The sequence below is a fragment of the Ambystoma mexicanum genome, chromosome 5q (genome assembly GCF_040938575.1).
Source record: "Ambystoma mexicanum isolate Mex_15411 chromosome 5q, UKY_AmexF1_1, whole genome shotgun sequence".
In the NCBI taxonomy this organism is placed as follows: Eukaryota; Metazoa; Chordata; class Amphibia; order Caudata; family Ambystomatidae; genus Ambystoma; species Ambystoma mexicanum.
The window spans coordinates 857316301-857604658 of record NC_090933.1 but is presented as its reverse complement, the minus strand read 5'-3'; the positions used below and the strand labels follow the sequence as shown (position 1 = coordinate 857604658).

The following is a 288358-nucleotide window of genomic DNA, read 5'->3' as shown; positions in this document are numbered from 1 at the left end:
CCTCGTCAGGACCCTTACCATTTCCTCTTCAACCTCCATGCTCTAGGTAGGCAGGCAGAGGGGTATCTCCAATGTAGATTTTGATATCACCGAGGTGTAGCCAGGCATGCCTTCCCTGGAGCTTCACTGCTCTCGGTGTAAGAGGTTCAAGGACAAAGGGACCATCAAACCTCGGCCTATGCCAGCGGTGAGTTAAATGTTTATAGATTATTTTGTCCCCAGGAACAGAGCTAAAGGCCTCAGAATTGTCTCTACACCAACTTGTTTATTTGCATCATCAGTCTTCTTTGACTCCCCCTGCTGCACTCAAAGTTGTTGAGTTGTAAGACTTTCTGTCATAGCATACAAATAGTCATGCATTTCTGTTCCCAATACAGCAGCAATATTATGTGCATCAGTTTGAGTTTGAGCTTGAGTGGGAGGAACAAGAGATTTTGGCATTCAGCATCCCATCACCAGCACATGTGGAGTCAGGTGATAGAGTCAGGTTGATTGCGTAATGCAAATAAGGCTAAAGGATCTCAAAGGAGCCAACCTTTTTTCAGTGGTGTCATTTTTAGCTTGGCAATGTGCTCCTTTAGGAATCAGTTGAAGTGTCCACTAATGTCGTTTGCTCGTGGGTGGTAAGCAGATATAAATGTGTGCCTAATATCCAACAAGATAGTAATATGTTTGAATACTCCATTGACAAAATGTTATTCATTATAAGATCTGAGCACTTTGCACACTACACACATTGGGAAAACCTCATGTACGAGGAACCTTGAGCACATGTAGTGTCTGGATGTGTGCATGGACCTACTTCAATCTATCAGGAAAAGGCACATAGAACTACTAGCATGTACCTGTTGATGTTCCAAATTTGGAGAATATCTATATAATTGATATGCACATGCTGAAATGGTCCAGTAGGATGGGGTATTGCTCCTCTCACTGTTTGCAAAGTGTGCTCATCTGGGAATTGTTGAAACATCAGACATTTTGTAAGATGAAATTTGTGACATGTTCGGTCAAATCTGGAACAAACCAGTCCTCCAAAATCAATACTGCAAGGTATTCTCTCGATGTGTGTGCTGGATGGTGCAAATTGGTCTAGTTTTACTTTGAGCAGCCCTAGGGGCATGACTTGTTTCCCGGTGCGGTCCTGTCACCACATTGCAACTGTGCGGGACAATCCGCACCACTTCCTTTCCATAAGTCTTGCTTTTCTGGTGGTCCTCTTCTATGTAATTCAGTAATCTGTGCTATGGGTAGTGTAGTAAAACACTCCTTCATTACCATGCTGTGTGCACATGTGTATTTGTTTGGTGCAGTCACAATATCAGATATTTCAGAAACATATGCTGTTCTTTTTGTTTCAAAGTCAGCATCCTTGTTGCCATGACAAATCATATCTGCACCTCTGGTATGCGCTGTGCACTTCACCATGGAAATGGCTGATGGGAGTTGGATTGCATCTCTGAGCCTGTCAAATGGCAACACATGCTGCACTGGCATGCTGTCTGCTCGTAGGAAGCCGTGCCTCTTCCAATGTGACAGTCCTGCGTTTACTGTTGACTTCACATAGGTCAGAGTCAGAATATACCGTTACTGATTCGTCTTCATGTGCTTCGAGTGCCAAATTTAGCACTATCAATTCTGCTGACTGTGCCGAGAAATGCGATGGCATTCTCGCACTTATCACTGTCTCAAAGCTGTCATTCAGTTCTGATTTCACCACTGCTGTTCCAGTATGCCTGTTGCCCATGTCCTGGTCTACTGATGATGACCCGTCAATAAAAATAATTGTCCATCCTCCTAGGGCATCTTCTTTAAAATGTGGTATCTCATCATAATATTCAGTGTACTTGCAATTGTGTGCACTGTCTCTTTTCTTCATTGGTTCTGCAATGAATCTGGCTGAGTTCACTACTCTGCATCTAATAATGTTGATCGATGCATTTGATATTATCACTGCATAGCCGGAGGCTCTCTGTGTGGTCAGTGTGCTTTTGGGCTTCTCAAGAATAGCAAACAAGTCATGCTCAACATATAATGTTACTGCGCAGCCCATCGTTATGCTGGCAGATTCCTCGATCGCGAAGGCTTCTGTCGCCAATGCTTGTTCACATGGGTAATGGACTCTCATTACTGGAGCTATGATCCAAATGTAAAATGCTAGTGGCTTGCACCCCATGGTCGTTTTTTTGTCATCACTACTCCATTTGAATGAGAGAAAATAAATAATTCTTCATTCTAATCAGGGATCCCTAACACAGAGGCTGTACTGATTGCTAGCTTCAGTTCATCAATGGCATCTATTATCTCGCCTGTCCAGACTATGTCATTGTTTTCTTTATGTGCTTCTTTCAGTTCTTTTTAAAGTGACCTCATGTTTGTGCTGTAGTTAAGTACAGAGACCTAAGAATTGCTGTAACCCTTTCACTGTGAGTGGGCCCAGTGTCTTCATGATCGCTTCTGCTCTTTCAGGTGTTACTTTCCTTGATTTCAGTGATATTAGCTGACCTATGTATAGGACTTCTTTCTGGCAATGTTGCATTTTCTCTTTGTCAAACCTGGATCCTTTCTCTGCCAATAATGTCATCAACTGTATTGAGTCTCTCCTGCACCCTTCTTCTGTCTCGCTGTACACCAAAATGTAATTTACATATTGTATCACTGTACTGTCAAGTTGGACTTTTCCCAAGTCCATCTGAAGCACTCGGTTGAAAACTTGCTATCACTTGCAATACCACTTGGGTAAATGAGTATGTTTTAATGTAATCCTGCAATAGATAAATGAAGTCAAATCTTATGATATCATATGATATGACATGATAAGTCATTTGTAATGCGCCTGTAACAATTGTTTGTATGCACGAATATTGAGACTCTTCATGGAGTGGGATCAAAAATAAATAATATATTAAGTCAATCACAGTCAAATATTTAGCTTTTGATGGAATGTTCCATAATATTGTGGCTAGGTTTGGAACCAATGGGAACTCTGCCTCCAAAATATTGTTCAGGGGGCGTATGTCCTGGAGAAATCTCCATGAACCCTGTCGCTTTGTTCACTGAGTACACAGTACACAGTCTTTCTTTATCTTTATTACATTTGTATAGCGCAACCATAAACCCATAGGTGTGAGGGCACAGACAAAACACAAAAAGAGAGAGAAGGCCAGGGAATCCATAGGGAAAGGAACCGTAGACAACTATTTGAAGAGGAAGGTTTTAAGACCCTTCTTGGAGGTACTCAGAGCTGCTGAGTTTCTCAATTGATCTGGCAGAGTGTTCCAAAGAGCCAGCGCTGCAGAGGCAAAGGCACTGCATTGTACTTTTTTGCTTTTCACTTTGGGCTGGTGGAGCAGGTTCTGGTTGTTGGAGCGAAGACTTCTAGCCGAGGATTTTATTCCAATATACCTTTGAAGATAGGAGGGCATCTTGCCCTTAAGGCATTTAAATGTAATAACCATAAGTCTAAAGGAGATTCTTGAGTCCACAGGCAGCCAGTGCAGTGCTCGCCATGCCTCAGAAACATGTGCCCTGTAAGCAAGACCAGATACCACGCTAACTGCTCCATTTTGGACCACCTGGAGATGGTTGATAGTTTTTTTACTGGAGCCTGCTAATAAACTGCAACAGTAATCCAGTTTGGAGCCTATAATGGCTCGGGCGATGGTCTCTGCGTTGGATTTAGAAATAAAAGGTTGCAGATGGGAGAACAGTTTAATATAATACGTGGCAGAGGATACAGTACTGGCCACATAAGATTTCATGTTAAGTGATTGATCCAAAACCACACCCAGGATCTTTACCTTGGGAAGAGTAGAGATTAAAGCATCTCCCAGCTGGAATTGTTTGTAAGCAGGGTCTAGTTTAGCTACAGTGCTGTCAGATCCCACGACCATGAGTTCCGTCTTGCCACGATTAAGTGCAAGATTATTCAACATCATCCATTGTTCTATCATGGAAAAAATGCGATTAAGCTCTTTTTCGTCCTCATCATGCTGGCCTGTAAGAGGGATGACACATTGAGTGTCATCAGCATAGTTGGAAAAGAGTATGCCCTCCTGGGCAAGATGGGCAACAAAGGAAGTCATGAAGATGTTATAAATGCACGGCAACAGACTGGCGCCTTGTGGCACTCCAAACAGTATCTGGATTGCTGGTGCTTTGGCATTGTTGGCACATACCCTGCTAGATCTGTTGGATAAAAATGATAGTAGCCAGTTGGTAGCGGCCTGCGAGCAGTTGGCTACGGACATAAGCCTATCTGCTAGTATGACATGGTCGACTAAGTCGAACGCTGCCGATTGGTCCAGAGAGATCAGAAGGGAGACCTTTTGGGAGTCCATTCTTTGGAGTAGTTGTGACTTGAGATCCAGGAGCGAGGTCTCAGTAACAAAGCCTTGTCTGAACCCAGACTGGAAAGGATTGAGAATAGGGTGGGAGTTGAGATGTTGCGCTATTTCAGATTAGGCTACCCGGTCCAATATCTTTAGTAAGAAAGGAGTATTGGTTATGGGCCTATAATTAGTGGGGACGCTTTGATCCAAGTTGGGTTTTTTCAATAAAGGGGTAACCCAAGCTTCTTTCATATCGTCTGGGACCGTACAATTCTGCAAAGAGGCATTTACAAATTTACATATGGCTTGAACAAGCGTAGGGGGACATGTTTTGATGATTGTCGAGGCACAAGGATCCCCTGTACAATTAGTTGCCTTAAGTTTGTTAATGATGGATGCTAACTCCTCCTCTGATATGGGTGTAAAATCAAACATGGCATCAAACATCAAAAATTCCTTTACATGGGAATTCTGAAGGCATCAATATCCCTTGTCACATTAGGGCAGCAATGGTGTCATAAATACCTTTGTCCGCTTGTTTTGATATTGGATATTGTCTCACCTTTGGTAAAATAGCTCCTTGCTTCAATTTAATTTTGAATGACCCTACTCCTTTCAATAGGCCAACATCATATCGACTGCTGCTCGATAATATGCTTCGTACCTGTGCCAATTATTCCTGGAGAAAAGATGGTACCTTTTTTACCAGTGACATTCACTGAGGTATTTCTCTGTTTTCAATATTTTTAACTGATATTTCAGACTTATATTAACCATAACTTCATCATCTGAGTCACCGTTTGTAAACAAGTCTTCACTGTTAGGTCAGTCATGCAAAATTACTCGGTCTTTCCTTACTATTGCTGCTGGCACATCTCTTGTAATCACCTGCCTGTCCTCCTCATCCATGGGTACTTCTGGTCTGAACAAAAATTCTGCGGGTAATCGTAGTAGTCTGTCCTGTATTTTTGGAAGCCATGCTAATAATATGTGTACCCCATAAAGTAATTCTTCTGGGTATAATGGTATGCCCCTTTGTACTTTTTGAACATAGAATATGTTATACATTCTTGTGCATTTATATAATGAATGCCTGGGGTGGAACATATTATTCCCTGATCAGTAAATGATATTGTCATGTTTCATTTGCTCATCAAATCTCTCCCTAATATGTTGACTGGTGTCTTACAAGAGGACAATAGAGGCCTGGACATGTTATGCTCCACAATAGTGATAGGTAAAGAGGCTGTAAAAACGAGTGATTCCTTCTGTCATTCTATCTAAATCATAAATCCATGCCCACCCCTGATATCAGTGATGTCAGTTTACAAATGAAATAGTTTTTGTCCACTTGTGGCCTTGGAACATATTCTGACAGTCCTCCCCCTTTCGTTAATAAAGAGAATTGTGTAAATCCCACTCCTTGTGCGAGTCTTAGCTTAGATCAAGTTCATATCTTGCTGTACCTGTATAGGATATGGGCAGTATGGCTGTCTTAGTGAGTAAGGCCTCTCACCTGTGCTATATTGGGTCGGGGACAGGGCTGAAGCCATGCATGACGTATTCATCTGTCCCTCAACATTGGACTTGTGCCTTGGGAATTTATATATTTTATTGTAAATCACAATATATTTGCGATCCACACATGGAATATTTTGCACTGTCCACATGCCATTTATTGTGCACCAATACACATGCAGTCTGTGTGCATGCTCAAGTGCAAATCGTGCCTGATTTCAATTTGCTCCTGTTCACAGATTTGTTTGTGAAATAGCCCCACTGTGATCAAGTGAAAGGTCCTTCCTTGAATGGTGTGTTATTGGGCAGTGGCTCTGTAGGCAGAGTGTTATTGAGAGACCAGCAGTGTACAGGTGTGAATCTATCGACTTTCATCCTAACATCCATAGGCACCAAGCACAGGGGGCAAAAGAGGCAACTCTCCCTTTAGCTCTTTAGCAACGCGGGCAGATTCCTAATTTTGTCCAGTAGCTATGTTTGCAGTTTTCTTTTTCTGACTGTATATCTTAAATTCTGCTGTGTGTAGTGTCAATTGCGCTGCAGATTAAAGACTATTGGGTCTGATTCAAAGACGTGTTTTATAATGGTGCAATCCCATAGGAAAACACGCTGTGAATCAGGCACATTGGCTTTTAAATCATGGCTAATGATATTGAGAAAAAAAGGTGGAAACTACCTTATTTTAGACTAGCCTCTGTCTGATAGTTTATCTTATTGTTTGTTTGTTAGGCGATTATACAGCAAGTAAATTCTGTTTCAAAGCGCTCACATGGCAAAAAGGAGGGAGCATGTACATTGTAATTGAAGTACAATTATGTATACAAAAATACAGTGGGGGAAGGGACGGCCAAACCTACTATGCCTTGTCAGTATTCGGAACGTGCAAGTTCAGCAAGGAAGCAAGGAAGAGGGCAGTGTGATAAGTGTTGCAGTGTCCGTGCTCAAGCGTGAGCCACAGATGAAGTGCAAGTAAGGTAAGTGTTATGCGGCCACGAGCTGCATTGGGTGTAAAATGCACATTTCCAGTGCAGGGGGTGTGCCGAGGAAAGTGCTGAGGAAGTCAGAAGCTGAGGAGATTGGGAGTGAGTGGTCAGGGAGCACGTGGATGCATAAGGGTCCAAGACACCAATCACAGCAACTGTGGGATTAGCAAGGGAGGGAAGAAGGGAAGGAAGAGGAAAAGAGGAAAGTCTTGAGGTGCTTTTGGAACTTAAGAAGGTCTTGATCAAGATGCAGAGGGGGGGGAGGCTGTTCCAGAGGAGGGATACAGCTGAGGAAAGTGAACAACCTCATGCTCACTGTTTAGCGTAATGCTTTACACACGGAGTTGTGCCAGAGGAACGTAGAGGTCTAGAAGGAGAGAATTTAGTAAGAAAGAGTTGAAGATAGTGTGTTCCCTGGCCCCAGACAGCCTTGTAGATGATGCACAAGGATTTGAATTTGATCCGTGCAGCAACCGGGAACCAGTGGAGACTGTTTAAGGGCAGGAGAGATGCAGTCCCTGGGCTTAAAGACAAGGATAAGTCTTGCTGCTCTATTCTGGAATACCTGAAGGGGTCACAGAGTGGAAGCAGGTAGATTGAGGAAGAGGCTGTTGCAATAGTCAAGCCTAGAGATAACCATTGCCTAGGAAACATTGAGCTTCTGGGCAAAAGTGAGAAAAGGAAGAATTCCTTTGAGAAGGAACAGTTGAAAGTGGGACTTCTTAGAAATGTCCTGAGTGTGAGGGAGGAAGAAGAGAGAGGAGTCAAATATGACTCCAAGGTTTCTGGCTTCAGAAGAAGGAGCAAGGGGAGAGCCCAAGGTGGGAGGCCAGAGATAAGGGAAGAAGGAGGGAGCAGGGGTTCCAATCGGAAGGATCTCAGTTTTGCTGGCATTGAGGCAGAGATCATTGGAAGTTCACCAGACCTGGATGGCAGATAGGCAGTCAGGGATGAAAAATGGTGCAAGAGTGTCACGGGAAGTCTGAAAAACAGTTGTGTCATCTGCATAACACTGGAAATTGGAGAAGTAGGAGATGAGGCGTTCCAGCTGAGCTTGCTAGCTGTTAAAGAGCCAGGGGGAGAGGATAGATCACTGGGGGAAACCACAGGTGGAGAAGAAAGTAGGAGAGGAGAAGGTGCCCAATATGACTTGGGAAGAGTGGTTTGTTTGGATAGAGGTCAGCCATTCCAGTGCCCGTTCCGAGATACCAAGGGTATCATGGAGCCTTTGTATGAGGATGGAATAGTTGACAGTGTCAAAGGCAGAGGAGAGATCAAGTAGGATGAGTACAGCTGGGGAATTGGAGTCCAGGGATGTGAGCAGTTCTTCACGGAGGTACAGAAGAGCAGTTTCCGTACCTCTGGATGCTCGGAATACAGATTGATGATCGTGGAGACCAACCTACAAGTTCAGTGTGCGAGTTGAGTGGGGGCAGGGCCAGCCTCTCCAGTAGTTTCCCCAGGAAGGGGGTTATTGAAAATGGGCAGCAGTTAGATGGACAGGTAGGGTCTGCTGTAGGTGTTTTCAGGAGTGGGCACTGTTGGGATGGAAATGAGTCTGTCCCAACCCCCTAGCCACTTTAGGGTAGCCGTGCGATATACCAGGGTGGAGAAGGTTGTGCTACGACACCCAGCATGAACATAATATTGGTGAAATAACAGATACATAATCATAGGGCTTATATATACTGGGATACCATTTTGTAGTCATGAACTACACAGGCAGACCTACTTCTCTGAGCGGTAAATGATAGGCCTGGGGAAGAGACATGAGCAGAGTCGAACACGGAGGGAAGAAGAGTCGCACTTCTAAATTCCCACAGAAACCTCCCATTGTTTCTTAAACTGTTGCAGTAATCCCAGACGAAGAATGCACTCTGCAAGGCCACGAGACAGCACCAGGCTCCTCACAGCATGTTCATCACAGTTAGTCCAACTGCAAGCCCCCCAACCCCCACCAACCACCTGTAGATGAGCAGCTGAATGCTTCTGCAGGGAGTCCTGCCCCGCTCCCACCTATTTGTTGGAAGCCTGAGATTGTGCCATGTTTGACACCAGCAGTAGTGACCATTCCACAGTGAATCTTTGAGAAAAGGTATCCATTAAGAAAACCCTATCAGATGTACTCCCAAAGAGATGACAATCTAATGGAGGAAATCCCTGAATGAATATGAAAAGAGCAAGACAAGGAGCTGGTGACATCACAAGAAGCGAAGTGTGACATGCAGAGAAGAATAGCTAAAGAAGATATAAGTTCTCTTATAGAGACTGATGTCAAAATAAATAATCAAGTAAACGTTCATATGCGAAAAAGAAGATTGCACATGTGAATAGCACTTCAGAAAATGATAGCTGTTTTATAATTGTACTGATGCAGCAACGCAAGTAGATCAAGTGATTTTAGAAGCTGGCTATACATAGTGAATAGACTGGAGGCGAAGCTGCCATTGTATAGAAAATGGACATCAGCGTCACAAATTTAGTAATTTCAGGCTCACAGAGAAAAAGGGATCAAGAGCTGTGTCACAGGAAATAATTATCAGGGATAGCAGGGTTTCCTGTGGAGAGTGGCCAAATACAAATATTGCAAGAAAAACCAAGATGGTGGGCATGCGCCTCGTTGATGAAATCCCTGCCCAGTTTCCACAGGCGCTCTGTCGACAGAAGTGGTTGGTTGGAGGAGGAGATGATACCGAAGGCCTTGAGTTGATTAACAAATTAATGGTGAGTAGACTAATGGGAATGGCAAATTAAGGGGGCGGGGTTGTAGTACATATTCAGTACCAGAAAATATTGTGAAAAGATAGAAATAGCGCTTCGAATCCTAACTCAAGGGAGTTCAGAAGGAGACACTTCAAACTCCAGTCAGAGAAGTCAAGGAATTGCACTATTTGAGGAAACAAGAATTGGCAACAGCCAAAAGAGTTCAAGGAACTGCATTTTACAACGAATCCTACCAAAACAAAAAACGCTTAGAAGAAACAGACTGGATTCATACGCTAGAGAAAGCAGCCACCTACAAACTGACCCAGCATCTACCCACAACGGTCAGAAAACTGAACGAAATACAACCGTTCCTCGTTAGGCACCCAAGTAGGAAAACAAGATCTACACTTCTTCGTGCCAGGCTGAATTTACTGCCTATAAACGAGATTTGGCAGATATGAGGAGCTTCCGTCACTAACAGCTGTCGTTTTTGCAAAGCAAACCAACCAATTGAAACACTGTGGCACCTTTTGCTATCATGCCCGGGCACAAATTCATACAGATCCCCTTACTTGCGACACCACTTGGAGAAAGCTTATTTAACTGAAGAAGAGCTGTGGTGGCAGCGGTTAATAGGGGGCCTTAGACCTTCATGGGCGATCGCTGCTACGAAGATTTTTAAGGACAAAGTAATGGAGCTCCTGCCAGAAGCTTAGAGCCCCTTTCTCTGTTTAAACAGGATATTTTACAACCTGTAGAGGGTGTCGTTTTGACACTAACTTTGATCTACTGTATTTTGAATTGGCACTTACTCTACCTCAGCTTCTGTTTCTTCGATTGATTTTACTACTTGCTTGTAAAAATCACGTTGGTGATTATAAATCGTAAATAAAAAAAAAAATGAATAAATAAATAAATAATGTGCAAACAGGTTTGCATAAGGTGATGTCTCAATCCCTGTACAGGGTATAAGAAAGGGTATAAGAAAAGGTGAAAAAAATAAAAACGTGTAATCACAGTGCTTATTTAAATGTTAAAGTCGACTAGTCTTTGTGTTTGTTGAGTAGAGATATTGAAAATTGATAAAAACTGTGAAGTCATTGAAAATAGTTGAAGTGTTATAAGTAACTACCTAGTGAAAAGGATGTTACCAATCCAGAGGTGGAGATAGCTGATTGAGAAACTAGAGGCTTGAGCGGTGAGTGTTGGTGCGTGCTCATATTTGTTGTTTTAAAACTATTGAAAAAGTGGTGAGAGCATTTTATAAAGTCTGGAAAGTATTGACAGTCAATTGATACTTGTCACAATGGTAGATACTCCTCTGATGCATCTATGCAAGACACTGCCAAAGCACTTGTCCATGCTCAAACAGTATAGCGTGGAGTGGGTAAAAGGCACGGCAGATAAGATGTTCATGCTGTGGCCACAAGGGGGATCGCTGTCAAAGGCCATATTGAAACACATGATCACCTACTTGCACGCTGCGTACACGGGTAAGAAATTAGAGAAACGGTTAGGTATTCTAGAGCTCTGGAAGATGTATGAGGCAGAGAGAGAGGATCCGCCACCTTAGGAGTGGATGTTTAGTCAGCGAAAAGAGGAGAGTGTTGAGCCTTCAGCTCCCCTTACCTCACCTAAAGTAAAAGATGATAGTATGGAAGATGCAGGGTTGTATCCTTGAAAAGAAATGAAAGTGGCAACAGGGTATAGTAATCCAAAATACAAACCTCCCGCTTATAGCATTGATGATAGCCCAGAGGAGAATTAGAGAAAAGAGGAGACCTTTAAGATCCTGCAAGACAGAGAAGAGTGAGTGTTTGAACATATCGACATAAATAGAAAAGGAAATTAAGAGATGGAAAGGAGAGAAAGACAAAGCTGACGAGGTAACCCTTGTGCAGAACTAATGGATGGGTGGATAGATATTACTCAAGTTAGATGGAAAAAACATCCAGGAAGTTAGGCAAAGGGAAGATAAGGATGAACAAGATAGAAGGGATAAAGAATGGGCAGAAGAACAAAGAAAGTATGATAATAGACAGAGAGCAATGGAAGACAGGGATAGAAAAGGAAGGAAGGGAGAAGAGGAGGAAGCACAGAAATTAAGGGATACAAGAATAAGGAGAGGCAGAGAGGAAGAGGAAAGAAGGGCAGGAGTAAGTAGAGAAGAATGAATATAAGCGGAAGACATAATTAAAAGGGAGGCAATAAAGTGAAGAGAATTAAATGAAGAGCTAGAACGAAGAAAGAGACAGCAGGATCTTGATATTAGTCTTATTCATAAGGAGCCAGTAGGGCCAAGCCCAGCAATACGGTGGGATAGAATAGAAGAGTTTCTTCTGATAACGGAAGCAATGTCAGGGGCATCTAGAATAGAATTGGAAGAAGAAAATTTGGATATAGGAAGCTTCGGAGATAGTAATGATAATGCCTATCAAGAATTAAAGGCAGATGGCAACTATGGAAGTCGAGGGAAGGGAGACTCATCCCTAGCATTTCAATCACGAAACGAAGAAGAAAATCTGTTCAGTCTTAAGCATAGAGCATTGTCTTTAAGCAGACTGAATTTAGACCAGGGTAAAGGGGATGATAGTCACACTCCTTGAGCACAACACATGTCAGATGAGGAAAGACAATCCTTCCTCTGGGAAGAAGGAGGGAGCGCATGTGCCCTGAGGGAAGCCTGCAGACAGACAAGGAAGTAAGATGGTCAGATCAGGAACAACCTAAGGATAGGACTCCCGATCCCATAGCATATCCAGAACAACCCCAAGGATGATCGTATAGTGAGAAGGGAGAATTGCCGCCACATGTGAGCTAATTAAGATCATTACCATCAAGGAGACAGTCACAGACAATCGGTCCTGCCATGGATAGGCTGACAATGGGAGTCGACTGCGGGTTGGGGTTTACACAGTTTCCCCTATTGGAAAAAGGGCAAACAAGACCACAGTATAGTCCATGGCCCAGATTGGATATGGATAGTTTAAGGTGCAAGCTCCCGAGTTTGAGTTCGGGTGCTGGGAAATGGATTTACGAGCTAGAGAAAAATACAGGAGGAAATACATTGGCCATAGGGGACATTATGGGTCTCCTGGCAGCTATCCTTGGAGAAAGGGCTGATGACATATGGAGGAGAGCAGGGTATCCAAGTGTGACAGCACAAAATACAGTGCACGACAGAGCGCCATTTAATAAATTGCAGACCAGATGTTCGGAGGGCTCTAAGGGTATAGTATCCCGATACGTCAGGTACGGGTGCAATTATGATGCGTAAAATGAAGAAAGATGAAGACCCTATTGCTTATATTCAGGATATTCAAGAGAAATGGCAGCTTGAAAAGCGGGAGCTGTGAAAAAAACAGTGTCATTATTTTACCACATTTTATGCCAGGGTTTACCTGACCCAGTACAGAGGCAGTTGAAGAAACAAGTGGGGATGGAAGCAAAACCATGGCCTGCGATACAGTTGATAATAGTGCCTCACTGTCATCTGTTGCAAGAGAAAAATAGGAAGAAAGATGAGGCTAGGAAAATTGAGGAAGCCAAGTTAGTGATGGTAACATAACTTTTCTCACCCCTGCCCTCCAGCGAAAACAGGGACAAGCATCTTCTGGCGTTGATCAAAATAATTCCAACATGGAGCCTCATCGACATGAAAAACATCAACCCTTGGATCCAAATTACGATTATCAAGATTATGAATGCTGCCAACTCTTCGCATCAAACCCAGCACAACAACCCCTCCTTTAGAACCATTGTGATTGTAAATATCTACTGGAACCCAGTGCCCATCAATGACAACAATTTCTTGGACGGTGTATTCCTGACCATTGATATTAGAGTTATTGCAAAATTTCCGAATATAGACTTCATCATCTGTGGAGACCTTAATATCCACCTATATGCCACTAATGGTCAGCATATATCAACCAATGACTTGTCAACTAGAGCTCATCGCTGGACTAAAGAAATATCGATTAGAAATTTAGTTCTAACAGGACGCCCATGTGATGAACTCAATCTGCTGATTCTGATTTCGTCTCGCAGAAAGGCTACTGCAATCATTGACTATATCTACTTATCTCCAGCTTTGAATAATCTATTATTGGAATCGGAAATAAATTCCCCCCAATAAGAGTGACCACCATATTCTCATGATTTGCAGTGGGGCTTGTGTGAACAGACTTCGATACCCCCTGTATGCCTTCTGGAAATCACAGGATCAAATACCAGACTAAGAATCAGTCTAAAACATCTAACATCTCTGCCAAAGACTTTCGATCAAACAACTATGATAGATGAGGAAGAACTGAATTACGACTGGATATTGATCCCATTCCAGACAAAAGGAAACATAGCAGAGAAGTCCTAACACCAACACCATTATAACCCAAAGCTGGCAAGCAATAAGAAAACACTACAGCAATATCTCCACAGATGGAGAAAGAACCTTACTCCAGAGAACCTCAAAAAAATTAAAAGAGCTAAGCAAACCTATTCTAACTGGAACAAAATATATGAGCTGACCTTGCAACAAACAGACTCGGAAGCCATACTAGCAACTCTCAAAACCAAGAACCTGAGAAACCTGTGTAACCTGCTAAATAACAATTCCCAAAACCAACAACTGATGGTCGCCAATGTCTCTGAACATAAATGGATTTCACATTTCTCCAATCTCTATAAAGCCTGGGACTTAGAGGAGAACACATTGGAAAACCCAGCTCCAAAGGAATTGACCATCAATTGGGACAAACAACATTTCTTGGAGATGATCATAAAATTCAATGCGTCCCGATCCCCGGGACCCGATGGCCTATCCAACGCCATCCTGAAACAGGCCCCAGAGACCTGGGCACATTTAATGGATCAACTTCTGATGCTAATCAACAAATTAAAGCAGATTCCTTCCACCTGAAAAGAGCAATGCAGATTCCGATTTACAAACAAGGAGACATAGATGACCCGTCCAATTATAGACCCATCGCTCTCCTAGATCCCCTGAGGAAATTGTTCACCACTTATCTACTTCCAAAAACTTACTGCATGGGCTAACGAAACAAATCGCTTCGATACCCATCAAACAGGCTTCACAGCAAACGTGGGAACAAATGGTGAACCTACTGATTTTAAATCTAACAAAGCACAAAGCCATAAGAAACAACTCCCAGATGTACACGGCTTTTGTAGACCTGCACATGGCCTTCGATGCTATAAACAGGAGCAAACTTTGGAATAAACTTTCAGTATGGAAATATCCCCTGGAGATCAGTGAACCAATCAAGCTACTTCATTCCAACACTTCGATCATCATCACACTCATAAAAGAAGTTGCCGCCACAAATGCAATAAGAACTTGGAATGGCCTAAAGCAGGGGTGTCCCGTTGCTGCAACTCTGTATAACCTATATACTGCTGACTACCTAAATCACATTAAAGCCGAAAAAGTTAACCCTACATAAATTAACTCTGTCCCGATTACATACTTAATGTATGCCGATGACATCGTATTAGTGGATACAACCACCTCAGGACACCAAGAAAACTATGTATGATGGAGGAATACATGAATTTGAACAAGCTCCTTATCAAAGTAAAAAAAAAAATTAAATTAACCAAACATTCAAGCAAAACAAATCGGCTCACGAATTTCATTTTAGATGACAAAACCTTAGTGGAAGTAAATACCTTTAAATATCTTGGTGTATTAATAAATCAGGAGAAATCTGAAATAGCTTGGGTTAGCTCCCTAGAAGGTAAGATGCTAATGCAAGCCAGACAAGGAGTCATGTTACACAGATGATACAGCAAGTTTTCCCTAAAACCTATCATCACGTTCTATCGGCAAAAGGTCATTCCCATCATCACCTACGGGAGTGATGCAATGATCAATGCAACTAAGTTAAATTGGCAAACCCTCGAAGCCTCTTTCTTGCAGAAGATTCTGAAACTCCTGAACAGCTACCCCATGGCCAGAATACGATTTGAAGTGGCATTGCAATCCCTTACTTCCATCGTGTTGTGGAAGCAGCTGGATTTTCTGCGTAAACTGAAAAACGAAGATAGAACACCGGCAATTCAAATTTTGTGGGAGACTCTACACGCCATGAATAACACCTCACTGAATACATGGAAAGTGGCACTAGAACGCCGAATGGAAACAGAAGATATTACCTCAGAAATGCTTATAAACCGACCGCAACGCACCAAGGTTAAGATGCAACAAAACGACTGGGCAAAAACAAAAGAGGAAAAAACAAGATATGGCATGAACCTTCAATGCCCAACTGACATTCGCACGATTAACGATCTCCCTCAATACACAATGCCAACCAGACAAGGACTAGCAAACATCAGACAAATATCCAAGTCTGAGCAATTTGTCGATTTTGCCTGAATAGGCAAATAGCCAAAATTCTGCAGCACTTAGTTAAGATATGCCCTGCCCTCGCCGCCTAGTGAGTGCTTTTTGGAGACTTCTTTAAGATATCTGCTCAGCAAGAAGAAGGTTACTCCAGATGGATAAAGATCCTAAGAGGACAAGACAGGAAACTGATATACACAGCCGTCCAATTTCTCTGCAACATTTTAGATCCCATCAAACATTTGAACGTACAGACCGTATCCTGAGAAGAATTCTTTCTTTTTTTCTTTTTTTTGAAACACTAGATGAATCTGCATTGTACGGAATATAAGAAATGTACATTTTAAGTCATCTATGAGATGTAGCCTTAAAGGCTTAAATGAAAAGTTTATGTTTAAACTATATCATTTTAAAATAAAAAAAAATAAAAAAGAATGTCAAAATATACCATAAAAGGGGCGGTATTGACAAGTGAAGAAGGATTAGGAATGCAGCAAGCAGCAGGTGCATCGCAGGCAAGTAATCAGCGCCCGATGGACCAACTTGGGTATGGGTTTGTGCCACGAGGTAGAGGTATGGGCTATAGAGAAAGAGGGGGATTAAAAAATAATCAAAGTGTGTTTCAGAATGCACAGAATGAGAATCTGAATATACAGGGAGGGTTTAATCAAGGAGGAATTACTAGGCGAGCACCTCCAGTATTTTTATTTTTTTATTATTTATTTGTACATTTGTAAAGCGCGCGAAGCCCAGAGGCATCTAGGCACTGAGACTTAAGAGGATGGTTACAATTTTTTGAAACTTCGAGTGAATACATTTGCATAGTAGGAACACAAGTATGTTACAAATTTAGGGTTTACATGCTGACTTAGAGGCAAGGATAACAAGAGTTGCGATGATTAAGGCTAAGTATGCCTATGGTTAGTCAAGGTGGTGCTAGGGACATCACTGTGGGTACTGCTAGCTGAGATGCAAGGGGGCTGTTGAGTGAGGTCAGATCTGAAAAATAACGTTTTTTTTTTTTCTAAATGACCAGAGGGAAGTATCATTTCTTAGTTGTGTAGGAAGGCCATTCCACAATTTTGCTACTATCACCGGAAAGCTAGAACCTCCCGCATTCTGCGTTCCATATCTTGGTGTGATAAGCATATTGGTGTAAGATGACAAGTGGGTCTGTAAGATTGAGTTTTGCTGACCAGGTTGTTAAGGTAAGCTGGCACATTATTCGAAATGCATTTGTGTGTGAGAATAAGAATTTTAATTTTGATTCTGTCATGGACTGGGAGCCAGCAGATGTTTGGCCTGGTAGATTAAATGTGTTCATGGAGAGGAATATTCAATGCCACTCTGATGGCATTATTCTGTACAGTTTGCAGTTTTTTGATATTTCTAATACTGTACCCAGAATAGGATAGCTCACAGAGTGACTTGATGTGTTCAGTACTATCTGTGACACCAGACCCCTAAGAGGAACCAATGGTCGATGTGAGGATAGGAGGCAAATCTTTTTCTTTTCTAGCAGACACTGAGGCTAATCTCGGTAATTGCCATGAATGCTCATGGGTTTTCTGGAGCTACAAGTCGAGTCCCTTTTACTGATGAATTACCAGTCTCCATAGGAGAATGTGATATGTCTGTTCCTTTGTTATATTCACGAGACACCAGTTAACATTTTGGGAAGAGATTTAATGACAAAATTTAGCATGACAATTTAATTTACTGATCAAGGGATAGTGTATTCCACTCCAGGAATACACTAGTTAAACGTGAGCGAATTTATACTGGCGTTCACAGGGAAAGTAGATCGGCAAGGCGTTCCAGTAGCACCAGATGTTTTCTGTTATGGGGTGAGCCTTTTACTGACATGACTACCTGATTTAGTGGGAAAAACTGTGAGGATACCTTATGAGTGTTTGTTTAGACTACAGATACCTATGGATGAAGAGGGGGGACAGACTATCCCTATTGAATTGGAAGCAGCCATAGTACGGAGTGAAATGGCGATGTTCGAAGGAATGATATGATATGATATGGCATTTATAATGTGCCTATACACAAGTGTTTCGAGGCACGATGAGGCAAGGGAGAGGGAACAGGGGAAGACAGACAACAATCCTACTAGGGCAAGTGTCATTCAGATTGCGCAAGTGCCTTGGAAGGGGGAAGGGGGAAAGTGCAGTACATGGGATAATACAATAAATAGCAATAGATAAAAGTATGGCCAGCAGGTGGCAAGTGCAAGGGTAAGTGCAGACATCAAGTGCTGGTAGTGGGACTGTAGGGATACAGAAAACAGTCTCCTAGTGCGACGGTTGCCAGGAAGGCAATTCAGGTGTGTGACTGACAGGGGAGGGACCTGGGCCCGAGATCAGAGGGTGGCCAGGTAACCAGTGCAGTATCAGTTTCAGCCAGGAGGTCAGCAGGGGAGAGGGGGAGAAAAGGCAGAAGCAAAGAGGAAGGTTTTAAGGTGCTTCCGGAACCGGAGATGGATCTCCTCAAGTTTCAGGGAGGCATGGGGGCTGTTCCATAGGGAGGCCCCCGCTGAAGAAAGAGATTTACCACCAACTTGTTGCTTAGAGAAGCGACTGACCCTGAGGGAGTTGGAGGCAGAAGAGCGAAGAGCTTGAGAAGGAAGATATTTAGGAAGAGAGAGTTGAGGGTATTGAGGCCCCAGGCCCCAGAAGTCCTTGTTTATAATGCAGAGGGTTTTTGTACTTAATTATTGCAGCCACTGGGTGCCAGTGCAGGGATTTCAGTCCTGGAGAGATATGATCCCTGGGCTTGAGGCCAAGGACATGTCTCGCAGTCCTCTTCTGGATGAGTTGCAGAGGGCGGAGAGGGTAGACCATGGAGAACAATAATAGCTCTCGAAGAAGGGTACAGATTGACTGACATCACTGATGATCATATGTTTAGGGAAGACAAAACAGATGATCAGGTAGTGTCCTTTATGAGCATCACATATTGCATAAGAATAGAGACAAGGGAGATTTGGAAAAGGTACCAAGTGTCCTGTGGACCACAGGCCCTTATGATGTAGTTCTATTGAAGGGGATAGGGGAAGTCATAATGAAACTGAAGCCAGGAGCGATTCTACCTCAAGCAAGACAGTACCTTGTGTCTCGAGAGGCTGATGAGGGAATAATTCAGACTATTTCAGCACTGATCAAACAAGGTATTCTGGTGCCATCAGAATCATCATGTAATACTGCAGTGTATCCCATCAAATAATCAAAGGGAGGGCCGTGGAGATTTATATAAGATAGACTGATTAACCAGATTGTAGAAGCTGAGTTTCCTCTAGTCCCAGCCCGATGACGATACTATGCAGTATCCAAGTGGAAGCTTGATATTTCATGGTGATCAATTTGAGAAATGGGTTTTTCTCAATCCCGTTGCACAAAGACTCACAAAACTTGATGTCCTTTGCGTTCAGCCAAACTCAGCTGAAACATACTCATTTGCCCGAGGGGTTCTGTGAGTCCCTATCAACATTTAATAGAGTCTTGCAGATGGATTTAGGCAACATTGATCTTAAGAATGTGGTGATACAGTACGTAGATGACATTTCAATTTGTAGCACAACAGAAGATGAGTTCAGACAAGATTCTGTTCAATTGATAACTATCTTAGCAGACAAAGGGTACAAAGTTGACAAAGAAAAGTTACAATACTGTCAGGAAGAGCTGTTATACATAGAGCAGTTAATCTCACACGAGGGAAGGAAGGTGACACCTGAAAGGGCTGAGGCGATTATGAAAACCGCAAAGGCAAATACAGTGAAACAAATGCAACAATTCCTGGGATTATGCAACTATGTTCGAGTCTGGGTGTTTGATTACAGTCATACTCGAGAACCCTTTTGCAAGCATTAAAGAAAGCACAAGTGGATAAGGTGAAAATAGAGTGTAGTACAGAAATGGAGGCAGGTTTGAGGAATTGAAGGAAAGCAATTTGTGCGGCCCCTGTTTTTGGAATTCCCAAGTATGCTGAGGAATTTTATCTGTTTTTACACACAAATGTTACAGACATGACAGCAGTACTTACACAGCAGGCCACATTGGTGTACAAGCCGTTAGCATATTACAGTGGAATTTTAGAGGCAGTTATGAAGGGACACTTTCCTTGCAAGCAGTCATTTGCATCCGTTGCATTCACAATTGAGAAGTCTACAAGTATTTTGCTAGGCTGCTCTATGAAACTCTTCATAGAGCATGCTCTGTTGGCTATTTTAGAGAAACCCAAAGGTACATTGACATCCCAAAGAGCTTCATCTTAAGAGATAATGATTTTAAATCCAGCGATTAACATTGTCAGATGCAAAATAGTGAATCCTGCCACATTTGTAGCCTAGCCAATATTTGACGGTGATCATGTGCATGACTGTGCTAATTATGTTGAATTTTATGATGATATACCCTGTGTGAAAGAAAATGCTTTGTCAGGAGGGGAAATTCTCTTATTGATGGTTCTTTGAAAATGTGTCAAACTAGTGGGGAAAGGCATTCAGTTGCAGCAGTAGTAAGGCACAAATTAAATGGGTAATTTGAAGTTGTAGCAAGCGCAAGGCTACCGTCTCACTTTTCAGCACAAGCAGCAGAATTAGTGATGCTTAATGTCACGCTCGAGGAACATGAATGACAGGAAGTGACGGTGTACAGTTACTCTGCCTTTGTGACGTCAACCGTACACGCAGGGCTAGCACGTTAGAAAAGGAGGGGCTACCTCTGTGAGGACAGCACTCCAGTGTAGCAGCATCCTTATTGGACAAACCTATTAAAGCACAAAAGCTCCCAGTAGCCACAGGTGTCGTTAAATTCACAGCTCACACTAAGCAAACAGATTGGATCTCTTGCGGGAATCAAGCCACAGATGTGGAAGCCAAAAGGGTTGCGTATTCTCCAGATATTTCGAGTTTTGATACTGTGAATGTTAAGGAAAAGGTAGTCATGACTATGGTAATATAAGAAGGGTTTAATAAATAACCAAGGACTCAATTGATGGAGCTTCAAGGAAGCACACCACAGGAAAAGCAAGAATTATGAAAGCGAAGGGGGTGTTCTTTATCCCCCACTGAAACATTATGGTGGCAAGATAGCACTGGAAAGTAGGTAATGCCAGTAGCATTGATAAAGGTCGCGCTTGAACAGCTGCATTACCATGTACATGTTACTAGGCGGTGTCTTGCTGCTACAATTGTGGAAGACTAGTTCATTCTGAATCTATTAGAGCACGTTGCATTGTTCATAGTGAATTGCACTGTGTATCAAAGGTTTACTACTGGACATACACTGAGAACGATTAGAGGGGTAATACCTCGCCCAGATGGTTTGTTTCAGCACTTACATATTGATTATGTTGATGTGCTGCAAGTATGTAATGGATGCAGGTATCTGATAGTGGTGGTGTGTCCCTTCTCTAGATGGCTCAAGGAAGGTCTGTGTACACACCCTGATGCCACTTGTGCAGCGACGTTTTTAGTATGTGAAGTCTTTCCAAGATGGGATGTGTGTGAGGTGCTGAGATTTGATAATGAGACACATTTTGTTAACGAGGTGTTTGAATAGATACGGCTCTAATTGAACATTAAACAGGTTTTCTTCTGCTTATCATCAGAAAGCAAATGGGATATTTGAGAGACTCAACAGCTTCCTAAAAGAAAGGATTGCCAAAATCAAATTGACCCTGAAGAAGGGATGGCAATATTGCCTGCCCTTAGCTTTATATGCCCTTTGGAATCAACCGGGTTCAGACCACCACCCCACCCCCCCACAAACTAGTGACGGGGCGGTGAATGAGAACACCTCTTACACCTCTGTCTAGGAGCAGAAGTGATGGCCAGAATACAGCTAAAATGTTAGGTGATGAAATAAATAACTATTAGGTGTGTATGACCTCTAGCATCTCTCTCATTTCAGACCAAGTTAAATGGCATGGGGGTCATTCTCAGAACACAGATGAAGACAATTCAGCAACCAGATCATCAGAACTTTTATTGGCACCCAAGTTATTTGTTGGCGATCTTGTGCTTATAAAGAATTGTACTCGAAAGTGGCACAACCACATTTTCATGGCCCCTTTTGCATTGAAATTATAACCCCTTTAGCAGTGAAGGTCCAGAGCAGGCGAGCTTGGCTTCACTTAAGTGATGTGAAAACATATAAAGGCATGACCTACCCTCCCACCATTACCGATCCAGAAGCAAGACAAGAAGAAGAATTTCAGCGTGTGCAGACCCGATCGATGACCAAGAAGGAGGACGATAAAGCAACTAGTTGATCAATGCAGATTTTTCATTTGGGCTAAGACTCATACATACACTCCTTATAGATATGTTAGTAGGATTGCAAACCCTTGCTGAGAGTCCTAGAAATCAAAATGATTACATTGACGTATCAAAGTTATGCCTAATCACCAGTTTTTGATTAGGAACTGGAAACAAGCACAATATCCAGATTAATTTCTTGTAGCATATTTGTTTTAAGTAATTCACCTCTATGGTCCTCACAGACGGGGATGTGCATAGGCCTACGCTTTCTGTTTTTGTATTTATCCATCAAGCTTATCCTGCTCTTGTCAGAAGAGACGTTGATATTCACACTTTTTTACAGGATCCTAAACATGGCCATGTGATTAGAAGGCTACTAATTGTGATCATTGAGCAGATACTGCAACTGCAAGTGTAATATAAATTGGTAATGTGTATTAAAAAGGAGACATTTGGAAGCTGGCATGGTTCTAGAGAAAGAACGACAAGTACCAGGGTGTCACAAAAGGTTGTTGTCAATGTTTTGGTGCATGATGTATGCCTGCACAATTACACTCTTATCTTTCTATTTCTCTTCGTTCATAGTCTCTATCGTACTAGTACTCCCATTGATGTAGAGGCCACTATGATTTCCCCCTATTACAGAGAATGCATTTGATTTACTTACTTCAACTGAGGTAGAGGCTCCTATGTGTCTCCCCACTAAGAGAACTGTTCTTGATTTTCTTTACGATTACTATACGAGCTCTGACTTTGTGGTAAGGCATAAGAGAGATGCAGAGGAAAATAGTGAGGGGATGAATACCTATTTGGACAACGCACCACATCTGGGTCATAACATGTGGTATCAACACATACAAAGTGTGGGAGAGAGAACATCTAAGGAGAGTTGCTGTGCCAACACTCTCATACCCTATGCCATGAATACAGTGCAAACTTTTATTTTAAGAGAAGTCCCAGAACACGATGCCAGATGCGTTGTTCATCTTGCAGCGTGCATGACCCGAGGACAATTCGAGGGAATTTGGGCCACTCTGCAGTAGAGATCGAAATGGTTGTTACCATTCCAGGATGATTATATCAAGACTACACCTGGAAAAGGAACCTGCATGCAAGAGTAAGATGCTTACGTATCAGCAACAGGACAGGAAGAGAGAGTACTTGCAGAGAGGAAGAGATTTAATTGCCCTGATAAAACAGAAGTAGCTGGATGGCCTGGAGGTTCGGAACGAACTCAAGTCTGAGTCTATCGTCAAGTGCAATCCAAGAAAGCATGAAAAGAGGGACTGATGTCCTGCACAGCTCATTTACTAAAGGTAGAATATGTGCAAGAGGTGCAGAGAGTAAACAATGGATGTTTGAAGTCATGGGCCAAGCATGCCAAATTGCTGACATGGGTAGAAGATGAATCAGGTCCTATAGCTGTGATCCCATTGGTGAATGTGACATTTTGCTTCCGGATACATGGAAATAATCATATAGGAGATAACAACAAAACTACAGTTGACATTACTAGAATGGGAGCAGGAACAGCTGTTCTGATGGATTGATATTGGGCTTGTGGGCTAGAGCCTACATGAAACTGGCCAAGGATTGGGGAAGAATGTGTTCCTTGGTACTTATTCACGTTCCAGCATTAGTGATTCTTCAGAGTGACTTGAACATTGGAGAATTTCCAAAGGTGGATGCCCATTTAAGAAGGAGAAGATTGCTTGAATTTCTAAATTTAACCAGATTTGAGAATTACTTCTCAGTCAAATCAATAGACGCACATGAGCATAGGCTGTTCAGCAAGACTGCTTCAATCTTCACAACTATCTTCACGTCTGGGATCCAGACGATGGCTAATGCGAAATGGTTGAAAACTACCAGATGGGAGCTTCTGCAGACAATCAACACCACCATAAAGGGATTCAATGCTATCTATCAAAGAAGAGCTAAGGGCCATACGATTGATGACCCTGCAGAAGAGATCACTGCGATGGAAGGATGAGTTTACACCCAAATCGGGCCATCAAGTTACACATTCATACCTTGGGACCTTGACAGAGGCCATAATGCTTGCACAACAAGATGGAAGATGAGACAGAGGACTTTGCAGATGACAGTTGGTTTGCGTCCATATTCTCATAGATTCTGCAGTGGATGGAGAATATCTTCACATTTCTTGGAGCACTGTTAGTGATGGTGATGTTTGGAATCAGACAGCAAAGAAGGCAGTAGGAATGAAGATCATGATCAATATCGAATCAGGGTTTGGACCCAAGGAATTGACAGATGAGGAAATCATACAATGCAATACATAGAAGCCAGCATCGTAACACCTCAGGGAACGAAGTTCCTGTACCCAAAGAATCACAGGAAGTATGTGGGACGATGGGTCTATTGCAATCTGAATGGACAGTGCAGCTACATGACCTGGAGTGTGGATGAACATGTCAAATCAACTGGACTCCAAAGAAGAACTTCTTCAAGAGGAAGTATCAAGATGTTGTGACTGGTGAAGGTATGGTCGATGGCTCGACCAGAGGGGGGAGTGTAGAGGAGCAACCAAATGCCTCTGCAGGAAGTCCCACCTCCCTCCACCTATATGTAGGAAGCATGAGATTGTGCCATGTTTGACACCAGCAGTTGGGACCATTCCACAGTGAATCTTTGAGAAAAGGTGTCCATTAACAAAACCCTATCAGATGTACTCCCAAAGAGATGATGGAGGAAATCCCCAAAGGAATATTAAAAGAGCAAGAAAAGGAGCTGGTGACGTCACAAGAAGTGAAGTGTGGCGCACAGAGAAGAATAGCTGAAGAAGATATATGACTCTTACAGAAACTGATGACAAAATAAAATTTGAGCAAACCTTTATATGTAAAAAGAAGTTTGCATGTGTGAAGAGCACTGCAGAAAATGAAAGTCATTATATAATTGTACCGATGCTGCAATGCAAGTAGATCAATTGATCTTAGAATCTGGCTATGCATAGTGAATAGACTGCAGACGAAGCTGCCATTGTGTAGAAACTGGACATCGGTGTCACACATTTAGTAAGCTCAGGCTCACGAGAAAGAAGGATCAAGAGCTGTGTCACAGCAAAGAATTAGCTGGGATTGTGAAAATTAATGGTGAAGATGCCTGGCCTGGTGTCAACACTGAAGCAGCCAAGACTGGTTATCTATTCTTGAAGGTGGCAAACGTGACACGCTGAATCATCCCTTGTTAATGAAAGAACACCATGTGCGCCAAGTATTATTCATTAAAGACAATTAAATGCAGCAGAATAGTCCAAATCATGGTCTCTTGTCATGTGTTTAAAATGCTCCTGGCGCCAAAACACTATTTGTATTTATTTTATTTGTATAGCGCAGACCAGGCCCGAGGGCAACCGGGCGCATATCTTCAAGCAATAATTACAGGAATGGCATGGTTACGGTTGTGTTACAAAAAGTCAGGTTACAATCGGTCATTTACATAAGAAAGGCAATAAGGTACAAGAACAGTGCATCTTTACTCAGGCATGCCGTGAATAGTGGTAATCAGATATTCAGAGAAGACACGTCAGGTGTGGTAGCTATCCAAAGCTTAGCTTTGTGTTTGAATAGGTTCAGTGAAGGAAGATTTCTAGTGGTAAGTGGCACGGTGTTCTAAAGTTTGGCAGCCAGGACTGGGAAGCTAACACCTCCAGCTGTTTGCAGCTTATATCTGGGTATCGTGAGGCCTTGAATTTGAACCGATCTCAGTGACCGAGATGGAGTGTGCTGAGTGAATCGTGAAGCTAGGTAGATGGGGGCCTGGTTATTTATGCATTTGTAAGTAAGGGCCAGTGATTTCAATGATATCCTTTGAGCGACTGAGAGCCAGTGAAGGTTCTTCCTAATTTCAGAGATGTGTGCTGATCTGGGGATGTTAAGGGCTGCTCTGATGGCGTTATTTTGGGTGATCTGAAGTTTGTTGAGGTTGCGCTGGTTAGTACAATGCGTTGCAATAGTTCAGTTTGGACATGACCAATGCCCTGGCCAGGGTGATGCAATTCTGGGTGGAGAGGAATGGGCGGCAGGCTGTGATCAGCTTGCAGGTGTAAGCCGGGGTAGCAATGACTGTGTTAGTTTGTCTTTGTAGGGAGATCATGGAGTCTAAGTAGATTCCAAGTGTTTTGGTATCTTTGGATACTTTGATGGAATTGCCATTGATGTTGAAAGAGATGAAGGATGGGTTCAATTTATTGAGTCTCTGCTGTGTGCCCAAAATGAGGAGCTCTGTCTTGTCATCGTTGAGGCAAAGCTCATGTTGGGCCATCCAGTCTGCAATGTAGTCACCAGTGATAGGAATGAGTATGTGGGTGTCATCAGCATAATTAGTGTAGGTGAGGCCAAGATAGTCAAGCACATCAAACAAAGGTTTAATTAATACATTGTAGAGTGTGGGGGAAACACAGGACCCTTGAGGGACTCCACAGGGGACTGACGTTGGGTCTGCTGAAGAAGTGGGTGAGAATACTCTCATGTGTCTGTTGTCTAGGAAGGACCTAATCCAGTTAGTGGCGTTGTCGGAAAAGTGGGCTGCAGATTTCAGATGGTGGCAAAGGATTTGGTGATTAAGCAAATCGAAAGGTCCAGTAGGAGTAGTAGGGCCAATTTCCTGTTGTCTTTTAAGTCCTCTATTTGGGTTTTAAGGTCTAAGAGGGCTGTTTCTGTCCCATGCTTGGGTCTGAAGCCGGATCGTCTTGTACCGAGGAGATTATTAGTTTCCAGATAGTTCTGTATCTGTAAGTATGCTGCTCTGTCTAATAATTTTAGAAGAAACGGGACGGTAGTGATGGGTTGGTAGTTAGTTGGTATCTCAGGATCTAGAGTCGGTTTGTTTAGAAGAGGGATGACCCAGGCGTCCTTCAGGTTGTTGGGGACCAGACCAGATTGAAATGAAGAGTTGATAAAGGTTGTTATGAAAGGAGCAAGGTCATGTGCCGATTCCTTGATGATAGGTGCGGGACAAGAATCACCTTGGCAATTGGAAGGTTTTAGGTTACAGATGATTTGTTCGACCTCCGGGATGGTGAGCGGCACAAAGCTGAATGGAGTGTGGGAGAAGGGGGTGACAGTTTTGGGCGTTGTGGAATTAGTTAGGGGAAAGGTGCGAAGGGAGTTTTGTTTGGCATTGATTTTGGATTGTAAGGTGGTTATTTTGGTGAGAAGTGCATTTTGGATGTTGTTGCATCATGTGCTGTGTTTACTGCAGGTACCGGGGACAGGTGAGGGGGATTCGCTGGTTGTAGGTCTCTTTTTTAGCTTGTAAGATTGCTTCCTTGTAATTGAGGGAGGTGATAAGGAGGCGATCTTTGTAGGCCTCACAAGGAAGGCTTTTCCAAAGTGCTTCCGCCTTGCATTTTTCTTTACGCAGGACTCTAAGTTGCGAGGTGAACCAAGAGTTCAAGTGGGCTCGTTGTTTGGCTTTCCGTAATTTAAGCGGTGCTATGGTGTCAATAGCTTTGAGCAAAGTTTGATTGTCGGTGTCTACTAGAACGGTGGGGACATTGTGCTGAAGCGCGCAGTTGCTCAGAATGGGAAGGATGAGAGGGAGTAGTTTGTCCCTGGTAATGTCCTTTTTGTTCCTGGTGGGAATAGCGGGGGCTAAGGTAGGTTTGGGGTGCAGGTTGGTGGCTGGTAAGTGAAAGATAATGGTATAGTGGTCGGACCAGGCACAGGCGGAGTTGGAGCTTATCGATGTGTTGCAATTGAGATCTGCAATCCAGTCAAGCTTTCTGCCCTTGTTATGTGTAGGTTCAAGAATGCGTTGCTGAAAGCCTAGGTTGGAGAAGGTAATAGCCACCTCCGTGGCCATAGGATCCTTAGGGTCGGATAGGCCAAGGTTAAGGTCACCCAATAGTAACACCTGTGAGTTAGGCTTGGTATTGTCAGTCAGGATGGAGGTAATTTCATCTGTAAAAGATGCAAGTGGTCCTGGTGGTCTGTATATGAGGTGTGATGTTGCTGTGTTGTTCGGTGAGAGGGTTAATTTCACCGATAGGAATTCAGCAGAGCTGAATTGGGTGTTGGTAATAGTTCTCATAGAAATATTATCTCTGTGTATGAATGCGACTCCTCCTCCTTTGGAGTTGGACTGGCGGTCATTTCTGATGATGGAGTAGCCCATAGGAATGGCAAGGGCGAGAAGTGGGCCAGAGGCTGCATGTAGCCATGTTTCAGTGATGGCAATGAAATTGAGGTTTTGGACCGTGATGAGGTCACTGATATCGAGTACATGGGCATGAGCGATCTGGCATTGATAAGGGCTCCCTTAAGTTATTTAGTGGAGGGGGAGGTAGTAGGAAGGTCAGGTATCTTTTGTGTGATACGCTGTAAGCTAGCGGTGTGGTCACGCTGGATACATGGTGCTCGAGGCAGTCTCGAGCTAAGTCTGGCATTCCTAGATCCTAGATTGTAGAGTGCAAGGTTGATTAGCTGTGGGTTTTGTAGCAAAATGTTGGAGCCACAAAGCTGGATCATTGAGGAGGTATGGATTGGTAGGAAGGTTAGTGCTGTGAAGCATGGTGTGAGAATATGTAGAGGGGTAAAGATGTAGAGTCTTGGTAGTGCTGGTGGAGAGGATGAAGTAGGTAGAAGTTAGGTACCCTGAGATGACAAGGTAGACGAAGTAGAGGCTGGCAAAAGGCCAGAGCCGCATGTCGTAACTATGGAGTCCTACCAGTTACCTATTGTTGCTCCTTGGCCTCACGCATATCACCAACCCGGTGCTTGCGGCCCATGCCCGCCACATGCTGTGACTTATATCTCAAGCTGGTATTAGGCAAATGTCTGCAGCCTCCTCGGCTGTTACAATGCCTGTGCCTGCAATGTCTATGCCTATGCCTGCAGCCCCCAATGCTATTACAATGCCTGTGCCTGCCATGTTTATGCCTTTGCCTGCAGCCCCAATGCTATTACAATGCCTGTGCCTGCCATGTTTATGCCTTTTCCTGCCGCCCCCAATGCTATTAAACAATGCTCCTGGCTCCAAAACACTATTGTTGCCCCTTGGCCTCACGGATATCATCAACCCGGTGCTTGCGGCCCATGCCCGCCACATGCTGTGACTTATATCTCAAGCTGGTATTAGGCAAATGCCTGCAGCCTCCTTGGCTGTTACAATGCCTGTGCTTGCAATGTCTATGCCTATGCCTGCAGCCCCCAATGCTATTACAATTCCTGTGCCTGCCATGTTTATGCCTTTGCCTGCAGCCCCAATGCTATTACAATGCACGTGCCTGACATGATTATGCTTTTGACTGCAGCCCCCAATGCTATTACAATGCCTGTGCCTGACATGATTATGCCTTTGCCTGCAGCCCCCAATGCTATTACAATGCCTGTGACTGCCATGTTTATGCCTTTGCCTGCAGCCCCCAATGCTATTACAATGTTCGTGCCTGCAGCCCCCATTGTTCATACAATGCCTGTGCCTGTAGCCCCCATTGTTCCTTCAATGCCTGTGCCTGCCATGACTTTGCCTATGCCTGCAGCCTCCAATGCTATTACAAAGCCCGTGCCTGCAGCCCCCATTGGTATTACTATGTCTTTGCCCGCTGACCCCATAGTGATGACTACACAATCGCCTGTAGCTCACAACACCACAATGCCTCCCAAAGCCTCTAAAGCTGTTCTCGGAACAACACCCACTACCAACCTTAAATGTGGTTTGGTCAATGCACGGTCCATCCCAGCTCATGCCTTGGAAATCCATGATCTCATCCTCAAGAATAAAACCGACCTCCTCATTATTACAGAAACCTGGCTCAATGAAACCTCTGGCCCAGCTCTCTCACTTGCCATACCAGATGGGTACACCATCTACGGGCAAGACCGCACCCTCTCAAGGGGCAGTGAAATAGCCCTCATTGCTAAAGAAACCCTTGCTATTAGGAGGGCGGAAGGTGACCTTGGCCACAGCTGTGACTACCTTCCACTAAAAATCAATCTCTCCCCCAACTTCACACTGGCCCTTCACATCGTCTATCGACCCCCGGGCACGATCTCTGAATTCCATGACTCCCTCATCCACTCCCTCATCCACTCCCTCTCAGGCAACTTGAAAAAGACCTCTAAAGTCCTTCTCGCAGGTGACCTCAACTTAGGCCTCAACGATCCGAATGACGCTCATGCGGCCACCTTGAACAAAGCCTTATCTACTCTAGGGTTTTCGCAAACCATCTCCAATCCAACTCACTCTAAAGGCCACTCACTGGACTGGGTCTCCCAACACAACTGTTCAGTGTTTATTACAGAGAATTCACCCATCCCATGGTCGGATCACCACTACATTCAATTTGACCTAGACATCTCTAAAGGGCCACCCAAGCCCACCATCCCGCTCCCTCAAGCCCTCTCCAGAAGTTCACATCAACTCACTTTCGGAAAAGCTTACTCCCCTCCTCAAGGTGCCTGCCCTCCAGTCCCCCTTCTCGAAGGACCCTGAAACTCTAGCTAGCACCTTAAAACGGGTTATCACCCAAGCTGTTGACTCTATTGCTCCCCTCACTCTGAGAAAAGCCAAGAAAACCAGGCACACTAATGCATGGTTCACTCTGCCCTCGCAGTCTGGAAAACCAAAACTAATGATGCAACCAAACTAGCCTTCAAGGCTATCTCCAAAGACTATAAATAAGGCATAATCCAAGCAAAAGCTAACGCCTTCAACACTAGGATAGCTAATGCAAAATCAGGCACCAAAGAAATGTTCACCATCCTCAGGGTGCTAGAATCTCCATCTACCCCCCCCCCAAACACACTGACACTCCTCAAGGATGAAAACTGATGCAAAAATATCCAATCAGCTATGCTTGACAAACTAAACACCTTTTAAACCAAAATCCTAGCTCACCAAAAAGCCTTGAACCTCCAAATTGCGAATCAGAACAGTAACTAGAACAAGGAGTCTAAAATTAACTCTTCCCCATTATTCAACTTCAAGGATATGCCTGAATCTGAAGTCATCTCTCTCCTAAAAACCATCAAGCCTTCTAACTGCAAGGGGGACGTCTGTCCTGCTCAGCTCATTAAAGACTGCGGCCCGACACTTGCCCCCTTCCTAACAGCATTCTTCAATGCCACCTTCCAGTCTGGACATGTCCCATCTGACCTTAAGCAAGCTTGGGTACGCCCGCTCCTCAAAAAATCCTCCCTCAACCCATTGGTACCGGGGAATTACAGGCCCATCACCACTGTCCCTTTGTTGTTGAAAATACTGGACAAAGCAGCCTACCTGCAAGTCCAAAAATTCCTTGAGGACCACCGTCTTCTTGGCGTTCTGCAGTCTGGCTTTAGACCACGGCATGGGACCGAAACAGCCCTCCTTGACCTAAAAAATCAAATGGATGACATCAGAGACGCCGGCAAACTTGCGCTCCTTCTGCTCCTCGATTTATCAGCGGCGTTTGACCTCGTGGATCATAACACTCAATGCCATCACCTCTCCATTGTAGCCAACTTCTCCTCTAAAGCTTGTGCATGGATCACTTCATTTCTTCAGAAAAGGGCTATGAAAGTCTTTTCCGACTCAGCGTGTGCCACTCCCAGTCACATCAAATGTGGGGTGCCTCACGGCTCTTGCATTGTGCCCACCGTCTATAACCTCTTCACAAGGCCTCTTTTCAACTTGCTCGATACTCTGGGCATTTCATACACCAACTATGCTGATGACACCCAGGTGCTCATCCCTCTTACAGGTGACTATGAGGCAGACAGGATTACCCTTAACTCCATTTACTGCACCACCCAAGCCTGAATGGCAGAAAATTGGCTGTGCCTTAACAGCGAGAAAACTGGGCTTCTACTCATCGGTTCACCAACCATTCTGGGTAACCTAGACAAGAACTACTGCTCCTTCACTATTGATAATATATCCATCTCAGTATCCCAAACAGTCAAGACCTTGGGAGTCCACCTCGACTCTAATCTCACTATGAACAAGCAGGTCAATGCCATTGCATCCTCCTCGGCCTACTACTCCAAACTGCTCAATGCAGCAAGACCTTTCTTAACCTCACAGAACTGCCTTAACATTGCTAGGGCTACGATTGGTTCAAGACTGGATTACTCCAATGCTCTCCTTGGTGGGACCTCTAGCAAAAACATTGCTAAACTCCAACTAGTACAGAACAATGCCCTCAGGGCTGCCACTGGATTCTCTAAAAATTGTCACATTTCCGACCTGAGAAGACAGGTCCACTGGCTACATGTTAAGGAGAGAATCATCTTCAAAATCCTCTCCCTCATGCACAAATGTCTCCATGATCTTGCAACCGCCTACTTGGCGCAGCACATAACCATGCCAACATCCTCTAGGCAGTCCAGACTGGCCTACACCAGCCTGATCTTCATGCCCAAAACCCGCAGAGTGTGTGCAGATGGCACCAGCCTCCCAGCCATGGCTGCCACACACTGGAACGCCTTACCTACGCACCTCAGGAGAATAGATTCTCACCTAGCCTTCCGCAAAGCCATCAAAACCAGGCTATTTGTTTGACCTGTTTAACCTTAGTACACACTGAAACTCACCTAACTGTATTGTATTTTGTAACTGAGCACCTCTGATCCTCCACATTGTAACCAAGTAACCACATATGGTAACCGTAATCTTGACTATGCACACTTTCCTGTAAAGGCACCTCAATGCCTTTGGGCTGTAGTGTGCTATACAAATGTAAAAATAAATAAATAAATAAATGTGAGCCAAGCATGGAACTAGAGTTGGGCACGCAGTTCCAGAACTATGATAGCACATGCTCACACTCCCTTATATTCCCATAGATGAGAATACACTGCAAGGCCAAGTTCAAAGACTATAGTCATGGCAGATGGCATGAGTGATAAGAGACTTTTGGCTAATTTGATGGGGAGGTACAGTCAAGTCCACCTCCTGGCACCTGGGGTATGATCTTACATGCTGCTAGTGAGACGAATGTTCCAGACTGGCACAAGCGTGCCAACCAATTGCAGAGGGCTATATAGCGAAAGGAATTATAGTTTGAGAGCCAACAATATGTTGTGTACTTAATAAAACTGAGGATGACTTTCACTAGAGGTGGGCACAAAATGTCCTTCTGACAGTAGAGACCCAATCACAACCCAACTCCTTATAGAAAGTATACTTAGATGTTCCCCTGGAGCCTATTACAACCCATCGTAGGTTTATCATATTTGTCAGGTAGTATGGAATCACGTAAAACGGTTTTTTGCTACATGTTGCAAATGTCCGGTGATGTCCGTTTTAACTCCCTGTTTTAGATAATTGATAATATAACAGAAATACTTTGCCATCTTCCTGAGTTGGTTCGATTATTTGGTGTCAGAGTTATTCTGCATCCCATCCATAGCATGCGTGTTACCCAAAGGGCTCTAATTCTAACGATTACCTGAACTGCGGGGACGCCCTGGAGCTCTTGGTAATTACCCCTCTTAAGTTAGATGGCCAGTGATTTCTGTAGAAAACATTAAACAAATAACTTCCCTGAGTAAAAGGCCCACTAGTAATTTCAACTCCACTCGAACAATATGGGAAATATTTCTCTTGTAGTACCATAAACTCACCTGATAGTTTATTTTTGAGAGCTCTCCATCCTGTTTCTACACAGGGGCGCTAGTCCTGAAGAATGGTGATGTTAATTGAGGCAGGAAATACTTAAGGGGCAAAAATATGACTTCTAAACTGTGTTGTAGTGAAGAAAAATAAGGAAAACTGCAATTAGTTGACTGGCTGTGGACTTCACTTAAAGGGTAAGAAGAAATTCCTAGAACATGAGGATACGACCGTGAATGCACCAGAATTAATACCCATGTAGTGTATGAGTGACCTAAGGAAACACAATCCTAACTGACGGTCGTATGAGGAAACAACATTCAGCACCAAAACACCTCATAAAAGCATTAGAGGACTAACTAATAGGTAGTCTGCGTGTATACAACATTAGCCTAATTTAGGACAGAAGCGCAGACCGTTTAACACACAGTAGCAAGTTAACACGGAATCACGTACAAGCTGAGAATGGTCTTTTCAGTGAAATTCAGCAACTATAAACAGCGGAATGACAGCGCCACTAACGGCGTCCGAAAACTTTAATTACTTTCACGTGGACTGAGAATCAAATATCACTTATGGCAACAAGCCACCAAACAGTACTTGCGTGTGTGCTGAAACTCCCTCCTGCAACTCTGAGGAGAAAACCGTCAGTGACGGAATGGTGATGAAACTCTCTCCTGCAACTCTGAGGAGAAAACCGTCTGTGACGGAATATAACAAACTGAGAAGGATGAGGGGAAAACAAAAGGGCACACGAACTATGTCTTCAGAAGGGGCAGCAGGGGAAAACTATAACTACGGAGACTAAGGGCAAGAAGGGGCATTAAGCTCTGACTGGAAAACAGCTGTGAAGAAATACAGAGAGACCACGGTAAGCGTTAGTGCTGCAGAGCAGTCATTGACGCGAAGCGCGAGTCTCCAGGAGGGCTGGCTTAATATAGGTAAACACTGCAAAAGACTACATCTGTAAGGTTAGTCTTTAAATAGCACAATAAGGCGGCCATTAAGGGAAACAGGAAGTCCTATTGATTCAATGGGAATTTAAAGGAATCTGTCTGTCTACCGTAGGGCAACACCAATTTCCCCACCAAGATTAACCCTTCAAGGTTTCTAATAAAACTTAACCTGAGAACTGGCCTGTGGAAATGACACTAACAGCTCACATCTAAGAGTAATGGTACCTATCACTGACCCGGCCTCAGAACTTCTACATTCCATGATAGTGAGAGACCCCAGCCCACCATCGATAAAACCAGTGGTCATAATAGATCTGAACATGCATGACCATTTCACCTCTTCCCATAAATATAGCCTTTGTAGTATGAGGTACAGGGAGGGATAAAGTATAGGTCAAAACTAGGGTGGACACCTTGGATGCGAGGGGTGAGATATAGACAGAGCACAGCATGTAGGGGTTAGCATGATTGTGTTCCTCCCCTCCCACAGGAAGAGCGAGATTTGGCTCAAGCATGGGTGCATGCAGCCACCAACTGACCTATTGTGGAGGCAACAACGCACTGGGAAAGTAGTTATGCCAGTGGAACTACTGCACACCGCATTTGAGCGTGTTGTACTAACCCTCTCACATTCCCCAACAACACATTTCAGCAGACATACAGGAATATTGGTTCATACCAAATCTCCAAGAACACCACTCGCAGATGGTCATGCAAAGCACCACCTGCCAAGTGCTCAGTACTGGAATGACACTCCGCACATTGTGAGTCACTCTTCCCCGCCCCATCAGGACATTCTGCCAGCCTCATATTGATTATGCAGACATGGGCAAGAGATGTAATGGAGCTTGATAACTCAATACCTCATTGTGGTGGTGTGTCCGTGGGTTGAGCGGATATGTGAAGTATTCCCCCGATGGGGGTGTGTGATGTTTTGAGATCAGACAACAGTATTCACTTTTTAAATGAACACTTTAAGGAAATCCCAGTGCATTAAGCACTGCATGTGTTCCATTTATCACCCCAAGTGAATGGCATTGTGGAACAAATAAACAGCCTTCTCAAGAGTAGGCTTTCTAAATTGTGCAACACCCTAAAACAGAACTGGGAGCATTGCCTGCCTCTGGCCCTGTTCAACTTGCGATCGAAGCCAAGTAAGGACCATCACCTCTCCCCACGTGAGATAGTGACAGGCAGGCGCATGCAAACGCCTATAGTCCCCTATCCCCTGTGAGGCGGTCATCGGATGCCCATAGAGCTGCAATGTTTCTGGGAGAGGAGCTCAAGGAATGTTTTACAAACCTAACAAGTGAGATCAAATGTGTCTCACGACAAATTGCACCAACTCACCCAGATGATGCTCAAAACACTATGGTTCCACCGGTTGACACAGCACCTGCCAACCCCAGTTGTCAGAGGAGCTGGTGCATGTCAGAGGTTTTGAGCACATATGGAACAATCCCAGGTTCTGTGGACCGTATGAAGTCATGTTTTCCACCCCTCTTGAAGTACAGGTGAAAGGCCTTCGATATTGGATACAGTTCTCAGACATTCACAGGGCACCACCAAATTCCACACCAGTATACTAAAACTGACACAACCAATCTACCTCACCTTACTTTGCTCAATGATGCCAATATAAGTACATGTACAAAAATAACCAAACATGTTGCTGCTAGAAGCATAAGCTCTGTAAATTAAAATAAAACTCTCTCTCTCTACTTCTCCTTTCCGCTTCTCCCCCTTCCCCTCCCCTCTCTCATACCCGTTCTTGTTCCCATTACAGGTGAAAAGGAGAGGAAGAGTTCAACGTCAGATTGTTCATTGCATAGAGATAGAAATGTTATTAGTTCTACTACCAATGTGGCCTGCATTTTATGGCCATTTTGTTCTCCTTTTTTATGTTACTGTTGGGAATATATTGGGTGTCATCTTTTATCTGGGCGAGCCATATAAAGGGGGGTGGAACCTGAACAAAAGCACACCTCTTAATTTAACTGAACCATTAAATACAACTGTATATATGTGTAATATGTATAATAAGACCCAAACTAATGACACCAGTGCCCGTATGACTGTATGCATGAGCAAAATGTTTGACATACTACTTTCAACTATTAAAAAACCTCTTTTGTAACACAAATGGTAGTGATAACACCACAGTGAACAGGAGTACATTACCAAGGAGATAGATATCCCGCCGTAACAGAATGAAAAGACAAGCGCATAGACTCAAATATGATGCATACCATGGCCTAAGCCTGAATGCGGTTTAAAACATCCATCATCCCGAGCACTGAAATAGTTGGGACTCTGACATCAGTGTTGTGTCATGATTCCTGCCCCCAGCCCTCTGATATATCAGTCTGGAGCCAGGCCACGATCACCTATATGGCCCCTAAGGGCCTCTCCATCCTCCCAGAGACCCACTTGGAGTCAGACCTGGCGCCTTTGGGACCAGGCTCACACACAGCCCTAAGATTCACATTGGACTTGCAATGTATGGTGGGCAAGATGGATGCCCCCACATCATCCAGTTCCTGGAACTGAGTATGCAGTGTAGCCTTTTGGGTGTGGTTCACCCGGGCCGAGAAACACACTTTGCGTTTCTCTGCACCTGCAGCGTGACACTCACCGTGCTCGGATCGGTCTCCTGAAGGCCCTCTCGTTTCCGCTGCATTCTGCGCACCTACAAGGACAAGAACAGCATTAATAATAGACTTACCTTGAAGAGCATCCAGCTTCCATCCATCGCTCCTCCAGTCCTGTGGGCAGCTACAGTGGTGCCATCTCCATCTCGGCACCCCGCATCCTAAGGAAGGATAAACGAACAGAAGAAAAGACTTTAGTAAGCATTCTGCATATTTTAGCTTACTCAAAAACTGTAAGAAGAGTCAAACGCTTACCTGAACTTGAGCTCGGGGTATCTTCAGCTCTGGAGCATTCTGTTGACCTGCAAGGGGAAAAGACATACCAGGTTAGCACGGAAAGCATTAGGAGGCACCGCACATCGCGCTTACTCACCGCCCCTCATCCTCTCAGCTGGCAGCCATGCTGGGATATTGCGGCACCTGCAAGGGACACAGAGACGAACGTTGGTTAATAAAAGGAAGGGCGGGCAGCATCGCGCACCGCGCTCTCACTCACCGTTAGTGCTCAGCTCATCTCAGCAGCATGACGCCCTCTCCGACCCCCCCTCCAACACCTAAGGAAGGAAAGACACATTATAGAAGAGACAAGAGTCAAAGAACAATTCATAAGACTCATTCTACTTACCGATCGGGCTGAAGTTACAGCAAGCCCAGTCCGTCGGGCCCACGCCAGTGAAGCAACTAGGCAGCATCGAGCCTGCATCAGTCAACGCACCCCTGCAATGAAGGCAGGACGGAGAGCGCGCTTCACAAAAAAGCAAGGTGAGGAGTGGACAAAGGGGAAGGTTTGGTCAACAGGGTGAAATGGGTCAAGCAAGCAGAGACAATAGAGAGTTAAACTGTGGCAATCCTGTGTTTCAGGCCCAGTCTCCAGTCAAACAGATTCCAGGGAAGGGTTCGACGTCATAGGAGGTCCAAACAGGCTGAGTGGTGTCCCCGTGGATACCAGGTGAGCGTTACATGCAGTGGGTAGACGAACAAACAATAGCAGTTGCCATGTATGCTTGTTAATGCTGCACGCATCGGGGGCACCCAAGGTTCTAGTACCACAAGAAGTACAGATTACAGAGGTACAATGCCTGATTCATCTTGCGCTATGTAGGCTCATAGGCACTTTTCAGGCAAGCAACGTGCATCTACAACTTGTCGATCCAGATGCACAGAAATGGAAAGCAAATTCTTCAAACAACAACTGTCTAAAGCAACCATATTTGGTGATCAAAGGAGCAAAGTATGTTATCAACAAGTGGCAGGAAACAACCCTCACTTGCTGAGCCGACGGCCTCTTGAGGTTTCAGGAAAATATATGTGGCCCACGTTGAACGAACATGCGCACAAACATGGACAGAAAACCTCACGAAACTGACATGGATTGAAGCCATGGAGAAACCAGTAAATGTGCACTAGGAAAATAACTATGAACTGTGTTTTTTCAGCAAAGGAACTGTCTTTGTCAGCTCAAATGAAAGATGCAACAGAACCATGTTGATTCCATATCTAAAGAAGGGCAAAGCAGCACTGATGGACTACTATTGTGTGTGTGTGGCCATAAAGTGTACTTGCACCTCCTACCCTCCTGGAGTGGCTATTGTTCGCTAGCTATGCTACACTCAGCCCTATTAGCAGTGCCAGAAGAACACCTGAAATGGGGGCCACTGCCCAACAAAGCACCAACAGTGCCCCCAACGATCGCAGAACAAAACACACTGCCACCACCAGACTTTCACATCCTCCCTGCGCAAGAGTATGGCCAGCTCCGGAGAAAAATTAGAACATCGAACTATCTATCCAAAGACTCAGCGAAATTGCTTGAAGAAATACTTGAACAATACAAGCTATTCACCTCAGCAGACATTTTTTGCATCCTTATTGCTACGCAGTGTACAAGCATGAGCTAATACCAAATGACTCCAAATTTTGTGCTGGGAACTGGTCCAGTTGGCTACTGACACCGAGCAGGGGTTCAGTGTCATAAGGGTTGAGCTGCATGCCCTAAGGCTGATGCGATGCAGAACCACTACGTTCTAGATATGCTGAAGGTGTTGGAAGGTGGTGTGTGCAAAAAGATAGGGATGTCATTTTGCACATTCGTACCTTCCGAAGATGCTGAGAATGGGACTCTGTCACACGTCATCACTGCAGTGCATGATCTAGGGGTCAAAATGGAAAGGATGCTGGGGTTCCAGATGAGGACTGGATCACAATGACTTTTAGTTGAGCTCCATCGTGGCTGGGAGCACTGGTGAAGATGCTGGTGCCCATCGTGATGTTCATCTTGGTCATTTTCTGCACACGCCAGTTGGGTCTCCGTTGTTGTGCCAAAGCAGTGCCTAATAGCGCAATGATGATGGTCACTATTGGTGTTCCAAAAGTGCCTTGTAGCACAAAGGAGATAGAAGTACAAACTGACCACCCCATTCCCCACATGGTCCCTATTCTCTACGGAGATGTAGTCAATCGACTCTACCCCATGACCATTGTCCCTCCCCCAGACCCTAAATATTATAAGGAAGTATGGGTAGATTTGACAGGGGACGGGGCTGCATTTATATGACATGTAATCCTAAAGTATATGTGCTAGCAGTAGAAAGCTTATGAAATGTGTGTAGGGCATGGATGCCAATAAAGGGAACCCCTCACATGAAGCTGCGATAAGAAGCGAGAATGAGCGCAAATATGGGAAAGAATGTGTTACTGTAGCAGTAACTAAAGGGGGGGAATGTTGGGATGGAACTTAGTCTGTCCCACCCCCTAGGCACTTTAGAGTGAGACGAATCCCATATGTAGGCATGCAATATACCAGGGGAGAGAAGGTCATGCTAAAATACCCAGCACAAACATAATATTGGAGAAATAACAGATACATAATCATAGGGCGTATATATACTGAGCTGCCATTTTGTAGTCATGAATGAGAAAGACAGACCTACATGGCTTCACAGTAAAACATAGGCCCGGGGAAGAGACGTCAGCAGACTCGAACACGGAGGGAAGAAGATCTGCACTGCTTAATTCCTACAGAAACCTCCCATTGTTTCTTAAAACTGTAGCAATTACTTGTAAGCCCAGAGAACGAATGTGCCCTGCAAGGCCATGAGACAGCACCAAGCTCCTCGCAGCACGTTCATCAAAGCTAGGCCAACTGCAAGTCCTCCAACCCCCACCAACCATCCAAGAGTAATGCCACCTATCACTGACCCGGTCCCAGAATCCATACATTCCATGATACTGAGTGACCCCAGCCCATCAGCGATAAAACCAACAGTCATAAAAGATCTGAACATGCACAACCATTTCATCTCTTCCCATAAATACACCCTTTGTAGTACGAGGTACAGGGAGGGATAAATTGTGGATCAAAACTAGGGTGGAAGTGTTGAGTGCGAGGGGTGCAATATAAACAGAGCACAGAATGTGTGGGTTAGCATGATTGTGTTCCTCCTCTCCCCCTGGTACCAGACCTTGGGCCTTCTAGGTACATGCCAAAATGATGTAGTAGTAGCATTAGTGTACAATAGTAGCCTTGTCACAACAACATGTGAAGAGCCTGAACTTCAGTCTCTGGAGGGATAAGCCCATCTGACCCATGTGGGAAAAGACAGATGGCGGAGACTGGAACCAATCATAGCCTGGCATCCCCTATGGACAAGGACGATGTATACAATATTACGAATCAGCTGTGTGGGTTTAAACCATATGTACAGATGTCTTTAGTGACGGTGTGGACTCTTATAATGCATTGTTCATTATAATTCAGGGAGAACATTCTCGATCAGCAGAGTCCCCTGCTGACACCCTTGCCTTTTGTAAAATTAAACCTTGTTATCCTTGCAAGCAATCTCTTGGCCTTTTGTCTTATTTCTACTGCAAGCGTAAAGGGACTTGCCTTCAATGCATAAGGGAGTCCTTGAGGGAAGAAGGGAAGGAACCAGTAGTGAAAGAGTGGTTACAGAAATCAGCAAATGCCGGGGCAAGAGAGCCAATGTTGTCCTTGATGGTTCTAGAAAATCAGCGTGGCACCTATTTGGAAGAAACCTTCACAGAGTGGACAACTCTGGTGACTTCTTCAGGTGTGACAGGGTGAAGGAAGAGGGTAATTGGCCAAAGGAGGCAAGGCATTGTGAGATGGGTTTGGCGGGTGAGTAACAAGGGAGTTCAGGATGTCCTGAGTTTTGGTGGCAGCGTTGCAGAGTGCCTGAGAGGAAAGAGGGGGAGGAGGAGACTGTGGTAGGGTTGGCTAGCTCCCTGCAGATTTTGAAAAGTTCAGCCATGTTACTGGATGCAGCAGATACCAGTGCCTGAATGTGGGCCTTTTTTTTAGCATGGATGGAGAGTCTGTATTGCCTTTGGAGGAGGTGGCAGGCCAGTTTTCCAGACGGTGAACCTGAGGTTTGCCACTTCTGTTCTGCTGATCTGCAGTTTCGTTTCAGTGCTGCAAGTTCACAGTCATACCAAGTGTTGCGCTTAGAGGTGGGCTTCAGGTGGATCCTCATGACTGGGGCAAGGATTTTAAGAGTATTGGTGATGGCAGAATGAAGATTGCTGAGAGCAGCGTCAGTGGTAGAGTCTGTGGTAGGGGTTCAAGGTGGGATGAAGGCAGAAGCAAAGGCAGTAGCTGGCAATCGTTTCATCGGGCAGATGTTTGAGAATGAGGTTGGCAAGCCTTTTGAGGGTGCGGTAGGAGGGCCAAAGGGGCCCAGGTGGGAGGAGAGAATGGTCTGAACAAGAAAGAGAGGTGACCAGAGGGGGAGCAAGATAGAAGTCCGAGTGGATGGTGGCATCCAGGGTGTGTCCCGCCGAGTGGGTTGCACTGGAGGGGAGAATGGTGAGGGAAAGAGAGGTGCAGAAGTCAATGAAAAGAGTGGATGTTGAGGCAAGGGAGTCCAATTGGATGTTGAAGTCACCCAGGAGGAGGAGGTTAGAGGTGGTTGAAAGTAAGAAGTATCAGAAATCAGCGTATTCAGAAGGAAACAGAGTGTGTGCACCTGGAGGCCAATAAATGGTACCAGTGGTCAGAGTGGAGGAGGGAGAGATTACCAATTTGCACACTAAGCTCTCAAAGGAAGAATAGAGTTGGGTGGGTATGATGGAAGAAGGAATCTGCTCAGGATAGATTAAGGCGACCCCACTGACAGCACAGTGAGGTTGGGGCTTGGAACTTACCTTGAAGCCATCAGGGAGGAGGGAGTTAAAAGCAGTGACTGAGTTGGCACGGACCAAGTCTTGGTAAGAGCGAGAATGCCGAGGTCAGTGTCTTCAAGGAGGCAGATGTTAGCAGAGTGTTTGTTGGCTGAGCGGGCGTTAAGAGTCGCCAGGTGTAGGAGGTCACTGCCTTTGAAGGATTTCTGAGGCAGAGTACAGGGGTGTGGTACTCCGATCAAAGGTGGAGGGACAGAGAGAGTGGTTGGGGGAGAGGCAGGTCAGGGAAGGAAGTTGATGAGGGAAGGCATGATCCGGTCAAAGAGAAGGAGGTTGGGTTGAGGACCACGAAACAGGATAGTGACAGTGTGGTATACATTAACGATGCAATGTTATGATGAGAAGCCAGCCAAGACGACTTCCCACTTGGTGCCACCATTAATGAGAGCGGAAGTGAAAGCGGAGATAGGAGAGATGATATGAGGATTCCAAAAATCTGGACAGAGGACAGTGAAAATGATATCCGTAAAGCCCTCTCTGGAGGTTGCCTGACATAGGTGTCTGCGATGGGAAGGCCAGGGTTTGCACACAGAATGTCTTTTTGTGCTCTTTCAATCCTGACTTTATGAGAGAGGGGGTTGGGAGGTAGAATAGCAATTAGAGTAGACAGGAGAGATGGTGAGTGTCATTAGGGTGATGGATGAAAGTTAACAGGAGAAGGGTGCTGCACTGAGCAGGTCTGGCCAAATCTCACAGGTGGTTTAGTAGTAACAAAAGGGGAACAAAAAGCATTGCAATTTGAGAGCAGAATGGTGTGGGGTACATTTAACGCCCTAAGCAGAAATCCCCTTCAACCAAAAACTGCATTTAAACAGTGCCACACAAACGGCTCTGCTTTTCTCTTCCTGGCACGTGTGTGGCGAGCATTGAACACTGCCACCCAGAGAATGGCTCTGCATTAGCTTTACTTTCAAGTTGAATCATAAGGAAAAGACCTGAATTCAGAACGGCTCTACATTCGCTGTTCTGTCCTCTAAAATCCTAAAGTTGCGCATGACAGTCAATACGGTCCTGCTTTTGTTCTTTCTTTCATTGAAAACACCACAAAGTTGTGTGCTCCATTGAAACATACCCCTGCATACTGTGTTTCATCTGATTGCCAAAAGGTTAGGCAATACCTCCCAAGAAAGACATTCTATACTAATAAATCTACTAATAAATCACATGAGGGGCAGAGAGTTCTGCTTTTCACTCAACGTGACTTTTGTTTCCTTTTGATGTAAACCATTGCGCACAAATTGCAGAAAATGAAAGAAATAACGTGGTGTTTCTTTTTCCATGCCAATGTAAAAAAAATCTTGTGCAGCATCCTTTTGTGTCCATTAACCAACAGGGTATGCAAAACCCCCCAGAAGATTCATTTGAAAATCCACCTGTGATCTGCAGAAACCGCATTTGTAATGAAAGGAAATTAACACACGTGTGAATCTGCTCTTTTGAAAATAAGGAAAATGCTGTTTAAAAGTTAATGTCAAATGACAGCTTTTGTGGCACAGAAATGGGTTTGAATATGTGGGTGGGGGTGTGATTATATAATGTACATTATATTTGTCCCTACAAGACTTGGTTACTTAGAAAGGACTCGGAAACCAGTAAAACTTTTTTTTAGCCCAGGCACTGAGTTCAATGGCCAGCTTTGCCTCCCACTGAAAAAGTCGCATCCATAAGTGAACCGGCCCACAATTACATGTGAAAAGGCCAGGAGTATGCGGATTCACTGCCCAGCTAGACAAGCCGGCAACCCTGGAAGAAGGAACAATGGAAGCCAGTATGGGTGGTGCATGACCGAGAGGTGCGATGTCCTCCAGCACCCACTCTGAAAGAGGAACTGTCAAACTTCAAAGGACATCATAAAAGTCCTTTGTTGTAAGCCGAGCCTAGCAGAGACAGTTTGCTGTGGTGGTTTCCACCCCATTGACATTAGAGAACTGCAGTATTTTAAGACGTTTTTCCCAGCACCCTGAATAAGTAGTAATTTTGTATTAGGCCAGTTTTCCATGTGATTTTTAGACACATGTAAATAGATCAAGTACATATTTCTAGCACTTAGTAAACTGAAATGTCCAGGAGAGACACATTTCGAGATGAATTATAAATGTGCCTAATATGAAAATAGGTGGGAAGATGCAAATTGTTTTGGGGAATATGTGTAGTCATTGGCAGAATTTTTAAATATGTATTTCATAAAAAGGGTGAAAATGTGCCAAATGGCAATGTGACCTAGCACAGAGTCACCGATCGGATTGTCCGATTCCCTGTGACCTAGTGAATCTGCATATCTACCTCTTATGGCAGTGGCTAGTTTAAGTTTGAAATTTTGATCTATAACTAATTTTTGGTAAAATGTAGGCTGCAGAGACAAAGAGAGGTCATAAATGCAAAATCATAAATTGATTTAATGCCCCAATCGGCCTTGGGGGAGTGGAGAGGACCTGTAGGCTGTCCTATCCCAGGAGAGGAATAATTCCAGAGTACTTTGCCCCAGGTTGTAAATTCGATGATGCCAGTTTGGCTGTATAAGGGGGAGATAGAGAAACACACTCACTGAAGAATCAAAATCCATTCAAGATCCAGAAAACCAGGTACTTTCATCCAGGCAGGTCCATCCATTCATCGAAATCCAGGGAGAAAGGAGAGAAAGCATCTGATCCCAGCCTTGAGAGTGAAGTGGCTAGACCTTGCCTAGATGTCCAGCATCCCATCCAGGAGAGATGTGGGATACATTGACCCACTCAGCAGAATTCCCATCCGTAACCAAGCTGTACTTCAGCAGTTAACAGCAAAACGGCTGTGCTGGCTCCTTTGAGCACCACTGCCCCACATCAAAACTGCATTTTGCAGCTACAATATGATGGCTGGACTGTCTTGCCAAGCAGCTATGGGGCAAGTTGGAAGAGGGAGCACACGAGAAAGGTTGCCAGGGTGTGTGCATGTGTGTACTAAAGAAGCAAAGTGAAAAGCAGCGCTGCTTTGCTGCTAGCCCAAAGTGTTCCATTGAAAAAGGGAAACATTTTACATTTAAAATGATGCCGCTCTGATGCTCGTTTCATCTGTTCAACATCACACTGCTTTTATCAGTGAGGCCCTGCCATTCCCATCCATATTCAGATGGTGCCCCAGCAGAAGAGAGCATTATCCCTGAATAACAGGCTGTGTCAGGCCAGATCTGGGAAATACACAGAAGCTTTACTTTCAGCCGCATGGAAAAATTTGTCTTTTGGGCTACAAAATGTCAAAAATCAATGCTTCAAATAAATCCCTAGCTCAAAAGGGCATACATCAATTTCAGTGGACCTGTGTCCTGAACAGATTGATGTATAAGAGAAACTGACTATGGCTGCAAAATAATGTTAGGAAGTCAGATGGAAGAGAAAACCTTTTGAAAGGGACACACCAGCAGACTTCACCACGTCTTAAAATGTGCTTTTGCAAATAACGAACAATACCTGTTTTAAAAGTCTAATTTTGAATGAGGCCCTGTCTTGGACTAAAAATATAAAGGGGGTTTTGCTGGGAAACATATATGGGATGTTTTATTTCAAAGAGGCTTGCTTCTGATTCAGAAAAAAAGAAAACAAAAGAAAGAAATGAATGTTTTTGCTGTACTGGGAAATCAGCCCAAACAGGATTTCTACTATGGCTAAAGGGACATGTGGGGGCTGACAACAGGAATGTCCTACCCCCAGGAGAAGCCAAAAGGCATTTCTGGGATGCTTACATGTTAATTATGCCCTTTATAACTTTGAATGGATCAGGAGGCAGCATATCACACGCTTGTCAGACTTTTGTCTGTGTTCCAGTTTGAGACAAAAGATTCAGGGACACTTACGTGTGACTTTTAGAAAATCACCTTCCCTCAACTTCTACTGGGGAACTTCAAAGCCAACTCCAGAGCATCCTTGTAAGCTATGCCCTTATTTGGAAGACAACGCTGGCCATTTGTCTAAAAAGGCTATTTTATTAATACATTTCAATAATTTTTATCTCTGAAATTGGACAACGCAGTAATGCGAATGTTTCACAATCTAGATGCAATTTTGGTGGCTGTAATTTAAAACGTGGTAGTCTTCACTGGCATATTGGGGACAGAAATGGCAAAAAATTGGATATTCTGAGGAAAGTGTACATGATGGACCTTTGAAATGTAATATTCGCATGCCTTATGATAATCTATACACATGTATAAAGTTATAGAATTTTAGGTAAAATAATTTCACTGAAAATGATGAAAAACTGTTAGACGGATGAAACAAAGTCCTACAAACTGGAGAGTTGGAAAGCCATGCTCTGCATGAAATATGTATTCTGCTTATGTAATTTTCAAAAATGCTGCAACTGTATAAATGTGTGATTTATGTTATGATGGATTTTTGGCAAAAAGGACTGTGGGATTGCTTTTCACCTCATAAAACACAACCCCCTAAATTGAGTCTCCTCCATGGGCTGACCTATCCGATGATTCTTGGGGGTAGGTCTAGTTTAGTTCTGCCCACATTAGACCTGGTGATGTCACCTGCTTTTATATAAGGGGTGGGAGCTCACTGGGACAGGACACGCTCTCCTGAATTTACAGTGCCTGGGTATCCAGACCTTCCATATCCACCTTTGCAAGATTCCAGGCTCTACTGCCAGGCCAAAGCATAGCTGACCCTATCCCAGCAAGACCATTGATCCAGAAAACCCAGTAATAATCCCAATAACAAAGGGGAAAATGGTGGTACCCTTTTGGGGGGCATCATATGACCAGACCAGATGTTTTCCCACTACCCGCATGTCATCCAGTGAACAGACTTGCGCAGCTGTTTGCTGTAAGGGGCACCCACCGTGCTGTGACCAGAGCCCTTTAAGTCCATAACCCGGTTTGCTGTCCCAGATCCCAAACTCAAGTGCGGATTGTGAGTATTTCCCCATCCCATAGCAACACATAGCCTATCCCATCTTGATACTTTGTCTTTGTCCTACTCTCTAAGTAATCCTATCGATATTCTGGTAACCTGTTTCAGACTGTTAGAATTCTTTGTGCATCCTGTCTTGATTTCCTAGTGTTAGCGCCATCCTTTCATTCACTCCATCTTGTAACTCCATAGCAATTTTTTTAATAAATTAATTCATTCTCCCTAAAGAAAAGAGGCACACTACGTGAAGGGTTACAACTTCAGCGTAACTTTTCTATTCACGGCTGGCGTTCCCCTTTTCTTGTCATTAAATCTAGTGTAAGTGAAATTTGTCTTTCTCTTTTCCAACTGATTTTCTCTTTTAACTGCTTTATTTTCCTAAAACCGAGTCTACTTCTACCTTGAAAATCTCATCCAGTTATTCAGCTAGAGTCACTCTTTCACTGGTATATTATCCCTGTGATGTGCATATATCCCCCAGCCTAAAAACCACATTCCGATTCTGTTTTTTTCCTCCATTTATTTAAAAACCGTTTTCACCTTTAAAGCTGAAAAAAGTGTAAAAATGCAACTTTTCCACGTGTGATTTTGACTGCACTGGGTTCTCACTTTCAAATTGCTTTTGAACTATATGCCTTTAGTGATGCCTTGCCCTATTGCTGCTTGTGATATGACACCCCTGATACTGTGATAAAACATATGTACATCATTATTTAACCACACATATAATTAATTATTTGTCAAATGTTTAGTGTCATTTTCTGCAATTCCAAAGGGTTTTGAAATCCCTGACTCCCTGCTGCTTCATTCGATCCATGCAGAATTCGATTAATTGGGGTTTGAGGGAACATATCAGGGGGTTAATCTTAACTCGGGTGCTTTCTATCCTAATTGTTCTTATTCATTTGTGCTTTGGATATGTTCTTGTAGGAGGTTAACCAAGGGTATTTCAGTGGTTTTCATTGTAATTATTACCCCATTGATGATTGCAGCCCAATATAAAAATGGTGTGATTTTCTTTGAATTTTAAATGAATAAATATTGTGTTACTACCCACTGGCCTGGTTCATGGTTCATTGTGACCCGGGGAATTTGTAAAAGGGGGTGTGAGATGGGTTGGGTATCGGCTCAATTCAAATTCAGAGAAAATAAAGAAAAAGTATTCTCATTGAGCGCTACATCCTAGGCTAAAACCAAGGGTCCTGGTCAGGTGTATGACACCCGATTGGAATCCTTTACAACTTGGTGGCTTGTGCCGGGAATTGGGATTGTGTATTCACCTGTGACAGTTTAACACAGCAGGCTAACCTTCAAAGTAGTGATACTTTGTGTGGTTGGAACACTGTGCTAGGCTGTAGAAGCACCTCCCCAAAACAAAAATCCTACGTATCAGGCCTGTGTATAAAATTAAAGGTAAATCAACCCCAAACTAGACAAAAGGAGCAAAATACAGATTATTACATAAATAATTAATTAAATAAAGAAATAACACTTTCCAAAATGACCACAGTAGAGATCAAGATGGCTAGGGAGCACCTTCTGCACAAATTATTTGTCAGGGGAGAATGGCAGCAACAAGATTAGGAAGTCTGGCTAGGAGAGATGATTCAACAGGTCACTGCCATGGACACTGATGTGTAGCAGGACGGTAGCCTGCTACATCAAGCCTTAACTGAGTTCTATATGACTCCAAATCTTAAAGAAGAGCAGATTAAAATGGTCCAAATCAGAGCCTACGTGTATCTCCACATGGGGGTGATGCATGCGAAATTTGAGGAAAATAGAACTCTGGTGCAAAACCAATCTGAAGTCTTAACTCAAATTCAGACTGAGCTAAAACTATTGGAAGAAAATTGAAAAAGAGCCAAGATGCTGAGGTCCAAGTTAAGAAATACATCAAACAGTTAAAAGAGAACTTGTCTCTACAATAGAAAAATAATGTAGATCAAGAGGCTCAATTAAATAACTTGAGTGGAGTGTCAAGAAAGGATTGACTTTGTGGAAGAGATGCACCAGAAATGAAAACAACAAGTGAGATATAATAATGCCAGCGCAGAGCAAATGGTCACTTTACAGGGTCAGATAAAAAAACATTTGAAAGAGGAAAATAATAAATTAATTATGAGAGACCTCCACTCTCAATCAGAATTTGATGAAGAACGCCAGAAATGAGGCGCCATAACACAACAAAGGGATGACCTGGCTGAACAAAGGGGTGCTCTGTGACTGGAGAAAGAGGCCCTATACCAGGAAACGTGCAGTTTAAAAACCAATCTGGAGAGAAGGGAGTCAGACCTTCAGGTACTGACGAGCATAAAAGAAGAAAGTGATAAATTAATGGGACATAGGAGAAAAATGTAATTAGAATTAGAGCAGGCCACAGAGGCTCTAAATGTGCAGAAAATTGAGGTTTACCTCCTGCAACAGAAACTGTCTCATTGTTCCCAAACGGTTAAGGCAGCACAATGAGGCCCTCTGTGTGGAGAAAGAGGGGCTCCAACAGCACGTGGTAGCTCAAGAGCGGGTCATAGAGGCCAGTAAAGCCTTGATAGCTCAGCAAAAGGCTCAGATCTTTGTCTATTATCAAGAGGTGGGGGCTAAGAAGGAGAGACTAGCGAGGTTGGAGAAAGAGGGTGCTAGATTAAATCCAAACTGGAGGGACCCCGAATGGGTAGAGAGGGACAGGGCAACCCCTGATCATGGTATGATGACCTCTGTCCTAAAGGACTCAAACCCATTTAATACTTTGAACACTGCTGACTTTATGTCTACTGGTTCCCATGAACCAGAAATCATGAGGCCGGCAGAATTAAATAGGTCTAGTATGATGGATGTGACGGGTCAGTGCCCCCCAGAAATTGATGGACAGGCGTCCCTGTATAAATACCCACATTTTAAGGCTGATGTCTCTGACAAGGAAGTCTCCTATGAGGAGAAAGTCAGGGAATTATGTATGCAGAAATACTGACTTCAAAGGGACCAGTTGGTTCAATTTGTACAAAGGCAGAATGAAATGAGGCCCAAAAAGAGCATTCTGAATACCTCCACCCAATCAGGGCAGTGGGGGGATCCTCTGCCAACCCTGGAAGCAGGGAGGAGTCAGAAGACTACTCTCCTGTGCGCCACAGGGGAGAAGAAACTAGGCCCCACCATTCTGTGAGCCCCTCACAAGCTCAAAGAATCAGGGAGCACCTAGAGGATCAGGAGGGGTCCTCCAACAGTAGCACCTCTGAGTCTGAGGGCGAGTGGGCTCAGGTGAAGCAGCAAAAGAAGGCAAATAAACTAAGGAGAGTTCTGGTGAAAGACCCCATTAGGCAGATCAAGGCCATTAGGAATTTCATAACACTGTACCACAAAGAAGCAAAATATTCTGTATGGGAACATTTGGAACTCTATGAACAAAGGATGGACACTTTTCACCTTAAAGACAACCAGGACTGCACAGAGTATTCTAAATGGACTTTCTCTCCGGAGTACTCCAGATTCTTTGCTGGACTGGAAGACCAAAACCATTCAAGATGGTCCACCTACAGGGCGGCCATCTTGAAACACTTTTCTGCCCACAGAAACCCCCAAGAGGCACACAAAGCGGCCTACAATCTGCAGTGCGAGGAAGATCAGGCCCCACAAGAATTTGTGCAGGAGCTAAAACACACCTTTGCACAAACCACTAGGAGGGTTCACACGGATAGCAGAGAGTTTATAACTACCTACTTTCATGCGCTCCCAAAATATATCATGACCCAGCTGGTGAGGGATTTCCATGATAAAAGATCTCTGGACTGGGCAATAAAGCAGGCTACCCACATTTATGAAGTCCAAAAACCTGCAGAAAATAAAAACTAGATAAAAAACTCCAAACCAGCCAACACCCCTGCTGCTACTAAGGTGGTGGAGGTGAAGGGTGCCCCCATTTTGGACCTAGAAATGGGGGGGCCTAAAAATGTACCTACCCAAAACCAGCAAAATCAGATGCCAGGGAGGCCTTCTGGCTAATAAGCAACAGGGGGCAGTGAGGGAGGTAATCTCACCAATGGGACCCCTAACTCTCCTGATTACGTAGGTCCCAGATACAAAGGCAACCAACCTTTCTTGGGGTATGTATGGACTCCCCCAGCCCAAGAGGGGGGGTCCTGTCAGGAAACTTCACTCCTAACTTCCCTCAGGAGGGCAGTAATCCCCCAAATCCTGGGTTAAGTTTATTTCCCCGGTGTCCTCAAAACCCCAACTTGCAGGACAACCCTCCTTTCTTTCCCTGGTTTCTGAAGCCCAGACAACCCAATCCGGAAGACGGGAGGTCAAGGGTGGAGGGTTACCAAAATCCCCAGTACCCAGGGTACTCCAGGTGAAGGGATAGTTAACCTTCCTGTGAACCCACTAGGTGCGAACAAAGACCCCTGTACCTGCTGGAACGGGTGTCCCAACTGGAGTGCCAGGTCCAGAACCTCACACAGGATCTGGGTCGCATATTGACGGCTCAGCAGAACCCTCAAATAAACATGGTGGTTCAGAACCCCTCAAACCCTAGGTCTGGCACCCCAGAAAAATGATGGGGAGAGAACCCCGATAACCCACCCGTTCCAGAGGAGGAAGCACAGGGGCAAAAGGGGTGTAAAGCCCTAGCGGAAGCTTCCTTCCTCACCTGTGAAAAGCCTCTGGACAATCCGGAACTAAAGTCTCTTGCTCACGATAATCTGCAACCCAGGGAACAGAGGGTGGGTAGGAGAAATAAAGACCTCAAGAGGGCCCATTGTGTGGAGGAAGTTAGTGTCCTCCAATTTGAAGGGGAAGAATCCTTAGAGGATTCTGCGAAATAGATCTTCTCCTTCAGGGACAGGGGAATTCCTCCCAAAGAAAAATGGGTCCCAAGAGATCAAAGTGAAGACTGGGTGAGTATGGGCACTGATTCAGAGTCACCCATCCCTGAACCCCAGAATTGCCATTCTGAGAAAGAAATAGTGACGGAGGGATACTCCCCACAAACTGGTCCTAGTGACTGCCTCCAGGTAAAAGGGGGCAGCACAGAGCGAGAGGAAATAGGGGATTCCGAAATTCCATCTATTTCAGGATGTCAAATTTTTATTACAGATTCCCAGACTCTGGCACAGAAAATTGTCCAAAATGCCACTGGGTCAGAGTCCAAAATAAAGAAATTTACCACCCAGCTTGCCCAAAATGCCCATTACCTTTGCCTTCTTGAGGAGAAGCAGGGGAGATTTTAAGCCCCCGTTCAAGTGCAAGGGCAATGTAAAGTTTCAGCACTGGTGGACACTGGATCCCCAACCCACTCTTCTGTCAAAAAGGGCTTTTGAGCATCTAAATTCAGGAAGGGGGGGGACACCAGATCCCTCTCACCCCTCTTCCTGGACAACTCCTGAACTTCAACAGGAATGAAATTCCTGTCGAGGGGACTGCGAATTTGGAAATATAAATTGGGCGACATAAGGTGAAACACCCGGTCATAGTCGTGACTCCAGAGGGAAAATCCTGTCTACTAGGGAATGGCATCCTGCGCAGGTTGTCTCCCCTAAGAGACTGTGTGAACAAGGTACGCTGGACTCAGACTAACAGGACAGTAAAATTAAAACAGAGTGTCAACCATATTAGTTTTAATGGCACATGCCACATGGTTGAACACAAATCTGATCATATTTAGTTTCATTTCCAGAGTAATCAAATACCTGACATGACAGTAATTGCTGTAGGTCAACAAACTGGTGATGGGAACACCTTTCCATTCCTGAAAATCAACCTTCCTTCCAGTTTTAAGTGGCATTCCACACTGGAAGGAAATTCTTTGAAATTTTATACTGATTCGCAATCTGAAAATCCAAATTCTATAGTAAATTGTGATGAGAAACCAGCTCAAAGTTTAGCTGACATTCAGAAAATGAGAGAATAGTTGTTCCTCCCTATTCAGTTACATGAGGGGAAGGAGTCTGTTCTCGCCCAAGTGTGCGTGAACAACGGAAAGAGCTTCATCAGCGAAGCCATGTTCAGAAAGCTCGCAAAAGATCCAGCAATTCCCACATTTAAATTGATCAATAAGTGGAAAATGGACCTGGAAACTCCCAATTCCAAACATTTCCTGCCTAGCAGGTGTATGCTCAAAATTTCTGTAGGGAATAAAAGCATAGAACATAATTGTTGGGTTGTGTGAGATGTCCCTGCTGCATTCTATTTAGGTGAGACATTCTCAATCGGTTTGCAATTAATTTGTATCTGATAAATTACAAAGCTTGGTCCCGATTAGGGGACAATCCCACGGGTTCTACATTATTTCGCCGAATGATTTTACATCGCCCCTCCAAACCACCCCTTACTTAAATAATCATACCCCAAACCGCACCAAACACCCCCCCCATAAAAAAGTTTTGAAAAAAAAGTTGTTGGCGATGAAAGGGTTGGCGATGAAAAGTCCCACAATGTAAAATCATTCGACGAAATGCGTGTATACCATCCCATGGCCTTTGATGATTCAGAAAAAGCATTTCGATCAGCCTAATTGCTGCCGTATGTGGTTGAGGTTCAAATCAGAGAGGAGGCCACCATCTGAGGATGGACCCAACAATTCCCACTTGAATTAAAAATTAAAAGAGGACAGAAACTGCACAATCCTGATGCCTCTGTACACCTCAATGCCCATCTCCACAAGAAGGAGTTGGGGTTAAATCCAACACCATTAGTCAATGCAGAGCACAACACCATTCCAATATTGATGGATAACAACGACCCTAGGAGTATCAATCTGGGCGCAGGCACCATTATTCAAATGGCGGTTTGTGACCGACATTTCTCCATGGATCTAGGAAACTAACTGTTAGGACCAATCCCCAATGACTGCTTTGACAATGACAGCGACAATGACATACCACCAGACAGGATCTTCACCCGGCAAGGTGGGAATTTCCTGGTGTACTCTCCCTGCCCTTACAGGGAAGAGGAGGTGACTTGTGACATCAGGCAGGATGAGGTGATATTCCAGGTCCACAATGACTGCCTCTCCTACCTGAAATCCTTTGTCCTGGTCAATACTCTAACCAGAGACCTCTCCACCCAGCTGGAGGAGGCCGCTGAGATAGCAAAACCCGAAGTCTTTCCAGGTTTCAGGTAAATGGTTGAAGAGCGGGTTGATCTAGCTGATGCCTGCGAGACTCCGGAGCAAAAGCAAAAGTTGAAGCAGGTGTTCTTAGATTTTCAAGATATCTTTGCTGTGGACTTGTATGACTGTGGTCACACCGAGATCCATACTACAACAATTCCCGCGGACACTGGAATGACTCCCGTGTTTCTGAAGCAATATCACTTGCCTTTCGCATCCATGGAGTCCTTGAGAGAAATCATCAAAAACCTTGAGTTCCGTGGGATAATTCGTCCAGTCCACAGCACCTTTAATAATCCGGTGCTGGGGATTTTAAAACCAAATGGCCAATGGAGACTCTGCGCAGACCTTAGGGAGCTCAATAAATGGGTTCACATGTCCTGATGGCCTCTCCCCTACATTGACCAGGGGCTGGGTCAGATCCAGTGGTCAAAGGTGTAGTCTGCCATTGACCTGACAAATGGGTTCTGGACCATGCCCGTCAGTATGGTGGACCAATACAAGCTGGCCTTTACCTTCGGGGGCAGCAGTACACGTGGACCTGGACTCCCTTTGGATACATAAACTCTGGCAATAAATTCAACATTTCCTACATAAGGCCATGCCCGACTTGGGTGAAGGTGGTAACCTGGCCTATGTGGATGATGGCCTGATAAAGAGCTCAACTGTGGAGGAACACATAGTGGAAATCCGTTATGTTCTGACCCAGTTGAGGTTTGCCGAAGCACAACTGTCCTTCCAGAAGGCACAGTGGTGCAGCACCCGTGCCAACCTCTTGGGACATGAAATAACTCCTGAGAGTCTCTGTCCCCAGGAGAAAAAGGTGGAAGCACTCCTAAAGCTGAAAGACCCCACAACTCTGCGTGAGCAAAGACGCTCTCCTTGGACTAACTAAATACAGTAGGAAGTTCATTGAGGATTACGCAGAGATCACAAGACCCCTGATGCATCTGTTGAAGGGGGGGTCAAGTGGGAGTGGGGTCCAGAACAATCCAAGGCAGTTAAACAACTCAAAAGAAGTCTCTCACAAGCACCTTGTCTTGCTTGCCTTGTCAAAAACAAGGAGTTCTTCTTGGAGACATGGTTCTCAAATACATGCTTGACAGCAGTATTATATCAAAAGCATGACAAGGTCAATAAAGTCATCTCCTATGCAAAAAAGACTTTATCCTCTGTTGAGGAAAAATTCAACAATTGTGAGAAAGCACTCCTGGCAACGGTGTGGACATTGAAGAATTACCGCCCGTTCATCCAGGGGGAACACATCATAGTGGAGACTCCACACCAGCCATTGCAATACCTCCAAAGTGACAGAATCCGGACCAGAAATGTGAGTCCAGAATTACTTCCTGGATTCTTTCAATGCAAGGCTTTCCTGTGGAGGTCAAATATGGCCAAAACAAGAAGCGTTCCCTCGCGCAAGGTCTGGCTGACTTGCATGATTGTGAAAACTGTCTCGAGGACGAAAGTCTGAAAACCCAGGACAACAAGGAGGTGTACCTGAATTTCCCATACAAAGTCTATGAAGAAGACAATTGCCAGGGAATGCCCACACTTTGTGTGGATGGGTGCACCTACCATGTTGACAACAACAGGGAAAAGGAACTGGTGGCCGGTGTTGGGAATGCCTGGGTGAATGATGCCCGGAACCCTCCACTGGGTACAAAATCGGTCCCCGCAGTAATCAGGTGGCAGAGTTTATGGCAGTTCATAAGGACATTCTCACTGCCGTCCAACTTCACAAACTGGTCATAATCACTGATTTAGATTATGTCCGGAACGGGTTCGGGGAGCACCTAGTAAATTGGAAAACCAGAGGCATACTGTGTGCTAATAAGAAACCTCTCAAGGATGGCAAGGTATTGTAACATATTGATGATCTGGTCACCTCTAATGGGATGACCATCTATTGGAAGAAGATCAAGGGTCATTCCAGAATAGAGGGGCCAGACAAACCTTTAAGTTACCTAGCTGATCAGCTGGCCAAAACCAGAGCCATCCAGGGAGATCTCCTTGACATTGAGTACCTGTTGGGGGAAATCCAGGTCATTGCTGTCACTAGGTCCCAAACAAATGCTCACAATGAACTCTCAACTGTGCAGTGGAGTAGGGAGACCCCAGATGCTGATTTAATAACAGCGCAAAAAGGGGATTCAACTATTGGGAAATGTTATCAACACATTGAGGACCCTGAGAATTTTCCTCTGACGGATACCAATTACATTGGGAACAAGGACCTCAGGGTGTTGATGAAGTGTCCCAAAATGTTCTGAATCCAAGACCGTTTGTTGGTAAGGAGATCCATATCTGGTTGTGACCAGTGGGTGGTCCCTACCTCATTCCGAAGCCTGATGCTAAATCATGCCCATGACGCGTCATCGGGGGTTTCATACTACTTGCGGGAGGTTGCACACTGGCCACACATCGGGCACGACCTCGACCAATACTTGAAGCGGTGTCTTGTATGTGCACAATTTCAGCCAACTTCACTCACAGACCGAGCTCCCCTCCAGAAGAGGGGGGTGACACAGCCTTGATCAGATTTACAAGTAGATTTCATCGGTCCTGTGATTCGATCCTCTAGGGGGAACAAGTACATGTTAACTGTAACATGCTTGTTTACCAAATGAGAGGAATGTCTCCCAGCACTCAAATTGCAAGGCAGAAACAGCAGCTGCCCTGTTGATCAACCACATCTTCTCGCGTTTTGGTCTACCCCAAAGGATTGAGTCAGACTGAGGTAGTCACTTCACCAGCGAAGTGATGACAAAGATGTGGTTGATACTTGGGAGATACTTGGGGTTAAAAGGAAACTTCACATTGCATACCGACAGTCCTCTAGTGGGGGAGTTAAGAGGTACAATAAAACCATTGTGAGCATTTTAAAAAAGTTTGTGGTTTGTGTGGTTTGTGTGGGCCAAGTTAGGACATCAGATTACCGCTTGTCCTGATGGCCACCAGATCTATGCGAAACTGAAAGGCACAGGAAAACCCCACGCTCTGGACCACAGTATTACTGTACCAGGGTATGCTGAAAATATTTCCAGAGGATGTTTATTTCTTAAAGTATCAACATTTATTTACCATGATACATTATTTGTAAAGAATGAATTTATCATAAATATGTCAACACATTAAATTTCATAAATGTTGCAGGAGAGTATATAAATATATATAATAGGCCATAAAAAGCCATACAATTTCACTCCATTTACAGTGAACCATTCATTCATTCAATCTCATACAGTGTCAAACATTTATCCACAAATCAATAAAACATTAATCCAAAGTTGATTTGACATTTGTGTAGTGAAGCAACCTAGTTGACCATACACATTACTACTATTTCATACACATTCAATGTTCCTAATCACACTAATTATACAGTATGTGATCTATTAACAGGGTGGATCCAATCAACAAAATCCAACTGATCACATCCCCGACTGCTCTTCAGATCTACACTATCTCCTGCGACCAAGATCTCTATATTTGAGCTAATGACTGGATGAAGGATGGTGCTACCTCAGCATCTGTTCTATAGAACACTGATAAACGCCAGACAGCAAAAGAAGGCAAATAAACTAAGGAGAGTTCTGGTGAAAGACCCCATTAGGCAGATCAAGGCCATTAGGAATTTCATAACACTGTACCACAAAGAAGCAAAATATTCTGTATGGGAACATTTGGAACTCTATGAACAAAGGATGGACACTTTTCACCTTAAAGACAACCAGGACTGCACAGAGTATTCTAAATGGACTTTCTCTCCGGAGTACTCCAGATTCTTTGCTGGACTGGAAGACCAAAACCATTCAAGATGGTCCACCTACAGGGCGGCCATCTTGAAACACTTTTCTGCCCACAGAAACCCCCAAGAGGCACACAAAGCGGCCTACAATCTGCAGTGCGAGGAAGATCAGGCCCCACAAGAATTTGTGCAGGAGCTAAAACACACCTTTGCACAAACCACTAGGAGGGTTCACACGGATAGCAGAGAGTTTATAACTACCTACTTTCATGCGCTCCCAAAATATATCATGACCCAGCTGGTGAGGGATTTCCATGATAAAAGATCTCTGGACTGGGCAATAAAGCAGGCTACCCACATTTATGAAGTCCAAAAACCTGCAGAAAATAAAAACTAGATAAAAAACTCCAAACCAGCCAACACCCCTGCTGCTACTAAGGTGGTGGAGGTGAAGGGTGCCCCCATTTTGGACCTAGAAATGGGGGGGCCTAAAAATGTACCTACCCAAAACCAGCAAAATCAGATGCCAGGGAGGCCTTCTGGCTAATAAGCAACAGGGGGCAGTGAGGGAGGTAATCTCACCAATGGGACCCCTAACTCTCCTGATTACGTAGGTCCCAGATACAAAGGCAACCAACCTTTCTTGGGGTATGTATGGACTCCCCCAGCCCAAGAGGGGGGGTCCTGTCAGGAAACTTCACTCCTAACTTCCCTCAGGAGGGCAGTAATCCCCCAAATCCTGGGTTAAGTTTATTTCCCCGGTGTCCTCAAAACCCCAACTTGCAGGACAACCCTCCTTTCTTTCCCTGGTTTCTGAAGCCCAGACAACCCAATCCGGGAGAGGGGAGGTCAAGGGTGGAGGGTTACCAAAATCCCCAGTACCCAGGGTACTCCAGGTGAAGGGATAGTTAACCTTCCTGTGAACCCACTAGGTGCGAACAAAGACCCCTGTACCTGCTGGAACGGGTGTCCCAACTGGAGTGCCAGGTCCAGAACCTCACACAGGATCTGGGTCGCATATTGACGGCTCAGCAGAACCCTCAAATAAACATGGTGGTTCAGAACCCCTCAAACCCTAGGTCTGGCACCCCAGAAAAATGATGGGGAGAGAACCCCGATAACCCACCCGTTCCAGAGGAGGAAGCACAGGGGCAAAAGGGGTGTAAAGCCCTAGCGGAAGCTTCCTTCCTCACCTGTGAAAAGCCTCTGGACAATCCGGAACTAAAGTCTCTTGCTCACGATAATCTGCAACCCAGGGAACAGAGGGTGGGTAGGAGAAATAAAGACCTCAAGAGGGCCCATTGTGTGGAGGAAGTTAGTGTCCTCCAATTTGAAGGGGAAGAATCCTTAGAGGATTCTGCGAAATAGATCTTCTCCTTCAGGGACAGGGGAATTCCTCCCAAAGAAAAATGGGTCCCAAGAGATCAAAGTGAAGACTGGGTGAGTATGGGCACTGATTCAGAGTCACCCATCCCTGAACCCCAGAATTGCCATTCTGAGAAAGAAATAGTGACGGAGGGATACTCCCCACAAACTGGTCCTAGTGACTGCCTCCAGGTAAAAGGGGGCAGCACAGAGCGAGAGGAAATAGGGGATTCCGAAATTCCATCTATTTCAGGATGTCAAATTTTTATTACAGATTCCCAGACTCTGGCACAGAAAATTGTCCAAAATGCCACTGGGTCAGAGTCCAAAATAAAGAAATTTACCACCCAGCTTGCCCAAAATGCCCATTACCTTTGCCTTCTTGAGGAGAAGCAGGGGAGATTTTAAGCCCCCGTTCAAGTGCAAGGGCAATGTAAAGTTTCAGCACTGGTGGACACTGGATCCCCAACCCACTCTTCTGTCAAAAAGGGCTTTTGAGCATCTAAATTCAGGAAGGGGGGGGACACCAGATCCCTCTCACCCCTCTTCCTGGACAACTCCTGAACTTCAACAGGAATGAAATTCCTGTCGAGGGGACTGCGAATTTGGAAATATAAATTGGGCGACATAAGGTGAAACACCCGGTCATAGTCGTGACTCCAGAGGGAAAATCCTGTCTACTAGGGAATGGCATCCTGCGCAGGTTGTCTCCCCTAAGAGACTGTGTGAACAAGGTACGCTGGACTCAGACTAACAGGACAGTAAAATTAAAACAGAGTGTCAACCATATTAGTTTTAATGGCACATGCCACATGGTTGAACACAAATCTGATCATATTTAGTTTCATTTCCAGAGTAATCAAATACCTGACATGACAGTAATTGCTGTAGGTCAACAAACTGGTGATGGGAACACCTTTCCATTCCTGAAAATCAACCTTCCTTCCAGTTTTAAGTGGCATTCCACACTGGAAGGAAATTCTTTGAAATTTTATACTGATTCGCAATCTGAAAATCCAAATTCTATAGTAAATTGTGATGAGAAACCAGCTCAAAGTTTAGCTGACATTCAGAAAATGAGAGAATAGTTGTTCCTCCCTATTCAGTTACATGAGGGGAAGGAGTCTGTTCTCGCCCAAGTGTGCGTGAACAACGGAAAGAGCTTCATCAGCGAAGCCATGTTCAGAAAGCTCGCAAAAGATCCAGCAATTCCCACATTTAAATTGATCAATAAGTGGAAAATGGACCTGGAAACTCCCAATTCCAAACATTTCCTGCCTAGCAGGTGTATGCTCAAAATTTCTGTAGGGAATAAAAGCATAGAACATAATTGTTGGGTTGTGTGAGATGTCCCTGCTGCATTCTATTTAGGCGAGACATTCTCAATCGGTTTGCAATTAATTTGTATCTGATAAATTACAAAGCTTGGTCCCGATTAGGGGACAATCCCACGGGTTCTACATTATTTCGCCGAATGATTTTACATCGCCCCTCCAAACCACCCCTTACTTAAATAATCATACCCCAAACCGCACCAAACACCCCCCCCCATAAAAAAGTTTTGAAAAAAAAGTTGTTGGCGATGAAAGGGTTGGCGATGAAAAGTCCCACAATGTAAAATCATTCGACGAAATGCGTGTATACCATCCCATGGCCTTTGATGATTCAGAAAAAGCATTTCGATCAGCCTAATTGCTGCCGTATGTGGTTGAGGTTCAAATCAGAGAGGAGGCCACCATCTGAGGATGGACCCAACAATTCCCACTTGAATTAAAAATTAAAAGAGGACAGAAACTGCACAATCCTGATGCCTCTGTACACCTCAATGCCCATCTCCACAAGAAGGAGTTGGGGTTAAATCCAACACCATTAGTCAATGCAGAGCACAACACCATTCCAATATTGATGGATAACAACGACCCTAGGAGTATCAATCTGGGCGCAGGCACCATTATTCAAATGGCGGTTTGTGACCGACATTTCTCCATGGATCTAGGAAACTAACTGTTAGGACCAATCCCCAATGACTGCTTTGACAATGACAGCGACAATGACATACCACCAGACAGGATCTTCACCCGGCAAGGTGGGAATTTCCTGGTGTACTCTCCCTGCCCTTACAGGGAAGAGGAGGTGACTTGTGACATCAGGCAGGATGAGGTGATATTCCAGGTCCACAATGACTGCCTCTCCTACCTGAAATCCTTTGTCCTGGTCAATACTCTAACCAGAGACCTCTCCACCCAGCTGGAGGAGGCCGCTGAGATAGCAAAACCCGAAGTCTTTCCAGGTTTCAGGTAAATGGTTGAAGAGCGGGTTGATCTAGCTGATGCCTGCGAGACTCCGGAGCAAAAGCAAAAGTTGAAGCAGGTGTTCTTAGATTTTCAAGATATCTTTGCTGTGGACTTGTATGACTGTGGTCACACCGAGATCCATACTACAACAATTCCCGCGGACACTGGAATGACTCCCGTGTTTCTGAAGCAATATCACTTGCCTTTCGCATCCATGGAGTCCTTGAGAGAAATCATCAAAAACCTTGAGTTCCGTGGGATAATTCGTCCAGTCCACAGCACCTTTAATAATCCGGTGCTGGGGATTTTAAAACCAAATGGCCAATGGAGACTCTGCGCAGACCTTAGGGAGCTCAATAAATGGGTTCACATGTCCTGATGGCCTCTCCCCTACATTGACCAGGGGCTGGGTCAGATCCAGTGGTCAAAGGTGTAGTCTGCCATTGACCTGACAAATGGGTTCTGGACCATGCCCGTCAGTATGGTGGACCAATACAAGCTGGCCTTTACCTTCGGGGGCAGCAGTACACGTGGACCTGGACTCCCTTTGGATACATAAACTCTGGCAATAAATTCAACATTTCCTACATAAGGCCATGCCCGACTTGGGTGAAGGTGGTAACCTGGCCTATGTGGATGATGGCCTGATAAAGAGCTCAACTGTGGAGAAACACATAGTGGAAATCCGTTATGTTCTGACCCAGTTGAGGTTTGCCGAAGCAAAACTGTCCTTCCAGAAGGCACAGTGGTGCAGCACCCGTGCCAACTTCTTGGGACATGAAATAACTCCTGAGAGTCTCTGTCCCCAGGAGAAAAAGGTGGAAGCACTCCTAAAGCTGAAAGACCCCACAACTCTGCGTGAGCAAAGACGCTCTCCTTGGACTAACTAAATACAGTAGGAAGTTCATTGAGGATTACGCAGAGATCACAAGACCCCTGATGCATCTGTTGAAGGGGGGGTCAAGTGGGAGTGGGGTCCAGAACAATCCAAGGCAGTTAAACAACTCAAAAGAAGTCTCTCACAAGCACCTTGTCTTGCTTGCCTTGTCAAAAACAAGGAGTTCTTCTTGGAGACATGGTTCTCAAATACATGCTTGACAGCAGTATTATATCAAAAGCATGACAAGGTCAATAAAGTCATCTCCTATGCAAAAAAGACTTTATCCTCTGTTGAGGAAAAATTCAACAATTGTGAGAAAGCACTCCTGGCAACGGTGTGGACATTGAAGAATTACCGCCCGTTCATCCAGGGGGAACACATCATAGTGGAGACTCCACACCAGCCATTGCAATACCTCCAAAGTGACAGAATCCGGACCAGAAATGTGAGTCCAGAATTACTTCCTGGATTCTTTCAATGCAAGGCTTTCCTGTGGAGGTCAAATATGGCCAAAACAAGAAGCGTTCCCTCGCGCAAGGTCTGGCTGACTTGCATGATTGTGAAAACTGTCTCGAGGACGAAAGTCTGAAAACCCAGGACAACAAGGAGGTGTACCTGAATTTCCCATACAAAGTCTATGAAGAAGACAATTGCCAGGGAATGCCCACACTTTGTGTGGATGGGTGCACCTACCATGTTGACAACAACAGGGAAAAGGAACTGGTGGCCGGTGTTGGGAATGCCTGGGTGAATGATGCCCGGAACCCTCCACTGGGTACAAAATCGGTCCCCGCAGTAATCAGGTGGCAGAGTTTATGGCAGTTCATAAGGACATTCTCACTGCCGTCCAACTTCACAAACTGGTCATAATCACTGATTTAGATTATGTCCGGAACGGGTTCGGGGAGCACCTAGTAAATTGGAAAACCAGAGGCATACTGTGTGCTAATAAGAAACCTCTCAAGGATGGCAAGGTATTGTAACATATTGATGATCTGGTCACCTCTAATGGGATGACCATCTATTGGAAGAAGATCAAGGGTCATTCCAGAATAGAGGGGCCAGACAAACCTTTAAGTTACCTAGCTGATCAGCTGGCCAAAACCAGAGCCATCCAGGGAGATCTCCTTGACATTGAGTACCTGTTGGGGGAAATCCAGGTCATTGCTGTCACTAGGTCCCAAACAAATGCTCACAATGAACTCTCAACTGTGCAGTGGAGTAGGGAGACCCCAGATGCTGATTTAATAACAGCGCAAAAAGGGGATTCAACTATTGGGAAATGTTATCAACACATTGAGGACCCTGAGAATTTTCCTCTGACGGATACCAATTACATTGGGAACAAGGACCTCAGGGTGTTGATGAAGTGTCCCAAAATGTTCTGAATCCAAGACCGTTTGTTGGTAAGGAGATCCATATCTGGTTGTGACCAGTGGGTGGTCCCTACCTCATTCCGAAGCCTGATGCTAAATCATGCCCATGACGCGTCATCGGGGGTTTCATACTACTTGCGGGAGGTTGCACACTGGCCACACATCGGGCACGACCTCGACCAATACTTGAAGCGGTGTCTTGTATGTGCACAATTTCAGCCAACTTCACTCACAGACCGAGCTCCCCTCCAGAAGAGGGGGGTGACACAGCCTTGATCAGATTTACAAGTAGATTTCATCGGTCCTGTGATTCGATCCTCTAGGGGGAACAAGTACATGTTAACTGTAACATGCTTGTTTACCAAATGAGAGGAATGTCTCCCAGCACTCAAATTGCAAGGCAGAAACAGCAGCTGCCCTGTTGATCAACCACATCTTCTCGCGTTTTGGTCTACCCCAAAGGATTGAGTCAGACTGAGGTAGTCACTTCACCAGCGAAGTGATGACAAAGATGTGGTTGATACTTGGGAGATACTTGGGGTTAAAAGGAAACTTCACATTGCATACCGACAGTCCTCTAGTGGGGGAGTTAAGAGGTACAATAAAACCATTGTGAGCATTTTAAAAAAGTTTGTGGTTTGTGTGGTTTGTGTGGGCCAAGTTAGGACATCAGATTACCGCTTGTCCTGATGGCCACCAGATCTATGCGAAACTGAAAGGCACAGGAAAACCCCACGCTCTGGACCACAGTATTACTGTACCAGGGTATGCTGAAAATATTTCCAGAGGATGTTTATTTCTTAAAGTATCAACATTTATTTACCATGATACATTATTTGTAAAGAATGAATTTATCATAAATATGTCAACACATTAAATTTCATAAATGTTGCAGGAGACTATATAAATATATATAATAGGCCATAAAAAGCCATACAATTTCACTCCATTTACAGTGAACCATTCATTCATTCAATCTCATACAGTGTCAAACATTTATCCACAAATCAATAAAACATTAATCCAAAGTTGATTTGACATTTGTGTAGTGAAGCAACCTAGTTGACCATACACATTACTACTATTTCATACACATTCAATGTTCCTAATCACACTAATTATACAGTATGTGATCTATTAACAGGGTGGATCCAATCAACAAAATCCAACTGATCACATCCCCGACTGCTCTTCAGATCTACACTATCTCCTGCGACCAAGATCTCTATATTTGAGCTAATGACTGGATGAAGGATGGTGCTACCTCAGCATCTGTTCTATAGAACACTGATAAACGCCTCCACAACTCATGAGTATGTTCAGAATCCGAGAAAACACCTTCAACATGCTTTTTCGTATGCTCAGAGGAATATGGAAATATCTGCAGAGGGGATGAAGACTCAATATGACTTAAAAACAACAAAAAAGGAATACCAAGTAGGATACAGGGTCTACCTGTACAATTTCCAAAGGAACCAGACCAAGGAGCGGGAATTTCTCCCCAACTGGTGCGGTCCTTTTGAAATTGTAGATAAATTCACATGTTGCTGAAAGAATCTGCAGCCCCAAAGTAGAATTGGCAGACGAGAAATGGGTACATATTAATCAGTTAAAAAGTTGTCACACCAGATATACTTTGCGGCGGATTGAGAAGCCAAGAGAAAGTCAAATAGAGGAGACATCAGGAGAATAAGAACAAGAAATAGAAAAACCAGAAAGGAACAGGTGGGTTTATAGGTATAATTATTTAACAGGAGGTATTTTCTTCATCATCAATATGAAAGGGATCCCCAGATTCCTAGTAAAACCAATAGTTATCTGTGACTTGTGAGTGATTATTTGTCTTTATTCTCTAAGTGCTGTAATTATCACAATGTATGTGTGTTACACTGCTGTCAACCTTCCAGGAAGGCAGTCAGTGGGAAAATGTAGTAACCGGTTCTTATTTATTCTCTAGACTCGTACTGGTTCCACACATTCAGAGACCTATGAGGACCTCCCCGGGAACCTGGAAAGTAAAGATTGAAGAAAGATCCATGTAGTGTCGCTCCACACCATAAACAAAGACCAAGGGGAAAGCTGTGGGTGTCGCTCCACACTCCAACAAGAGACAACGGGAGGATTGTGGCGTCCCGCTCCCTGATGGAAGAAGGACTCCACCTGATGAACCCCACTTTGTCCCACTGATGAATCCCACTTTGCCCTACTCTCCCTCGACAAGAGGTTTCACAAGAGTCGGGGCAGGGGGGTTTGTGGGATACATTGACCACTCAGCAGAATTCCCATCCATAACCAAGCTGCACTTCGGCAGTTAACAGCAAAACGGCTGTGCTAGCTCATTTGAGCACCACTGCCTACATCAAAACTGCCTTTTGCAGCTACAAAATGATGGCTGCACTGTCTTGCCAAGCACCTATGGGGCAAGTTGGAACAGGGAGCACACCGTAAAAGGCTGCCAGGGTGTGTGCTTGTGTGTAATAAAAAGTGAAGTGAAAAGCAGCGCTGCTTTGCAGCTAGCCCAACATTTCCCTTTGAAAAAGGGAGATATTTTACATTTAAAATGATGTCGCTCTGATGCTCTTTTCATCTGTTCAACATCACACTGCTTTTATCAGTGAGGCCCTGCCGTGCCCATATTCAGATTGTGCTCCAGCAGAAGAAAGAATTATCCCTGAATAACAGGTTGTGTCAGGCCAGATCTGGGAAATCCACAGAAGCTTTACTTTCAGCCGCACTGAAAAACCATTGACTTTTGGGCTACAAAATATCAAAAATCAACGTTTCAAAGGAAACACTAGCTCTTAGGGCATATGTCAATTTCAGTGGACCTGTGTCCTGAACACATTGATGTATAAAAGAAACTGCCTAGGGCTGCAAAATAATGTTGGGAAGTCAGATGGAAGAGAAAATGCTTTAAAAGGAACATACCAGCAGACTTCACCATGTGTTAAATGTGCTTCTGCAAATACGGAAAAATACCTGTTTTAAAAGTGTAGTGTTGAAAAAGGCCCTGTCTTGACCTAGCAATGTAAAGGGGGTTTTACTGGGAAACATATATTGGATGTTTTCTTTCAACAGGCTTGCTTCTGATTCAGAACAAAAGAAAGTAAAATAAAGAAATAAATGTTTTGGCTGTACTGGGAAATCAGCCCAAACAGTGATTCTACTATGGCTAAAGGGACATGTGGGGGCTGACAACAGGAATGCCCTAACTCTAAGAGAAGCCACAAGGGATTTCTGGGATGCCTATGTGTTAATTATGCCCTTTGAAACTTTGAATGGACCAGGAAGCAGCATATCACACGCTCGTCAGACTTTTGTCTGGGCTCCAGTTTGACCCAAAAGATTCTGGGATACTTACGTGTGACTTTTAGAAAATCACCTCCCCTCAACTTCCACTGGGGAGCTTCAAAGCCAACTCCAGAGCAGCCTTGTAAGCTATGCCCTTATTTGGAAGACAATGCTAGCCATTTGGCTAAAAAGGCTATTTTATTAATACATATCAAGACTTTTTATCTCCAAAATTGGACAACGCAGTAATGTGAAAGTTTCACAATCTAGATGCAATTTTGGTGGCTTTAATTTAAGACGTGGTAGCCTTCACTGGCATATTGGGAACAGAAATGGCATCAAATTGGATATTCAGAGGAAAGTGTACATGATGCAACTTTGAAATTTAATATGCACATGTCTTTTGATAATCTATACACATGTAAAAAGTTATAGAATTTTAAGTAAAATAATTTCATTGGAAATGACGAAAAACTATTAGATGTACGAAACAAAGTCCTAGAAACTGGAGAGTTGGACTGTCAAGCTCTGCATAAAATAAGTAATCTTCTTATGTCACTGATCCAGAAACCCCACTAAAATCCCAATAACAAAGGGGAAAAGCTGTTGTACCCTTTAGGAGAGCATCCTGTGAACAGACTGGATTTTTGCCCACTACCTGCATCCCTGCTGTACCCTTGCCATCCAGTGACCAGACTTGCCCGGCTGTTTGCTGTAAGGGGCGCCCACCCTGTTGTGACAAGAGCCCTTTGAGGCGATAGCCTGGTTGGGCTGTCCCCGATCCCAAACTCAAGTGTGGATTGTGAGTATTTCCCCATCCCATAGAAACACGTGGCCTATCCCATCTTGATACTTTGTCTTTGCCCTACTCTCTATGTTTGTGTCTCTTATTTTGTGAGGGAAGGTTGGATGTTCATTCTGTTTGCTGCTTCATATACCTGACTCCCTGCTGCCTCCTTCTATTCACTAAGAATTCGATTAATTGGGGTTATAGGGAACATTGCAGGGGGAAATCTTAACTCAGGTGCTTTCTATCCTAATTGAAAAAGTGCTTCTATTAATTTGTGCTTTGGATATGTTCTTGTAGAAGGTTAAACAAGGGTATGTCAGTGGTTTTCATTGTAATTATCACCCCATTGGCGATTGCTGCCCAATATAAAAATGGTATGAGTTTCTTTAAATTTAAAATAAATAAATATTGTGTTACCACCCACCGGCCTGGTTCATGGTCCATTGTGACCCAGGGTATTTGTAAAAGGGGGAGTGAGACGGGTTGGGTATCGGCTCAATTCGAATTTGTAGAAAATAAAGAAAAAGTATTCTCATTGAGTGCTACATCCTAGGCTAAGGCCAAGGGTCCTGGTCCGGTGTGTGATGCCCAATTGGAATCCTTCACAGAGCCCAGCGACCAGATCCCTTGGCCCAGCTGTCTCAGTGACCAGATCCCTTGGCCCAGCCATCCAGACTGACCAGGTCCCTTGGCCTAACTGTCCAGAGACCTCGCTGGCTTTCCAGAATTCCAAACTCAAGCTTACATTGTAAATATCACATAACCCCAATTCCCAAAACTGCGTACCCCGTTCTTTGACCCTTGCACCCCATTGAAATCCCATTCAAGTCCCAAATTGCCTGTATAATCTGTTCACCTTTCCATAGACAAATCTGTATTAGCCTTTGCATGTTAGTTCATTTCTTTCATGAATCTTTCAAAAGTCTGTATACATCCTTAGCATAATTTGCAAGTAAATCAATTAATTCTCCTATAAAGAAATTCACAATGAGTTGGTTACCAGACATTAGTTAATTGCTGTAGGACAACAAACTGGTGATGGGAATGCCTCTCCATTCCTGAAAATCAACCTTCCTTCCATTTTTAAGTGGCATTCCACACTAGAAGGAAATACCTTGAAATTGTACACTGAGCCACGATTTGAAAACCCAAGTCTCATGATAAAGAGTGATGAAAAACCAACTCAAAGCTTGGCTGATATTCACAAGAAGGGTGAACAGCTGTTCCTCCCCATTCAGTTAAACGAGGGGAGGGAGCCTGTTCTCACCAGAGTATGCCTGAGTAATGGAAAGAGCTTAATCAGCGAAGCGTTGTTCAGAAAACTCCCAAAAGATCTGACCATCCGGTCGGCTGGGGACGTCCCCCGGTGGGTTAACCCAACCCCGCTGGGGCGTCCCCGTCCGTCTGCTGGGTCGCGGACCCCCCTCCGGCAGAAGGGGGTCCCACTCCCCGGACTGTGGGTCGGGCGCGTCTGGGACACAACCGAGGTCGGGCCCGCGGCTCTCCCTCCGGCTGCTCTGCCGTTAATGATCCTTCCGCAGGTTCACCTACGGAAACCTTGTTACGACTTTTACTTCCTCTAGATAATCAAGTTTGATCATCTTCTCGGCAATTGCTACCGTATGTAGTTGAAATTGAAATCGGAGAGGCGGTCACCATCCCAGGAGGAACCCGACAATTCCCACTTTCCCTAAAAATTAAGAGAGGAGAGAAACTCCAAAACCTGGATGCTTGTGTACACATAAATCACCCTCTCCAACAGCAGGGATTGGGGTTGAACCCGACGTCATTAGAATGCAACACCATTCCAATATTGGTGGATAACAACAAACCTAGGAGTATCACTCTGGGCGCAGACACCTTTATTGGAATGGTGGTTGATGACCAGCATTTTCCATGGATTTAGGGAATTATATTATAGGACCAATCCCCAATGACTGCTAGGACAGTGACGATGACCTACCGCCAGAAAAGATCTTCTTGGTGTACTCTTTCCGCCCTTAAGGGTGGAAAAGGTGACCTGTAACATAAGGAAGGATGAGGTTATATTTCAGGTCCACAATGATTGTCTCTCCTACCTGAAACCGCCTGTCCTGGTGTAGAAGAGGTCCCAAGTATAGCCCGCACTCAAACCGTCCATTTTGAAGTACCAGCAACATTCACACGGAAATATGTGACGTATGTTGAGCAAATGAACCAGCAGAGAGCCGCAGTGGGGCTCTGCCCAGTGCCCATCAGAAGAACAATGCCTATTGAAGTACCAGTACCAAGGAAACCATGGACAGTAAGGTATCCATTGAGGAAGCCATATCAACCAATAAAACGAAATGAAGATTGTTTAAAAACAGTCCCTGAAGAAACCAAAAAAGGTCTTAATGGAAGACGAATGGTGATGTCACGAGAACCCGGACTGTCTCACATATAGAAGAAATGACGACCAGAGAATGATGTAAAAGACGAAACGCCATGAACAAGGATATCATGTACCTGAAGTGAAAGAACAATGTCAAATGTAAGAAGCTTATGCCATGAGCATGGTGAAGATATTCAACGAGGTGTACACATGTACATATGCTTGGAACTGCAAGACAGCTAAGAAAATCGTGCTGCTTGCTATTCTTATAGAAAGATAGTGCGGCAAGTGCCACTATACATAATCTACCTCAAAAGCAGTACGTTTTGTACTTCCACTTTGCACAAGAAGCAGAATCAACCAAAAGGTTACTAAAAGGCTACACAAGAAGAGTTTCATATGTGGCGAAATCAAGACTACAGCGTCAGAAATGAAACTCAGCAGAGGCAAATCGTGCCTGGAAAACCAAGGTCGTATCTGTCAAGATGGACGAACAGTGGCTACAATTAATTGAAGCAAAGAACAGAATATACTGCTCTGAAGGGTCAAGATAAGAAGCCGAAGGCAGGTGGTTGGTGAAACGAAAGTCAAATACACAAATTGTATGAAGAAGAAGCTAATTCACAGCGTCTGAACCACGCAACCAGCCGAACTAACAGAAGTAAGCCTTTCACACCTATGTATGGAGCCTTATCGTACCCATCCTCATTAACTTTCTCAGATCAAGAGGTAGACTCAAGGCCAAACTCCAAGGCAGTAATTGACACACTGCCACTAAGGTGATGAATGGCTGTAACATAAATTGAAGAAAAGCTGGGGTACAGACTTACTCCCTGCACCTGGCCTCATTATTCTGCGTGCTGCTAAGCAAAGTGAAAAAGTATGCATGGGGTTGGTGCCAACCCAAGCACAGTGGACTAAGTAATCTAGGGTCCTATAGTTAGTAGAACGAATGGAACGTTGTATTTTTAGTGACGTCCGCAGTAGCCAGTTTGAAGGTAGGGCCTAGATGCCCCACCTGACAGTGTTTACCCAATCTCCTTACTCTGTTACCATATACAGATATAGTACCTATAATAAAGTTACCTTTTCCAAAGCAACAGAATTGTATGCCAACTTGTAAGTGTTACACGTCAATGATGACGAGTTTTCAGTATAAATGTTATGATTTTTGTGAAGTTCGTTGGAGTTAAAGTGAGAAGGAAGATCGCGCCACTGTCGATATTCATAACTCCCCGTTTTTTGTACTTTTCATGAAACGGACTCCCTTTGCAAAACCGTCGAGTTGTCATTATTGATTTGGTGTTGGAGTATTTAATTGCATCCATCCATCTCACGGGTGCTGCTATCTTGTGTTAAAGTGCTTCTGAGCAAACCCTGACTCTATGGGCCGGTTGGGGGTCCTGGAGCACACAGGTCAACACCCTCACCAGAGATCTCTCCAGGCCGCTGGAAGAGACCGCTGAGATTGCAAAACCCAAAGTCTTTCCAGGCTTCAGACAGATGGTTACGAATGGCTCAGGCTCGCTGATGCCTGTGAGACCAAGGAGCAAAAGCAAAAGTTGAAGCAGGTGTTTTTAGATTTTCAAGAAATCTTTGCTGTGGACTCGTACGAATCTGGTCTCACCGAGATACATTCTACCTCAATTCCCACGGACACTGGGATGACTCCCGTATTCGTGAAGCAGTATCAATTGCTGCTCCTGTATATAGAGTCCCTTACAGAAATCATAAAGAACCTAGAGTCCCATGGGATAATTCGTCCAGTCCACAGTACCTTTAATAATCCGGTACTGGGGATTCTAAAACCAAATGGCCAATGGAGAATATGTGCAGACTTTAGGGTGCTGAACAAACAGGTCCACATGTCCCAATGGGCTCTTCCCTACATTGACCTGGGACAGGTCCAGATCAGGGGTCAAAGGTGTACACTGTCATTGACCTGACCAATGGATACTGGACAGTACCCGTAAGTAGAGAAGACCAGTACAAGCTGGCATTCGCCTTCGGGGGGCAGCAGTACACATGGACCCAAACTCCCTTCGGATATATAAACTCTGCTAATTAATTTAACATCTTTCTGCATAAAGGCCATGGCGGACTTGGGTGAAAGGGGTAACCTGGCCTATGTGGATGATGTCCTAATTAAAAGCTAAACTGTGGAAGAACACATAGCGGAGGTCCACTATGTTCTGACCCAGTTGAAGGTTGCCAGAGCAAAACTGTCCTTTCAGAAGGTGGAGTAGGACCTGTGTAAACTTTTTGGGACATGAAATCACCCCTGAGGGTCTCTGTCCCCAGGCAAAGAAAGTGGAAGCACTACTAAAACTGAAAGACCCCACAACTCTGCATGAACTAAGGAGCCTTCTTTGACTGACTAATTACAGTAGGAACTTCCTTGAGGATTACGCAGAGGTCACAAGACCCCTGATCCATGGAGTGATAGTGGGGTCCAGAACAAGCCGAGGCAGTGAAACAACTAAAGAGAAGCCTCTCACAAGCGCCTTGTCTAACTTACCCCATCAAAAACAAGGAGTTCTTCTTTGGGACGGGGTTCTCGAATACGTGCTTAACAGCAGTATTATACCAAAAGCATGACAAGGTCAATAAAGTCATCTCCTATGCGAGTTGGATTTTATCCTCTGTGGAGGAGAAATTCAACGATTGTGAGAAGGCACTCCTGTTAACGGTGTGGACATTGAAAAATTACCGCCCATTCATCCAGGGGGAGCACATCATCATTGAGACTTCTCACCAGCCTTTGCAATACCTCCAAAGTGACAGAATCTGGGCAGGGAATGTGAGTAATTCCAGAATTCCAGTAATTCCAGTACTTCCTGGATTCTGTCCATGCAAGGCTTTCCTGTAGAGGACAGATATGCCCAAAACAAGAAGAGTCCCCTGCCGCAAGGTTTGGCTGACGTGCATGATTGTGTCCGAGAAAACTGGCTCGATGACGAAAGTCTCAAAACCCAAGACAACATGGAGGCGTACCTGAATTCCCTGCACAAAGTCTATGAAGAAGACACGTGCAAAAGGATGCCCACCATTTATGTTGACGGGTGCTCCTACCATGATGACAACAACAGGGAAAAGGAACTTGTGGCCGGCGTTGTGAATGCCTGGGTGAATTATACCACAGAGCCCTCCGCTAGGTACAAGATCGGTCACCGCAGTAGTCAGGTGGCGGAGTTGGTGGCAGTTCACCAGGCCATCCTCACTGCCGTGCAACAATGACTCCATAAACTGGTCATAATCACTGATTCAGATTATGTCCGGAACGGGTTCGTGGAGGACCTGATTAATTGAAAAACCAGAGGCATGCTGAGTGAAAACAATAAACCACTCAAGCGTGGAAAACTGATACAAAACATTGATGATCCGGTCACCTCTAATGGGATGACCATTTATTGGAAAAAGATTAAGGGTCATTCTAGAATAGAGGGACCCGACAAAACTGGAAATGACCTGGCTGATCAGTTGGCCAAAACTGGAGCCATCCAGGGGGATCTCCTTGAGATCAAGTCCCTGTTGGGGAAAATCCAGGTCACTGCCGTCCCGAGGTCCCAAACACATGATGAACTCTCAACTGCCCCGTGTAGTAAGGAGACCCCGGATGCTGATTTGATCACGGCACAAAAAGGGGATCCGATTATTGGGAAATGTTACCAACACATTGAGGAAGCCATGAACTTTCCTCTGATGGAAACTGATTACATTGGGAACGAGGATCTCTGGGTGTTAATGAAGTTTCCCGAAATGTTCCGAATCCAAGATGGTTTGTTGGTAAGGAGATCCATCTCTGGAGGATGTGACCAGTGGGTGGTACCTACCTCATTCTGAAGCCAGATGCTAACTCATGTCCATGACTTGGCCACAGCCGGCCATCGGGGGTTTCATACTACTTTATAAATCTTGTGGGAGGTCGCATACTGGCCACACATGGGGCAGTACCTCGACCAATATTTCAAGGGGTATCTTGTGTATGCACAATTTAAGCCAAGTTCACTCACACACCGTGCTCCCCTCCAGAAAAGGGGACAATACTGCCTTGGTCAGTTTTACAAGTAGATTTCATTCAGCCCATGTTTCGCTCCTCCAGGGGGAACAAGTAAATGTTGACAGTAACATGCTTGTTTGCCAAATGAATGGAATGTCTCCTGGCCCCAAATTGCAAGGCAGGACCAGCAGCTGCCCTAATGATCAACCACATCTTCTATTTCATGAGCCAAAGGAAAATCAAGCAGAGGAACCATCTGAAGAATGAAAGAAATAAAAGCAGAGGGAATTAGTTAGATACATAGGTATATCTATATAACAGGGAATGTTGTACTTGATGTTATTGTAAAAATGAGAAAAAGATGTTATATAGGTCAAGTTGTGGACCTGTTGTGTTGAGTAATTTATTTGATATGATTGGAAAGAGATCCATATCCTGAAAATTGTAAATGATAATCATGCTTCCACTGTAATCTTCTGGGAACAATGTCAGTAAAAATTACTAAAACTTGTTTTTTATCTTTCTTCTATTAGATAATTAACATCATTACCTTCTAGCATGGCGAGGATCGCCTGAGGAGCTGGAAAGGAAGGAAGGTAAGAGGGTGCCCCCATACCCTACAACCGAAAGACGGAAGGGTATCCGGGAGTTGAGTTCCGCTCCCTGGTGAAAGAGAATTCCTTCGAATGAACCCCACTCTGCCCTACTCTTCCTCAGCAAAAAAGCCACGGAAGAGCAGGGGGAATCTGTGGTGTACATTTAAGGCCCTAAGCTGCCACCAAAGAATGGCTCTGCATTTGCTTTACTTTCAAGTTGAATAATAAGGAAAAGACATGCATTCAGAACGGCTCTCGCTGTTCTGTCACTGAAATAATAATGTTGCTCACAACAGTCAAGACAGCCCTGTGTAAGATCAAGCAAGGAATATCGAGGCTTAGTACCACCAAAAATCGGATCCGCTAGTCACAAAGTCAAAAGATATGAATAACTTTATTCTGTACAAATTCAAATACCAAAGCAGATAGCTATCTGGCTCACAACACCTCGCAGTGTGTACCAGAAAACACTGTGAGGGGAGTGAGTACTGGTCATCACAAAACATGCAGTATTTATACACAGTCCTGGCCATAGCTCAGCCCATCTCCAAACTAATAGGTTACAAATTTGGGTTTGTGCCCAGTTCACATAACAAATACACAATATTGGTTTGTACTTTTGACATGTTGTCCCATCCTTGACGATTCAATGGTGTTTTTGGTTCTCCAGCTTAGGTTGATCCTAGTTTCAAGAAACAAATTCAATAGCTTATTGCTAAGGTACATAGTTCTAGTTTGTCTAACAATCAGTTCTTATTTTTGAATATGGCTGAGGCTATTGATGCAGAAAACACTTTAAATTGAAGTTCACTTTGGCTCCAAGGTTCCTTAAACATACTGACAAAATTTGTTGTCGTCAGCTGTGTGAATCTTTAGCTTTTTAGAGTAAATTATGTTTCAAGAAATGTACACAGGATTCCTTCAAAAACACACATCATTAGTTTACATGCATTGTATATCACTGTTTGTGGGAGGATGAGTTTTGTAGACATAGATAACACTTTGAATGAGAGTTTGTTCTGACTACAAGGTCTGTTTGTGCAGGACAAATAGTCTGCTCGGCCAGCCCTAGTGTTGACATAGGCTCAAAGGTTGTTTCTGCTCTGGCAGCTGAAAACATACTTAGTCATTAATGAAGAGAGAGCAGAAGTTAGAATCAAGATGGAGGATTTTGTCCAAGATGGCGTTTGAAGTCAATTCTAATTTGGAACTTTGTAACGCGGTTTTCCTCGTGGAGCGACTAGGCTTAGGCCAATATAAATATAAAGGAGGCACTATACATTTTCCATTTCACACCTGCATTTGTTCTTTCTTTCATTGAAAACACCACAAAGTTGTGCGCTCCATTGAAACATACCCCTGCGTACTGTGTTTCAACTGATTGCCAAAAAGTTAGGCAATACCTCCCAAGAACATCATGGTCTACTAATAACTCACATGAGGGGCAAAGAATTCCACTTTTCACTCAACACGGCTTTTGTTTCCTTCCGATGTGAACCACCTGGCTCAAATTGCAGTAAATGAAAAAATAATGAGGCGTTTGTTTTTCCATGTCAATGTCAAAGGAATCCTGTGCAGCATCATTTTGTGTCCCTAAATCCACATTATATGCAAACACCCCCTGAAGATTAATTAAAAAACCATCCTGTGGTCTGCCAAAACCGCATTTGTAAACTTGAAATGAAAGGAAATTAACACACGTGTGAATCTACTCTTTTGAAAATAAGGAAAATGCTGTTTAAAAGTTAATGTCAAATTACATCTTTTGCTTGCACGGAAATGTGATTGAGTACGTGGTTGGGGGTGTGGCTATATAATGGACATTAAATTTGTCCCCACAAGACTTGGTTACTTAGAAAGGACTCAGAAACCAGTAAAACTGGGCTTTTGGCCCAGGCACTAAATTCAATGGACAGCCCTGCCTCCCACTGAAAAAAGTTGCATTCATAAGGGAACCGGCTTACAATGACATATGAAAAGGCAGAGAGTGTGAGGATTCACTGCCCCGCTAGGCTAGCAGGCAGCCCTGGAAGAAGGAACAGTGGAAGCCAGTATGGCTGGTGCATGACCGAGAGTTGCGATTTCCTCCAGCACCCACTGTGAAGGAGGAGCTGTCAAACTTCAAAGGGCATCATGAAAGTCCTTTGTTGTAAGCTGAGCCTGGCAGAGACAGTTTGTTGTGGAGGTCTGTAGCACCGCCCACACATGTGACAAATCCACCCCATTGACGTTAAAGGACTTCAGTATTTTAAGACATTTTTCCCAGCACCCTGAATAAGTAGTAATTTTGCATTATGCCATTTTTCCATGTGATATTTAGACTAATGTAAAGAGACCAAGTACATGTTTTTAGAACTTGGTGAACTGAAATGGCCATGAAAGACGCCTTTCGGGGTGAATTATAAATGGGACAACTATGAAACTAGGTGGGAAGATGCAAATTGTTATTAGGAATATGTGTAGTCATTGGCAGAATTTTAAATAGTATGTATTTCATAAAAAGGGTGAAAATGTGCCAAATGGCGGTGTGACCTCGCAGAGTCGGTGATCAGATTTCCCAATTCCATGTGACCGAGTGAATCCGCATATCTACTTCTTATGGCAGTCGCTATTATGGCTAGTATAAGTTTGAAGTTTTGATCTATAACTCATTTTTTGTAAAAAGTAGGCTGGAGAGACAAAGAGAGGTCATAAATGCAAACACATAAATGATGTCATTTACCCTGACCCAATCGGCCCAAGTGGACGGGAGAGGACTGGTAGGCTGTCCTATCCCAGGGGAGGAATAATTCCAGAGAACTTCCCCCAGATTGTAAATTTGATGATGTAATTTTGGCTATATAAGGGGCTGACAGGGAAACACAAGGGACTCACTCACTGACTGAAGAATCAACATCCATTCAAGATGCAGGAAACGAGACAAATCCATCCAGGCAGATCCATCGATTCATCAAGATCCAGGGAGAAATGAGAGGAGGCAGCTGATCCCATCCTAGAGAGTGAAGTGACCAGACTTGCCTAGCTGTCCAGCATCCCATCCAGGAGAGCCCAGTGACCAGATCCCTTGGCCCAGCTGCCCCAGTGACCAGATCCCTTGGCCCAGCCATCCAGAGTGACCAGATCCCTTGGCCCAGCTGTCCAGAGACCTTGCTGGCTTTCCAGAATCCCAAACTCAAGCTTACATTGTAAGTAGCACATAACCCCAATTCCCAAAACTACATATCCTATTCTTTTGACCCTTGCACCCCATTGGAAATCCATTCAAGTCCCTAATTGCCAGTATAATCTGTTAACCTTTTCATAGACAAATCTGTATTAGCCTGTGCATGTTAGTGCATTCCTTTCATATATCTTTCAAAAGTCTGTATAAATCCTTAGCATTATTTGCAAGTAAATCAATTAATTCCCCTATAAAGAGATTCACAGTGAATTGGTTGACGTTCGAAATCAACCACCTCATGTCAAGTGCCTTTCTTTAATGATTATAGCCAGTAAAATATAGTCTCAACAGAACTAGCCTTTGTCTAACAAAAAACAAATTTGCCCGTGTTTTGTGTACTTTCCTACCAATTCCGATTTGCATTTGTCCCATAGAAAAACCCAAACTCTGGTCCCAGTAAGAGTAATCCCTTTCTGTCAAAATCCTACATGTTATGGACCGTTGTTCCTTGTCCTGAACACAAACTGATTTTTGATTTTGACAGCCAAGCCCTTTCTGTGACTGCCTGTCATCACAAGTCCCGTTTAGAAACAAATTGCCATTCTGCCGTGTGTGTTTTGTTTTTCACTGTATTTTCTTTTCAAAGATCGATTTTCGAACTTTGTGTTCACGTTGCCTTGGTGCCCTGCTTAGTATCTGTAAGCTTCCTTATCTCTCAAGTGTAGCAACATACACTTCTGTCCAAGCTGTGGGGTACATTTAAGGCCTAAGGCAGAACCCCCCAACAACAAAAACTGCATTTCAGCAGTCACTCAAAAATGGCTGTGTTTTGGTCTGCTGAGCACATATGGGGCGAGAGTTGAACACAGCCACCCCTAGAATAGCTGCATTTGCTGTCATTCACATGAATCCAGAGAAAACAACTTAAAGTCAGAATGGCTGTGCATTGCTGTTCTGTCATTTAAACATTCCAGGCTGCACAGGAAAATGACCTACATTTAAAACGGTATCACACTGGTGCTACTTTCATTTTTAACATCACACAGTTTTGTTCTATTAAAACACAGCCCTGTCGGTGTATTTTATTTTGAACGCCATCAAATAAGGCCATCCCTCCCAGAAGGCATTGTTTCATCAGTAAAGTTGATGAAAAGCAAAACAATTCTGCTTCAAGTCTGCAAGACTTGAATTTACATTTTGAAATAAACCAACACATGTAAAGTATTTCAAAGCAAAGATGCTCTCTCTTGTCTGTGTCAATTACCAAGAACCCATTTTCAAGCATATCTCTATGTCCTGAAACTAACCAGATCTATAAAAACCCTTTCAGAAGGTAAATGGCAAGGAAGCAGTGTGCCCGAAAAAATGCATTTTGTGAAAGGATCGTGAGAGAAAAAGAACATGGGTAAATCTGTTTTTGCAAAGCAGAACATGACATTGGGAAAGCTAAATGTGAAATAATACTGTAGCTCCGCCAGAAGCACAATTGTACATGCGGGAGAGGAGCTGCAAAGATACGTATTGTGCTCTGTCCCCCCCCCCCCAAAGTCAAATCATCCTGGCTGAGGCCGAGGAATTTCTATCAAATCAGTTTGGCAGCAAGGCCAATGTCACTCCTCCCTGTGAACTGATACTGCAAAGGCAGGGGCCCTGTTCTTATGGACCTGACAAGTGTGATAATTACAGGTTCTCCCAGACTGCCAGGCAGAACTGCTCCCAAGTACAAAGGATGGGGGTGAAGCCCTGAGTTTTGCCTCGGGGATGATTTCCTCTACATTCAAACTGGAAGACTTCAAAGGGGAGTCATGGAAACCATTATGCAAGCCGACCCAGGGGAGACAATTTCGATTGTGGGGGTGGCAGTGTCACTCACATCTTTGGCAAATCTACCTCATTGACAAAGCAGGACATTTATACTTTAAGACATTTTTCCCCGCAATATGAATAAGCAGTAATGTGATATTATGACAGTTTTAATGTGATTTTTGGACAAGCACAATAAGACTAGGTGCATCTTTCTGGCACGTGATGAACTGAAATGGCAGGAAAAAAGCAATTCTGGGGGGAGCATAAATAGCACAGATATTAAACTCGGGGAAACTATGCCAAATACTATTATGCATATATGTAGCCATTTTCTGAATTTTAGATAAAACGTTGCTCCTGAAAATGGCAAAATTGTGCCCAAGGATGAGGCAACAATGCACAGAATTGGCTTTCAAACTGGCATATTCCTTGTGAAATATGGGATCTGCATATCTGATTTTTATGATGGTGACTATTGTAAATATGAAGTTTTGTTCCATAACCAACTTTTCTGGAAAATAGGCTTGTGAGACAAAGGAAGTCACAAAAATGCACACACCTAAGGTGAGGTCACTTCCCTTGGACCAATCAGTCCAGAGTGAGGAGGCGACCCCAATAGCCTGGCTTATCCCATTCAGGGGGTAAGTCCAGGATTCTTCTGACCATATTGTAAAATTCTCTGTTGTCATTCTGGCTATATAATAGGTAGACAGGGAGACAGAGGGAGATTCAGCATTCACCCTTCAAGATTACAAGACTCCAGATCCAGACAGAATGACCTATCCAGACCCAGGTATACCCAATAATCCAGGGAGAAAGAAGGAAAGGCAACTGATCCCCTTTAGGAGAATCCAGTGACCAGACTATTTGCCCAGCTGACCCAGCCTGCTGTCCACTGTGACCAGACTTTGCCCAGCTGTTCCCCATCAGGAGAGCCCAGCTGACCCAGTAACCAGATCTCTTGACCCTGCTGCCCATGACCAGGTCCCAGGCCCCGCTGTCCAGAGACCTTGCTGGCTGTCCAAATTGCCCAACTCAAGTGTACCTTGTAAGTATCACATCACCCAGTACCCAAAAACTGCATATCCCACTCTCTTACCTTTCCTCTTGTTCAAATCCTATTAAAATCCCTAGTCATTTTCCAAATTGCCAGTATCCTCTGTTCACCCTTTCCCTAGAAGAATCTGTTCAGGCTATATTTGTTAGCATATTTCTCTTCTAATTCCTTTAGTTACCTGTGTAAGTCCCTAGTATCATTTGGAATAAATCAATGTATTCCCCATTGAAAACTCACGTTCATTATTGTTGCACTTTGAAAGTAACAATTTTGTTGAGTATTTGTACTAATCATAGCCTTAAATCATAGTTTCAGTAGAACTAATCATTGTGCTGACAAAAACAATTTTGCCCGTGTAGTTTGCTTTCTTTAAAATCCGACTTGCATTGCCCATTAAAAAAAAACTCATATCATGATCCTATAAAGAGTCATCCCTTCTCCTCAGTATTTTTCCTGTTCTGTACCTTTGTTTCCCATCCCAAAACCGATTTCCGATTTTGATTGCTAATCCCATTTTCTTAGCTGTTTCCCAATTTAAAGCCTGTGTGAAATAACAAATTGCAATTCTGCCGTGTGTGATTTATGTTGCATTGTTTTCCTCCCAAAATCGATCTTCTCACCTGTGTTCACATTGCTTTAGTACCCTGCTCAGTAGCCTGTAGGCTTCCTTGTCTCTTTAGTGCAGCCACACACGTTTGTCCTATCTATCCTACCGCATCTGTAACTGATCTAAAAGTAACAAGAGAAATCCAGATATGTTATTTTGCTCATTTTTAAGGTTTTCATCTTTCGCTTTGGCTTCCCATTCTGGGGTGGTGGGTTGAATTTAAAAAACGATTCCCTCTTATTGCTGACTCCTTGCCACTGCTTTCATCCAAACAGAATTTAGTAAGCAGGTGTTTGGGATAGTGTTATAGGGGAAGTGCATAACATAAGTGCCATCTATGATTGTGACAAAAAGTGATTTTATTTCCATTTGTATTTGAGGTGTATGTAGATGATGTCAGAATGTTGAATTAATAGTATTATAACATTTTGCATTATATTGTCACCACACTGGTGATTGCTGCACTAAAATTTGTTTCGCTCTGACCTTTCATTTGAAGTTTAAAAATAAATAAATATTTCTTTGTTACACACCGGCCTGGTTCATGGTCCATTGTAACACGGGGTGTTTGTTAAGGTGGGTGTGAGACGGGTTGGGCGCCTCTTCAAGAAAGAATCCAGGGTTCAAATAAAAATAAAAGGGTGTGTTTTATTATGCGACACCTTCAGTGTCAGTGAATGAAGTCTCTTGCAGGAGTGAGCTGTGTCTTAAACTCTGTTACTTAGTCATCCCATCACGGTTGCAAACAGATGTGCGAGTAACAAGTGAAATCTTATTATGCCATTTTGCTTGTAAACTAGGTTTTCATTTTCTTTTCCGGCCTCCCATCTTGGGGTGTTGGGCTGAATTCAAAATCTGATTTCTCCCTCTTCATACTGACTCCTTGCCACTGCCTTCCATCCAGAAAGAATTTAGTTAGCAGAAGTTTGGGGGTGAGTGTTGCAGGGGGAGTGCTTAACCTGAATGCTATCTGTTCCTTTTAAAAACGATTTCTCTTATGCTTGCTATTCAAGGTTTCTGTATATTGTGTTAGGAGTTTGAATTAACTATATTGTGGGAATCCTTGCATTTGTATTGCCACCCCATTGGTGGTTGCTTCCCTATTTTGTGCTTTTGCTTGATTTTTCATTTTACCATAAAATTGATAAATATCATACTGTTACACACCGGCCTGGTTCCTGGTCCATTTCGACATGGGGTGTTTCTTAAGTTGGGTGCAAGACGGGTTGGGGGCCAACTCAAATAAAGAACCCATGGTTGATAAAAGGTAAAATGTGTTTTTATTGTGTACCACATTCATTGTCAGTGGAAGGAGTTCCTGGCTGGAGTGTGCCATGTTATAAAACTGTTACAATGGAGAAGGCACAAATGCAGTGAAATTAGGGTGCAGGATATAAAATACATACAGCTAAATTCAGTTTTCAAGAAAGAGGCACAAATGCAGTCAAATGAGGGTGCAGGATGTAAAATACACACAGCTAAATTTGGTTTTGTGCAATGCCCACAGGCAGAGAGTAGAGAAGTCGATGAGGATAAGCAGAGTAAAACAGGCTCCGTTTATAGATCCCCAGCAAAGATGAAGACAAAGGCAAACAGCCCAACTGGGCTAAGAGGCGACTATCAGGGCAGCCACATACATCAGGGTCAAGTCCCACGAGCCGATTTTTGATTGCAGCCACACAGGTCAATTTAGGTGGGTTTCATAGCCCCACACTATGACGCTCTGTGTCGCATTGTAAATGCAGCACAATTCACATTAGAGCCCTGCTGGGTTTACCTAGTGTGCAGCGGGTCAAGCCAACGCTGTGGTAGTCAAAGAGGGTCATGAAAACGCTGCAGCAGTCTCAGGTGGCTCTTGCTGAGGCAGTCGGTGTGGAGGAAGAAGAAAGTGATGAAAGCCGGCATAGACAGGGCCTTAGCTGTGGGTCTTGTCGGGGGGCTGGCTTCACCTACCGGCTCCCCAGATTGGTCTTTAGGTGCAAGGGGCAGCCAATCAGGGCAGCATTGAGGCAGGCACTTCAGTGTTGAAAAATGCAGGCGGCCATGTTGGAGTAATAAAGGCCCCAACAAAGACAAGCATCCCAACTGGGCTAAAAGGACACTTTTAAGGGCAGCCACATACATTACTTTCGGAAGAGCGCATAGATACCTCTGGGTGCTAGTGACTCTCCCCTGATATAACATAACATGACATAACATGTTTACGAATGGCACTTTTGTACTGCCAATGCAGCAATTTTGTACAGAATCGGGGAATCCACATCCCATGTTGAACTCCTTGAAAGTTGAGAAACAAGCTCAAAGTAGAAATCTGCAAATGTAGCTCAGCAAGTTGTGTGACTGTTGCTAGGATGGAATATGTGTTCAGAGGAGACTGTACATACAAGGTCGTATTCAAATACTGTCTGGAGACGAGTGCTTTAAAATGCAGCGTATCGTTTCGCCGTTGGTATTCAAGGTGGTCAGGGAGTGGGGTCTGCCCACATAATTATAGTTTAAAATGTCCACACATGTTTAAATCTTTGAAACAATAAGCACTAGTGAGTCGTGTAGTAATTACATCTATTGTCCAATGCATCTATGTAGACCGAAAAAAATTGACATGATTATTGCAAACTACTTTGAGAAGAGTGTAAGTTCATCACATATTAGGGTTAAAAGGGTCACACAAACAAAAGGGGAGTATTAAAAAGACATCCCTGTAGATTCAGATAACACCCGTCCCCCCTGCGCCCAAGGTGGTTTCCTTCCGGGAAAGTCTTCAAGGGGGGCTAGACCAGGCATGGGAATGAGGGTATGCCTGGGATCCGAGAGACAGGATTATCGGGACCTGCACACGTTGCCAATCGTATACTAGGAATCTGGACAGTTTGCGTCTCAAGCCAGGTTATGGGGGAAAGGACTCGCATGTGTTGATGCGTTTAGCAGGCGGGCCACGTATAAGGAAATTCTGTAATCGACCCTGGGCACCGTGTCTGGGTGGCACCCGGTATGCCACTGAGGAGCATTCAGGAGACTGTTCGAGGGATACCCGCGAGTGCCGTCCTGCCCTGCACGCTGACGCGTCGCCTCGTCCTGTGCTGGGCTCCCATCGGCTTCCGTTGCCCAAATGGCTGCCTTGGGCGCCTCATTTTAAATTGCTTATTCGAGCTGTCAAGGGACACTCGTGCCCTGTTTGTCGGCAGTGCATCAAAGCGCGGCCCACCTCCCGCACAGCAAGCCCCACTTTCCATCACCGAAGAGCGACTAATGGTCGGCAGGATCAGATGAAACCCCACTCTCCTCTCGTGCGGCAACGCCGAGAATGCCTGGTCCGATTAATATGTAAACACCGTTTGCATTTAATGAGCGACGTTTCATTTGAAATCAAAGAAATCTGTGATAAGTCATACACATAAACACAGTCGGGTACCCAAGGCGCGGATGAAAGTCGCGTTTCCCACCCAGTCTCTTTTGAGGGTGTGGGGGACGGAGACATCACGCAGCGCCGGATCTGGGAGACGGGCTCACGGGGGGAAGCGGCGGGTTTGGGTGCTCTGTGCCTGGGTGGGGGTGGGCAGAAGGCGCCGGCGCTGCACAAGTTGCCGAACTACAATATGACCCCTGCCCCCCACGCCGGGTCAAAGGGGGGCAATAGAGAGGCCCATTAGCAAAATCTTTAACGTATATGGTTGCTCGTATTCTTCCTGCTGGGGCTTTTAAAAACAATGCATACCTTACCATGTATTGTACGTGCACAAACAAAACATTGTGCGGTGCGGGGGATTAGGGGAGTTGTGTTTCGGACCTTACGGATATTCGGTACGTGAAAGGCGGATGGTGTGTTCGGAGTTCTTATGTCCGGGTCCTTTACAGCGCGCACTTCAACAATATATCCTTCCAGGCGCTGTATGATGAAGAAGGCGCAGACCGTAAACGGATCAGTGAAAAAAAAAATAACGGGGGCACCTAGAAAAGTTAGGTTTCGGGGCTCTAAGCTTTTAGTTGCGCGGGGTGCTGGCACGTGCATCCGTGGATATGCTTCAGTGGTCTACGGGCACAGCTCAAAGTCCCAGAAATGAGCAATTGCAAAAGAAAGGCACGGGGGCGCGGCCGCGGGCACAGCGGAGCGTTCGATACGACGCCAGGCTTCAATGGAGCCCGGCGCTCCCACCGCGGACATGTGTCATTCCGGCCCTAATGCCGCACATTAAATACAGACCCGGCACTTATTGCAGAAACGCAGAGAGAAGGCTATCGCGGGCTCTGCCTTAGTTTGGAAATGCTTTAAAAACAACAGTTGCGTTGTTTTTGTCCGATTCAGTCCGACTCCCACAGAAGAAAAAAAAAGTACCAAAAACAGTCCTGGTGCAGAGGCAGCGGCAGACGGAGACTGGACAGGCGGCCGGCCGGGAGCCCGCGATCTGCAGCCTGTCTCTTCAGACAGTGACGGGATCCAGGCCGGGCTGGCGGCGGCAGCTCACTCCAGATGTCCGCCGGGGGAAGTGGCTGTCTCGGGTTACCGGCTCTGGACTGTTCACACACACACAGCCTGGGACGCAGTTCCGCGTCCACCCGGTGCATGCGCGCACCACGGCATCCCCACAGAGAGAGAGTGAGCAAAGTGCCCGTGTGGGACTCGAGGGCTGCCTATTGTTAACATATACTTGACCCCCCGTGACCTGCTGCGCAGCGCACAGATGTCTCCCTCTGCCTCCCACCGCTAGCGCTGGGCCCTCCCACACTGCACCTGGGGAGCTGCAGCCGAGGCCGTGCGCCGCCAGCAGCAGCAACAGCAGTGTGCGCTTACACTTCAGAGAGGAGGAGGCGAGCAGAGGAGACAGGGAGAGACAGCGAGCGGTGGGGGGAAATAAACACGGCTCGTAGGCGGGCAAGGGCGCCAGCTTCCGCCCACTACGGTCCCAGCGAGCGCCAACAGCCGCGCAGCACCACACCGGGCTCCACGGCACTGCAGCGCCGCCGGGAAAGTGCACTTACCGCAGCCCAGCCTGGATACCCTGGCACAGCAGCTGAGCCCCTTCCAATCCCCGTGACCGCCCTGGACAAGGGTCATCTGGAGCCCAGGAGGGGACGCCGCATTCCCGCCCCCTCCCCTCGCTGCAGGGGCTGAGCCCCCCTTACCACCCACGCAGAGGACAAGGAACTTTTTTGTGTATTTGCAGCTTCAAGCCTGTGGCGAATGGTGGGAATTTCCAGCCCCTTTCAGTGTAAGTAAGGCGGCCGCCTCTGCGCACTGAGCGGGTGGGCATGGGAGAACTTCTTGTGTTGGTTTTGCTGGTGGTTGGATGGCGAGACAAGGGGTCTGATTGGTGCCCCGGATGCCCGAGCGCCACTCCCGGCAGCAGTGTGCCGGTGTGCGTTGATGCCTTGCACTGACAGCTCTGGCTTCTGGATGGGAATGTTGCAGGCGCTGGGCACGGCCTGTGCTAGCCAGCCTCCCTGCGTGCTCGTGGTCAGACGCCACCCCTGAGGCGAGGAGTCCTCGCGCAGCCCACGGCACGAGCGCCGGACTAGAAAAGGCAATGTTTAGCATAGCTGCTGCGAGCTCGCTAATGCCCTCCTTGCTTGGCCTGTGCGACGCGAGATGCGTGGTGCCCGCCGATGCCGAGTGCGGCTGATGCAGGGTGCGGTGGGTGCTTGCTCGGGCGCAGCGTGTGTTGTGTGTTACTGATTCCTCTGGTCTTTCTGTTGTCATTGCAGCGATAGCTGGCAAGTGCTCCGCTCTTCCTGTCACGTAGGAATCTGACAGGAGGGGTATTTGTTTTTGTTGTGAAGCGTGCGCCTGCTTTCCACGGCGGGGTCGTGCTCCCTGCGCCGGACACGTTGGTTTCCCTTCTGTCGCCTGTCATCCTGTGCGTTTTGGCGATTGCATGAAACCTGGAGGGCCCCGATAACGCATGGCCGGGGAAACGGCGAACGCTGCTTATTGTTGATATCCGACCGTGCGCTCCACAATCTCGCGCAGCGCTTCCTCGTGGGAAAGGCCGGCTTCCTTCGGAAATGCACGCTGGCCGCGCAGCTTGCCAGGGCCGGCGCGCGGGCAGTCCGCTCCCGGCGCTGCCAGCTTTATTTAGCGCCCTTGGCCCCTAGACTGACGCCGCGCCCCAGTGGACGGGAAGCGAGAGCGGCCAACAATTGCTCCTCTGGGCAGCTTTCCCCATGCAGCCCGACCGGCCACATCACCGGCACGTTTCAGACCCACTGTGCACTTTATTAAGCCCCCTTTAAAAGGCCTACCGTGGAAGGTGGCGTTATGTATCTCGCTGACAGTTACTATATATATATATATATATATATATATATATATATATATATATATATATATATATATATATATATATATATATATATATATATATTGCAATGCTGATAAAAGTCTCGTGTATGTGTCTAGAGAGAAAGACGGAGAAGGCGCCGAGGGTATATATGTGTGCGCCTCCCTCCCACCCACAGCGCATTGAGATTATAATAATGGTAAACTAGGCGCTATACAAATGACAAGTATAATACAATACACTACCGACATAAATTGCAGCATGCGCATTCTTCTGTGTCCAACATAACATGTTATTGGGGACAATTATGCTTTGTTGGAGGGATACCCTTGGGGATATTTAACATTTCTGCCACTCCGCCGCGGATAACACGTGAACTCCACCTGACAGGAGAGTAGGGACTCTCTTCCCGGCGAGATGGGAACTTGCATTTTTGCCCGGTATATTTCTAGTTACTTTTGTGTCTGGACTTCCTAAAACACTGCTGGTGCCAGCAGCTGATGCAGGCGGTGGGCCGCGCAGGGGTGCCCGCCGCGGCCTCTTCTCGGAGCCACCTAACGCCCCCCGTGAGATTGCTCCTTGGTCCTCCCTGCCACTCTCCCCCTGTCAGGCGGCGTTTCATCCCCGGGCCTGGCAGCTAAGCTTCCCTTGACAGCCTCTGAAAGCAAAGCTCGCCCCATTCAGCCGGCGCGGCTCGTCATGACAGGGCGCTCCGCAGACTTGGCATCTGCACTGTTCGCGCTTAAAGGGCAGCCCACGAGGCACAATTGTCGATTTCATCCTCGGAGCCCACTTGCCACATCCCATTACTGTTACATGTTCAGGTAATTGAAAAGGGACAATCGCGGGGATCGGCTTGTGTTCCCCTTGCTTCAATTGAAAGGGCTTGTGCGATTTGTTCTGTGGGAACTTGTCATGTGCTTTGAGCAAGACGCGTTATCAGCTGTATAAAGGGATGGTGGCCTGGCTGTTTCTCACGCTGTAGTAAAAGGCGTGCGCCCCACGAGAGATAAGGCGCCCGCCGGCTGGGCTGAGACCCGGCTCATCTGCCTGGGCGGGATTACTGCCCCTATCGCTGCAAAATATGCGCCCAGAATTAGGCCTGCAGGCGCTTTATTAGTACCGATGGGACGCTCGTTGCCCTTGGCCTGGGGCATTCTTTCAATGCGCCCCAGACATATCAGAGGGCACGTTCAATATTGTTCATATGGGATATGCAGGGCGCGGATACCCTGTCATGCCGAGATCCTCGGGTTCAAAATTATAAAAATAAAATAATCATTCTCCTTACGTAGCGCCCCATGCCGTTTTCCTCACTCTTCAAAGAGCTGTACTATCAGGTGCTATTTAGCCAATTAAATCGCGTGGTAACAACTCTCAGGAAACTACTGAACAGGACAGGACCCCTTCGGAGTTTCCAGATGTCTAAATAAGGCCTAACGTGTGTGGCGAGTAATGGCGGCTGCTCTGTTTCTATTGGGAGTCATGTCTGTTTTGCACGCGCTGCTCTCCCTCTATGGGAAGTAGATTGGCAATTGGTGACAACATTGTTTAGTATTGGCATTTTTGTGTGTACGCTCGTCCTCCGGGGTGTGAATCGCTCCCTGGAAAGTCAGTGGAAAGCTGCCGACACCCCCATTTCTGCTGAAATGCGCCCCCTTAAAGTGTTGGCAGATGCGATGAATACATTCATGTCAAAACGCTACTGAATGTTGTTCTACTGGGCCGCAAACTCCAGCCCAGAAGCAGATCCGCCCGGCTGCCCGCCTCCCACGCCTGCCATGCGACCGCCTCACTTGCCCCACCGCCAACCCTAACGTGAAGGGGTGGCCCCGAAAACAAGGCTTCCGTTTTCCGAAGCTCGGCAGGTCCATGCCAGTCAAAGGATGCAGGCTGCCCTCTCTTGCCACCCCGGGCCCCGCTCATATGCACGGTCCGGCCTGATGTTTAAAGATCAGCGGACATTTAATTAAAATCAACCTTGAGTTGCTTTAATGGCGGTAATTGGGAGCGATAAGTGCGGCGCGCGTTATCTGCGTGTTGTTTAAACAGAAGGAGCCGCTCGGCGGCCTCCGCGGGGCCATCTGTGGGAGCGAATGCGCCGCACCTGTCCGTCCACACTAATTATAGATTAAGGCAAAGAGATGACATTTGAGGAGCCGGCTCAGCTAATGAAATTCATTTGAATGTTCTCTGGCCGGGTGTCGTGTACACCGCCATCGACCGAGGCTGGGGCTGGCTGCCGGGCAGCGCTCCGAAGCCCGGCTCCAGGCACTGCGCCGTGGTCATGGCCCTCTCTTCACAGAGGGGGGCATGGAGGGGGGTCGCTGGGAGCATCTGCTTTCCAGTACACATGTCACGTAGTGTGTATGCATGTGCACACTACTCAAGCCAGCAGAACACGGGTAGGACTAAACTACCCGCGATCGATCGAGCTGTCTCTCTGTTTAGCCATTTGCCTTTATCCCACAATCCACCCATCCTGCCTTCAGTCTGTTCCTCGCTCTCTCTCATTCGCTGCCTCCCTCTCTAGTTTCGTATCTCTCCTTCAGTGCATCTATCCCTCCATACCATTACCCATATCCAGCGGTACACATGTCTACCTATCTTTCTAGGAAGCTTATATCATCCGTTTAAACACGCACTATTGCCTCGCAATCCCGGTGGAACATTACAGATAGTTCCTGCCACGCGTTTTATAACAGCACAACTCCATGGGAAAACGCTCTGTGACTAAGGGCCAAATACGGCAAAGCAAAAAGGGTCTGAGAAATGCGAACGTGACACGCATTTTCCAGGGCACGTCTGTATATTAGCAGCGCCTTTGCGATAAGGCACGCGGCGCCCCTTCTGGGCATCGTCACGCCCGGGCAGACTGCCCCGGGAGTCCCACCTCTGAGACCGGAGGAAGAGCGTATGGGCCCGGCTTTGTTCGTCAGGGATTCGGCGGCGGCTGCGCCAATGCTCACAGGCCCTGCTCTGCCATAAGGCCGTGCTCTTATTAACCGGTGGCCCCAGGGGCAGACAGAAAACCCCATTAGATTCCCCCCCCCCAAACCCCCACCCCCATGTACCACACGAGACATTGGTGGAATCCCCTATCAGGAGGCCTGTCCCTTCTAAAGAGACACCAGTTTTCCTGGCCCGATTGAATATGGCGGAGGCCTTGCAATGTGTTTTGTTTCTCTGGAGGGCGGTGTTCTGGTGCGGTATTTGCAGAATGAACTGTCTATCGGTGCAATCTGTGGACAGGTGCTTGGTGTAACTAGGCGGGGCCGGTCCGGGCCAGGTGACAGCAGGGGAGTTGCTAGGTCTGGAAAAGACCTGGGGCTAAGCTGATGTTTGTACTGTTGGGACTGGGGGCTAGCTAGTCTTTTGGCTGTAGCTCCTGAGATTCTATCCGGGGCTACAACCAAAAGATCAGGGGCTATAGCCCCTTTAGCCCCCCCCCCTAGCAACGCCCCTGGGTGACAGGATAGCTGTAGTGTGAGGAGGTAGGTGCGTTTACATCTGACCGAAGACTCCCTCTGTACGGGGATTGAACGGCGCAGGCAGAGCCCCCCCTCCCCTCCGCCACCACACCTGTGCTGAGAGCAGAGATGTCTTGTCATATCCCACCGTTTGTTCTATTGAGGGGGATGGCTGCTCCTGGCTAGCTCCTGCTTCCCGGGTATGTGTTTCATGAAATGGTGGTCTCCTGTACTAAACGCTGCCTTCTATGACCCTCCCCCGCCCCCCCAGTACTCGCGGGTTGCTTATCATAGTGCCACGAAGGCCCTCGCGCCCTGGATGGCAGGTCTCCGCAGAATAAACAGTCATTATTGCCTCTTGACAGCGGGCCCGGGCTGCAGAGGTTTCCCGTGACTGGATTAGGCCGGGATTTGGGATGGAGGCCTTTTCGTGTGACATCCATCGCGCTGACAGGACTTTCGCACACACGCCCGCCCCCTCGCATTCTTCTGCCGTTAAACGCCTGGTTTTTGTTCCTCCTTGAGCGTTTTGGAGGGGTCCCTTGGCCGAACAATGGCTGTCTTAACACTGGGGACGGCTTTCATTGTGCCAGCCCAGGCTCCGCGTGGTGAAGGAACTCTTGTGCCACGGTCTGTGCCAGGGCCGTCTTCTGAGGTCAGCCTGGAAGGACAGAGCGCGTGCAACCCAGGGGGCTGTGTGAGGGGCACTGCTTGGCATTTCACAATGTCCGATGTCCCTCTAGCTGACAGGGTGGGTGAGCAGGGCTGGACTGGGAACCAGCCCTGCAGATATTTTTTGAAAGTGGTCAATATTACACGGTGTGACCAAGGGCAACCCCTGCAAGTAAGGTTGGGCGTTCTCGCACAAGCACATTTGGAAATAGGGTCCAAACAGTCGTGTGGAGAGATGAAAGGAAGGGTGGGGGTGCATGGGGGAGAATGGAACAGGAGCACAACATTAGAGTACCTGCAGAAAAGAGGCCCGGGGTGCAGAGGCCTCAAGCGCCTCAATAAATGACCCAAGGGCTGCAGTGCAGACTGATTGCAAGACACCCCCGCCTAATACAGTGGCACTTTGCATGAAATACTGTCCGAATAACGGTCGCAGCGCTCCCAGTAGACGCTAGGATGTTCCGCGTGTCCAGACGTCAATCATACAGCACAACAGTCGACTTAAAGGTAGCCGTGCGTTTATAGGCACCGCAACTCCAAGTACCAGAATGCAAAGCGCTGTGAGCTAATAGCGAAGAGTGGCTGGACCTGTCACAGTAGACGGGGGATGATGTCGACGCTGTGTGTGTGTGGAGCCGATTGCAGGCTGGGAAATACATGGGCTACGCCAGTCTCCCACACTCTGTGCCAAACCTGTTAGTAAGGAGCGAGCTCGGCTTCTAGGGCCACGAGGAGATGCACCCCCAGGGGCCTTCCTGTAACCCCGCGCAGCCAAGGGACGGTCGGACACAAGGACCTTTCCTTCGCAAGAGCCTGGGAGTCGCGAAGTTACAGGCTTGAAACGTTGCCTCAAGCCACACTACACATGGAATGCTTGCATAATAAGACCCCAACTTCACGGGAGGGAGGGTGGGACTCTCTGGGGTCTACCACTCTGAACCCCAAACGCTTTCGCCTCCGAGTGTTGCCGCCCCGAAGGCAGTGGGCAAGGTTGGTATGGAGCAGAACATTGGCTCGGGCACCAGTGGAAAGAGGGCCACAGTCGCAAATGGCAAGCCATTCCTTTTGTGACAGACTGCTTGAGTGGTACCCAAAAGGAAGGGTTAAAAAAACGCGTTGCAAATTGTGCACTTTAAATACTAGTCCAGCAACGACACGCTGCAGGGTGAAGTTACTCATCAAACTGGCCCACATTGGCCAAAAGAGTGGTCCACTTTGACCCGGGAAAAAACGGCCCCACTAACATGATGGTTTTGCACTTCCGGACATTGCCTCATCCGCTAGCCCGAGCCTTACACGGCTCTGTCCCTGCACTAACAACCACTTATGGGAGACATAATAAGGGCTGGATGTGTATTAGGGTGTGGGTTCAACCAAGTCAGTGCAATCTGTGCACTAGACAGGAGGGCCCCATATCTAGGCCTCTCCCCCCCCCCACCCCCCATGTCCAGCTAATGACTGGAATTATCTTCCCCGGACTTCTGAGGAACAGGCCACACCGATTTCCTCAAAGCCAAATTGAAAGCCCACACCCTCTCCTCCGACTTACAGTCTTAACCTACCTCTCATTTGTCTTGGAGGTACCATGTTCGCTTTGCCTCCATCTAGCAGATCACCCATCATGGCCCATCCCTAGCACAGCTGGCCGTACCCCCACCTGCACGTAAACATGTCCATTGCTGATTGTCCTTCGTCTGTGTTAGCGCCTGCACCCGTGCAGTGTCCCAGTGACTGCTCCACTTACTTCCCACCAGAACTGGGTCAGAATGTCACTCACACTCAGGCAACTCCGCTATCTCAGCTATTGTACCTTGTGTTGCCATCAAAAGAGCATTGTTCTTCCGTGTATATAAATACATGCTTTAACAAAATCAAAACCAGAGTGTCTCACTGGCAAAAGCTGCACCGACTTCCCACACGGCTCAGCCGGGTTATCTTGTCATGTGTCTGTGTTCGCGGGGGCCAGCGACGGGTGCTGCAGATAGTTACTCCCCATTTGCACGTCGTGGAGTGGCTGCCCCCGCTCCCCCCCACACACACCTACATACAGCATCTCATAGATGCCAAGCTTTACAGTTCTGCTGGCTTCCATTCGCTCCTTGGCATGTGGCGCAGCTGAGTCAGCCCTTCCGCCCCCTGCCCCCCAACACACACCTGTGAGTCCCCCACCTTCCATTCCCAGTAGTGACCCCTCCCCCCCTCGCTCTGTCCGTCTTATCCTCCCCTTTCTGCCCCCCTTTCTCCATCTGGGCCCAGATGATAGTATAATCACTCGGCGGCACGTCGCCGCTCCCCTTCACCCTCGCACAATGCGCCTTCCCCGTGATGAGAAACCTCTCCTGGCCGATAAGCCAGACAGGGTGTGTAATGAATACAAAGCGGACGAGAGGCAGTCGAGTGGGGTGCCAGAAGGGGGCATCAGCAGCCCCCCAGTAACAGCACAGGGGTGGGTGGCAGACTGAGGGGCAAGATGCGGCCCACTCTCTGCCACAGGACTCCGCGGGCACAGTCGCCGCTAGCCACGTGACAGAGGGCGCAGAGGAAGGGGCACGCACGCACATGCCTGATAGGCTGATAGCCGGAGGGAGATGAAGTGACAGCTCAGGGGTTCTGTGTGTTCATGCTGTGTGCAACACGGCTGTTAATGTGTTAGTCATGCTCTTCATTTTTAATATGTATTTTGTAATTGTATGTTGAGTTTATTGTATAGTTTGTGTGTGCATGTTTCTACAACGTGTGTATGTGTTTGTGCATTGTGTGTGTCTTGATTCTCTATGATTTAGGACTGTTTCGTGTGTCACTGTGCCGTTTGTGTACGTTGTGCATATGCGCATCATTTGGGCATGCATGCGTGTGTGTGCATGGGAATCGTTGTTTTGTGATGTGCTGCATTTCAGTGCACTGCGTGTCTGCTGGGTTTGTGGATTGCAGATTGAGTGCGAGTGTGTATATCGTGCATGTGTGCACGAGTCAGGTGTGTTCTTTGGGCAGGGTTGGCTGCAAGGCAATATTCTTCTGCCCATGGGGTCAGCACATCAAGCCTCGTGACCCCCCCCCCCCCCCCCCCACAGGCTTTCACACCCGGTTCCCAGAGCGCGCATTGCCGCAGGCATTATCTGTGTAGTTGGGTTGCTTTGCTCCATCATCTCAATAGGTTTAAGGAAACGCGACGGAGGGGGCAACAATGGCTTTTCCACAGAGTGGACTTGGGAACCTAGCGATGAGAGCACAGCAAAATAGGCAACACGACGCGATTTTATTTATCATTGAGTAATGGCACTTTGAGAGCCCTTGAGCTCGTTTCAGCAGGAGAGCATGCTCCCCTTCACCCGTACCTGATAGGCACGCGCATGCCTCGCATACACACACACACACACACACGAGCATGCACAAATCACACACATCTCGTTTTAGCAGGAGAGCATGCTCCCTTCACCCGTACCTGATAGGCACGCGCATGCCTCGCATACACACACACACGATCATGCACCACACACACACATCTCGTTTCAGCAGGAGAGCATGCTCCCCTTCACCCGTACCTGATAGGCACGCGCATGCCTCGCATACACACACACACACGAGCATGCACCACACACACACATCTCGTTTCAGCACGAGAGCATGCTCCCCTTCACCCGTACCTGATAGGCACGCGCATGCCTCGCATACACACACACACACACGAGCATGCACCACACACACAAATCTCGTTTCAGCACGAGAGCATGCTCCCCTTCACCCGTACCTGATAGGCACGCACATGCCTCGCATACACACACACGAGCATGCACCACACACACACATCTCGTTTCAGCACGAGAGCATGCTCCCCTTCACCCGTACCTGATAGGCACGCACATGCCTCGCATACACACACACACGAGCATGCACCGCGCACACACATCTCGTTTCAGCACGAGAGCATGCCCCCCTTCACCCGTACCTGATAGGCACGCACATGCCTCGCATACACACACACACGAGCATGCACCGCACACGCACATCTCGTTTCAGCAGGAGAGCATGCTCCCCTTCACCCGTACCTGAGGGGCACGCACATGCTTCGCATACACACACAGACGAGCATACAAAACACACACACATCTGTCTCACACACATCTGTGTGCCTCACTCACAAGCAACACACACACATACATCTCTCTCTCTCACACACACGGTTTTACTTTATCATTGTTATTTGTTTTAAACGTCTGATTGTGTGTGCTGCATTCCACCTGCAGCTGGTTTCATTTGCTTTTCAAGAAGTCCACGCATCATTTTACTGGGCAGAGAATTCTGACAGAATGCACTTTCTGTAGACCTGTTTGTGCACCGATGTGTTTACCTAAACGGCACCCGGCAACAGAGCCACACTGTTTGAAGTATTAGTAGTTTCTGTAGTCACATATATTGCAAATCTTCGCGAATGATTCTGGTTGTTAATTACCCCCAAGCAGCGGCCCTCCCCCCTTAAAAGCAAGATTTTCGCTTTTTGATAATATATTCAAACCAACCTTGCCCCCCTTACCCCCCCCGGTTATTGCTAGGATATGAGAAGAGTTCGCTGGACTGTGCCTGGCCATATGCATATCACCCAGCAAGTAAAAAGGCTAATTAAAATTTGTTTAAGCCTTGGGGTATGTGTCTTGGCTGACAGCAGAAGATCGATAGGGCAAGACAATGGAGCCCCATTATTTTCCTTCCCCTGACTGGGCATATTGACATTCCGGGCCCGGGATTGCCTCGGCGAGCACGGCAGCACTGGGATCCGCGGACCCATCGGCCCGAGTGGCGCATACATTACTTCGTGTCAGCTCTGCCTCCGGCTGCCCTTATCAGTGGAGCAGAAGAGAAGCGGGCGGGGGGAGGGCCGGGACCCGCGCAGCTCGGAATCTGACACATAGCAGGGGCGGGGGCCATCTTTAATCACCACTTCAAGTATGTATGGGAAGGTGGGGGTAGTGTCAGACCCTTTTCACAGGCTGCTTGGATGCTCTTGAGGCTGCCTGTACAACATACCCCGCTGTTCGGGGTTTGTGGGGTCAGATGCTGGGGCATTATGCTGATATTTGACACGCCACATCACCCTTGATCTGAGAGGTTTAGACCTCAAAACTCCAGCCGCGTGCACTACTCTGATAATTCAGCAGGTTTAAGTGGCTTCCGTGGTGGGCTTCTTTCCTCTTCTTGCTGACACATTTCATCCATCTGCGGTGAATATTGGCAACCGAAGCTTGAGCCTCTCATTACTCCATCTTGTCGGGTTGAGTATGAAGTCGTGAGTTGGGTTTCTTCATGGTCTGTGTGGACTTGTCACAGTAGGACTTTGCCGTGATGGGCCGCGGGTAGAGGTCGAAAGAGTTTGCTGTGGTGGCAGTGAGTCTTCTGATTAGAGAGTTCAGGTTCTGATCCAGTCCTTGGCAGAAGTTCTTGTTCAGCTCTGCTAGATATTCGTCCAACATCTCGATGACCAGTTCTCAGTGAAGGTCAGCTATCCTTGTGAAGAGTGGAGCTCCAGACATAATCCACAGGGCCTTGTTCTGGACTACCTGAAGACTCTTCTGGTGTCGCTTATGGAAGGTCATCCATGCTGGGGAGGCAGACGTCAGGGTAGGTCCGATGATTGCCTTGTAGATGTTGATCTTTGTCTGAAGGGGCATGGACTTGGTTTTCAGGAGGGGGTGCAGCGCTGCCATCTTTCCTGATGCTTTCTGCTAAGTATTCTCGATATGGCTTCTGCAGTTGAGTTTGCTGTCCAGGGTCACACCGAGCTGCTCTGCTCCTTGAGCTTCTTTCTGGTGAACAGCGTGGCAGTTGTCTTGCTGGTGGTGAGTTCTCTCCGCCAATTGCTGCACAACGTCGAGATAGCATCCAGCTTCCGCCGTAGAAGAGGGACATGGTATTTATACTGCTGCTGGCCTTCATGGATGCACGGTTGCTGGCCAATCAGAATGCATTGTGTCTTTCACAGAAGGGCCTCTGTGTTTGTCAAGAGAGTGCCATACACAAAGTGACCTAGCAGCACAAACCATTTGGCGAGCACATGACCTGTTTTCCAAGGCAGGTGAACTTCTCACTCTGGAACCTTTTAGGCATTTTGTCATAGGCCACCAAGAGACCAAGACATGGGCGGCACACATTCCTTGTGAGCCACATCATTTGCGACTGTAGATTTAAGTGAAACACAAAATAAAGGAACAGATTATTTTGGACTCATTGCGATTATATGGCCTGAATTAAAAAAGCGTTTTTCAATAGTACAATCCCATTGAAAAAACGTCCTAAAGCAGGTCGGTGGTGTCATTTGGTGGAAAGAAAAGTGCTCTGACTGCTAAAATGGCCTTATTGGCAAGACCTGATTCACTAAAAGCCTTTTCCTGCAATTTGCTGAGGAGATGTCCAGAAAAACTGCAAACCACTATAGGCCTCTGACTACTGGGGATGGTCCCAGGGCAGCCTCGCTCACTCCACCCTGTTTCCGCTTTATTAGTTACAAAAAACAGATACTCAAAAAACAAAGTCACAGTGTGTGTGCTATTGGGCACCTCATGATATCAGTGAGAATCATGCCCGCCACGAGCCAGTTCATCTTTCTGAGCTGCTCTTTGCACCCACGCAGTGGGCTTTCCACTGGCCATGAGCTCTGTTGGCAAGTCCCATTTTGCATCTACAAGCTGCAACACCTATTACCATCCCTTACATTCCTGGCTGGTGCCCCTTATATGTCCAAGTGGCATTCTCGCCTCTGACCCGTGCAGCCTTCCGCCTATGACTGTCAGGCGCTGCGCTGCTGCCTGTCTACCTTGCAACGTCTTATCCTGCATTCCTTTCCCCCTACAGCCCTTGTACACTTGGCTCCTTATGCCGGGGTGGGTAGGGAGAGAAACAAGAATCCTGCTCCGGCCGCCCTTTGCAAACGCGCTCCGTTTGGAGTGAGCTTGCCTTCTGTAATGCCCTGTTGCTGCAGGTCTCCTTCATTTATTGGGGTAGGGTCCCCCTGCTGAGACCAGTTTGGTTTCAGGCCTGGGTCCCCGCCCGACCCCCTGCTGCATGCAACACCTCATGCCCTGGCCCCTATTCACATTTGTTCCTGGGGCTCGGCCCCCGTTTGCCCATCATTTTGGTCTTTCCCACCTCTCTCCCGTGGGGTCGCATCAGGGCTGGGGTGAGGGCGCCAAGCTGTTGCCCCCTATCCCGGAAGTGCAATGCTTATCCCCGGTGCTTAAACTCCCGTGCCCTCAATCTTCCTGCCTACGGCCCGTCAGGGGCCAGGGGACCAAAACCTGTCATTTTGACATGCCAAAAAATGGAAGAAGAGTGGAACAAAAAGGTGGCACAGCCGCCTTCAAATCTGTGATTATGGCCCGATCAATTATGGTTAGTCTTCATTACTCTGTGTCCAGGTCTTCCTCGTCACAGTCATTGCCATCCCTCCCTCCTGAGGCCCATTGTGCCTTTAAGCCACTTGGTAACCAAACTGGAAGTCTTGGTGAGCCAGAGGGACTTTTATACTCAGTTTAAGGCATGAGTTAAAAAAAAGGGAAGAGCAAAGTGTTTTTAGGCTGCTTGTTACCCACTTGTCTCCCTTGCGAGGGCTCACCTCAGAGTACGGACTGTGATGAGAAGACGGATAAGTAGTAATTAATAAAAGAAATGACATGAATAAAATTAATCTTTCTTTAAGACTAACATTCCTAATGCCCCCACGGAATAGCTGCTCAAACGGTGGGACACTGGAAAAACAGAGAGAGTAAATTGCAGAGGCCCTAAGCGGCATTTGGGAGGAAAAGACTGCATTTAAAGCCGGTGTAACCTTGCATGCGGCCTTGCCCCACACTCCCGCCGGCAGGAGCTGACGTTGCAGTCACGATGGCACCAGCTGTCCCGGCCATTGACTCCCGAGGTCCTTTGCCCTCAGCCATCGCCAGCATCCTCGCGGCCTGAAAACCCTGCGCCCCATGGGGGAGTGCTTTGTCATCCCCACTCCGAGGGATCGTAATCCTAGCCTCTCCCGCCCCAGACTCACTTAAGCGGCCACTGAACGCACGTGCTGTGGAGGGGAGCTAAAGGCCACACGGAGCCTGTGCACATCTTCTCAGCTGGATTTCAGGAACGTGAGTGAACGAGATCAATAAGGAGTCGCAGCTGCGCCGCCTTAATAGAATTGGCCCTTCAAGGGACTTGCCCCTACATTAGGGCAACGCACTGCATCTCGTAGGCAAGCTCACTTGGAGATGATGTTCTGTTTGATAAATGTTGTATATTTGAGAAATATCATGCACCCAATGCGAAAGTGTGCGCAGGGTTTTAAAAAAGTTTTTTTTGTTTTACTAGAACTATTTTATTGGCAGAGAAACAACGTATGTACTGGGAGTACCAGGAACAAGTGGTAAGGGTTCAAAGGTCATACGTAATCCAGGGGCGATGCACCACATCAACCTAGTCTCTGTAAAGCGTGCTTCCGTGGATGCAGGGACCTTCTGCAACTCTGCAGCATCACCTCCTTAGGAACACAGTTCCGCAGACAGCCCATCCACCCGTACAGTGGAAGGGGCTAAAGGACAGATACGCACCCCAGCCAGCACTAAAGGCATCGTTTGCACACGTACACATCCCCTCAGACATCACATGGGCCGCTCGCATCAGTCAACCAGGAGCTTATTTTGTGTGTGTTCATGCCCTTTGACAAGAGCAATATTTTCAATGAGTTTTTCCCAGATGGAAGAGTACAAACACCTTTTAAGTTTCACATTTCTCAAAGTGCTAAAATGTGATGTAAAAAGCAAAATATAAGCTGATCGCAGACTTCTGTTGCATGCTCACTACTATGTTATCTTTTTAGGTTTTGCCTAGTATGTGTAGCTTCACCAACACCTACTGGAACACAAAGTCAGTGTGGATAGTGGCGGATTGCAAACGTATATCTAGGCATATGTCTTACTGGAGTATTGTTATTACCTCCTATTTTATGTCTCTGGCATTTGCTTCTGTGTGTACTCTAGCTGCAGTTTGTCGCCTGTACTGTCAATTTAATGGACAGAGTCGCCGATGTCCAAGGCTTGCCAGAACAGTCACCTGCCTCTATTGTCAATTGCATGGGAACGATTCCAGATGGCAGAGGCTTGACATAGCAGTGTTTGTTTCTTTGTTATTTTAAGTTTGAAGCGTGTGCAAATGTTGTGTTCTGCACTTAATTATGGCTATCACTTGCAATGGCGTGACCTTTTATTATGGTTCCTTAGACATAGCAGGAAGTGTATTGGGGAATTAGTTTTCCTATGTCAAGCTGCACTTGACATAGGACAACTAAAAATCATTGACTTTGCCAGTGCTTGTTTTATTGGGACCAAATCAATGGGTCCATGTTGAGCTTGCTTAATCAGGTCTATCACGTGTACACATGGTTGAATGCCAAAACTGCATGTGTATTAGATAAGACATTGGTTTTGTATTATATATATATATATATATATATATATATATATATATATATATATATATATATATATATATATATATATATAGTTATAATTAGTGTGTTATAGTTCAATCAAACTTTTTACAATACAAATAATTTAATAAAAAGATACAATTCATTTGTTTATAAAATAATACAATAATTCATCCAACGGATTCCCATACAGCATTTCATTCATTATTGCATATATTTCCAACCGTACAACATAAAGCCAATAATCACCTTTAAAAAATGTACCCCCACTTTGTCTACAGATCTATGTGCATACTAAAACTGTCCGCAATAAAACAATTGCTGCCAGCACCCCAAATGCTAGAAGTGCTTATTTGTTGTATCACAAGCAGTCACCGCACTCCCTCCAGCCCCACAGGCCACTGGAATGCACGGTGTGCACCCCGCTGCTGCCCGACCATGTGGCACAGCCTACACTGGTGCTCCTTCTGAGCATCAGAGGAGGGAGGGAAGGGAAGGACACAGCAATTACACAGAGACAAAAGGAACCACGTGTTCAAAAGCATCTGGAGAAAAACGGAGCTACATTAAGGCTTTCGAAAAAAAAAACCTACAGCTCTTCAGCTGACAATGGGCACTGCACACTGCCTGTAGGTAAAGTGCTGATTGCATAATGCAATTCCATCGACAGGCGAGGAAAGTGCCATTAAAGAAACAAGTACATGATGGAAAAGGTCCTTTGTTTTCAGACTAGGAAATGCATTTGAGTTTTTTTTTCTTTTACAAATATCCCACTTGCATAAACAACATGCTTGCTGCGCCTTCGAAATTACAGGGTGTTATTTTTAGTGCAAAGGAGTTCAATATTCATATTGTCGCAGATGCAGCAGTTTAACAAAACAGCTCTTCAAATCCTGCACAAATGGATAACAGGAAAACTGATAGCGTTGCCTCTTATCGCTTTCCTTTTCCGAGCTGACACTTCTGGCCTGCAGGAACAGTGCACCCGGCTTTCCTCTCCACAGCACCTGCGGATCAAACCGAAGCCTCTGTTTCACGTGGCACTGGCACTCGGGCCAGTGTGCAGCACCTCCTCGGCAAAACTGTTATGGATTGCTTCTCTGGCACTGGCGGGCAGAGTGGCACATTCGGGGGTTCCTATGTTCCCACTGGCATGTCACGTTACTGCTACGAAGGGCCTAATTCATAGAACATTTAGCGCGGAGCAAAGTGACTTTGCACTGCCAAAAACACGCTCCACTGAGCCTAATTCACAGAGTGGGGAAAGTGTAATTTTGTAGAGCAAAGAGACTTTGCACTGCAAAAGTACTCGTTGCACCGTGCTAAATGGGCCTATTTAACAAAAAAGCACGAATTAGGCCCGGTGGAACGTATTTTCTGGGAACGTAAAATCACTTTGCACTGTGCTAAACGTTCCACGAATTAGGCCCTAAATGTGTTGCATCTCCACTGGTTCTTTGTGCAGTGTCAAGGTTACTCTTACTCCTCTTTAGTTTGAAGCATTCACAAAGGTGTGTTTTTGTGGGATAAATCGGCCTGTGGGACCAGAAGTAGCTCCTGGTTGGTGTCAAACTAACCAGGCTCTTCTTGGCTAGAACCAGGAACTAATTAGCTGTCGGCTCCCTTCAATTTCACAGCCTGCACTGGAGTATTCAAGGGCACACACGCCCTTCTGGTTCACGCCCTCTGGTGTAACAGGCCACACGGTGCACGACAGAAGATTATTAGATTGCCTCTACCTGCATGATAATGTGGAGAAGTAGGGGAGATGTGATATCCACCTAAATCGTTCGAAGGTTTATACTCGCCCCAGACATGGGGCAAATCTGTCATTTCCAAATTTACCACCTGGCATCGATGACTCGGCACTTCATGTGGTTGAAAATTCAGGGCATGAAAAAAGTATTCAAATCTGATGTTATTTAATATGGATACCATTATAGATGTCCTCATGGCAAATCGGCGCACTCAGAGTGCAGTCTACAAAATCTGATATAGTTTTTGTTCCGAGCATTCTGACTTGAGAGGCAGCCTAAAATCATCCACTTTCCTTTTCAGCTGCACAACCCTGATATGTTAATAGCCTTAAAGACCCCAGGAGGAAGCATTATCGCTTGAAATAAAGAACCTTCCCAATGTATTGCCTCCAGCTTTGCCTCGGACACCCACTTGGCGGCGGGTCATTATCCCCTGATCATGACCTTTCCCATAACGAAAAAGGCTTAATAATGAAATCTTCCACGGTACTTAGTAACTGGGAGGTCAATAGACACCCATGTAGCAGATTATGAGTCTATTTCGTAGACCTACTTCCAAAGGAGGACTGCACAAAGTCACACAACACTATGGTGTGCACTGCTTCGAACATAATCACCGCAGACTTCCATTTTGCCAGTACCTTCGGCTACTTTTATTGTAAATCTAACCACACACCAACTGCAGATTTGTCATCGTGAGTGGATTTCAAAATGTATTTTCTTCCCAATTGAAATGGTGCCATGTGATGCGTGCTCTCTAAAGTGCTCCTAATCTTGCACGCTCTAGTGACGCGTGAAACATTATTAATAAGCTTGGGATATCTGGGCGGCGCAGGGTCTCTATGAAGAAGAGCTTCCATCAGACTGGACAATGTGGAAGGGATTTTATTTCATAGGCCGATATATTCCACTTTGGATTCGCACTTGTACTGTAACCCAACTTATTTTCTCAGATTCTCTAAAGTCAGAACGTTTAAAGGTTGGTAAGTTCTCACAAGTAAACCTACCAATCAATTACTCACTCAATAACTCTCTCACTCAAGGGTTATGCCCTTTCTGTGTCTAGAATCAGCGACGATTTGAGGGTGAACCTCTCTTCACAGTGTTGGGATATTTATTGATGGCTACACAAGGAAGTTAGTCTCTAGAGAGAAATACTTCTTCGGAGGTACCCTTGGATGCAGAGATATATTTAATGCAAAAAACATGAACCACATGAAATCAGTAGCTGTATGTTTGCAAACAGCTTCTCCATCACAAAAGTGATAATATGTGCTCGTCTGCGAAATGAACACTGGCCCCTCACCATTCATTTAATTTGCCTAGCATCTAATGATCAATTGGCTAGTTGCACAAGCACAGTACTCGGATCTCATCACAGTGGGATGCACAGTCGGCAGGGCCAGTGAGGGGCACCAGACACAAAATATTCTTTGGAAGGCATTAGGCTGCATTTACTATTACATCTCTCACGTCATCAAAATGTGAAGGACCATGACATCATCAATTATTGCATCATCTTTTACGTCATTGTTATGTCATTATTACATCAACCCTGCTGTCATCATAACGTACTTGACTGTGGGGGTGGCAGTGGAAATCAACCTCCCAGTCTCCGGGATGGGCCTGTGGGAAAATCTGTCACCGCCTAAACCGACCAGACACTTACCCCCTTTCACAGACCGCTCTACGAGCCCCTGGCATGACACCTGACCGCTTAGAACCTAGGACCATAACCCGAATTAAGCACTAAATCTCATTTCCTGTGCGTCCAGTGACCCAAATGGTTGCGCCCATAGCTCAATTCAATGCAATGTGCCCCAACCTACTGCAATGCACCCTCTGAACCCCCAATGTAAGGGTGGGTGGGCGGGAAAACATAAAGGTGCTTCCTTTGCAGCTCACCAGTCTCGGGCAAGGCAAAAGAAGGGGAGCCCCTTGCACCCCTCTCTTTATACCTGCCTGGGACCCCTTGGCTCTGTACCGGTGCTGGGCGGTGTCGGACGTCAATGATGTCACTTTGCCTCCCGACACCGGGAAGGTCCCCTTCTCCAATCTGCTGCCCCTCCCGCCTTGGCCCGCTGCCGTGCAACCCAATCAGCTGCCCAGGCTGAACGCCAGCGCTGCTATTGAAAACCTCTAGTTGTACTTTTCATGTCTTGTCTCACAGCGAACCTTTGCTAGCATACAGATACATTTCTGTTCATCTGAGGAGAACGTGCAGTACAAAATGCAAACCAGTGGTCTACTCCTTTTACAATACAGCAGGGAGGTACTGGGGGTTTCTTTAAAGAAATCGGAGACACGTTCCAACGTTTCTTTTCACAACAGGAACGCATTTAGATGTGTACCACGTGTGTGTATAGCAAACATTGCATTTATGTATGTGTCAATTCAAGGTGACTAACCCTTTGAGTGCAGCCACCCTGCCCTAGGACCCCAGAGTGTTTGGACAAAACATGTTTATGTCTAGCACATATAAGGCACGGCTCCACACATAATATTCACAAGAAACCTAACCAACCTCGGAGCAGGAACCCCCCCTACACCCCCCCCCCATGCTGCCTCTGGAACTGTTAAGCATCGCTTACTCAGAGGGAAGTTAACCATCCCACCGTCACGTGGATCAGTAAAGGACCCTCATGTTTTAAATACCTTTGTCAGGTGCATTGTAAAGTGACTCAAAGTCAACACGCCATTTTGTTACTTGGCGCTTATGACATACAGTATTGTGACTACCCTGTGCTGAGGAGGTATTGAGAACATGTGTAGCGTGGCCAGAGAAGTTGAAATGCTGAGGTACTCCATGCTGGCTGGCAAGCAGTGTGTACTAGAGTGAGTTCTGGATAAGAAGGGCTCTTGTGGCGGCTTTTTGAATTTAGAGAGTATTCTTCACTATCACCACCCCCTTGGTTCGCTTCATGCCGCGCAAGCATTGACTATGTACACCCGCTGATCAAGACCTAAGGCGCGCGTTCTCTGTCTTCATCTCTTTCCAGTTAACATCAGGGCCGCTCCCTCTTATGCATGTCTTATGACTTAAGGAAGCACTCTTTATCTCTTGGGTCAGCCAGTCTTCTTCTCTTCCCAGTTGCCATCGCGGCTGCTCCCTCTTATGCATGTTTTACGACTTAAGGAAGCACTCTTTATCTCTTGGGTCAGCCAGTCTTCTTCTCTTCCCAGTTGCCATCGCAGCCGCTCCCTCTTATGCATGTCGTACGACTTAAGGAAGCACTCTTCATCTCTTGGGTCAGCCAGTCTTCTTCTCTTCCCAGTTGCCATCGCGGCCGCTCCCTCTTATGCATGTCTTATGACTTAAGGAAGCACGCTTTATCTCTTTATCTCTTGGGTCAGTCAGTCAGCATGTCTTTTTTTGTTACCCTATTGAACAAGATACCCGGTTAACACTGGATTAGGTCACTGCACTGTCCTTCCTCCTGAGAACTGGGCGTCATTGCTACCTGACTGTTTTCCTTGTGAGAGGAGACCTTGAAGGCCTCTGTGGGGTTAGTGCCTGAGGGTGGAACGTTGACTTGTACCCTTCATTTGACGTGTCCTGACACTTATCACAGCCACCATGCATTTAAAACGGTTTCCCTTGTCACCTGTACTTCGATTTTTGTTTAAGCAGCAGAACTCACTATTCTAAGGAGTGAAGAAATGCAGGTTTGTCAAGCAATATTACCATAGCAGCCGTACCATTGCCGGCTATTCCCAACAGCTCACGCATCACTTTGGCCTAACAGGGCAGTTTCTAAACCACGTCACGCCGTACAGCACAACTGCCTTTTCTAAAAATATGTGTCATCTTCAATTTATCAGTGGACTATGCCTAGACAATCTTTATTTTAGTATTTTAACAATGAACAACACATGGGACCAATACCTTGAGAAACAATAGCTGGTTTAAACAGGATGATTTTAATGTCTAAATGATATGCAAGAATGTACACATTGTATGACTGACAGAATCAAGATTTTCTAGATTTCCCTCGCGTGTGGGTAAGGTACTGAACCAGAAAATAAATGTGCAGTCCACGCATGGCTCCAATGTTCTTGTGTTTGCCATTTTGACATATCTATTAAGTCACTGAATGTGGAGTTGATGGAAGACAATTGGCATAGAGCGTTTTCGAGATCCTTTGGAAGTTAGACATGTGACATTCTCGAGGGAGTGGAATCAGCTTTGCTAGTACATCCTGTGTGAAAGTGCAGATGGAAGGAAGGCAGGTCTGGCTCCATCCCGAGTCTTCTCCTGCTTTGCCTACTTCAGCGCTAAACAAGTCCACTAATATGAGGAGAAGGTCGCCACCGCCTTACCTTTGCTGCACAATTGCACACACACACAAAAATACCAGGAACCAAAACAAGCACAAACCTCAAAATGACAACATGGTTTGCAAAAATTGGCCAATGGATAGACTTTGCTCGGGCCTATAACTATGGGCCCCAGGGCATTACCTGAGTCGGTAATGCCCCCGCCGCTCGGGGCATATTGCTTAATTAATATTCTGTCGAAATGTTTTATGGAAATCAGAACACAGCGGTGAAAATACTCTAGGCACTGACAATATCATAAATCCCAAGGTTGCCCTCAGAAAAACCACGTGTTCTTGCATTGCAAATTTAAATAACTATTCATAAACATTCGTATTCAAATATTGAGTATTCACTTATGCTTTCATAATCTTTTCTGTCTATCCATTGGCCAATTTTTGCAAACCTTGTTGTCATTTTGAGGTTTGTGCTTGTTTTGGTTCCTGGTATTTGTGTGTGTGTGTGTGTCTGTGTGTGCAACATGGCTATTTAATCAAGAGCTGACATATCAATATAGGTTAGTTTCTGGGCACTGTGATCAGTGCCATTGGGTATATTGTTTTGAGAATCCAGTCTATATGTTTACATTTGATTAAGTGTACACTTCAAATAGACCAGAGTTAGTATTCAGATTCAGTTCCTAAAAGCGGTGGGTAAAATCATGCCCTGGCATATTAGTACATGTTTTGTCCCACAGAATGGCAATGCTTTTTTCCATACAGAACCTCAATGCTGGTGTCTAATGAATGTGCACCAGTTGCATGAACCTAAACTGTTGAAAGCTGTCAAGCAGAGACGATGGGGGGTGTACATTGCTCTAAGATTGCAGTGAATTCAAAAGTAGTGGTTACCCATTATGGATCCAATTGTTTTCATATACACATAATCTCCCAGAACATTACGTTTCTTGAGATGCTCAAAACCATGGCATAGATGTGTGTCCACCTCCAGAATTCTTAAGCCTGCCCTCTTAATTATGGGATTTGGAAAATTGGATCTGTCAGATTTAGAAATGAGGCACCAGTGCCCCAGATTTAGTGAATACCGCATTTGTTTGGTTTCCACATGAGTGGTTCACTGTTCCACACAAACACATGGAGTGTATGCAAAGACAGGGAGGTATTTGGGATTTCTCGTACTGTCTAGCAGATCCGTATCATATGCGAGCACCTCAATCACTGATCACCTGGACGTCTGTGTAACCCCTACATCAAGAGGGACTTCATGAATTCATGAATCCAGTGGCAGGAGGGACACAAAGAACATTTCCACCCATTGTCTGTCCGGGAAGGTGTTACACAGCAGTTTCTAAGTAGCCACAGTAACCAGAAGAGATGTGTTGTGCATTCTTTCCTTAATTCGAGCGCCTACTGTTGCGGTTGTGTTTAGACTGCCTGTACTTTGTGTTTTGTTTGCCAGGGGTTTTCTTGCACACATCTTGGCTTTCCCTATGTTCCCCTTTTTGTAGGACATCATCCACTGGGTGAGCATATTTTGGATCCAAATCCTACCCTGGATGATATTAAAAATCGCTGTGCTCAAAGGTTGGTCCGAAAAGGAAAGGACAGTGTATTAATGCAAATGTGTGCAAATGTGCCTTGCCTTTCTTGGTTGATAGTAAATGATTTATTTAGATAACCTCACTTGCAATGTCTCTTATTATTGTGGTGAAACCCTCTGTGAACATTTAGCCAATATTCTGATGCGTCAATTTAGATATTAGTCAACGTATTTAACAGGATAGTGTTGTTTTGTTTTGCCTATTAGGTGGAACTACAGTGCCTCATACGAGACACAACTATTTGACTGAAGTACAGCTAGGAGGTAGATAGGATGGGACACCCAGCTTGTGGGTGTTGCTTATTTATTTACCCACCCACTGACTTCCCAAGGCCATGCTAATCCCTATGAGAATTCCCTTCCACTACCTGGCTCTCCCCTCCCAAACCCATCCTCCCGCAATCTCTTTGGGCTAGTTTTTTCATGGAGCAACACCAAATGCTGAGGTGTAAGTGCCTGCCGGTTTTATATCAGAGCACTTTTCATGGCTTGCTAGAAGTTATAAATATGCTACTAGTGTAATAAAATGTCTTGACCAAGCTTGCCTTCAACCACTTGTTTTAAAAATAGTATGCATATCTTTGAATGAAGTCCTGTTTAAAATAGGAATCGGAAAAGACAGCAATTTCGGTGTCTGTATGGGTGTTAGATGGTCATTTGCCAGGCACTGCTATCATATATATGCCCAGGTACTCGTGCTATGTTTCAGCTGTTACCATTTTATAGCCATGTGGCACCATGATTGCAGTACCTGGCAAATGCCTATTCTATGCCTACCCAAAAGCCAAAACTGTTGGCTTTGACAATGCTTGTTTCCTTTCAGCTCAGTCTTGTCGGGGCAGTGAACATGAACGTTCTGATGTAATGCATATTTTTTTATTAGTAGTATAATGTGGGGGAGTACAACCCACAATCCTTTGCTATCGAATGATGGGCTAGTGGGCACTACCAAGGAATAGGAAAGAAAGCACTAAAGAGAAAGAGTGGCTAGCTGGTGCAGTGATACTCGCCAGCAACACAGCGAACATTAACGCTGGTAATGAGCGTGAGTTCCAGGTGGTACTTACCGATACAGTCTGCAAGTCAGCGCTGCTCAGATTTGAGAATATGCTCTCATCTTTTAGTGCAAGACAGTGTAACCAAATCTGTTTCAATACATGTTGGTCTGATCTCCATGTATATTGATGAATTGGGCATTTAACATTGATCTGGGATCCTGTTTGTCAGGGAACCCCAGCTGCCCACCATGGTGGCTTAGCTTGGGACACAAATAGGCTTCAGGGTGTTCTCTGGACTGGGCCAGCAACAGGCTAACGAGTAGAGCGCATCCCTTTATTCTGACACCCTTTATTTACCCTGTGTGGAATTGATACTGTGCCCACATATGCTTGCCAGTTTCCAGCATCCACTTCCATTGTCAGCACTGCACTACAGTGTGTTAGCAGGCTTCATCCGTTCGGTGCCTACTCCTGAGGCTTTCTGGCATGGATTTACAGGCAGGTGATAACTAGTGCCACCAATCAAACTGATTAGGCAGCTGCAGAATGAAGTGAACGCATTCATTTCACCTGAATGTTATCTCCTTAAAAAATAAAGAAAAACGATATTTGAAAACATGTCATAATTGGACGAGTTGGTGGGAGAGATGGCAGCTGGGTGTCTTGTAGTTAATGTCCAAACACGTGGGTTTAGGTTCCATTCAAACACAACACTTTCACCCATTGCTTCACACTGCAAGGGACCAGTTAAACATACTTTCCCGCAGGGCTTTAAGTGGGGTAACAAATCGTTTGGGGGCGTGGCTTGTGGGAGGGGCGTGGCCTAAAAAGTACGCAAATCGTAGGATATACACACAAATATATATAAATGTTATATATTTGTGTGCGTACCTTACTATGGTGTGTGTACTATGCAAGCCATCTTTTCTAAACATAGAAATATGCAACATATTTCTATGTTTAGAAAAGATGGCTTGCATAGTACACACACCATAGTAAGGTACGCACACAAATATATAACATTTATATATATTTGTGTGCATACCCTACGGTTTGCCTAGTTGTCAGGCCATCCTTTTTAAACATTTCGGGTTTATAAAAGATGGCTTAGAAAGTACACAATTCAAGCCGTCTTTTATAAAGCTTTGACTACGGACACAATTGTCCGTCCGCAAAGCTTTATAAAAGATGGCTTGAAATGTGTACTTTCAAAGCCATCTTTTATAAACCTCGAAATATGTCGAGGAATCCCCAGGTTCGCCGAGGGCTAAAGACGCCTCGGCGACCTGGGGAAACAAAGGGACAGTAACTGCCTCTGGTGACCTCTCGCGCGAGGGGTCACCAGATGCAGTTACTGTGACTGACGGAAGTGGCAGCCAGGCACAGCGTCGCTGTGGTTGGCTGCCACTTCTGTCAGATCGCCTGACTTCATGGCAGGCGCCTCTCCCGTCGCGGCTGCGGCCGCGACGGGATAATGCATCCTGCCAATGTTGCGGGTGGTGGGACGGGGCCCCGGCATGGCCCCGGCTCAGCCCCACTTTTTGGAGACTGCCGGGGCCCGGCCCCGGCAGGCCCCGGCCCACTTTAAGCACTGCTTTCCCGCACTTTCCCCCTCTCTCACTTTCCCCTGCACTTGCGCGTTTCAATGTCACTGGGCCTAGTAAGATCGCATTTTTGTTCTCCCCTGTTCCCCTCCCTATGCTTGGTCGCGCTCTGAAACACCTGTGTATGAGTGCGATATAAATAAAATATAGCATATCATATCAAACTGGGCCTGAATTACAAAACCCTTTTCTATGGCGTTTTTCCCATTCAAACGTGTTTTTGTAAATCAATCCCGTGGCATTACGTTTATTGCACAATGGCATCATGCATGCCCCAATGGTCTGCAAGGGGGGGGGGTGAGGTTATATGTGTAGCACGATTTGCTAATGTGTGTTCTGCCTGTTCCCCTTGCTCTGTAAAATGCCCCGAGCAAAGACCCCTTATGTAATGCTGAGATGTAAGTGGTTGAGCCAGGAGAGAGGGGACCTTGGCTGCAGAAGAATCACAGGGAAGGACAGTCCATTGGCTTTGAAAATGGTTGGCAGGTCATAGCCAGTGGTCGAAGTGAGCGGGAGCGGTCGAGAGTGGTGCTCCTATACTTTTTTAAATTACCTCGTACAGCTCCTATACTTTTATTTTAAAAAGAAACCGTTCCAGAATGGTTTTGTTTTAAAATAAAAGTGTAGGAAGAAGTTGAATCCTTCACTTTCCGTGCACTGCACTGAACATTCGCTAAAACAGCAGGTGCAAGTGTTTGGGGGGTGTATTGTGTGTGGGAGGGGTTGTGGCAATGGGGTTTGTGGGGAGCAGGGGCAGGCCAGCAGGGAACATAGTTCCACTACTTCTTTTCGTACACTTCGACCACTGGTCATAGCAAATGGGGGGCGGGAAAGTTAGTAGATACAGTGGGTGGACTCACCGCTATCCACACATTTACAAAACACATGGAGGAACATTACCACAAAGCGGGGACCACAACAATAATGCCACTCTAGGTTGTGTGTGTACCTTTCCACGTACAACATGGAACAGTGATATTAATTATGCAAGGATAATTATTTTATCATGTTTGGAGTAGAAATCACTAATGGTTAACCTCATAATATCCATTATTGAGGTTAGTTTTAGGCCTCTTCATGTCTATTTTGTACCTCGTAATTCGTAGTCAAGAATGTGGTCGAGGGCCCCCTTTAAGAAGCAGTGCATGGGAAATTAAATGATGAGGCGTATCCTCAGAGCAAGACTCAGGCAATAACAAGCCTTGCTCTCAACCAGAAAATATCCAGCAACCCACTGTGCAGGCGTTTTTCAGATGGGACAAGTAAAATACACTGCAAGACATTGTTCAAAGGCAACAGGAATGCCTATTTTATATTCCTCCATATCTTATGTCCACACTGTCTTTTGCAATCTCCTTCTTCCACCTACTGAAAATTGAATTTTAGGGAAAAACCGAATTCAAACCTTACACGCTTGCACAATATCAGGATGACATTTCTTTTTAGAGCTGCCACCTTCAAACTCATGTATACGACTGCACCTCCTGGGATCCCCTTTTGCTTCAAGACTTTATTCTTCAGTCCTCGGCAGGTCCTATTGATGCCTGTGTTATGCTTCCTTTCTTCTGACTTTCTTCTGACTTCAACGGGACCCGCCGAGGCGTGCCTCCCGCCTCCACATTCATTCACTGATGTGCTTGCAGGAGAGGGCATGCTTGATGCTCACATCTGAGGTGGCCCTGCTCTGAACTGATGGTGGCTCTAAACTGGAGTCTGGCATTCCTTACACCTCGGGGGCTTGATACTGTGCTTGTGAATGGTTCCTGATGGCAGCTAGACCCAGTGCATCTAAGAATGTGAGCGTGCCAAGGAAATCCTAATAACTAATGCGATGTACGGTTCATTTCCACATGTTCAAACAATGAAAACCCAGGCATGGGATTTCTTTCTGATGTGGATTGGCCACTAAAGAAATCCCAACTCTCCCTCTTCCCATTGCACCTACACTCACTCGTGGTCTAGAACACAGTTTTTTCTATTCTCTATTGACGTCTTAATTATTATTGTTTTTCACTTTAAAATGCACTATTGCTTTATGGTATCATTTGTATTGAGTTCTGATTGTCTCTTTAATGATGGAGACAATTTCACACCTTATAAAGTCCGAATGGTTAATGATTGCGAGTGCAAAAGCAGAGATGCAAGCGGTAGTTTTTTGTGTAACCTGTTAAAATCAGAAGCCTCTTATTCTCTTTGTCAATACATCTATTAGAAACATGTTTATTTGAGAATTGAATGTTAGTATGTCTGCGCATCGCATTCTAGGGACATTAAATAACAAAATCCCTTGGAAAGAGCAGTGTTTACCAATTCTTCAATGAGGACTCGTGTTATTCTTACAGTGGCCAAGTGATCTCCAAATCAACACCAACCTAAATAACATCATGGTTTTGCATAGCACTCTGTGGCAGGCTTCTCCCATGCACAAGTGCTGCACCTATAGGTTTTATGGTCCAACAGCTCAACAGCAATCCTCTTATCAACCTCAGAGGGATAAGGGGCGGAGTCACCCCAGAGAAGATCCAAGCACGTGACTGCCGGTTGCACACAGATGCCTCTGCTGAGAGGTTTACTCATTCATCTTTCCCACATTGCAGCTTGATACCATTTGAATTATGCGTAAAGTGTGCACACTTTTCTGCAGAGCTTTTGATATGGCTCTTAGCTGCCATTTTGCTGTTAAAATGGAAAACCATCAACTTTATTGGTGATTTCCAGCAAAGGTGAAGTGTAACCTTCTGCTGAACACATACATGTTTGTAAACATGTTCATCGCCTAACTATGCTCTACCACTTACTAAATGTGGAACAGTTTATGTGCTACCGATCACCACAAAGTCACATTTCCTCTTGTGCTTTTTAGACAATTTTCACTGGACAAGTGGATCTACATCCGTTCTAAGACTGCTTTGCATTGTAAATAGCTACAGTATTTGCATGCCTTAGATCCTTCAGTTTTCCTATGACTGAAAAGAAATTCTTAGGGACTGAGATACTTCTACTTAACCACGAGTGGGCCGTGGGCCCACTGGTACTACTGGCAACAGACATCCATAAGTTAAAATGCTCCATCCTAATTAACATTCACGTCATAGGGCTAACATGCTAAATCTGTGCGTTTTCAGCAACCGTGCGGAAATTGTGTGGCACAATTTGAAGATTTACAGTTGTTCATTTGTTATCGTTTGTGAGCGCAAACAGGTATGAGTTGGAGGGTCTGGTTAGGTGGTTGTATTTACTATTGTGAATCTCTGTTAGGGCATCAGGTGTGTATTTATCAGGTGTTCTATGCACAACAAGGAAAAGAACTGGAGTTAAGGGTGAAGGATCACGAGAAAGTCTAGCCAGTATTAGCAAAAAGCTGATAGAGGATTTCAATATAAGAAATGAATGTGTACGTTTCTGTGAGAGGTCACCCAGTTTGTGATTGCGTTGCCCTAATCCACATATGAAGCTCAACTACCAAGAAGGCTCTAACTCCTTATTTGACTGGAACGCTCTTTGGAGATAATGCAGGTCTCTTGAGTGTACAATGTCCAAGTATTGAAGAATTCTACTTCTGTCTTCCTGACTGAAAAACGGCCTGGCCCATTCACTACAGTCCAGATAACAACCCCACGATTCCCAAGAACCAGCATTGTCGAGGGTTTGTCTTCCCCAATAGCAAACCCGTTTTCTGTGGCTGAACTTCCCACCAGCCAGTACCCTTCCCTGGACCATCGGTACTTTACAAGCTGTGGAAAACCCTAAAAAGGCACATTTCTCAATGACGGAGTCATAACATGCTTATGAGGCAAATGCCTTTGAGAGTGAGGGCCTAACCATGGTATTCTCTTTCTACGACCAATGGTCTGTACCCATGAAAAGCACATTTGAGGAAGAAATAGGACTTGTTCGTGTATTTGTTGGAATTGCGTTCCTTCCTTCTTGTATCCAATGATCCCCTCCTCAGTGCTGCTTAGACATTGAAGGGTTTCAGAATGAGGGTTGTCTAGTGTTGACCTAAATGCATGTGAAATAGAGGTCCCCTTGACTGCAAGTCCCTCCAGTATGTTTTGTGGTCATCAAGCTCATTTCAATGAGGTAGTGTAGTTCCATCTTTGTTCTTTGTTAGCTCTGTGGGTGGTTTGTGTTTGGACCAATGTTTGGATCAACGCCGCCTGCGGCCGACTTTAATGGAATCTAAAAATGCACTAAAGGCAGCTGTTGTTCATTCGTTCACTTAATCATTGGCTCGCTTGTAAAGCGATCCGTTAACCTGGATGTCACTTCATAAGTCACATCTGTAAGGAATGTAGGAAAGCCAGACATGCTGCCTCACTGTGTGAATGCTCTGCGACGCCCGCTGCCCAATGTGCGCGATCGATGGACGAAAGCAGTGTTAGGCCTGGCGCTAGCGTACGATGGCGTGTTATGTGGCGGGCCCATCTTAGACTGCCTGTATTAGCTATTCATCTTAGAAGAAAAAGAAAAACACAGACCTCTGGGAATGTGTCCAAAAGCAGCAAAGGCCTCCCACAGCACGACCTTTATTTGTGAGACAAAATGGGGCAGGGCGAGCAGAAGATGGCAATCCTATCATATTTGCAGCTGGTCAATTACAGTGGATCCGAAGATCTGTGGCTGTCAACCACTTGCACAGATGCCATCGACGCTCCAGTTTTCTGTCCATGTGGAAGTCATTGGCGTGGAACAGATGCCTTCATTTTGGAGAAGCCAGTCTCTGGATATAATTGGTTCGCTCTACCCATGTCCTCGAGGGAAAGTCTCTCCCCGCTGAAATTGGATGAAGGGGAGAAAGAAAAGCGGCATTTCACAAAGCAGTGGCGTTCATGGCATTGTGTCTGCTTTGCTGCACAGACTGGTCTCGCGGCTCAGGGAGTTTCACTCTTATTCAAGGTCGCCTTGCTGCCCATTTCGAATCTGGCAGACACAGTCCGAGGTGTGGGCTGTGCTGAGACTGCCGTGCCCTGCTGGGCAAAGGAAAGGGTAATGATGGTACTCAAGAGCATCTATTTAATGCAGAATATGCCAGCCTGGTCTCCCCGCTGCTGGCTGCACTATGCAATGAGTGTGGCTGCCTCTCACAGAGGGTTAATTATCAGGCCAATAGTACAAGAAACCAAAAACCTGTGGTCTTGTTGCTTTCTTTCAATGAGAATTTGGAAAAGAATAACAAGTCTAGGGTGACCAGATTTTCAAAATAAAAAAAACGCGTCGCCACAAACTTAGAAGAAAGACTAGAGTGGCAGACCCCTTCTTTCCGTATGTGCATGCAATATTTCCAGGACTGCACTGCAAATAAACTGTGAGGTTTTGATTTTTAATGTAAGCATGTCATTAACAAAGGAGCTTTTGCTGTGATTAATATGACAAGCTTTCCTGTTTGTTTTTCTGTGTGGCGCAAACTGGTAATGTGTTTGGTAGGTACGGGAAAGGTTGGGGGTTCCACCCCAGTGTGAGCCCAGTGTAGGATGTCAGAGGGACGCAATGTAAAACGGTGATTATTCTGACGTTTGCGTGGTTTATAATTGTTGCCCACCATCAATATTGAATCATTTCTTACTGGCGACTTTCCCTCCCTTTACCAAAAAGCGGGACGTGGTTTTTAAATTAAAAACACCCTTCGGATGGGGGCACAGAGGGCCTAATTCCGGGACTGTCCCAGCAAAACAGGGACATCCTGTCAGCCTAAACAATTCCAATGTAGCTGCCATACCCACATGAGGAAATGGAGCACGCTATGGTAAGGGTTATCCTCACCCAACGATAGTGGCAGGCGCATAAACCCACTCACACCAGGGCCCACAGAATAGAAACTTTGCACCTGTGCAACTGCAATGGTGCACGGTGTTAGCACAACGGAAAGCATAGGCCTGGTAAATCAATAAATGGAATGTTTTCTTACAACACATTTTGCACCAAGAAAAACACCCTCATGGTAACACAGTTCCTCATTTACGTCTGTGCCCTATAGCAATGTGTGTACCAGTACTAAGGCAACAGTGCAAGGTTTGTGTAATACAGCCCCTGATATACGCTCCAGAGATGGCAAACGCAGCTTTCAGGAAAATGAATATATTGGGCCCGATTTGCAAAGCGTTTTCCAATGGGGATTTCCCATTCCAAAACGCGTTTGTAAATCAGGCCCATTATGTGCTCGTCAAACTTCCAAGGCGCTGTTTTTTAAGGAATTGAGGATATATGGCCACATAATTCTGTTAGGACTATTCAGGGTCTTGTAGTACCTCCCTAGCCTACCCTTTCCTACATAGGTTGCTAGGCTTGTAAAAGATCCGCGGCTACGATATTGGGACTCTGGGCTAGCAGGCCTTTTGGTTGCTGTCCCTGAGCTTCGTTGCGTCCCTGATCTTCTATCCGGGGCTATAACCAAGGGTGTTGCGTCCCTGAGCTTATATCCGGGGCTATAACCAGGGGTCTTGCGTCCCTGAGCTTATATCCGGGGCTATAACCAGGGGTCTTGCGTCCCTGATCTTCTATCCGGGGCTATAACCAAGGGTGTTGCGTCCCTGAGCTTATATCCGGGGCTATAACCAGGGGTCTTGCGTCCCTGAGCTTATATCCGGGGCTATAACCAGGGGTCTTGCGTCCCTGAGCTTCTATCCGGGGCTATAACCAGGGGTGTTGCGTCCCTGAGCTTCTATCCGGGGCTATAACCAGGGCTGTTGCGTCCCTGTGCTTCTATCCGGGGCTATAACCAAGGGTGTTGCGTCCCTGAGCTTATATCCGGGGCTATAACCAGGGGTCTTGCGTCCCTGAGCTTCTATCCGGGGCTATAACCAGGGGTGTTGCGTCCCTGAGCTTCTATCCGGGGCTATAACCAGGGCTGTTGCGTCCCTGAGCTTCTATCCGGGGCTATAACCAGGGGTCTTGCGTCCCTGGGCTTCTATCCGGGGCTATAACCAGGGGTCTTGCGTCCCTGGGCTTCTATCCCTGGCTATAACCAGGGGTCTTGCGTCCCTGAGCTTCTATCCGGGGCTATAACCAGGGGTGTTGCGTCCCTGATCTTCTATCCGGGGCCATAACCAGGGGTGTTGCGTCCCTGAGCTTCTATCCGGAGCTATAACCAGGGGTGTTGCGTCCCTGGGCTTCTATCCGGGGCTATGACCAGGGGTCTTGCGTCCCTGAGCTTCTATCCGGGGCTATAACCAGGGGTGTTGCGTCCCTGAGCTTCTATCCGGGGCCATAACCAGGGGTGTTGCGTCCCTGAGCTTCTATCCGGAGCTATAACCAGGGGTCTTGCGTCCCTGAGCTTCTATCCCGGGCCATAACCAGGGGTCTTGCAGGGACGTTGCTAGGTCTGGAAAAGATCTGGGGCTATAACCAGGGTTGTTGCTAGGTCTGGAAAAGATCTGGGGATACTCTAATGTCGGGACTGTCAGGAATTGGGGCTAGCTAGTCTTTTGGTTGTAGCCCCTGATCTTCTATCTGGAGCTACAACCAAAAGATCAGGGGCTCTCACCACCCCCCCCCTCACGCCACACATAGCAACGCCTGTGGCTATAACCAAAAGACCAGTGACTATAGCCGCCCCCCCCAGTGACCCTTAGCAACACCTTTGCGTGCAATCCTTGCCTTCGCTTTCTCTTAATTTGTACTACATCTGCTAGTCCCCCTGGTTTCATGTTGTTTAATCCTTACTTGAAGTTTGGATAACTTTGGCTGTGAAAACTCAAGAGCTAAACGAAAATACAGTGGTTGTGTCAGGGGTCTGCTTGCACTATGTGACACATAAACCTTGCTGGTATTTTTGAAAGAGACATATCCTGCACATGGGATTATTGGGTCTCCCAAAGGGCTCTTGTGCGCTAAACTAAAAGGATAGTTAGGAAAAGAGAAGGAAAAGAGAAAAGTCAAATCTCAATAAAAGTCCTGAATAAACAAGAGTACAACGAGGAGTGTACAAACTAGACTAGAGCCAGCATCAAGCACGTACCTGCTGTAGTAGAGGGAGGCAATGATGCGATTGGACTGGAAGCAGTGGGCTGAGATTGCACCTCTAAGGCTAGATTTCTGGGTCCTAGCTCCCTTCCCCTATAGCCCTTACATTCACTGTTACAAATGGTGGCAGAGGAAGCTAGTGTTGATAAGTGGTACAGAGTCAGATTTCTACATAACGACATGTTAAGTATGCAGTGTGGTTATTATCCTGTGCAAATGTTGTCCCTGAAAACATGTATCCGGATTTACATTTATACATGTGTTTGTCTTTTGAAGCTATTCAACCCAGTGCAGCCCTGCTGAGCAGGGACACTTTGCCATTTGCACGGCCTTTGGCCTTTAGGATGTCATAACAAAAGGGCTACAAAGCCTTCACAACTCTACAAAGTGAGGGCCGAGAGTGAAGCAACGTGATTGGCAGAGAGTAAGGAAATTGATTTTGCTGGGGTGGGATAGGTGGGCAGGTGAGGGAGCTGCACACCAGATGGGGCAGCCTGTTCTTTCTTTCGTTTGTCTATATTATAATGAATAGTATAATGAATTAATTAAATATAAAAAAAGCCAAACAAAGGGACCTCCTCCCTATCTCGTGACCTCGGGGCACACCTCTGAGGACTCACTTTTCCTGTGGATATTTTGCCCCTTAGCTACATTTTACAGTCATATTCTGTGCAGTTGGTAAGCAACTACTGCTAATAACAAATGAATGCGCTTATCCTTAACATTATCATTATTGCAGCCCTGTCATCGCCAGTCTGATTTATATTGTTCGCATTGATAATTCATCTTTTCTATTACCAGTCTGCCTGTTCTAACGTGATCAGTCTCCTAGTGCAAGACCGGGATTCGAACCTGTGCTGCTCTGTTGTCTTGCTTCCAAGACAAACGCATTGCCCTTGCGCTTTACCAGTCACAGGCCTGCCGAAGCACGACTGCAGTGCCCCTTGTGAACGCTACTTACAAAGACTAAAAGGCACCTCTCTTTTTTAAAATCTGTTTTTCCATTAATATGGTAAATGTAAGGGTGGTTTATCCCATCATGTGGGAGGGAACTGGCCAGAGTATGAATTCATAAAAAAGAGAGACGTGTTTGGTGTGAATGGAAACGGGATATTGCGAGGAAGGAAAGTCTAACAGAGCTTCAGCGACGCGCAATAGGGGCGAAGAGGGATTTTCTTTTGGGTTTACAGGTTGATACAGTCTGACTTTACATTGCATTCCTTCTTTCTGACGGATAAACAGATAAAAGAAAATGTTTTTTTTCCAAGGCCACGCAGCGTGCCCCAAACAGTCCCGGCTCCGCCAATGGATGGGGGAAGAGGAGAATAAGATGACAGCATCTTGGATGTAAGGTTAATCAAATTCTAATGGAAGCCCCGCTCAAGTTATTTCATTCCTTCGAAAATAAATACATTTCGCATATGGTTGAGATTGATCAAAAACGCACTGTGTGTGCCAATGATTACTTTCCCATCTGTGATTAAGGGTTTCTGTCTGCATCTGGTTCTCACATTATATTTCTGTAACAAGAATCCTTTATGTGGCAGAGTTCACTTTCTGCGCTTTCTATTAGCTGCCGCTGAACTACTGCAGCGTGGAGCGCCGGCCGGCGCGCACATGTGCTTTTCATTGCTTCGTTTGGGAATGGCTGCTTTCTACAATTTCCATGGAAAGGCAACAATGTGAGCGTTTTGAGAACAAAAACGGTCTCTTGGTAGTACAGATTGTCTGGGGGTTGCTGATAGAAATGGAGGTCCATCTTTCTCAGTCTGCTCTGTTCATTTTTTAATGATTGCTTGAATAAATCAAGGAGAGTACGGTATAGGGGTTGGTATGATATTTTTGTGTGTTTTGGAGAGTACTAACATGTCTCGTTTCAACCACTTCAGCTTGCTCCAATGTCTTATAGTTAAGAATAAAAAGTACTGATGATAGAAAAGATGGGTCGAGTTTCTTGTTTGTGGGTATTTATTGAGTGAGAACCCAGCTTTGGGAGTCAATGGAGTGTGTTCCCAGAGTTCAGTACATAATTATGGGGTACAACACCCAGCATATCATCCAGGATACAAGAGAATAATTAACATTTACTGTTAGGGTGAAACATGTAACAGTCCAGAAAAGGGGTTTGAGGGAGTAACGGGAGGGCGTTGGGGTGTTCTGTAAATGGTCGTCGGGAAGGATACTGTCCTGGGCGGGTTTTGGAAAGGTATCTTGCAGGATGTGAAGAAGGTTGTCCTTGAAGGGAAGGGTCTTGATTACTTTTTGACATTCATTGGGGGCGTGGGGGTGGCCTGAGATGAACGGGTAAGGGGTTTCACAGACTGTGGTAATAACAAGAGAATCCTTGTTTGGGGGTTCTGTCTCTTTTGCATCCGTGCTCCTCTAGTCACTCGGTTCCTGGTATCTGTTGATGCACTGACCACCAGAGATGATGACTTGGTCTGCCAGGTAGGAGGGAGCATACATGGCGAGAATTGTGCACTTTATGCAGCTGGTTTTGTAGGTGTTGCGTAATTCTAGGAGTAGCCAGTGAAGTTCAATGAGTGAGGCTGTTATGTGGGCATATTTGCAGAGACCTTGGCTAAATCAGGCAGTTATTGATATGTGTTTCAGTCCTAGAGCAGTTGTGGATACACTGGGCAACAGCCACTTCATGCGTGGAGGGATGCAGGATCTGAAGGTGGTCTCTGGTACTAAGGGCTTGGAAGGGTCAGGTAGTAAAATGTAGCAGGATTGTCTAATGAGTGGGGCCTGAAGCTAATGTAGTTGTGTCCACTACAGTGACATTAACATCTGTAAAGGCCCTCCCAGCACTGCTGAGTGGGAATTTGCAGATTTTGGGTAGGCCTTGCCCGCTCAGGCACTCCCCGGTCTTTAACTAAAGTGTTTGTATTGATTCGTGATTGGGGACTAGTTTCCTTGACCTACTTGCTAATTAAAGCGTTTCAAACATTAGTTTTCTTGGCAAGCAGGGAGAACTGCAACAAATGAAATCACACATTTGGAATCGGCCAGCTATGTTTCCACCTGTTGTTTGGGATTGTGCTTGCATGCATGTGTGTATGTGTGGCTATGCCCGTGTGGAGCTTGTTGCCTCCGGCAGTGAGCGTGGAATTGATCATTCCCATTGGAGAGGTGTCTTCCCGCACAATGATGGGCGGGATATAAGGGCAAGATGTTGGTGACAGATCATGTGTAGGGAACTCATCCAAATACACTGGTTTGAGAATAAATCTCATTTTCCATGACTGAGTCCCAAACATTAGTGTGTAAATCCTGTGCCATAATAGTCTATAGAAGGCATGATGGTGGCAGCTTTTAATATGCTGCAGTCTGCTTATCTTTTCCTACAATTACCATGTCACTTGCCATTCCAACACATAGCTGCAGTCTAGTAGAATACAATGACACTTAGGTGGGTGCATGTATTTAATAAATGTTAAGGCCTGGTTCTTGTCTCTTCCTCTCCTCCTTTCCACCCTTAGCAACCACAGACTCTTCCACATACGCTTAACCCTTTACACTCACAATTTTTAAATTTCTCAGACATTTAAAAAAATAGATAGTCATGCTTGTAGCCTGTACAATATTGTCCTTACCCGGAAAACCTTCAGCTGACTACGTTTTACTAAGCCACTGTCAAATAATGTCCTTGTTTTTGCTTTAGGTTTTTTGAGGCTCATCTCTTCAACGCAGGTCACACAAAAACAAAAAAATAAAGTCGATTTCTGTGCAGCCTGTAGCAACGGTTTTTTAGAGTAGGAGTCTGAAAACTCTGCCTCTCACTATGTTTTGGACTACAACACCCATGAACCTTCACCATTGACGGTGGCGGGTAAGGCTGATCAGTTTTATAGTACAAACATCCTGAGCTCCAAAGTTTGCAGCCCCTGTTTTAGAGGATCTGGGGCCTCCAAATACTGTTTTTTCTTTGCAGAAATAACTCTGCTGATGTTTTCTATTCACTTTCAAATGTGCACAGATGGGCATGCAAACAATAGACTCAACATGGTGATGAATGGCTTTTTAGTGCTTGTCTACAAAAGGGTTATTGGGAACTCGGTGGGAAATTGAAACAAAACACTGGATCAAGTGCATATTTGCCTATGCTACAGAACCCCAGGAAAGGAGGAAGAGAAAAGGCCACGAGCTCGGAAATCTGACTTTTGCCCTGAATGGCCGAGAGCATGACTTTTCCTCATGCTGCTAGCACAGACATCATACCTTTATATAATCCTTTTTGGACTGGATCACCAAGGGCTATCACGGCACTCTTTTTGAAAACACTCTTCCTCACAAGATCATCAAATCCCATCACCCATAGCTTTGGATGTGTCAGTCTTCCAAGCCGTAGTTCCCCATCGTGCACGCTATGTTCCCTCAGGAGACCCCAATGCTGATGCATGTTGGGAGTCCAAAGTTACATACGATGGGGTGTTCGAATCTAGCCTGCATCCTCCAGGGATGCCCCATGTCTTCTCAAATGAAGACAGGTGTGTTTGCTATCGAAACAACTTTGCCAAGTTCCGACATTATGAGGTGTGTACATTGGGCTTCCCAGTTGGTCCATAGATCATCATTGTGATCTCCTCAGGCACTCTTCCTGCTGTAGACCCTTGACTCATGAATTACTATACTGGGTTATAGCTTTACTCTGCACTCTATCCAGTCAGACCTGTGCGTCTTTAAGCGACACTGGAATCCCTGCTCTCTTTGATTCAGGCTTGTTGTATGTAAACTGGGCGAGTGAACAGACCTGTGGCTCTTAGGAAATTGCCTAATACTCCTTCTTCTCTCAGAGGTCGCAATGTTCCCTATGGCCAGCTAGTATGTCACTAATGTGTAATGCAAAGACCACGCACTTCCACACGGACGCACTTTTCCACTGCTCCAATAGCTCAATAAATACGTTCTCCCATCACTTCGGTGGCATGGCTTGCTACCAAGGGCATGATTACCAAAAACTTTTTACAATGGTGCAATCCCGTTGATAAACGTTTTGTAAATCAGGCCCTAAATATCACTATTGGGGCTTAACACAAAGCACAGTTCCTAGCATTATACTTGAATGAATGAATGAATGAATGAATGAAATCATGCATTGGTATAGCGCATGCTATCCTGGTTGCTGGCGCTGTCTGGAAAGTAAAAGGCGGTGGCATTCGTGACAATCATTCTTGCCCAGGAAGCTGATTTCAGAACGTCCATAGCATCTGTGACCTTAAAGAAGATAAACCACATTATCCCATTCTGTATTGCCAATTGGAGTCTAGCGCCACCTGCAGGCCCACCCAGGGCTTTAACAATAAGGAAACAATTCAGCCTGAGCGGCCTTGCAGCCTGGTGGAAAGTTTGTGGGATTGGGCAAACTCCCCAATACTCAATATGATATTCTTCACCCGGGCCACATCAGTAGCACCAGGACATGTTCTCCTGAATTGGTTTTAAATAAGCCAGGCCACGAATCCATCAGCAAGTAGGCCACGGGTTCAACGTGTGTGGCCTGGTAGTGCTGCAGAACACCTTGGAGGCCCACTGTCTTTTGCCAACCACATTAAAAGCAACCACCTTTGCTTCAGAGAAACAATATATATACTCCCCGTTCCTACATTCTCCTTGCAACCACTAAGCCCCTTCAAATGATTCACTCCGCACAGCTGCACTGCGTGCGCACACATTCTTTCTTCAAGATGGATGCTTGGATATTGACGGCCCGATTCATGGAATTCTTTGCCCGGTTCGAAGTGACTTTGCACTGCCGACACAAACCCTGAATCATGGAACTCTGCTAAGTGTATTTGTGCAGGGCAAAGTCCGTACAAAGTCATTTTTGCAGTACAAAATGACTCTGCACTAACTTGCACTGCAAAAATACACTTTGCAGAGTTCCATGAATCAGGGGTTGTGTCGCCAGTGCAAAGTCACTGTTCAGCAGTGCAAATTCACTTTGAACCGGTTCATAAATGTCCTTGAATCGGGCACATAGTGTATCACAAGACATTAGATATAGCTTTCCAAATCAGGATTGGTTTAATTGCTTCTATTGGAAAATCTGCATGCATCGCATCATCCAGTGCGTGTGCAAAACCCTGGGGACATTCATTTTCAATGCACTCTCTTTAATGCGCTTAACATGTACTGTCGAGTGTGAACTGCTTGAAATAAAGGAACGTGTGTACTACAAGGCGCAGGATGTAATAATAGTCCCCGTTTGCCATGATAAATGAGGTTAATTGTTCGCCATAAGAAGGCGGTGGCTATGAAGGACTTGTGAAGCAATGGCTTTTCCCAGGGCATCGACTCCTCTTTCAAAGACCTGCTCAAAGTGTGTAGTGTTTTCTGGCAACATAGTAGGGCTCTGATGCCATCCATAGGGTTGGCCCCGCATGGAGCGTGCGGAGTAATGGAGCGCTGCAGAGTGATCCCGGGTCAGTGTGATGCGTGAAATCAATGTATGGGACTCTCCCCGCCTCTATGGGAATTTGGCAGCCTGCCAGTTGTTTTCATTTAATGTTCTTTGTGCAGAGCGGGGACAAGCAGCCATGCTTTCGTTTCCCGCTCTCTCTGTCTCTCCCTCTGTCTTTAGGCAATATTGTATTCTGAAATGTTTCAGAAGCACATGAAAGCAGCTAGACCATGTACCAGCTTTGCTCATAAAGATACAGTTTGAAAGTATTGTATGTGGACACTGTGAACTCCTCTGCAGCGCTGCACAGCGCCTGGCTGTCTGGCTTGACTACATTGTAAAGACCCGGCTGTCACCCAACCATCACATACAGTCTGCGGGAGCTGGATTAATAACCCGGGGAAACAGTGAGCTTTTTAAACATACAACCAGGCATGTTGGACATTTCTCTGGAAGAGTCAGCGCTGTGACGTCACGGTTGGCGGCCTTAGATTTACAGCCGACTGTATTTTTATTTATTTCAAGTTTGTATATACCACGCTGCATGCCCGGAGGCCTCAGAGCAGCTTATTTAGATATACTTGCTTCCTCCGCCACATTCCGTCAGGGTGGGCGCTGGTGTGCACAAGGTCACAGAGGTGAAGGTAGTACGATAGCCATGCCAACATGATTATTTTAAAAAAAATTGTTATTGTTGATTTTAATCAAAAAGATTGATTTTTACAACTTGGTCATCCAGGCAACTGCGATTTTTTTGGGTAGGGCGACTCGTAGATGATATTGCTGAACACCTGAAACTATGTATCTTTGAAGGTGCTGTTGACAGCGTTGTCTTGGTTGCCATTATGTGTTGTAGAATTTTTAAAGCTGCTGTCTGCCAAGTAATGTTGTCTCCACTGATCATTCTAGACCACCAGGTTTCTTTGTCGGCCAGTAAGGGGTGTGTGAAGAAATACTTAATGTATTGGGACTTCACCCACTTTGTACCTGAACATGGCAGGAGGAGGTGGCGAATTGTCTCTTTCTCGTTAGTGGCTTTACATATTATGCAAGTATTGGTCAAAGAGAGACCTCTGATTGCTCAGATTTCACTGGTGTCCAAAAGGTTGAGCCGTGTTCTTACAACATTAATGATGCATCTCTGGATAACATGGGGGAGGCTACATGTCAGTTTCACTTCATTTAGTATTGTGTGCAAAACAGTGCATCAATGCCATCACATATTTAATGTATGCACCAATATTGATAAGCAATTTATTGTAGCCATTTGTTTTTATAAACCATGCAGGTAATGAAGGTCTGAGTGGTCTTGTTACTGTAATTGGTTATTTATAACTCGCTAAATAGCGAGAGGTTTCAAAGTGCAGACCCGGGGATCGAACCTGCGTTGTTCCGCGCATCGTCTGTTGCCCCTGAGCTATCCTCCCGAGTCCCGAGCCTCTGTACTGGAGAAAGAACAGTCAGGTTTACATTAATTCTCCAACTAAAGACCAATCTCCAAGCTCCAATCGCAAGATGACATGTTGTAGATGATAGTGGCCCAGCAGCTAGGCAGCTCATAAAGAAGACAAGAGTTTTCTTCCTTGCCAACTGCTTTCAGGCTGGCAAGGGGACATTACCAGCCTGACATTAGGGAACGATTTCCTAGAGCTCTGCAGGATGACCAATTGGACGACCAGACTCTGATAGACCTTTTTTGAATCACATTACAGTTTATAACATGCCCTCCTTCTCCAACTTCTACAGGAATAATGCATCAGAATTACAGGCTCGGGACACTCGCTGATCACAATGTACCCTCAGAAATGCCCACACTTTATAGCACTCGAACCATTCCAATCATATGCCCCAGAAATCCCCTGCCTCTGTATCTGTTGAAAGTGCATGTGCACCCTCTGACCTAATAAAGCAACCTTCTTAAGATACCCGTACACATGTGTGCAGACTACCGGCTGATCTCTCTCAGTATTGGAAATGACAAGGACCTGTATCCAAACATGGCCTCATGCTTCTCCCAGATCTGCGATTCAAAGCGGATTCAGGCACATTCTCGGCAAGCCCGGCACACCACCCTGATGTGGTAACCAATGCATAAAAAGACCAAACGCATCAAAGTCGCTCTTGACAATAGATCCTGGGTGTCTCGCTGCCCTACGTACTTGAGAAAATTAACCCAATACCATTCACTAATGTGTTCCCTTAAATCGCCCTCTGAGGGAGATATCTCCCCTGCTCTCTTTCATGGCAGGGCGCTGTGTGTAATTCTGCAATGGCAACAGGGCCATCTAAAATCCCACACACATGTGAAGCCCGCTCTCTCCCATCCCGCTTTCACATGTGATTATAAGGACTGTCTTTGGCCCAACTTGCAGGGCTTCTCCCACATTATCAGACCTCTAGGTCATCCCTTCTGTGCCACAAACTAAGACACTACAAGAGGTCCTTTCAACCCCTTCCCTTCCTCTGCCTCACCTATTCTTCACGTGCACAATAGTGCAACCGTGTGCCAGCAGCATTCTGCTCTTGTGCCTTCCAACCCCTACCTTTTGTCTTCGAGGGACTTTGGGGCAGGTATATAATGACATAAATACATACGTAACTAAATCCATAAATAAAGACATCTATGGACATATTTCATCATGTGGCCCTGCAGGCCACCCCTGGGCCTCCACTAGTGTCAGTGCACTTTCTCAGAAACCAAATGCGAGTTATGCAAGGGAAGGGTGCAAGGCAGATTAATTGGACCCTGGTGGAAAGCACTACTGCAATGGAACCTAGTCTACTGATTGGCTGCCCATCTAATGCGAGATGTCACAGATTCAGGAAAACATTACTCTCTTACACCCGAAATAACTTGACAGGTCTGTCTGCTTCTTGCAAACTAAATGAGAAAGGACTGGTGCAAATTAATTGATCACGCAGTTAAAGAGGAGACATTTGGCTTCGGATTGTGGGTGTGGAATTCGTGTGGGGAAAGATACTTGCAAAAGCACTAAGGTTTTACAGATCAAAAGTGTGGTGGGGCATTTTGTTGTGGTGGGTGAGATGGATAGGTTGTTCGGTTCTACTGTGCTGTATGCCAAGACGATTGTGGTGTGCGAAGCACAGGATGGAGTTAGTTGGAAGAGTTTAAGCATGTTGTGGTATGCAAGCACAGGGTAAAGTTGGTTGGACGAGGCTATGTATGTTGTGGTATGCAAGCACAGGGTGAAGTTGATTGGCTGAGGATATGCATGTTGTGGTATGCAAGCACGTGATTGGAGGAGGCTATAGCATGCTGTGGTGTGCACGCACAGGATGACGTTGATTGGGGGAGGCTATGCATGTTGTATGCAGCACAGTATAAGGTTGGTTGAACGAGGCTTAGCATTGTATGGTATGCAAACACATGATGAAGTTGATTGGAGGAGACTATGCATGTTGTGGTATGCAAGAACAGGGTGAAGTTGATTGGAAGAGGCTATGCATGCTGTGGTATGCAAGCACAGGGTGAAGTTGATTGGAAGAGGCTATGCATGCTGTGGTATGCAAGCACAGGGTGAAGTTGATTGGAAGAGGCTATGCATGCTGTGGTATACAAGCACATGGTGAAGTTGGTTGGAGAAGGATATGCATCTTGTGGTATCCAAGCACAGGGTGAAGTTGCTTGAAGTAGAATATGCATGTTATGGTATGGAAGCACAAGTTGGAGTTGGTTGGAAGAGGTTAGGCATGTTGTGGTATGCAAGCAGAGGGTGGAGTTGGTTGCAGAAGGATAGGCATGCTGTGGTATGCAAGCACAAGGTGATGTTGGTGGACAAGGCTGTATTCCAGAAAACTGTCACAATGATGACATTCTGATTTTGACAAGCTCCATACAGGTAGAAGGATATGTCCTGCTTGGATTATGCCTTCTAGCTAGAGTTGTCCACCCTTATACCAACTTTGCCATCACCATCTTATCCCTTATGTTTCCCCTTCTGAATCAAACGTTGCTATTTGTTCATGTTGTATGATTTCTAAACACTGCACTTACCCTCCTTTCCACCCTATCTTGTCACTCCTAGTTGTCAAAATGATAATTGAAAAGGGAATCGTGTTTTTAGCAATCCTGATGGAGGGATGGTGACTAGGCCCCTATATAGCTTGATAAGATAATATGATAGGTTATTTATAACGCGCTTAATACCCAAAGGTTTCTAAGCACGTATCCGGGCATTGAACCTGCTTCCAAGGCGAGTACGTTGCTACTGAGCTATCCGGCGGAGACATGAGTGGTCAGTGTGCCTTAGGCCTAGTCACGTGCCACAGGAAATTGACATCGAAAGAGTGGAGCCACAGCGCCTGGGGCAGGCTGCGAAACAGCAGACCCAGGTTTCCTTGTTTAATTACCTGACGATCAAAACAGGCAATCTGGGAGTGTGTGAACGGGTGATATCGGGGGGCCGGGCATCCTGCACCGGCTCCTATCTCTGCAGGCCGGGTTCCTCTCATTCAGGAGTCATTGTCTGCAAAAAGGCTGGGCAGGGTTTCCTGCTGCCCTGCGCTGCTCCCGCCCTGAGCACCGATACAGCAATGTAACTGTACGTTTCCCAAGATAAACCTGAGAGGGGCTACACGCCATGGAACAGTAGCATCACCTTACCCATTGTGTAAACGCGCGCCGGCCGCTGAGGTTAGAGATCACCAGTTCAGCACACATCAGAATTCAGCTACATTTCACCTTCCAGTATGCACAGGCCGGCTCATGTGACCTGTGGAGAAAAGCAAGGGTCGTAAAATGTACACTGCTGTTTGGCACTTAATGCATTCTTTCGCTCCTTGAAGTGATGGCACCCTGTGTACCAAATCCACATTTCTGTATTTTGGATTTCCTTTAAGAGACACAGCAGTATATAGCCTATGGTGACCAGAATTTCTGGGTCGGCAACAATTATAATGTAAGTCAATATTAAAATACGTGGCAGGCTGGGCTCAAACCGCCAACCTTATGGATACCAGGCACAAGCATTAACTGATGATGCCACATAGGCCAGTTGGTAAATAAATGAACAGCAAGTCTTGTAAGCAAACGCTCTTTTTATTATTAATACGCTTATATCCACAGTCAAAAGCACACATGTATAGGAGCGCCAGCAGTGCTGGAAATACTGTGGGATGGAGGGCAAAAAGGAGGAGGGGGCATTATGAGGTGGTGATGCATGGTTTGGGGGTGGGCTGTGAGGGGCAGTCCTTATTTTGTGTTGTTGGTCACCCCGGTTTTTTGTCTGGACAATCTGGGCACCCTAATATAGTCTGCAAGTGCCATAGACAGGCTGTTTCCTGAGGGGCAAGGCTCGCCCTTCTTTCCCCCTGGGAGGTGCATCTGTCATAGAACATGCAGGCGAGGGGATGGGTGTGTAGTGGCCAGTGAAGAGGTGAGTGCAGAGTGGCCGGCTGATTATGTATATGAGTTACAGGAATTCTACTGGTAGTGGGCGGCAGATAAGCAAACACACTTCAAAGGGACAGAACATCTCAGAGGAACCTCAAGAAAGCACAGTAGGGGATCAACTCCCCAAGCCACCATCTGTCCCAGTTGTCCTGCTGCCTGGTTTCCATTAGACAAAATAAACAGATTTTACCTATTGCTGTGCCTTCTGTGGATGCAAATGGAGCTTGGGCAGAGTACAGAGTATTACAAGCTCATCTTGTTGGACAGTAGTTCCCTTCTCTGACTGCAGGATGTTGGAAGCTCATGTCCAAGTCCTCACAGGAGCTGCAAGGACACGCAAAGAGCTCTTGAGTATACTATTCAGTGGAAGCTTGCGGTGCCTTTGCAGAAACACCATGGCCTTAAAACAAAACACAAATAAAGCCCAACAAGCACTGTGCATATTTCCAGCTCAAGCCCCGACAGGTGCGTCTCTTGCAATGTCTGAAATGGCTTTTAACAGCTTTATGTGTGCATTTACACATCTTGTGCACATAGCACCACCAAGATGCTTGCACTTGTCAACAATGATTACAAGCAGGTGACAATAATACCGGCTATTCAGGGTTGTGTGCAAGTCTTAAAGTAGCACAGCTAGTGGGTAGCTTGCAGAGATTCGAAGTTGCAACAAACCTGTCCTGGCCTTTAGGCTCTCATAATAATATAGTCAGCTGCAGTGCCTCGACGCCGTGACCTATGGCAGAGGACGCTATACAAATGCAAGATAGCATAACATGAAATCGTGCATGTAGAATTTGTACAGGACTAAAAAACGGTATGCAATGCATATTGTCAAGAAACAGGAGCATGCATTAAGTATTGAGTTAGGTGAAAAAAAGACAATAGTACTTTTAATGGATCACTTCTTTTAGCAGACTTCCGAGCTCTCATGTTCAGCAGCCTAGTTTCATGCATGTTACTGATGTGTTTCAGAAGAGAAAATGTGGATTTGTTTGAAGTCTGGCAAGGCCGGCTTTCATCTTTGCACAATCAATTAAAAAAGTGCTATTTACTTGAGTAATATTACCATCCATTATTTAAAATGTTGTGGAGATATTGGTACTCACTGTGATGTGGGGAAGTTGGATATTTGCAAAGTGACAGGTCCTCCATATAACTGTGAATGTTTGAGTGATGCACACTGCCTTAGGTGCATCTGGACTCAAAGCTTCCACAGACCCAAGTTAGCAATCTAATGTTCCAAGACATAACATTGAATCTCACAATGAAACCCCTTTCTTTTTAAAGTGCTTAGTTTAGTTCTATGTTGTATTCTTGTTCGATATTCAAAAACAGTATACTCTTTTCGAGCACTTCAAACCTATTGTCACAACGCATGCAACATCAGGGTGAATGTCCTTGTCAAATAGTGACTGCAAGCAGGTACTCCTTTCACAGATTTTCTTTTGTTGTGTTGTGAAAGAACATTGGTAGTGCTAAGGAGAAATGTGTTTGGGCTCCCATCACTTTGTATTCTGCTATAACACAAGTGGGCTTTTAGTTCAATTGAATCTCTGAACTAGTGAGTATGAGTTTATCGTAGCCCTCTTTGGAACTTTGGTCTGCTCTGTGAGGGAAGGAAGGTAGGAGTGAGGGAGGAAGGGACCGAGGTAGGGAGAGGGGAAGGGAGAGAGGGAGGAAGACTGACAGAGAAAAATGTTAACTGTGGTGATTAGTGGCATTATAGAGTTCCTCGCTTAATGTGAGCCATTACAAAGACACATAACTCACTCAGAGTGGACCTCGGAGACTTCACCTGCTCCCTCCCCCCTCCATTGAGTATAATAAATAGTTCTTCATTAAGTAGATTGTGTACAGCACTAGTTGGCGGGACCGCCCCCCTTGCTCTCTGGCTCTGAATGGGCTCTGCATGAACTGCCCCATCACGGGCAGTCCTTCTCCTCTTTAGTGAGCGTACTGTTGATGTCAATAGTTGTTTGTTATACAATTGCGCCCCCCCCCACACATTAACAACTGGACCCGATCGTCACTTAAGACACCATTTTCTGTGTTGTGTGTTATGTCCTGCGATGTTGCATTCCTTCTTGCAGAAGAACATGGCGATAGCTTTTTTATAATAACATTATCTATTTAGCTTTAAGAGTTAATGAATGCAGGGACTGTGTAACCTTGTGTTTATGTTGCATACCTGTGTCTATTCCTGTGGTTTTTCGCCATGTACTAATGCCTAAAATGCGAACGCCAAATGGCTCTGAAATGTGATTCAGCGTTGCCCCAAAGCCCAGTGATCAATAATTTCTAACGCAAAGAACGTTCACCCAGCTGAGGGAAAGTAGGTCAGTTCCCCCGAGGGGTGCACACGTGAGTGACGAGCCCACAGCTCACTTGATAATTGTTTAGAGGGTTGGGGCCGAAGGGGTGGCGATCTCCGGCATGATGGATGTTTTCTTCTCTTGGAGGGTCTATAACCCTAGACGGGGGCAATTTATTCTATAATTCAGACTGCTGCTAGATGATGATTTGATGGGGGGCCACAACGGCCGGGTGGAAGGACGGTATTTTATTGACAGACTGCTTATTTTCCACTGATTTTCCAAGTGTGAAAAACGCCAATTGCATCTGCATTCGAATCAGACAATGGGCCTCATTATGGCCATGGCGGGCTGGAAAAAAGTGCCCTTAACAACTGTTACCGGCACCTTTTCCGACCGGCCTACACTGCGTCCGCCGGTAGTGGCAGTTAACTACTGGCAGGCCTGACCTACCAGTAGTTTAGGCCCCTACTGGCAGATAATTCACAGAAGCACCAGCACCGTTAACAGTGGTGCCAGTGTTTCAGTGTTCCCATTACCGTGGAGCAAGGGAACTTACTGTTTCTCCGCCGCCCATAGTATCCCGGTATTACCGGGATATTGGGTGGCAGAAATGGTAAGCCGAATTTGGCAGTAGGCTGCTGGTACTACCTGCAACCTACCGGCAAACTCATAATGAGGGCCAATGAGTGACTCGCCCATGTGTGATGCACATATGGCTATTCAGAGCAATAGTAGTGAATAGACGAATGCATGAATAGTTGATTGAAGGGATGCATACTTGAATGAATGAGGGAATGAAGAGGGAATTGATAGTGTACTGCGCGACTAGATCATCCTTGCTCGGATACTGGTTGTCTTACTCTAGCCCTTTCATGTCAGTTTGGATGTCACAATATGTCTGTGATTTGACAATGGAATCGCTTCCAGGCTTTTAAGTTGACAATATTACTCACTCAATACATGCATGTAATGTGTTTCGGACTGTGTTGACGTTTAACAGTTTCTACTTGAGTTTTCCTGTTAGCTAAGTACACTTTCTGCAGGTCAGAAACTAGAGTAATATAGGCGAGTGAGTGAATGAGTGAGGAGTGATTTGCGACACTTATTTAGTGATATATCTCGCTGGCCATTTACTAGGCACGTATCCGATAAATCTATCTACGGGCATAAATACAATCAGACGTGCACATCCCACATGCACACACAGATGCACACATCTGGTCATACTAATTTGGGATAAGTGAGTCCAGTGCTGTAAATAGGCAACATTTACTAGGGACCCTAGCCCCTTTCTCACGGGGGACAGATTTTCAGTGGTGTGGACCGGTCTGGGGCCTGATTTTCAGTGGTGTGGGTGGGACTGAGGGCAGAGCTAAGTGTTAAATGATATGGGTACTCTGAATATAGGATGCTGGCTGCTTTGCATAAAAACGAAGTGCATTTTGGGAACATGAGAATGACCACCAATGTATCAAACATATCTGTGCTATTAATTCAAATGTTAATTCCTTCTGAGCATGCAATGCACACTGACTGTAAAATGTGTACAAATCATGAGCCATATATACACCTTTGTACAGTTTCAGTGTTTAAGTTTGGGCTGTTGAGCAAAGGACGCCTTTCAGCTGCAGTCTGTGATAATTGTGCTGGTCAACTGCACTAGATAGACAGCACTCAGGAGTAGAGAGCTTCTTCAACTTAGGGGGCTTTGGACCTTCTGTCTACACAGAACAGCACCAGTGCGAAAACTAGCCCCGCCAGCCAAGTCGCCTTGATGGCTCTCTCAAACATTCTTCTGACTGGAGTCTCGATGCCCCTGACCCAGCCTTGTGCATGAATAGTGGAACCTCACCCCTTCCCCCTAAGTGCTATGAATTCCCTGATTGCAGACACCAAGCAAATAGTATCATTGCTGTGCCTTGCCAAATGCAGTTTTGCAGGCCTTCCTTCTTGGTCAGTTTTTAACTCTCTTACCCAAAGTCTTACCCCATCATCCCCCAGAAACGTAACATCCAAAAGTGCTAGGCCCCCCTCTTCTATCCGTCTTTGTAGCCCCAACTATTTACCCTCACCAAAAAGCCCCAAAAAACACAGTGACAAAAGCAGCCTGAAAGCGTGCTGCCTCGTAGGCATCCCTGCAAATATGCCCCAAAGCGATCGCCAATCCTTTCAATTTCTGCGGGTTGGGTCCCCCCACTTCTTTGCCCATCCTAAACCATCCCACTAGAGCCTTTTTAACAGCAAAATCATTCAAAGGGCTCAGCACCCCATCTAAACCTGCACACAAATGTGATTGCTACCACTTTCATTTTGCAGTCCCTGCTTCCACCCCTTTACCATGTAGGTGTGATAGGAACATGATCAATGTCTCTCGGTGGAACAAGTCCCCCGTCCCTTTTTCCTGGCAAAATTCCATGTATTCCTGGATAGCTCCATCATAAGCTTTCCTTGATTTTCTGGTGAGTGAGCCTGTGATCAAGGGTGCTATAACGGGGCACCAAGACTCCAGAGGGTATTGGGGAAAGGGGTCATCACCGCCTCCGCTTGAGGCAACCAGCTGAGATAATCCTGCATCCCTGAAATGACACAAAGAATCAGCTGTGTTATTGAGTACCCCTGGGACATGCTTCACCTGAAAATACACTCCTCCCCTCAAGCATACCAAAATCATGTGCCTTAATAATCTCAGTACCATGGGGCAAGTTGCCCTTTGATTGTTGATTGACATTATCACCGACATGCTGTCAGACCAGAACACCAGAACACCACATGCTTCCACCACAGCCCCTCACCCCCTATAGTTAGGGCCACCCACCACAATTGGGAATAGTTCCAGGAAAGTGATATTTCTTGTCAGGCCCCTTTCCGCCCATTCAACCGGCCACCTCTTGTCACACCACTGGTTTCCCCAAATGGCCCCGAAGCCCACGCTTCTCACCGTGTTAGTGTACAATCCCACTTCGCTGTTGGGGTGCGGTGCATCTGGCCACACCTGAACCCCATTAAACTCAGAGAAGAACATGTCCCACACCTTGAGGTCCTCCTTAATGGAGGCGGACAGGCTTGTGTGATGGTGTTTCTCTGTCAGCCCAAGCTATTGCCTGTGAGAATGGGCGGCCCATAGATATGATCGTGAGTGCAAAGTTTAACTGTCCTACCAGATGCTTTAGTCACTCCAGAGTAACTTTCTTTGCTCGTAGGAACGTTGTCACTGACTCTCTGAATTCCTCCACCTTACTGGTTGGGAGTCGGCATATCCCCTGTATCGAGTCTATCTCTTTACCCAAAAATGTGATTATGGTGACGGTCCCTTCCATGTTATCTTGTGCCAATGGGACCCCTAGTTCCCTTGCTACTTCCTGAAATGCTGTTAGCATGTTCAGGCATTGCCTAGACCCCAGGCGGGCCCAAGAACAAGAAATCGCCCAGGTAATGAATCACCCTGGCCCCTGCCATCTGTTGTTTTGTGACCCATTCTAAGAAGGTATTGAAAGTCTCAAAGTAACTGCATGATATGGAACATCCCATGGGCAGACATTTGTCATAATAGAACTTATCTCCTGCCTTAAACGCAGCAAGCGATAATCGTCAGGGTGCACCGGTAACAGACGGAATGCTGACTCAATATCTGCCTTTGCCTGCGGTGCGCCTTTCCCCAGTTTTGCGGCTGCCTGTAAGCATCGTCAAATGACACATACCTCACCGAACATATCTCCTTGCTGATTGTGTCATTGACTGAGGCCCCTTTTGGGAAGGATAAGCTGCATATTCTCTACTTTCCCTTCTCCTTTTTGGGGACAATCCCCACTGGGGAGCATATAACGATTTTGCCTCGTGGGGTCCCAAAATGGCCCCTAGCCTACCAAGATTTTTTCTTTCTCAATTCTTTCCATCAGTAACCCTGCATTACTTGTAGCTGATGACTGATTTTTTGTTATTGATGAGCTGACAACCCCCTGCATGTGGATCCTAAAACCAGCCGCAAACCCTTCCATCAACATGCGTGCGTCCTCCTTTCTCGGGTATCTGTTTGCCCTTAATGCAAGCACGTCAACCCGGAACAGTGTTGGCCGGGTGCCACCCCCCTCAATTTTGTTTGTGCCCCCTATCCTTTGCTCTTTTATTGCAGTTTTGTTCGAGGTGACCTGGCAACCTGCAAGAGGAGCATGCATGTTTAAATGTACAGTTTGCTCTTGTACATGTCTTTCCATTGTATACCAAGCACCTGCCATTTCTATCCCCGCCTAAGGACTGCCCCTGTCTTGGTGACCATACCCCCTGGCCCCACCCTTTCTGTTGGTGAGCTCGGGTGCAACTAGCCCATAAGTCAAGAGCCCTAGTACCTCCGTCCAACTGCACACTCCCTGCCTTAGATGTCCTATATCTTTCGTTGTAAGTTAGCCATGCTCCAAAGGTCCACTCCCGGTACTTGGAAACTATTAGGTGCAGATAGGACCATCATTTGTGATGCAATTCTGGGAATCGTTCAACCATTACTGCCAAGAATATCGCAAAACCTGGGATCCAGTTCACTATTGATTTCTCTTCCTGAACCTTTTTCTTCTTGGGTTCCACTTTCGCATTCGTTAACCTCCTCAGATACTGCGTAATTTATTAGCGAGAATATGTCAACAAATTTGTCCTTCCATATATTTTCATTTAAGTCTGGGGATAAGGGCCATGTGAGCATACCTGATGTATTTGAGATGGGAGTCAGTGCCCTTGCATTTCCCCCGTGCATCCCCGTTGAAGCGTTTACTGCAGGTCCCTGTGTTCCGTACACCCCACAAGCCATCATTATATTCTGCCCCATTCCTGCTATTCCCCCGTGGTGTTATTGGGCCCCACTCCCTGATTACTGTGTGCTGGAGTGACCTGCGCTAATGTGCCCGTTCCACTCATTGCCCCCCCGGCTCTCTGCCTGTCAGCCATTGGGCCTGCACCCATTCCAATGCTTCCAGGTCCAGCGGCCCATTGCTCTGTCGGGTGGCCCGCTGGTTGGCGTGCCACACTGTCCCTCCCAGTGACGGCGGCCCAGGGGGGCCGTCATCCCCCCACTCATTGCCCTCTCCCCCAGGGATCCCCCTGCTGGGAGGGCTGGCTCCCTTGCCATGGGGTTGGTTCTGCCCTTGCCGTCCCCCAATGCTGCAAACCCATATTGCCCCCTATCCAAGGCTGCACCTGAATTGCCTGCCCCTATGGCCTCGATCTGGCCAGGGAGCCATTGCGCCACTTCCCATATTCTACATGCCTGTCCCTCCATTCTGGGGCTCCAGGACTGTTTCGCCCCCTCTACTACTGCTGAACCCATGCTGTTTGTCCCAGTGCCTGCGCTGTCTGCGGCCTTCACCTAGGCAGTCAAGGTGGGCCCTTGGACTGCTGTTGCCACCTGTGCCCCCTTTCTGCTTGGTCCCTTGCTGTCCTTCCTTCTTTTTGGAGCCTGGAATCCCGCTCTAGGCAGAACATTCTTTCGCCTAGGGCAGGATGCCCCTTTTACTTTACCTTAAATTATTTATTAGGCGCAGCCGAAGTGGCCCGGAGGCATACGGTCGCCAAAGACAATCAGTAGCGATCTATCCAATTAAGAAGGTCTGAGCAAACCTCATTATTTAAATAAGTGTGCTTAGATTTTTTTTTTTTAATACTTCCAGTGGCGGGCAATTTCTCAGAACTGAAGGCAGGGCATTCCATTTTGCCAGGGCAGCTGCCCACAAGGCACCCCTTCTTACCAGTTCCAGTGATGTTTTTGGAATTTGCAGGTTTTGTTCACAATTTGAGCGAAGGGAACGCACCACTGTTTTATTTTTTTGTCTGTTGGCAATATAAACAGGAAGGGGTCTGTTAAGAGACTTATAGGTGATGGTGAGAAACCTAAACTCTCTCCTCTCTGCAATGGGTAACCAATGCAATTTTCTTCTCACCTCAACCACATGACTGAAGTTTTGTAAACCCATGATCGCTCTGATGGTGCTGTTCTGCACCAGTTGGAGTTTGGCGAGTTCTGTTTTTCCTACTCCTATAAGAAGAGAACCACAATAATGTATTTTCTTAGAGACAATAGCTCAAGCAAATGTTCCGCAGCCCTTTTGAGATAAAAATGGGCAGATGTGCGAAAGCAGTCTAATATAATAGGCTGATACTGATGCCAGGCTAGTGACCTGGGCAAACAAGGATAGGATGATCTTTTATGTGGCAAAGGAGTTGTTCATACGCCACTTTATCCATTATCTTCAAAATGAAGGGAGAATTGGAGATCAGCCGATAATTTGTAGCAATTTTAGGGTCGAGATCAGGTTTCTTTAGCAAGGGGGTGATCCAGGAACCCTTCAATCTAGTGGGAACCCTAGCCTCTTTAAAAGAGGCATTCACAATCCTTGTAATTGAGCTGATCAGGAGCTCAGAACAGGCCTTAATAGCAGTAGCTGGAAACTGGTCCCCTTTGCAGGAGGACGGGTTGAGTTTGGCTAAGATGGTACAAAGTTCTTCTTCTGAGATGCTCCTGAAGTTAAATTCAGGTATAGACTCCAGGATAGTGGGTAACTTTTCCTGTGAGGCTTTAAGAGGATCTGTAAACTGTGAATTCAGGGTTTGTTGGATAAGATTTTTAAAATGTTTTGTCTTGGTTAACATAGCTTCTTGAATTTGGGTACACCACTCCTTATCTTTATCAATAGATACCTGATATTTAATATTAGGTTTCTCGGGTTCTCTAAGAATTGCAAAAATGTCCTAGGAATTGTGCTGAGCATTTTGAATACGTGCTTCGCATGATTCTTTTTTGCCTTTTATGACTGTCAGTTTAGATCTATTTGCCGCTCCCAGATAAATGATCCTGTCCTCTTCCTCCTTTGAATTTCTCCACTGATAGAATGTTTTCCTTTTTTCTACTCTTAGCGTCTTAAATTCCTCTGAAAACCAGTTATTTTTAGTGTGACTTGTAACCTTCCTATTTTATAAAGTGGCTATTACATCAATAGCTTTGGATCCAAGAGGGAGTCAGTCAGGCCCTCCACATTAGGGGATGGCGACATGTCTTCCTGAGTAGTGGGTGGTATCCAATCCCTCAGGGATTTCAAATTAACCCTCTTCAGATTCCTGGACGTAATCCAATTTTGTTTAGATATAGTCCATTTGCACTGGGTCGTGATGCCACCCCAAATTCAATGAAGGTGTGGTCCCACCAGTGGCACAAAGAAATGTCGGGAATGCTGATCTTTAAGTTAAGTGAAAATACCCAGTCAAATATATGACCCTTGGCGTGAGTGGGCTTATCTGTGTGTTTGATGAAGCCCACAGCCTTCATGAATCTAAAGAGTTCCTTGGTTGCTAGATGTTTGAGGTTGTCCTTCCAGAGATTAAGATCTCCCATTATAAGACATTTGGCCGTGCCCTTGAGTTGGGAACAGGACCAGGATATTCAGTTGTGCCACACAATCTGGAATGGTATTGGGGGAATGATATAACAGCAAGACATTCACCATAGTAGAGGCGTCCCTTCTAATTTTAAGACACAGGGCCTCGCACCCACTAGGACCTTGAATATCATGCTTCCATATATCCAGTGACTTTTTGTATATAATTGCCAAACCTCCCCCACCCTGGTTATCCCTGTTTGCACATAAAACAATATAACCTTTGGGAACAGCAAGAGCCAGGGAAGGGCCTGCGGCCGCATGAATCCACGTCTCAGTCCAGGGTGCAGATGTCTAAGTCTTTTCTTTGCTATGTATTCCATTATTTGAACAGCGTGCTTCATCATTGATCTTGTAGTGAGTAAAGGTACTCGGAGGGGCTTACAATCACCTGCTTTTATATCATAGGCCCTTTTTACTTTGTGAATGTGGCACTTTTGGATCTCATCGTTCTCCTGAGCGGAGAACGACTCACATGGAAGAGGTAGGCCTACCTGAATATTTTCTGAATCCGGTGCACCCTCCAAGGTTCTGCCCGAGTCGGAAGACAACACGGCCTCGTTTATAACCAGACCATCTGTTATTCCCTCTGAATTATCGCATGGCAGTGTGTGGTTGCTTTTTTCCTGGGGGTGGCTATTCTTATCACTCATACACAAAGTTGCCACTTTTCTAGAGTCCGATACAGATTTATTGTTGTTAAAGATGGTTCTAGCTATGGCAATAGCAGCCAGCACTTCCAACATCCCCATGGAGAGAAACAGAAATGTCACCCACTTTCTTTAATCCGGCCCTTCACGCACCGCCACAGACCGCTTGGGGTCTTGCGCCGACGCTCTCGCACCTGTTCTGTAACTTTGAACGCACGTGTGCCGCTTGGCCCTCTGGGGGGTGTAGTCTATAAGACTGGCTAACTAATGTATGTACGAGCTGATATTGTAAAACAGTGTTAGCAGGCTTACCACAACCCCTGTCACTTGCTCTTGCCCCACCTGGTTGGTCCCCAGCTGCTCCATTACTGAATCTATTCCTCTGTCCTGCAACAGAGCAAACAGAGCCGCTATCCTGGCTGGGCCCATGCCTGCTACTTTGGTTTAGTTAATACTTTTAAACCTTAATTTTCCCACACTCGCCGTGGTCCCCGCAGGTGCCTCCGATTTGGCTTGCGTTTGTATCATTAATTGCCCCACTCCCACTTCTTCTGTGCGACCTTCAAGTTTTGATACTTGTCTGCTGGTTTTCTATCTACGAGGAGGCACCACCGAGATTTAATCTCCGGTGCTCCTCCTTAACCGCTGTCCTTCTTTCTTGTAAAACAGATATTTAGTTATGCGCAATGGCACTGCGCTTCAGCTGTGTCTTTATCAACGAGGAGACACCATCAAGATTCAATCTCTGATGCTCCCTCTTGCCCGCCTTGCTTCCTCTCTATGCTGCGCAACAGTAGCTTCCTTAAAAGGGCCTATGACCGCCCTCCCATGATCAGCCTCCCCTCCGCTCTGCTATTTTCCAACACCCTCAATCGCCGAGCTCACCTCTGTGCCCTGCCCGACACCCACCGCAAGCACAACAAAATCAGAGCCGGCAGCCGATGCCCACACCCCAGGATGCTCCCTCCTCTGCCGGCCCTGCTTCCCTACTCCCACGAAGGACTAGGAAACCCACAACAAGAACACCTGCAGAAACAGGGAAACACTGCTTCCCCCCTCTCCTTAGCTCCTCAGGTGTGTCCCAGAGGCCTGGGAAATCAAACAACCGTCAGCCCGGCAGAGACCTTGAGGCAGCAGCAGAGTCGAGTCCTCCCCAGAAGTCAGGATCCCAGCATGAACGACGAAAAGATAATCCCGGGTCACGGGCAGCAGGGAACGCTTTCGCGGCGCTTGGTGGCAGGAAACGGCGGCGGTCCAGGTGTGACCAGCGGCACTGATGTGCAGGCAGCGGGAGCGGACAAGCTGATGTCCTTCCATGGCTCCTCTGCCTTCATTTTACCTTCCAACTCAGCGCCACTGACCATCCGCCGCCGACAGCCTCGCTGTGCCTTCATTGTCCTTCTGGGGTGTGCCTAGCAAACCCCCTCTACTTTCTTGGTGGCTACTTCCGGCAAGCAGCCTTTTTCTCCCACCTCTCCGGCGCCCCCTGCTCCACCCACCGAGCTGCCCCTCCACTGCAGGAAGGGACCCGCTTTCAGAAGAAACAGACCTTTACTAGAAGAAGATGCAGAAAAGGCATGAAACAAAATGGCTACAATTAGAAGGGTTAATGTACGAGAAGGCAACATTTTCCATATTTTAAAAGAAACTGGAATGCCCCTTTTATGCATGTGGTAATATAACGCAGAAGTGTTACCCTAATGAAAATGCCCGTTAAAGTGTAGGTAATAGGGCCGGGGTAGCCTCGCATCCAATCACAGTATATCTGTTTTAAATACAATAAAAGGCTTTCATGGATGACATTGAATTTTTAACGGAACGCATGTGTTAATCCACGAACCGGGCTGTCCTCATTCTTACGGAGCGTTGCAACATATTTGAAATTTAAAAGATTGCGAAAATAAAAAAAAACGTGCCAACAGGGCATGTATAAAAAGAACATAGAGCCACATGCAAATATGCTAAGAATCATTACAGAACACAATCCGAGGCAGCTGCTTAGGAAACAGAAACGTTTTCAATCGCCAACGTTGACTCAAAACATGGCTTGTCAATTAGAGGCAGTTCGATCGCTACCCAAGGCGAGCTGGTCAATTCGTGTGCTCAAAATTCGAGCAAGAGTCGGGCTCGAGGCGGTAGCCAATGGCCGCCAGGCGACCGAGCTCTGGGAACAGACAAGTCGGCCCGTGCTGTGCGCTGCATTTATTGGCTGCGTCTTGGGCCCAGATTGCTGTGCATTTGCTCCACCTGGTGGATTTTTGTAAAATCATCTGTTCTAATCACTTGCAGCATTTATTCAGCTGGCGCGTGTTCAGGAGCACGTGAGCTGCACACCACGCCTGCTTTCAATGCTTTACCCCTTTCTTGTCAATTAATAAAGAGGCCGGCATCGTAACCAATATTTATGTATTTTCATGTAACGTTTTCACGCTGCCTTGAATACTCTTTTTTGTTGGATTTATAACAAAGAGCAATTGCAAGTGCTCCGTTATCAGACTCTAAAGGTATGCGCAGGGCCTGTTTGCACTAGAGGGGCAACCGATATTTCTATTTCTAAACTGATTTTAGGCGGAAAGTGCTCTAGAAAGATTAAACACACACCAGCTGCTCCTAATGTATGTACAAGTGATCCAGGCAGAAGGGCAACTACACTAAAATTCAGGAGGAAGGAGACTACCCCATCACATGTTGGGAGAGGGGGGTCAATTCAGCGACTCTGAGGGGATAAACTTGCTTGTGTGGGGGCGTTCTTCACCAAGGCATGTTTGGGACCTAGTGCCAGGTTAGCAGCACATTGTGCAATGTAAAGCACATCATGCCATTGAGACTGCCTTTAAACATGACTGGGCTGAAGGAGACAAGCCACATTTCTACACTGGTGCCTGCCAGCATGGCAATGCTGTGGCTGGTGCCTGCCAGCATGGCAATGCTGTGGCTGGTGTTGCCAGCATGGCAATGCTATGGCTGGTGCTTGCCAGCATTGCAATGCTGTGGCTGGGGTTGCCAGCATGGCAATACTATGGCTGCTGTTGCGAGCCTGGCAATGCTGTGCTGGTGGTGCCAGCCTGGCAATGCTGTGGCTGCTTTGGCTGGTGTTGCCAGCATGGCAATGCTGTGGCTGGTGTTGCCAGCTGCTAGATCCTTCTGCCTATCCAGCTGCATTGTAGTATAATACCATTTAAACCGTAGTCTCACTACGTTTTTTTTTTCTTCTTTTCATCCTAAACTTGTAGACCTCTATGATGTAAACTCGGCTTTTAAATGTAGATTTATTTTGCGATCACTTGCTTTCTGTGGGCATTCTTGACCAAATGGGATTTTTAGGGCTTCTAACTTTGCACACATTCTAGTGTGACTCGTGTGGATAAATGTAATGTTAAAAGCAGTTAACTCTCCACTTCATGTCTGTAACCATACACTTAAGGACTGCTCTAAATATGTGTTGTTGTCTCCTGTCCCCTCTTACCCTTTCAAGCTCTCCCCTGACATTCAAGTGCTAACATCCCATCACATTTCAATTGCCTAAAAATGTTTGCATACGAAAAGCGCAGTTGCTGCTAACAAGAACATTCTTTATTGGAGTAATGACCCGGCCCCTTTGCTGTCAGGCACCTTTTATGATATGTGTCCTGTCCTGACTGCTGACAGCTTTGCAGGTGAGTGAGGACAAGTCAACATAACCTAGAATTTGGAAGGGGGGGGCTAAATCTCCATTTGCCCAATGCTCTTTGCACACCTGCCTCCAGGTAACACAAAGCCATCACACTTCATTTTTTGAGGATGGTCAAGACAACTGGAAACTACATGCCAGTCGAGACCACACTCCCTAATACAGGGATAGTCAGGGTCAATGTATGAAAATCAGTGTCTTACTGGCATTAATGGACTGTGCCATTAAACCAGATCCTGCACTCCAGAACTATGTGCGAATATCGGCTCGAATTTGTTCAACTGCAATGCTGTCGACACACACTTTAGAGAAAAGGTTACAGAAATCAAACACTGTTCTGAAGAACTGTAACACCCGCCGCCTACAATTAAATGATGACCAAAAAAAAGGTGGTGAGTGGGGAAACAGACGCTGAGACAGAAACAGAACTATGCATCACTACATAGTAGGCCCAAATGCACTCTTATAATAATAATAATAATAATAATAATAATAATAATAATAATAATAATTAGGCTTTTATATAGCGCTACAAACCCTCAGGTATCTGAGCGCTGCTTATTATTACCCACGGTGTGTGGTGCTCATTTATCGACCTCGGAAGGATGAAAGGCTGAGTTTGGCCCCGCCGGGATTCGAACCTGCGTTAACAGGCTCTGCACGGGTGTCAAAGCGGGCGCTCTACTCGCTGTGCCACTTGACCGGCTTGTATATATACAAGTTTCTCAATTTTGATATTGGACATGCCAGTGCACCCCTAAACTCCTCTTTTTCTGTTAACGAAATAGACACAGAGATCATTGATGCGGAGGGTGATGGGGCCGTGACTATTACTGATACCGGTGAGATCACACGCCCTACCTTCGCTTATGCTTCCGCACCAAGCTGTCGAGGGCTGAGTAGTGGAGGTTTTGTGATCTCCGTGATTCCAGTAATGGCTACCCTGAATGAGGTCGCTGTTCCTTGGCCGCCTAGTCACCATGTAGCAGTGATCGTCAAACTGTGTGGCCAACCCCCAGAGGGGGAACTAGAGGATGTCCAAGGGCTAGCGTCTCTTTTAAAAAAGGCGGAGAGCGAGTGCTTTTAATTGATGATGTAAGCAGTTATATCATGGAGCGGGGGCCCTGCCTACATTATTTTAACTCAAGGTGACCTCAACATAAAACCTTCTGGATACTGCCCATAGGATCTAAGAGCGGGGACCCCTACATGAAGCATCCTCTCAAAGGAAGAGCACTAATGCCTGGCATTTCCTTCTTCGGGCCCGCAGTGCCTCTTGGAATGCTTGGCTGTCCAAGTTCAAATTCCACCCATGTTGATATGAAGTAACGGGAAAAAGCCCCAGATGCACTCATTCAAACTCGTCGGTTTTAGGCACGTTGCAAGCAACAAATGAAGCGGGTGTTTAAAGACTCAAGGCAGAACTAACTCAACGCAGTAGACTCAAATAAGCCTGGGCAGAACCATGTATATTCGAAATAAACATCTCTCCCTGTGTGTATCATTAAATGATCACCTTAGTGAGAAGTAAATTTGCAACCACAAGCAAAATAGTAGCATAAACAGAATAAATGACACACACAGGACGTTAGACCTAAACAAAAGACAGCACAAGCCTGCCTTGCGCAGGGGTAATATGCAACAGGTGCGCATTTAGGAGTGCATCACAACCGCCTGTGTGCTCACAAGCTAGTAATCCTGTGGCAGACTGACTACACAGAGCAAAAGTACACCCTTGACGAGGGGTACAAGCAGAAATCAAGTTGATATAAAAAGTGCCCACAAGGTACTTCTTAAAGGGGCGATCAAGGAGAACACCCACATGTTTAGTCACCACCAAAATTCACCTCTTTTTCCACAGAATAGACATTGAAAAATTGCAGCCATAGCAACACAGAGGGGCACGACCCTTGTCAAGTAAAGCTCCAGGGGGAATTGTATCTGTCTCAGGTGTTTCCATTCATTAGCCTGCCAATCACCTTCAGCACCTGCACACACACTTCAGAACTTGGTGTCCTCAAACCCCCGTCAGCTTCTTTGCACGTAATACGGTGGAGAGAAACTACCCTTCAGTTGGTGGATAGAGCCATGAGGGTGCAGTGTCTCTCTGTGGTCGTTGATACATGCTTTGACACATGCATAAGAGTTGAACATTCTGGAGGGGCGTTGATCCTTTCTCACACGATGATCAGTTTGTTCAGTTGGGAGAGTGCCTCCAGATTGGATGGCCGATGTCGAAGTATGGTGTGCCTCGAGTATCCGTACCCGCACTGGAGGATCTGCAGCGGGACACACATCTCCAATTGCCAGTATGCTGATGACCCCGGAGATGGAATTGGGTGTCATGTTGGTCAATGCCCTTATTCTAAGGGACTGTCCTGATCCAGCCGCGATTTTCTTCAACTCAATAAAAAAGGGAAAAAAACATCTTTGGGTCCAGTCCAAGGACTTCATCACATGCAGGAACCGGATGTCTACTCTTTGGTGTTTGGGGGAATCTGCGTGGATTGGCTCCTTCAGATGAATATTGGGGGTTTCACATTGGACAATTCCCTTTCTGTTGAGTGTGGCGTTTGCCTGACAACAGAAAAAGGGAACTAAAGACATTATGTTCAATAAAATCCTTTCACCATAAGTACAGTGGAGGTTTTTTTGTTAATGCTTTAATCTCTCTATTTGGGATTCCAGAAGTAACCACTAGGTCCCACAGTGCCCAAACATCACTCCCGTCCCTTGCCAGGTCTTGGTCCTTCTGCATCTCATGCTTCGATTTGCCAATCTTTTTACGAAATACAGAAACAAACTCCTCAACGTGTCATTTTATGCTCTCGTAATGATCCTCGATCTTTGTATTGGTTGGTTTTTACATGTGCCTTAACTTTGTCTTATACAAGGATTTGCTTAATTGTCATTAGTCTTTCGATTGGATTTAGGCTCTGGTCCACTGGAGGACTTTTCAGTTAGAATACCAATAGCTATTTAAATCTATTTTTCAACAGTTCCTCATCTCTTGGATGGATTTAGTATTCATTACACATTTTAATGTGTCAAAGTAATTCTCTGGATTAGTTGCCAAACATGCATTGGTTTTGCCATTACAGTCATTCTTGTAACATATTTAGACTTTGATTCCCAGCATGCATTGCACAGTGGCACCACACTGGTTCTTAGATTTTATATAGACTTTGTTTCCCAATACGCATTAGTCTTTATTTTCACAATGACCTTTGAACTTGTTTCCCAATGTGCATTACATTTTATTTGTTACTGAATAGATTAAGCTTTGTGATTCTTAATTCATACTCACCCCCTCTGTTATTCTTGACTGTGGTATGGATTTTGGTTTGCAGCATTAAAACTACTGTTCAAGTCTTTTCCTTGGTTACTCTTTTATAATTGCCCTGGATAGGGTGTTGTGCCAACATGTATCAATGCTCCCTCTCTCTTCCTTCAAGATGTAACTAGTATTTGCCTTGAGAATTAGTTTCCCAGCATGTAATTACAGTTCAAGTCCCTACTTTAGGATCTCTTAGGTTGGTGCAGGGTATTGCACTACAGGCCTTAGCATGCGTCAGTACTCTTTCAAGATGGACTAGACTTAGCTACAGAAATTGGAGTTGATATTCAAGTCTTATCTTTATATCGTCTATTAGGGATGTCCTGTTTCTTTCTTTTGTCTTTCCGTCACCTCATATTGTTAACTCAGGGTACTAGATCTTGTCCCCCTGATAGTTTGCCATTCCAGTTGACTGCTTTGCCTCAGGATCCTTCTGACAAGTTATTTTGGCAATTCTCCTCTTGTCTTCAATTCTCATTGCCCAGTCTCTACTCAGAGTTTCAATTTTTCCCACTTTAAGGGCTTTTTCACCACCCACCCTTTTGCCTCTCATTTCGCAGTTCAAGAATCTCTTGGAGAGTTGGTGTCCATCACTGGTGCCCCCATTTCCCTCCTTCTCCTTGTTGAAATTGTAATTGGTTATTTAAATCACGCTTCATACCCAGAGTTTTCTAAGCGTGGACCCGGATATCGAACCTATGTTGCTCTGCGTTGTCTTGCTTCCAAGGCGAGCGCCTTGCCCCTGAGCTATCCTCCCGAGACTATCCTGCCAGGTCACTTCAGTGTTTCCAGACTTCTCTTCTGTCCAGATCTTCAACGTTACCCTCTTTGAGCAGCTCCCTAAGTTTGCACTGCAGTTTCACTCAACATATTCCTGAAGCAGTTCGGATCCCACAGAACCCTTGCTTTTGAAACTTGTTCAGGTGGCTCTTCTTGCCAACAGGCCAGCGTGACTCTGCCATCACCTCAAGATGCTCCCGCAGTCTCTTCATTCGCATGCTGTTTTCAAGGGGTACACGGCTCCGTAGAGTTGGTCACTTGGTGACCGACATTGATGACATACTTTGTGCTTTTGCGTGCACATCTTCCCCATGAGGGTAAACCAGTCACACATGCCACACATTTACTAAGGGTTTAGTAACGCGCTACATGCCTATGAAATGCTCCATAGAAGCAAGAATAAAACAGGAAGGGTATGGGGAGGCAACACAATGCTATCATATGGGTCTCACTCATTAAATGCAAGTCATCACCATGCATTCCTGAAAACCAAGGTGCAAAATGTATTAAGAGTTAAATTGTAATAAAAGAGCATGGGGCAGATGGACCATGACGAATTCATGGGTCCAGCTGTGGGGCGATCCATGCCTCGGCGTGCATCAGGAACGACTCGGATCTGTCAGGTCTGACACCCCATGCAGATGAGAGTTGTGTTAAGGCCCATCCTGAACTTGAAGGGGCTTCTGCCAAGCTAGACTCTAGGGCAACATTGGAAATCTGAGGAGGGTGCGCTTTTTACTTTGAGAATGATAGCCCCACTTGGAACGAGACAATTGCTTAGTCACCATTGGTTGTATCTAGGCTGGAAGGCGGCAATGCTGATCCGGTTGGTCTTCCTGCTTTCATTTAGACCCCATCCCCTTTCTAAAGCCCTTTCACACTCAGCAGTTTGCCCGATTTTAGCTAGTTTGTTCAGGCAGGGTCAGATTGGGGCATAAAAATAGTTTGGGCAATAATGAAAAAGTGGTGTACAGTCACAAACTGCAATTTGTTCCTTTAGTGACAGGCTGTTTAAGTAGTACCCAAGGGGGAGCCCAAAAAGCTGAAAAATAAACAACCATGGTACTTTGCAAACTCAAAGGAAGAAAATGTAAATCTCTAGAGAGCCAAAGTAAATGGATCCGTTTCAAATTAAACACTTTTCTGATCTTAAAAAACAAAAATCGGAAATTCAAAAAATAATATTCTAAATACAATGAGCTCTCACTTTGCAAATATTCTCAGCTAATATTTCACCCACAGCGATGTTTAGAAATGTGGGAAGAACACTAAAGTGCTAAGGGCCCGATTCATGGAAAAGTGCACAGAAATCCTGCAACACCCACGCACCGACGTCTCCGTGTGAGCCTGTGCGCAGAAGTTTTTCTTCGTGCACCGCATATTCCTGGAATTGTTTGCACAAAGTAACTGTATATGCATGCCGCAGCCGAAACGCCCCCAACAGGCCCCCCCATCCAAAACTAGCCAGAAACAGCCGCCACCTTTATGTGCTCCCCGGCCGCGAATACATGTACCCCCAGTAAACAGGCCTGCATCTAGGGGACCCTACGCTGGGTCATCTGTAACTGTTACCAGCACCCCAACAACATGTGTACAATTAATCGTAACTCGGGTAAAACTCAGAAAATCTGCATGCTAACCCCCAGAAACCATTCCTGCACCCCGTTACACTGCATACAAGCACCCCTAAATTAGATCGGAACCCCGGTTGTTTGCACACACCCCTAAATCCAACACCGGATCGTACCTCTGAGCAGTGATTCCTATGCGCAAGTGTCTGTACGCCTGCCTTCGGGTGGAAGATAGAATGAGGGCTTTGCATTGCCATTTCCCTGCCAGGAGGTTGTACGGTCGGATCCCTGAATATGTATTGTTCTGCACAATTGTGGGCGTGCAATGGACTGCCTGCGGCCCGTCCCTCATAACGTCCACTTTTTCGCATGTTCTTCCACATTTTCGGTGTTCCGCCCCCTTCCCCGCCCTCTGTACAAGCCACGCCCATGGCCTGCATGGTGTCTCAAGCAAGGCACTCGACCGCTTGCAGGGGTATTCCCGGGCCACAGCGAAATCCAGACCAGTCTAAGGAAAATCCCACGCATTCAATTCCATGGATCGATGAACAGGATTGTGCACATAGTTGGATGCCAGTTCCCAATTGTCCATGCAAATAATTCCATGAATCCGGCCCTAAATGTCTGGGTGAGAGAAATCACCCATCACCACAGCTTAATCATGTTATAGATTATTTATTTTGCATCTCTTAAATCACAAACTTTCTTTTCTCAATGCTACTTGTTATTCACTGCAGCAATGAATCAGGCAAGAAATTCAGATAAACATTCATGGAATTTAATTTAAAAAAATAAAAAATATATGATCAATCTTGTCACATTTTCTTGTTCATCGACTCCTTGCTCAGGTTGGAGGGATAAGCATCATAGAAATGGTTGTCATTCTGAAGAAGGTGCACAAGTGTTTCTTGAAGATGCAGCTTGGTCAGAGTGGATCTGTTATTGCAGTTATTGATGACACTGTGTACACCGTGTTCTGTGCCCTGCAGAGGCAGGAGCACGCTGGATGGACCCAGCATGGATCCGTTGATTGCTAAAGGCATCCTTCCGCCAGTGCTGGTCATTGGCTGACATGACACTGAATGAGTGAAGCCCAGAGGGGACATCAGAGGTACTGGGGGCAACTGTGGCTGGAATGACCTGAGGAGAGATGACCTGAAATGGTGGTTCTGCTTTTCTGCCTTTGCAGTTTTGTCCATCCAGGAGTGGAGAAGCGTAAGCGTGGCAGTGCTGTCAGGGACTGTGGGGAACTTTGCTGCTGGGGCAGGTCTGTTGGAAGTGTTAAACTGCTGTTCTTGCTGTAGAATGTTAAGCTTTTCAGCAGCTCCTAAGAAGAAAGAACGTCAGTACTTGGTGGGCTGGCAGAGAAAGAAAAAGGTTGCCTGTGCAGTCTGCAATGTTCTGTGCCAAGAGACTGTGGCCGCAGAGTCTCAGTCTTTTTTGAATTGTTGAAATATACAGCCTGTGGCTGTGCCATGCCCTTAGTTTGTGTCCTACTGAAGATGGGAGTGGTGGAGCTCACAGGAACCACTGTGCCCTGGGCCAAGTTGGTAACTGGACCATATGCAACATGCAAAACCTGCATCAAATGTTATTGTTGATTGATTGATTGTTTATTTATTATGCGCTTGTACACAAGTGTTTCGTTGTTTAGGACCTGGATGTGGAGAGACAACACCATGCTCTTCTGGGCTACAGGTTGGAAGTGCCCAGGAATAAGGTCCCCTGTGGAGTGCACACTGCCATTATCATATAGCCTGTTCTCTGGTAGCTCTGAGAATGGGTGAAATTCTGTGCCACGCACCATCAGTTTCTGACTTGCTGGCCAGAGAGATGTGTTCCTTGAGATGTAGAGGTTCTATCAGATGCAGACTCGTCAGGCTCCTCGTGGAAGAGTGACCGTGTCACGCCCTGCCTAACTGTCAGTGGTTCTGGCTGCTGCTCTGCTGGATTGGTGGACTTGTTTTGCTAGCCAAAAAGCGCCACCAGCGATCAGTGCTGGGGTTCGGAGTCGGATAGATCGCCCTGCTGAAGAGCTGTCTAGAGCGTGCCATCTTTAGGCTTCACTGGTATGGGCGTGATCAGCTTGGGATTGTCACAGATGGAGATTGAACTGGACATCTGTTTTGGCTCCGAACATGAGTACTTAATATGCTCACCTCTGGCCTTGGTTATCGTCTGGAAGACATCCACCTCTTTGCTATCACCAGCATTTAAGTTCATGGGAGAGGCCATTGCTCCAGCATCATGGCGTGCTTTAAATTGCTCTTCTTGAGTTCAGTTTTTCATAAACTCTGCAATTCTTTGGCATTCCTCCTTGTCGTAGAACCAAATCCCATAGATGGAAAATCTGGCATTCGTGTACAGCAAGAATGGGCCCTGCAACTGGAAGTCCAGATCTTTGGTAATGGCTTGGTGCGATTGTCCATGCTCAAGCGGTTCATGATTTTCCATGCTCAAGCGGTTCATGATGGTGAAGCCATACTTGGGAGAGGTGGATCTGGTGCAAACAGCGTTCTGAAATGCCTGCAAAGTCACTTTGCTCTGCAAAAGTACTCTTTGCACCGTGAATTAGACCCATTTGGCCTGGTGCAAGGAGTACTTTTGCAGTACAAAGTCACTTTGCACTTCAAAAGTACTCTTTACACCGTGAATTAGACCCATTTTGCTGGTGCAAGGAGTACTTTTGCAGTACAAAGTCACTTTGCGCTGTGGAGTGGACCCATTTAGCCTGGTGCAATACACTTTGCACCGCTCTGTGAAACAGGGTGTTTGTTGTTGCACGGCGCTGACGATTCCATGAATCAGGCCCTGTATCACCGCACTTCCATCGTCTGTTTCACCTGAGCACGTGACCCTTCCGTCAGTCACCTCTCCCAGACGCGCTGCAGTGGCGCCCTAACACCAGAAGGCAGACTTGGAACACGTGCTGTCCATATGCGGGGGCTTTCGAGTCCCGCTGTTGTCTTTGCCATTCGTTGCCCTCATTATCATTTATTGTTGCAAGTGTACAAGCAGAAAATGCGAAAAGGGTGTGTCATGAATAGCCGCCGAGGCCTGTGATGATGCCGGCAGTGTGGCGTGGGGCGGGCATTGAGAGGACGGGGTCCAGATGGCTGCCAGCGCACAGAGGAGCTGCGGGGTTTTGTCTCTGCTGATGAGAGGAGGGGGCGTTCACTGGAGCATACGCAATCACCCTCGCGTTTTCACAAAACCAGCCAGCCCCCCAGTCAGAGCGGGGAGGGTGACATTGAAAACAAAGGTTTTCCATCTAACCTCTCCCTCTTTGCCCAATGAATACAGAATGGGATTACATTTTGTTGCACGAGTGTTTGCATGTTTAGGCCAGCTGGACACTACGTTGATTTGTCCTTACGTGGTGCAAGCCACATGTGGCACAGCAGAAGGCTGGAAGTTTTCAAAATGGCAATGAAAACATAGGAGGTCAGCCCGAGGCTCCTCATAGTTAGAGAACACGGGAGGGCCTGTGCCATCCGCGAACAACCCGAAAATGGCTTCCAATTGGCATTGCCTTTATCTATCACAGCCCACATGATTTCTTTGCTGGGCCCCTCGAAGCCATGGCGTTCAGAGTCTGGAGAAGGATCCCAAATTAATGAGGTCAACTGATTGCTATTCTCGAATGACGAAATCCGTAGGGCTCCACATGGAACGTGTACACCTGAAAATGGTCATGTAGCACGTCCCCACGTGTGTGCTATCCCAGTGCTTTAAAGGCTATTAGCATTAATATGTTTAGAGTTTAGTGTGTGTGTTTGCATGTTGTTGTAGCCTGGCTCATTTGAAACTTGGTATCCATTCATATGTATATAAAACATGGGAGGCGTTTGTCTTGGAAGCAAGACAACGCAGAGCAGCGCAGGTTCGAACCCTGGTCCTTTGCTTAGAGACTGGTCTCCGGCGTACTATAACAAATCAAAAGCATAAAAGGGTGTCTCGATAAGTCGTATGCACCGTGTTTGCACATTTTGCCTCATGTAGTGTCTTCTATAAGGTATCGACAGCACACTCCATGTGCCCATGTAGTTGTGGGATTCCTGTTATCAGTGCCCTATTGGCAGTGCAGGTGCTGTGGCACACACAGGGGCGCATGCACAAAACAACGTGCGGGATGTCAAAAGTGGCACATGCATGTACAGTGTTACACAGTATTGTTTACAGAAAGAATGGGGTTAAGTGCACATAGCACACACATTCCTGGACCTCTCTGTCGCAAATTGCAGTGAATCATCTTGTGTGGGAGTTCGCAGTCCCTCCAGGACCCAAGGGGGCTGCATTGTGCCTAGAAAAATATCTGACCCTAAAGCTCAGTACCCTGCTCCTGTGGACATGGCGGGATGGTGCCAGCTGAAGAACCAGGGGAAAATTATTTGGGACAGTCCCTGGGAAATAAATATATACATTTGTAAAGGTAGCATAGCACATTAGCGGAGTGGTATCGGACATGATACTATTGCGCTCTCATTGAACAGCGATGTTTGCCAAGAGAAAAACAGTCTGGAATTTCGAGGACATATGGAGGATGTTCTCAAGGTTTGTGGTTGATGAGGCCCAAAGTGAAAAAGAGACAGAGTGTGAAGATGGCGCGGTGGACTGTGGAGCACAGCACCGTCTCACCCACTCTTCTCCCTTCCCTTGTGCCTTGTGACTTGTCTTTTGAAAGACAGAGCAGTATTGTAATGGAAAGGTTAGATGTCTACGGTAAACTATGTGTTGCTATAAACATACCTTGATGTTACAATGAACTTGAGTGGTTGTCGGAGCTTCAGCCGCACCAAAAAACCAACACATCTATCCTCCTTGAAATCAAAGCAGCAGTTGCAGGTGTACAGCACACAACCTAGTGCTACACACTTAGAACATGAACATTGAACCACTCATAGGCAAGCGCTCCAAAGAAATGATTTAATATAACATTAATCGTAAGATCATCTATCAAACAAACTGGTTCCTTGCAGTTTGGTGAAGTGAGGTAGTAAGTAGGTGAGTATATAGTAGAAAATCACACATTATTTTACGTGAAGTGACAAATGCAACTTTAGAATTGAACATAGATGCCTTAATGCAACTATTTGTATTGACCGTAGGTGCTGAAAAAGTGGCCACTAGTTTCGCTCCAAGGTCTTTATCAAGGCAGATTATTGTCTGGAAATTGCATTGCTATATTTTACAACAATCCTCATATAATTGAGAAATATATTTCCGGGGGAGAAAAGGTGTCAAGAAGTAAGGGAAAACAGAGAGAAAAAGAACAAAAACAAATTTAGACTGTGCCATTTGCAATTATCCTGTCATAAATGAACAAGTCCTTCTTAATTACCAAGGTTTATTACACATATAGAAAGACATCTATACAATGAGCTTCAATGGGTACGTATGAGTGGCAGAGTCATAGACTAATTACCTCAAAAACATCCCAGTATATTGAACGGTCATCAAAGAGCTAATGTGGCGATCACTGTATTCATGCGATCAAGGTATTAAGACATTGTCAATGACAGAGTCTAAAAATACATTTGGCAAAGACTAAGACTTGCATTCAATAGAGTTGACTCAAGTAATAACAATAATGCACTCTTATAGAAGCTGACCTGCATGAGAGTTCAAGTGTCTTGTCATTTATTAAGCCATCTGGATGGCTCCAGGATACAATCCTTGCATTGCACAATGGTCAATATCTATAATATACTCACAATATAAACATCTCATTATATCATTACATTTAACTCTGAGTCCAATGGGCGACAAGTAGGGGTTAGGCCGCTTACCATCAAGACTAATGTAGGTCATATTTGCCGTCTACCTTTGTGTCCCATATGTATGACGAGTGTCATTTATATATTATCACAAATTAGGAAAACACATGGTGGTCCTTTATTCTAAAGATGCATAATAACAAACCTGTATAAGATTGTTTGGTATAATGTATAAGCCACAGTGTGATCACATCATTTTGTCAATAAATTTAACGCTGAGTCAAATAGATAGCAAGTAGAGGTTAGGCCGCTTACCAATCAAACTACTGTAGATCACGATGGTTGTCTGCCGTTATGCCCCATATGTATAACCAATGCCATATAAATATTATTGCGTATTACAAATAATCATGGTGTTAATGTGTTCAAGAGAGACATAATAAAGAACCTGTGTAAGGTCATTTGTTTAAAAATAATATAAGGATAAATAGGTAACAATTAGCAGTTACACTGCTTACCCACATAAATGAATGTAGATCACATTCATTGTCTCTCTCGTTGTGTCCCATATGTAAGGTCCTTGACATATGAATATTATCACATCTAAAGAGCAATCATGCTGTTCCTGTATTCAAGAAATACATAATAATGAACCTTTGTAAGATCATTTGTTTAAAAGGCCTCATGGCGGAGGGTCAAGAATTCACTGCAATACGCTTACTATGAAAGCCAAATCATTGAGCTTGTAACTTGACTGCAGCAGAGCAACCTCGTAATGGGCACCATCTTGCGACACCAATCATACATATGCATCTTGACGTCATCGCATGGTAGCGTATGACGTAGGCATGATATCTCGATTGGCAGTCAATGTATTTGAGCGATCCCTAGAGCGGAATATGCCTGCCTTGTATTATGTGTTATGTATCTCTATATGCACGCAATAAATATAAGTTTAAGCATATAAATATGCCAATATTAGAATTCCTAAATGGAATTAATACACATTTATGGTAATTAGTTTAACTGCTGTGATAAGAAAAATATTGATAATTATAGGAAATTGAAACTTTATCACTCCCTTATTATATATTATTATCAGTTTAACTCTTTGAGTACTAGTGATGAAAATGGTAGCGTTTCCATCAAATGTCGTAATGCTCCTTATGGTCATAAGGTGCAAAAGGTTATTTTTAAAAAATTGATGTTCATTGGAATGTACTGCAAAGAATTAAGGAATGTCAAATTCTGGTCAGATTGGTAGACCTTTGCCACTCATATAATAACATGGAGACCTACCCCCATTTGTCATTGTATGCTAAGTGTGTACATATATATTAGAATGCACATCACATCATGTAAGTTGCCAATTATGAGTAACAGTTATGTGGCCTGTGGTAATTTAAAGAGCCACTCAGCAGTGTCCATTAAAGCCCCTTTTTTTCAAACCAGATAGCATTCCATGTTTCACTGTTGCTTCCTTTCAACAATGTACGCCTACGTAGTGGTGCAATATAGACCATTCCATTGTAATATATTGCACATGGGGTTAAGAATCCTGTCTAGGTTGTGGATTGTTTCACAGAAAAACTTCAATTTCATGATCTGTGTTGAGACCCGATGTTGTGGACATCAGTTTGCAAATGTATCTTGCTACTTTCATCCTTAACGTTTTTTCTCTGTTCGCTCCATGAACCAGTGGTTTGACATAGTTTGAGATGACCTATGGCAAAACACATAATGTCTTTTTTGTTGTCCATTTGGTGATTTTCACTCCAATGATATGCCAACGGGTCTCTCGCTTCTTGTCTTCCATTGTCCCAAGATGTCCTCTCATGCGGATCCTTAATTCATGTATTGTACTATCTACATAATATTTATAACAGACACAAATAATAATGCAAAGCACAAATTTGAATTTGCAATTCTAAAATTGGTTAATGTGAATAGTAAGTAACCTATCTGTAGTCAGTGTGTGTGTTTTATCTAATGCAAAAGGACACATTGTGCACAAGCCACATTTGTAAACACTTGATAGTGGTTATGCCGTTGAGAGCCAATCGGTTGGTGATGGTATGGGTAACACAAAGCTTGGTCATAGTTTTGTACGTATGAGAGGTCTTTTTGTGTATGTAATCCTTGATTTGCAAATCATTGTGCATCTGTAAGAGATCCCAATGCATTTTAAGCATCTTGTACAATACCTGGTTGTCACCATTGAACTGGCTGATGAATATCTCTTGTTTATTAGTACAATGTCTAGCTCGAGTGGTACCTTGAATTAGTTTCTGTCTCGATTTAGTTCTGGCTTTGTTTTCAGTAGTTAATAATATTGAGTCTTTATACTCACATTGTCTGAAACAATTATTGACTTTCTTTATTTCTAATTCAGTAACCATTGTGTCACTACAGTTGTCTTGTGCCCGCATCAGTTCACCGACTGGAATATTTTGAGCAATGTGTTTGGTATGACAACCAGTCGCCAGGAGAGTAGATATAACCTCAGTTGGTTTGTGGAAAGTCCTGGTATGTACTTGACCATCTTTGACATAGTCTGTGAGATCTAGAAAGGAAATTTCTGATTGACAGAGTTGTCCCACCAGTTCCAAGCCAAACTGATTGCTGTTCAGATGCTCTGTGTACTTGGTGAAATCACCTTGAGTCCCACCTCAGATTAGCAGGATATCGTCAATGTATCGGTGCCATCCATGGACATGTGTGGCAAATGGATTATTCTTCAAAGCATGAGCCCTAAGCAACAATAATGTGGGGAATGCACCCATAGCCACTGCTTTTGTCTGCTGACAGTATTCACTATTGAAGACAAGACCCTGATTACTGCTGTATGGCAGAATGTGCTGCTCTGAAAACACAATACACTACATATCTGAAAATAAATAATGAAAAGGTGACAAGTTCAGGATAATATTGAAGAAAATGTAACTACCCGACAAAATAACTGGCCCACAACAATAGCACTGCAAACATTTGTGACAGATCGAGCATTCATATCCGTGAGATAAACCATCGCCAGGCTTTAACAGTCTTTAAACACGAATTAGAATTGGTGGGTGAAGGGATTGTGGGGGAAACAGGTCTCAGCAACACGAAGGGGCCCTTTCGTTCAGACAGTGGTGAAGCTTTAGAAGAGCCAAGTCGCAGTGTGCTGCCCTCCCCCCCAAGAGGCTGCCTACTCCTGGGGCGGCCATTGCATGGGAGAAAGGCTACAATCACATTGCCTGATTCAGCCGCCCCCCCATCCCCCCATGGTGGGTGGGCTGGCTTCAGTGGGATGTCTTCATTCTGGACCCAGCCTTCCAATGACAGGCTCGATCAATCGTGAGCAATCAGTGCACGTCACGGATGCAGCCAGCTCTGTTAACTAGTTAGGGGCGAGCTGCGTGTGTGTCTCTTGATTTTAGGAATGCGAGACGTCGTGTCACCTGATCTGCTCTCAGGTCATGCAATGATGGCGCAGAGACGCGCATGCTCCTTTCTGGGTCTTCGCTCTTTGGCATAACATGAATTCGATTTTCTCTGAATAATGTTACACTCCAGACGTTGTGGTTAGTGTCCCTAATACTGCCGGAGTGTGCAATGCAAACAGTTCCCGCAGTTGGAACTGGTAACTGCGCTGGTGGTTACCTGGCCTAATATGGTATTTAGCCCAGAGTAGGGGGCGGCAGCGAATTCCAATACACACAAGCATCACGTCTCAGAGGGTCCGTGTAATGCGCGGCTAGCCTGATGGAAAGTTAGGAACTCGCTCTACCTCCCCTCCAGGCTCCCAAGTTAGCAGGGGTGGGGGGGCGTCTGCTGTCAGTATCAGCCCGAGGAAAAAGCAATGGCTTCCAGCTGGGCCCGAGAGCAAAGCCTTTGAGCCTGGACAAAACTGTGGCATTTGAATGAGAAAGCCCGGCTAATGCCCCCACTTTATTTTCCGCCACCCGCCCATACGAAATGGCCATGCCCAATATGTTCCCGTCAGTTGGTGGCCAGTGGTCTGGGAGTGACCATAGAACAAGCAGGCGAGGAAATCGAGCCATTAGCGAGTCCGCCCCCCCAAGCTGGTGCGCCACTCCAGAGAAAGGACCCACCCTGGGAAGAGGGGGGCCTGATGACCATCCATCAATGCTTGTTGGCTGATCATTGAGTGCCCGGCATTCAGTTTATCAAGTCTTGCACATAAAAAGAGCGAGAAAAAAAAGCCGCATTCAGCTTTGTTAAAGTCAACGAGGAGTAAAATGCTCCATTTGAACCCATTTTGCCCTGGGTTTTTCACTGTGTTAATGCAGTCCTGCTTAAATGAGTGCCTTTAATGGGCCGCTAGCATATCTGAAAGTATTCATTCGCCTGCGCTGAATGGCTGGTGGCAGGCCAGAGCAGATGGGCTAGAAAGTATTTGGTTGGGTGTATTGCCTTCAATTAGGATCGGTGAGGTTTCAGCTCCTTTGAATTAACTCACTTAATACCCACTGTGTGAAGTCATGAATTCACAATGTATCACAACAGACGTCTATAAGTAGGGGGGCTTCGGGGCGGGAGTGGCGGAGCCCCCGAAAAGAAACGGCGTGCAGGCGGCTTCGTTTCTCACTGCTGCAGAGGACCTCGCTGCGTTCAGATGCATTTCACCGACTTCTTCCTCCCTCGGGGTAAGTCACTGCGGGACAGCAGGCGGCACAGACACACGCGTTTCGGCCGGCCCTGTCCTGTGCTGCGGTGAATGTGTCGCCGAGACCCATGCAGCAGACCTGGTAATCAGGGAACTGCAGCAAGCCCAGGTGCCTTCTGATTTTCATATTGCGTGTTTTCACTTACACTGCCTTGCATGCCGCCAATAGCTGACAGTGCTTAATGAGTGGGGTGGGGGGCTTTTTGGGGGAAGGGTGAAACAAATATAAGAGCATTACCCGTAAAATAACCGTTAAGTATATGCTGCAAAGTCACTATAGTAAATGCAGGGAGTGCGATTGTGCGTTATAATATTCCGCACCACTTTAACAGCAGTGTTGTTTACATCTGCAGAATGCACTTTGTGCAAGATGACATAATAAGGACATGTTTACAGCGGTCGTGTTTGGAAGTTTTCTTTTTTATGCACATACGCACCGTGTTGACAATTAAGAGTGCTGTGTCCAAGGGGGGTGGGGGGGACCCCAGCGAGCATGTACATGTGTATAGTGCGGTCACTATAGTAACTGCGCCGATAGAGCCACCCCGGGGTCTGACCTTCTCTGGAAGGCCCAGGTGCCTTTTTCTTGTGACGTCGGAGCCTTTGCTTTGCAGTCACCACACGGCATTTCAGGCAGCACCTCAGGCCCCTGCAGAGTCTTGGCCCCATGCCCTGGGCTGTCGTTGGCTTCACGAAAATGGGTGGAATTCCCCCGCCGCTGCTCCTGGCCCCGACCACCTCTCGGTTACACACTCTGGCCTCGCTGCAGCTGTCTAAACGGCGCAACAACGTCGGCATGTCAGCCCTTAAGTAGCTGCGTAAAAACACATCTCGAGGAGATTGTATTCGGGGAAGGCTGCCAAGTGGGCCGGAGCCTGCTCGGGCCTATTGCATCCTCCGGCGAGGTGGGGCGTTGCGTGCAGCTGGCGGCCGCGGGAAGTGCCGCGGGGCCCGGGGAGGCCACTCCGTCAGCCTCCGGGGCTCTCCGGGGGACCGTGGCAATAAGTGACGGTGTTGCTTTAAACATGGACACGCTGCACAGCCTAGATCCCCCCCCCCCCCCACGCCCTCCCCCAGAACGTTTTATACAGGGTGCCTGGAGGAAATGTTTATATCGCGAGAAACACGGTCGTTTTTTCCCCCGAAAGCCTTCGAGATGCCGACGTTTTACGGGTGACTGGTGGGCTGTTTTATGCCATGTCTTGTTTTACAGGGCATGGAGAAGTTGCTTTAGGGTTCCCCTCAGCACGCGGCTAATTGATTACTATGGGAAGGACTGTAAAGCTTTCTGGCACAAGGTTACACCAGTCTGGCTCTCCACTAAACTGCCATCCATTATCGCGGGCTCATTACAGCAGACATCTAACTATGATGAGCAAAGGATTGGCCTCATAAATAGGGCGCCGCATAGCGCTGGTGACAGAGCGCAGCCATCATTATGAATTGTGGGCTTTCCCTACGAGCCGGAGCGGACAGCCTGGATTTTGGTTAGCATGGTTGGATGGAACAGGGCAGGACACAGGGGGTGGGGTAGCGGGGGGGCGGGGGGAGGCCTTCACACGCGAATCTCCAGAGAGAGAAGGGGTGAGGTGTTAGAGGATTAGAGCCGAGCCCATCATTGTCGGTCTGTACGTTTTGTTCTGTACACCCCTGTGGAAGTGCTAAGACTGTCTAAAATGCACACAGGCAGTGATGGCGTGAGTGCACTGGAGTCAATGAGCTACAGGGAAATGCATGACCCGATACCCCTCCCCGCACGCTCCACAGGACAAAAAGATGGTCTCCATCCTGATCCTACCACCCCTTCTCTCGTTCCCTCTTACCCTTTGACTACCGTATTCTTTACTTTCCTCTCACACCCCATATGTCTAGCCCCACTACATTGTTTCCACGACATGTCTATATACACTTGTAAGTAAGTCACTCTCATTCAACAGCGCCTCGATGCCTCTGGGCTGCTAGTGCGCTTTACAAATGTAAAAAAATAAAATTGAAATCAAATATATAAATCCATTTGAGCCAAGTCACGCTTGCCATAGCGCCACCTGGTAGCCGTCGCTGGAAGTTCACCTCCACTTCAGAGTTACATCAGCAAGGCATGTGGGACTTGGCTCAAATGCATTTCTCTACTTTCACGCTTTAGGTGAACTTTTTTGCTTTCCAGTCTCTTTAAACCCCCCATAACTTTCCAGAGCGCTTCTTCAGTGGTATAATGACCATTATCCGCCCCTCCCCCCATGAAAATGTGGACTATGATGATTTGACCTGGTCACCTACTGAGCTGCCAGCAGGCAGGACAGGACACAGATAATAAGCAGTGGGCGGGGCTGCAGTGTTAACAAAGGCCCGGCCATAACTAATGGAAAGCATTTCATTGTTGGCAACTGTGTACCTATGCATACATCTTTAGGCAATTCAAATGGGGATGGCTTATTAGCACTTGCATGTCAGGGGAGTGATTGGAAGGGTAGGATGGCTTAAGTGTCTGCATTCAAACGTGAAGGGGAGAGTTAACTGCTTGTAACATTGAAGCTGCTCCAGAAGAGTCTCTTTCGAATGCTTAAAGAAGTTAGATGCCCCCACACAAGTACATTTGCACCCCCACCGGGCCCCTGAAGTTACTCCCTCTCACAACATTTGAAGGGTTAGACTCCCCTGAAATGTTAGTCTAGTTGCACCTCTTCCCTCGCTCTCCTCCATCTTCTCTTTCTCACTCCCTCCCCTCCCCCGCCTCTTTCGGTCCTTGCACTATACATGATCATTGTTCTGAGCACTGCCTCTTATAACTGGCCACGTGCCAGTACGCGGCCCCGGCGATAGGCGCATCAGCAGGCAAAGCAATGCCACATTTATATCACGGCTTAATATGGAAGGGCCTTTATATGTCAGAATTGAACATTCTGCTCTTAGCTAGGCCCATTCGTGGTACAGTGAATGCAATGCAATGCTGCACCATGATTGGGGCAAAGAGCATCTCTCTTTATCCCTCCCATCCCCCCTGAACACCTCACTCTCCTTCTCCAATGATCGCTCTCCCTTTCTCTTCCTGTCCCCTGCATATGTTTATACATACATGTAATAATAATAATAATTTAGCAGTTATATAGCGCAATGAACCCTCAGGCATCTGAGCGCTGCTTATTATTACCCACAGTGTGTGGTGCTCATTTATCGACCTTGGAAGGATGAAAGGTTGAGTTTTGGCCCTGCCGGGATTTGAAGCTGATGCCGGTCCGATATGCATATCCCACTTGCCCCTCTCTCTCACACACACTTGAACGTTCTCTCCTCTCCGCCTCTAATCTCTCGTGACTCTTCTCTCTTCTCCTCCCTCGTCTCTGTTGGAAGCCCTTGATCTCTTTCTTCCTTGCTTTTCTCCTCTCTCTACCACCTCCTTCCTCCTCTCTCTTTCTCCCTCTCCCCATTTGCCTCTTCTCCCTCTCTCCTCTCTGCTTGTCTCCATCTGTCCCCTCTCTTGATCACGCGCCACCCCACCATCTTTCTCCATCGCTTTCGTCTCCTTATCATCCTCTATCACCGTCTCCAATTCTCTCCCTGTCTCCCTCCTCCCTCGTCTCTACTCCTCTCACCCTCCCTGCTCCTTCCTCTGTTTAGACAGGGATATAGATATCAAGGAACCAGCAAAAATGCTACGACTAGCCTGTGCTCTTAGCCAGTGCTGCGAAATGCGCACAGGAGGGCCGGGCTGCGTCCACGGAGCAGAGACACCGGATACACGGAAGCCCGGGCCGCGGGGAGCGTGGGCCCCGTCCCTAGCTTGGCCCCTGGGCTCGAGTGGAGCCCGCCAGGCATCCGAGCCCGCCTCTGTTTCCCCTGTCAGCCCAACATCCGACACAAAGGAGAGAGGGACGGCTGCTGGGAGGAAAATGGGCCGCCCGAGAGATGGAGCGCCGCCCTTTTATGTATCATGGTGTCCATTAAAGCGTATTAGGCAGCCGTGCCGTGAACCCGGCCGGGCCTATGGGAGTCACGCGCCGCCTAGGCATTTAAGGGGGTGCGCAAATCAGGAGCCGCGAGGACATGATTGTTCGCCTTTTGAAAAAGGGCTTTGCAGGGACGATTTTGTTTTCATCTCCCAGGGATCGGCCTGTAAAGCGACTGCAAATGTTTGCAGCCCGTCAATGTGCCGCTCCCAGGGGGCTGCGAGCTCTGCGGAGAAATAAGTGCTCTGCGTGTAAGTGGCCACTGCGCCGCACAGGCCGCGGGAAACGCCGACAAAGGAAATGCTGGGGGACTTTTGTTCGCCGAGATAAATTGTCGTATTAAAAAAAATAAAAATCATTAAAACGTGTTTGTAGACTCATTTATAAATTCACACCTAGATAAACAAACGCGGGTTTACCAAGTAAAGTGACTGTGAAATTAGCGACGTTGTTCCATATCGCTCTCGCATTGTGTCGCGGACGCGTGTTTGTGGGTGTTTGTTAGTCCATCGAACTATTTGTCTTTGTGAGACAAATTGGCATTTCTAATCGGCGATTAGAAGGGTTAACTTTGTGGGGAAGCATGAATAATGCAACATTAGAGCATTGCTGCGCGCTCGGCTTCCTGTCCCCGGGTCCTCGGGAACTTGCTGGCGAAGGTAGGGTAGGATGCGCCGGCTCAGGGGAGCCGGGCGGCGCTGATTTGCCCACACGCACACACACGCGCGCACACGCATCGCTGTCATTGTTCCGCCTGGAGAGACGGGGCTGGGTTCAAGGCCACATGTGCTCCTGTCATCAGTCACATTTCTGCTCCAAGTGCGATTGGGAGTGTCAGCCCTCCATCTGTCTCTGCTCGGCGGAGGCAGGCGCCCAGCAGCCTGCTGCCTGCGGCTAGGCTGGCACCGCCAGCTCCTCGCAGGGCCCTCCCCCATGCCGGATCTGCGCCCCGGAGAAGCCGCCTCGCAGAGCCGGGCAGCCCTGCGCAGTGGACCACGCTGCGTCCGAGAATGCCCGGTGAGTGATGCCGCTGCTTGTGTGTGTGCGTGGGGGGGACGGAGTGTGGGATGCTGGCGGTACAGTGGCGCGGGCACAATGCATAGGCACGGGTGCAAAGGGCTCCCGGCCACGGTCCACCAACGTACACGCTGCTTAATGAACTGTCCTTTTGCCCAGATTGCAATGCCCGCCATGCCCTTCTTAAAACCTTTTCATAAACACGTTTGCTATTTGAGGATTTTTTTAAAATTGCAAATGGATAATTTACCCTTTGTCACGTGGCTTCCTCACAGTGCGGGATTCCGCCCGCAATCAGTCTGTTATCCAGACAGAAACACGAATTGATGGCACTGCACGTTTGTCGCATGTTGCAAAGTAGTGCTTACGTTGTTTTTAAGCTCCGTGAAGCGCCCACCCTACCGCCTCGCGTCCCCCTTGCAGCACTGTGAACCACATTCGGTTTGTATGCCTAGATGCAAGGATGACATTCAGTTTGACAACAGAGGATGACTGTCACGTGGGCAGATGCGGTGGAGTAGCCAGTGGGGGGCATGGGGGTGCCAAGGTCCAGAGACATTGTGGGGGGTGGGGGACTGGGGTTGCTGACGAGACTTGCTCAGTATGATCGATGTACACACAATTCATCAAATTCCTGGGGGCGCAGGCCATGCTTGTGTGTGACCTTGCATCATGGGTACAATGTGAGGTGTTTTAAGGGCAAACATGCCATCGGTGCGTGGACTGTTTTGTGACCTGGGGGTATACATAGACTGTGGTCACAGTTTTCAGTCTGTTAGGGCACAGACCTGTCTTGTGCATGATCCCCACAGACCGTGCGATGAGGTGAGCACTTCCGCATAGATGCTTTACACATGTCCTCCGCAGAGAAGCCTCCTTTCACAGGAGAGGCGCTGTGCCGGCTCTGTATTCTGTTGGCAAACGCACATATCTGCCGCTGTGTGTTCCACACAGGGTGTCTGTGGAGGAGGGAGCTCTCCTACATCTGTTGCATTCTGGGAGCAGTGGATTACTGGGCCTGTACTGTGAACACTTCTGCCACACTGGCACGGTGAACTCTTCTGCCATGCTGGCACGGCGAACCCTTCTGCCACACTGGCACTGTGAACTCTTCTGCCACACTGGTTGCGTCTGTTTTTTTGTGAATGGGGTTCTGGGTACTGAATGCTGTTTGCAGGATGTTCTGAGGCACAAAGCTGTCAAATGGATGACCCTCCCAGGCTGTCTGTGGAGTTGATGGTTGGCCTACTGCTGGCTCCTTTTGGGGATTACTCAGTGAATCATTTGCTTACACTGGAGGGACATTGCCATTTTCTGCGCACGAGTTGTGGGTCTACTTTGCACACTGTGTGCAACAGCAAATAGATGCCGTGTGTAGTTTCTGTTACTGTCTGTGAAGGGGAGTTCTTTCCTGCAGCAGGTTAATTTGTTTTTTTTAATCGGTTTCTACAGCGAAAGATCCTTTCACACTCAGTGTGGTTTTGTGCCCTCTTGGTTGTGGATCCTGTTTGCAATGTGTGTGGTGGAGTTTGGCTGTCATTCACATGATCCATGAAGGCTGTCTATTGGGTGGAGGACGTTCCTAGAGCTGGCTCATTGTGGGGCATTACGCCGATTGCGCTGCAGAGCCTTTTCTCACACTGTGCCACTGTGCCATTGTGTGTCCTCTGGTTGTGGATCGTGTTTGCAATGTGTGTGGTGGAGTTTGGCTGTCATTCACATGATCCATGAAGGCTGTCTATTGGGTGGAGGCCGTTCCTAGAGCTGGCTCATTCTGGGGCATTACGCGGATTGCACTGCAGAGCCTTCTCTCACACTGTGCCACCGTGTGGTGTTGTGCCCTCTTGGTTGTGGATCCTGTTTGCAATGTGTGTGGTGGAGTTTGGCTGTCATTCACATGATCCATGAAGGCTGTCTATTGGGTGGAGGCCGTTCCTAGAGCTGGCTCATTCTGGGGCATTGCGCGGATTGCACTGCAGAGCCTTCTCTCACACTGTGCCACTGTGTGCCCTCTGGGTATGGATCGTGTTTGCAATGTGTGTGGTGGAGTTTGGCTGTCATTCACATGATCCATGAAGGCTGTCTATTGAGTGGAGGCCGTTCCTAGAGCTGGCTCATTCTGGGGCATTGCGCGGATTGCACTGCAGAGCCTTCTCTCACACTGTGCCATTGTGTGCCCTCTGGTTGTGGATCGTGTTTGCAATGTGTGTGGTGGAGTTTGGCTGTCATTCACATGATCCATGAAGGCTGTCTATTGGGTGGAGGCTGTTCCTAGAGCTGGCTCATTCTGGGGCATTGCGCGGATTGCACTGCAGAGCCTTCTCTCACACTGTGCCACTGTGTGCCCTCTGGTTGTGGATCTCGTTTGAGATGTGAGTGGTGGCAATTAGCTGACATGTGGATGATCCATGCTGACTATCTGTGAAGGGGAGGCCTTTCATGCAGCATGTTCATTCCAGGGCATTACTCAGCTTGTGTCGATAAGCCCCAGGCCAGCCCAACATGAAGGAAATGGGGTCTGGGCAATAGTCTATCCTCGGGCCCCTTTCTGCCCCCGCACCATCTCGACTTCCGGTGCGGCATGGATGACTTGGGTTGCTGGCTCGGATGGAGCGAGGTGGTGGGGCGTATTGCGGTGGTGCTTAAGAGGGGTAGCATTTTCGTGACTTCGGTGGGTGGGAACAGCAGGCTCCTCGGTAGCAACCAGAGGGATAAACGGGCCATCCCAGAAGGTAGATGGTACCTTCCTGCTTTCTGCCACGGACACTTCGCCTGCCTGCACCACCAGTGCCGCAACTATCCGGGAGGATTCTCCCACCACCCGGTAATTAGGAGGTGAAGGTCACCACAATGCCGTGGAGCAGTTGTGGACGGAATGTTGGGCTGGAACTTTGCCCCTAGTAGGGGCCCTGGTGCCTGGGATCGGCTAGTGGGGTGATCAGACCAGCATGCACCAAAACACTTGGAGCAAGTAGGGGCCCCAGGAGCCCGGGGAGCAGGATCAGGAGACACTCGGTACAGGTGCAGGGGGTCCGGCCTCCTGATATCACTCCCAGGGAATTCTTTGAAGTAACTGTATTTTGTTTGATGTGAATATTTTTGCTATTGCTGCTATGTGTTTTGCATTTAAGTTTTGAATAAATGCGGCCTAACATGCTTAAAGATTATCTTGCACATCTGGGCGCGCCCCCGTCCCCTGCACTACCCATAGAAGGAGGCCTCCTCTAGCACTGGCATGCTGTTTGGTGTCGTGCCCACTGGTTGCGAATCTTGTTTGGCAGTTTGCCTCGTGCAAAGGTACTGAGCGGCCATGCGCAGGAGGAGCCCTGCAGCCCGTCTGTGGAGGAGAGAGCATCCGGGCACCTAGTGCATTCTGGGGAATGGCTCGGGCGGCCCAGGGAGGCCTGACCCCGTCTGGGCTCTGTTCTGCTCAGGCAGATGGTGTTTTGAAACATGATCACTGTCTGCCAGCCCTCGTGGCCCCACTTGTGCGCACGCGGGCACGGGCAGTTGTTGGAGGAATGTTTGTCTGTGGGATGAGACCTGTCGCGCGGTTATTTGTTGACACAGAGGGCAGCTCTTCTGACACTTGCCAGGGCGTGGAATGGGGGCTGGGCGAGGGGGGCTTGTTTACTCAAAGCACAGTGCCTGGCATTGAGTAGCAGGACAGCACCAGTGGCACAGGAGGAGACACGGGGTCGGCTGCGTTCCTGGAATAGTTCAAATGAGCGTACCTTTCCGAGCACCAGTTTCAAGGGAACCTTAATTGGCATGCGTTTCTCTCTTGATTTATTGCCGAATATCACGATTTCATGTGCACACTGCATCTTTTTTGTTTATAAAAACATGTCCCCAGTAGGGTCGGACTGGGCCATAAAATTGACTAGTGCACCAATGAAAAAGTGGGCCACAGTTGCAAATGGCTATTCATTCCTTTTGTGACACTGTTTGAATAGTACCCAAGGGGGGGTTTTGAAAAAATGTGATACAAGTTGTGCATTTTAAAGAATATTTATTCAGCAACACTGCTCAAAACAACTAGCCGCATGGTGAAGTAAGTCATCAAGCTGGCCTTCAATGGCTACAAAAGTGGCCCACTTTGACCAAAGAAACTGTACCACACCAGCACTTTGCATTTTTGGTTCGGCTGCGGACCTATTGCCATATAGGCCAGTCCGAGCCTGGCCCCCAGTGAAATATTGCCAAAGAACAATGGTTATTTCCCTGCATATACAGCCTGCTGCCTTGGGAATAAACCAGCACCAAAACGTGCTTGGGGTTGTGGTCTTCGCAATACGTACCACTATTCCGCCGGCACACCCTACTTAAAATGCACACCCAGCTTTTACAATGGCAGCAAAGGGCATATTGTTCTGAGTTGTCCACGATCCTCCACTCGGACCCCGGCCTTGCCCCCGCACCTGGGGCCCTCAATGCGCACCGTGCGTAGATGGGGCAACAGATATGACTTTCGGTTACGTTTGTCACCCATAGGTGCATATCTTTATTCCAGAGTAAACTGGATCTGATTTCCAATTGGCAGCACTGTTGGGCGCACTGGGATGGGCGTAAAGGTCTGTGCAGGCAGTCCTAGTTTCGTGCTCTAGCGCCACTAATGGTGTCCGCTATTTCGCACACTGCCGACCTAGGTCAAATGTGTCAATTTCTGGATTAGTGCCCACCCTTTACCCTGCAGCGAGTCCGAGTGGCTGAATGAAGGTTCGCATCAGTAGACTAGAGAGGATTGCTGCTGGAAATATCAGCCCAAATAAGGCTTTGATACTGTGTGATCTTGTTCAAGATACGCCTTTAATCATGCCACTGCGGCTTTGTTTATTGAAGTTCCCTGAGGATGTCCTTCATGCCCAAAAGGGTGAAGTGCTTGGGAGAGTACCAGATGAGAACGGGAGAGTGTCCGGAAGCGAAAGGAGTGACAAGTAATGCCCATCCTCCTATTGCACTCTAGGGGCCCTCTAATCGGGCGAGGTGCCTTGGAGTGCCTCCAGAAGGGCCACGTTGCTTTGAGGACCTGCCGGCTACAGCTGCACTCTTCCACATTAGAAGCTAAACGTCTTTCTTTCAGCTTATTATAGAGACCAGATGTAGGATACAATTTGTGAATTCATTGATGAGGTCATGTCTGATATCATTAATGATGTCAGCAACACTGTCACTGTAATCTCATGTGTGACCTCATCATTCAATTCCTGATCTGTGCAATGGGGGCTCTTGAGTTAAGGTTCTGCAGATACTTTGACTGGTGACATTCTGGGGATTTGCTACGTTTACTACTGACCGTGCGTGACCTCACTTCAACTGAAGATTTTTAATGAAATATAATATATATATATATATATATATATATATATATATATATATATATATATATATATATATATATATATAATTTTCCCATTTGAGAACAAAATAAAGCAGCATGGCATAGCAGTGAGCCCACATACTCCCAAGTAGCATCTATCTGTCTCCGCCACAGCCCTCGTACCTTTTAATCCCTGCAGTCCAGGTATGGAGAGCAGTGTGGCGAGGGCAGCATTTCCGGTGTCCCCAGTAGGGGGTGGCGGAATTGCTGATTTCATGATGGACAAAATGGTGGATTTTGGTGAAAACTACCACCTTCATTCTGCTCGTGTACTACAAGTTGTGTTGAGTGCACAAGTTGTATTTTTGTGTGCGCGGGCGCGCAGCATCACTTTTGAGGCACACAAGATTGCAGCCTTTGAATTGGACACAATGTTTGCTTGCACACATGAACCAGCAAATAAATAATAAGGGCCTGATTCATAGAGCGTTTTCCAATGGTGTTGTGACATTATAAAACAGGTCTGAGAATCTGGCCCTTAAAGTGTATCACACGAGGAGCTGGAATTGGTGGGAATTCTGCTTTGCGGGCAGAATGTCATTATGTAGCAATTCCACCCTAGCGTGACAATTTCGCCCACTGTTAGTCCCGAAGGCGTTTGAGGAGAGGAGATGGTCCTTGGGCAGAACGTTACTTCATGGAAGGCACGGCCATCACTCATTCCATATTGAAAAAGCAATGTGCGATTTAGTCAAGGAAACAGATGCCTGTCTGCGGAAGGCTTTATCTCGCTGCTGGCACCAGCACGGCCCGCTTCCCTCGGAGGACAAGTCGGGATCAGAGCCGCCACAGAGGCCCTGGAAGAAAGCTCCTCTTTCAGGAGATGGCCTGCCATTAGGTCAGACCACCCTTTCCCCGGCTCCTGCGCGCCAGATGTGCCGCAGCCCTTCTTTTTTGTATTAAGTTCATGTTTCAAAAATGGATTTGTTTGCAGAATCTGGTTTTACTTAAGACATCTCCATCCTGGAGTGCATTTCATAAATTGCCCACATATTTTTCTTAGCAGAGAACTTAACTGGCTGTAATTTCTAACACATGTCCGCGCCATGTGATATTTTCAGGGCGCTGGCATGTAGCTCGGAAGGTCCCCGTAGGAAAGGACCCCCTCCCACGGCAAAAGCGTTTCTTCTAACGTGGCTGCATTTTCCATTCAGCAGAAGTATACATTAGCTCGCATGTTGTGGTTGGGAAAGGGCGCGCTGCAGATTGCAAAGCACAGAGTCCTTTTATTATCTGATGAAAATGTATTTGGCATTCAAAGCCACTGTGTGTAAGCTTGTGCCTCCCTTGTATTTGTTTCTCCTCATATGTGATGGTCTGCATACTAAAAAGAGCACACCCCTCACTCGCATAACGCTTCCACTTACTGATCATAATGCTACTCTGAGTTATGCAAAAATGGACTTGAGTAAACCCGGAGGTCGAAGTGGGCGGGAACTAAAGGGCACAACGTTCCTCCACTTTTAGAGATAATCTGTCTTCGTTCCCTAACGTTCTCTCACTCCAAGCACTGTTACTGGAAGGCAGGAACATGGCACGTGTGTTTTTCACTCCCCCCGGACTTAGGATTCAAATCCCGGGCCCTGCTGCGAAGGCTCTTGTGTCACAGATTGCTGAGCTATCTTGCAGCCTCTGATTTGCATGTGCTTATTTCAATAGCTTGCTTGGGACATAACACCCAGCCACCAAATAGCCCCGCACCACAGAGATCAGCATTTGTCGTCTGTATTTAATTTAAGAAATTGCTCCATACGCAGCTGTGTGTGCAGGTTATGGAGGTGGGCTCTATAGGGGAGGGTGCATAAAGCTGCATGATGTGGGGGGCAATGAGAGACGTAACGGTGGTCGTTTAAGATGCATTCTATTTTAGTGTGTTTATTTTGGTCTTGATAGTACAGATGTAAAACGCAGTGTTCAGGGGTGGGGTGGAGGAAATGCAGGACCTAGCAATGGGGTTTGTATTGCAGGGTGGGAGAGTGAGTATTGGTATGTGGTCTGCGGATGAGGAGGCAACTGAGAGTATTCTGAGTTGATCACACGTTCTCCTCTTCATTCCACTCTTCCAGGATCATTACGTGGCATAATTACTGTATAATTTCTTGCAACATGTCCCCCATTTTGTTTGGGTTGCAAAATGTCCCTGAGACAAACTCTCTGTATCTATTCCTGCATCTGGGCCATTTCTTAAACCGGATTCCCCCAAACGGAGAGGGACGCAGGGTGGGAATTCCACTACGTACATTCCGGAACTCCGTGCAGGCAATTGCCCATGCCTGCACTAGGATCACACATTCGATGCGGGACGAGCGGCATGGATTCCTGTGGAATCTGCCGGTTGTTTTACATTTGCAAAGAGCAGACAGAGTGCGTGGGGATCCACCATGTTTTATCATGCGAGCCCCCATCACCCATCTCCGCCATGTACACATTCAGAGATCTCATTGGATTCACGGAATGATGTAGGGTAAGGAACAGAAACAGGGGGACCATCCAGGTCTCCATGCCTCACATCACATGATGCAGTGAAGGGCCAAAATCCATTGGAAGCACCATAGGCCGCATACGCTCTCTTGGTCAGGCTCCTTCGAGCACATTCACTGGGTATACAAAATGAGCTGGTACTCGTGTTCAGAGGAGAATTGCCTTGCATTTCTGTGCTGGACTGCCCCAGGGCAGGACAAAGACTGATATGTTTTGGATATTTCTCCTCTGTGAAAGAGAGTGAGCTAAAGACTATGGGTAAGGCTCTCGTAACCGGGACTGATGTCTGGCAGAGACTCCAAGGACTCCCCTTGTACAAAATGAGCTCAGACGCGTGGAGAAAACTCAAGTATTAGCCCTCACTCTCCTTCCACATGTTCTGGTAAAATACCTAACATATTCCAGCGACATTTTAAAGTCTAACTGTCTTGGGTTTTCTATGATATATTCACGCACAAGGTCCAGTGAACCATTGTTTCACACTTTATTCTAATCTTAAAGAGGATATATATGGGCAGTCTGAGATGTATGTGTAAATCTAGGGAGACTGAATCTCACTGCAGTAATGCAGTCAAGGTGTGCTCTTCGACTGGCAAGCAAGGAGAACTAAGGCAGAGACACGCCACCTCGCATTCATAAAACTGGTATTGACAAAGTCAAGAGGTATTGGACATCAAATGTCAAGTGAAGTATCAAATGCCACACAGCTTCCTGCCAGGGCAGAAGGACAACAATACAATTCACATCAGTACCAGGGATAATTATCAATAAAATAGGCCCTGGAAGATAGCTCAGGGGCCAATTTTTTGTCTTGGAAGAAATATAACCCAGAGATACACAGGTTTGTATCCCGGACTCACGCTTAGAGACTGGTCTCCGGTAACAAGCGTGTTATAAAAGGTTAATTCATTAATTAAAATGATGACCATGAAATAGGCACACACAACAATAATACAGCAACATGTAAACACTGTTCTGTCAAGCCTTGAAATCAGAGACTTGTGCCATCTCGGGAGGATAGCTCAGGGGCAACGTGCTCGCCTTGGAAGCAAGGCGACATGGAGCCCCACAGTTTCGATCCCTGGGTCCACGATTAGAAACCTCTGGGTATCAAGCACATTATGAATAACCTATCATATCATATATCATCAATTTTCCATCAGAGGCAACCAAATGCAACTAAGTCGCAGCCAAAAAGTTCTACCTTCAGGAAACCACAACGCTATAAACGTACACAAATATGGAATAATGACACATCACTAAGGTTGATGCGCTTTTGTGCAACTTTGTCATCTACCTCTCTCCGTACCGATAGGTTTTGTTCCACTGGGTGTCACTTTGGCAAAATGTATGATAAGTTCTCTGATATCAGACCTCAGATGTAGAATACATCACTTATTCCTGTCTATGAGAGCAGAAGATCATAACTCCCTGCACCTTCCCGTGGAACACCAAGAATCAACACTGCGCTCAGGCGAGCTCCCAGTCCCACCCGCAGATGGAGAGCAGGAACAACGCAGTTGAACCCTTTTGGTTTTGGTGTCATGAAAACAACAAATAACTCAACATTCTTCGAAATAGCCTGACCCCACGTGCTGGTAAAAGCTAGGATCAAAAAACCTACTAAACCAATTCTGAGAACTCCAATAATGAAATGCAGGCGTAGACATTGAATATAAAATGCTCTTGCTAGCCCATGCAGCTATGAATGAGGCCCCACTAGTACAAAGACATACACCTGCCATCAGATGACCACATCCTTCAAGGAAATACCAGATTCACAAATCTACAGTTCATGTTATGTTTTTTGTGGCTCTTGGCCAAAAAACATGGGATACGTTGCCCTGTGTTATGTGGACGGAGTCACCCTCACTCAACGATAAGGATGTTTTCAAGAATTACTGTTCTAATTGAGTCCTCTCTGTATCTTTCCCTCTACTCATTGGTTCTTGATAATAGTTCTTACTAGCCGTCATTGAGCACATTTGTATAGACTAAATTGTTTCATAACACATTGTGGTGAAGCATTCCTTCAAAGAGAGAACCGTTTAGATCAAATAGTTTAACCACAGCCTAGTTTCCTGTTTAAAGTGCTCTAACAGAAGCAGTACAGGCACCAAACACAGCCATTGTAGTGGACCTGCTGCGTCCACTAGTTGACAGGAGTCTAGAAAATGGCGTTCCCATCACACGTTGTGCTTACAGAACTCTAGAACTCCTTGATTAAGAATCGTTTGAATCATGCTTGCTTCTCAATTAAAAACATCTTCAGATGGCGCGGTTCTCCAGAAACTAAATCTCAGTCCACAGTGCTCCTATGTCGACAATGTAATGGCAAGGCTGAGACTTTCCTCTGACCAACATCCATAGAGGATAGTATGTGTTTTGGTCGGATTTTAACCAGTCACATTTTTTTGTTTCTAATTATTTCACCATTTTTTACCACCAAATGGTAGAGAGGGCAGGGGCGATGGGAGTGAGGGTCTCCCCCTACATGCACTGGTAAAACAAAACATTTGTCCAGTTACACTTTGATGAAAATACATAGATCCAAAGTGGAGATCACATTCTCTTCCATTTATCCGCTGCCTGTTGTTTCTTCGGTTGTGGCAGTGGTCTGCAGGAAGACGTGCATAGGGTGAGTGGACGCAATGGAGACAGACAGAGCAAACGGACGAAATTTAGCCACTCGTTACTTGCAACTGCTCTAATGCCTTTTTATAACTGCTCAGCTACCTCACAAAATGAGCAGAGGCTTACTTAGGCATGATCCTGCTCGGGCCTTGCAGACTCGCCGGTCGCCTGTCAATAACAGAAGGTCTCGGACCCACTAGTGCGAGGAAAGGGCACATGCAGGAGGATGCCGTGCAGCTTCCCCCAGCGCAGTTAGTTTCCTCCTCCACAGGGGACTCTCTCAGGCTGGTTTCAGGATCACACTTCTATCCTTGACCGATACGATCCATAGACCCCATGCTCTGCTATTCATCTGATATGAGGCCCCTGCTTGCGCTACTTGGGAACCCTATGATCAGGCACATTGGAAACCCGTTGTCTCATGAGGAAAATGCTCTGAGCGCATTCCACTAGGGTGGCAGATGGGATGCCATGTTTGTGGTAATATATAGAACATGCTCACAGTGCAGCAGATAAACATGACTTTTCATATTGGGAGGGCAGTGCGGTAGCGATAGGTGATAGAGATATTGGGCCCCGCTCACTAACGTATCACATGCGTTTTCTCTGCTTGGTTAGAGTGCTTCAATGTTAGGGCTAATTGCAGCTTGTGATTAAGAAAAGCATACACACCTAGTGGAGGATATAACACCGTTGTGTTGATATCGGCCTTGAGGTGACCGATTACGAGATGAATAATGAATAGAGTTGAGGAAGACTAGATGGGTCCAAAAAGGTTTTCCACACTTTGTGGAGGATGTGACACCTTTGTGTTGGTATCGGCCAAGCGTTGACTGATTACGAGATGAATAATGAATAGAGTTGAGAAAGACTAGAGGGTTCCAGCAAGGTTTTCCGCACTTTGTGCCAAAGGCGCACTACAGCCATCTCCACAGAGAGCAACGGCCTTAATGTTGGCTTTCAATATGGCCACACCGGCATTCACCGGCGGTTTGATTCACGATGGTAGACCCAGCGAGCGCTTTCATGCCAGCAAATCTTTAGGCGCGCCCCAAAACCAACTGATCTCCAGGTGGACATGCACCGGTATGTTGACTGCGGCTCAACAGTTCGCTCTCTGTTCTCGCTCCATTCCACAGCAGGAGCCGGCATTTGCCAAATAAATTAGAAAGCTCCCTACTGGATGTTCCTGCAGCCTGCCAACTGCTTCCAAATCTGTTCCAAAGCTCTTCTGGCAGTCATGAGACATTACTGGATGTTTTATGGGAGAGCTGCCTGCCAACTTTTTTTTTTCTTCTTTAAGGAAACTGAATCCGAAAATAAATACTCGCCTTTCTGGGTGACACGTTAAAAAGAAACAATCTGAAAATATATTCCAATTATCTTTCCGTGCTAATGAATGTCTGAGACCAGATGTATGAGCTGCAATCTGCCCCGGTGCGCAGGGATAATGTGCTACAATCTGCCCCGGTGCGCAGGGATAATGTGCTACAATCTGCCCCGGTGCGCAGAGATAATGGCTAGGATGTGGCTACCGGTGTTTACAAAGTAGGAGGTAGAAATTGGTGGGGGAAGTACCCAGAGTCAGTTACAACCAATTCCAACGAATATTGCTGACGTGGGTTTACACAGGTATTATTCTCATCTTTTGACGTAATGATAGATGGGTTTATTACCTTTATGAGTGCTTTACCTCTAAATCTGTTTGGTGTGTCTAGTCTTCTCTACTAAAAAGCACATGGGCGTTATTATGGAATATTTGCATATGTGCAAATGCTTTTTGGTGCAAGTGCAACTACAGCAGACGTATATCCACTAATGGGATTGTGCAAACAAAACCTCATTTGTGCATGTGTTCACGTGCAGTAATATTACCCCAATTGTTGTTGTGCATTAGCGCTGCACACCACTTGCAGTCCGCCTCAGAGACCTATGAGGAGGTAAGGAGGAAATGGGGGAAGGGGGGGTTGATGGAGAAAACAGGGGCACTAGGAAAAGGGTAGATGTGGCGAGATTTCAAGATCGTCTATCGTGTTTGATGCTGAGAGATGTGAAAGACTTGGGGGGGGGTTCTAAATCTATGGAGATGCCCCCCATGAGTGTGGAAGGGGAGCCGGGCTTCTGCATCTAACGGGCTTGAGCAGAGGGCGGGGAATGTATTTCTATGTTCCTCGACCATCAATATAAATAACGAAGCACAGCAGGTTTTCTTTCTCTAGTGATAGGTTTTGAAATACTTAGCTATGCCCTTTCACGATAGCCAAGTGGTAGTGTAAGTATGAATTCAGTTCAATATAGCATGGCTATTAATTGGCTCTGCATCGCCGGCAATGCACCGGATTGTGTGTTGGAGCATGGCCTGCTCTTGGGCAGAACATGTGAAATGTCTAATTGTAGAAATGGAATGCCAGAAAGTTGCTGCGGGCCCCTGAATATGTGCAACAATGGTGGGATTCTGCATGGCAGCGAGTTCGCACCAGGCTGCCCCATTCACATGAAAGTTAGCCTCGAACAGTGAACATGGCACTGCCCTAAACACGGGTCCTCACTGTGTAAGGAGTGCCCATTGCTCACATGGCAGATTGTGCCACCTGGACTGGAGGGGGCATCCTTTCGAATGACGGTATCCAATGCACACCCACCGCCTTTGTTGTGATGAATCCTTGTGGTGGTATTACCTCACTGGCCCGAGGGCAACCCCCGTACAAGCGAGAACATTCCATTGCCTTTATGTATGTTTGGGATTACCAAGGCATGCACAAGGCAACCAGGGCTGTGCGTGTGCGCCACCCAGAAGGTGGCATGCGGTGGTCCCAGGGATTACATTTCAAGGGGCACAGCAGTGTCCAGTTAAATGTTGCCCCCTCAATGAAGTTGCAGGTACAGTCTGTGCACCCCCCTCCACCAGGGAGGCGAGCCTGGCAGCATCTAAATGCATCTATTCTTGGACCCTCATGTGTGATGTCAGCGTGGCTTAGCTGCACCACCAGCTTCAATGTGGGTCAAAGCTTTGCCTGTCCTGAGCACTACATGTGTGCTCAGAGGCAGTGTTTATTTCACACAAAGTCCCAGACTGCCTGGCACTCCCTGTCTGTGCTGCACCAGTTGTATCCCAGGTCTTTGATTACAGGGCCCTCAATGTGTTGTGTTTTATACCGGATATTGCTGAAAAGCATCTACTAAAACTCAGGAAAAAGCACTCTGCACAGTTCTCAGTTCTTCCTTATGATATGATATGATAGGCTATTTATAACACGCTTAATACCCAGAGGTTTCTAAGCGCGGACTCAGGGATCGAACCTGTGTTTCTCCGTGTCGTCTTGCTTCCAAGGCCAGCACGTTGCCGCTGAGCTATCCTCCCGAGACAATTTAGATGAAATTCCTTGAGATGAAAATGCAGACCTGGTATACGGAGATGCAAGACCTTTCTTTTGCAAGCGTTTCAACCCCTGGGGCTGTCCCTCTCAGCCTCAAGCCTTCCCCATGTTTGCCTAGTATTGATTTTCAGACCTTTCGTCTTCCGGCTCGAAAACATTGAACTGAAAAGTGTTCCAAGGCCATCTCGCTGCCTGGTCTCACTAATGAAGTTTCACTTTCTCTGCCCCAAGGGGATATTTAAGCCTTATCTATTGAAATGCTATCACTATGAGTGACAGTCATGCTCACACATTGTCATTATTTTACACCGCAGATACACACTCCCTTCTACGCAAAGGGAAGGGCATGAGACGCTTAGTATGGTACGAGAGGTTCATTGTGTGCTTGTCTTCAGTTACTCATCCACACTGTCTTGTGGCTGCTGTTTAAATTCTAACGCGTGTTGGTTTCAATCACAGGGAACCGTAGCACAAGAAGCATCTTGTGAAACGCGTCGTGAGGATGAGTTGCACTCCACAGTAGGCCTTATGCTGTTACAGAGGGTCATTAAATGGGTAGAATAGATGGGAGTTATGGTGCTTGGTTGACATTGGTTGCTTTATATCTTGGCATCTGCAACTAGTGTGTGTTCATCTACAGCTGCCATCCCATGTTCCCTGCTGCATACATGTGTCATATTAACTTCCTAAAATCTTATTTTGAGGCAAACCATTAGGGTACAGATTCAAAATGACTGCCATATTCGTAGCAATGGGTTGAAAATGATGAAAATCTGAGAATGGCCTTGAGGTGTCTTTCATTGAAAGGTTCGGTGAAGGTTTTGCTGTTTTATGGGAACAGATTTAGAATCTGTCTGGCTCTTTGGAATGGTTATAGGCTGTTTCACTGCATTCTATCACAGTTCATAAAATAAGGCCCAGTCTTAATTGCATACCTCTCAAACTGCTGATTCCCCAAAGCAGCTGAAATCAGGTTTTTGGAGATTGAGAGAATTGAAGTCCATGGAGGTGTGTAGGCTTGCAGTGAGGGTGAACGGAGCCAAGAGCAGTGACGTAAATGCAGGTGAGTTGAGAGGTATGTAATTGGAAGTCTCACCAATGTCATGAAGTAATGTCACAGTTTTGGTGACAATGTTGTTAGATTATGACACCAATCTTAACTTTTGAATGGAATCCTATGGCTACAAAGCACAGTGCTAGAGAGACGACACACATACCCGAGAGAAGATATGCATAACCGAGTGAAGATACGCATACCCAAGAGAAGATACGCATACCCGAAAGAAGATACGCATACCCAAATGAAGATACACATACCCGAGTGAAGATACGCATACCCTAAGTATTTGCCTTAACTATGAGGTGAAATTGTTCTGTGAAAATGCAGGACAGCTGTGCCGTGTGATGTTATCAATGAGAAGTGTACATTGTGCACTGAATAATTCAAATTGCATACAAAAATGACCTTGAAACGTTGATTGAATGCAAGCATTATACCAAGATAAAGGCACTTTATGAAATGGGCAATTAAAAATTAAAGAATGGTTACTTTATCATGATCATGAAAAGTGGTTGTAAGGAGGGACATTATTTCTGTATCTGGTAGGAATTAGTTCCACAGTGGCAGACCTCTGCCAGAGAATAGGATTATCTGTTGGATGAAATACGCTTAGTATGGCAGCACACATTACCAATGAGGGTCTATGGTGGCAGCTGTAAGACGACGGGTGCCACTATCCAGACCTATAGTGGCAATGCCCAATGGCCTTGACGGATTTCCAGGCAATATTTTCCCTCTTCACCAGGGATTTCGCATAGATAGCTGGGTGCTCGAAGCGAGAGGCTCTTTGGAGCATCTGAACTGGAGCGCTGAGCGTGAGTTGGAGACACCAGGTAACACCCTTAGGTGGTTGAGTAAACCCACGTGGTTACTCAGAGAAATAATGGAGGAAATGACAGGCGTGTCTGTCTCTGCCTGAATGCACTTCCTCTTTTCAGACATGGGGTTTAAGTGCTTCACGGTGGTCCGCCCAGTGTGTCGATGATATAGCTATTGGGGCAAATGCTATATCAATGCTAAACGTCTTGGACAGCACCCTTTAAGGCAAGGAAAACAGACAACATCAAGAATGTTCTTGATTTGTAGTCCCGTGGTTCCTAGCAAAATTAGCAGAATGAATAGGTCTGGTGGATTCTATCTGTCATCAGCTCTTACATTTGAATATCAAATCAAAGGATCACAGACAATAGTGGAATTTGCTCTACGGTCAGAGAGCCAGCCTGCATTTTTCTGCATGTGCATCGGTTGTATGATCACAAGAAGTGACATTCGAGATTTAGCAAATCTCTCCCAAGGAAGGCATGTTTTATTACATACCAATGCTGGTTAGCAGGTTGGGTAGGGCTGCTTCCATTGGCCTGGTTGGGTGGGCAGCGGAGGAATTGTACCAGAGATACCCGATGCTCTTACTTTAAGTATACATACTTGTGTAGGAAGAGGATTTGTTTTCAGTAAATACTCCTGCTACTCTGGTTTGGCTAATGGGCCATAGATGGCATCTAATGTACACCCTATGTGTTATTCGTCATGTCTTACATCAGAATAGATCTCACCCCATGCTTTTGTTTGTCACCAAATGGGATATGCCATGTTTACCTGAAAGGGCATTTGTTGTTGCTGTGCTTGCAAGTATTCTGATTGGTGGCAAGGTTTCTGTAGGTTATTGTGGCCTAATGCAAGGCAGTAGTGCGAACAGTGAACCAAGAGGCTATTTTCTGTCTGTGTGTCTATGTGTGTGTACGGTTCTGCGCGCACATGTGCATTGACCCTCCAGTGAGCACAGCGGCAGGTACACTGTGTCCTTTGCCTGCTGTGGTGGAAGGGGAGCGAGAGGTTCCCTGCCCCACCTGCTGTAAACAAGGAAGCCCTGGAGAGCTGCGCCGAGGGCGCAGGTGCCTGGATGCTAAGACATGCCGACTTCTGAGGGCACGAGCAAAGGCCTGCAGTTAAAAGCGCGCACACGCCCAGCGCTGGGACATTAATATATCTTCCTGAGCTTTGATGGGACATGCGCTGCCTACTGTTCCATCTGCTGCTTATGATAGCATGGCGTATTAGCATGCTGCAAGTTCATAATGTATGCAGGCTCCGGCGGCATCCCTTGCATGCCAATCCAGGCTTCCGCCGTCTTGGGGCGGCCTCTGAATTTCAATGATGTTTATGCTTCCCGTGCCAGGGCTGAACTCAGCAATTCTGCTCAGAGAGGGATATCTGCCCGAGCATCTCCCTGCATCACCAGCCCAAAATGCTGCCCATGGGAGTGGGTGGCATGTTGTGCTTTCCCAGAGATCCCCGCCATCTCCCCAATTGCTAAGGGATGTTTGTCTGTTGTCATCAGGAAGGTGAGGCGCCTCTATTTCGTAGGCCAAGCTTTGATTATATGCAAAATCAATCTTTCTCCAGCCACGTGAAAGCAAAATGTTCCCATAACTACAAGCGCACGCCTGCGTGAATGCACGTCTTTCTGATTGGCTGGCAGTGTGTGGTGCGCCCCGCCTGCATTCATGGATCTTTTAGAATGCAGTCACACAAGCATGAACTGCCTACATTTGTAGTGTACAAGTTGATTGTAGCTATCATCTAAAGTATGGAGCTTTGAGGTGATCATAAAATACCACTTCTTATTCCTTTTAAGCATAGCATGATTACGTGCGTGGATGCTGTGCTGTGCATGTGCTCGAGCGCAGGTGACATTAGGACGGTAAGGCTATTATCGCAGTCACCATGTGAATATCTGACATCAGTGACAGTCAAACATTGCAGCCTTCCAGCATTGCAGTAACATAATTTTCCACGTTTGGTGACACGCCTCCACTACCTCAGAGTAATGCAATCGATCCCTCCGAGGAGCTGACTCACAAAGAGGGCTCGGTGAATAATCTTGACTGCTCCTGGCTTCGTAAATCAGCAGTAGTAGAAATATTGCCTCAAGCAGTCCAGAGGAAAACAGTAAGTCAACACTGGCACTGCTAGCATACAGTCGAATCCTGAAATAATGTTCACACCCCATCGTTTTTGTTAATTAGACACAACATTGAACAGATCCTTATAACGCTGAGAAGCTCTTTCCTAATTTTCACAAACGCATAAAGCCCTTAAACCCCAAGGACTTCAACCCTAGTACCTATACCCACAACTGTTGAGACAAAACATATTGCGAGTTCCCTTGAATCTTTCGGCTTGACAATGTGGAGCAAATACAACTGCACATACAATTGTTTCATTCTACCCGTACGTTATGAGCAAACTATTTTATAATGTTAACATAATACGAGATGAATAAATATGCTATAAACGATGTATAGTGCATATAGAGAATAATTTACAATGGTGTTGCGTCCCTCCTTAAGAAGTGAACTCCACACCAGAGGTAGTGACGGCAGCTTTGGGCATCGAGAAACCGTGTACCCATCCAAAGGACTGCCCAACCAACCTCTCATAAAATGAAAAGTTAAAATGAGCCAAAAAACAGAGGGTCTGTCTGCGCACATAGCAGAACCACTGAATGCAACATGAGCAATCGTAGGCCGGGAAGCGTGAGGAATGCATCATGCCAACTAGTGCAAAAGCAACATGTGACACAAATGGCACCCGCTCAAAAATATAGTTCCACATTTGAGTAATTTCAAAATCCAGAATGAGATCTAAATGTATGCTTAAAGGTGGGATGGAGGTAAAAGAAGCTGTGGTCAGACGTTACTCCCAGGGAGGGAGGCACTCAAACAACCCGCTTTCATGGGGGTGGAAAAAGAGGGGCACCTGGCACTTCCCTGATCTCTCCAGGTAAATCAAACTATGTATAAACAATTGATCGGGCGACCCCGGTTGTACGAGAAGACACACACAATTGGACACTTATTTATAACAGGAAGATATTATTGTGCATTACATATAGGCGACAACGTCGCCACAGGTAAGTGAGCCCAATACATTCCCTACGAGAAAAACTCATACACATCTCTTTACACATAAGTTGACACACTTTATGACTGACTGATGACTAACAAAATACATCCCCTTATGTATAGTACAGGGCTTAACATTACTGTACAACTAAGCATAAGATGTTTAGTGCCCGGTGTCTGTGGCGGACGCAAATATTCATATAAAGTAAAAGCCGTCATAGGGGGACACCAATGCCTTGGTTATATCTGTGATATCGACAGCACTTAAACATTTGCATCATTTCACCAAAATCAGTGCAGGTAGCAGACGTGATATCACTCTTCTTACTAACCCTTACTAACCCTTAATGATATCACAGGAAGTGACATCTATTGAGAACATAAGCTCAGCATAAGCCGCACAAGTAACAATAGCAGCCCTGGCAGCTTGCCAGGCAGCGGATTGGGAGGGATGGTGGCAGGCCAAAGGAGTGCGTTGAGTAAGAAGTGGGGGCGGGGCATTCAGGTTCCTAGCGGCTTGATGATGCCATTCTCGGTGCTGTCTCTTGACGCCAGAAGCACGAACTGAGGGTCTCGGTAATATGGATCCATGTGATTTTAACTAATTCCATTACAGAGAACGCTTTTTTACCAAACCCAAAGCAACGAAAAAAGACTGATTTGTGTTTTGGCCCCCACCCCCCCCAACCCTTGTTTTCTGTAAGCCTAAACCCCCCCCTTAACCCACTCCACATACATTTTTACCAAATTTCTGTATTTTTTTCATCGTTCATATTTTTTTTGGTAAAAAAATCATTAATTGTAATTTATTCAGTAAAATTGCTGGATACGGGTGAATATATATATAGATATGCAGCATCGATTGTGCTTTTGATCAGCAGATTCACTCTTCTTAGTCTTTTTTTAGTAGATGGGTCAATTTTTTTTACCTGGAAGAAGTGATACAACGGGCCAGATCAGCAAAGTGTTTTTCAATGGAATTTTCCCTTTACAAAACACTTTTACACATAAGGCCCCATGTCTCAAAACAATAACGCTGGACATAAAGATGGAAACACAAAGTGCACGTGAGCTTCTTTAACATGTAGTAGATGGACAAGGCATGTCATGTCTTTAGCAAACACCTATATCCTGTTATCGATGTGAAACACTGTATTAAGACCGTGGAAAGTGGGTTCAAGACAAGTGAGAGGCCATCACTTAATGGCTAAATTGGTGCTGGAAACAGAAAACCTGGAGTGTAAACCTGGCTTCCAAATTGCGACAAAATATATGAACCTGGGCAAGTAACGTTAGGGTGAGCCTCTATTGTGTTATCTGCCTCCATTGGAAGACTTCAGAATTATTTAGGGTGTCTAAAAAAATCTTTAAAAAACTAAAACGAGCCCTGCGGTGATATATGTTATGTTGGCCCTACACCTGCACATCTTATGTCACTAGGAAGGGAGGGCAAGTTGCTAACGTATACCATTCTTTTTTTTTACATTTTGCTAGAAATACTTTTTTTCGGGCAAAGGCATTTGTATGCACGTCCTGTACTCGTGTGCAACCTGTGGAATGCATTATTTAACCGGTGACCACTTGGACAACATATGCTACTCGTCACAGGTGTCGGTGACAAACAGCAGAAAGGAGAACCTGCTGAAGCCTGACCGCCACTGTTGTGTGCAATTAACACAAAGGATGAGCTGTGAAGACTCGATCAGGATTCGACCACGCGCCACCTATGGCGTTGCTGATTTATCTTGTCTCCCCTGGATTGCTCAAGGCAATATATTCTGTGACTGCGACTTGGATATGCAAAGCAACTGCAACATGAAAGGCAACACGGAGAGGTAGCCTGCCTTCCTCTGGCCTGAAATGTGAAACTTTATTCAGATTAACATCTGTTTAGAGCCCCAATTACAGAGCCGGCTTATTAATGATGACACTCGCGAACACCGCTGATGGCGGCCATTGTTTTGGATGCAGGAGCCCTGCTTCCCCTCCTTGCTGCGACACGGCTCAGTGCTCCGCGCAGCGCCCGTGCAGGCTAACCTTACCGAGCAGGAATGCGGAGGAGGCAGCGTGGGGTGAACCGAGCAAGTGTAGTCAGCACTTCCCGGATTCCTGGAATATTTCCTGATCTCCTGCAGAACTGTTAACATCTACACGTCTTGTGAGAGGAGCTGCATGCATTGCAGCTGTACTTTGGTGTGAAGTGGTGAAAGGGAAACAAAGAGGGGGCTGGAACAGCTGGCCCTCAGCTTCAGACATGTTTAATTTACTTCTGTTGTCGTTTTAAAAGCTTGGCGCTTTTACATACAAAATGGTGTACTGCGACTGTACACTGCAACGGAATTACACGATGGACCTGGGTGTGGAGGGAGGGGGGTATGAAAGGACAATATCACTTGCACGAGCTTTAATGTAACCACTTTAGCTACACTGATGCAAATAACAGGAAAATGATATCATATGATATGATAGGTTATTTATAACCCAGAAGTTTCTAAGCGCGGACGTTGCCCTTGTTTCCTCCTTTTGTTTCAGTAGTTTCAAAGGACTATCTTAGGTTTTTGAGAAGTACTGCTGTCTGCCAGCTAAGACACCTGGGTGCTTTTACACAGAGTGTGCCATGGGCCCACAGGTGCTGCAGTGAGTGTCACCTCGTGAAACTATGCTATGATCGCCCACTTATGATCTCACAGCTACGCTAATTAGCCAGATAAGACATCACAAATGGAGGATACTAGATGGATAAACTTCAAGAAATGTACATCTGGAATGTATTATATTGTACCCAGCTTCATAAGCCTATTGAAAGTCACAGAGGAGGTCCGTGACCACAACGCCAAATTCCTTTACAAGGTCACTAAACACCAAGTTAACTTGCAGTATCTGTCTTCTGCGGTATTATAATCCTTATAACGCATGGACACACAATCATTCTATTAATACTTGATCTCTTGCTTGCTCTAATGCGAGAGATCTTCTATCTGTTAATACTGACACTCCAAAACACCCAAGAGGACCCTAAACCGATTGTACACAAATCACCCATATACACTCATGCATCAAACACCACATACCATCGACCAACTAAAAACGAACCACACAGTTCTCTTTTCTTCCAAACTGAAGCTACCAACAGCACGTCAAATCTCTCTTGCGCTTTTCCCTCTCAACTCCAACTAACTAACCCTTCCCAACCCTCCTCCTTTTCAGATCCGCCAGAGCATCTGGAGACCATGAAAACAGCGGTGCACATTATAAATCACAATAACATAACGTTCCCCAACACACATAGTTTATCTAACATATGTATGTGAGTATGGTGTCTGATGATGGAGGAGTCAAAAGTAGCTCCTTGTAGCTGTTAGTGTCAAGTCAACCAGTTTCTCCAGGGCTAAGACCAGGAGCCAAATAGCTGCCAGCTCCTACTATTACCCCTATTCTATTTTCCCATACCGCTGTTTCAGTTAACATGTCAATAAAGATACGGAGATGCACCTCCGCTATGTTATCATGCAGCCGTTGACAAATGTTCCTCCTTGTCCTGTTGCCATTTCTTTCATACCTAGAGGAGTTCTCTTCTAACCTGCTAATATTTCAAAATATCCTTTTGGAATCAGGTTCTGCCATCTTTTAAAAATAAATCATGGCCTTCTTGACACTATTAAGGTGGTTTCAGGGTCTGGATAATTTTATTCTGGATGTCCAAAATGAACAACCTTTGCACAATTTGTTACTGGGTCATTTGGATCTGCTTCCAGCTTTCAATACAATTTGTCCTGCCATTCTTCTGAATGCACTGATTTTCTCAACTGGGCTTCCCTTACGAGTATAACATGTTTGTGTTTGTTATTGTTTGTGTACATTTACTTTGCACTGACATTTAACCACCTGAGCAACCCCAATATCTAACTGGACCAATACACTCACAATATTTAATCATACCTCATAGTGAATTGGAGTCATGACATTTCCTTCCTCTGGAAATGCCTCAACTCGTTTCAAGCTGAAGGGCAAGCACTTACATGGCACTCATTCCAACCAAATGGAATCCTTCCTGCTAGATCATTAATCTAGACAGGAGACCATGGGGGGGGGGGTGGTGGGTGGTTGGTTTGAATGCCACGCAGCTTGATGTAGTCACACCTCACTTGGTCCCAAAGGCACATCACTTTGGGTTTGTTATTGAAAGCAATCTCTCTTTCTGGGAACATATGAGCAAACAATCGCAACCTGACTGGAATCAGGTAGTACTGCCCCAGAAGATTAAACCCTTCATTCAACCGGTGAATTTCAAGCACAAGGTCCATGCCCTGGCAACCTCACACCTCAATAGAGGGAACACCCTCCTCACTGGAGTCCTGGCCACACACCAGGCTGCCATTAAGGATGATCAACATGCTTCTGCATGCCTCATAATGGGAATTAAGAAGACATTTGATCACATCCACCTCATCCTAAGAGACCCATCCCAGCCAAGAAACACTTTGAAACTGCCTACATCAGAATAAGGCAACATCAGCCTGAACACCAGCTTAGCTAGCCACAAAACCCATAGGCTCAGTTTGGGACATGCTCCTATAGGAGCCAGACTGTTGTGAGGGTCGAGACTAAACTGGAACAGACAGATAAAACCAGGAAACAGGCCTTCTGTTGCTGTGCCCAAGCATATTGCAACACCATCCCAGTCACAATCAGGTCTGCTCCAAATAACCTTAGTTCAGTGAGGAACTCAATACCCTGTTTTTCAGGGAATACTTAGGTGTCCCTTAGGACCTGCTACTCGTAGGCATGTAGCACCCCTGTAGTAAGGGCTATGCAAGCTACTGTAAACCTTCAACCTTCCCTTCCACCAACCTCTGTTAGCTCCAAATTACGTGTACAACTCTCTGTTGCCTACAGGTCTTTCTTTTCATTGTTTTCATCTGGTGTTCGACACAGGCTGGTCTTTGGCATACCATGTTTTCATCTATTGTGTACTCTTTATGTGCAAGTGGTTATTATGTTTTGGACACCAATGGTGGTGACCCACAACTGGATACCTATATAGCCCTCTCTTTGCATTTAAACAGTGAAGTGTCATAACATATGTGCTCTTTTGGAGCATGCAAGATATTGAGTTTAAACATCTTTTTGATTATCCTGTTGTATTTTGCTTGTGGCCTCTCGTTCTACGGAGAACATCCGTCAGGATCGGTGTGGTTCTGCTCTTGTCACTGAAAGCTAAATGTATTGGGGTTCAGCCTCCCTCCACTGCTGTGGCACATATTTGACGTGCCCTGAAAGCCAATGTTTTGGCCACAGCAAATCAGTTGCATCCCATAACTCTCGGGTGCATTTTAATGGTCTCTCTGAAACCATTGGTTGTAGATGATGTTGCTGGTACTTACCCTGACAACATTACCCACTTTGCAGTGACAATGACCTCCCAATTAATTGTCAGACACACAAATGTAATAGATGCCAGGAGCATTTCACCATTCACATGCAGGGCAACACCCTCGAATGGCCGCACCCTGACTAGTACAGTGGTTAATTTCATCCACCTGGACTTGATAGAGGAATGTATGTCTGATATGAGGACATTACAAGGAGCTGAACATCCTCGTAAAAGGAAATGGGGAATCCACTCCCATGGGCACACCCTTCACTGTCACACAGCCCCCCCCACCGCCAAGAGCTAGTGTACTATTGACATATGTCTCTTGGGATCTAGACCTAGGTATGGGCTATTCTGTCACCAGGAGACTCTGCGGATATCTTCACACTGCCAAATTTAGTAGTCTCCGACAACCCCTTCTTTTCAGTTAATCAAGGAGACCGGCAACCGCTGTATGGAACTCTGGTCTAGACGTGGCGTTTTCAACTAATGTATTGGAGAACCATAGATTTAGAATAATTATGAAAACCTACTGTGTCAACTCCCCAGCGCTCTCCAAATTATTTGGTAGATCCAAAGGAAGAACAGGGACATAGGCAGTGGGATTTTTGATGACATTTCACCTGATCTGTCGCCACTTTTGTATGATCAGAATTATGTGGATGGTTACATGTCGGGAGTTAGCTTATGCCACAGGGAGATTTGTGATCACCGGTTTTCAGACTATGCATAATATGTCACTTCCAATATTTTGTGGGGTAAACTGTTTTCATAGAGATAATGCATTTAATTACAAACATAACCAATGTAATTATATAAATCCCTCTGCATGAGATGTGAAATGACTTACACACATTCAGTTGCAATATATCTCCTTACCGAGGACATCTCTCATCAGTTGACAGACACAATGTCAAAACACTACTCCAGAGAAATATCTTGCAATAGGAGACCTTTTAGCTATGCATAGGTATTTATTGACTAGAAATAGCAATTCATTAATTATTATAATCTGATTACATTTTGTAAATTGAGTAACCTATGCATCACCAGAAAGGAGGCATTTGGATGCATCTTTTGATTCAACTACTAAGTTCGAAGGCTATAGGTGCATCATTAGAAGTACAGAGTGATCTAAAAAATCAGTACTTGATTACATTTTTTGCAAGTGTGTGGTTATGCCCATCTTGACGTTGCTTAGTAAATGGCCTATTCTTTGACATGGTAGAGCGTCTCTGAGGGTTCCACAATGCTCCTGCAGGTCTGGACCTAGATTGCACACTATGTTGTTTGGAACTAGTCTAAGGCAGAGGTATAGACATTGTTTTCCTTAACTTGCTGCCTCAAGGTACCATGCAACCTTGGAAATGTATGACGTTGGAGGCACACGGTTCTAAGACTAGGCACTATACAGCGGCGGAGAGGTTTGTGTAAGAAATAGAGGATGGACATGCATGCTTGGATGATTAAATATTTTGTAAATATTGTAACATCAACAGGCAGAGGTATCAGTGTCAGAGTATACACATTATTGCTCACCCTTTTCAATAAGCCACATCTCCATTGGTGAAGTGCAATATTGTATTATTGTGTGATAAGCTGTCTTTGTATGTATTCACAATAAAATGGCAAAGCAAAATTGTGAATGCTTCGAATGTCATCTAGGCAGCATGGTGAACTAATGGGTGGTGACCATGGAAAACACCTATACTAACATTATTCAGCTGAGATATAGGTTGTAAACCTTAAAGAGTTTTGCAAAACAAATTGGGGAGTTTCAAATTGGATTTTGTTTATACTGTTCTGCGTGTTTCCTGTCTTTGAATCAATTATTTGTATTTCCTTTGACTTCACAAATATAAGCTTCGTTCTGGTGATTGTTATGCCAACATTCTGGGTGGCTCAGAGTCATGTCTCAAAAGAGCCACCTACTTTTTTTCGCTTTATTGAATGTGCACCAATATGTGGTAATTCTTCGCCTTAGCTCCTGGCATTCCATTTTCTAATGTTGTTTTCTACTAAGAAGGTAACCTAGGAGACTTTCGATTTGGAAAGTCGCATAAGCGTGGGCGACAGCTGAGTCATGCTTCCAACACTATGCCCTCACTTGTCTTTCTGTGCAAATCTTGCAGGACGATTGTAACTGTATCAAATTATCTGAGCCATTAGGCATAAACTGATGCAACCATCCAGAGGGTTGACACAAAATGGAAGCCACAACGTGGATCTTGCTATGCGCCCTAGACCTGCTGCTTTAGTTCTCTCTAGGCCTTGCCTCTTTTTCTGTCCCCTCCCTCTCTTTCTCTTGTGCGCTCTCTCGCTCCCTTTGTCCGACTCTCTCTTTTTCTTTTTATGCCCCTCTTTCTCCCTCTTTTCATCTTGCTGTATCCCGTGATTAGAAGTATGCTGCTTTCTCATGGCGAGTTTAGAATAAACTAAACAGTAAACAAAGATGGCATCAATTAGGGCCTGGCACAGAGGGCACCTTTAGTCTGTTCTCAAACCCTCTCTATAAGTAGCTGATAACTTGGCAAAAGCGGATAGCCTGAGCTGCATTGGAAAACTGCCCTTTTGCTGACAAATTGAAGCCAAATCTATTAAGTGGTACTTTGAATTATATCATTTCTATATTTTAAAAAATGCATTTTACGCCTGATTTGCAAATCTTTTTTTAATGGGATTTCCCATTGTAAAACACTTGTGTAAATCAGGCCCTTAGTCTTTAATTGTAAAACAAAATCTGGAGTTGGCGCTAAGAGAAGATTTGACATGTTATTAAAAAAACGGTGTCTCTCTGAAGCAGCTCTTAGTGTGCAGGGCTTCAGAAATAACGAGCAACGGAGTAAGCAGACAGATTGGGCTTTGGGGCACATGTTTTGAGGAACTAGAACCTCTTTTAAATCTCTGTATTTTGCAAAGGCATGAGTTCATCTATAAGTAGGTCTTTCGAGTGGGGCATGAGACAATTACTTGACTCGTGGTAAAATATTATAAACATTTAGGTTTTATTACAAGTTAATTTTAAATAATGCTTAGTTTGGCTGTATGGTCATGTAATGTTGTATCTCTGTGCAAAGTTAAATAAAGTAAAATAAATAAATAAGGCTTAGTTATAAGCCACTAATATCCACCAAACAAGGACACATGCACCAGAGAAAGGGAAAGCTGCAGCAACATCAGAGTGGCCTCTGGGATATATTGCAACAGAGAGCAGAGGCCCAGGAGACATGCAAACTGCAGCACAGCCCATCTGGAACAAGCAGCCAGGAACACACACAATCAGACTGTACCATTGATTAGTCACATAAATATATTCCACCACTATAAATCCCAAACGAGGAAGACCCACAACATGCGCCAGTGCAGAAGCACCTTGAAACATGTGGTTTGCTGGCCCGGTGCCATTCTCCTTTGCTGTCAGCTGGCTGCCAAATCATTGGGTAATGCTCTGTTAATTTCGCTGCTTTTGTCTTCTCCTGGTTTCAAAATATTTAAATTGGTTCTGCAATTTCGTACCCATTACCCGGGGCCCGCAAGTGTTTGTATTTGTCGCTGGGAGTGTTTCAGGTGGCTGTCAGCAGTCGTTCACTTGCCTGGTTGTGTTTCAGTTGAATGGGAGCCTGGTCTGAATTGCATTCAGCTCTGGAAACAAGCTGCTTCCTCCGTCTCGGAAGCCCAAATTGGTTTTCCAGCAACATGGCCATATACATACCAATGTTACCTGTGCGTTTTGTATCAGGTAACTCCATTAATTAGAAAGAGGCAGAGAGGGTGAGGACCACCCGTGTCTATACATGAATGCACTTTTCATTTAGGGTTTTTCTTCATAAAAGAAATAAGAAGAAAAGATTGTATATTTTGCAGTTACTGGAAAGGGGAATATATTGAGCAAGATCACACACCTATCACCCTCCAGGTGTTTTGGGAAAGAACTCCCATCAGCCCCGGTCAGCATCATCAATGATGAGGGATCATGGGAGCTGTAGGCCAGAGGATCTGGAGGGTGGCAGGTGGAACACCCCTGATGTACCCCCTTTGCTTGTTAGCAATTCTAAAGATATCATTTAGTTGCTAGCTTTCCAGGCTACTAGAAGAAGGGAGTTATGCGGCCTAGTAAGGTAATCAGAAAATTCCAGGCTTGCTTGTTACTTAAAAAAAAAAGAGTTGGTATTGACTGAGGGGCATTTACACTTTTTGCAGCAGTTGCATGGAGCAGTGTGGAACTCTGAGTGAAGACTTCCTTCATTTGGTTGGCCAAAGACAGATATTTCCCAAAGGCCGCCAGCAGACCTGCATGCTCGTGTTGGAAGACAGTTCTCCTGGGGATCTGCAGGCAGTGGAAGCTGATGCAGCCATTCAATGCGAGCGTTTGCACAGTTCTGAGCCCCAAGACCGTGCATGCATTCTGCTCCGCCGATAGGTGCATCTGATACATGAAGCGGGGATGCCTGGCCTGGGATGAGACTCCTTCATACCGAAGCACATCCAAGATTGAGCAAACATTGCATCTGCCCGGCTTCATAGTTTGGGGGTCTTCACTGTCTGGATCTGTCACTCGGTTGAATTAGAAATGCTGAGCCAGCAAAGGTACACAAAGTGCACAGCAAACAAGAGCTATTGAACTGATGCTGTTGATTCTACCGTACTTAACCCTAATTAATATCACGTTTCGCTTTCTTCTCAACATACAGGTCTTAAAGTTTGTAAAAGAGTAGGCAAAAAGAACGGCGCATCACACATCTGCAAGTGCATACTCATTTAGAAAAACATGGCCCATGCAGCAAGACAACTCTTTTGTCATGTCATTCCTTTAGATGTTGTCCTATTTTTTAACTTGACGAGCGGTTCTCAATTATCTGAGTTACTAGAGTATCAATGAGAGCTGCAGCTCGGCCTGATTTAGCCAAATGACTGAACACATGCACCCTTTCTATGAACATGCTATATTCTTGTAGTGTCAGCCCTGTCATAAAACCAACACAAGCGGGTAAAATATGCCATGGTATGTAGGCTTTCGAGACAATACGCGTAGCTTTTTAAAAACGGAGAGCACGCCAACCGAGGAGCCCAGATGCAGTAACCCTTAATACCAGATTATGATTCCAGAGACTTGTTTTTTATATTCCAAAGACACTCAAGTAAGAAGGGTCATTGTTCGGTTAAATGATATGTGGGATCATAATAGCACTGATTTCCAGACAGACAATAAATAAGTGAAGCCAGGTAGAGAACCGCTTTACATTTATACGGTGTGTGGGATACCACTAGAGGGATATCTTGTGCAAAGTACAGCTACAAAGTCATGCACATTCCATGTGCTAACGTGTTGTTTTGGTGTACATTATGCTGGCTTTGCATCGTTGCTTTATCTGTGCTAAGAGCTATTTGGAGCATTTGCCATTTCCCACATGTAAAACCTATGCTAATGGTTATTTACACTGTGTCAGCCATAGTGGTCTAACAACACCAAGACTTACCCAAAAAGTGGCACATAGTGCCACCGCCAGGGATATCCAGACCTTGGTCTGCGGAGGAATGGAAACGATGAGCTAAGAAAAGGAACGAGGAAGCGGGAGCAGAACGATTCGTACAGGCAAGAGAAAGGCAGGAGGTGATGGAGATTCTGGAGCTTTCAAAGAGAGCTAAAATCCTTCAGTAATGAATCGCATGATGTGCATGAGGTGTGTTTCGGCATACCCTTGGAGTACGTATCATTGTTTTCTGTTGGGTGGTCCTGTAACCGGTCCGATTCCAGACGGAAACCTCTGTGATTGCCTAACTAGCTTCACGAAGTGAATGTGTGCAAGATGAACGTGGTGGACACACAAGGGGAAGAGGAAAAGAGAGTGTGAACTGGTCTTCTGAGTAACAGACCTGCATGGCCACCTGCTTAAAATGGTGACTATCTCTCGAAAGATCCTAGGAACTTGAACTGTGGCTCATTGGGCTAGGTAGAAATGTGTCATACATTGAGATTTCGACTTTCGTTACCGTTTTGGGACACCGCCATGTCAGATGAGTGTGTTTTAATGTGTTTTACCTCCGCCTCAGACATAGGAAATGAATGTGGTTTGCGAGTATCGTTTTTATGACCCATTTGACAGAAGTTGTTATATGATGCATGCAGTGTTAGGTGAATGCACAGTTTCTTGGTTATCTATGGTGTCTTCAGATGGGATAATAATGGAAAACTATGTGGCCACAAAAAATCTGGATGAAAATCGTATGCACAGGTGAAAGAAGAAGTGCAAATTGGGGCACCTTCCATTAGATCCCTTTGAGCATCTCCATAGTACATGGTAATAATAAATGTCAGCATATGCAGGGTTGAACGATGATGTGTCTCCCAAAAGGCCCTTTAAAGTTGATGGGGAATACAAATGTGAATATGCTGGGGCTTGCTTTCAGACGGGCCGATGAACTCTCCCGAAGTTCATGGGAGACTCCTACATTTCCAGCCAAAAATTGTATTTTTCACCTTTCTCCCCCCAAAACGTACTTTTCTCCAATTTATGCCAATGTGAAGAAGAAATACATATCCCACTTCCTGCTGCTAAAGCTCCTACGTCACTGAATGATAATATTGTGTGGTATTCTCATCACATGGCGAACAAAGAGCACTCCAGTGCCGTGGGATTGGCAGTCAACTTGCTGCTCTATTCTCTTCCGAGGAGGTCAGATGCTTATTCTAAGCATATACAATTATGTGTGTCTACCACCTACACACTAGCTACATTATATAATTGCTACATGGTCTGTGCTTAAACCAAAAATGTGATTTACATTTTTTTTGTGGTGGAGAATTGTCTGGGAAGAGTTCTGCTTGACCCCACCACCATCGGCTTGCATCTGACTCTCCTCCCTGTATCTGTGCTAACACCCAGGGTCGGTGTCTCTCTGTATGATTGTTTCCCAGGTTTCCCTAGACTCTGTGGAACAGATTCCCAAGATTTCTATGCAGGCGCCAGTATGACGTGCCCCAATAACATGTTCTTCAAAGAAACATTAGTCATACGTACATACATTGGAACGAGAATGCCCACTTTATGCCACCGAGTTATCAGTACAACTAGATATGCATTAGGTCGTATAGATGGGAGGGATTTCCATTTGCCCCAGGAGATGGAGGGCGTGAAGGCGATTGGCCTAAACACTAACTGCATGATTGTCATGGGGCACTGGGGCACCTTCCTCTCTGCTGTCAAGGAGCACGTCACAACTAAGAAGAGGTGACTGCAGGGCAGACTTTCCAGAAACATGAAACCGTTTCTTGTGCCCATTCTTTCGAAACATTTCACACAGTCTGGCATATGGTGAGAACCTGCAAGGTATGTTAGTGCTGTGCCCAGTCCTTCACTGAGGAACAAGGCAGGTATAAATGAGTTCAGTGCCACTGTTTGTGTATTTCTCAGTAACGCATGTGCCCTGCTTGCCCCATCTCGTGCATCTCACAGTATTCTGCTACGCGAGTAAATGGCAGCCTTCCAATGGCATTCAAGGAACAGCACACAGGATCCTCTAACATTTCAAGCATTTCTTTTAGGCCTGCACTTCCTTTTATGATCTATCAAAATCAACTGCTTAAAAGAGATCTGTAACTAACCACGGATCTGTTCGGACCCTGTGTTTCTTCAATTTCGAACTGGCAGATATGTAATGTCATGTGCGATGCAATTGTCATTTGTATGGTGCCTTTTCCCATTGGTATGGCCTCAAAGTGCCCTCGGGGACCAAAGTCCAAGGTATGGGAAATTCATCAGAGGGGTCTACAATGCGTGTGTGCATCATTTGGGAGAGATTCGGAAATCAATGTGCAATTCTGCCCTCTGCTCCATGCTAGGCCAACAAAAATCATATGGGCAGCTTACACTGAGCATAGAGGTACCTTCCACTGCACGAACGTGGGCCTTCAAAGAATCCTGCAGGAGGATAGATTGGTTATTAATTTGGTGCAAGGTAAACTCATCAGCGTGTCGAGTCTAGTAAGGTGCCTTGGGAGAACAGCTTTGGGGAGACCCAACTCCGTTCCAATAGAACGGATAAGGTCAGAATTGGGATTAAACTCTTTAGATTGTACATTTAAATTAAGGAAAACAAAAACAGCATTCGGGGTAAACATTTGGATAGCAGAAACGGATAATAACTTGTAACTTTTTAAAAATAATGTATGATGAATGTACCAGACAGTCTTTTAAGACAGGTTATGGAAGAATGTAAAACATTCTTGACTTGGGGTTGGATATGTTTGGAGGAAGATCTAAGTAGAAATGATAAGAGATATATGAAAGAAAGTTATCAGTTTGCATCTTAAGGAGAGTTGAACATTTAACGAATAACAGACTGGATAAACACCTTGTGGCTATTTACCATGTGCATAGGAGGAAGCAGCCACACCATATACAATTCCATGCTGGGAAAGAGAGGTTGCTATCTATGGACTTCATAGCAAATTGTTTAGAGACACTAGAGGTTATAGTGCTGTGTGCAGGTAGGAGCATGCACAGTTATATATGCAGACTCTCCATAAAGAAAGACCCACATTAAAAGACCTTTTCCTTTTCTGTCAGGGTTCAAGGTTGATAAGAGAAGATGAATGTGGACGATTTGTATATAATCTAAGAAGCATCCACACAGAGGATTGAGAGTGATATGGACGTTGCGATACCCGAGAGATTGAGTGTGATATAGACATTGAAATAAACCAAAATTGCCACATGTGATATCACCATGAAATAGGGCATAGATGACGAAGAAATCTAGGCTACCTTTCAATGATGGTTCCGAAGTTGTGCTCCTTTTGCTCCTAAAGATCTGCTTCAGTGTGCTTGTGTTTTTAGTACATCTTACAGAATGTGTGGCGACTGCATGAGATGAGGGTTTAGGTTTGGCAATGCTGTTTGTGGCCAAAGTGGTTTCATATTTAAGAGGGCGGCTACATGGTGAAAAATGTTGTCAGGATGATCTTAAGTTAAACCATACATTATTGTAACTTTCAAGAACCGTTTCTCAATCTGCAAATTGTTCTTCGTACCACAAGTGTCGATTGGCTCTCAGCTTCCTGGGTTCTCAAAGCTTCCCAACCTTGTCCGTTACTCTCCTTCTCCATAGACTGTTCCTCTCCTGCTTGTGATTCTTCCTTTCCATGGAAGACCTAGACCAAAACATCTGTATTGCCAGACGTTGCAGACCCTGCTCCTAAATGGATGCCTGCTTATGGTGAGGGCGGCTCACTGGAAAACAAATGATGTCCTTGTAGCGGCCATTTGGAGGCAAAGACATCCACGGAGGAATGATGTGGTCCCTTGTCGTTGGTTCTTCTGCTAACAGTATCCTGAATCTAGGTTCGGTCAAGCTTGTGCAGGTCAGGGATTTCCTCAGATTATGTCTTATCGAAATCGGACTGCAGGATGGATGTCCGTGCTGATAAACATGTGTGCAGATGAAAATGTTCCAGGTGGCGCAGGCGTGACTGGAGACCACTTCAGAAAGCAATGTCTCTATTTTGATGGTGAAATGTGTACTGGACAAGCTTTTTTTGGAGTTAAATTCTTTGGTTAAATTCATTAGAGAATGGTTTCACGTGCCAGCATCTGGCACAGTACTTCAAGAAATGGCTCATACCAATTTGGCACCTCTCTGTATTTCTGGTACAGCCCCCTAAGACCATTGACAAAGGCCATATTAGAGTACATCATCAGGTGTTCCAGAACAGTCTCATGGCCAATCCTCGTTGGTTTACAAACCTCCTCTTAAGCAGAGGGGTGACGCCTTTTCACAACTGGCTGTGGCTGCATTTTGAGATTCACGCAGTTCGTCTAACAGACAAGTGCGTGTCAAGGTTCTATGCTCGCTGCAAAGGTGCTTATTCTGTGACAGAATCAGGAAGTAAGGCAGCTTCTCACAATAACACTACCACTTGATAGAACAACAGCCCACATTTTGCGTTCTAATAAACCAATGTATCCAAATGATTGGTTCTGCCTTCAGTCCTCAATGGAAGCAATCATGTCATTTGATGCCATTTTCTAAACGTTTCGTAGGCACAAGGGGCGCTTAGTTAAATAAGTAAAATGTTCCCCATACAGCCTGCCCACATAGTGTTACTGTAAGGAGCAACTGGTCCCGCGCACCCCTGGATTTAATGTAATCTCCCCCCACCCCCACTCCCTTTAGCCGTGACGTACTATTTCATTCCTCGTCTTTGGGCTGACTTCAGATTCCCGAGACCTTGTTTTGGGTTCGTTTGACAAGAGTCCAGGCTCCTTCCCACAGTACCAACAATGGCGGGCGCTGCCAGTTCAGTAAGTGTGGCAGAGACCTGGCCAGCCACTCATGCACACATTCTTGGTTTACTACACATGAAATCAAACATGCCTTGCTTAAGATAAGTTAAAAGTGACAATTAGAGTAAACCTACCAGGTAGAATACCTGGATTGGCCTTTGCTGCTTGTAGTTATGCCTCGGTCTTGATATTTTGATAGAAACTACAACATTATCTTTCAGTTTAAGGTGTCTGTAGGTCATTATTTATGTATTTATTGGTTTACTTATTGATAAATTGATGAACTGAAGTCATGCATTTAATTTGCAATGTTGCCTGACAGGTTTCCTCAGTGGAAATATGTAGCCTTTTCCCAATAGCAGATGTATGATTTTTTAACAACTGTTCTAATTTTGGTTGCACCAGATGCAGGTGACCTAAAAAAAAATTGGCGATCAGAATTAGCCAACAAACTCGAGTGCTGTATGAAATATACTGGTATATAAGGCCGTAATGCAAATTAAAAACGAGAAAATAGCCACTTGAAATGTGTGCACATAAATAACGGCACATTTAGAAAGCAACAGGTTGTCCTGCTTACATACAGTGCAATTTTGTCCACTGATGCCCCCCCATAAATCTACCAATGGAGAACCTTTTCCCAAATCCATCCTCAGTGGGCTATTCCAAAAGCTAACCTTTTGTGGAATCACCTTTCCATACAATAAACACGTTCTGCACGTTACGCCAAAAATGGTAAATGGCGTTGCCTAGCAATAGCAGATTTGGTAGTCACTCGCACACTAATAGTAGAACTTTGGCATGAAGAGGATTCCTTTCTGCTAAATCAAAAGAACACAAGGCGTACTTTTTACAAATGCTGCATTCAAACCACCAAAACATAGTCGCCCGTCCATAACATTTCTATAATATGGCGTTAGCATTCCATTCCAGGGCTGGAGCGGGGGATAACGGCCCGGCAGCCCAAGTTAACGGCCCAAGCTAAGCGAGGGTGGTTAATGAATGCTCTGGGCCATTATGTTAATTAACTGAACGGGACGCCACGCGCATCCCGTTGAATGAATGAAAATACTTATCGAAAATAGCAAGAGGACATCAGGTCAGCGGGACTGGCGAGCGGGATGTAAAAAGAAAAAAAAAAACAAGGGATTGTGGTGGGAAGATGTCGGCCGGCAGCTGTGGAGGCAACCTACCGGTCTCATGCAACATGGGCTGAGATTAGCGGTTTCAGCCCGCGTTTCATGGAACCTGGTTGGCTGCTCCACCCATCACGGGTGCTAATGGACATTACAATCATAGCATCTTTAAAAGTAGTACCTTCAATTTGATCTTTTTATTGTGTTCAGTACAGGTTTTTTTTCCACATTACATCCTGAATATACAGATTTCGTGCATATTAAAAACTCACTTTGCTTGATGGGTTAATTCACAGGTGTTGGAAGGTCATTCTGAACATTACACCTCTCCTTTGGAAATTGACAGCTCGAGTTAAACTGCCTAATAGCTACATCTCTCCGTCCTGTTTGTTCAGTAGTTGCTCATTCCTGCATAAATGTAGTTGCTTCATTGTTAGAAGCCAACCTGCCACCTGAATTTGCTTGCATAGTTTACCGTCCTCTGCCAGGACAAAGTTTCCAAGCAACATTCACAAACAGCCCAGTTACATATGTTATATTGTTTGATATTTGTAAAGCACCTACTGCCATTGTCATGTCTTTGTGGGGTGAAAGGCCCTTTGGAAGACTCTCGTCTGTGCAAACATGGAAATAAAAGAGCAACAACATGTGAAGCAACACATTAGTTTAGTAAATTCACAAGGAATGTGTGAAGACAGCCGCACAGCTCTGTCAACCAAAACTATTCTTCCAGGGCTGCGGTGCCTGTCTACATTGGCCTTGTGTCACTCACTAATTGAAAACTGGGGGAAATGCTGCTGGGGTTATATCACATTTTTCGAAGAAATCCAACTATATATGTTTCCAAATGTTTTTTTAAGTGTAATCCAAAACAACTGCAGCTCATCGTTGCATGCTGGAAACATGTTTTTTGAATTTATCCGAAATCACACACTGCGGCGGAGGGTTTATGTGTTCGGGGGGATTAGGCTGGGGCCATTACCGTCCCATCGATCTCCTGCACGGATTGATTGCCTTGAACAGCGCCGAACGAGATGCAGATGCTCTTGCTTGGGTTGAGTCGGAGGACCTCTGAGCACAAGCCCCAGTTCATCAGTGTTTGGTTCATTCTCCTGGTCAGGGTCTGTATAACAGCAACATTACTTAGTGGACATCTAATGAAGGTGGGTTTTGGTTCCCGCTCAATTTCTCTTACTGAAATGGGGCTGTGGTCTGGACTAGCTGTATAGGGGGACGGTATCATTATTATTTCAGACTTTCCTTACCCTTTACTGATTTGGAATAGGCTTTCTGGTGTCAGGACACATTCAGAAAACATAAGCGCAAAGAGTTCTGTAATTCAGAAAGGAACCTACTGGTCCATGTTTTTACTACTTTCCCCATCATAGGCTTGTCTTTACAAGTGCTGACACTGTAGTCCAATGCATGTATCTGAGCTGTGTATTCAGTGCAACGCATGTTCACATGTGCCTACTCCACTGGGTGTATTGAGCATAAACTGCTTCCAAAAGCAGCTACGTTCATTAAACAGCGCCGGCCATGCAAGTGGGTGGATGCCTTGCTCTTCACATGTGAAACATTGTACTACACATATCTTTCTGATTTTATTGGCTAGTGATATCCTTTAAAACAGGTTAACCGAAAACAAGCGGCTTAATTGAGAGCAATACCTCATGTACCCCAAATTCTCTTAATTTCATAGATTTCCTCTTATTCTCTTTCTTTCTGGCCCCCTTTGTGCGTGATCTCGCTTTGTTCACTCTTTTGCTTTTCTGCACTCTAGAACATTCCCTTTCAGGTTCTGGCGTTATCGCATATTTTCCTGCTCTATCGCTTGCTTTGCCTGTCTTCCTCTCTCTTTCTCTCTTACCCTCCTTCCTCGCTGTCAAACTCACAATTGCTCTTAATGCCTCAGTCTCACAATCTTTTATTTTTATTTTTCTCTTTGTCTCCATGCATGCGTGTGCCTCTCTTTGTCACTCTTGTTTTAACTGGCTCTCCCTTGCAATTTCTTGTTGTTTGGGTCTCTTTCTCTCAGTCCATCACTCTCACCGATTTCTCAGAATCTCAATTCTCCCCTACGTCTCCACCCCTCCCATTTTGCCACCCCCCCACTCTCTCCTTCTCTCTCTCTCTCTCTCTCTCTCTCTCTCTCACACACACTTGCGCTCTTGCTGGCCCCAGCAATAGAGCCCTTTGATCTCCCTAATTTCCCCACTTTCTTTCTCCATCTCTAGCTCCCTTAATCACTAATGTTTGATACTTGTTCTGCTCTTACTGGCCCCAGCTATAGAGCCCTTTGATCTCCCTAATTTTCCCACTTTCTTTCTCCATCTCTAGCTCCCTTAATCACTAATGTTTGATACTTGTTCTGCTCTTACTGGCCCCAGCTATAGAGCCCTTTGATCTCCCTAATTTCCCCACTTTCTTTCTCCATCTCTAGCTCCCTTAATCACTAATGTTTGATGCTTGTCCTCTGTCTCAGTCCCTGCTCCACCCTCTGACTGTGCTAATTCCCTAAAGCACTAATTTACCTCATCGGATTTTTTATTCACTGTCTCCCTCTGTCTCCCTCTTCACTCTAGCTCGCTCTCTAAATCACTAGGTTTAGCTCATTTGTTCACTGTCTCACTCCCTGTCTCATCCTCTGATTCTAGTGAACTCTCTGAGTCTCTAACTGTAGCACACGTGTTCAGTGTCTCACTCCCAGTCTCTCCCTCTGACTCTTGCATGCTCTCTTAATTGCTCATTTTAGCTTGTGTGCTTGCTGTCTCAATCCCTGACTCCCCCTCTCACTCTAGCAAGCTCTCTGAGTCCCTAACGGTAGCTCACTTGTTCGCTGTTTCACCCCCTGTCTCACCCTGTGATTCTAGTAAGCTCTCCTAGTCCCTATTTATAGCACACTTGTTTGCTGTCTAACTCCCAGACTCCCCCTTTGACTCTAGGGAGCTCTCCTAGCCCCTAATTTTAGTGCACTTGTTCTCTGTCTCACTCCCTGTCTCTTGCATGCTTTCTTAATCATACATTGTAGCTTGCTTGTTTGCTGTCTCACTCCCTGTGTCGCCCTTCTGAGTTCTGTGAGACCCTAACTGTAGCTCACTTGTTCACTGCCTCACTCCCAGTCAGAGGTGTTGCTGGGGGTAGGGGGTGGGGCTGAGGGGGCTATAGCCCCGGGTCTTTTAGTTGTAGCCCTGGATAGAAGCTGCGGTGCTACAACCAAAATGCTAGCTAGCCCCGAGTCCCACTTGTTGCGACATCAGCTTAGCCCCTGATCTTTTCCCGACCTAGCAACACCCCTGCTCCCAGTCTCTGCCTCTTACTCTTGCTTGCTCTCTTAATCGCTGCTCATTTTAGCTTGCTTGTTTGCTGTCTCACTCCTTTGATCCAGTATTTATCATTGATTCACTCTCACGCGCGTTTCTACCCATCTCGCCTTGTCTCTCTTTTACTATTTCCCCTATCTGCTTCCTCGCTATTGCTGTTTTTAGAATGTTGTCCTTCTCATGCCAAACACCTCGTCCTGTGTCTTTGTTTCTCATGCTTTCCCTCTGTTCCCCTTTCTGCTGAATCTCTCTCACTCTTTCTTTGGTTCTCTCGCTTTTTCCTTCGCTGCTCCCACGTGCTTCAGATATTGGTATCTGGGCTGCCTTCTCGTGCAGTTCAATGTGAGTGTTAGCAGAATGAAAGCCAGATGGAGCAGCAGTTCCCACTGTTATCTCACAACGAGTTCTGGCAAGCCTCCCGCTCCCCCTTCTCCCTTGGCATGGCAGAACTATGTGCCTTTATTTAGGAGGCCTGCCTTCAGTGCTCAATCTCGCCCGTTGCCTCCGACATGCACTCAAAGCTATTAATGACCCTGTTGACAAAGGACCCGAGGTTGGTTGAGGTGAGTAGAGTGTGAGATGATGCGGGTGGGGGACGGGGGTACAGCAAGATAATTTAACTGTTAATCATGCAATTAACACTTATGCTTTTTGTTACAATTGTCCAAAGATCCTTAGTTTTGCTTATATAAATGAGTTTGGTGCAGAATGGCGTGAACACGCTTTAGTGTGGTGCAGCGCAGATGTGGTTGTGCCTTGCGAAGGGAATGTTGTTTGCATCTTCTGTTCCGATTATGGACGTTTCATTTGCACGTTGCTCTTAAATCGAATTCACAAATATGTTGGGGAACCACGCCCCCTGCTTGGATATTTGGAAAGAGGGCTGTGTGTGCATGTTGCATGCTGCATGTTGCTGCTGTATTCGTCCACTGTACGATTGACAGTGTGGGTGAGCACTCTAAGCAAAACATCTGGAGCAGTGTAGCTCAGTACAGTGGGTGCCATAAGGACGTGCACGTCCATACTCCCCTCAATCAACTGGGAGCACCTGTGTACGGCATGGTTGTCTACCTCCACCTGAGTTAAAAGGTTTTAATGCAATGTTCAAGAACAGACTCAAATTAGAAATCAATGTTACATAGACATCACCGAGGCTCATTATAAGATCACTTTGCATGCCGGGGCCCAAGACTCAATTGTAATCACAAACAAATGGACACTCCATTCATTCTCCAACTGAACCTTGCGATCCATTGGGGTTCTTTGATGGGCATTCAATTCCATGTCCAACTGTTCGCACCATGGGATGTATTGGTGTTCTTTGGTGGGCATTCAATTCCATGTCCAACTGCTCACACTGTGGGATGTATTGGTGTTCTTTGATGGGCATTCAATTCCATGTCCATCTGCCCGTGCCATGGGATGTATTTGTGTTCTTTGATGGGTATTCAATTTCATGTCCAACTGGCCGTGCCATGGGATGTATTGGTGTTCTTTGGTGGGCATTCCATTCCATGTCCATCTGCCCGTGCCATGGGATGTATTGGTGTTCTTTGATGGGTATTCAATTTCATGTCCAACTGGCCGTGCCATGGGATGTATTGGTGTTCTTTGGTGGGCATTCCATTCCATGTCCATCTGCCCGTGCCATGGGATGTATTGGTGTTCTTTGATGGGCATTCAATTCCATGTTCAACTGCCTGCACCATGGGATGTATTGGTGTTCTTTGGTGGGCATTCCATTCCATGTCCATCTGCCCGTGCCATGGGATGTATTGGTGTTCTTTGATGGGTATGCAATTTCATGTCCAACTGGACGTGCCATGGGATGTATTGGTGTTCTTTGATGGGGATTCAAATCCATGTCCAACTGGCCGTGCCATGGGATGTATTGGTGTTCTTTGATGGGCATTCAATTCCATGTCCAACTGCTTCCACTGTGGGATGTATTGGTGTTCCTTGATGGGCATTCAATTCCATGTCCAACTGCTTCCACTGTGGGATGTATTGGTGTTCTTTGATGGGCATTCAAATTCATGTCCAACTGGCCGTGCCATGGGATGTATTGGTGTTATTTGATGGGCATTCAAATTCATGTCCGACTGGCCGTGCCATGGGATGTATTGGTGTTCTTTGATTGGTATTCAATTTCATGTCCAAATGGCCGTGCCATGGGATGTATTGGTGTTCTTTGATGGGCATTCAATTCCATGTGCAACTGCTTGCACTGTGGGATGCATTGGTGTTCTTTGATGGGCATCCAATTCCATGTCCAACTGTCCACACGTGGGGTGTATTGATGTTCGTCGATGGACACTCAATTGAATTACCAACTACTCACGCTGTGAGTTGTGTTTGATCTTTATCAATATGCTTGTAACTGTAATCAGTTGTCAATCCTAAAGAACGCAGCTTCTCACACATTTACATTTGTGTCAGTTACAGCTGGACTCAATTTGCCGACTGTGTTCAATTTTCTGAAATGCTATTTACTTGTAACTCAGCGGAGCTCTTGTGTAGCACTTCCAAGTTCGTCTCTGTTTATTGTAGAGGAAAACGTGTTTCAGATTCTGGATAATTTATGCGGCATGCCATTTCCTGGTGTGCATCTCGTTTCTGGGGAAGATGGGGAAGATGAACTATTGCTCTTCCCAAACACGTAGGGTGAAAGGTATTTGGGAAACGGGCATGTTTTTTTTTGGCATTGAGCAGACGTGCTGCTTAACATAGATTTCGGATCTGTCCCAATGAATGGTGCAAAATTGAGGGATGTTTTTTTAAAAAAATGGCTTCACACCTATTGGGCAGATCACTTTTAGTTGCTGAGTCGATGGTCACGATGAAATCGGTATACTGTGTTTGTAACAACACTTTTATATAGACATGCACATATAATGACACTTTTACAATAAAGAAAGTGTATGTGGAGGTTAGGTAAAGGGTTAAATCTTGGGTACAAAATGTTTGAGGTGGGATTTTAGGGGTGGGAAACAAGGGTTTGGGGGGCACCCTCCCACCTTCCCAAAATAACAAAAAAATAAATAAAAACATTAGTTATATTTTTCATTGTAAAATGTTCGGTATATGTGCATTCTACAAAAAATGTGTTGTTATAAAGACTTGAAACTGAAGAAATCTGGAATGTCATGTCACGTTTTACATTGCATGGTCTTCAGGCTGATCTGACAGAGGAGGTGGCTGTGGGTTAAATCAGTGGTGAGGTAGGGAGGGAACATGGCAGGTAGCGTTGCTGTTGTGTTGATGCGTGCAGTTGAGAAGTGCCTGGGTACTGTGTGCGGATTTGTTTCTAGGTGGTCTCTGTTGAGGACGTAGAAGCATTTGTACCCATGAATGAGAATAGGCAACCACAACAATTCTGTCCCAACTGCATCCTCTTGCATTCTAATTGATTTGCTTTGACTGGGACTGCTCCTTGACATGGTGATTGTAGTTTCTAATGTGCTGCCCCTCACAGCCACCCTCCCTGAGGTACCATCATGTATTTCACATGATGGGCCTCTTTTACCCTGATTGTATCAACCAACCATAACAAAGAACACAGAAACAGTGCCTGCAATGTCTGTCCTAATGTATGTGCTGGGTCTATTTGCTGCTCTGCCACTTAATCCTTCTATTTACTGCTATCTACCTTCCTGATGGATTCCTCTCTCTAGACAGAGAAGAGGGCACATAACCTGGACACATAGGGCCCGATTCATGCCATATTTGCCCGGTTCAAAGGGAATTTGCACTGCTGAAAAGTGACTTTGCACTGCCGACACAAACCCTGATTCATGGAACTGTCCAAAGTGCAGTCATTTTGTACTGCAACAATGACAATGCGCTGACTTTGGCCGGACTTTGCATTGCAAAAATACAGAATGAATCAGGGTTTGTGTTGACAGTGCAAAGTTACTTTTAAGCAGTGCAAATTCAATTTGAACTGGGCAAATATTCCATGAATCAGTCCCTTGGGGAATAATAGATTCAGAAAAAACATGACACTATCATAACAGTGAGCAAGACAAATGGGGTGGCTGCCTGAAGATGTGTTCTTCAGCTAATGTTCTGTATTTACACTATACTTTTTATTTTAATATTGATAACATCAGGTTTGGCAGGGAACAGTCTTACATTTTGTTAAATTGTACTTGTATTGTCTCTGTGAGCATTTAAGCATCTGATCCTCCATATTTTTAATTTAAAGACTGCAAACGTTGGGAGCAATCGGCAATAATTCTGATTGCATAATTTACAAACACATGTGAAATAAATACGCGTGTGTAACTGCTCCACTACTGAGTAAACACAATACAGCTTTTCACTGTGTGGCATATGGCATGTTTTTTTTTCGCTTTCAACTCGAACAAGAGAAGCAGAGTGGGAAATATGGCCAGGAGACATGCAGTATTTAACCTACTGTGTCTAATGGCAACGTAAACAAAAGATGGAGAGCGGGCGGCAGGTGTTGCAAAGAAGGCCGCGGCGAGGAGCGCCGGCTCCGAGGAATAGTTCACCTGTGCGCAGTGCGTCAGCTTTTCGCATTTCCACCGCTGTCACGGGGGGATTCATTACCGCGCCCTGCCTCTTCCGCGGTCTGCTCCTTTCTTGTAATGCTTCGGCCTTGAAGTTAGGTGGCAGTCATGCCTGCGAGCCGCCTAGCGAGGTAGCATCTGTCCTGGCAGGAATTACAAGCAGAAGCTATTAGAGCCCAGCTATCTTCCAGGTTGTGCCATCTGTGGTGCCTCCTAAGAGAGGGCCTTGGTGATGTCACCCTGAAAAGACAAGCTGAAGAAGACTGTTCTGGTCTCGAACAGAGGGTCCGTTGTGTTGGTTCATGCCAAGTGGCTTCCTTTTTTGTGTGTGCCACAAAGAGCCTCCTTGTGCAGAGAGATAAAGCCTTTGTTTCTGTCTTGCAGATCGCACTGAGAAGCACTCCACGATGCCAGACTCACCTGCGGATGTGAAAACACAATCCAGGCTGACACCTCCAACAATGCCACCGCCTCCGACTACCCAAGGAATTCCCAGAACCAGTTCCTTCACCCCTACAACGTGTAATTTGCCATTTATTCTTTCTTCTGTGGTTGGCATGGCCTGTCACGTGCCGCATAATATTGGGTGGTCAGTCGTTTCCTTTGCTGCCTAAATACTTAATGATTATACCTGCCCATTGTGGGCATCCTTTTTCGGAGGTGAGAGACGGGGTATGTATGCATGTGACGTATAAAGTGTGAATCCAGCCAGGGAGCAATGGAGCGATGCACACAGGGGACATGCCCAGGGGCTTGCAGGTAGCTGAGGAGTTGGGATGGGTGCAGTTGTTTTCCAGAGGGGGAAATTGGGGCCCAGTGAAACAATCAATTCAATTATTTTTTTTCTGTGACCCTTTACATTGTATATATTACATTATTATGACATATATTTGCTATTTATCCAGTTGAAGGCATACAACTAAAGTCCAATGAATTATAATGATTGTATTGTATTTGTCATTTGTAAAGTGCCATTTTACCATTACTGTAGTTTCAATGCGCTGTTGGTGGGAACGCTCTCGGAAAGGACTGAAGTCCAGAATGTTGGAGGTCATGGAGTACGATTAGGATGCGTGTGTGCATTTGGCCAAAACATGCTTAGCATAGCTGGCAGGCTCTGGTAGAGAAGCAGCCCATGCAGTATGATGTATAGGACATGGAGACCCCCTGCTTCATATTAGCAAATTGCATGTGATACTGTTGTCTGGCAATGAATGACGCTGCCACCATTAGAATCTGTGTTTGTTGGAGCTGTCTATGGCCTGATTTCCAAATTGTTTTTCAATGGGATGTAAAACGCTTTTCTAAATCGGCGCATACGGGTCGCCTTTTGGCCACCCAGGGTACACCCCGGCGTACATAGATTTTGCCGCTACCAGATTAGATCAGCCTTTTAGTTTTGCTTAACAATGATGCAGTATTAAAACGGTTTTTGTTAACTGTCAATACTACCGAAAAAAGCCCGGCTGCAGCGTGTGAGCCAGTTCCCCTCTTCGTGTTGAGTGAATTTCATCAGGTGTTTGTCAGTAGCGCTGGATAGATTTGACAGCTGGGGATGTTTTTATCTCCCTTCGCCTTAATGGTATACTATTTTCGAAAGATGCATTGCTGTGCCGGGAAAGCTCTCAGGCAGTTTGATCGCTGTTTCTTGGACTGTGGCGGGACGGCACTGTAGCACACGGAGTAAACACTCATTTAGTATATTTTAGGAATGTGAATCTGTTTAAGTGGGGCTGGTGTTTTGTAGCCTTCCTGGAATCTAGGACGTTCACAAACCAAAACGAATCAAGCCACAGGGTTGCACTCTTGTCTTGTGGTCCCCTCTTAGACCGCTTTTCTGATTTCAGTAGCGGTGTTGTTGCTGACAACGCCTTTGTGTAACTTCACGTGTACAGCTCCTTGTTGGTAAACCATCTGTTTCGGATAGTATATATACATGAGCGTTTGCTGTGTGATGCTAGTTGACAGGACACTGCTGTATCCCACGATCTGGTGGAATGATTCCCTAGAAATAGATAATGGACTGGGAATAATAGGTTGCGTGCAGAGCTGTACATTGGTGGCGCGACAGTAGGTGTAAATGTGTATAATGCAGAGTGCAGGAAGAACAGTGGCGGTCAGGTGCAGAAGTGTCCAAATGTATTTTGTGATGATGCTGTTAAATCATAACATAATTGAAAAGTGATCTATCCCTGTATCTGTGTACGCGCCTGTCTGTACTAGGTGCTCCCACAGGTTTATTGTGCTCTCACTAGTGCTTCAATACGATAAGTGACTACCAGATTGTGGTAGGAAAGAATGCCGTGCATAGAGGAAATGTTGACCACTCATACTAGTAAACAAAATGACAGCCTTGAAAAGGCACGTGACCAGAAATGTCCCAACATGCCGGTCACCACTGAATAAATGCATGTCTTCTGTGGGGTGAACAACATTTTCGTAGTTGCTTTCGTAGGGCTGTAAGTTGAGTTGTTGAGTTCCTAAAATCTGTTTGATTTGTTGTTTGAAGCAATGCAAGTGCTTGAAATGGGTGCATGTGGGGGCCAATGGCATCCAAGTATAACAGCCCGGTCCATTAATTGATAACATTTGAACAAACAAAGTAATTGTTGGGTGGTATGATAACCTTGGGCTCATAGTAATGTTTTTGAGGTTAAAAATCACATTGAAACATGTTTAACATTGCATAATGTGGGGGCTCAGTCATGAGAACAAAATGCGGCATTAAGTTAGGCATCGCCCCTAAACAGAACTGTTTCTGTTTTGTTGTATGTTTAACAGTAACGAATGGCACGAGCCACTCGCCAACCGCACTGAATGGAGCCCCCTCTCCGCCTAATGGCTTTAGCAATGGGCCATCCTCATCTTCCTCTTCTTCCCTGGCCAATCAGCAGCTGCCGCCAGCATGTGGTGCAAGGCAGCTCAGCAAACTGAAGAGGTTCCTCACCACCTTGCAGCAATTTGGTAATGACATTTCACCGGAGATTGGGGAAAGAGTCCGCACCCTGGTGCTAGGACTGGTGGTAAGACATTTATAGTAGCCATCTACCATCATTTTTTCATGCTCCGTTTTTTTTTATTTTTTTGGATATATTTTAGGATTTATTTACCGCTACATAGCCCAGTACCAGAATGAATGTTGTCTACTGGATGTCGGATATAGATGCTTCGACTGTGCAATGAACCATTCACTGTAATTTACGAGATGGTTTATTGCACATTTTAAAAAGGAGGAAGACTTTGGCCCTCATTACGACCCTGGCGGAGAACCATGGTGCAATTTGCACCATGGTCCATGGCGCTAAGCTGCCAATTCCGCCATGGTGGTTGGCGGACTTACCGCCCCATCCCGACCTTGGCAGGGCGGTAAGTCCCCAATCCCCATTTTGCCCTTCCCCATTCCCATTCTTGCCCCATAGGGCATAATGGGAGTGGGGAAGGCGTTAATTACGCCACCGTAAATTACGGTGGCGTAATTAACAACAAGTCCCGTAGCGCCATGGATTTTTCCGCCTGCAAAAAGCAGGCGTAAAAATCACCATGGCGCTACGGGAACTCGTAGTCAGGCGGAAAGGTACGCCATGCTCTACGCCGGCGTAAAGCCCTTTCCGCCAGGGTCCTAATGAGGCCCTTTGCATTTTAAGCGCAAGAATCTGCATACCATCTATAAGGCCCTTTCGTCTTCTATGGTTGGGTTTTTATTACCTGGCTTTTACTCAGTCCTTAGTGTTGTAGTAGTTCGCCCAAAAACCTGACTGCACAATACAAAGTCTCCTTTTCAGTGTAGCCTGCTCCGCCCAATGACTGTTCCATGTAAACTAATAAGGTTGGCAGTCTGGCTATGGCACAGGAAAGGACTGTGCATTCTCAGGAGAGCCGGTGTGTGACTGGAGGAAGTGTGCTGCAGCAGAGACTCCTGGGGACTTGAGCTCGAGGTTGCCAACCATCACATAACTATATCAACAAATGGCTCGAGGGAGCCACACTCCCACATAAACAGTGTTGCGTCATCATCTGTAGGACAACCCTGGGAAAAATATACCCTTTTCCCTGATTTGTCTTTTATGTATCCATTTAGAGACGTCGTCAGGCCTGTATGTCAGCAATCGTCAGAGAACGCTGCTGTCCCTCATGCCATAGCGGCTTCATTGTTGTCGTCCTTGTTCTGTGTACTGTTCTGTTGCAATGCCTGCTCTGCCTGCACACATGGACGGTCTCGTTTCTGTACGTGTTATTGGACCAGGCAATTACCAGCAGCAAAAGTGCTTCTCCATGTGAAACACTGTTGCTATTTAGACTCCATTGATGCTGACATAATGTTAACATGTTATGGATAATGGTGCAGGCCTCCCAAAAGCAAATTAGAAGTATGATAGTGGCAACTTATTTTCAATCAACATCTGTATGGTTAAGGAAACAGAGGGAGGGAAAGGTGGCCTGAGGCTACACTGGGTTTAATAGTTATGGTTTACATTATCTCAGAATGTTCCACCATGCCATTGTGATGGCCTATCAAACACACCATAAAAGCAATACTGCTCATCTTAGTATAACATAACCGAGGATTCTAGACTAATAGTCACATCTTGAAAATAAAAACAGTTTCGAAATCCCTATATGAGAAATGAGCAAGCACTTAAAGTTTAGCAAGTGGGTGCTACCTCAAGTGAGTTGCTTGTATGGCTGAACCCTGCAATGAGTCGCCTACATATGAAACTCCTCCGGGTTGACTGAAAGTATGAAAAAGTATAAACTATGAGCGCAAAGCATACTCGTCACAGGGAGACAAGATGAGCGGTCGCGGTCCTGGTATTTGTTTTCAGACTTTGACCACCCTTTCTCGTGGGAAAGCACTAAAGGAATGCGTTTTGAAGAAAAACAATCTCCGAGATTTGCTCCAAAGCACTGTGAGCATTCGGTTGATCCAAAGAAGTGATTGAGTAATCAATATTGTTCACATCAAAGTAGATAGAATAAAAAACACGGGCGTCATTACAACGTAATTGATTGCATCAGCTAACAAATTATGAAACAAGCATTTTAGTGCCAATGCGGCTCACACCTGACGGTTGCGCGTAAAGGCAATGTGCGCCCTATGCCTATGCAGAGGTTCGGAAAGAGCATGCCACCATTGGCTGCCTAACATGGTCTAACACTAAGTTACGGTTATTAAACAATCCACAAGCTCCTAAATCAAATCAATTGCACGTTTAGTTCAGCCAATAATAGCCCCTGCACTACACAATACAAGTAAACAATACAATAAGAATACAATCTCATATATATACTTATTGCTGTGATTAATAAACTGATACTTATATCTTCATGGCCGAAATTAAGTAGATACCAATATACAGTTATAAATATTGTCTATGACTTCTATATCTGATCCTTATATATAGAACCGCAGTGCAATAATGCATACAGTAATGAATAGAAGGAGTACTTGTTTACACAATGGTACATTTCATAAATTCTTCTTGGAAACTATTAATATATTTTATGTTCAGCCAAGTCTGGTGGTATTTTGATCACCATATCATGAAGATGTCATCTCCTTGTAATATAGGCCATGGAAAAACGAAGCGCCTAATTCACAGAGCGTTTAGCATGGAGCAACGTGAATTTGCACTCCAAAAGTATTCTTTCCACCGCACTGAAGGCCTGGTTCATGGAATGTTGTTCAGTGTGCAAAGTGACTTTTCACTGGTGGAAAGTGACTTTGCAATGCCAACAAACACCCTGATTCATGGAGCAGTGCAAAGTGTATTTTTGCAGAGCAAAGTCACTTTGCACTACAAACGAACAGTGCAAAGTCACTTTGTTCTGCAAGAATACTCTTTGCACCACTCTGTAAATCAGAGCCGGTTCAACGTGCTTGTTGGCACTGCAAAGTCACTTTGCACAACGCTAAAAGTTCCATGATTTAGGCCCATAGTGTTTTTTTGTGAATTAGGCCCATTTAGCACAGTGCAAAGAGTACTTTTGCTGTTCAAAGTGATTTTGCTCTTCAAAAAAACACTTTGCACCACTCTGTGAATTAGTCCCAGTTCTACGTGCTTGTTGGCAGTTGAAAGTCACTTTGCACCGCGCTAAAAGTTCCATGATTTAGGCCCATAGTGCTTTTTTTGTGAATTAGGCCCATTTAGCACAGTGCAAAGAGTACTTTTGCTGTTCAAAGTGATTTTGCTCTTCAAAAATACACTTTGCACCAGTCTGTGAATTAGTCCCGTTTCTACGTGCTTGTTGGCAGTTGAAAGTCACTTTACACCGCACTAAAAATGTTCCATGGATGGGTGCTTTTTTTGTGAATTAGGCCGATTTAGCACAGTGCAGAGTACGTTTGAGGTGCAACATCACGTTGTCCCTCTTTGTGAATCAGGCCTAGTGCAAAGTGTATTATTTCCAGTGCAAAGTCACGTTGCTCACGCAAAATGTTCTGTTAATTAGGCCCTTAGTCTCTTAGATCACAAGCGAGTAAACAATTAATGTTGACCTGTAAAATTCCTACAGCACTAATGTGTTGTGTCCCTAAAATAAAAGCATCTAACAAGTAATGCTCCAGGGTCGAGCACGTCAGTTGACCTTTTATCTGCAGCATATAAAATTAAGCAACTCTGCACTGTCTGAAATTGCGAAGTTTCAAAAAAAGGGATAAAGTAGCTTTGTCAGGGCGCAGAATACTAGGGACAAAAAAAATATATAAAACGTTGATATTTGCCTCCATGGACAAACTATCAGATTTACCTTTTGGATATTTGACCTTAGACCATTTGCAATTATCGAAAGCCAGCAGCTACTGGCTAAAATGTAAGGGTCTAATGTAATTCCCACTACAGCATCTCATAACACGCGGAGCCTGCTCCATAACACACGTACTCTAGTGATGTTACTCGTGATTCACAGCCATTGGCTGAATGACAGACCAAGGAGCTAATAGGAAAGTTTGCTTTAGTGAACTGTAAAGTCACAGAATGCCTCATACAAAAAACAATCATGTACCTATACATTATTCCATTTGGTGGTGTTTTTAAAATGACTCTTAATTTTGTAAATTCCACTCAATGGGATATATGTATATATGCTCAAAACAAAATGAATCTGCAATGATGCATCGCCCTATGCTCAATGTAAGGACAGTAGACACACATTTGATACAGACTGTACCATCAATCTAATTATATCATTTTTTGAGGGTGTGGTGGAAGCTTGTTTTATTAAATACAAAGTATTTCACCATTAATACTGATATAAACAGTCTTCTCTCTGTAGAGGATGTAGGTTTACATACTACTGGGTAATTCATTCAAGGCTATGTTTAATGTTTTCATGCATGTCGTCAATATAACTTCATATCCATAAGCATTTGTGGTGTCTGATTTTCCAAAGAGAGAAAAGTAAAAATGCATGTTTTTCTATCCCACAGAACTCTACCTTGACAATTGAAGAATTTCATTCGAAACTGCAAGAAGCTACTAACTTCCCACTGCGACCTTTTGTCATCCCATTTCTGAAGGTATTGCACAGTTCATTGGTCCGAAAACAATTTCAAACCATATTGTTGCGAGGTCACAGATGTGTGTTGTAGCCTTGCCTTTCAAAACAGAATGGGGGAAATGAATCCTCGATGCACGGCTATTCAGCAGAATGTAATGGACATGAACTTCCATCAGTGTAAACACTCGTGTTTCAAACATTTCTACTGGTGTTGATTGCACGGAGTTTATCTATGATGTGACATTCTTGCAGGACATATATTTCGTTCATGCTCGCCTCACAGCTCTGCTGTGTGGCCCACAAGATGAAATGTGCAGTAGCAGCTATGAGGGAATATACATTTTAAACATAGTAATGAGACTCAAGCTGAACATGTTTTTATTTTTAGTGACAGTTAAACACTCTGATATGAAATCAATAATTATTTGTATGTCCTCTCATGATTAGAGAAATGCAGTGTTTTAGCAAATATACTGTATAAAAGCAACTTTTGTAATTATGCAAGCAACACAAAGAATACTATTTCAAGGAGTCCCACTGTCAAATTATTAAATAGTCAATCTGTATAACATCTCTGCCAAGCATACCAAGAAAAATATTTTTGGTCAGCAAAAACCAAAAGAGATTTGAAAAACTTGCATTCATTAAAATTGGCAGCCACCCTTAAAAGGAGCACTGACGTAATCGGCCAAATAGTGCTTGAGCACACCATGAAAGGAGGAGAACTGTGACATGTGTGGAAATGGATATACAGTTATTCTGTGGTCAATGTAACATAATCAAAACTGCTTCCCCTTAGGACAGGATGCTATTAAATGTTTAAGAGTGTACATCTTAAAAATGAATGAAAACCTTAATTAATTTCTTAAAAAGTGGAGAATGCAGAGAAATAGATGCTCACACACTTCTGACTTCTAAAAGTTGAATTAAGCATAAAAGGCAAAGTTCTTAGACAAATTCCACTCTGTGCCCTGCAAACTTGTCCTGTTAAATGTGCTAGACAGTGTGGCAAACTCAGAGCACAAGCAACATACTACATTTAGGGAGAACGTTGGTGAAATGCATTTGGAAGTGAATGGGCAGCAGGACACAAAGGCAAATGTCGCTCACAATGGACCAGTTGTTTGATCAGACAAATAGCCTTCCAACATCATCTTCAACGAAAGTGATTAGGTAATTACAATTACAATCAACATCTAAATGTTTGCAGATACCACTAAGATATGTGACTGAATTGTCACTGATATTAAGTGAAACACATATAAAAAGTGTTAGAAAAACCTATAATGAGCAGGTAAACAGAGTTTGTCATCATACATTCCATGTTACAATAGAAAATGTGCACTGGGCTAAACATATAATATAACATGCCACTACATTCAACAATGCTAAAGCCTCTCCTTCAGGACTGGGTACAGTTATGGCCTCTATATCTGTGTTAGGATTTCAATAGATAAGAGGCATTCTCATGGATATCTACCAAGACCGTTGCCGTCTCACCACCCACAATGTTACCCAGAGAGAGCACACATCTGAATTGTGTTAAGTGTGGAAAAGAATCATCGAGAGGAATGCAAACATGTAATATTGCAGTAACTTGAATGTGGTAGTGTAGGTGAGCAATTTCCAGTGAAAGCTACACCAAGCCATTGTCATGAGATATATACATTGTTGCAAGGCGGTGGCAACGGGAGTGTAATCTTCATGAACTCGAAATTAAATGCATCAAAACTCGACAGATTTAAGGGGACTATATATATATACATATATAAAGATATAGGGCAAGCACTGTGGTGTATTTGTCCTGTGAAAGCAAGACAAAGATGGAGACTTTAAATTAATGTGGATGGGCAGATTTGATCAGCTTTGCAGACCATATTTTACAATATCTAATTGCACTTGTTAACATTTTCCAAGACATCACTCATTCATTTTGCGAGCAGTAATTGTTGGTTTCTGAGTTAATTTCCTGGGGGTTAGGGCCTCCGTTATTGACTTTGTGGTATTTCCCTTTAGATATTACCAAATTGTAGTCAAACACAGCTGGCAAAATTGTAGAGTGCTGCACATAAATAGTTAAAAGACATTTCCTGCCTGGGTCTTGAACAACCAAATGCACCTATTCCCTATTTGTTATTATTTGTTCTCAACAAGTTATCAGTTGAGGGTGACCCTTTGTCATCTTGGTCTATGTGTCTGGAATTGGCATGGTCAATTGTCTAAGCGTTAAGAGATAATCGCCTGCTCCACAAAATGTCAGATAACTAGCCAATCATTGGAGAAAGCCATTATGGATCACTTCATACTCTAAGGGCCTGATTTACAAAACACTGTGGAATGGGAACTCCTCATTGAAAAGGGATTTGAAAATCGGGCCCTAGGAGTTTACGGAAGCAACAATGACCGTGATTCTATACCACTGATGTATTCCACTTGATAAAGACGTATTCATGGTCTGCTGGATCCTTTCTGCTTGGTAGCAGCTCAGTATCCAATCCGAGTTATATTATGCAATTATTCATAGCAACAAATGTCATTAGGTCACTGTGCCCATAACCCGTGGGGCCATGACCCGCAAGGACAATGAGGTGCAATGGTTACTGATGACCTCTGAAATACTCAATGCACCTTTAATAACAATTCTACTTCAAGATGATGTCGTTGCTGAGCGAGCTGCACAGTGGGAGCCAACTCTGTGAGGCTGCAGTTCTCTCATTCATCTGTCCCTATGTCATTAATCAGCAATTTACCACTTTTAGGTTTTGGCGATATTTGGCAAAATGAAAGAAATGGAGGATGAGTTACCTTGAGATTGTTATGCCATATACATGCTAGTACCCCATTCTCTGACTCTTACCCTTTTCCCGTATTTATCTTAATCTGTGGCTTCATCCCCTTCGCCTTGTGCTCGCCGTCCACTCCAATAGGCGTGGACTCCCTGGGAAGATCATGCTTCTTGCTAGTTTGATCATATGGAAGGCATTTCCTGTGTGAAAATCACAGAGTTTTCTGCACTGGAGGATGTAGCTGCCTTTGGGGTCAAGTTGCCAGCTGAGAAAAAAGCTTGCACGGACTCTTCCAGATCCTTCTATCGCTTCTGCGCACCATGTGGTTCCCATATCGCTCCGTTTGGATCGCTGGAATCAAAGATGCAACTTTTCGTCTAATTTTAGTGCTTTTCCTCAAAGGAGACATTAATGACAAAAACCATATGGTTGTGGGAGCGTGGGCCTTAATAAGTGCATTCAAACGCAGCTGTAACAATATGCATTAAGGTCTTGTTTTCATTAAGCTAATGTAACCCGCAGACCCTCGATTCCATTTTGCGTTTATAGAGAAACATTTACTGGAAGGATATTAGACACCATCCTAATTACCTAATCTGGCACCAGAATTAGAGCAAGCAAAGTTGCTTTGTGTCACCATATTGTTTTAAATTGAAAGAAGATGTGAATGGAATCGCTAAATTAAAGCCCGCGCCAAGCAAACGTCTTTCGTCTTGTGTCATCCATACGTGTACATTTGGAAACCACGGCTTTCATGTTTCACGTTAGGAATCCTGCTGCACCATACAGTATGGGTTCAAAAATGAATGACTGCAGACATTGTCCAGAAACCCTTTTCTCCCCACCAGAAGGTTTTAACATTCCCAAGAAAGCTGATGTAATCATTTCTTTGCGACCGCATCAGGGCAGCATTTCCTAATCATCAAAGTATTTGCTTGGAATATAGAAAACAGTTTTAGAGGCCAATCAAGAGTATCTTTCTCTTTTAAGCAATTTACCCTCAGACATGTCCACTCATTCATGCCCATGTGTGTGAAACTGAGTACAGAAACATGGACGTCGCTGCTATACTCAATGTGTTATCCTGGCTGCGAGCCAATCAGGCCTTGCCAAAAGGCATCTGTGCACAACATGGCCAGCATGTGAGTCAATTTCTCTAATTACTATTCAGGAATGTGTCTCTTTGAGACTTCACATGGTCTGCCTCTCCTGTTTAATAACACGGATCTCCCGAAAGAAGACACATATTCGTTCTCGTGCGTTTTAATGGAAGCGTTTCCGTTTGTATTGTATTGTATTGTAGTGTATGCTAACTTATAAAGCACGGCAAAGACCCGGAGGCATCAAGGCATGAACTGCCAGAGAGGCAGACATAAAGAACAGACTCAGAACAGACATGTTTTCAGCTGCCTACGAAAGGCGGATAATGTCCGAGTACTCCTAATATGCAGCGGAAGTGCATTCCACAGCGTGGGTGCCAGAACTGAAAAGGATCTGCCACCCATCCGGGTGCGCCGAAAGGAGGGAACAGTCAGCAGAAGCTGGCCAGCCGAGCAAAGGTTTCTCTTAGGTTGATAGAGAGCCAGCCTTGACTGAAGGAACGAGGCCCCTGTAGCATGGATGGCCCGGTGAACAATACATAACAATTTAAAACTCAACCCGAGATTTAACCGGGAGACAACGAAGGCGCAACAAAAGGCCTCGAGAATGAGCATATCTAGGGACACTCAAGGTCAACCTGGCTGCCGCATTTTGGAAAATTTTAAGTCGTTTGGACTGCTATCCTCAATATTTAAAGTATCATATCTTTTATGTGTTTATTTATTATATCCCAATCTACTGCTTTAACAATAAAGCCTTGGATCAGCTCACTTTAGTGATATTAGGTCAAGTTACTGAGCATAAAGACCCCATGTGGGGCCGGAACTGATGACAGGCAAAACCTTCTGACAGACTTATTTGGTTCGGAATTCATGTGTACTTTAAAAAGAATGCTAGGTTCTGCCTAGGAGAGTGCTAACTGCACCAAAATGTACCCGCAACATTCTGTGAGTCACTGGTCCAAAGGTTTGGTGACCTGCAAAATTTTGTGGATCACTTTTGGGGGTATGATCTAGAACAGAAGCACTCCGCTGCACAATGCGTCCCATAGTCTCCCTCCCCAACCTCACACCCTAGGAAAGGTTTGCATCTTTTCAGATCGTTTTCTTCTTTCGGAATCCCGCACAGGAGTGCATGAAATTGAAAAGAAGACGTTTAACATGTCCCAATGTCATGCAGGGTCACGCAGGGCACCATAGAGCAATGGGGAATGTTATGGGGCAGTGTGGGTGATAGCAGTAACCTGACTTCCCTCTTAGGGACCCCATTGTCTACCCTTGTGTGACTTTGCACTTTTTTCAATAACTCTGCAGACACGTTGTTAAGGTTTGTGGGCCACCAGCCATCCAAAATGTGTCTGTTTAGAATGATGCTTGAACTAGTTCACCCACCCCCAGGTCTGATGACGCATTGTGGGAGCTGCTGGATCGGCTCCTGATTGGTAAACCTCGTCCAAACAAGCCAAGCCCAGCGCAGTAGTGTTTTGCAAAATACTTGCTTTTTTATAGCAAACCATTATCACAATGAAAGACTATTAGAAAACCAATGCAAAATTATTAGCACATATTAGAGGGTCTATGCCTTTTCAGTTATGTCACAAAGTCAATGTAAATGCAATTCATTCTTGAAAATGCTTCACACAGTTCCTATATATTTGTCCTAATTTGGTAGCTAAATACGTCTAGATTTAATCACAGAAGCAAACACACTATATCCATATAAACACAACTGTTTTATCCCATTAAAGCTAGGAGCATGTCTATGTGTACATTTAAATATCGAGACGTGTACAAATAAAATGATCTGGAATGAGGCAATTCAGCTATATTTTTTATTTTTTAGTGGGTGTTCAAGGGAGGCGACAGAGGCAGAGCAAGGGTGGACAAGGTATAATGGACACCACATTCGTCAAACTCTGTAACCTTCCTACTGTCTGAGGCATGCATCTGTTTAGCTCATTAGTCATTTTCTGAGTTTCCCAAAATGCCTTTTTAAACTCTTGGAAATACTTAAGCCCCCCACACTATGTGTTGCAGAATATTTCTGGATGGGTATCATTACATTTTAAATGGGGAAGGGCATTGATTTGAACAAAAATAGTCTTTAGATCTCTTTATGTAGGAGGGCAGGATTTGAAACTTGTAAATTGTTTTTTTGAAGGGCCTCAAATTCATGAATATATATATCTGTCATCTCATTTATTTAATTGGAAGATGCCACACGTCTGATTCACAAAGCTTTTTCCCCATTGAATGACACGGTGTCAATCAGGTCCCATGTCTTATTCTCATAACAATAGTATGGCGAAAAGGTTGCACACCAACAATTCATTCATATGTATTTGTTTGATTTCACGCATAATTGAACAATTGGTACAATTTCAAACACATGGCATGTCTTAAAAAATACCCATTGTGCCATCAATTCTTCTTGGGCTACAGCCTTGTTTGCTTGAATACATTCTGACACTTTGAGATAATAGTACTTCTATAGGCTTTACAACATTTCTGGAATTTGAGATATGAAATATTTAGTTCCAAAACAGGATATACACTGCTGAATTTGAAATTACTTTTCATAATACAAATACAATCACTGGGTACATCTGGATGTCAACATAATCACTCCCCGGTCCATCCCCACAGGTGCTTATGTTTTTAATGATTTACTCTTCTCTTTATAGAGGGGCGGGTGAGGCTCAGAACAGCCAATGTTTTTTAAGTCTGCTCACTACTCAGCTGATGTCTTTTGTGGTGAACCCACCAAGGAACAAGTGGGGTTCAGCAAAGTCGTTTCATGAATCGCGCGGGGTGCTTTTAGTGCTCTGGTTTATTGGGGACTAATCTGTTTTTTGTGGTGTGCATTAACAGGCCAATCTGCCCCTGCTCCAGAGGGAGCTCCTGCACTGCGCAAGACTGGCCAAGCAGAACCCCGCCCAGTACCTGGCTCAGCATGAGCAGCTGCTTTTGGATGCCAGCACCACCTCACCGGTTGACTCCTCAGAGCTGCTTCTCGATGTGAATGAAAACGGGAAGAGGCGAACCCCAGACCGGTAAATACATTCAAATACCAGCATTTGCACCTGAATTTAAAATCGCTCTTGCAATTTATATTTCTCAAACACCTGTTACTTGGCGAAATTATATTATTTGCAGGCTTTCAGTGTTAAAATATCTGGCACATGATCATTTTGCTTTATGTCTTATGTAAATCAGTTTGATTGACATAAAATATCCAAATGAATTATAACTTCACTCTGTAAATCGGTCGGTGGCAATGTACCATTTTCAAGAAGACTCTCTCCAGTACATATTCTCCAGTTTAGTACCTAACTACTGTATAAAATCAACACAGTCCTTTCAAAGTCCTAAACAGACACATTGGTTGTTAGCAAGAATCCCACTGAGAAGTCTAGACAGTATCTGTGAAGAGTTGGCTCACTCAACACCAGACAGTGTAGGATGAATATGTATTCTCAAGCGTGACATGCATTTTTTATGTAAAGTCCTAGTTTTCACGTTTCCCTTTTTGTATTGTTTGTTTGAAAAGGCTTAGCACAAGAGCTCCATGTCATGTAACCATTCTATATAATAAAAGGCCAGGTGTATGTTTGTCCGATGCAGTCATTCGCAGTAGAGACTGCCCGCTTTACCTGTTGTCACCGCTAGAGGGAGCTGTTGTGGTCCTACTGTGTGAATGAAAACCTGCTGTATCTTCTGTATCCCATCACCTGTTGTCACCACTGGAGGGAGCTCTTGCCTTGGAATATATAGTGGTCCTACTGTGTTAATAAAATCCTAAAACATTTTTGTTTCTATTAGCATGAATTACAATCAATTATAATCACATATACCACATAATAAACACTGAACATTTCTTTCTTCACACACTTTGGCCTTTGTACTCAGGCTTTCACACGAGTTCCTCGAAGTGTACCATATGTTTGCATTTCCAAACCGAAACGATAACATTTTTGTCATCCATAAACGATCTATGTTTTTGCTACATAAATCTAAATCTTGTATGTGTTCATTTAAAAAGGAAATTGGTAGCCCCACATTCTGACCTTCCTTGCCATTAACAATCAGGTATAGCCTACAATACACTTCACTCCAAAACTGTCAAATTCCTTGGCACATCACAATAATTGAGAACCTGAGTATAAGCCCAGATACAAGATGTTGTGAACAGAGGTACTTCCCTTTGCACCTTTGCAAGTTCCATTCCCTTCTTCCCTTTACTGATTCGGCCATTGTTTCATCATGAATGCCACTCTACGCTATAATTCAGACCTTCCGCTTGTTCTTCAAGAACCATTGCTCAAACCTTTCAATGGCATGGCTCCATTTAGTTTTAGTGACCCGTTTTGACAGTCTCATGACCTTACAACCTGACAAGTCACCATTCTAAGTTGTCATGCATTAATGTGATACCACTAGGTGATCCCATCAAAACCTTCTATCACATTTGTAATAGTCCATCTCTGTATGGTTGAGAAATCCTTTTAAAGGCGCCATAACCAGGATATTAAAATTAGCGCATATTATATGCTTTGCATGAATTCGGCCGTCTTATCTATATCAACTATTCCCCATAATCTTGCATTAAGGGTGAGGAAGTAGATGTTATTCAAGAATCACCTTCCAATTTATAAAACTAGATTTATCCTGGGATACAAATAGCTAAATGTCCCTATCATTTACTCTATTGCACCCTGAGACAAGGATCAATGAAATCTGTTGCTTTATGCAAAACACTATGGGTGTGTGCATTCCCACTTTTTGAACATCTTTGTGTCAAATTAAGCAATTTATATTGCCAATGGGGGCATACCATTTGTTTACTTGCTTTGTGTTACCTAACTTCCACCTTCTTTTTTTCCCTTTGAACTCTTCTTTTATTCTCTTTCCTTCTATGGATACTCTGACCTAATTTTAATGTCCAACACTGTTTGCAGATGCCAAACTGTATTTGTGAAAAGTGCAATCAAATTAGCACTAATGAAAAGACACATGCTGTTACGACACTGCACCAATGGAACTTTTTTTTTGAATTAGCAAAAGAAAAGGTATAATATGTATAATATGTATTACACCACGCAAAACATGAAACAAAAATGTTTAATTGTGGTGGTGTTGATATAGGCAGAAAGTGACCAAATATATATCTCTTCACTTTTAAAGTGTGGAATTGGAAATCTGTTTTAAGAAAAAACAATTAGCTCGCTTATCATCACGAAAAGAGTTAACATAGTACAGAATAACTTTGGTGCAAACATATTTGGATTCTCACTCTATTTTTACATAGCACATCTTTTGCACAAATCTGTTGTAAATGGTCTTTAAACAATGGGCCTTATTACAACGTAGGCGGCCGCGGAATGAACGGTACCGGTAAGGGACCGGCACTGTTCATTCCGCGCCTCCACATTACGAGGTCTGCAGAGGGTCCAGCTCTGAAGGCCTGGCCAGACCAGACGTGCAGAGCGGGACCCGCTAGCAGACCAGGATGCTGACAACGGGCCTGTTATTAACAGGCCCGTTGTCAGCATCCTCCCCATTCCCATTGAGCCCTATGGGACCTCAAATGGGAATGGGGATGTGCCGGTTCCGGGTCCCGCGAAAGGGAATTACCGGGCCCTCCAAGGTCAGAATGGCCCGCTAAGTCCCCTTTTGCGGAACAAGGACCTGGTACCCGGTTTGGAGGTAGCCATGCTGCTAAAAATGGCATGGCTACCTCCAAACTCGTAATGAGGCCCAATGCCTTGTACTAATTATGCTTGCTTTTTCAATGGGCCATCACCTAAATCACACAATTTAAAAAAACCTGAACCCTGCTCCTTGTAGTCTATACACAGCATCCTAAAGACAATACTGAAACCACCGAGACATATCCAACAAAGAATGGAGGAGCATGCAGAAATCCTTTTATATCCCAATATGCCCTGATTTGTAGACTTCAAATACATCTGGTACAGGTTATAAAGATGGCCACCCATCTTATTGAGGTAGGTTGTCTGATCCATAGCGATGCCTAAATACTCATAACTGGACACCACTTTTTGGAATTGTGATTTCTTGTCCTCTCTTTTTAGGTCAACTACAAAAGTTCTGCATATCTTTTGATGCTTCTCGTTTCCTATCTCTTCTTCTCAGTTTTGTCTGTGTTTTGGCTGAACACCTTGGTTTTCATGCTAAAAGCCCTTTATCTTCATTTGACAACCTCCTAAAAACATGAGTGGCAAACTAAAGATATATAGACAAATACTGCTTTTATTTATTTCACAGAAATCCTGGGAAATGCAATCTTGGAAACACCACATTTCATTAGGTTTACTGACAAAATAGTTGCATTCTGGGTCATCATTTATTCTGAAAAGTGATTATCAAATGACTCATTGAATGTGTCATGTTCCTTGCAGTATACTTTTTCTTTTAGGGTTTTCACTATCTTTGATCAACCTTTCAACCTGCAGCAATAGATTAAAAGGCAGCAATGGAGTGGCAGTAGTGCTCAACATTCATGCCAAATTCTTGATCCATACCTTTTGTGCACTTTCTTTATACCTTGTCATTTGCATATACTTCGCGGTGTTGGCTTGCACTAGTTCTACTTAAGGAAGGCCTATGATGTAAAGCAGTGTTGAGAGCAAGGAATTGTGTTTTGTTAAATGTTTGCGTGGTGCATATGGTGTGACACGCATGAGCAGGCATGGCAAGGTTTTGGAGTCTATTAAGCGGGCTCATTAGAAAGATCAGTCTGTTTCTGGAACAGCACTGGGAGCCATCACTCACTGCGAGAGAGAAAAACTGACATATGAGCAGAAAACACAGTTTGGTAATTTGTTCATAGAGCTTATTGTGTTTGATGTTACCCTGCTATGCCTAAACAGTTATTTTTGAAATGAAACACATGTGGTGTTTACTACTATTAAGATTGAAACATTGCTTTGGTTCTTAATCACTTCCGTTGTGGTCTTTGTTCTTTGCCACCATTTTATTTCATCGGTTGTCTGTCTATGCTCTCAACAGCTACAGGACCATTTTCTTTCTTTTAAAGTTCATAGTTGAGTGCTGTTAGTGTATCTCTTTTTTGGTATCTCCATTGTCAGTTAGCATTTTGGTTATTGAATTAACACTGCACATCATGTCCATTAGGCGCAGCTTTAGCACACATGTGTTTCTTTATTCACTGTTTAGTGCATGTGTAAGGATGCACTGGGCCATTTTCTCTATATAAGGGACTGACGCTTTAGGATCGTAATAGGCTCGCCTCAAAGAGTCTCACACCTACGGTATGATTAAGCAGAATACAACCTACTAAGAAAAGGCCATTTCTCAATTTTATATATCAATTGTATATAGTGCAATCTTCTCACTCACTCATTTTAATATTGCTTTGGTTGTAGATTTACATTTCCTTCGGAAACTCTTAATTTTATCATTCCACTCTCCAATCATGTCCGCTGTTGTTTATCTTCTTTCAAATTAATTGTGATGTTACATTATTTAAGTCACTGCATCTGATCTCTTGTATCTTTGTATGTAACTCCCTATTATCCAATTTCAATCAATGGAAACCTGTCAGTAGATCAGATGTATTTGATCTGTGCTGAATGCTGATATTTATTTGGATCTATAGCACCACCATCTTGCTGCTTCCTCACAGTCGCTGGATCTGTATTGCACCAAGATTGGATTGCTCAGACAATATTTATTTTCAACTTTTAAAATTGTATTCCGCATAGCTTGCTCTCCTTTCACTGTGCTAGATGTGTGTGGAATATTTCAACAACGTGGTTATGTCTAATTGTTGAGATTGCAGATGTATTTATTTGGTCTCCAGGTAACAGCGGCACTCAAGTCACATTGGCATTTGGCCACACTATGGGATGAGGAAAGATCTGCCAGCTCATTGACGCAAGCCCATGACCCGGCTAGGAAAACATAGTTCTGGGGTAAATCTCTGGACATTGCGTGAGCAGTATCATGGATTACACTACGCAATCCGTTGAGAGAGGGAGAAAAGCACTGATCTTTCAGGAAAAGTCCAAAGATACACTAATGCAAAAAGGTTTTAGCCTCATGATCCTGGCAATGCGTGACCTGCTGATTGCTGGCATGCAGAGAAATGAATCATGAACTTTGAAGCTGCTGTTTCACCATGTATATTCCAGGGAGATGTGCAGTGCCAGGGAGACTCACACTGCTTCATAGCGTACGCCACAGCATCGCTCTGAAAGTTCACAAATGCTAGTATTTTCTACTGCACTTTTAGCATTGCCACAATGGTGCAGCTGCACTTTCCTGCCCTTCTTACGCCTTTGCACTTTCACTGATCTAGAATGTTCCCAGGCAGAGAATGATCAACACCCACATGTCCTATCTCTATGCTCCCTTCTCTTTTCCGTTCTCGGCAATAAGAAGTGACTGTGTACATGGGTGTTGCACCTTTTAATCGCCAGGAAGTATATAGATGTGAAGGAGACCTCTGTGCAGAGGTGGGTTTGGATTGCAAGGTCATATGTCTCCCTGCCCAACCCGCCAGCCACCCTTTGATTACCTCCATTTTGGGACAGCACCGAAGACCTAGCAAATCAGCCATCCACCCACATCGTTACAGGGTATGCATTCGAATGATGGGCCTCTTAGGACCCGGCCCTTCAGATGCGATGGGCCTTTTGCATTTCCACCCCAATGTATGTCCACCCCTATTCATTTTCAGAATGAACCATGTCTGCACTGCCCATTTCCTTGTGCCAAGCTAGGTCAGACTTGGGTGAAAGAGATGCCCTGAGAGTGCCTGCTTTAGCACACCCCAGCATGTGATTGTCACTTTCATGGGAGAGCCCACACGCACCGGCGCTCTTTTTGTGAGCACATAGACTGCATGTGCAGATCCAGATTCATGTCTGTGAATATGGATTGATTCAATGCAAGCTGCTTGGCCTCGATCTATTACACTTCTCTGAAGGTTTCCGCAACCAAGTTGGATATTTCCTTTGACACATTTTCTATGAGCATATTTCTAAGCATCGCAATCATTGCATTGGTCACTTAATGTTCATTTACCTCTGTCATTAAGGCACAGTACAGCCCCTGGATCCACTTGAGAGATCTGTTAGCCTGAGTAACTCGCCTTACCCTGAACCCATGGAAAGGCTATGCTAGTCACGCCAGAGCTTGCGCTGAGTAGCTCGGACATACACCTGACCTGCTTCTAGTAAGCCAGGTGTACGTCAGTTACAGTTTATGAAGATCCAGGGGTTCCTAAATAATAAGTTATCTCATGCAACCACTTTGTGAATTGTCTTCCTAATTGTAAAACCTGGAAGAATTGAATTTTGTTTCTCTTCAACACTAGTGGCAAAAGGTAAAGCGTGTCAGTGGGCCTCATTACACGGTAGGCGGTGGACCAAGGTGCTATTAGCACCTTGGTCCATGCCGGTAAATTACCGGCACCGCCTTGGCGGAAAGGGGAATTACCGCCCTACTCCAAGGTTGGTGGGGCGGTAATTCCCCCTTCCACCATTGCCCTTCCCCATTCCCATTTTTGCCCCATAGCGCATAATGGGAATGGGGAAGGTGCTAATTACGGTACCGCAAATTTGTGGTGCCGTAATTAGCACCAAGGTCCCTTTGCGGGTTGGGTTTTAACGCCTGCAAAAAGCAGGCGTTAAATTCCCCAACCCGCAAAGGGACCTCGTAGTACGGCGGTAAGGGTTAACGGCCACCGTTACCATTAACGGTGACCGTTAACCCTTACCGCCGTCCGTGTAATGAGGCCCGATTTCTTTGTCATGTCTGAAATAACTCGTCTATTCTATGTTTACATATCTTGTCACAGATGTAAGATGGAATCAAGGTTTGCATGAACACAAGAATTACATTATTTTTTTTAAATGTGTTTTTTGTTTGCAGAACCAAAGAAAATGGCTTTGACAGAGAGCCTTTGCACTCAGATCATCCAAGCAAGCGGCCCTGCACTATTAGCCCTGGCCAGCGGTACAGTCCAAACAATGGCATATCCTACCAGCCCAATGGCCTGCCTCACCCGACTCCTCCGCCACCTCAACACTTTCGCTTGGATGACATGGCTATTGCTCATCATTACAGGGACTCGTACAGACACCCCAATCACAGAGACCTCAGGGACCGAAACCGACCTATTGGTAAGGGAACCTGCATGCTTTGCTTATGGTTATTTTCTTGCTTCCATTTAGTTTCCTTTTAGGAAACATTGTATCAGCTATGTCTCCAGTCTGTTTCTTGTTATATTGATTTATGTTTGAACATGTAATCTTTGTATGCCCTCCCCTGTAGCAGTTCCGCAATATTGCTACGCATGGGCTACACCAGATGGCCAACATCCTGACTCTGGTTGGTGTCTTGATATCCATGACGTGTGCGGGGAAACTGAAAGTATGTGTCAATAAAGGGACACATAATGATTCCTAGATTGGGAGCACATGTGTGTGGCACATCATGTACAATTATTATTAGGTAATTACACTGCATCCAGTTGATGGTAGAAAACAGATCAAAATGCTTTAGAAAATATAAATATTTCATTCATCCATGACAACGTTATGCAATCCTAATATGCAAAATATCACTCACCACCAATGAACGAGTTGCACAGACATTAACACCAATAGTTCATTGATGTCATTGGAGAACACTCTCCTCCTGCAAACTAAATACATTTACTGTAAGCATATACAGTGTTCTGCCATGCAGAAAAAAGGGCCATGAACAAACATCTTGCTTCAAAGATCTGTCTCTTTGATGCTTCCGGTGCCAGATATGTATGACTACCCATGCCAGATATACGCTGTTCATTTATACTTTGTTTATTTATTAGCACACCAAGCATGTAGACTGATCTGGAATATTTTATTAAAATTATTTCCATAGATTTTTAAATGGGTCTAAGTATTTGAGTTTATTTATTTCATGAGAATGTTTGTTCAGCGCTGGCCGTACCCAGGGGGCCTCCGAGCACCTTACAAGGTTCATATGTTTAAAAGTTAGGAGTTGAAACAGAAGTTACACAATATTTTCAGGATAGCCGAGAATGGTTAGGATAGACAAGTGGTAGCAGGGGAGCTGGACGGGTGGGTATGTAATGAGGCCCTTTCTGATGGATGATGGTGATGGAGGGTGCAGTAGGGTTGTGAAGAGGTAGGGTGTTCCATGCCCTCTGTACCCAATGGGTAAATGCTTTTGTGTGCATGTTCGTTTGCAGAGTGGAGTGTGAAGAAGATGCTGGCTTGCTCGTCTGGTGTTTGTGTGGGTGACAGGTCTGAATTTGTTGTGAAGGTAAGATGGGCTTTTGCAGTGGATGGCTTTTAAAACAATGCTGAGTCCTTTGAATACAATTCTTTAGGGTATGGGGAACCAGTGGAGCTTTACGAGAGATGGGGTAATGTGTGAATGTTTTGGTGGGTGGAGGGTGAGTCTGGCTGCTGGGATTTGTATGGCTTGTATGGCTTGGAGGGGGCAAGGGTGCTGCCGGGGTGTCCCGGAGGAGAGTATTGCTACAGTCCAGCTTGCAGAGAATGCTTGGACTGCGGTTCAGATGTCATCAGGAGCAAGGATGTGTCTGATCTTTCGTAGGAGTTGTAGTTGTGTGAAGGAAAGATTGTGGCCGATGCTGAAGCCAAGATTTTTGACAGGTGTGGAGAGGGATATTGGTGGGTTGGTTGTGGCAAGTTTTTTGGTTCGGCGGGTGAGCTGGGGTTTGTGTCTGTAGGGGTCAGATGAGGAGGTATTCTGTTTTGGAAGGGCTAAGCTTGAGGACGTGGGTGACCATCCAAGTGGTGATGGTAGAGAGACAGCTTTTGAGGATGTGGAGTTGTGAGGGGGATGAGATTTGGAAGTATATTTGTGTGTCATCTGCATGTTGGTGGAAATTGATGTTATGTTTGCTAAGGGTCTGTCCAGTCGATTCAGCACATAGGTTAAAGAGGAGTGGAGACAGGGAGGAGCCTTGCGGATCCTATACTTGAACGGGGTGGGGTCAGATTGAAAAGGGTATATGGACACAAAATGTGTCCTGTCAGTAAGGAAGGAGATTCGCCAGTCAAGGACGGTGCCTGAGAGTTTTAACTTGTGGGATAGGAAGTTGACTAGAATGTTATGGTTGATGCTGTTGAAGGCTGCAGAGAGATAAAGGAATATGAATACTGCTGTGTGTCCTTTGTCATTGATGTTGTGGAGATAATCAAAAATGTGAAGTGTATCAGTCTCAGTGCTGTGTCTAGGTCTTCCTGGACTTTTTGTCTATTTAACAACACTCTGCCTCCCATCTGAAATCTCTGTTATCCTGCATCGGAAGCACTTTATCTGCATTGTATTAAAACCGGATTGAAAGTATTACTAGCAATCGCAGGTGTCAGTTATTAGAGTGTTCTGATTATTGGAGAGCCAGATAACAGCTGTTTAGCTGTATAGCGGTAATTTCTGAGTCCCCCAGATTGCAAGAAAAAGTGTTATTATCTGCTGTAAAAGAGTTACTTCAGGTTGACCACACCTTTTTTGGTCCAGGTTGTCATTTATGCATATAAATCTGGGCATGGAACAGATTTCAGCATCTTCCATACCCACCGCCCATGGTTTTACACCAGAACTAAATTTGCATGCTGCTTATTTCTTAGTAATCCATCTGTTTTTAGCTAAAAGCAGGTGGATTCCCTAGAAATTCATTTGAGATGTTGGCTGCCATGTGTAAAAAGCAGGCAACATTTACTCGTTTTGCAAAACAAACTGCAACTAAAAAGGTGTTATGATGATTTTGCCTGTTTTAACACTTATTTGCACTTTGTCTTGCAAATGTGGAAATTACACCAAGGGGTCACACTGGTTAAACAAAAGTGGCAAATGTACACTTCTTTCTGTTGGAGACAAACCCTGTAGGCTCTCAAGTGCAAAGAATAAGGCCGTAGCATTACGTGAGTGGAAATATGGTGTGACTATACAAATAAAAAAATAATTGAGTCATGAGGACGTGTGTGTGTATGTGTGGGTGTTTGGGTGCACGCGCAGGCACTCATGCATATCTTTTTGGGGGCCATATTCCATTCATTCTGTCATAGACATATAATCATTCTTGGGCCATCTGTTCAGTACTTTATTCTCCATAAGTAAAAAATTGAAAAATGACTAAGGAAATTATGGCCATCTGTTCCAAGGAACCTCAGCAAGCCATCAAAGTCATGCTGCAAAATATACTAAAGCCCTTTAATAAGATGCACGTTTGGAAATCATCCATTCTCTAGATAGACAAATTATGTCATGTGATTCAAAAAACATGAGTGCTGTAGTCATGAATCTTTGCTTCAGTAATGCAACCAGCAAACTAAAACCATGCTTAGCACAGCAAGTCAGGCATCTTGCAGATCCCATGGGAATGCGGCCAGAAGAGGTTCTCCGGAACCAAGGTGCTGGTCATCGCCCTAACTCCCAACATATTCTCTTCAGAATGTTTGCAATTTATATGACCTCAGCGCGAATGCATGTTTCAGATAAACATGTCACAGAGTGATTATTGCTTCTACAATTTGCAACTCGGCTCACTGCAAATCCCTACATATTCCATTGATATTTGCAATGGAGGCAAGAAGAAGAATACAAGGGCATTTGTGTTTGTGGGTAATGAATATTGCAAATATGGCTTTTGCACAGGTATTGTCTTATCTCTCGTTTATCTTTCTGTATAAGCTGTGGGTAATACCTTCACTTTTCTATAACAATGCATAAGTGAAGGTGTAGGCAAATCTACCACTATAAAATGTGCTGCTAATATCTGTCCTGTCTTATTTATTTATTTTTATTCATTTGCATTTTGAAAGTGCCCATCGTCCCTTGGGCATCGTGGCACTATTGCAGGATACTTGCTTAGACGAACAACACTTAGGGTGCAGTTTACAAACAGTTTATGTCCGTTTACATAGTGTGCTCTTACTCATACAATGGTGAGATGCGTTGAAAAAGGCCACATTCGGTTTTAACACTTTTAAGTGCCTGCCAAGGACAAGGTATCTCGTCCTTGGGATTACCTCCCCAGTGCCAAGGACGAGATAGCTCGTCCTTGGCACTTAATGGGTTAATGAAGGAGAACATGTTAGAAGGCTTTGCATGATGAAATACTGAAATCACCAAAACAGACCTTGGAACTGGGGGGGGGAACCCATGGCAGCTAAAAGGTTTATTTTAGAAAAGGGTGCATGTATGCGAGAGTGGTTAGTGGAAGAGTTGAGTTTTCAGAGTCTTGTGGAACGCTCTGCATGTCTTGAGTTATGTAATGTTACACCAAGAGTCTCTTACATTTTACCAAACCCCACCATAGTGGTCTTACAGCACCAAGACCTTGTCCAATGAATAGGGGCATTGCAACCCCACCAGGGATAGCTGAACCGTTGTGTTGGGCAAAGGAAGAGTAGTAAGGATGAACAGAACAACAGAGACAGGGCTAATGAAGTGACTGAGACATAAAGGGATAATAATGATCGCGATGCAGTCATTGGTGCGATTGTGAGAGAAGGGTTTTGATGAACGAAGAGGATAATATGAACCCTCGTGGCGATGAGTATTTCCTTTGAAGTCCATTTTCCAGAACAGGCCTCCCATTTGCTACTGTCCAGGAACGTGATAGATTCTTTAAAGCAATGTTTTATCTGTGCTGTCCTTGTTTATGCTGTCATTGACACAAGGTGTCTGCCATGGGAGGCGGTCACAAGACAACGGATGGCGTGCTTTTAGTTGTTAATGGATCGGTGTGGCTAAATACATCACTCTACTTTTCCTAGCATTACATGGCACGCGTCAAGAAGAAATGATCGATCACCGACTAACAGACCGAGAATGGGCAGAAGAGTGGAAACACCTGGACCATGTAAGAAACCCATCTTTTATATGTATATTTCATGGTTTGCAAAGTCTTCATATTCTGTAAGGAACTTGCATTTACTGACTAAAGAGCAGATAAACGAAATGCCTTTGTTTTCAGTTATGCATTTGTTGTGCCTGATGACCACACCCTCAGATGTATTAACTCATGTATAAATCACCCACTTTCCAATCCCTGAAATACAAAGGCCTTTAATTGGGTTATTAACTGACAGTTTAGGCTCCCAGAAACTAATGCAAACCCCAAAGGTAACACTATGCCCTCGCTAGGCCAACAGAGAAACATTTTTGAATTATTATTGCATGTTTCTTGTGAAGCGCCACACACAGCCTTACGCTTGCCTCAGAGTGGGGAGTGCACGCATAAAGTATCAATAGGTTTGGGGAGATAGATTCTTTGATTAGTGTGCAGTCACGATCCAGGCACCTCAGGGTGGGATTATCTATTGAGCCGCGCTTTATGAGATGGCAAGGGGTACCAGGCCTATTCGCCTGACCACCCAAAGGAATGGACAGGTGATTGATCAGCCACTAAAGGGATGGTTACAGTCCATAGGCCAGGTGAAAGGGGGGGGAGTTGGGCCTCTATGGGCAACCCAGAGGGTCTCTCACTGTGCATGAAGGGTCTGTCCACCATATATTGTGCCCTATTGGGTTCATTTACTGTGTGGTCTCAATCTGGTTCATGACTTTGTCTCTACAGTTCTATGAGTCCATCTGCTGAACTAGGAATGGCATGCCACGTCCATGTTTGAATCGGCATATTTTGCTGTATTAGTCTGTCTGGTTACACACACTTCACCCATTACATATAGTTCTCTAGAGGGGCTGGAAGTGTGGGCACACTGTCAGAGAACACGGCATATAGTGCCACATGCCGAGTGTTACTTCAGTGACATCCTTCAAGTTACTCCCTCTATTGTCTAGCACTTTTGATGTACACACCTCATGATGTGGGACAGACACTTAGGGCCTGGGTTAAAAAAGCATTTGTACAATAGTGAGGTTTTCCATTTCCTTGCCAGAACCAAATTCAAATAAACAGACTTTCAAAGCGGTCCTGCCAGCAGCTGACTTTACCTCCCTGCCCCCAGTAGCTCTTCTTAAGATGGCGTATGTGTATTTACCACAGTGCCTCCGTGATCAGCACACACCAGTTCCAGAATACGAACAGGGAGGGAATGACTTTTGCAATGGACAAACTAATAGGCACTAATTACCTGTTGATGACACTCAATTGTTGGTTCAATTGATAAAACAAAGCTTTCCTCTTTTGGATAGATGTCAACCTTCACTGCCAGTCAAATGCGCCACCCATCTAGGAACGTTCTAGTCTTCATGCCATCTTTAAAAGGGTCTGCTCTGGAAGTAGAGGCCTTCCCTCCTCAGCTACCAGCATTTGGCGCTCCATATTAAGGAACCAAAAGTCCATCATCAACAGATGCGAGTTCAGGAAGAAGTCCAAGGCAACGCTTTCTCCTTTTGTCATGTTCTTGTGGCTTGGACGCCTGATGTCTAGGAGGCATACTGATGTCATATCTAGCACATGGCTAGCCCACTATTTTTCCGTAACTTGAGTGATATTCACTTGCAATCCTTCCTACAGTACAAGGAAGGATGAATGAGTAATTCTTTCCCTTTATGTTATTTTGACTGGGCCCGTGTTACAAACAAAGAGGGAACGTGAATAATCGGTGATTCACTTGTGTCACTAAGATATTGGGCCAAAGCTGCACCTCGAATTAAAATGACACATTATACCACTGTAACTCTTGGGAAGAGCGTGCCGTCTATATCGTGCTCTCTCGTTTGCTGCGCCATCTCCCCTCTTTATTTCTCTTTCTCGCAATCTTCCTCACTGTATCCCTTCACTGTCTTTCCGCTTGCTCTTTTCTCACCCCTCTCTTTTTCTCTCACACTCACTCTCGCTCTTTGGCCTACTGATGCTAATTTCCGTCAGGCTTCTTTCTGAGCTGCCCACAGTGCTGATTCCCTTCAGGGTTCGCCTCTTGGGCATGTTCCTAAGTCCAAGTTAAAGGGGCATGACTCTTGGCACTGAAGGAGCTCCTATATCAGGGTACCAAGGGCTTAGGGTTTGACTGTCCGGATAGGCTCTTTGGTTGATATTTGTTTGTAGAGTAGCTGTTTCACTCATTTACTAAGTGGCCTCTCTATTTTGTACTTAGTGGTGTGCCGGAGGAATACTGCGTGAAGTACATTTTCATATATGTGGTTCACGGTGCTGGCATTTCATCAGTGCCAAGCAGGTTAGCTCGGTTCGCTCTACCGCTCAAGATTCTGAAAGCTGGGCTCATCAGTGCGTGATGCCCACGCCCACCCAACTGTATGTTGTTCACACTTGATATGTTTCCCTCCTGATCAAGAAACGATTCAGACTGTGTGCACTCCAACGTGAATCACAGCATTCTTGCACGTCGCTGTTACTATCAGACAGAAGAAGCGTGCCTCACCATGTTCTATTGAATGTGCTTCTGCAGTCTTACTGCCTAGGTCATACCAATCAGGCGGCATCCAGTGAAATTAGCATCGGTAAAAACCGTTGTCGGAACTCGGATGCAAAATCTTTCCTTTTTTTGTGTAGGCCTGAGAACTCTGGTTTTAATCGGTCTGGTTATTTTGGTGCAACTTTGACCAATTCTGTACTAGCTTACGTCCCTTTTTTGACACCCCCTGTATATTTGACCCCCTTCGAGCAGTCGTACAGATAAGCACGGGCATGAACGAGAGAATAAGTGCTGTCATCCTGTGAAATGACATGTTGATGTGTCAGAAATGACAAAGTATTAAATCACAGAAAAAGCGACTTTAATGTGAAAAACGAAATAAAACTTAGGACCCTATTCATGCTATTTTTTGCACGGTTCAAATTGACTTTACACATTTAACTTTGCACTGCCGACACATGGAACTGTGCAAAGTATATTTTTCCAGTGCAAAGTCAGTGAAAAATCATTTTGTACTACAAAAATGACTTTGTACTGACTTTGCACTGCAAAAATACACTTTGCACAATTCCATAAATAAGGGCTCGTGTCGGCAGTGCAAAGTCACTTTTCAGCAGTGCAAAGTCACCTTGAACCGTGCAAAAAATTCCATGAATCGGGCCCTTAATTGTGGAGATGCAGAATTGATACAGCATTAGGAATTAAACATTAAAGCAATGTATTTAACCCAGAATAATTTCTTAATCATACATATTGAAGCCCTGTTTGTAAACACATGCTTTACTTTTAATATTTCACCAGTTACTAAACTGCATAATGGACATGGTGGAAAAAACACGGCGATCGCTCACTGTTCTTCGTCGATGTCAAGAAACGGACCGAGAGGAGCTCAATTACTGGATCCGGCGGTACAGTGACGCAGAGGATCTAAAAAAAAGCGGTAGCAGTAGCCACTCCAGGCAACAAAGCCCCGTCAACCCAGAAACCGTGGCAATAGGTACGGCCCATTAAGTGGCAGTCGCCTGAAAACTACCATGCTCCGTCAATAGGCTGATTGATTGACTAATTTGATTCTGTTGGTTTTTTTAACCTTATGGCAGATTTCTGAACCTGCATGAAGTTTTTCAATTGAATGTGCTCTGTCACCATGTATACAGTGTGGACAATTGTGGTCTTGTGTGAAGGATATTTTCTGCAGTGATGGAAGGCCTTACACTGAATGGAACAATTATTTAGATTCCACATCATTTAGTTACACTTTTAAACATGTTCCTGATCATTGTCCGTATATCGTTTCACGCGTCATATGTGGTCAACTGTACACAAGTCCACTGTGTTCTGATCACGTGAGAAGCAGCACATGCCAAAAAAGGAAAATATACCATGATGATGGTGATGATGATGGTGATGATGATGGTGATGTTCATGATGATGGTGATGAGGATGGTGATGATGATGATGAGACTATACCTTTCAGGGTAGGGATTCATTGGGTTGGTGGGTCCAAGGCGATTGTTTCAGTAATGCGCTAGTAATGACACACTGTAGCTCAGATCATGTGCTTGAGGGGAAGGGAGGCCTTCAGGCATCTACGGACCATGAGCTTTGAGATGACGAGACAAGCCAAGAGAAGTGTATAGAACTGAGCCTCTTCTAGGAAGTATTCATCCCCAAAAGTGTTTGTATATCACCGGACAGAGATAAGTATTGTTTGGTGGAGCTAGCCTTATGTCTATGGAATGATGTAGCTAGGGTGGAAATAATCATCTTTGGGTGCATTTCCCTAATATCCTACAGTGGCGCTTTGCAAGCGGCTGCTCTCCAGATGTTTCGACTATGACTCCGATGGTGCCTCACAATCAACTTTGCAGGCTAGGGTTCATGGGAGTTGCAATCGAAAGCAGCTGGAAGGCCAATGGCTGCAGATCCAGGTCCTATGCGTTTTAACATTTCACCTGATCAAGTAATTTAAAATTAGATAGAACCAAAGCTGTCAATATGTACTCAATCCTTATTATCATGTGGCCAAATGCAAACCAGAAAAAAAGCCAGCTCAACATAGCGCCTATGTGCAAAAATATCCCATGCACTGCATTTGTTCCCTATGAACTCTCATGTCCATGCTACTTTCCCTTTAGAGCTTCTCAGTATTTGATTATTTGGCAGTAGGGTGTACACACATTATCTTCACATCATCTGATGTGACCCTTACTTGCATTCCCCATACTCTGGGCATCCTCCCACCAAACTTAACCTCTCTGATGTGCTTAGTATTTTCCGCTTGTGCCTCCTGCGCTGCTGTTCACTTGGCTCATCAGTGGAGTGCATGGAAATCTGCAAAGAAATGATAATTAAGCGACTTTGTCCATAAGGGTGCCAGAGTCAAAGCAATCTATGCCATTTTGTTTCCACACACCTGAGGTCAGTGTTTTGCTGCAATGAGCTCCATAGATTTTGATGAACTCCCTCCAGACACATTTTGTTGAAAGAGGAGTTTTCACAATTGCCCATACCGAGTGGCTATCTCAGAGTTGGTCTTTGTAAACATGTTTTCAGAATTCCTGATTGCTATTATTATAATGTTGGAGAGGAAATAACTTTGCTCCTCTTTCCCTCCATCTATGTATATACTATATTGTGCTAACTTAGGTAGTAGGTGATAGACCACTCTAAAAAAAAGGGGAGGTGTACATACGGAGAGCAAGGTGGATGGGGGCGGGGGAGTGCTTTATTTTCTGAACTACAAAAAAAGGCAATATTTGAATGCATCAGCGATAAGTTGGAACATGTAACTTATGGAGTTCTCAGTTCAGGAATGATCATTTATTGTATTTAATACAGTGGAGTAAATACTCCAACATTAGCAGCGAAATCCCGGAGTAGCAATGCAGCCAAATGATCAGGCACTTAAGAATAGGGAACAAAGAGTACTGCAACGTGTTAAGACTCTAGAGGAACGGGTGGAGGAAGGAGAGGGGCGCTCTAGACGGAACAATATACGAATCCTGGGATTACCTGAGAAAAGTGAAGGCCCCTCCATGGAACTATTCCTTGAACAACTACTCATGGACCTATACGCCCCAAAGAATTTTTCGAAACTTTTCTCCATTGAACGTGCACATCGAGTCCCAACAGGCAGACCAACGCCTGGGGCCCCACCCCGCACTGTGATTGCCAAAATCCTAAATTACAGAGATCGCGACGCGATACTGCAAATGGCCAGATCCAAGGGAGCCACGACCTACAACGGCGCGAAAATCGCTTTCTTCCCGGATTTCACACGGGAAGTACAAAGAGCACGCCAATCATTTGACCAGCTTAAGAAGAAGCTACAGACCCAAAACATCAAATATGGTCTCCTGTTCCCGGCACAGCTGAAAATTTACCATAATGGCACAACCGTGCACTTTAATGACCCAAAGGATGCATGGAATTGGGCAGAAAATAACCTGGAGGGAGATTGGGGCCCCACAAATAGAAGGGAACGTGAACGAAATAGACCGCGCCCGGACAGATCCCCGAATGCACAACCACTACAAGGCCAGGATGGACTACCACCAAGAGAAGCCGACTGAAGTGTGCGGACACATGCTGATAGCAATGCACTGTCAGAGCTTTTCCCCCCCCCCACATTGAAGAAATGGCGGCTCGAGCGGGGGCCCCCCCCCTCAACAAAGGTAATAGGACCAGCGCCGAGCAACGGCGACAGAATCGCAAAGAAGTTATATCGAATGTATTGATTGTTTGTTCGGTCCGAGCAGACCCTTGTCAGGCTCGGCCTAATGTTGGGGCGACAGGTACTTCCAGTTGGGGTGGAGTATGGGGAGGGTACGAGGGAGTTTGTGTTTAGGACAGAGTTTATTTGTTTGGTTTGCTGCTCTAAGATCAATGCGCGCAATAGGCTGGGGTCGGGTTCCAGGGGGGCGGATAAGGGGCAATGCCCGGAGATACACACAACATTACCCGGCATGTCCGATTCCCGACCACCATGACTGACCACACCGCTGAAAGCAAGAACAGGTCTATTAAGATAATGACCTGGAATGTGAATGGGCTAGGCAGCAGTATCAAGAGACGCCTTGTACTCCAATATTTGAACCGTTATACGCCCGATGTAGCCTTCCTAACCGAAACGCACCTGGCGGGCACAAACTGCAACCTCTTCAAGCGAACTAATTACCGCATCGCGATACACTCAGGTTTCTCCATGGGAGCTAGGGGGGTGCTGATCCTCGTGCACAAACGACTTCCACTGACCCTCTCATCCGTCACACAGGACCCAGGAGGTAGATTCGTTCACATAACCGCGACTCTTTGGGAGCGGCCTATATCCATGCTAGCCGTATATGCACCACCTACCTTACTCACTGCACTACTTGAAGATATAACGCCAATGTTGGCGGCGGACTCCTCGAGCTTGATGGTGGTGGGGGGAGATTTCAACGAGGTCATGCACCCAGAACTTGACCGAACACACATCCGCTCGAGAAATCCAGCTACGCATACCAAACTAGCCACGTTCGCCGACGCAATAGGCCTGAAAGATGTGTGGAGACATTTGCATCCTGGCACGAGAGAATACTCTTTCCTCTCCGGAGCACACGCCTCATTATCTAGACTTGATTACTTTTTTCTCCCGATCTCCGAATTACATCTAGCAACCGATGCACACCTCCTACCCAGAGGTATATCGGACCACTCCCCGCTCGTAATGGTGCTCAATACACACAGGCCGATTCCCCCACCCACGTGGAGGCTAAACAATTATTATCTGGGCTTCCCCGACCTAGTCGAACATATCAAAAAAGGAACAGAATCATACTTTGAACTGAACACAACCTCAGTGGATAGCCCTGTAACATTGTGGGAGGCATACAAACCCGTACTGAGAGGGGAACTCATATCCCAGATCGCAGCCCATAGGAAAAAACACGCCGCGGCGATCCGGGCGGCCGAAAAGCGAGTACAAGAGGCAGAGGTAGCTCATCTATCCCAAGACCTCCCAGAATCCCATCGCGAATTACAGCTAGCACAAAAACAGTTTCAAAACGTCGCCCTGGACAATGCCAAACAGGCACACGCAGCGATGCGGACCAGAGTGTACGAAACCGGGGATAAGGCAGGCAAAATGTTGGCGTGGCTGGAGAGGCGTGACGAGGGGCTCCGACATGTTAGAGCGATCAGAACACAGGGGAATACACTAGTGACAGCGGACCGTGACATAGCGGAAGAGTTCGCAAGCTACTACAAGGAACTCTATGGACCGCCAATCTCCCCCATTGACACTACACCCATCTCGGGAATCACCCTTCCCTCCCTGACACCTGAACAAAGAGCCCTGCTAGAAACCGACATATCGGAGAATGAATTGTCTGCAGCCATAGCCGACCTTCAACCCGGGAAAGCCCCGGGACCCAACGGCCTTCCGGTCGAGGTATGGAAGAAAATAGGCACGAGCGTAATTACACCACACTTGCTGAAAATGTATGAAACCTCCCGAAACAAAGGGTCCCTCCCACAAGACCTGAGACAGGCCACCATAGTGGTCATACCCAAAGCGGACAAACCCCCAGAGTGCTGCAGTTCGTATAGGCCCATTTCCCTTATCAATACAGAAACCAAAATTTTAGCGAAAACCTTAGCCAATAGATTGCAGCAAGTTATACCCTCCTTGATCCACCCGGATCAGTGTGGTTTTATGCCGCAGAGATCCACGCGGATGAATATACATCGATTATTCATGGCGATGGAGAATGCGACCACCATCCGAGACCCGTTGGCCCTGTTGGCCGTAGACTTCGAGAAGGCCTTTGACTCTATCAGGTGGGATGCGATCTGGGAGATAATGCAAAGGATGGGATTCGGGCCCCAGTTTATGAGCTGGGTTAAATTATTGTACAAATCCCCGCTAGCAGTCACGAAAGTGAATGGTCACGTGTCAGGCCCCTTTGAAATCGGCACAGGAACCAGACAAGGATGCCCACTGTCGGCCATGATATTCGCAATAGCGATTGAACCACTCGCTATACTGTTAAGAACAAACGAAACATGGAAGGGATTTAGATGGTCTGAAGCCTGGGAAGATAAGGTGTCCCTATACGCGGACGACTTATTGGTTTACTTACAAGACCCGGTCAGATCCTGCCCCATAGTGACTGATTTACTGCAGAAATACGGCTCCTTCAGTGGCCTGAAAGTAAACTGGGACAAATCCACCTTATTCCCACTTAAACAAGAGGGAGACTCGATCCCGCCCCAATGTCCCTACCGGGTAGAAAGGGAACAATTCAAATACCTAGGTATTCTAATAACAAATAAGCTGACTGATTATGTGCCCAGAAACCTGTACCCAGTCATGACAAGATTTGCAGAGGATGCCCGTCACTGGTCATCCCTCCCGCTGACACTACTGGGTAGAGCTGCACTCTTCAAAATGATGACCCTACCCCGCCTACTCTACATATTACAAAATGCCCCATTACACATCCCTTCAAACATATTTAGGAAAATAGACCAGACACTCCGCAGACTGCTGTGGAATAACGGTCATCCACGCATAGCCCTAGCTACACTCCAAAGATCCATATGGGAGGGCGGAATAGGACTACCCCGAATGCAAACATACTATTGGGCCAGTCAATTGATGAAAGTGAATGACCAACTACACGGCGACACCGATGCACCACACAACAAATCTCTAGAGTCGGACACTCCTGGAAAACCCATCATGCTGTACCTTTATAAGAAAAGAGACCGCGCGGCTACTCCCAACATGCGCGCACAGCTAACACAAATCTGGACAGACGCACACAAGTTCGTGGGATGGGGCGACAAACTATCGCAGGCCCAACCTCTGTGGAACAACAAGAACCTTCCAGGTGTATACACGCTCCCCAGGTGGCCGAACTGGTCCCGGCAAGGTCCGCCCATCTTGGGAGACGTTGTGAAAGATAACACCATGGTCCCTTTTGCAGAGCTGGCTCTCCGACTTGGACTTCCCCAAACCGAACATTACCACTATGCTCAACTACAACACGCACTACGAAACATCCTCCCCGAAGTGAGCCCCCTACCGGACTTCACCCCCATTGAGAGAAATCTACTCCCGGAACCAATTACCCGGAGAGTGACATCGGTTCTATATAGTGCCATAAGTTCCTTTGGCACACCAGATCTACTGTCACTGCGGACCAAGTGGGAATCGGACGTGGGGGCCATACTGCCGGAGGAATGGGTCATGACATTGATGTTCCCTAGGGAGATAGCGATTTCATCAAGGCTTAGATTGGTTCAATTAAAGATATTACACAGAGTATACTATCCCAGGGTGGCCCTACACAGATGGGGAAGAATAGATGATCCGAACTGCCTGCGATGCAAAACGGAAGAGGGTACCTTTTTCCACATCATATGGGATTGCACACATATACAACCACTTTGGGAGGCATGCTGTGCGGAACTCTCTAGAGTTATGGGGAAAACAGTTCCCAGAAACCCTAAGCTACTACTATTGGGGATAGATGATGAAATTGACCTATCTAGATATGAAAAACTGCTCTTGTTCACCACCACCGCACTTTTGAAAAGGAACATTGCTCAAAAATGGGGCTCGGACCAAATACCGAGCTATGAACAATGGAGAACGGATGTGGATATCTGTGTCGCAACGGAATACAGAGTATACGCGGCCAGAGGATGCCCGGCAAAAGCCCTGAAAGTGTGGAGGAAATGGGAAGATGCCCAATGAGGATTATAAAACAACTGGACGCTGCCTGCGGGCTCAACTAAAGCTGTCCCCCCCCCCTTTTTTCCTTTGCAAACATATGTGTACAACATCTGAAACAGCCAGTAACCCTCTCCGGCAATGCGCATGTATTGATTGTTTACGTTGTTTATTTGTTTAACCTTGTTTTTTCCTAAAAACACCAATAAAATGTGTTATTAAAAAAAAAAAGAATAGGGAACAAGTTGAGAGCTAAATAAGCTATAGGATGCTTCCATTACTGAGATCCACCTTTTGTGATCCGCTGCAGTAGCCAATCAGCCAACTCCCGTGCTCACTATCTTATCAATTCCTCTGGCAAATTCCTGTGTAAACCGCACGACATGAAGATCTTTTGTCCGTTCAGACCTTCTTAATAATTCAGCAAAGACATTGTGGTTGATTTGTAGAGTGCACTCAAAGACGGCAATGAGCTGTCCCTTTTGGTTTGCTCCCAAATGAATTAAAGGAAGATAGTCGCAGCGTTGCTCAAACATAATGTCATCCTTTGAAGGAAATTATTATGAACCCATTTAGCCAGTTGTGTCCTAACCCAAAAAATAAGCAACGTTGGATTGCTTGTGAGAACGTTGCAATCCGGGTCAAAAGTTGTTAGCTATTGCATGGGTCAGATTGCTCTGCTCCGGTCCCATATTTTGAGCATGTTATGTATGTTATGGACTCCCGGTGAGGCAGCCTTACTTGGAGTTAGCCGTACTCATGGCATTTGTTTTGCTTCCCTGCCCTTTTTCAGAATCGCACCGGGAATTCCTCCACAGGCCCGCTTCTGGATATGTGCCGGAGGAGATCTGGAAGAAAGCTGGTAAGTATTGTTTCAAAACATGTGCCGAGTGTTCTGACAGATGCGGAAAGTTGTTAATGTGCTGTTGCAAGGAATGTAAAAAAGAAAAAAAAAGTTCATAAACGTAAGCGAGCAGGGCGAAAGCTTGCTAAATTGTATTTACCGTAATGGCATGAAAACGATCAAATACGCCCTGAGTTGGGTTCCTATTCGTGATGCGTCTATAATCTTCAGGCAGTGCATTCCCATTGGCTCTACGCTCCTGCCTCGCGCTTAAGAAAGCTGGTACCTGTTAAGGCATTTTCGCTTGTCGTTGGTCCTTCTCCTATGATCTCAGGCATTTTTACATGAGCTCTGTCCTTATGCATTATCCAATTATTTACTTGTGAAGGTTGGGAAATGTCGTTTGTTGCCATCTCTTGATAAACCTCTGTTACAGTGTAGTCCTCAGTTGAGTGTATCGGAGCTATTGGAAAAGTGCTGGTCCATTGCATGTGACCATCTCCTTTCGGAACAGAATCATGTGCCATGTGTTTTACAGTTTATCAGACAGTCAGACACATGTGATGGAGTTAAGCCGTTGCTCCCTTGGAGAGTTGGTATGTAACGGGCCTGATTTACGAAAGTGTTTTTCAATGGGAAAATCTTCAATCCGCCATCTTCATGTTTAGGAAACAGCATAGTCATAGCTGTAGCTATGAATGGATTACATTTTAAGAGCAGGGAGGATAGGTTTGGAATTGACACTACATCTTCGCATCAGGTGAAAGGGGTAAGTTAATTGCAGTGTTCAATCAACCATTTGTATGTGTCCAAAATCATCATGTTTGTTCCAGTTGTGTATTGTGCTTTAATTCAAAAAGATACATGCCTAAAAGACCCACCAAAATCAGCAAGAGCATCATAGAGTAAAAGCAACACAGCAGAAAACAACAACAATCTGACCAGACAACACCCAAATTATCCTTACATTGTAATCCTGCCAGATTTAAGCCTGAGACCAGATTTGAAACAACGAGGAATGTACCATCTAACTCTTCTGTGCATTATTGCTCTCTTCAAAGCGTGAACATTTCTGCAGAGAAATTTTGAACGATGCACAAAGTGGATTGAAAATGGCCGTCTGCTGCCTCCTTCCCCTGCGTGTGGTTGCTGGTTGTTCGACTCCCAATCCCCCCTCCTTAATGTGCCCATCTCTCGCCTCACACACACACACACTGTCCAACTCGTTGCCTTCAGCCCTCCTCCATGTGTTTTGACAGCACTGCCACGGCACGTCGTAAGAAGCGCTGGGAAGGCACAAGACCATGCAGAATGACAGCCAGTGACAAGGCAGCAGGGAAGTCTGCGACTGAAGCATGCATAGGGCAGGAATAATATTTAATACCAAATGCCATCGCTATGATTCATCGCTGCATGTTTGGATGGCAGCTTTTTGTGCATCCAACACACTGAAATGGCGTAAAATGGGGTACCTGCTCTTTAGGTTCTACAATGCATATTCCGGGTGCGGAGGGAATTATATTTTATTTTCCCATCTATTTTCCCATCTTAAATTTGATTGCACAAAGCTCTTTATTTCAAGAAAGATCATTAATATTCATGAGACCCTGATGAAGGAATCTGTGCAAAACTTTGTACAAACACTGGTTTAATTAAAATGCCTAACCAGTGCATGCCGCCGAAAACAAGATTATAATTTGAAAAGATTATGCAGTGCAGCAGACAATGCAGCATATCAATTTGGAAAGATACATAAGAAAATCTACCATCGGATCCCAGATTTTCGATGAATACCTGTCATTCCTAAATTCCAAAATAGCCTGGCTTAACCAGGCTTACATATTTAGGTGGCTGATAATGAAATGACATCTGCATGTTTTGCTACTGTATCTTTTTCTTCAAGAGATCAGAGAACGTTTGCAGTTGGTAATAAATATTCAAGCACCTTCCAAATGCCCTACCAATTCTCTCGGCTGATCTGCCTGTGCCTGTGGGACTGGAATTGGAATGCATAATTTAAATATAAATTGCCTGATTTGCATATACAATTAGTCAAGCTGCAGCTTTGATCGTAAGCAAAAATTATTGTCCTGTATTTCCACTTAGATAAAATTTTAATTCACCTTGAATATTCAAAGTAAATTACGCTCTGGCTACCATGCTCAAGGGTATGATTTCCTTCTTCCGTCCAAGCCGCAAGTATGGTTGATGGGCATGGGAGGGCATGTCTTCAAACTTTGTAACATATATCTCTCTGACTTGCTAGCTTGCCCATATATTTTATTTTGCTAGAATGGTTTTGTTAAAAGCTACTACCATTTACACAAGGAAATACAAATCATATTTAAATTTGGCTTGAATTTCATAATGGTTGATAGAATATTGTATTTTTGCATTTGCTTTTCAATGGATTCCCAATGTTCGTGCTCCACTAAAGGGGATGCACCGATATTTGATCATACCGCCAAGAGAGCAAATAGGAACTACTTAAGCAATCTGGGTAACGGAGATAAATAGAACAATGAATCCGAACAGTAGCTGACTGTGCACGTGTGTATTCCAATGATCACATTAGCAGGTAGTGTGACTTGAATACTGTATGTGTGAGATAAATTGTATTACCATACGCTAACCATTGAAAATTCTGAAGCATGTAACTTGTACATTTTGCTCCCTGATGAAACAATGTTATTTGGAATATAAACCCAATTAATTAAAAGGAACATTTAATTAAGGTGTTTTTAAGTGGGTGAAAGAATTAAACGCAGGCACTTGAATCAAACATGTCATAATTGGTTTTAATTGAGTGTTAATTGGTTCTAGGTTTGCCAAGTTAATAATTGCTGCCTATTACATTTTCAATTAATCTATGTCATTTTGCTTTGACTAAAGATCAACTTTGGAAAAACTGATTCATGTGGAAGACGATTCTCCACTGTTAATTAAAGCCGATCATTATTTTAGCAAAAACAATATTTGCTTTATTTTCTCCTTAGAATATGTGTAAATAAACAGACATGTTTCCCTGTTTTTATTAGCACCATTTCTCGAAAGGTTTGGTGACTGATTCATCTTTTTTCCCTCTACTCGAGCACAGGGGCATGCATGTTTAGCCAAGCAAGACATTGATATTTTCCATTATATAAATAACCCAAAAAGCTGCTCTGTCAGAATGAGGAACCAGGACAAGCTAAATCCCGCAACTCCTGCTGCTGGATTGGCTGGGGAGGCGACGGTTCCCCTGTCCAACACTAGAACTCGTATTGCATTGAAACACGTCAAGGAGAATTTGTTATCACATTGAGAACCTTTATATCATGTCAGGAACCAGTTAGATAATAGTTGTTTCCTTTGGGATAACATACAATACATTTGTTGATTAGATCTTGGGACCGTAGGCTATGCATCGTCCATATATATTATATATATATATATATATATATATATATATATATATATATATATATATATATATACACACACATTCATTAAAATTGGAATCTTCAGCCGAGTGATTAGTGGTGTCATTTTTCTACGTAGTGCAGAGGATTTCACTTCGCCTTGCTGCTCCTGGGAGGGCAATCCGTCATCTCGTACTGCTGTATGAAGGTTTCTCAGAATATGTATATAGGGAAGGTGCTGCACTTCTTTCAGATTAACCATCAGTGGGCATGCTAAAACGTCAACTCTTGGATGTTTTACAAGGGTTTCACGTGGCCTGCTGACATAGCTGAACATGTCACCTACATGTGAACCTACATATGTCCATGTTGTGCTGGTTTCTGGTCAGTACAGTCTCTAAATGTTAGAGCTTACATGTCTAATTTGATTTTGTATTTAAGTAGATGTCTATTCACTAAGTCACTAGAAGATTGCTATATCACTGGTACTATGCAATGCTTATGTTGTTCTGTAGCCCTTGCAACTGCTCCACCCAACTGTGCTCTTGATGTCTCCTGATGACAACCTGTTGCATATCCAGTTTAGCTGTGAACCTGTGTCTGATAGAATATGATTCCCTCTTTCTGGAATTCTGACTTGGATGAAGGACAATTGTGTAATGCCTTAAGGGCCATACACAGTAAACACTGTTAGAAGTTATTCCCATTAGATATGTGACTTGACTTCTTGTTCAAACATCACATTCTAACCACAAGCTTTGGTTGCAACTTGTGGTACCATTTGCCAGGTCAGGTTTCTTAGCAAAAGACCCGCCTTACAACAATTTCACCATTTAACTCATGTTTTGGCCAGACTCTTCTCTTGTTAGTTTTCAACATTGCCGTTGATTCCAACATTCGATTGAGATTTTATAGAGACAGCTGAGGATTCATGCTCCTCATGTTGGAAAACTGCATCACCTTAAACATATTCTTTTATGTTGGCTCTAGGTTGCTCAGTAAACTCAATGTAAAATATTGCACTACGAACACCAACACATTGGGGTAAATGTACAGATCTGGGAGATCCCCATGTGCAACAAGTGTAATTTGTATCATCATCATACAAGAAGACCACCCAACATGCAGATGTCCCTCTTCTCAATGGGGAGTTCCAGGAATTGGCATACACATGTGAAATGCCAACCCTAAATGAATAGCTAAATATAAATTGTGTGGCCAAAACCTTAATGGGCATAGGCTTCCAGCATACACATTAGACAAGGGTGCTGGTAGCCCACTTCAGATGATAGATCTTAAAGAGCATCTCACCTGAAATAGAACAGAAATAGGATCCTTTCTGTTGGAGACACTGTAGAGCGAGTGGGGGTCCTTCTGCCTTCCGCATTTCCCAGCACTTCCGCTGAACCAGATCACATGATGCACATGAGTATTACTGTTTCAGAGAGGGTGCATTTCAGAGCATATCCATCTAAGAATAGGGAGTGTGCACGGAAATGCACAGGGGAAACCCCGGTCAGTCCTCTGAGGGTTACATTTCATATTCAAATAGATCTGTGTATAGCCCTGATGCAATATGTGTTTACTTGCCTACTTGTTTGAGCAGGGCTCTAACGCAAGTTGTAAAATAAAATATGCATCGAGCCAGTGCCTCAAATCCAACTATACTGGCCACTTGTTTTTGGCTCAGTGTAGAACCCCTGAGTCACAATCTTCAGAGGTCATCAGGAAACTGTCTGCCTGAACATTAGGGACTGCCTGAGGAGAAATCTAAATGCTACCTTGGTCGCAGCTGTTCCCCAAAACTGCTTTTCCACTTTCCTCTGTTGCATGTCTTTTCCAGTTACAAATGTCTACACCAGCATGGTTCACTCTCTGCTAGTAGGACACCCACGCTAGTAAATCCACTAGAGATACATTCATCAAGCGTTTCTTTTTTGTTTTGGTTGCCTCCCCGTGTTTCCAGTGTTTAGCTCTTGGCCAACACACATCTTAGAACGTAAGGCCCCTTCCTCCAGTGCCTGTGACCAAAGCCATGCAAACCTGAACCCCAGCAAGAATAATGCAAGTTATTATTGTTAAAGATATTGCTTCAGGCGCATGTTTATGCTGATAAATGTATAGGCGTAAAATGAACTCTATTTTGTATCAGATCAATGGAAAGTAAATAATTATTGATCTATAAAGCCTTAGCTGAGGCATATTAATTGCTTGATGTTGTCCCATACCTTGCACAGTTTAATATTCCACATTGAGGCCTGATGGAGATGTTTTAGTTTTGGCTGTTTGATGGTGTTTTAGTGTCAGCCTGAGAGCCCCAAGGCAGTTACTAAAGGTATGTGGAACAGACGGTGAACACTGAGCCTAATTACCGCATGCCAAAAAACGAGTGCTTTCTCCCTCAGTGCATGCACACCGAAAGAAAGCAGAGGAGGTGCATTCAGGAAAGCGAGGCTGTTAATTCTGGAGAGCTCCAAAACTACCAGTCACCCACACCAGCCCTCTTGACCCCTGCTTTCCCTGCCTCCGCTGTCCTGCTTGCAGTGGCAGAGGGATTGTGAAGGCGGGGTGTGAAGGGGACAGCAGAGATACAATGTATGTCTCCCGCTGCCCGCACATGCCCCCTGCCCACATCCCTCTTCCTGCTGCCTAAGACAGGGAGGCCAGGCTGTGCCCCTGTGTTCCTTCACGGACCAACCTAGCAGGGCAGCTGGATCAAGCACGTTCTTGGTGTAGAGAAACTGCACTCCAGCGTCCTTGAATTCCCGCTGTCCCCCCGCCCCCCAACCCGCAGACCTCATGTGAATGGCAGCAGGACTCGGTTAGTGGGCGATGCAACGGGAGTGCAGCGATGCTTTGCTGCTCGCCCGTGGTTCTGCTACTAATCTGGGTGCGCAGGAAGCCTGCCTGGCGATCTTGAGGGGGCCGCCACCTCTGATTGTGCAAAAAACTATTAGCTTTATGAATGTTTGTTTTAGAGGGAAGCATTTAAATGTGCCCTTATTTTGTCCAAATATATTTCGTCAGCATGCAAGATTTAGCAAAAAATTGGTTCAGGTTGGAACATGCGTTTCAGCAATTTTGCAGTGTAAGTTAATGGTGCATTCTGTGGCCGAAAAGCAAGGCATGCACTCAGCAGGTCTGTGATCTCATTCACATGTTCATGTTTTACTTACATCTACTTTTGCACATATCACATAGCAGCAAACCATTGAAAACTCATAGTTTTGTAAAAGAAAAATTACACACCAGATGGGTGTCCTCCCAACAGAAAACTGGATGTAGCTTTGAGTGGCTATGGTCGTGTTCGCAGATTGCTGTCTGATTGGTTGCTGACTCAGTGATTGAGTGTGAGAACATAGTTACAGGCCAGACCGCTGATAAATGGGCTAGGCAGAGAACAGCAACTGACCTCTGCTTTGATGAATGTTGGAAGTTCCATGGATTAGAAGGTTGCTAATTTTCTGAGCTATTGTAGATGGAAGCTTGCTCTTGCTCTGTCTCTGAGCAGCAGGTCCTTATTAAGACGTCTGCTGACGTGGCCTCTTGCTTCCTTCACAGAGGAAGCGGTGAATGAGGTTAAACGGCAGGCGATGACGGAGCTTCAGAAAGCCGTGTCCGAAGCAGAACGGAAGGCCCATGAAATGATCACCACAGAGCGAGCCAAGATGGAGCGGACAGTGGCAGAAGCAAAGCGCCAAGCGGCAGAGGATGCTCTTACGGTTATTAACCAGCAGGAAGACTCCAGTGAGGTGAGCCATTCAAACTTGTCAACAGCACAACCATACTCGGGGTCAGGGTTCTCAAATGCCTCCTTCTGTGCAAAGGGGTCAAACATCTTGGGAAATAGATTATCATGGATTTGGAGTTTCTCAGTGACTATTTTATTTATTTATTTTAATTTTTATGAAGCACTACATACCATCATTCTTAAGAATGGCATCGGTGTACTGTGGCAAGACATGAGCAAGTGAGATAACTACACTGTAAAAACGGGTTAATCCCCCGGTGAAATGTTTCAGATATCCCTGTATTGGCTGCAACCAGAAAATGTGCTGTGTGGAATACATTTTACCCACTGATACAGCTCTGAGCAACCTCGCACAGCACCATTGTTATACCATCTGCACCATTGTAAAAGGGTAACAACCATGTGCAATGGGAGCAGTCCTGGCCATGTCCCCTGTGCACAGAACCACAAGTGATCACAAACATATGTAAGTGTTTTGGCCCTCATCGGTGAGGTGCAGCTCGGCTCACTATGTCGCAGCGAGAAAGGAACTCACGTCCGGGCCTACCAGTCTCCCATTTAATGAATACAAGCATAACTTAAAAAATGTGATGGGTGCAAGGTTATTCATTTTAACCACTTGAATACCTCTAGACAACCTTCCACATCCTTGTTTTGTAACCTGCCTGCAGCATTGCCAAAGGAGACCAGCCATACGAACATCTTTCTTGGTCCTGCACGAATTGCTAGTCAATGTCCCCTCTAAAGGGAAAGCCAAGCAACCCATGCATGTTTCAGCCTTGTCAGGCCTCATCATCGAGGTACAGATTGGTTCCATATTAGGGTGCAGTGAGCAAGGGGCCCACATCTGGGCATACCCTCTCCCACTTAGGAAGATAAACTATAACCCAAAACATTGAGGGACGTCTGCCTAGATGTTAGTGTGTGATGCTGACAATAATTCAGTGATGTGTATTTTATTCGTGTTGTTTTTATATTGCATTAAAATCCATGAATATCTGCATCTATGCATTCACTATGCCCTTCCCTCCAAGTCTCCCTCAGGAAGGTTTCTTGTAACTTCAACATTATCTCGTTGATTCCAAAGTCCCCAATGCCCATTGGCTAGGAAGGGCAATAAGAGTACAATACATAAGACATATGAATGTCTCAGTTTAATACAATTGTGTCATCACTGTCGCTTACAAAACCCATCTGGTCATGCAGAAAAAACATACAAAGCAACATTGTATCAAAAAGAATACATACAAAATCCCAAATACCTATTCCTTCCTGCAAGAACCTCAGAGGCAGAGAAGCTTTAGCACCAAACACCCCACACTTTGAGCTTCATTTACATTCTAGGGTTAATTGTCACACAATTAGACGTCATGGGCGTCACAGTAAACAGTTTAGATACTTGCGAGCCTACACGCATACACACTCCAACATTTGATAAGCAGAAGATGTTGCCCCTTAGTGCAACAGTTAAACATTCCTAGTAGATCTCCCCTTCTGTTTCATTACTTCAGAAAAGAAAGCACAGCAACATTCAGTCGGCTCCCATTAGGGCCCGAGTCCTAAAACAATAAAGTGGCCGGATTCTGACGTGCATTGGGAAGTGATGCCACGGGACGTCAAAGTGAAATATGCAAGTTGCATTTAGCTTCTCGTTCATGGTTGAAACAAACACACTCAGAACAAGCATTTGCCAAGAGAACAGGTTTTCAAATGACTTTGATGCCTAAGTATACCATTCACACACCTTTTAAAACTATTTTTTTAAATTTATTTTATTTTAAAGTGCTCACACAGCCCGCAGGCATCGAGGCGCTGTTACAGGAATTGTTTGTTTTTTAGTTGCGCAATTGTTTTTTTTTTTGTTGTCTTAGTTGTGTATTTATAATGCACTTAAACACCCAGAGGTTTCTAAGCACGGACCCGGGGATCGTTGCTTCGTGTCGTCTTGCTTCCAAGGCACGCATGTTGCCGCTGAGCTATCCTCCCAGGACTAAGGACCTGTATGTAACACAAAATGTCCTGTGTAGGAAGATGTGAAAAAGAAAACATATTAGCGTGTGCAAGGAACGATTCCCGTGCTCTTGTGGTTAAGTTTGTGGTTTCCGAGGCACGAGGCCAAGGTTCGATTCCTGGCCGCAGCACTGTAGCCTTACAAAATTAATGCATTTTGAAATTTCAGGCGGGGGACCCCGTGAACCCTCTCATAATAATTGGGTGGACTCCTTCTGCACACGTGATCCCTCGATCTAGTCATTGCCTACCAGACTGGACCAAAATGGGAAGGAACGCAATCATTCACAAGTTGTCATTTCAATGTTAAAACCATTAAGTTTCTACATGAAAAAATATATCCTATTTATTTTATATATTTGCTCCTGGTGATAAAAAAAATAATTCAGGACAATTGATAAAAGTGTGCTAATACTAGCACAGGCAAATTGTGCACACTTAAAGACTGGGCAACCAAGACATGACTAAAGATACAGAAAAATGTAATGCGGCAATCTAATTATTGCAGTGTGAAAAACGCTGCACGTTTGAAAATATGCATGAGGTAATAGCAACCAGACAGTGTGTGGCATTTATTTTGTGAAATGGGGAAATTAATTTGGTAAATTACAAAATCTGGCATTAAATAAGAACACGATTGGCAATGGAAGGAGGAAGATCTGAGAACCTGCAGGATAAGTACAGCACCAGCAAGTCACTCAAAGGTCTCACACAGTGGCCCATCAGTGGACGCAGTTATGCAAATAGTCCGGGTGTGGTGTCAAGAGCTGGCACAATAATATTAAAATGCTTATACTATACTGGTATCTCAGTGTCTTTAAATACATCTTACACTTCTCATTCCATTCTTTTGGGTTCTAATTCTATCGACCACAAAAGGAAGAAGGGTTGAGGCAGCCCTGCCAGGATTCATACCCATGATCTGGACACGACACAGACCCCTCAATAGAAACGACATAACTTGCTGAGCTATCTTGCTGGTATTGTATTGGATGATATTGCTCACGGACAAGGAATAGGCCAGGTCGGAAGGGCCATCGCTTCATTGCCCTCCTCCAGTTCTTCCTGCCTAATTAACATCCCCACCCCTCCAGCTTCAGTATCCTCCTCCCTTTATGCAAGAGGTCCCCCAATGTCACAACACAGAGGTTATCCTGGGAGGTCCAGTTGGTGTAGGACCTCGCTGTTCATGTTGAGTTCAAAGCCCCTTTTCTGCAGGAAATAATCTGTGCCGTGAAATACAGTCATCCTATATTCTACCGTCAACCGATGATGCACGTTTCGGTCGCCTAAACAAGTCGATGGCTTATAATAGAAAACAGACCATATGGTATGATATGTCATTTATAACGTGCCTGTACACAAGTGTTTCTAGGTGCGACAAGACAAGGGAGGGAAGACAGAGGGAGGACAAGACAAGCGATCTCACTAGGCCTTGTGCCATTCAGATCGGGCAAGTGCGACCGCGCAAAGTGCAGGCGGAAAGGAGAAGATTCTGAAGTCTTCTGATGGAGAATCTCCATGTGGTTGCTCGGAGCATGTTTGCTTAATTAGAATTCAGTCCTACGGCTGCAGGGATTATGATTGATTTGAAGGGTGGGACAAACAGCATCTGGCGGGCTGAAACCGATTGGCAGCCAGTGACAAAGAGAACGAAATTGGAAAAGATCGGGTGGGGGAACCTCCTTGCAGACGTAAACCCGACAGCGAAAGCTTTAAATTCTCCCGATATGGGACATATGGCAGTAAATACAACATGAAGCCAGCATCGCGGGGGGATCGCATCCTTCGTGCCAGCACTCGCATGTAATCCCTGGCAGAGACTTTCTTGAAATGACACGAGGGAACAGGATAGCTAGCACTGGTTATTAAAAAATCGGGGTAAAAAACGAGCTGTTGGATCTAAAAAGAGCCCCAGAAGACGAAACCTAATCATATCATATCCTTCATTAAACGTTACACAGAGACTTCACCCCCATCTTTCGGTTTCTCGGCTACTTTGCGATAACCGTTTTAATGGTTGTTTCCTAACAAATTATACCATCAGGAGACCGCTTCGGCAATGATAAAAATGGAAGCGCAATACAAGAGCTGCCGCTCTCATATGTTGTGGTTTCAAATGAAACAAGTGAAGGCAGCCCTTGAGCTGGCATCTCACAGTAGAGCAGGATCAGCTGCAGTGTGCTCTTGAAACCATGCCACTGCTGCCTCAGTGACGTCGTGTAGAAGAGCAGAGCAAGGTGAAAGTGCCACATTTCTGACAGACAGTTGTCTGCCTTCTCCCGCAGCAGGAAACCTTTTCTGTGCATTCTGGAATTTTCGGGAACAAAAAAATAAAGTAATCCGATGCAGTGCCGGGAACGCTTTATGATGATATGATATGGAACCGGGGATCGAACCCTTGTTGCTCCATGTTGTCTTGCCTCCAAGGCAAGCACGTTGCCCCCGAGCTATCCTCCCTAGGAGTTGTTCATATAGTACGAAAGGTATATCATTCTGGACACTGCCATTAAATTCAAAGCATGCCTTCAACATATGCCATATGTGTTGAGTGACTGTGGTTTTGTTCAATGCCTCTTAGTGCAAACAACATTGTTAACATAAAACGTGAGGCAGTGCACCATTCCGCGGATCAATATGGCAGCTGTGTGGCCAAATACGCCGATTAAACAAAAACCTCTGGCCCAAAAAGAGAGCCATTATTTTCTAATTCTTATACTAAGAGGCAGGATACACCACAGATGCATATACCTGCGACTCCACGGTTAGTTGAGTTTCTAGAACTGAAAGCTGCAGAGGTATAGCTATGTTTGTGGATTAACACCAACCACAGGAACCTGGAAGGAACTGACATCGGAAATTCTGGGGTACAGAAGCTCATAGCAGGGGTATTGCTGCTCAGTGATCAGGGTTTCTAGCGCCTCCTTATGTCGTATATGCCATCATTGTATCTTTTCCTGACAGATGTCCTTGTTACGTATTCGTTTTACAGAAATTACGTTTTTTTTCTATTTCTATTTCCTATGATTTCATTGTAGCCACATGGCTTTTGATGGCACTTCAGGGGATGCCACTTGGTGAAAGAGTACGTTATGTCTATTTCACCACCCCCTCTGAGTTTGCTAAGCTAAATGCCCGCTGATCATCCTACGACGAGACGGCCCTCGGATCTTGATTGGGTCTCTTGGCGCGTAGGGCTGAGAGATCTACAGAAAGAGTCGGTACAGGAATGGTACCTTGGTACCTGCTCTGGTCTGTGTGCTATGTTTTATTTAAAGTGGTACACGCATCACATTTCAGTTTCAGACTATTCCACAACAGTCTGCCTATGGGCAATATACTGAGGGAAATTGGGATGCACAATACCCATTGTCAATCACAACAGACACACCGTGACTCGTAAAATCTGCAAGCATGTGGGGAAGGGTAGACGGGTTCCTCACATTTGATTCTATTTACATATTTTATTTTATTTCTCTTACATAGTTATTTAATTGTTTTTTTTTTATGACGCGCCTAATACCGTACCTGGGTTCGGTTTTTATGCGCGGATCCAGGATTCAAACCTCTGTTGCTCTGTGCGCGTTGCCCCGGTGCTATCCTCAGTTTACTATGTTAGAATTTTTTAGAAACTCACGCTTTTCCTAAAGGATTCGCAACCAGAATTGGTCTATGTGGAGCTCCTTCTCTTTTGCTGCTGTCCGTCCTTGAGTTGTTGAAATGAGTACTCCCAAGACTAGCACTCATACCATTTCCATCCCCACAACTTCACTAAAACACTAAAAGAGGCGACAGTACTTTGTGACTGCACCCTGCTTAAAAGAGAATGTTAGACAACTGTTGTGGTTTGTTGCACAGGGCTAAAGTAAATACTGCAACAATATAGTGGATTCCACTGTCTACTGCACAGTTCTGATGTGGTGCACGGTCGCTGCAAAGCAGATTAGAATTCCTTAGTTGGGCCACATTGCAGCATAGTGCAATTTATAGTGCCTTCAATTTGTGGACTGCTCCATCCGGTTCATCCCTGTCAGAGGTTAATAAATGAAATGGGCCTGTTTGGTATCTGAATTCAGCTGTCCAACAATACAGTAGTCAGTAGCCTGATCAAGTTCATCCAGCACCCTGGCCATGAAATCTTCAAAGCTCTTTATGTAAACATTTCTTTCCGTAAGAAATGTACACAAACAGTTAATTTCTATGAAAAAAGCACTTCGAGCGCATGAAAACAATCCATTGTTCTTGCAATAACAATAGCCTATTTTACATATTCTTTGCTTAAGATGAATTAGCTCGAGCATGACTTTAAGGGCCCGATTCATGAAACGTTTAGTGTGGTGCAAAGTGACTTTTGCAAAGTGACTTTGCACTGCCAACAAACAGCCTGATTCACAGAGCGGTGCAAAGTGTATTTTTGTAGTGCAACGTGACTTTGAACTGGTGCAAAGGTGGTGTGGTCACTTGGCACTGCAAAAATACACGTTACACCACTTTGTGAATCAGGGTGTTTTTTGGCTGTGCAAAGTCAATTTGCACCGTGCTAAAAGTTGCATGAATCGAGCCCTAACTTTCTCATTCAGAAATCTACCCTAAGAATAAAAGGCTTTGCTATCTAATGATCAACAGTAAAGGTATGCAACTCCAAAGTGCCTAATATTCCACTTTTCAATAATTGGCATACATATAATGTCTGCTTGTCCCCATAAAGGGGGCATATATAAAAAGCACACGCCCTCCCCATGTCTTTTTCCACCCTGCCTGTGATAATGCACAGGCGGAACTGACCAAGGTTATGTTTGCAGGGTAGTGAGTGGGCCCTACTAATAATTTCTAGGGTTAGGTGGAGATAATTGCACATTGTTGCGTTGGTTCTAGCATTCTCTTTGTATTCAAAGCCACACGCTCTGCGGGTCATTTTTGCATCCTTCTGTGACAATGACCAACAATAACTGACCAGAGTTATGTTTGCAGGGTAGTGAGTTGGGTCTACGTCCCATTTTTAAGGTTGGATGGAGATAATTGCACATTGCTGCTTTTGTTACAAAACCTCTTTGAGTTCACTGCTACGCTACTACAGGTTTTTCCCCTACTGAAATTAATTAATGGTTACCAAACCACTCCCCCAAACCATTTTCTCAAAATTGGGTTGGATATATTTCAGCCACTTCATGTATTTTCCTGAGGAGTACATCAATATATGCCGTTTTATCAGTTTAAACAGGCAGGCCTCTGGATTACTCTGAATAGGACCCATTTTACAGTCAAACCTTTACTAAGACCAACTGCAGGTTGTAGGAGTGTAATCAGCTACAACCAGGAAATATGCAATATAGTTTATCTTCAACATGCTGTACCAATTGTGATGAAATACACAGGGCCTCATCACGAGCTGGGCGGTACCGATACCGCCGGGGCTAATAGTGTTTCCGCCAACCCCTGCCGGAGATATTAGCACCGGAACACAGGTTTGGCAGAACAGTAATTCCTCATTCCCCATTCCCCATTGGGCCCAATGGGGAATTTCCGGCACAACTACTGTCGGTTGTATTACCCCACAGTAATTGTGATGAAAATCAGCAAATATCCAGAACAAATTTCCCCCAGCTCAGAGCTGTTGATGGGCCTAGGGGGGCAGGAAAACATTTTCTGCCTGATTCATGGAATTATTCGCACCGGAAATGGGGATGTGTGAGCCATTCTGCCTGCAAATCCCTGTTTGACAAATGGAGATTTGCGGGCAGAATGGCGCACAAATCCCGTTTTTGGCACAAATCATTCCATGAATCAGGCTATTTATTATTTTCAGCCACAGCTATATTTGAGGTTATAAAGGGATAGCAGTTACAGATATTTTTTAAAGATATTTTTACAGCTATAGTGATGTCAGGGGTGACACGATTGCCATCCAGGTCTCCCATCCAACCGAGAGAGATCCTGCTTAGTTTCAAAGTGAAGAAGCTGCCAGTCTCCTCAGGCCATGTTGCCTGATAAATGAGCCTAACTTACAAGATCACTTAGAGAAATGGGCCCGCCCTTTCCTTGCTTTGAAGCTAAGCAGGGTCAGTTCTGCTTTGAAGCCAAGCAGGGTTAATCCCAGTTACTGCATGGATAGGCGACTGAACGGTCATCTGAATCATTTATTTTTTAAACCGTACTACTGTCAGTCCTTGAACATTTTGCACTAAGAAAAACATGTTTGCCTTTTGCTGATTTGTTTTGTGGTATTTGTAGTCTCCCAGTCAATAATAAAAAAATAGATATTTTTACAGCTACAGTGAGTTTTCCCTCCCTGCAGTAACTGGGACGGACCCTGCTTACCTTCAAAGCAAGGAAGTGGTCAGTCTCATTAAGCCATGTTGCCTAATAAGCCACTGAGAGAAACATGGCATACGGGCGCTGGATCCTTCCTCGCTTTGAAACTAAGCAGGGTCGGTTACTGTGTGGATTGGAGACAGCCCACAGTCCTGAATGCTGTGTGTTTTCTTAGTTTTAAATATCTCATAAAACACAGCATCCACATACTTATTTCTAACCGTGCTACTGTCAGTTCTTGAAAGTTTTGTATTCAGAGACCATTTGTTTGCCTTTTGCTAAATTGCATTCTGGTATTTGTAGTCTCACAATCAAGATGGGGGTAATAATGCAGCAATTGTACACTTTTTGCCTAACATAGTTCTATAAGGATTTATATATTTCAGTGACACTATGGTATGTGTACTTTTCAAGTTAGCTTTATTAAGGTGAGCACCTTTTATACTTTGTCAGCATATGTATTGGAACATTTCCTCTCTCAGGTTATTTTTCTGGTGTTCATTACTTTTTTAAAAAGTCCAATGCTATTTTGTCTTGCACACTTTCTTCTAAAGGGGAGGGCAAATGAACTACATTTGTATATTTCACTTTAAGATATAGGTTCACTTGCTGTGCGTATATATTCATGGGTGCCAGCTTTTGATTTTTGCTATGGGTACAGAAAGTTCCTGGGCATATGTTATTCTTGATTTTTATTTCCCGTTTCCATGCTGCTTAAATGTGGTTAGTTGGGGTTGTGTGATGTATCACAACAGTCATCAAGAGACCGACCATAAGACAAGTGGATTGGAGCACGCTGCTTAACTAAAGTGTGTGGTCCATGGCAAATAATGTAATCTCACTGTGCATTGCCTAAAAACATTGTGAGTTCTCATAGCCTGCAATCTTTTATACATAACAATAGCACTCTCAAAACAGGACCAAATCAGTTTGTGTTTGATGAACACCTTTGAGCAATGGGTTGCAAGTGTTGGCTTCCATTGGCCCATATAGAGTGACAGTGCACACTGGCCATGGCTGAAGGCCATGCTAGTTGTCTGGAAAAATCTATGGAATAACAAAAACCCTTGAAATTCAAGGAAAACACTTTAGTTGCAGGGACGTTAAGGTGAGCAATACATTGTAAAAAAACCTTTGAAATTCAAGGACAAAAACCTAATTGCAGGGGCATTAAGGTGAGAACTTAACACAACAAAACCCATGAAATTCAGCTAATGCCACCTTAACTTCGTGCCCCTTTTGCACAGCCTATGACCACAATGATTACATCATAGATCACATCACTGATGACATCACTAACTACATGTTGTATTAGAACACTGATGATATTACAAATCACGTTGCTGATGCCATCACTGGTGACAGGACAAATTACCTTGTATATAACTGATTACATCAATAGTAGAATTAGATATAACATCATTTATAAGTTAGCTCATGGAAAGTTTTATTACCTTAATAACAATTTAGGCCATGGGCTTGGCCATGACGACGGCTGGGGTCACTAGCCAGCACCAAAGGCCATAGCTAGTGGCCGGTTATTGTTTAAAAATACCAATGTGCAGTGTTAAAAGCTATGCCTAGTAGCCCATCACTGGTTTAAAATATACAATGGGCACCATTGAAAGCTGTAGACAGTGGCCATGGCAAAAGGCCATAGCTAGTGCCCATTATTATGTTAGAATATACAGTCAGCACAGCTAAAGGCCGTAGCCACTGGCTAGTATTTTGTTGAAGACCATGGCTAGTGGCTGGTTAGTGTATATAATATACAGTGGGCACAGCCAAAGGCCATAGCTAGTGGCTGGTTACTGTTCTATAATACACAGTGTGCACTGCAGAAGGCCATCACTTATTGCATTTTATTATTTGAAAATATACAGTGGACATGGGCAAACGATGTACAAACCTCTCAATGTCAAAGGCCATGGCTAGTGGCCCAAAGTCCCAAAGTGTTTTCCTTGAATATATAAATATAAATATACAGAATGCCTTCAATTAAGGTGTACTCTCCTGAAGTTTTTCTATTGTTGATGCCACATTAAGGGATGCTATCTCTTTCCAAGAAAGTGTGCACATTTAAAGACACACTTTCTTCATATTCTCTGTGGCTAAACAGTGGTGACAGTGAGTATGCATGAACTGAGTTCTAACACAGGGAGTGCATAGCAGGATTACTCTCATCCATACTGTGAAACTATGTGTACTTCTGCTATTCAATCCATGGAAACAATAGTCGCTGAAAGATTAAATGGATACATTTCTGATGTATAAATTGCATGCACCTTTAAATGGTCACATGAAGAACCTGGTTAACAGCTTCTTGTGTTGGCTTCCATTGGCCCTATGGAGATGGAGAAGCATTATATCTATGAGTGTCGATGCCTCTTGCCCTATCAGTATCAAAATATAGATTCCATTGAGAAGAAGGCACTCATGAAAATCTGCAAATGCCAGAAACTGCCTGCTAGTAATTGGATTTTATTAAAATATCTCCGGCCTGATGTTACAGCCCTTTGGTATTTGTAATGTCCTCTCATACCTGGTATTGGTGTCCTACTAGCACCCTACAAATTAGAGTCTAGGTAAAGTTAAAGGTACTGCAGAGTGCTGCCAAAGGGGGTTGTTATGTTTTGTCTGAAAACAAAGTTATCCTCTGAAACCAACTGCTGTCTTTCAGCTATGGCAATTGTGGGTTCAACGCTGGCTTACTGCAATGGCCTTCTTATAAGCACTTCACAAGCGAACTGTCATGAATTGTAAGTTATCCAGAACACTGCAGTTCGTATTATTTGTAATCTTGTCCACCGGGATCATGTCACTTCTGCCAGGCAGTCTCTACATTGACTTCTTGTCCAGGCACGTGTTAAACATAAGATTTTAACTTTGACACATAAATGCCTTCAATGCTCTGACCATGCCCTTCTTGCCAGACGCATTCAAAGTTCTTTCTTTTCCTAGGAGATGCCTTTGCTCCAATAACTCCATTCAGCTGGATCTCCAGGGCTTAAAGCTGAAGGCACTGGCAATTCCGTGTATGGTTTTGCTGCCCCAAATCTCTGGAACAGTTTTCCTTTCTCCCTCCTCTGCATTTCTTCCACCTCTTGTATCATAAACGCCCATGAGACCTATGTATGTGCTCCCGGCTGTGTTGTTCTCTGCTTCTTGGTCTGACCTTGGTTTATGGTCTCTCTTATCTTCTGTGACGACTCCCTCCATCTTCTCTCCCTTTTAGCACTCTGATGGCCATAGGTGTGTGGTGCTCTTACAAGTAATACATTATAATAATTATATAGCCAGACGTGTTTTATCAGAAATAGAGCTACTAAACTTGACTTGAACGCATTGGTTTGTGAGGTGAAGAAAGTATTTCTTGGAAAGTCTTTCCTGCTAAATACTGCTATCATATAGGTTCAACCCATCCCAGAAAGTCAATTTTGAGACCCAATTGAGAACGTCAGACCGCAAAAGCCTTAAAGGAGGAACACCTTTTCAGTAGGACTGAGACTTGTGCAACAGAAGATCATTCTAGGCAGAACCTTCACTGCCAGCGAGGCAGTGCACGAGCAGCAATGAGGCAGCATGGGAGCTCAGGCTCAGAAAATATCTCTGCCGCCATTTTGAATGGTCCCATACGCTAACCTCTGTCTAGCAGCCACTCTACTAGTTGCAGTACACCCTGTGAAGTACTGCACAAGAAGATGGACTCTCATTTGTAATCTTAGCAGGAGGCTTTGAAGACAGCAATCCAAGTATCGGCTTCAGAAATATATTTTCAAGGCGCAAGCAGGGAACATTTTACCGCAAGGGGAAATATTGAGTGAGACAATTAGAAAGGAGTATGGGGCCAATGAGACACTGAGGTGGACTTCTGGGGTGCATAGTTTGATTTGTCTTCGTAGCAAACGGTGCACATTAGAATTGTTTTACCTTATGGAAGTCACAACTCTTATTAAATAATGCATAGTTGAACAAAGAAAACGGAAAGCTTGTTTAGAAATGTTGTTCCTGGAATCCTGAACTAAATATTGTTTGAGAGAATGTGAATTATTTTAAAAATATATGCAATCCTAATACCCTCACTGTCAGTCATAAATATTGGCAGAGTTCATAAAATATACTTGTCCTGTTTGAAAAAAAATGTGTATTTTATGACAGATACCAACACAGAATGTTCAAAATGAGACAATAACTCTTGCTGTAAGCCTCGGTACAGCTCTAAAACAATGCTTGTATTGTCTAGCGCATGTTGTTAAAAATACAATATTTTATAACATTCTTAGCGTTTTCAGATGTATTTCCATATGTTCTGGAACACATTTTTTGAATTATATATTCTTTAGAGAATAAAGCTATCCACTAACTGCAATGATTTGCAGTGTGTTTTGGGGCCCTTGAACTTCACATTTTACTCTCCTGAAAGAAGCATTCCGGTCTGGCAAGACATTTGGAAAACTAAAATATGCGAAGTAAAATTCACTTTTTATATTTATATAATATTCCACGTGCAGCTCGCGAAAGGAGTTCAACATGTGTTGCTTGCCACATGCACTAACAGCCCGGGCATCTTAGAAGGCAATGGGTCATTGGGTGTACATCGAACAACGCTGTGCGAATCACACCCAATATGCGCAAGAGTTTGATCCCCCTCGCACAGTGTCCTTCATTCCTCCTTATGATAACACCCAAATCCTGGTTCATAAAGACTCTGTATTTACTAGTTAACAAGCCCCTTTCATTCAATGAATAGGGACTATCCATTATCCATTACTATAAACATTGACCATTAAATTGCAAAGGCTAAGACCTACATCATCGATTCACACCCAATAAATAGGAGCCCGTGGGATTAAAGTTCATTTATCGAACCTTGAAAGGATAAATATCTGAATTCTTCCAAGCGGGATTTGGACCTGTGTGATCTGCTGGCTACAAACAGATCCCCAGATTGGATCATCAGTCCGTGATCTCTTTTCAAACTCAGGTCACTGCATGCAAACATTTCCAGCCTACCAACATCAAATTATATTTTGTCAGCTGAAGTTCCCTCATCACTTAATGGACAAAAATGGCTACCTAAATATTTTGGATTCATGAAAAGATCCGTGCAGGGAGGGTGCTAAGCAACTGGAAGGGTAAACATGAAGTCTTGGTTGCATAGTGCTTAGTTTATCTTTGTAAAGAACACTAGGTTATTTTTCTTAATGTTGTAAGAAACATATGGTTAGCACCCTTTCCTAAATCTATGCACACCATGTGACTGATCTACAATTTGACAGGGTACCAAATATTACAATATTAGCTAGGATTATCACCAAAGAGATCAACATTTTCTGCTAACAATTAAAAGACAGCATTTTATTTTTAGTATACTAAGTAAGCTTGCAAATTAGAGCTACAAAATTGGTTGCTGATCAATTTTACAACAACACAACATATTCGATTAGTACTTGTATCATGACTTCCGGTATACCAAGCAAATCCCTCCTTAATATTATTATTATTGGCTTCTTCAATTGGGTATCAGGTGTTATTATCCCCACCAAAAATATCGCCGTATATTTGGTCATCAGGAACGGCCATAGGCGATTTTTTTAGTGGGGTTAATATTTGGGGGTTTTGGGAGCGGGGGTTTCGGGGGTGTCCCCGCTCCCTTTAAAATAATATGGGGGTTGCCAGGTTGTCCCCTGCAGGTTCCATGCCTTAATATCACCGCAAAAATATAGCGATATTTTTGTATGGCGATTTTTATTTTGGGGATATTAACACATGGAACCTTCAATTGTAGCCTTTGTGGTGCCTCGTTGCACGGTAATTGTAATGCCTGCAGCATGCACCCCATTGATTTTCTAAGATGTTGCGCGATGCTCTCGTTTTTCACGTTTTGAATCCATATTTCATGAAAATCAATCAAACGTGAGTTTTCCACCCAATGGCGAAATCATAAAAGGGCCTTGTTCTTTTTCTTCTCCGAGCTAAGGGGAAAGAAAAATAAATAAATCCCGCAGCCCTCAAGTCCCGGTGGTAATGGGACTTGACGTCTCCAGAACTGAACTAAATTTAGGCAGACTCAACCTAAAAACCACGAGAACTGAATCAAAACCAGGTGCTGCCAGAAACGGACTCTGAATTCCCAACAGTTTAACTACTGGAACATCTGTTTCTCTGTTTGGTCATTCCTTTTTTTTTCTTGACATTTTTTAAAGTGTTTTCAAAGATGGGAACAATTTTGAAAATAAAAAAAAAGTCCCCTGCACATGCATTTATAATTACCTGGTTTAGTCTGTATGTTTAATCAGTTTGCATCGAGCGCGCCGAGCACATCTGATTTCAATATAAAGGAACCATTGCACATTGGACAGCTGCCACACTCACATCTGCCAGCGTGCTCTCATGCCAAAAAAGGGATAGCGATAACACTAGGAGATTTCCAAAAGAAGCCAATTGCTTAAGATTAAATGTTTCATTTTTTTTTTTAAATACTGTTTTGAATTCGAGGGCTCTCTTCTGTTACTATAATTGGGAATTTCTTGGCCAGTGTAGGAATGCTGCTTCTAAACTGGCTTCGCTCCAGCTGGTGAAGTAAATCTGCATCAACCATCCTCGACTGCCATGGGCAAGCGTCGAGGGGAATGGCGCTCTGCGCTCGAAAAAGGTCCAGGCGAAGATGGAGGTAGAAATGATACCAACTTAGAGCCTGGGCGCTCCTTGATCTGCAGTCCCTCTCAGAGGCAGTCAGAACTGTCAAATGCTGACCCCCTTAGCTATCTCTTTGCCACCTTGTCTAGTCCCCCCACCCCTAAGGCACGTGACTGGGGTCCTTTTTGACAAAGACCTGAACCTTCACCACTTCATTACCTTGACCGTCTAGGTGGTGAGCAGTTATCTGCTTACCATCAGGAAAATCTGACCCATCCCCGTTTCAACTCTGGTAAAACGCTCACATTCTCAAATTATCATACTTAAGCAGCGCCCTTGGCCAGTCTCCTCCTACCCCTCTCCTTCTCCTGACTTTCCCCTACTTGAGAAGTTGCACACCTTCTACCATCTTCCACATTCCTTTCCCACCTCCACACTCTGCTTCCATGCTGCCTTGCATTCCACAAGGAACTGGTCCCCCTTTAAACTCCTAATTCATGTTTACAAATCCCTATGTGGGCTTGCTCCCTCACACCTTAATAGCACTAGCCTCCACTACTGCTCTCCTGGCACCCTTTACTCTTGCTCACTTCCCAACCTCTCTGCCCCCTGCGCTTGATCTCGCTTCGGCTCCTTCTTCCTTCCATCCTCTCCTCGCTGGAACTCCATTGTGACCCAAGTGAAAAATGCTCCCAGTATACACTCCTTCAAATCTGCAATAAAGCTTCACCTCCTCAAACAAGAAGAACCCATTTCTGCCTTCTCCCATATCACTCCCCACCCTAACCTATCTGATCCCCTGTGGAGTAGCGCAAGTGCTGCACCACTGCGATTACACGGCGGCACCACAGAGGATCAGATGGGTTAGGCCGGGGAGTAATATGGAGAAGGTAGCAGGTGGTTCTTCTTGATTCAACCAGCCCCCTCAGCCATCTGCCAGGATTGTTACTTTTGTCTCTGGTATTTGTAACATGCTCTCATCATCCAGCAGGCATTTGCTCCCTATCTACACTCCTGTTGCAAAGTGCCCGAATCTACACTCCTGTTGCAGAATTGCCCCATTGGATCTTAATAGCTTTGCAAGTGTTTCTGGGTGAGACACATGTTATTCTCAATAAATAACTACAAATACAACATGAAAACAGATAGATTTCAATAAGATTTGCAAATTGGAATCAGCATGAACTCTCTCCCCACCTCTTACCTCTTCCCAATGCTACACACTGTGAGATGCCCAGAAAGTACCATGAAGACCTTCAGCTAGAAGGCTCCAGGCGTTTGCAAATCTTCCCTGCGACTACCTTTGTTTCTCAATAAGATTCAGGATTCGGGTAGTATTCGGCAGTCAATTAAGTCCCCTTTCACTCTGATTAATGTGTTTCAATCTGTGGTTTCATATGTCTTTTAAGTTCCTTGTAGGGTACTGTATCTGCCGGCTGGACTTGAAAGACATTCCTCTGTCCCTCAGATATTGTGTTTTTTGTTCACACTGACACCCCCACACCACAGCTGTGCTCACGCTATGAACACATGGGGGTTGAGGGGGGGGGGAGCATTCAGTGTCATGTTATCTCACAGTGTTGCAGGGATAATCCGATGTTTTGAAGGCACTATCTTGCAAGAGCTGTGACTGCCGAAGCAGCCACCATAAGAGATGGATTGGAGGTTGCACAGTGCGCCTGGATCTTCCTGGCTCGTCCTAGGATTGACCCTTTTGTCACGTAGAGCACCTCCAAGTAATGGGAACATACTGAGCTTCTGTGGGGAACCTTTGCTGCCCATCTGCCCTTGGAAGTGACAGTTTCTTCGAACTCGACTAGTCGGCAAATGGATGAAGCATGATGTCACTCCACCTGTCAGACTCCCATTATTAATACATTGAGCTGTGCAACAGCAAACATCTGCTACCATGGTTGCCAAGATGTCACTTCAGTGAGCATTTGATTTACAAAATACCATGTGTCCTGGATGGTATTTGAGAATTGTTTCTGTCTTTCATTAGTGTGAAACTAATGAAACCGGAATCCGCTTCGCTGTAGTTGTCTGAGCTCAGAGTTCACTCCAGTTGCACCAGACGGTCATTTGCACATTTGCAGACCCACCAGCAGTGCATCTGTTGCATCCACCAGGGCATGAGATCTGTGTCCGTCTGACCCACCAATATGGAAGGCAGCAAAGCATGGGTATGAGTGGACAGATAGCTTCTCGGCTCTGCCGACATCTGTGGGCCATGAGGCCATTGCTGCATGCTTCAGACACGACCTTCCAAATGCTTGCAATCACAGCCATTGGTGAGATTTGCCGAATTGACGTTTCACTTTGAAGCAAGAGATACTGAACGTATGGCTGCCGTATAGCAATACGAGTTCTTTCAAAAGGTCCAGCAAGGCTAGAAAAGTCATTCCAATTAATAGAGGCGTTGTCCACAATGCCCAATCGCCTGCTTGCATTCGGACAGTACATCCTGGTTTCATACATGATTTTACAGGAGTGTATCTGACTCACTCTAGTCATTTATGTAAGTCGTAATTAATTCACAATCCATGAACCTGTTTTTGCTACTAGTACCTCTGCATTTGTTGTGGCATATTTAATCACAGTGGGATGCCATTCCAAGGGACACCATTGAGTTGTCGGTGTTTTTGTGTGCATGTGTGTATGTTTGTGTGAGAGAGAGAAAGGGAGCAAAGCCAGGCAGACACTAAAGTATAACTTCATGTGCATTCCCAAAACATGAAAGTGGCCTCACAAACCTTTGCGTGCAAACATAAGTTTCTCGTGAATTTTCTAGGTGTTAGTGTTAGATGTGATGTGTGAAAATGCATCGAGTAAGAATGACTGCATGCTGGAAAGATATTGGCGTGAGATTAAGAAGTTTATAACATATTTCTGTAAAATGTGTTTTTTCCCATCTGACATAGCAAGTTACTGTGGAGAAAATCTCCCCATGTCAGACCAACAGTTTTCAAAGTAAAGAAACATGTTTTGTGTGAATCCTGTTTAACTTTCCACCGTTTTCTGACATTAGTAAGTTACACATGACCTCCCTGTGTATGTTATGAACAGATCGAGCTCTTATGTATGCCTTTTATGAGTTTCATCAGCAGCAGATGCGTGTGACTCAGCCAATCAGTTACAACGATTTACAGGCCGAATCCCCTGTTAAAGGCTTGCATTTCCGAAGGGAGCTGCGGGCTGCTCTCCCATGTGGCCCCATCTGCCGTGACCACTCTCTGCTGCTCGCCCCTCTCCTTACCACCTCTCCCTCTCCGCTGCCTCCCACCACATCCCCCCGTGGCCTCTAATGATACTGTTAACACATCTCCATACCCACTGCCATCATTATTCTCCTGTGGCTGCCTTGGAAAGAGAAAACAGGATCTCTTTTGAGCGCCTGTCTCTCGTTGCCCTCGTGGGCACCTCTAGTGGCAGTGCTCTCCTTTCATGGAAGGGTGCACAGCTGACCTATTTCTTTTTGAAGCTGTTCTACCAGCTCATGGGCAATTCTCCACCTCCACCTGACAAAGCACCCCAGCGCTGGCAGTAACTCCTCAATGTGATTGTTGTGAGGCAGGCCCAAAAACATGAAGGGAGGTACAATGGGCCTCATTATAACCTTGCCGGTATCGTGATGGTAAAGCCACCAGGATTACGCCAAAGGCTATTACCGTTTTGCCACTCAGTCCGGTAGCGCTGTTGCCAGATTACGAGTGCCGGAGTGATGATGTTAGTCCCCATTCATGGAGTCCCACAGGACTCCATGAGGGGATTTGTCGTCATTACCGGCACTGGCAATACCGGTGCCGGTAATGATGGCTTTTTTTTGCCAGTGGGGGGTGCCTGTCTTACCCCAGTTTTTAGCTGGAGGTAACTCAGGTACCCCACTGGCAAACCTGTAGTTGGACCGTCCAGTAATGTGCCGGTATACGTCAATATCGGCACTTTATTACCAGACCTGAATAACGCCGAATGTCTGCTGATAGGGCAGGCCCCTTGCGTGTATTATAAACGCAAACGTCGCAAACGTCGAAGACATAGGAGGCGGGCCTAGTCAGCCAATTCAGTGTTTTGTTTTACAAACTATAGAGAGTGACTTGAATTCTTGTAATGTAGACATGTCCTTTTAGCATTAACTTTCAGCAACAATCTGGTCTTTGTGGTCGTCGGACACGGTTGACCCAATTATATAGCTCTGTATTCACATTCACACATGTTAACACGTGTACAGCTGTTTCTGTTTAAATCCCATGATCTCCCAGACAGTGGGTATCCCTACTTGTATGTTGGAGGATAGGAAATAAGACGTGCAACTTTTTGTCGTGTTTATTTTTTAACCATGGAACAGACTGCAGGCCAACATGTTTATATACTGTAACATTATTCTCAAAGTGTTCTGTATGTTTATGGCTTTTCATCTTGACTCGTTGTTTATGATAAAGGGTTAATTAACATAGTCATTTCTTGTTTTTCTTTCAGAGCTGTTGGAACTGTGGCCGCAAGGCTAGTGAAACCTGCAGCGGCTGCAACACCGCACGGTACTGTGGCTCATTTTGCCAACACAAAGACTGGGAGAAGCACCACCACATTTGTGGACAGACACTACAAACACAGCAGCAGGGGGAGACACCGGCAGCAAGCTCCTCTGCGACGCCGAGCAGCGGGGCAGGGAGCCCTATCGACACGCCACCAGCAGCCACTCCCAGGTCGACAACGCCCGGTACCCCCTCCAGCAGAGAGACAACGGCTCGCTAAAGACTGCAATGTACAAAAAACAAAGACTTTTACAGACAATTGATGAAAACGATTTCTCCTCCTCAGATGCTCAGAGATTCAAGCTGAACTGTCAGATTTCAACATTTCAATAAAGTTACTGTATCTTGAAGCAGTAGTAAATGTCGAAGCCTAGGCCAGTAACTGGTCACCGTGACATCAAATGGAAAACAAAGATACCTTTTCATCAAAAAACTGAAACGAGAACAGAGACTATATATCACACAAGTGTAGATTTGAGCTCCTCCTTCGTGTTTTTTCCAGTAGCTGGGACTTTAAACTAGATGACCTCATAAACAGATGCTTTACCAAGCAGCACACCAAGAGATTGCGCACTGCTGTTGAAAGTAACAAAATAAAAACGCTAATCTTACAAAAAGTCACAATGTTTCTACACAACAATAAAGTGGAAATAAAAAGAGAGGAAACCCCTCCAGGGTCCGAGCACTGGATACAGCATTAGGCATTTTAACAAGAAGAGGAATGGCGTCCATGGGTTACTGACTGAACTTTCAAGGTCCAGCAACAAAACGCGCACATGTGCAGCAGATTGGAAGGAAACACAGATGTTCACCATTTTTTTTGTTTCTGAAAGAAAAATAATAATATCCGGGTCAACAGAATGAAAAATGAAGGATAGCTTGCAGTTAGATGTCTGAATGCTGCCGCAATGAAGGAAATAAAAACGGCACAATGCAACAGGCTCTTTTCTACACCGAAAGAAGGGGCACAGCCTGTAATTAATTCGCGTTTTGGCAGCTGTGACACCAACCAGCTGGCCCAAATAACCCTTCACCCTTTCTTTACTTTTGCAAAGGTTCCACAGAGGAAGACAATCGGGTTTATTTCGACCTATTAATTTAAAAAAAATGTAATTATACTATTTCTACAACATGAGTGCCATTTATAAATTTATTACAATCATTATTTTGTCTGGATATTTCCCATTGCAAACTGAAAGTTCTCGGTGTTAAAACACTCCTGTTCTGTAAGGTTTCCTCAATGGTGTTTTTTCTTGTAAATGTGTTGGACAAATGTGAAGATGGCCACGCCCACACTTAGTCTCTTTATTCCTAGCTGGTGAAAAAACCTGTATCTTTCTATGCTGCTTTTATATCTGTATGTATTTGTGATAGTCCTACAAAAGAACCTGGTTTTGTTTTTTGTTTTCCTCAAGAAACGATTTGAAAACCTTGCTTATTGGAGCTGCTATTTCACCCTTCTCGGATTTTCGTTTCCTGAAAAATAGCATGCTTCACGGAATGCTAACATATTGGTGTTTTTGTAAGAGGGATGTACATACATGTATTTTGCACTGTCACAAAGACTCCCTAGGCATGCTTTTTGGGGAACACTTTTTAAATATGCTAGAGCCATTTCAACAAGTTACCTGTAGCGTAGAGTAGTGTTGGAGTTTTTCTTTTTTGCTAAATTCACTATTAAGGACATTTTGTATAAGAAAAAGACAGCAAGATATCATTCTGTAAAAAAAAAAAGGGCAGTGCATGCTAATGGCTGTACGTTTAAGTATTTCTAATTTTACAAATAATAATAATAATTGAAACTCCAAATGTTAAGATGTAGATTGACAGCTTTAACACTGCTGAATGCCAGGTCATGCAGTATTAATCTTCAAAAAGGGAAGTCAGCCAAAGACTGATCTGATGGACCAAAAGCTGAACTCTGAAAGCACCAGTACTATTTTCCAAATGACCAGCATGTGAAAACATGCTCAGCAAGGGAAAGTGGGAAGTCATGAACCCTTCATTGTCTAGGGGCCAGACCAGAACGACTTTGAGAGTCCGGGATATGGTTGAGTGCTTTCCTGTCAAGGCACATAGACGATATGTGGCAATTGTATGCAAAAATGCCAGAGGAAGGAAGCTGTCCTCAGCCTATGTTGGCTGTGCAATGGATGATACATGAAGCATGGATTACTGTAATACAGTAGAATTCCATGCAATTTTCAAGAAGACAGCTTCCAAAGGTTCTGTCAACATCTTGCACGGCGGCATGTCAATAAAGCAATTACTCCAAACGTGCACAAGTACGAGGACATCTCCACGTATACTGACACTTGGCATGCTGTGGGATGCTCATATTGCCTTGGTAAGATTCAATTCCTCTGTGACCAAAAAAATTACCAGGTGCATCCCAGAAAAAGCCAGAGGGCACATCTGCTGAAAGTGGGAAGAACGCACAGAACTAGTATTCCAATGGGTTTTGTATCGCCATGGTGCCCCGAGACCACGTTGACATCACTCTTGACCATCGTCTTCTGATGACCACTGGACAGCCCTTTCTCATAGAGCTCTTGTATGTTCGAGGCTAGAGAGTGTCCACTAATCCCAAAAATAAGGTATCACTCATGCTCATAATGTCTCCGTATTTAGAAGTTGTGATGTATGTGAACAGCACTGTTATTCTAAACACTAGCGTGTAACATAAGAATGCACACACTGTGTTTCATTATATCAACCCAGGGCACCCTGAGTGAAAACAAAAAATACAAAACAACCCTTGCTCCGAGCTCAATTTCCTCCTCTTCCTTCTCCCTCTCTCCTGCAGTTTTGCTACAGCCTCCTCAGTGGCAAAAAGTTTCACTCTACCTCTGACAGCATGTATATTGCACCAGTAGCTAACACAAACTGGTCTAGTCAAACCAAATGGGCACAAAAGAACCAAGATACCAAAAGTAAAGCTCATACAGCTGCAAACCATATCACTTCTTGGTAACAATGCAGACCTCATAAACCTAAAGAAGAGAAAGATAAGAAAAACACTTTTGTTACTTTCCTTTTTTGCTTGTCACTTATAAGCAGGCTATGTGAGAGTATAATTTGTAGGTATAACAAAAAAAGGTAACTTCATTGGATATATCTAAATGAAGGTCTCTAAAAGGGATAGAAGATTCTCTTATTTGTCTCTTTTTTTCTCTACTCTATTTTTTTTCTTGATCTATCTTTACACTCTTCTACTGTGTCTCTTTCCTTCTCGCTTGGATCTTTCTCCAATCCTCCCTTTTCTCTCTTTCTCTATCACGAGACTGTGTGTGACAGGGCATCCTGTCATATTTTTCTTTGTGTAGGTGCATGTCTTGGGGATTTGAAATACAAGGCTGGTTTACTTATGCAAAGCATGCCTATGTCTGGAAAACATTTGGGGGAAAGTTTGCTCCATGTTGTCCAAAATCTTCAAGGGACAGAAAACATATTGGAGACTGAGATGCAGATTTGAAATACTTTTTTTATTTTTTTATTTTGGGTTCTGCGACATTATTGTGAAAAGAAAGTTGTTGTGCAATACTCAATTCAGACATGTACCACAAGGTACTGGTAGACTAGCACTGGGGGAGGCGGGTGGGAGGGCATAGACATCATGCTTTTGTCAGCATTGCTCTTGAGCTTTTAAGTCTACTATGTCTGAACTGTGGTTTCCTGTTTATCCTTTTTCTTTAGTTGGACTGTAATGTATGGTCTGTCAACCTGTGAATCTTTAAAGTATGAATCAGGTATTGTTGTATTCTTTACTGTGTAATAAACATGTAAAAACCTGTAGGTATTGGTCCTCTATGTTGCTGCTCTCCTACTCATTTCTGTTGATAAAAATGCCAGACATGTGCTGTTATGCTGCTGTAAATGAACTGCAAAATTAAATACTTTTTTTGAACACGACTTTCTGCTGAGTACAGTGGTTGTGAAAGTTAGGATTGTAAATGCTTTGTTAATATAGTCCTCTGAAAAAAGGCAGAGGTTGGATAGCGGCTTTTCAAGCCTCACTGTGACCCATTAATTGGCCATAAAATGCAGTCGCGTATACAATAACCACAGACAATATGCAAATAATCTCCATTAAAATTAAATATATGTTAATTTTCTCATTCATATTCATTGTGGCTATCCTGAAAGCCTGGCTGGATTTTACTATTCGGTTAGTCGACAAGCCCAGAACGTATTTCACGATGATGTGTATAGGAGGAAATGTTAAAATGTAGCTAAAGGTGTGGGAGGGGCTTTGTATGATATCGCAAGCCACATATCTAATTTCTTCTCCACTGACGACTTCGGTGCCCTCTTTCATCCTGTTGCTCTTGCGAGACTGAGACTGATCTCTACACAGGCCCAGAATCATGTGCACACATTGGGCCTAATTAATTAAATGTTTTGTGACATTGATAAAGCGATTCACGAATTGCGCATTGCTTGGCCCTTCCCACCTTGAACCCTAACCGAGCACATTGTGCTCGACGGTGAAAGTGCCACATTAGTACGAAGGAAGTGCCTGTTGAAAGTGCATGAAAGGGATAGAATATGCAAAATCTCAAGACATCCAGGGACATCTTGAAAACAAGATACTGCTGAGCAGCATGGGGTTGATTCCCGGCCTCGCGCTTTGAAGCTGGACTCCGGTATGAATTGCGATATATATGCCCAATTTACCTTTTAAACCATTTGTTTGGAGAGGGAGGCACTGGGAAAGCTCCTAAACATTCCCCTCTAAGTTCAAATGACAACAACAATTCCTAAAAATGATAGCACCATCATCATGTTACCATCTAAGGGACAGACATTTACTGCCAACCTGTGGGGATGCAAACTATAAAAAACGCTTTGCAATCGTAATTGACAACCGTGCATTGCTCGCACTTGTCCTTGCACAAGCAAGGAGGAGGAGGCGGCGGCAGAGGAGGAGGAGCTGTTTCACACCTGTAACACCATTTCTGAGATGCTCAATGAGGAGATTTATGGCACATACCAATTTCCCCCACATGTCAATTGGGCCATGGTCTGGGGTTGTTAAGATGACCTGGCATCATACACCATATGCACACACGCAGAACAGCCGCATGTGCATGTCTTACCTGCTCTTCACGTCCGGGCCACTGGTTCATTTCAGTGCACCACTGCCATTGTAGGGGACATATCACAGCCCACGTAATCCCAGTGCCTCCACCAGGTTTGTGATGCATCATTGCATCACTGCATAGCCACATAGACATGCCCCCACGCTCGGCAGGCAAGGCACAGAGTGGACCAGGAGTTCTATGCTGCTGCACATTTCCCCTGGGTCCTTGGGGCCATTGAGTGCATGCATGTTTTGCAGCAACTCCACGGAGCGACAGAGTGCATACACTGGAATAGGAAGTATTGGCATTCCAAAAATATGCAGGTCACCTTGATATCTGCCCTGCAGGAGTACAAGGATGAAAAGAGGCTAAAACATCCACTTAGCACTCACATTTCTTCAAACCAAGACACAGCACAATCATAAAGTTAAAACAGGCACAGTCAAGGCATATACCTATTTCACCTTTTGTGGTAATGTGGGCCAAGGGAAGACTATACTCTTAAGAGGGGTACAAATGAGTTTCAATAGCAACCCAAGCATCGAAGTATAACAGTGTAAAATAAAGGAATGTCCAATCAAGGTTCTATAAATATATATACACTTCAAATAAACACACCAGGTACAATAATAACTAACTGGAAATGCACTACACAAAAAACCCACCCCTGAGGAAAGAACACAGTACAAGCAAAGATAGTAGATGCAGCACTCTTAATAATGAATCAGGGGTGAAAGGATATGTACTTGTGAGCAGAAATGGTTCAAAGTGACCAAAGCAGTCTCTAGGGCCCAAAAATGGACCAAGGGGCAATTAGCAGTCAATAGTACCTTCTTTGCAGTTCTTCTGCAGACCAGGAGAGAGCAAAAGGCAACAACGGAGGGTCCTGCTGGTTCAAATGTGTTGAACAGTTCTTGAAACACGCGTAAAGGAGTTCATCAGCAAAGAACACTAGGCTCCCAGCTGCCTTGGCTCTGAGGGTGCTATGAGTCCCAATCCAGGGGCTGAAGGACAAGATTAGTCATTTTCTCATGATCCCAAACACGGTGGAGGCTCGCTCACAACTGCAGGGATCCTCCAACATGGTAAGTTCCCGGATACCACTAGGGCTGACAGAGAGGCGGTCTTGCTCCAGCAGCAGGTCACTTCTTAGGTTGCTGTGAGTCCCACTTCAGGGATTCAGGGTCACAATGGGTCCTTGTTCTCAGGCTCCAAAACGTGGGGGAGGCTGGCACAAAACTGCAGAAGGTTAGGGGGCAAAGTTGATCTCTACCTTGGAACACCTGCCTTCACCTGGAGGTCTCTAGAAAGGACTGCTCTCTTAGCAGGGTCCAGTGACATTTTCCCACGTGATGACCCAAAGATGTTTCAAGAAGATTCTCAAGATGATTCAAATAAGTGGTGGGAGACCCCTTCTCTTTAAGTCCCCAGGTGATTGGACTAAGACTAGCCTACTTTAGGGATCCAACCCCTACTCTTCAATTGTGTGGTCTTTGTCCTCATGATGTCACACCCAAAGAGCTTTTCTCCAGAAAGAGAGGCAGAGAGAAACAAGTTGGCAGAACCCTCCCAAAACTGTACAGATCTCTCTATGGCTATCCTAGCTCCTCCCCATCCCCTTCTCAATAGTATGAAAGGCCTTTAGAAATGCAGCACCCTGGTGTGAGGTCTGGCTCTCTGTGAACGGCTGTGGCCCTTGGTTTCTGCTGCCAGGCCAGCATCCTGTGGAATGGCTGTCCTAGGGAGAGGGTGTTACCTCCCCCTATAAAGGAATAAAGAAAGGTACCTCACCAGTCTACCTTCCTGCCAGTAGGGCAGGGTCCAGCCTGTCAGGTGGAATACACATAACCCTTCCACAGCTGAAGTAAGCGCACAGGACTGAGACATGTGCGATTCCAATTTAATGTGGCTGGGATAACACCAGGACAACATCTTCAGAGTTATATAGTTTTTGGATCAGGGGTGCATGTTTTAAATGCAGACCCTGTGCTGCAGGGACTTGGGTGCCAGCTGTCAAGAGGGCACCTGTGACCTTTGAACCTGCTCTGTGTCACTGGTAGAGCAGGTGCTGCAAATCAGCATATTGATGCAGCAAGGCACAAGTATGCACTAGGCTTTTGGGATGGAGTTTATGAAAGGGGAATCTGATTAGCAGATTTCCCTTTCAGAGATGGAATTACCTGCATCATTCTATTATTTATATTGATATGGCAAGATCTACTGAGGATGCTACAGCTTGGGTTAAGTCAGTCTTAGGCCCGTTTTCTGTGTGGGTGGCCCTGGGTGACTGTCACGCCTGTCCGGTAAAGTTCATTTGTGGTGTCCCGACAGGGCTCATGATTATTCCGGAGTTTATTTAATGTCTACACTAGTCTTTTCTTTGACTTGTTGGACAGTGGCGACATAACTTATACTAATTACACAGCCAATACTCAGATTTTATTTAAATTGTCCAATGATTATGACCAAGACTCCCAAGTCATTAATTTGATCTATGCCATTGTGCAGTCTTGGATGGCGAACAACACCTTAGCTCTTAAGGACAACAAGGCAGATCTACTTGTAGTCCGTTCTGGAACTAGGTTTTTGGAAAATGGATCCTAGATATGATCAAATTCTCATTTCTGGATGCACTATGAAGGTTGCTTCATATGTCAAAATCTGGGGAGTTTACTTTGACTCATCTTGGTTTCTCAAAACATGTAGACTCCCTTAGCTCCTCCTGTTCGTATATCAATATACTTTCATGTCAGATTCGCCCTTATCTTACCATGGAAAATAGAGCCTTGCTTGCCACTGCCTCTTGATCAACTTAAGGCTTGATTACTGTATTAGCCTAGTGGCTGGCACATCCATTGATAATATCAATAAGCTGCAGATATTGCAGAATGGGGCCTTTTGGGCTATCCATGCATTGGGCAAATCTGAACATGTTTCATCTTTGCAATGATCATGCTACATTGGTTTCCATTTAACATTGGATTAAGCATAAGGCATTGTTGCTAATGCAAAGATGTATTTTGGGTATTGCCCCTCGATACCTCACGCATCGCCTAAAGATTAAAACACCTGTGAGAGCATTGCACTCGAATGATAGCATCTCAATTTCTGAACCGCGTTTTAAACTGATTAAATATGGGGGCGTGAGTTTTGATACCTGGGCACCAACAGCATGGACTGAACTCCCTTCTGCTCTTTGGGACTTTGCCTGTCCCCTCAGATTTAAAAAGTATTTGAAGACTTACCTTTTTAATAAAGGAATTGATTAATTTGGTTGCTTGATCTTCTTTCCTTGGCTTTTTCCTGTTTTGTGTTTGTGTAGGCACTCTGAGTCCTCAGGGTGTGTAGTTCCTTATATAAATATTCAAATAAATAAATACATACATTTAATACAAATCAAAAAGTCAGGGCTTCACCACCCTTGTCAGATGGCAATTCATCACAATCTGAAATGAGATTGGCTACATAAGGTGAAAGCACATTTTCCTGGATGCACTCATGACAGCTACATCCCACGCCATTCCCATATCCATCAAGCACTTGGCAACATGGGGCTCCTTGATGAATTTCACTCATCCTGCACATCCAACTGCACACACAATCATCCATATGGAAAACATACACCTAGCACATTGTCCAAACTTCCATACATACAATGTACCTATTTAGAGGTGCCAGTGTATGTATAGGTGTATATTTGTGGCTGGGGCTCTCAATCCATCCCACTTGTTATAAGCAGAGAACACTTGGGCCCATCAAAGACTACCCACCACAAGAACAGAAGACCCAACCATGGGGCAAAGTTACTGTCTTTTATTAGCAAACAAAATGACAGTGATCCCACCAGAAAAACAAGTATTCTCCAGAGATCTCAGCTTCTAAGCATGTGTCACCCAGTTTTATCCTGGTGTGACATCACACATTCAGGTTCTATCCCATAAACCTATCAGACATTCACATTGGTCAGTTTGGGTGAGCTACATACAGGAGCTATACGCGTTAGTCCTACTATTGGATAGCCATATTGGGTAGCTCCCTCCTGGACCACCTCTACGGTTATCGATCTGCAATCTTGCAGGGTCACAGAGAGACCATTGGCCTTTGCAACAAATGATATGCCCACATGAAAGGTAACTCTGGATTGGGTAGAAAGTGTCCCCCCATCCCAGGGAACCTGGACAGTTACCAGACTGTGTGTACCTGTTCAAGACAATGGGAATGAACATGGAGGTGCAATGTGTTCTCTAATGTTGCTATCTCTGATCACCTAAGCCTGGGAGAGTGCATTCAACTGGCAGTTCGCAGTCAACACTTGTAACCTTTCTCCGCTGGTTCGATGGGAACAGCCTTCTCCGTCTACCTTGACTGAATGGGCATTGTCCTGTTCGGCTGGGTCAAGTGTGTTGAGACCACAAAATTAAGCTGTCCTGCTTGTAATTATGAGGAGTTTAGTCTAATATTCTGCAGGTAGCACATTGTCTTGGTAACTGAACATTTCCCGCCTCTACTTATTCTTGGCAGGGTGCATTGTTCCTGCATGCCACTTACCATAGGTGACTGTCAGCCTGTCCATGTACCCAAAGCCTGTTTCTCCTTTGTCATCCATTTCAGCGACCGATATCTTCCATATTGTTCCTTATGGCTTCTCCATGTTATTGGTAGCCAAGTATGTGCAAGCTGAATATATGAATACTTTGAATCTTGCGGTTTCAGCTTTGGCAAAAGATATGACTATATGAGGATATGTATGTGTATCCGTCCTCTGCCTACCTGGGTCACAACCATTTGCTGTGTGCCTATTTGCAATAAACTAGTGTATGTTTGTGTAACTTCATGAGTTGATGCATATGTACTTCATCTATAGGTATAGGTACGTCGTGATGTCAACTTCATGAATTGATGCATATGTACTTCATGTATAGGTATAGGTACGTCGTGATGTCAGTAATGATGTGATTGATTTCTGGTTTTGAAGTCAGTCGATTTGCTCGATCAGTGTCATTTCCATATCGTCCAGATAATTGATTGGGTACGGTCTGAAAGGCTGTCTAAGAGAATAACGCTTATCACACCTGCGATACATGGAGGTTTGCAGTGATGGGCCTAAGAGTGAGGCACCTCTGAGGTCTCTCTGCCTCTGTATCGGGAGTCATGTGGGGGGCATGAGGGTTAGATTTGTCCCCCCATCTGCAAGTGCCTACACGCTATCACCATTCCTCCTGACACCTATCAGAAATCCTACAAACCCAGGTGTGGCCTGCTACAATGCAGCACACATTGCCAATTGGAGCATAGTGGAATGCATATTTTGAGTGCTCAAGTCACGGTTCCTATCACTTGACCACTCAGGACATGTGTAAGGATATATAGACCACTAGTCATATGTACAAATCCTACTGGCATGTTGTGTCGTGCATAACATTGCAATTCTGCATGGCATACCTGTGGAAGTGCATGAGGGGTTGATCCCCAATCTACAGATGTCACCCACACCCCTACTGGGGCAACAGCACAAGGACAAGCTGTTTGCAACAATTTAATGCAAACAGTGTTTGCATAACTCACAATGGTTGTGGACACACTGCAAACCCCACCCTGACAGCTTTCAATGATGATACAGGGCAAATGCTGTGTGCCCAAACATAACACACTGAGAATGGCTATTTCGGATTGACAATGAGTATATGCGCAGTCATAGAAACAATAAACTGCAGGGTCATCCTTATTCACATGCCACAACCAAACACGTCAACCCCTAAACACACGACAGACCACATCACTAACCATGTGAAACACAATGCCCACAGCAATCATCACATTATCAAAAGTGCTATTACCAATAGCAATAACAACCTCCATCAACACACATCAGAAGCACACATATATCATGACATGGAGCACTGTAGCCACCACTTGGAAGATGTAGCCACCAAGGGGTCATAACACACAGCACATGTAGTAACACAAAACCACAGAAAAAAACACATCACTGTGATCGAATGCTTTAATAAAAATGTGAGAATCTGGCAACCCTAACAGATCTTGCAGAAAAGCAGCACATGGATCCGTAAATGTGGGCTAACAGTATTATCGCTGAAACATAATATGGCCACCTTTGGCAGCAGGTGAATTATGAGATCCATGCCTGCGAAATGGAATATTGCACCTCCAAGGGCAAAAAAGAGTACCTTGGAGAGCTCAGTAAAAGAACCAGAGCATTGAAAGTCAAAAGAGGAAAACATCAAGGAGGGTTATAAATCCCATGACACTGGGCTTCATCCTCCGGTTCTGCATGCCACCCTGGCAGTGCACTCAAGGCATGCCATGCGTAGGCCGGATCTTTGCTGGCCACTGCAATACATGCTAGAGAGGCATGAATAAGTGCACCTTTGGCAGCTAGGTCCTGGTGCTTCTCAACAGTTGATGATAATGCATCCTGGTGTAATGCCTGTACATCCTACTGGAAGCTGGCAAAGCCATCCACAATGTCATGTTACAGCTGTATGACATTGCAGGACATCTCCTTCAGGTAGCTCCATTGGATGGTGCTGCCCTGCAGGATCTCCTGCTCCCAGTCTGCATACCTTCCTGCCAAAGTAGCAGCCCCCGCATTTGTTTGGCCGATGGCTGTGAGCGGAAGATAGCCAGGGCACATGTAAGCTGCCAGCTGCAAATGGATGCCGGGTGGGACTTCCTGCACCTTTGCCTCCCAACATTGAGTACTCCAGTGAAGAGAGAGCCAATGGGGCAGGTTGCAATGCAGCCCCGGCAAGGCATATTACTATCTCCACTCACATGATCTACAGCCACCTGGGTACCATCAACAGATGATATGTATTGCCCCATCATACAATTAGTGGTCACTAAGCTCGTCTGGCTGTCACCCTCAGAGGTAAGCTCAGACATGAGTCTAAGGAGATCTTCCTCCTCTTGGGTAGTGAGCTCGGGCTCATGGAGCACTCTCAAAAATATGTCCTCCTAATCTGTTACTATATCTTCTTCAGAGGAAGAGTCCCCAATCCTGCTGGCAACAGTCTACAATCATTGCAGAATTTGGTCAGGAACTGCCTGACAGCCACTCCTCACTGATGGGGCAGCCTCATCCTCTGCAGAATCCACACTTGAAACATATCACACAACTTAGATCAGCAACATTTCCATACAGGCACATAGGGCACAATGCTTGTGTTGTATTGTATTGTACTTGTCATTTCTATGGCCCTTTTACCATTATTATAGCCCCAATCCGCTGGTGGTGGGAATGCCCTTGGGGACCGAGTCCAGAGTGTTGGAGGTCAGGAATGCGATTAGAATGCGTTTTGTGCATTTGACCAACTAAGGCTTACCAGGGCTGGCCAGGAACCGGTAGAGAGCAACCCATGAGTTCAGGCATGTAGATGGGTGCACAGAGGAGTCAGGAAATAGCATGAGTGCTAGAGACTCGCTATGTTTTCAGCGTGCCCACATTTGTCATTGGTCTTCTCTGCATACTAATGTCAGAGATGTTGAGGCGTAGTCTAGTGTAAGTAGGCAGAGTGTTATGTGACCAGCATGACTGAATTGGCTGAATTCTGATGTGTGCGGGTAGCCATGCCTGTGGTCAGTGTCCACCGGAGTTGTGTGCTATACGTACCTAGCAGATCTGGTGGTAAGTTGTTGTATGCGTGCCCGATCAGGTACTGGCATCTTCTGTCTATTCTTGTGGCTGCGGTAAAACAGTTAATAACAGCATAAGTCTATGTTTCAACTAATTGCGACTAGAGAAAAACGGGTCTTACTTACAGGCTCTTCTAGGTGGATAGCATTGTGAATGTACTCAGACATCGAGCCCAAGCCCTGCCAGTTACGCACCTGCACTGCCTCTCTGGCAACCCCTGCACCTGGGGACTGTTTTCTGTATCCCTACAGTCCCCCCACCAGCACTTATTTCAGAACTCACCCTGCGCTTGCCACCTGCTGGCCGCTCTTTTATTTATCTTGTTTATTTATTATCCCATGTACTGCACTTCCCACCCCCCTCACTTTTCTTTTTCCCTCCTCCCTTGCATTTGCTAGATCTTAATGACACCTGGCCTAGTAAGATCGTTGTCTGTCTTCCCTCTGTTCCCCCTCCTATGCCTGGTCGCGCCTTGAAACACCTGTGTGTATAGGCGCGTTATAAATGCAATATCATATCATATCATATCATGTGCTTTCTGAATTTTCAAACAATGGAAAATACCTAAATGTAACTATGTGTGCTGCCTAGAATCCACTTTTGACCAGCAAAGGAGCAGACCTTGATTTCGTTTTGGCACAGTCAAGGCAAGATACTCAGATTCAACTAGAGCGCAGCAGTTTAAAATATCTATATTTAACTTTTGGTAGAATAATGGAAAACTCTCAGTTTTACATTTGGCACACCAATGTAAAGACACTCAGATTGGACTAGGCTGGTTGAAGACCTCCTAAATTTAGCTTTGGTAGCATAGTGGAAAACACTCAGATTTAACTTTGGTGCAACAATGGAAAAACCATCAGATTGATATTTGGCACAGCCATGTAAACACACTCAAATAGAGCACAGCAATTGAAAACCACGTAGATGTAACTTTTGCAGAATAGTGGAAAATACTCAGATTCAAATTTGTTGCAATAATGGAAAACACTAAATCAACTAGGGTGCAGCAGTTGAAAACCACCTAAATTTGACTTTGGTAGAATAGTGGCAAACACTCAGATTTAGCTATGGCACAGCAATGGATAAAACAAGGATTTACATTTGGCACAGCAATGTAAAGACACACTAGTTCAAGTAAGGCAAAACAGTTGAAAACCACCTGGATTTAAATTTTGGTAGAATAGTGGAAACACTCAGATTTAAAAATGGAGCAGGAATGGAAAACACTCCGATTAAACTTGGGCGCAGCAGTTGAAAACTACCTAGACTTCGTTTTGGTAGAATAGTGGAAAATATTTATATTTAATTTTGGTGCA

At 45.0% G+C, this 288358-nt stretch overlaps 1 protein-coding gene and 1 pseudogene across 3 annotated transcripts; one reads left to right on the top strand and one right to left on the bottom strand.

The window, feature by feature from the left end:
• Positions 1-86494: 86494 nt before the first annotated feature.
• On the top strand, positions 86495-278210 carry RUNX1T1 (RUNX1 partner transcriptional co-repressor 1). 3 transcript variants are annotated; one of them, XM_069621346.1, is made up of 11 exons: positions 86495-87074; positions 210713-210850; positions 213110-213351; positions 217755-217844; positions 224583-224764; positions 231633-231883; positions 236522-236607; positions 239888-240083; positions 247603-247671; positions 254616-254806; positions 274243-278210. In XM_069621346.1, the coding sequence occupies exons 1-11, from the start codon at positions 87047-87049 to the stop codon at positions 274516-274518; spliced, it is 1749 nt and encodes a 582-aa protein (XP_069477447.1). In that variant the 5' UTR covers positions 86495-87046; the 3' UTR covers positions 274519-278210. The 3 variants fall into 3 exon arrangements, with proteins under 3 accessions (XP_069477447.1, XP_069477446.1, XP_069477448.1); XM_069621345.1 differs by lacking the exon at positions 86495-87074 and adding an exon at positions 161746-161859; XM_069621347.1 differs by lacking the exon at positions 86495-87074 and adding an exon at positions 166552-166840.
• On the bottom strand, positions 152306-154154 carry LOC138498739 (mRNA-decapping enzyme 1B-like; annotated as a pseudogene).
• Positions 278211-288358: the final 10148 nt, after the last annotated feature.

Excerpts from the sequence above, each read along its gene's own strand:
- RUNX1T1 (XM_069621345.1), top strand. The coding sequence starts at position 161,829 with ATGCATTTCACCGACTTCTTCCTCCCTCGGG. Across the intron at positions 210,851-213,109 it reads TTCCTTCACCCCTACAACGT|TAACGAATGGCACGAGCCAC; the intron begins GTAATTTGCCAT and ends TATGTTTAACAG. Across the intron at positions 240,084-247,602 it reads CCCAGAAACCGTGGCAATAG|AATCGCACCGGGAATTCCTC; the intron begins GTACGGCCCATT and ends GCCCTTTTTCAG.